At 38.2% G+C, this 288358-nt stretch overlaps 8 protein-coding genes and 1 long non-coding RNA gene across 20 annotated transcripts; 5 read left to right on the top strand and 4 right to left on the bottom strand.

The window, feature by feature from the left end:
• Positions 1 to 32981: 32981 nt before the first annotated feature.
• Positions 32982 to 40754, bottom strand: osr1 (odd-skipped related transcription factor 1). Its single transcript, XM_008400146.3, has 3 exons — positions 40426 to 40754; positions 34293 to 34991; positions 32982 to 33670 (listed from the first exon to the last, which is right to left on the bottom strand). The coding sequence occupies exons 2-3, from the start codon at positions 34961 to 34963 to the stop codon at positions 33538 to 33540; spliced, it is 804 nt and encodes a 267-aa protein (XP_008398368.1). The 5' UTR covers positions 34964 to 34991; positions 40426 to 40754; the 3' UTR covers positions 32982 to 33537.
• An 18474-nt stretch (positions 40755 to 59228) lies between these two features.
• alkbh1 (alkB homolog 1, histone H2A dioxygenase) lies at positions 59229 to 62500 on the bottom strand. The gene is made up of 6 exons (XM_008400148.3): positions 62327 to 62500; positions 62005 to 62113; positions 61712 to 61874; positions 60718 to 60808; positions 60239 to 60432; positions 59229 to 60155 (listed from the first exon to the last, which is right to left on the bottom strand). The coding sequence occupies exons 1-6, from the start codon at positions 62468 to 62470 to the stop codon at positions 59714 to 59716; spliced, it is 1143 nt and encodes a 380-aa protein (XP_008398370.1). The 5' UTR covers positions 62471 to 62500; the 3' UTR covers positions 59229 to 59713.
• Positions 62454 to 64413, top strand: slirp (SRA stem-loop interacting RNA binding protein). The gene is made up of 4 exons (XM_008400147.2): positions 62454 to 62609; positions 63622 to 63680; positions 63830 to 63937; positions 64046 to 64413. The coding sequence occupies exons 1-4, from the start codon at positions 62543 to 62545 to the stop codon at positions 64112 to 64114; spliced, it is 303 nt and encodes a 100-aa protein (XP_008398369.1). The 5' UTR covers positions 62454 to 62542; the 3' UTR covers positions 64115 to 64413.
• A 1260-nt stretch (positions 64414 to 65673) lies between these two features.
• adck1 (aarF domain containing kinase 1) lies at positions 65674 to 106924 on the top strand. 2 transcript variants are annotated; one of them, XM_008400151.2, is made up of 11 exons: positions 65674 to 65791; positions 66772 to 66910; positions 67867 to 67950; positions 84271 to 84474; positions 91863 to 92021; positions 92980 to 93138; positions 94297 to 94413; positions 95445 to 95594; positions 97442 to 97639; positions 104759 to 104952; positions 105389 to 106924. In XM_008400151.2, the coding sequence occupies exons 1-11, from the start codon at positions 65691 to 65693 to the stop codon at positions 105546 to 105548; spliced, it is 1665 nt and encodes a 554-aa protein (XP_008398373.2). In that variant the 5' UTR covers positions 65674 to 65690; the 3' UTR covers positions 105549 to 106924. The 2 variants fall into 2 exon arrangements, with proteins under 2 accessions (XP_008398373.2, XP_008398371.1); XM_008400149.2 differs by lacking the exon at positions 65674 to 65791 and adding an exon at positions 65798 to 66145.
• Positions 106925 to 109567: 2643 nt separating this feature from the next.
• Positions 109568 to 122551, top strand: LOC145549979 (uncharacterized). Its single transcript, XR_014085783.1, has 4 exons — positions 109568 to 110517; positions 111720 to 111802; positions 116088 to 121216; positions 121258 to 122551. It is a non-coding gene; the product is annotated as an uncharacterized LOC145549979 (long non-coding RNA).
• Positions 122552 to 123727: 1176 nt separating this feature from the next.
• On the top strand, positions 123728 to 243690 carry nrxn3a (neurexin 3a). Of its 11 annotated transcripts, none has more exons than XR_532656.3 (25): positions 123729 to 123983; positions 136947 to 138030; positions 147655 to 147675; positions 148723 to 148749; positions 149779 to 149790; positions 180456 to 180757; positions 182287 to 182448; positions 192847 to 193140; positions 193301 to 193448; positions 194367 to 194750; positions 200084 to 200287; positions 201774 to 201800; positions 204409 to 204528; positions 204752 to 204872; positions 206768 to 207028; positions 207203 to 207393; positions 207819 to 207992; positions 210241 to 210360; positions 224960 to 225141; positions 225672 to 225843; positions 226395 to 226484; positions 227608 to 227912; positions 228973 to 229057; positions 236858 to 237386; positions 241037 to 241127. XR_532656.3 is itself a non-coding variant. In XM_017302423.2 (24 exons), the coding sequence occupies exons 2-24, from the start codon at positions 137346 to 137348 to the stop codon at positions 241324 to 241326; spliced, it is 4386 nt and encodes a 1461-aa protein (XP_017157912.1). In that variant the 5' UTR covers positions 123730 to 123983; positions 136947 to 137345; the 3' UTR covers positions 241327 to 241611. The 11 variants fall into 11 exon arrangements, 7 of the variants coding, with proteins under 7 accessions (XP_017157912.1, XP_017157911.1, XP_008398376.1 ...); XR_532655.3 differs by having other exon boundaries at positions 228973 to 229066; XR_014085882.1 differs by lacking the exon at positions 201774 to 201800 and having other exon boundaries at positions 123728 to 123983; positions 228976 to 229057.
• Positions 243691 to 250981: 7291 nt separating this feature from the next.
• Positions 250982 to 259835, bottom strand: dio2 (iodothyronine deiodinase 2). Its single transcript, XM_008400156.3, is given in 3 exon segments — positions 250982 to 255198; positions 259282 to 259802; positions 259805 to 259835. Coding segments are annotated over 3 exon segments (1128 nt in total). The 3' UTR covers positions 250982 to 254622.
• Positions 259836 to 273800: 13965 nt separating this feature from the next.
• lamtor3 (late endosomal/lysosomal adaptor, MAPK and MTOR activator 3) lies at positions 273801 to 276853 on the top strand. Its single transcript, XM_008400157.3, has 7 exons — positions 273801 to 273920; positions 274139 to 274176; positions 275071 to 275105; positions 275184 to 275242; positions 275400 to 275533; positions 276435 to 276498; positions 276571 to 276853. The coding sequence occupies exons 2-7, from the start codon at positions 274168 to 274170 to the stop codon at positions 276642 to 276644; spliced, it is 375 nt and encodes a 124-aa protein (XP_008398379.1). The 5' UTR covers positions 273801 to 273920; positions 274139 to 274167; the 3' UTR covers positions 276645 to 276853.
• A 1425-nt stretch (positions 276854 to 278278) lies between these two features.
• On the bottom strand, positions 278279 to 287404 carry dapp1 (dual adaptor of phosphotyrosine and 3-phosphoinositides). Its single transcript, XM_008400158.3, has 9 exons — positions 287292 to 287404; positions 283557 to 283679; positions 283169 to 283302; positions 282185 to 282315; positions 281450 to 281497; positions 281207 to 281269; positions 280976 to 281061; positions 279429 to 279516; positions 278279 to 278942 (listed from the first exon to the last, which is right to left on the bottom strand). The coding sequence occupies exons 1-9, from the start codon at positions 287348 to 287350 to the stop codon at positions 278919 to 278921; spliced, it is 756 nt and encodes a 251-aa protein (XP_008398380.1). The 5' UTR covers positions 287351 to 287404; the 3' UTR covers positions 278279 to 278918.
• Between the last annotated feature and the right edge of the window lie 954 nt (positions 287405 to 288358).

The following is a 288358-nucleotide window of genomic DNA, read 5'->3' as shown; positions in this document are numbered from 1 at the left end:
GACACCAGCCCTGGAGGATCAGAAAAAGACCCCTGGTTTCTACAGGCAAGCGTTACTATAAGAGCTCTCTCCTTCACTACCTCCAGCTTATTTGGTGAGATGCTGAAACCTTCTTTCAGGTTTTACCCCCTGTCCATCACCTCAGGTAAGGGTTGAAACATAGATCACAGTGTACACCAAAGGTTTACTTTCAATTCTCGGTTTCTCTTTACTGTCAGACTGCTCTCCAATGCACTTTCAAGTATTTTGAGGACAATACAATAAAGAAACATTCCACAACTATAACAAATAACTCTTCAATCTGAGCTTCAACTATCTGGTACCCAGACATAGCCTCTCCTCTAACATTTATTATAAGGACAGCTTGACATAGTCTGTGGCTTGAGACGGCATAGAACATCTTCATGTTTCCTCTAGCACAGTGTTTCTCAACCCTGGTCCTCACCGCCCCCATGCTCTGCATGATGTGCCTCTACTCCAGAACAGCTGATTCAAATGATTGCATGACATCAAGTACTGCAGAAGCCTGTTATTCACCCAGAGATACAATTCAGGTGTGTGGCAGAAGGGAAATAACTAAAACATGCAGGACAGAGGGGCGGTGAGGACCAGGGTTGAGAAACACTGCTCTAGAGGGAACAGTTTCTGACAACATACAGAAACTTTAGCACAAGTTCAGTCATTGAGCTCCTGTCCTGCTTCCAGTCAGCTCCTCCAAACACTTAGATGTTGCATGACTCTAGTTGATTTTAAGCTGAAGGGTAAAAATGTGCAGGATGTTACAGGAGAAAGTCTGTTTTAACAATTCCTACTCTGTCTCTATGGGGTAGCTCGGGAGATGGATTAGAGTCAGCTGAAGAACCACAGACCCACTGAGAGTTTTCTGTGCACGTGTGTGTGTGTGTGTGTGTGTGGCCATCAACAGAAAAGACCTAAGACGAATGCTGAACACTATGATAATGAATGTATGTCAGTGTGTGCATCACTTCACCCTTACTGTCATTAACTTTACAAAAATAAAACCCTGGATGAATGACACGTGGAATATTAAACTATGCTGCTGTGGTTCAACAAGATTTGAAGATATTTGTTCTGCACATCTGTCTTAAGGTCCAACCACAGAGTTTCAGCAAAGCTGTGAGCTGGAGTTTGACTGGACCATTGCAATAATTTGATTCCTTTTTTCTTTTTCCATTCTGTTGCTACATTATTTGGGACCTTGTTGATGACGCAGTTTTGGCGAAACTTCAGCTGTCACACAGAGGGGTTTCTATTTGGTTGGCTCAATGATTGCAAGGTGGAAAGGTCCTATGGATGTAAAACAGTTACAAATCATCACCCATCCACCACCGTGATTGAAAATAAGGATGAGGTGTTTGTGTTGATGCTCTTCGTTCTTGGTTGGACAGCTCTACTTTGCTTTTATGTTTTTAAAGGATGTTGTCTACTTTGCTTTTATGTTTTTAAAGGATGTTGTTTCAGGTCTTGCAAACCTAAGTTGGGCCACACTATTTTTTTAAGGGAGAAGAGTCTTTCTCTTTCCACTCTTACAAACAATCTGCACTTGTTCAGTCATTTTCTATTTATGGGCTTTGACATTAAACATGCAAACCGAGGCCCGTAAAGCCTGACATGCAGCTTTTGGGGTTTGTTTTATGGTTTCTCAGAGCATTCTGGGCTGTCCACTCCTGGGAGGATTGGCATCTGTCTTAAATATTCAAATGCCTTTCTTTCTTGGCATTGTGGAAGCGCATGCCTTCATGTCCCAGAGCAGCAGAGATTTGCAGTTTTGCTTGTCTGATGCCTGAACTGTGTTCATTATGGCTGAAAACTGAAAGGTTGACTGCTTCTTTAATGTTTTGTTTTTTTTTCCACAAAAATGGAATTTTTACAGATGATCAGTGAAAGGAATCTGGAGTAAGCTGTTGCGTAAAGTTGCCTTGTTGTGCTACAGAGAACAGAGTCTGGAAACAAGGTGGTGAAATTTAGACCAACAGCCCCGTTTCACTCATCACCCAGGCAGCAAACACTATAACTGGCAGTCTTCACCACCAAGGAAGTGGTAAGACAGACACTATACAAAGCTCTGAGGTCAGTATAATGAACCAGAAAAGCATTTGACAGTGTAAATCAGGGGTTCTGCTGCTGTTTTTCCAAACAGGTTTCCTGAAAGTAGTGAAAAGTTGCAGGTTTTATACAATTCGACTTTAAAATTGTGCTTTTTCTGCTGGTCTGGAGGTGGAGCTCTATAACTAGCACACATCATAATGACAGTAAAACTGAATCTCACAGACAGACTCCTGTTTGTTTCGTGCTGGGAATGTTTTTTTTTTATTTTTTTTTATTTTTTTTTATTCAACTGTGAATAAATCGTAAATCTTCATCTCTGGGCATCCAAGAAAATTAGCCGCCATCATTATGACACCGGCGATGATATCTGAAGGCAAAACAGTTGGGTGTGTATTTTCGATTGGCTTCTCTGAACAGCACATTCCAATGAAGTGAAACAGCAAAACCACAATACAACTTCTGTTCTCAAGATGAAACAAAGGAGGTTAGTGCTGTCTGTCTGTCAGGGAGGCTGAACCGCTGCAGGCGAATCCTCCTACCGACTGACGCACTGTTATTGTTTATACAAGCATATACAAAATAGCTGCAGATATGAAAGCCAGCATGAGGAGAAGGATGCCAAAATCCACATGACAAGGGCTTATTAATTCCACAGTTAGCAGCGAAACCTGCTGGTTTGCACGTTTAATCAGTGTTTTTTCATGGCTCACAACCTAATGACACAACTGACTCATAAGTGTCTTTTGTACAGTGAGGAGCTCCACTGATGGTAGCTGTGCATCACAGTTAAATGCAACCTTGATATTCCCAGAGGCTGCCCTGAATTCCTAAACAACATATTTCCAAAATGCTCCAACGAATCGAGCCTTTGTAAACATTTACTCTCTTGTCTCATGGTCTGTTTGAGAAGTCAAAAATAGCTCCAATCGTCTGTTCTTCCATCATTTTTTCCATAATCTCACTGGAAAATGACATTTTGTTGCAGAACACATAAAAAGGAAAATACGACACTGCAACGTAAAACAGTTTGAGATGTGCAGCTTTTCCATTGAATGTTCAAAAGGATCATGTGTCAAAGCAAAGTTTTAGTTTCACAAATCTTATCCTAAATGTGATTATAAACAGATTTAAGAAGACGCATAAGTCCGCACAGAATAGATGACCTGTTTGGTGGGAGACCTCGACGTCAAATAAGCTTTTTGGAAATTCACAGTTTACTCTATACAGAATCCAGGAGGAACAATCACTGGGTTTTGAGTATTTATTTAGTAATATTCTGCATTCTGAGCTCCCGAAGTGAAACTGAATAAACATATAACTAAACGATAAAGTGGATCTTACTTGCAGTGACTCACTGTAGCCTAGATAATATTCACTTATCAAAGCCTTCTGCCTATACTTACTTATTCCTGCACCCTTCTCGTCCTGATCAAGAGGATCAGATCGCCAAAGTATCAACCACACATCGGCTCCTGCAGCCAGAACTGAGTCAGTGTGAGAAAATGTTTTGTACTTCCAAACGTCTGGCAGGAAGACAAGCACACATACAGTGAAAGATTTAAGGCCGGAATCGGAGGAGCTGTCTGACCATGCTAAGTCTTAGAATAACAAACATCTGTATGTTTTTTTTCTCAAAGTGGTGCAATGTCAGAAACCTGTTTTTAATCCCGCTTCAAACTCTGAGAGATGTATGCATGACTGAACACATTGACCCCTCCCACCAGGTGCAACATGGAGAACAGGCCACAGACTTCTATATGTGCAGCAGATGCAGAAAACGAATAAAATCAAATTCTCACGGTTTATGTTGTTTGGAATCGTTGTGTTTGTTGATTCCATTTATTTACTTCACATGCCTGGATGCATTATCACACTTGCGATGTGTAGCGTTTGTAATCTGTGTTGTTTTTTTTATTTCTTTTTCAAAGAAGAACACATGAGGTGTGAGTCTCTTTCTTTCCAAAACCCCTTGGAAAATTCAAAGTATTTTTTTGTTCACTCTGGATCAATAGTTCACATGAGTCCTAAAGGTCATTCAGTCATTTCCATTCACCTTTGGTTGAGCATGACACACTGTCAATGAAAGCAAGGATTAGGTCTGAGGATTTTAAGTTAAACATACTGTATTTAAGAGGTGGTAAAATAAAATAAGAGGTAAAATATGCACTTTACGTATTATTTGAATCAGCATCCAGACAGAAAGGCAAAATTTGTTCCCATTTCTTTTAATGGGAACATTTAAAAAATGGGAACAACTCATCACTTTACTAATTAAAACGTCAGAGCATCAGTTGCAGTGAAGAAGCTCCAGGACCAATTACTTTGAGAAAACATTTTTTACTGAATCCTGTTGCAGACACAAACCCCACATTTGTAAAACCTTTCAGGCTTACAAAATCACCAGTTAGCCACTTTTTGACATTTTGTTAAGGCTTGTTGTACATCATGATGAAAGGTAGAGGTCTTTAAAACCAGGTACTAGGCAGATTTGTTACATTTTAGACTAAAGGATGAGTGTCTGCAAAACTGCAGGCTTTTGAAAAAGCTATTCATGACTAAGTTGAATTGCTCATTGACAGGCAGTAATTAAAAAAATGTTGTTAAACAAACTATTATTGAGGTTTTTATTATTTTTATCTGATATCTAATCTAACACGAGGAAGTAGCTGCAAGTTTTTCCTGTCACATTCAAGAGCAATCGCTTCCTTAAATGCCACTGTCACTACGTGTTTTACAGAAACGAAAGCATTTCATCCCAGGTGACTTTTTCCTGCCCGTTTACCGAATTCATCCACATCTGCAGGTTTTGCCTTTAAAAGAAATTCAAAACGATAAGGTAAGATGAGGATTTTGGGACATTACAGTCAGATGTTAGTGCATTTCTATCATTGTGGTAAATATTGATCACCCAGATGGTTCACTCAGAGAAGAACTGCATCTTTCCTCATGCAGCCAGTGTTATCAGGCATGGCAGACAACAGCCAGTAGTTTAGTAACGTATGTTTAGCATATATTTCCACTAAGTCTGTGTTTTATCTCTCACCTATCTAAGCCATAGGGAAGCAGACAGCCAGACAAAAGTCATATTGTGTCCAATTTTGGCAACCTGTTACCCTGACATGTGCCAGAAGACTGAAAGGTGTTTTCCAGCAGCGCGTCTTTGACAAATATGCTTTGTTTGAAAATTGGCAGCTGGAAGTTGCGAAAGATTCTTCCTTACAAAACATTCTTTCTTCTTGTCACCAACACCTGACCTCCAGCTCAAGTCGTTATTAAACTAATAAATCGTTTATGAGATAACATCCATACAGCCAGACCAACAGAAAACCCGCCTATAGGTCACCTCTAACAAACCAACAGTTTGTTAGAACATCAAGTTAAATATATGTTTTTGCCTTATTCTTTATGTGTTTTAGACCGCTTGGGTCATGCACCAACATACGACTGCATGCTGCGGCTTGTTACAAACTGCAGATTCTAACTCAGTCTCCTGATACTGAACAGTCTCCTCTGTTTAATCTCCCTGAAGTCGCAGATACGCCCGTAGTAAGAAGCTGCTGGGGCTACACTTCATCAAAACCTTGGTGTGAAATTTGCAACATGATCATTTTATTCCTCATGAAATTTATAACTGACTAACAAGAAGATAACAGACAAATAAATCAATATGTGTAAGACTATTAACTTAAGATTGTTTTGGCCTTTTATCCCTTGTTTTAAAGATATTAACATATGGGTTAAAGTCCAAAACTATTCATACTTATGGCAGATTTTGTCAAAAAAAAATATTTTTATTCAACCAAGGAGGTTGTCTATACTTAGAACCATGCTTTTCTTTCTCCATATATCAATCAAGCCTCTCTAATGATTAACAATCAACTTTTTGCAGGTTTGTAAAGATATTTTATTGATTTAGTTTTCCCAATAAGCTCCATGTCCTTTAGGTTGGAATGCATCCTTGCTGACACTCTAATGTTTGCATCCTTTCACACACATTCGATCAGATTCAAGTCCCCACTCTGGCTTGAGCTCTCCAGTCAGAAGAAAAAAATTACTAAAATTCACATTACTTTGAATCTAAATCTGCCAGGGGGATGAATAATGTGGATCTTAGCTATATAAACCTCTGTCAGTTACTTTTAAAATATTTCCAAACTAATAATAAATTCCCTCAGAATTAAATATTTTAAATATTTATTCATTTGATAGGGTTCAGTTAAATGTTGTTTATATACTAAATGATTGTCTTTAAACCACCAAGATATTGAAGGCAAGGCAAGTTTATTTGTGTAGTACATATTAGCAATGGGGCAAAATTCAAAATGACAAATACATAAAACAACCACCAAGCAAGAAACATTACATTTATGTGGCAAAATAAGGGAAAGTGATGAACAGTTGGAGTACACACTACGATTATTATGTTATTGTGGTTATTATTAATCAGAGGAAACTCTAAACAAATGAATTTACGCCTTGATTTAAAATAACTCAGTGTTTCAGCATTTTTCTGGAAACTTGTTCCAGAGAAGCTACAAAAAATCACTATGTTTGGTTCTGATTCTGGGATGCAGAGTAGACTAGAACTAAAAGACCTGAGTGGTCTGGAAGGTTGATACAACAACCTAATAAGTTGTTCAGTGACTTATGGAGTAACACAATTATTTTAAAGTATATCCTCGGAGATACAGGGAGCCAGTGTAAAACTGTGGTGATTTGCTTTATTTTCCTAATTTTAGTGATAATGTGAGCAGCAGTGTTCTAGATGAGCTGCAGCTCTCTGAATGATTTTTCATTCAGACATGTGAAGACATGTGAACTCCCAATGGGACTGCCGTTGCAGTCATCAATGGGACTACAGATAAACTCATGGATCTGTTTCTCTAGGTCTTCCGGGGACATTGATCCTTCATTCCCAGAAATGTTCTTCAGGTGATAGAAGGCTGACTTTTTAATTGTCTTTATGTGTCTGTGGAGGTTCAAGTCGGAGTCAATCATTACACCCCAAATTTTGGGACTAATCAGACATTTCTAGAGGTAACAGTTGAAGCTGGGTGCTGACTCTTGATACATTTTTCTCTAGTATAAAAATGATTACGGCAGCTAAACTTGTATACAAAACAAAAAGATGTGACTGAAGCCACATGCTTAGACTGAAGCATGTGGCTTCACTCTAAGCCATATGTTTCAGTCTAAGCATGTGGCTTAGACTGAAGCCACATTAAGTTGCTTTAGACACATGCTTCATGTGTCTAAAGCAACTTAAATAAGAAACTTTATTTTTTTAAAGTTGCTTTAAAAAAATAAAGCAACTTTATTTTTTTTCCATTTTGAAAAAAATAAAGTTGCAATAATTAGAAGCAAATCTGATGCACACATTGGATTTCTATCAACAAATAAAAAAATTTTCAGCTTTTTGTCCTCTTTTAGCATGTCTGATAGTAAGAACAAGTTTTTTTTACTTTTGTCCCAAATGTGAATGAAGGACAGATGAGCATGTTAATGTATTTATTGGGAGAGTGGTTGTCATAATCCTACCCTTTTAGTCTCATTCTGGGAAACAAGTCACAGTTGCCTGTTTCGCTTTAAGTTTTTGACAAGCCAATCTGGCGCAGTACAACTCCAGTTCTTAAAAGTTGCTCCAACTGAGATGTTATGTCTTTATGTTCCCACCATAAATGTATGGCTTCTTATATGGTTGTTGGATATGATTCATTCACTTTTTGACACAGCTTGAATAAAAAGTGTTGAGCTTGATTCTTGAACATCAGCCAATCAGAGCAGAGCCTGAGGTAGTCTGCTCAGACCACACACTCGCAGTTGCTCCATCCGTTTGCTTCTCAGGTGTTTGGGAAGATTTCTCAGGAGCACACCTGCCCTAAACTCCAGATAAGGTTGATAATGACGGTGTGGGAGCAGCCTGCAACATGTAATAGAAAGGAACTTTAGCTGCAGGCAGCTGAGGAAAAATTTGTTATGCATGGGAAGCATTACAAAGATATGTGACGATGAAGACTATTTAATGACTGTCAGTCTCGTTGAAGGATTTTGACCTATGGCCAGCTGTTACTACTGAAGGAAATCCCTGTCGTTAGTTTGCTTCATTAATGAACCTTTTTACATTCAGCCTCTCTCAGCCCAGATCGACAACAAAGCAGAGCTCCAGAAAGCTGCTGGAAAAAAAACAAAAACAAAAACAAACAAACAATCAAACTTCTATTATTGGAGTCTGAGTTTTGTAGTTTAATCCATGGAAGCAAATGAATAAGCTATTCTAGGAGAAGCAGCTAGCATTAAAATCTGAATCTGAAATATAGCAACAATAAATGTGTTTATTTACACTTAACACCATTACTACCATAGTAATCAGTATCACCACGTCTTATTTTGACTCATTACAGGAGCAGAAAGTTTTATTGCCTTTGATAATTTTACTCAGAAATTATCATGTTGTGAATGTTGGAAGGTTGAAAAGGTAGATGGAAAGTCGGATCAGGATTTTGTTCACAGTAGTGATAAAATCCCTCTCCTCTGTTGTGGTGAAGGTGAAGTTCTAGATTTACTGGACTGTATATCTGCACTCCAGCTCTCTGGTCATTAGATGTGTCTCTATAAAGACTTTCTCAGTGTCATGGCGACCGAATAGTAGAACTCCTCCATATTAAACGGTCAGGTGGTCTATCTGATCCCGGCGCCTCTTGAACCTCCTTCCTGTAGGTTTCTGTTTGGTGGAAGGAGAGTTTGGGACCAGATGCTTCGTCCCCTTAAACCTCCAGAACTATGAGTTTGAAATTTTAACTCGGTCCTGCTGTGCTGTCAGGATCTTGGGTTGTTTTGGGTTATTCTTGTTTTGTAGTTTTTGTTTATTTGTTATGTGTTTGCCTTAGTTATTCTTATTTTGATTTGATCAACCTTGTTCTGTTTTACTTTGTTCAGCCTGTTCTTACTTAGATTTTGTTTATTATGTATTTCATGTGTTTAGTTAATCTTGGTTACAATTAGATTTGTTTTCCAAGTTCCCCTGTTTGTTTACTCTTTCTCACCCTCTTGTGCCAGTCTCTCTCTCTCTCTCTCTCTCTCTCTCTCTCTCTTCCTCTCTCTCTCTCTCTCTTTCACTCTCTCTCCCCTCACACCTGCAACCTGTTAGCCAATCAGCCCCAGTCTATTTGTCACAGCATTCACTCACTCTCACAGTGTTTGTCCACTTCTCTTTCACTCATTCCTCGTCGGTTCCTCCCGTTATTCAACAGCTTGTTCCATGTTGCCCAGTGTTTTGTTGGATTTCTTTAACTAAACATTTTTATCACAGTACACTACTGAAATCTACTTCTATTGTGGTCCAGCCTCATTCATGCATCGTCCCTTAATGGGTTTTGGAATTGTTAAACTGTAATTGAGTATCTTCCTTAAATTATTCTTTGGTTTTTACAAGCAATAATTTTTTTATTTTTTTGTTTAGCCAAGCAAGAAACCAGGATCTAATGGTCTTTTGTGGCATTGTGTAATAATATTGATTTATATGGCATTCCCATGAGGCAGCAACATATTTTATTCACTGGAATCTTTGAAGAAATGTCGCAAATGTAGATCAAATGATATATCTGCCTTATCGTAATGTAAATATGGAGAACCAACTGGTCATAAACAAGACAGAATAATGGGTGAAAATAAGCTTATTTTGCAGCGTCTACTAAAATAACATCAAAATGAGCAATGGCAAGTCCAGTTTTTTATTTTTAATTTTTAAAAACAACCTTTCAATGATGTTTTGAAGGAAGTTCTGGTCAGCATCTCATTGCAAGATTACAAAACCGTCTCGGAATTGTTGCAGAAAAACTGAACTTTGACATCAACAAATGCAGGTGGTTTTAGAGGATAAAAACTGCTTCAGTTGGGGGGGGGGGATTGTGGAGGCTTTCAGCAAACTCCTCCAGTATCTCTGCTGCTGAACAGATCTGACCACAAACACTGCTGAGAGGTTTCAGAAACTGAAGGATCAGAGGGGATTAGGAGTGAATATCCTGGAAGATGAATCATCCTCATTCCCGTTTGTAGAGTAAAAACACCTCAAAAGAGCGACGCCTTGACCATCAGCACCCCTTTGAAGGGAGGAGCAGCCTGCTGCTGCTTGCTGGTTATTTATCTGTCACCATCCCACACTCAGAGATCTGTACTGTCAAAAAGAGCTCAGAGCTCACGGAGTCTTCACTGAAGTTATCTATATATCTCACAAGTTTTTGCTGTGTTGGAAATCTCTGAAAACATTGTAAATATTTGCAGTGACAATGTGTTGAGCTCAATGGTGAAAAGTTGAGTAAGCAGCTGAAGGAGTAAATACAGCAAAACATCCTATCGCGTAAAGTGTAGTACTTGGTGCGGCTTTTATTTGAAATATTTTAATGGGGACATTTTAAAAGATCATTGAAGTTCAAAGTTCAGGTTTTTGGAAGAGTGTGCATCTTTATTCTGGCACTCCCTGGTGGCCAAAGGGTCTCCAACCTCAACCTGTGAGGATCTATTCAGCAACTTTTACTTGTGTGTCTGCTTCAGAACATCTGAATAACATGTTCATTACTAGGAGATGTTAGATCCTACGTTAAAAGGAAATTTCCAGGCTAGAATAAAATCCTTTATGGACTTTCAGACCTAAATAAAATACTATCACAAGGCCAGGACAAGAAAAAAATGTAACAATGTTTGTCAAGAAACGAGAAATGATTGTAAAACCGCTGGCTTGTGAGCAGATAATAAACAGCTTCACTCTCCATTTAAAACAGAAGATTCACTCAGGATGTTGGAGTTTGAATTATTTTTAAAAGATTCCCATGGACTAGTCCTACTGTCCAATCTTAGTTGGAGTATATTTGCTTTGTCTCAAATGTCCAAAATGCTTCTGTCAAGGAATGAACACTTGATTAATCCAAACAGGAGGTTGAAACTAAAGCTGACACTTCAGGACACATGTGGTCTGCTTCCAACACAAATGTTGGTCTGATAAACGTTAGACTTATAAAAAAAAAAGAAAAGTTGATAATGGGCTCAACTTAGCATGTAGGGAGCTCAGGAGTCACAGATGAAAGCGCTGCATTTGATTGAAAAATAGGACTATGGACAAAAATCAAATCTAACAGTAAAAATGTTTGCATTAAATTTAATAAATTATGCCTTTTTTGTTAAATTACATAGCTTTTTCATTCAAATTTTAAAATGCTTTATTCTAGAATTAGACTACTCAAATTAAGAACATTGTACTTTGAAAAAGGAGACTTAATACTGAATAATCAGTTGATGTTTTGGGGATTCGTTTTGCTCTCTCTCTCCCAATTTACAAAGCAAATGGAGTTAAGGTACTGCAAACACATCGTCAAGCTGAAAAGGCATGATAAGTTTGCATTCTTTTCATTAGACTGCTTTGTTTTGCAACTACACTTTAGTCAGGAATCTCAATGTAATAGGTTTGCAGACAAACTCGTAAGCTTAAATACGTGAAGTTTTCGTATCCCAAGTGAAAAAACAACCAACTTTTTAAAACTTTTAAGTCGCAGCAGGCGGTACTGATCCTTGAAATGTTGACCTCCTTTCTTCCTGATGTTTACTTATTCACTGCTCTGTCATTGCAGAAAACCATGTTTTCTTGGCTGCAAAATCTGAGGGACAAATACGACTTTGAGAGGGTTTTGGGAATTGGACACGTATCTAAAGTTCCCCCTTGTTTAGGTGCAAATGTTACCCAGTTATTTAGCTAGTCCCAGCCTGAGTGTTTATCTTTTTTTCCTTTTTATTTTCCAGCTACTCGCAGCTTGCTTTTATAAACAGGATTAAGTGGACGACAAACATCAATTCATGTGGTGAAATATCATTATTTCTAGTGCAACATCAAGTAAAATCCTACCTTGTTTATTTACATGCATTTCCAAAAACAAATGTTGGCCTTCTTTACTGCATCAATGATAAAACAGGTGTACAGCAACCATTAAAACTGGCACATAGTTAAAGATCTGTCATTTGATTTTTATGGGAAATTAGATTTGTAGGTAATGGTTTGACATGCTGATTGGAAATGCAATTTCAAGCCTGTAATCGCTTCAAGCTGTCGACTCTTCATAGGTGCCAGCAAGGTTACAGTTGTGTCAAAAGCTTAACCTCTCTAAGCCAACATTTCCACATGATCTGTTACAACATCCCCATGACAATTGTTTTGTCTAGAAGTCCACAGAAAACAGTGGTTTCAGCCGCACACTCTGGAAGGGATAAAGTACATACAAGTACATGAGGGTGGGTTGTTTGGCTAAGGTTTCCCAAGTTGCTTTTGGAAAGAGATCAGACCTTGAAGAGGCCCTTCATCGTCATGCTTCATCCCTGCTGGCCGTGTTATGCTTGGACTTTTAGATAAACTCCTACTCCTGGGTCAGTCCAGCACTAGGTTCAAGGGCTTCTTTCTAACTGCCACATTTACTGAAATAACAGTTTTAATGTTGTATCACGTCATTCGATGACAGCAGTGATGAAGCCTTAAGGTTACGGATCCTCAATAACCGTCATATGCTAATGATTCCTTTGAAGTAGGTCTTGAAAAAAAATCTGCATCTCTTAAGTAAAAATGTTCAAACCAGTCCAAGCAGTTTTCTTATTTAGACCTTAGCTTGATTACATGAGGTCCTGTAAATGAAGTGACAGGTATTGATACGGTTTTGGTACGTTTGTGTGCGTAGTTGCTAACACAAAGCTTGTCTGCAGGAGGAAATATGAAGTGTTTCAAAATCTCCTGGTAGATGGATGAGCCGATTTTGGACTTCATAACCCCTCCCCAGAAAAAAATAAAACAATAAACCAACGGCATCAGATGAACCCTCAAATCATCACTGACTCTGAAGCTTCTCACTGGACCTCAGGCAACTTGGATTTTATATCTGTCCACTTTGTTAGACTCTAGACCTTGACTTCCTAATGGAATACAAAACACACATTGAGCTGCAAAGACGACTGTGGACCACTGAGCAGGAATCCAGTGTCTTTTCCCCTTCGCCCAGGTTAGACACTTCTGATGTTGCCTCCTGTTCGGGAGAGGCTTTCTGCAAGGAATGTGACAGCTATTGGTCATGTCACACTTTTGTCATGTTTATAGATTTTTACAAGTTGTAAAACACGATCATCGATCATCAAAGAAAAGTTTGAAATACATCCCACTATGTGTGAAGAATCTATGTAGATTTCACTCAAACTAGATTTGTGCTCTTCAGCCTCCTTTCATGCTCCATGTTGGAGCTGCTCTCTGTTTACATTAGGACATGAAAAGGACTCCTGTACACAGAACGTCAACGTCATGTCAATGTGAATGAGTTAAATTCAAGTTCGTGGATGTAAATAAGTCTTAGATGTGACTGCATTAACACACCACACAACATAACACCGGTTGATGAAGGTCAACGCTGGATTACAGTTATTTATGCAGGAAAATCTATAAAACTGACAAAAAAAAGTCTTCTCTATGGTCCTCACATCAATGCTGTCCATGATGTCTGATCATATTTACATTCTTTACAGCTGCCAACTATATCTACCTCGGTAAAGATTTTCTTTCTTTCCCAGAAACTGTGTAAAAGCATCCTGACAGCCTCGCTGAGCTCTCTGCATCCAGCTGGGTTTTACAGCATATGATATCAATGATAGGGAGAAGGTGAGAATATCCAAGCAACGGAGGAAGCAGTGCCCTCGCTGTGGTGAGGTTTATTTAGGCTTCTACCAGTGGATATGATGGTATTTCTGCCACTTCTACTTCAGGAAGATTATTAGATGTATTGAAAAATGTAAGAGAAGACGAAAACGATCCTGAGAAAGCAAGTGAATTCCATCTTAACCCTTTGAAAGAACACGACATGAAGGATAATCGACCAGAAGGATTCAAAGCATTCACTCACCTGCTATTTGTCCTAATAACAACCAACAGGTCAGTCCAGTTGAATGAGTCTGTGACACTTGTAATAGGAGAATAAACTGAGGGAGGATAAGTGGGAGCAACATCTGAACAAAACTAAAGGCCAAATGAATCTTTGACTAAAGTAACATTCCTAATTGCAGGAATGGCTCTGAACTAGAATGTAGAATGTTGGTTAAACTCATCTTGCAGATCGTGACAGCTTGTTGTTTTTTGTGGGATTTTATTGTAATTTTGCCCAACAGCAAGAACAAATCTTCCTTTGTTGGGTATTTTTAGTTGAGTAATATGCGTTCCCTGTACAGTCAAGGCTATGATTCAACGCTGAAACAATGAAAGAATTACAACAGTGTTTACCCATCTACCTACTGGCTGTTACATCATCCAAGTCTTTCTTTCTGCAGCTCAACTCTAAGAGGAGGAGCAGGGAGTACTTGAGGGGATGTTGCCCTTTGTGGGGGCTCCCATGGAAACAATTTTGTTAGCCTCTTGTCTTGAGTAACAAATGGTCAGTTACCCTGAAAGACAAAAAAAGACAATCTGTGGAGCAATTCAGAATGTCAAAAAGCAACCAAGCCAGAGGGGAAAAAACAAACAAAAACAAAGCAGTTGGATTGGATAACTTTTGATTTTTTGACCTCAAAGACACAAGTCATTTGGTATAGTGAAAAAGTATTTTCCTCCTTAAGTAATTCTTCTGTTTTTAGATGCAAAATGAAGGTTGGAGCTCAATGATCAATGTCCAGCTTTACTGATTATTCAATGACATTGGACCTTGACTTCAAGCCTTTTTTTTTTTGCATTTGTGAGTTTAACATCCTTATCCATGTTGCCCCTGAGCCAGTCACTGTTTACTGAAAGATGTGCCTCTGTTTTATTGTTTGTTTTTTTTCTTTCCCACTTTGCACCATGCAGAACAGGACTGGCAGCAAGGTTCAACACTTTTCTTCCATCAAGACTCTGAAGACCATTGCTCTTTGTCCACAAGTTTAATAATGTAGAAAGTGTGAAACTAAAATAAAATATAACAAAAATACAATTACAACATCTACTATTGTAATCTTCCATATACACTGTTTTTAGTGTAATAGCAGCCAAAGATAACCAGAGTAAATAAAGTAAGTCTTTTGATCATGGTTTTATTTATTAACAGAACAAGGCTTTTCAAACTAACCCAACCCTATGTGAAAAAAGTAATTGCCCTGCCTATTAAATAATGAATTAACTATAATTAACCACATTTTTTGGTATTCAGAATAACCACACTTTCCTATTAGACTTAAATCGAACCTGTCTGGAAGCATTAAGTAGGCTAAGAGATCTCAAATAAACCAATTATACAAAAATTCAAGAACAGACAAGAAACCAGGTCAAATATCTGGGAAAGGTCACAAGGACATCTTTAAAGCTTTGAGATCTCCCAGACGTCACTGGCATAAGAGAACATCAACAACTCATAATTCCTGATGGCAATGAGTGCTCCATATTATTACAGAGCCCCCTAGGGGACATAAAGGTTCTTTTTCTTTCTTTTGCTTTACCTCAGAGGACTATTGCAATCCTTAGGAATATATATTGTTCTCCCTCACAATAAATTAGTTATATTTTACTAGGAACAAAAAACCTGGGGTGCTGTGGTAGCGCAGGGGTTAAGCACAACCCACATATGGAGACCCTAGTCCCCAATGTGACTGTCGCAGGCTCGATTCCTGGCCTGGCGACCTTTGCTACATGTCTTCTCCCTTCTTTCCTGTCAATTAACTATCTAATAAAAGCCACTAGAGTCAATAAAACCTGGTCTATTTTGTATACAGTCACAATGATAACAAATGTGGGGCTGCATATAAAGTAGAACAGCAAGCGTAGATTTTTATCTGACCTTTTACTCAAACCTGGTAATGACCTGATGGTATGAATTCATTTTACTCTAAAAAAGGTTTGTTTAAAGAGGCAAATGTAGGAAGAAACTCAATGTGAGAAATAAAGGATGTGATAAATCTCAAGAAATAACTGGAAATTATTTGATTTTGTCATTCACCTTGCTATAAATGGATTTTCAGAGACATCAGGGATAGTTTTGGTCCAAACTGATGTCATCTCAAGGATTTCACCAATTTGACCATCATTCCTTCATTTTACTGACATGTTATGATAGCATGACAATGAGACCTACAGCCGCAGGAGAGCGGAATGTGCTTGTGTAGTCCTCAGGAGCCAAATTCTCAACAGTGAGACTTTCAGATGAAAAGAGGAAAATGATCCATCAGACCTCAGTGCACTCTCTAAAGAAGCTATTTGACATGAGCCCCACGGGTCCGAGCGCTGTTGTGTTTGGCTGCAGAGAGCTTGAAGCTGCAGGGCAAGCAGGAGCCACCTGTGGCTGCTGCGCGGGAGCCGCCCGGCCACCCGACGTGGAGGTGGGAGGATGGAGAGCAGGACAGAGGAAAAACTAGTGAGGTGTTCAAGTAAAATTAAATCTAACGCAATACCTGATTAATCAAGAATGACCCCTATTTTTATTTATAAAACAGTTTCAAATGTACATACTTTAATCATTATCATGCAATCTGCTTTGGAGCTTCATAAACCTGTGAAGTTCAGTACAACTTTGAAACTAAATAAATTCAAAGCTTTATTTACAACCAATAAATTTGGTAACCTTTCAATGCATGAATTTATAAATTCCTGTATGTCAGAACATTGGGAATGGAGACACATTGCATGTCAGTAAATAGAATAATTATTTATTACTACTACAACTTAAAAGTATCTTAAAACATAGAGTCAATATATTTTAAGTTTGTTGTGAGAAAGTTCCAGAGGCTTTGCTTTTCTGCGTTCCTCAAGTTCATATTGATGACACATGGATTTGGACATAGAGCTCTACTGGTAAGAACAAATATATTACATTGTACTAATGCTGATTGGACGTTGATGAACTAAATAATTGAAACTATCATACTCATCCAACAAAGTCGAGAGGCAGTCTGCATAAACTAAAGATGTGCGTAATTGTTGAAAACAACATTGATTAATTTCAATCAATGAGGTCAAATCTAATATTTGCCAACAGGGAATGAAAACGTCCAGTCACTTCCCATGAAGACCAGCAAGATGCTATGAAAATAAAATACAAATTACTTGTTGTTAGAGGAATCACAAGTGATCCACCAGGAAGTGCATAAAATGTGGAAAGATTAAAAAAAACACACATTTCAGAATAATGGCTGTGAACTTCAGTTCATGTTGCATCCAGAGGGGATCAAAAAAACATCATTAGAGTGAAGTGAAAAACGCTCTCTTGACACTTAGGCTTCGATGTTATCATTCACCCTGCCCTGATTGGCTGAGATTACCTCAGGTCTTTTTTTATGCTGTGGAAACATTTGCTCTGCACAGGAGAAATAACATATCAGCTTTATACAATGTGGCTCTTCTTCTCTTAACCACATAAATGAAGCTGCGATGGGGAAACACTTCAAGGAGCAGGAGATGACAACAGGGAGAACAAGAAGAGTTTGGTTGTTGGTGGAAGACTTTGAGCAATGCTTTTGAGCCCAGGAGGGAGCACTGTGCTGAGTACCCGGAGCACAGCAGCTAGATTTCCCAAATGTTCATAATTAAACGTTTTCTATTTGAACAGGCAGCAGGGAACTCCTCCGCTTGTGTTTTTGTAGTGGCTATTGTGTTTGTGGAGCCAAATATTGGAAACTTTGATACCGAATCCCCTGATGTATGTTAACTTTGGCAGCCGCCAAAGGATTCTGGGGATGCTTTTCCTGCGCGTTGCAGCACCTCCACTGTCCACCACCCACCATCTCCTCAGGTCGCGGAGTTCTGTTGAGCCACTGCTCGCTGGGCCAACGACGAGGAAGCACAGGGAAGACATTGTGATGCATCTCTGGGTGAAAACTTATCTCAAGAGTCCCAGAAGTTTTCAGAGAAAACACTTCATTGTGGGAGTTTTTTTGCAGGGGCCTATCTTCAGTTGGTGAACTCTGCTTCATCCTGGCTCATACTAGCAGCGCTGCCTCTGTAGCCACAGGGGGGTTCAGCCACCCCCACGCTGTATTCTTCCCCTACAGTGTGCATGGTGCATGCCCCTTTGACCCTGTGGTCTCCCACTCCTACCTGGAGTTCAGTGGATGTTCGGACTTCTGTTAGGAAGATTAGAGCAAGCATTCCGACTGCCCTCAGGGCAGCACAGGACGATCCTCTGCTGGAAGGGAATGTGAGCTGATGGCCGCACAGGAGGAAATACAGAGTCAGCAAACAAACTAACGAACAAATAATCCACACACTATGTTTGGTATTAACTTCTCTATTTCACAAGTGCATTTGGTCAAACTGTGGTATTTTCTGTTGTGTTTTAGGACAGACTTCCACTGCATGCTCAGTTTATATAGGCTCCTTACCTGCAGCAGCAGTTTAATTGCTTGTACTGCAAACATTTAAATATATATTTTCTTTGACTACAGTCTGAGATAGTACCTAATATTTAAATTTTCCTTAAGCTAAACACAGTCCATAGTTTTATAACATGCATGGCTCTCTCACCCACAAATTTGCTCAGATAAATGACACAAAAGTCTCTGCAGGCTGCACTTAGCATGTAAAATATTAATGATAAGAATAGCATACTTTGAAAAAAACGACATCTTGGTCAGAACGGTTGGAACAGAAAGCAATTTCTCACTAAACAGAGTTCGCTAAGTCTGCAAAGGCACATTTGAATGAATCAAAATAGATCCGAATAATGTGTTACAATAGATATGTTTGTTGATAAGACAGAACTTCCTTTTTGCATAAAACCTCACACCTGCTGTCAAGCACTGTGGTGGAAGGTTGATGATTTATTTGCTTCTTTTGCAGCATCAGCAGCATCAGCAGCAGAGTTGACCATAAACTCTTCTAAGAACACTACTTTTCTTGTGTCTAAGTGGAAAAAATATTCCAAACCTTGTTGCAAATGTGCAGCAAAATTGTTGAAAATAAAAATACTCATGTAGTTGCAGTGACCTAGTCAAAGTCTACACACCAACTGGATTAAAATGCAGTGGTGGAACCTTGTCTGTACAGCATATTTCAGGGAGCAGTGTAAAAATACATGCCTGAACATTTTCTTGACCTGAAGTCCCTTTGGAAAGAAGAGAGGGCAAAAAATACTTCACAGTGATGCGAGAGACTAAAAACAGTGAGATAAGAGCTAAAAGTTAATGCTGCTTAAGGTTGTTCTACAAGCCATGTCTGGTGCTTCTTTTTGTTAAGTGGCAAAGTGTCATGTGACTGTTTGTTTCTTTTAATTTCATTTTTTTACCCCTCATTTTGCTAACCGATCAGATTACCTTCTGGTACATTAAACCTCATATAAGACAGAGATTGTAGTTTTGTTTTAGTCACATGACTGCAGCACTGCCTTTTGTCAAACAGTTATGTGATACCGTGCTGTTGCAGCCTTTGTTTTTTCATTTAGCTCATGGACTCATGTATACCCGGATGACTGGTACTGACTTGTGTAAGATTAGCCCAGCACACCACTGAAAGTCAGGCTTTGAGACATGAGTATGTGAGAAGAAATAAAACAGCCTTTACTTGTCTTAGTTTTTTATGTATCTTTTTAGAAAATCTGGCATTATTCAGAGGCGCCTTTGTGTTCCTGTTTTATCTCCTTACTATCTTTGCATATAATTTCACACTTGAATTAGTTTGTGCTGATTTGATTTTGACTCTGCAGCTGCAAACTGCAGAATGAAATGTGGAATTTCTTATATTAAGTAGGACCAATTACAACCAAAATATGAACCATATGCTATCATGTTTGATCTCCCGTATCAAACATGATAAATAAGCATCAAATAGCATTCTGTTTCACTTTAGTAGATTTTATCTTTGCTTCGTTTCAGTTACATGTTCTTTGTCTGAACAACAATTGCGAACAAACTAGTATCAAACTAATAAACATGACTGCCAGAAGTCTCAAAGGGGTTCCACATTGAGAGTCCTGCAGCGCCGTCTGGCAGCTGTCCCACATCAGGATCTGATGTAGGCAGGCACTTCCCCTTCATCTGGGCGGCCTGCCAGTTGGACCGGTGAACTGCTGGACCAGGCAAACGCTTTGATGGGGTAGAGTAAGCCCACGGGGCATTACAAAATACACAAGAATGAAATAATGGGAGTGTCATGCTAACACACTTATTAGAATCAGCTTTCTCATGAGCTAAGTATGGAACTCTCTTCTTCTTGTTATGCTTCAAATTGATGCAGTACATCAAGAACCGGTGAAAAGGATTTAGATTTCTGAATAAACATGGAATATAATACTAATTAAATGTTTTCATTAGTGAGTATCAACCAAAAACCTAAAATCTTTTCTTTTACTTTGTCAAGTAAAAAAAAAAAAAAGCATAGCTGGGATGGATAAACCACACAAACAGGCTTTGACATTGTCGACATGACCACCGCAGGTGTTTCTTTACTCTTGAGCTGAGATTGCTGAAAAAAAGGATTTCAAGATGAAATTTGATTTATAACACAGCAAAATGCTAATTATGCATCTAATAACCAAACCTCTACAAATGTAGAGGAACTGTGCAAGTAGTTTGAACCACACATCAGCATCACTTGTTGATTTAGAAAAGACATCCCAATCATGGCTTCTTGTAGTTCTCCATGCAGTTTTGAGACATAACCCTGCATTTAAGTTAGAGGGCAGTCAATCTGGATAAGGACTGCATAAAACAATAGCCAGAATTTGGTTGGAGCATTTTGGCAGGGTCTCCTGGGGCTTATTAAGGATATGATTTAAGCTGACAGGTCATGGAGGGAACTTTTAGCAAGCACAACACCTTTGTAAAAATGTTCACCTCTAATATGCCTAGTCAAAGTCCAAGGCATGGTGCAAATTTAAATTTATGGGATGGGATTATAATAACCATCCATCCGTCCAACCATCCGTCCTTGGGGTGTCTCAAAACTTGCTGGGTTTTGAGAGGTCCGGTGTCTGCAGCAGTCAGTGAGGTACAGTTCTCAGATTAAGTTTTATTTTATTCTTTTTTTTACTGTTTGATGTTATTTTTGAGAAAGGTGCAATATAAATAAATAAAACCTTTATAAATAAATAAGAATATAAATATTCTTATTTACACCCATCACAGTGCAACACAGAAACACTCAGAACACGCACACGCACACACCCCCGCACGCACGCACGCACGCACGCACACACTCATACTTCAGGCAATCAGTGGATATCCACCCACCTTTGACAGGTGTCTGAATCATAGACAATGTCTCTTTTGGGGAATCTATACTTCAAAGATTCCTTCTGTAAAATTATGAATAATCCAAGGTCAAGGTTTCTTCCTTTGGCTGGAATACAGACACCGGATGCACAGACAGTAGACTTTACTGACTCCTGGGGTTCTGGTAAGAAGCAGTTCTCCTTTTGATAGAAGGGAGGTTGTGGCCCTTTGTCTTCCTGATGTGACCTTCGCAGATGATGAGTGAAATGGAGAGCGACTTTATTTGGTGGCTCGTCTTTATTAACATTGTCACATATTCACACAATGAACCCCTCCTCTTCCTGCTAAGCTGAAAGTGGTTAATGCAATGCATCGTGGGAATATTTGTTCTCATACCAGGCTCCTTGTTTCTTGTAGTTAAGTCCTTCATGGCTAGAGGCCCGATAGCAACTCAGTGTTTGGCACATAGACACGATGAAGATTATTCGCTAAACTTTAAACCTGGGATTACTGTCCAGAAGAAAAGGGGATTTAGAGGACTTTGAACGTGGCATAGTTGTCTCTTGGGTTTAGAGAGAATCATTGAAAAAGAGAAAAAAATAAAGCGATCTGCAGTTTATGAATGATAATAACTTTGTTGTCAGAAGAGAGGACACACACACATATGGAGAGCAATTGCAATGCTAGCACACGTTGTACTTGCACACTAATTGGCGCTTTTAAAACCTTTGTAAGGATCATTTCTCAAGTGAATCAAAACAGATCAGACTACAATCTTTTATTAAAAGAACCAGACATGGCCATCATGCGTCATCTCCACGGAGCTATGTACTGGTTGGTGTGTGTGAAGAATAAACTCTTTAGCGACAAACACCAGTCTTCACCACCGCTCAGTCTCAGCCTCAGTGAGTATACTCACCTCCTCCTGGAAACGCCACTATCTGATTAGCAGCAAGATCTCCTCTTTCATCATCTTGGTCATTTATCTAATCATGAAATGCCACCTTCATTAAACACCTTCCTCTTCTACTCAGTGCTGATCTGGAACTCCCTACAAAACCTGGACGAATATACATGCAGACTTCTCACATCAGTAAATTGTTAAAACCTTTCGACTCTGTCTGCAATTGTTGCCCGTTTGGAGGTATTACAAAAACCCAACATGTCACAAGGATAATAAAGTGGAAGTATATTTTCTGAAAGGCTTTTGCGGTGCATTTGATGATTAAGATATCTCGTCTCACCATGAAATCACACAAGGAGTCTGTTAACGTGACATAAAATGTAGTAACATCTTCTTGTGCCCTCTTTAATAGACTCTTTTAGGGTCTTGCAAAATGGAAAGACGAGGCAGCGGGTTCTAATCCTCTTCTAATAAAAGTTACTCTGAGAGCATGAGGCTTCGCCCTGGACGACACCACATGCTTAAAGTTTGTTTGAGTGGTTCTTCATTTTTGCATGTAGCCGCTATTTGGTTCAAGAATTATGTTATAAATTTTAGTTTATAGAATTAGGATTTAAAAACTGCCTCAGTGTGTCCTTTGTGTGGCTCAACATAAATTACTCAGTTACACTAGAATGGTCAAAAGGAGATTTGTTTGCTGTTTTACAGATTACAGGTAGGGCTACGCTCCTTTGTGGTGATAATTTTCTCCTTGTAGATACTGTTCAAATGAATCATGATCCTGATAAGCTCCGAACCTTAAATTTACTGCAAAGTAACTCACAAAACCTTTGGACAAACCCTCTTATTTCTAAATCATGTGTTTTAAATCAGAATGACTTCTTCTCTCCACCTGCATGTTCTACTCCCAGCTGGGCGCTGCAAACCTTTCCCTGAAGGGAGATCAGAGTCAATCCGTGAAACACTGATCATAATGTTCAGTAGTATAACAGACTGCAGAACGCTCTGTTTTCATGCATGTGTTCCCATAAACACAGTTTGTTGCAAGTACATCTAATACAGAATGTGTAAACATCTACTTAGGCTCCCACTACATAAAAAAAAACAAAACAGAAAATTATTAAATTACTGTTGGAAATTTCCATGTTTGCATTTAGGGTTATGCACTTGAATCCAAGGGTATGATGTTCCTAAAACACATCCATTATGTGCATGTTAATCCGTGTGATTGAGCCCTTGGAGAAAACTTCCAAATGTCCACATGTCATGTTGAAGTGGAAAGCTCCAGTACTGGGAGGAAAACGAATGCCTTCCCAATTCTGATACTTCAAACATAAAGGGCTTAGCCTCACATCTCTCACTGTGTTTAATTTGTCAGGTATGAATCAGTAAATTGAATTTACTCACTTACAGTTGTTTTTCAAAAAGAAAAGAGCACATTGTGTTCTGAAGGCAGAATGTCAGCCTGCTTGTTTGAGCGTTTAGCAAGTCAACACTTAATTCGCTGAGTGTTGCCTTTTTGTACCACTGGCCTTTAAGCGGCTCTTGATTCTCTGTTGAACAAAGAAAGTTTTTCAATTCATGTTTGTTTAGCTCCAAATGGAGAACAAATGGAAACATGAACAGTTGGAGGAAAGTTTTACCACCAGCAGAAAAAATACAGCTGCTGAGGCAACCAGGCAGTGAAAAAACAGTGACTAAACGGCATCAGAGCTATTTCTGTATTTCATGTTGACTGGCATTGACTAATATTACAAAGAAAGAGTGGTTTATGGAAAAAGAGGTACTGCTCACTTGTTTGCATTTGTGTTGGCTGCACAGGATGGACGACTGTATGGCATGTTTTTGAAAACGATCCAACAAGGAAAGTATCCCTAAATAATTTTCCTGTTTTGATTAATTTTACAATGGATGTCGTTGGACTTGGACAAAAACTTTAATTTGTAAAAGAGGACAAAGCATCCACGTCTCTCCACCTCTCCACAGCTGCACCTCATGGTGCCAGACTGACCATCCTCTCTTTCTAACATGGTTGATGGGTTTGCATTGATACAGAATGTCTATGCCTCAAATATTAGTGTCATAAAAGAACCCAGATGACCCTCCAGCCAGACGTTTCCTCAGCTGCCCGTATTGGATCCTGACCTGCCCTGCTCAGTCTGTATAACCCACCGCCATTGATTAATTGAATACCAAGATACTTTAACTTATCCAGCCTAATCAGAGACCTGCCCTGACCAAGAGGTAGTATGCGCCTTGTTTTAACGGGGAACCATTTTCTCAGATTCAGAGGCTCTCATCTCTTCATCTACATTCACCAAGTCTATCTACCAGCTATAGTTACTTCACACCCACATACTGTGACATGAATCACACAATATAAACATTAAAACTCTTCCACTTGGTGTAAAACACGTTTTTTTTATTTAATGAACCAATATGAAACACCCAAAGGGCCCAGGAGAAGCAAGGGTGACAAACTAAAGGATGTCAAACTCCTTCCAATTCTTTCTGTTTTTACTGCACAGCAACAGCTCAAGCACCTAAAACCACCTCTTACCAATCATTTGCTGAGCTAGGAAAAAATATGAATTTAATCAAAAAGTTTAATCAAAAAGTATGTAAGCAAAAATGTAGTTAAAATGCAGGGACCACAATGAAACGCAACAACAAAACTTTAAGAGCGCTTAAAGTTTTGTTGCACTTCTTTAACTTCACATCTAGATAAAATACCAGATGCACTCATTATAACAAGGTTTTTGAATTTCACTCAATTTTCAAAGAGATTGTTCTCATTAATTGATTTCCAATTGTAAGCGTTATTTCAGGTATAAATAAGTTGCCTGTTAACTTGTAGTTCAAGTAGTGGAACACCAGAACTTCTTGTTCAAAAAGAATTTCTCCCGGTTTGAAGGAATTTCACAGTTTTTTGAAGATGCCTCCCTGTTATCTTCAGATATTGAGTTCATAGTGGAAAAATCTGAAGCTTTGGGACCTAAAATCTTCCTTAAAAAAACGTGGCTTTAACTTTGTTTTATGACCCAAATATATACAATATGGTGCGTATGGTGCGGAGAATAATGCATTTAGGATTTTGACAAAACTATTTCATGCAAAGAGTTTGCTTTTGATCTTTATTACTGCCCATTTTATGGAGTGGCCCACTGCAGAAAACAGTAATGTTACCTCTGGGATGCCTAAATGCCTCACTGGTATTTCAGAGGTTAAAAGGTAAATGCAGGCTGTATTTTAATGCAAACACTAATTTCAAACATTCCTTCAAAATGTTCCTCTCTGCATCCCTTTTACAGTATTCCCATGCCCAGCGCCTACATTAAAGATCCATTACCTTTGACTACAGTATTTAACTTAGTTGCTTGACGTTGAAAAATATTTACTCGGTTACATTGAACAGTTTATGCCTGAGTATTTACTAGAGTTTGCAATCAACTCATCTAAGAAATGATTTATAGGTCCTTTTTAAGCTTAAACACCTGAAACTGCAAAGCAGTAGGTTCACAGTTTCAGTTTAGAAATGAATGTCAATAAATAAAATGCAACAATAATGTCCTGCCTGAAAAAAATACAAAAGGTCTACCATGTCTTTTGGTGGCATACACTGCTTGTGGCTATGAGGCATCTGAGTTGGATGGGAGCGTTCTGGGAATGAACCAGTATTCCATATTTTAGTTGGATGAAATGGATTAAAGAGGAAAAGGAGCATCCAGCTTGTTGTCAGCAACAAGTTCCACAGCCAGGATCAGTGATGATGGGTTCCATGAGTGGAAAGCCCATTTCCACTTCTATGATGACAGCATTAATGCAGAACATGTCACGGTCCTAGCTTGCTGTTTTGTTTTGTCATTTCTCTGCAGAGCTGCCGTTTCCTGGAAAGGTTGGGGACGCTCTATTTGCTGGACAACGTCCTTTTTGCCCTGCACTCCGGCATACACATCTACTTATCAGTCTTCCAGGTCAAGCCATCATTCTGCCTTTATTTTTTCCTTAAGGTGTGGAAAATGATCTCCATCCAAGATTAAATGTCTTTCAGGTTCTTTTTAACTCATTTGAAGCAAAACTAGTTTGAATTAGCAAATTGAACTATTGACCATCAGCCCATCAATTAAACCAATGCTCAATGTTCACTTTACAGATATGCTCCTAAACACAACTTTCTAACCCAAATACAGACACTGAACTTCACCTGAATTTGTGTTCTAAACAGTATTTGTCTTATCCTTGTGGTGTTTTGGTTGTTTTGGTTTTTCTCTGTTTGCATTTTTACTTCCTTTAGATGTGATAAGTCACAGTTTTTGTTTGTTCTTTAGCTCAGTCTTTTCTTTTGTTGTTTAGGCGAAATCTATTCTCTTCTTGCATTAAACCATTCTTTGTCCAATTAAATCATGTTTTGCATGTTTGTTTACTCCTCCTTGATCAATTGTGCCATCTCTCTCCCTCAGCCTGCTTATCTGGTCCTATCTTTCACCTGCACCCGGTTACCAATCTGTTCCTTGTCAGTAATCAAGCTTCTTTATTTAAGAACTGCTCTCGCTCACTACTGGAATTGTCTGTTGCTCCCTGTTCCTGACAGAATGTCTTGAGAGTCTTTGTTTAATGGAGAGAGACGGTCCAAATCCTACTGCTGTTTTCCATCTTGGCGCCATGATGTGGAATCTGTTACTTGCTCAACATGGCCAATTTAATCAAATGATTCTCATTCAAGCACACTCATTGCCTGAATGTGTATGCATGTCAGATACTTGTCCCACGGAAGGTTTGGTGTGAATATTTCTTGAATGTCATCATTTATACAGTAGTATGAAATTAAAAATCTCCACAATGTAGGGAAAACTACAAAAGAGCATGAAAATCATCAAACAGAAGGCTGCTGTTTAAGGTCTGAGAGGATTTATAACAAGCTAAATAACACAAAATAATTCCGCTGTAGAATTTACCCAACTTTTTTAGGATTTATTTGAAAATTTGTCCAACTTTAGAGTTGGAAAGAATACAGATCGGAATGTTTGGCACGCTGCTAATCCATATGTCCGTGAAGTGATGAAAATTGAGCATTTGACATCAAGTTGGTATTCCAAAGTATGTCGTGTACAATCTTTGAGATGCGAGCTGACTTCAGCACTTGAGAAAAAAATATAAGTAGATCTTCGCAGATGGTTGAAAGGCTTATTTTTGAAACTGCTGTGTTTACATCTTTTTGTGGATGAATTGTCAAAAGCCAAATATTATCCACTGATCTCAGGATAACAGTTGGCTTTTTAGCTTGTAAAGATCTCAGCAGCCACCGCCTTGCTTTAATGCAACGCAGCTGCAGGTTGTTGTGTCATTACGAGACCCCAGCAGTGGCGAGAGTCACTACGCGCCCTGTGCCATTATCCCTGTATAACTGTGGGTGAGGAGGCCAGTGGCCATGTGGAAATGATTTTCATCAAGACCTGCTTTCACCTTCCTGGTCTGCTCTGATGCTGCTGTAAAACAACTGTAATGGAGATGGGGAGCAGAGAGGGGGGGGGGGCGTCTTTCCTCTTTCCTCCCTCACTGGAGGTAGCCAGGGAGGCCAGTTCAGTTCAGCTCTATATCTGTCAGTTCACGGTGCGTTCATCCTGCCACCCTCCAACTCAACTGCCGGGTGGAAGCCATAAAAGTGTCAGTGAACCAGAGTGACATCTACTGTGTACAGCACCACCTTCAGAGCGCTGCGGAGGCTTCCAGCCCTTCCTAAATCCCCTGGTGAGGACAGTAGCAGTGAATGACATTTCCCCCAAGCCCAGAGGACACAGAGGTAAATTCAAGGCCAGCGGGAAAGCCGTCCCCTCTATTGTCATACAACACAGGCAGTAAATGTAGAACCTGACAGCTTTCAATTATTTTTATGTGTTATGCAAAAAAAAAAAAAAAAATCCAAGCTGTAACAACTGGATGATTTAGTTAGATATATTATGAAATAAGGACCAAATCAAGCCAAAGAGAAACAAACAGTAAAGCCAGAATGTTTTTAGAAACTCCATTTAGTCCTGGCAAATCATTCGTCTGCAGCTATTTGGCATCATCTGTACTTACTGACCTTCACTCGCTATTTTGATTTACTTTGATTCTTCACAACTTGTGCTCCCTGATGCCTTTTATAGACGCACCAGATATATCAGCTCCCAAAGCCTATAACTTTGTTCTGACTTTGGATGTTTAGGTGAGATTTAAAAAAAAAAAGTCTATTTATTGTTTTTTTCAAAACACACTTGCATTTTCATGGTTGTTTTTAAATTCCTTTAGCCACTGAGCATTCTTGAAGATATATGTAACCAAAATCTGCACCATCTGTAGCTAAACAAAATGTGGTCTAAAAGTACAAATTTTATACATTCCTGCAAATCATGTTTTAAATGCAACCATATGGCCAAACGCGACACATAAATCAGGAATTGAAGTAATAAACTGTGTTACAAGCACTTTGTCAAAATTTGGTGAGCTAACCGGCACAGACGGTTCGATGCAGAACAACAGAATAATTCCAGTGATCAGAACTCTTAAAAAGATTAAAAATTAGAATTCATGAAGAAAATGCTCAATATTTTAAAAAGTAGATAATTGATTTGTGTGTCTCATGATATCTAGCAGTTGTCCTGTCAGTGCACCTATGATGGGACATAGATTAAATAATTTCCTTCTTGTACTTCTGTAATACAGCAAATATTTTGAAACTGTCTTCTTACTTACCACTGTTCTCTGCATTTGAACTAAACTTCCTGTCTAAATGCGGTTTCTGTGACTTTCACAACAAAAATAAAATAAACAAAACAATCATGCACAACAGACACCAGGTTCAAATCTTGACCTTCCAATGTGCAGTTTGCCTGTCATTCCTATACATATGTGAATTTTCTCCAACAGTAAGACCACATGTATGAACTCTGGGCTGATTGATTGAAAGGTGTGATCGTTGTTTTCCATGGTTGTCATCCCAATGATGAACTTGTGACCTAAAATGGATCTAACTGGTTTTAAACCTGAATATAGGGGTGTAAGATCAATTGCCACCAAACTGAGAATTTGAAAGAAAATTACAGAAGGGAAAAAAAAAAAAAAACAAACAAGGTGAGATTTGACACAATTAAATATGAACTTATTCTGCAACTGTCCTCCTCCTACTTTTGGACCAACTAAGACTCATGCTAAGCTGAGCTATGTCACCTTTGAAAGTTTCCAAAGCTATATTTAGGCTGCTTCCCTTCACACTGATGAAACTTATGTTTGGGCTCGACAGCGTATTCTGCCATGCTGTTGAAAAGGGCAGTTTGAACTGATTTATGATTTCTAGACACATAAAAGAACAATTTTCCATTGTAACAGGGCTGATGGCTTACATTTAAAGCATTTTAGTACTGCTTTCCAGGGCCTCTTAAATAGGCTGCCCGACTGTGGATAATCACTACATTTACAAAGACAAGACCATCAAAAGGCAACGTGTTTCTCTCAACAATGCTCTTTGTTCCCAGCCGTCTCGGTACTTAAAAGTCTGCAGCTTTGGCAGCAGTAGCGCAAGTGGACAAAGAAGAAGTCCCTCCAGTAGTACCCAAATCAACAACCACCAACAAGTCACGTTCACAACCCTCTGCTGGCTTCAGCTGTCCACTTGTGTTTGTGTCTCCGGCTACTCAGGGACTCGATGACAGACTGATGAGTTCCTGACTACAAGAGAAACGGTGTGTGGGTCGGCCATCCGTTCAGCTCTTCTCCTTCCCCTCAACCAGCAGCTTTCTTCCTGCATGACGCACTAAACACGTTGAGCGCACAAAGACACACATTGCATTCAATTACTAGGAACGCTGAGTGAAACGAGGTCAAAGATGGTAGATGATGTGCAGATCTGGTTGGGTCATCTGTCTGATCACAACTTCCAAGGCTGAGGGATACGGCCTCTCGTTAACCTTTGCCCTTGAGGAGTTAACTTCAAGTTCATCTTGTTCAGGTCGGTCTTTGTTTCCCCAAGTCAAGCTACCAAAAGATCCTTCAAGTTCATTTTCCTGGTGAAAGTTAACAGAGAGATGGCTGAACTTCTGAAAACAGTTCAGTGATGTCTTTTCAGGAAAAAAATAAAAGGCTTGCAATATTTCAAAAAACATTGTTTGAGAATTGGAAACAGGAGAAAGAAGATCTGAAGCTGGACACCAGGAGAGGAAAGGTGTTGCATCCCTCCTCTTTTAATAATAGAAGCAAACGGCTGAACAAAGAAATTCTGGGGTATTCATTTTCTGAGTATGGTGGGACTTCTTGAAGAGGAAGATGTATCACAATAAAGGTCCAAAATGCAGATAAACCAGGCTACGAATGTAAGACTGGTGTGATAATGTACCTGCTGCTACATATTTGAAAATAATTTTACACCTTATGAGTTTCATTTCCATTTGTCATTTGCATGAGACCAAATCAGATTTGAATTAGGACTTTAATCGGTCTATTGAACTGTTTGTTAGTGAATGTCATCCCTAATATTTTTTAAGCTGCTTTTAATTGTTATTGCATTGAAATAAATCATTTGTTGTCATCTTTTACTGGGTTCTTCTGCAAAGGGACAATCATAGTAGTAACATGAAAACTGAGAACTTTTTAGAGCATCACCAGACACATGACAGAATTAGACATATCAGCAGTAGTTCTAGATACTTCCTGTGCTTTCAGTACGTTTTCCAAAACAAAACACAAGATCAAGCACTCTGCCAAAATAAGTCAAATTAAAGAATTATTGTATTTCAAATTTTCCTCTCTTGTCCAAACCCTTTAGAACATACATTGTCTTTTGTGCTTTGTTTTGTTTCTGCAGCATTTATTTGAATACAGGATTGAAATGTTTTGCATATTGTTGCATTGTCATATCATTTACATTTTACAGTCAAACTCGTGTTTCTGGGTAGGGAGTTCTAGGTTAGTGCAGATCCATATTTGGATCTGCACAGGTTTATAGGCTGACTTTTTAGCATGGAAAATGTTTTAAATTCAAAGGAAAGAGCTTCAAATGGTACATTGCATGAGTGGTGTCAATATTTTCTGGATATTTGAACTTGACAGTGTTTCTTTTTGGAGTAACCTGAATTGTGTGCAACTCACTGCTGTAAGTTCAAGTAATTTTCTGTTTATAAAATAACAACTCATATGAATTTATAGACATGAAAGTTAAGTTTTTGCTCCTGGAAGCAGCAACACATTGTGATTATTGGCATTATTGGCTTACTATAAAACAATCCTGTGCTAATATATCAGCTTGGGGTCCCATGCAGGGCTGTGTATGTATAGAAAAAATGGATTGGCACAATCTGGTTGCCTCCTTTTTGCCCAATGGTCAAACTGTTAAGCATATATGTGGAGCATACAAGTTATTTTGCAAATGCAATATTACCATGGAAACATTTTTTTTCAAACACTTTGAGATTATTATATAAACTGTAACCCAACCAATAGTGAGCCTAAGAATGTTATTTATAGTTGTAGAAATGTACCACTTTATATATATATATATATATATCTTTCTCTGTGACTATTGTATTTGCAAATAATGTTAAAATAACATTACAGGTAATGATTCATGAGTTGTTTGTTTTTTTTGTTTTTTTGTCAGATAATGTGCACTTCATAAAACTTCTACTGGTTTGAACTGTTCCCCACTAGAATGTGAAATTTAACAGAATTCACTTTTCATGAAAAGACAAACACAAAGTAGTTTCTGTAGTATTCTGGAAATTCCCCCACCCCACGGTGTCTGTTGCTCTTTGGTAAGGTGGGCATCAGCTCTGTTCTGCTCTTAACACAGGCAGCAAAAATAGTCAGGGAAAATACAGGCTGGAACACCATTGTCCTCCAAAGTGAAAAACGAATAAAATAAAAGGTAAAAAGAGAAAAAAAAAATCTTAGATTGTTTTATTAAACTGCAGGATAAATTTTCTAGAAGTTTTGTCAGCACAAAATTGATTTTATGTGGAAAGATACATGTGATAAACACAATGAAGGAGTCAAAGCTGCAAATGGAGGTGGAGGAGGGATGGGTGAAGAGGTGAGCTACACATAAAAGGGTGACAATCATGTGCTCTAATGGAGTGAATAACATTTTACTGTTTGCAGATTTCATGTTATATTATGAGATCTATTTTGGTGTTGAGTTCAACTGAAGCAGTTTTACAAGGAAGTTTTTTTATTTTAAAATGGGAAATATATGAGAAAGCTTTTTTGTTCTAAGAAAAAATGACAAGGAAGCAGTTGCAAAATCCCTCAATGTATTTCTGAACTACAGCACACAGTAGAACTCCACAGTAGAGTTCTGTGGCTATTTGTGTAAGTATGTTTCAGTAACTATAACTCTATATACATATATAAATATAAACTCTTTTTGGCTTCATTAACATGATGAGAATAAAAAAAAATATAGAATGTGGTGGAAAAATAAAATTGAATTTTGAAAATAAAACTAATTCAGGGCCTTTTTGTGATTTTTACATCTTGGAGAAGCTACATAAATGTTGTTTTGTTGTTATTTTTTTATTATTTTCTTTTACAAACATTATATAAAGCTTGGATTATTTACAAAGTGATTGTGATCAAAAATGGTTATTATACAAGTTATCACTTTTGCGCTTTGTTTTCCGAGGTGGGGTTTCTGAGGCTCTAGAAGAAGCATCTCTCTCCTCTAAAGGAACCTGCTAACATCTGGTTAAAGGTTCAACATGGTCAAATAAAACATGTCATCGTGAGCATTAAAACTGGACTTTTACATGAAGTCATGACTGGCTATGTAAGCTAATTTAAATGATGAACACAGCCAACCTGATACAGTAAAATATTTTATTTAGAAATGATTATTCATTTAAAAAATAAGTTTAGGAAATCCAGTGATATATGTCAATAATTAATAATCAGGTTAAAGTGCAAAAATACAATTTGATATAATGCATCTGTACAAAAATAACATTGGAATGTGATATTTGTGTGTCGCTAACATGGCTTCTAGAAACATATCTTGCATACATGCAGAGTCCATCTTTAGGTTATAAGCTTTGGAAGAAAATATTTGTGCTGAGCAGCCTCAGGAGGTTTCTTTTTTATTTGATTTTATTTTGAGCTCCATTTCACATTCGACACATCCACTGAGTTCGCTGCCAAATCAGGCACTGATAGCCCAACGCACAGTCTTTATTAAGGCTTATTTCTGCATTATTTCTACGGAGAGTCAGCTGCTGGAACATTTCTTCCTTGAGGAATGTTCACACTGAAAGCTGCGCCTCCAATGGCTGAGATGAGAAAAGAAAGAAGATATCTTTGGCGGTTGTCTTTGGTCGTGTTGTTTTTCCAGTGTTCCCGGTCCCTTTCCCTGCTGCTGCAGTGAATCACTTCATCTTGGCTGGCTTCAGTTCCTTGACTTGCATGTGTAATGTTTTGTGGACAGCCAACGTCCTGGACTGACAGAATCCTTTTCCGCACTCTTGACATTTGAAGGGCTTTTCTTTGGAATGGATGTATCTGCAGCGGGAAACAACAAGGCACAGCATTATGCTACAGGAAAGCTTCCAAGCAAAGTCAGGCTTTTTTAAAACATTTCACCATAAAGTCAAGGACATACATTTATGTGATGTAGCATCTACACAAGCAGCAGTTAATTCATGGCAGCTACCACGGGTGACCTACATTCACAGATGCCTTTGTAGATGTGTCATCAAATATTTCTCTTCACGTGGCCAGCAGCCATATTTAGAAAACGTTTAATTCGGATTGAAAAAAACAGACAAAGAAACTGTTAGGATTGCACTTTGAATAGAAATGTCTTTGGTAGAGTTGAGACATGGCTAATTTAGGTTCTTTATGGACGACACTTTGAATGTTTTGTACGTGTAGTTTTCCATGTACAAGTTCAACTTATGCTATAAATCTTCTAATCGTTGCAGGAAGTGTCTTGTTTTTGTCTCTCTGCTGTCAAAAGCGAGGATGATTTAATGGCTTATTTTTAACCCCATACCTGCAAGTCATCACTCTTTCAACAAGAGTGAGAAAAAAAAAATGGATTTGACTGGCTCACATTTTTGTAAAAGCCGCAGTGCCTTTGGAATGAGAACAAGGTGTTACATCGATAAAGGACTTTTCTAACCTGTGGTCCCTGAGGTGGTCCTGTCTTCTGAAAGCCTTGTGGCAGATGTCGCAGGTGTACGGCCTCTCGTCTGTGTGCGTCCTCTCGTGGATCAAGAGGTTGTAGGATTTCGTAAAATGTCGGCCACAAAACTTGCAGACAAATTCCTTCTTGGTCTTAGAGGGCAGTCTGCCTCGGCTGGACTTGCGCTCAGGTGAGGACAGTTTGGTCACATCCAGCAGGCAGCCCAGGCTGGCCGAGGTCTGGTGTTGAGATGATACCTGCGCTGCAGCAGCAGCACCCGTCATGCTCAGGTCCTCCACCTTCAGATGGTCCTCTTGCGTCGCTGCTGCCGCCAGGTTGGCAAAGTCAAAGCGTGGTTTGCTCTTGGAGTTTTGCAGCAATCCTGCTGTGTCCAGCTTTGGCTGCAGGAGGTGAGGGAATATGGGGATGGAGGCCATGGAGGAGAACTGAGGAGGCAGCTTGGAGAATGTGCATCGGGGGAAGGCCAGAGGTTGATAGCCGAGGGTCCACTGGTGAAGATGGATGGCGTGAAGAGCACTGAAGCTGTAGATGCTCTGAAAATGATCGGCTGGCAGCTGGAGACCCGAGGAGGTCTGGATGAGGGAGCAGTTGGCCAGCTGAAGGGACGGGTGAAGAGGGACGGGAGCTGGTAGAGTCTTGCTGCCCATGGCTGCTACTGCAAATCCTGCAGGCAGTCTGATAAACACAGAGAAACAGAATGAAAATAAATAAACACGTAGCTCATTACAACCGAGTCCAAAACAGTAAACCAACAAAACATCATTTTCACTGACAGATCTTTGAAAGTAGATCAGCTATCAGGCCTTGGTCTAGCTGAATCCTTAGACCTGCATGCAGACCTCTGGAGGACCCACTCTGTCTGATAAGCCCACAGACACAATAACTGACACCCCACAGCTGCATTTTATCCTGTGTCCAACATCCATTATTTATGGGAATAAAAATTCTTGGCTTGTAGGAACATAATCAGTAGCAATAAAGTAGTGGTTTTCTGTATGACTTTATCTTTCTGTTACATCTTTACAGAGGAATTTGGACCTGCTCTTCTTTCCAGTGTTGCTTCAGTTAATTAATGTTTGCAGTCATTTCTTTTGGTAGTTTTTAATCACTCAAAGCAGCATTTTATTCAGTTTTTTAGTCAGGACTTTAATTGGGCCGTTGCACTGCCTCAAATTATTTCATTTTTATGAGATTGTTTTGTCTGTTGGGTCCAAGCAGTGGGACACATTATGTCACATTTGACACTAGGATACTTTGGCAGACCATAAACCAGGGAGGTTTATGGTTGTTTAGCATGTATCAAGAAAAAAAGAAAAAAAATGTTCCTCAAACTCTAAAATTTGTGTGAAGATAAACTTTGGTCTTAACAATGAAGAATAATAATAAATGTTTAAACCAAGATTTATCACCTTGACTGTGAATAGGCTTCATTTTTTTAATGGAATATTCTAGACCAACGTCTCTGTGAATGAAAATATAGAACCACTGCCAACGTTTGAGCATACTCCCGAAGCTATGTGTGGGTGTTTCCTGTTCCCAGAAACATGCCCGGGGCTGTTGAGGGCAGAGAGACAGAATGACAGCATTCAGCCACAGAAATACCTGCGAGCTGTTACATCAGGTTTGATAAGCTAGAGTAACAATAGACAATAATGTTGCTTTGTCTGAGGCAGATGATGATGGACGTGAGCCGCCAAGCAGCAGCAGCTTCAGGTTTTTAGGGCACGAGCCACACCTCGGCACAACGTCGCTCACATCAAACCCGCTTACAGATATGCAGCTGCTGTTCTGAGTTTGTGAAAGTGTCCTGACCGAAGGAAGGACAGGTCGACCTTAAGTGAATGAAATTCAAAGAAATATATCTGGATGAACGCATAAAGTTTTCCACGATTTTACAATCTGAATGTTGAGAATCTGTGGTCATACCGTTTTACAGTACAGTTTGAAATGCTAACATCGTTTTGCACGTTCTGCGTTCACAAGTACATGGTTACTATCACTAATGTCTCACACAAAGGTGGTGCTAGTTTTAATGTTTGTGAGAGTTCAAGTTATCCATAAATGTAGAAGAGAAAAGCTATAAGGATGAGACACCTTGTAAAAGAATTTCACTACTTTTATAATTACCAAAAAAAACCTGTATTGCTTGTGTATAAACTATTTGCTTTTATAGTTTTTGTATTTAACCTTTATTTCCTGTTTTATTCAGAGTGAAATTCATGAGGGTCACGATTGAGAAATTATCTCTAATAACAGAGATATAATAAATGTCTGTGAGCATACTTGCTTCATTTCTTGAAAGTTACAAAATCTGTTATTTCTTATTGGCTTCTAGTCTGTCAGCAAAATAAACAAAATGTCTGTAAAATCGTGTTTTTTACATCTTTTCTGAAGTCCTCTTAATGACAGTAAATATCACAAGCGTCTTGCTCTTTGTCATCCTTAGGTAAACTTGGCAGTTGCAGCTCCTATGGAACCACCTACTTCAGCAAACTGTTTTTAAAAATCATATATAGAACATATTTTATTACAAAAGTGAAAACATTTTCTTAAAAAAAGAGTAGTTTTATACTTTTAGGTCCTTTTATTTATTTTCTTCATGTTATTACATCAGTATTTTGGTGACACTTTAATGAAAAGCAACTTTTTTAAAATCTAAAGTATGATTTAACTAATTTAGTACATGGAAAAGCAAGTCAGTAGATCAGTAAGTGAAATGAACAGCTAATAGTTAAAACATACATATCTAAGCTATAGTGTATTTCAGTAAAAAAAATAAATACATCAGCCTATAGCTTAATAAGCAAGCAACTAAAACTTAAAATGGCACAGGAGGTAATTAAGAAATCAGTAAAATACATTAGTCAAAAGTAAATTAAATGAGGAAATAAATAGTAATCAATTAAGTCCCTAATAAATAAATAGGTCAGCTACCCAGTTTTAAATAGGTAGCTAAATAGTGAAATAAATAACAAGTAATGTCATTATATCATTAAGTAAGGTTAGGTAGTTTTATTTATATAGCACAGCAACAGCAACAAGGCAATTCAAAGTGCTTAAATAACTAAACATAAATAAGTCAATAAAAAAGGTAAATAACTTGTTAAATGTGCAATTAGGTAAATAATTAAGAAAATAACAGTGACTTTCACTGTTTTCTGTATTGTTCACGGGGAACAACTGAATGCAGGAAATGTTCATCACATTCACAAAGAAGGAAAGCTATTATTTTGCACCACATTTGTGTTTTTAGGGAACATAAGTTAGATACTTTGTCTAATATGCCTTAGAGAAGAAATTATCACGCTTTCATCAGAATGTTGGATATATATTTATATTGCTACTCAAATAACATTATAAATTCTGATGATCCATAACAGATTAATAAGGGATGAGATTCATATTTCAAAATAAAATGGAAATAAAATGTTTGAAAAAAAAAATTCTAATTAGATATATTTTATGTTAAGCATATTTTCTCCTAATAATGACATATTTTCTTTAACAGTTTCATACAGTTTGTTCCTTTTTTTCTTGCTCCAATTCTACTGATACACAAACTAAAGCTCATTTTACAAAGCAGGTGTCAGATAAAGGAAGACAATCTAATTTCAGTCAATGACTTACTTCTCTTACTCTGTCCTGTGTGGTTTTAAACCCTTAAAGCTGCTGGCCGTGTCAAGCTGACAGAAGAAGTCCTGGTGTTTAAAAAAATATGGTTCCTTCAGTATTTATAGATATAAAAAGCTGGATTTCTAAAAAGTAAAATAAAAAAAATGTATGGGGATTTGTTGAGGCTTTTGTACAGAATATTTGTCAAAACAAAAAGTGCATGAAACAATTAATTCCACCTTATTGGGTTAGAACTATCATGAGATTTATTATTAAAGAAATATATTTTTATATTTGAAATCTGGGGGCATCTAATTTAATTCATTAAAAAAAAAATTGTGTATGTGATTTAAAAAAAAAGTGGAAACAAAAACAATGAGAATCTTCCAGAATTAGTCAGAAGTCGCAGATATTTGAAAGAGCTGAACTGAAGGAGGCCCCTCCTGAAACTGCAGCAAAGGTTGCTAATGAGGAGAAGAGGCGCTCAAACAGCCCCCCCGCCGGCTCCTCCTTTCTGATCACCATGCAGAAGTAATTGACTTTTATGCTGGAGGTCATTAGAGGAGATAAGTTCCCTGCTCCTGTTAACCCTTCTGTGTCTGCAGGGGCCCCCAAGGTGTCGAACGGCCCCCCCTCTGTTCAGTCCGAACTGTGAGATTCAGCGCCTCAGAGGGCTTTACACCTTCACCTCAACACACCAAGAGGAGAAGACACGCAGGACTCCTCCTGCTGATGGATTTGTTTCACTCTGCTGCAATAATTTACATTTTAACACATTTAGGAAAGCAAAAAAGTGGAAACAAAAGAGGTAAAAAAGAAATCATGTACGAGTTTTGCCTGTCTCTTTAAATGTTTAATTAAACCCAAAGGCACATAAATGTACAGCTAAGAATGAGCAGTTTTCTCTAATGTCTCGTTCTCTTTATTCCTTTCAGTTTATGTGGGAATTATAAAATTTTATGTAGAAACATGAAACACTAAACATTTTTAAAGCACCCTGCATGAGGATAACATCCGAAATTAAATGAGGGTTCCACTTCAAGGCCTGTTGGGAGTTTGTTCTCTCAGCTAGATGGAAAAAAAAGTAGACTCGGAGGTGAGCCCAGAAAGTCTGTGAAAGTGTGTTTCTTTTATTTTTATTTTTTCTGCCGTAACTTTGCAGAGGAGCTCTAATGCCTATGAAGCTGCGGCAATGATTTATAAAAGTTGTGGACGTTATATCACAGATGATGAATGGCTGCGTGTTTGGAGAACGCGGCGTCCTCATGCACTCGGTAAGAGCACAATTTCTTTACTGCACTCTGAAGAATAAACACCTGTCAGCAGGAAACTGTAAACCCAGACCTCTCTCATGAACTTTAGATTCAGTGAAATGATAAAACCAGAATTTCTGAAATTCTAGGTTAAGATCTACTTACTGTACTTTGGAAATACAACAACAATAAAAAAAAACTACACAGAAGAGCTTTACTTGGCAAAGATCTGATTTGCTCCAAGTGAAAAAAAGCTGATAAACTTCAAACATAAGTAGAATAGTTGCAAATTTGACAATAAAACCAATGTAAGAGAATAGAAAGGAAGCATATACAGAGTGAATTACTCAGTTTTGAACATTTTAATAGCAAATTTCTGTATATTTTCAGAATTGTCTTATATATTTGTTTGAAGTGGAATTTTGACTTGACTTTTATTACAATGAACTGATCTGGGATGTCGTTACTGAGACTTTAATCTGAACAATTTAACAATGTTACAAAACACCATGCGGTACATTTGTCATTACAAATGCTGAGTTTCATTGTTAAAAAAATGTTTTTAAAAGAAACTTCTAAGGGAGAGCAAACTGAGAGCAGGAAGCGTGACTTCTACCAAAGTAGTGTCTGATTCTGAATGAAGTTAGAAGCTTTTAACTTGAGATAAATCACAGTTTGATCATTGGAGCCGTGAGATTTCTCCCCGCAAAGACTGCCTTAAATGCATCTAAACTTAATTAGATCCCATGTGTGGTTTGGTGGAGCAGTGTGATTAATCTGTTGATGAGGCCGGACGGTGTGAAGGTGTCAGAAGGTATCTACAGAAATGTTTATTCAGAAAAGCAGCATCTTTCTCTTCTTTTTTTTTTTTTTTTTTTGCGTTTGGACCTCATTAAACAAGGATTTCATCAATTCAAAACAGCGCGTTGTATCCAGTTTTTGCAAACATATACGTTAAATCGACAGTTGCTATTAAAATGTGTTGGAAATAAATGACATAGCGAGTGAAATTAACACATTTCATATAAAAATAAAGAATTCAAACGCTTTAAAAATGAAAAAGAAACTATTTTGAGCATCAGTAAAAGCCATGCAGTCACAAGAAGGCGAAACACCTGTTGCGCTTCAAGTCAATAAGGAAATAACTGTTAAAAAAAAATGTTTCTAATAAAACTTGCGACCAAAAACTGTTACTTAACATTATTAAAATTAAAAAAAATATATATATATATATAAAAACTTACCAATGAATTTTGAGTTTTATAGGTTTTCTCCCGCCGGACGCTCAGAACGTGAAAGCCCGCCGCGTAGCAGTCTGAACCGGGACGGAGGCGTTAATGTGTCGGCTGGGGCAGCAGCATGTTCCGGCTGCCTTAAACTGTTCTGCTCTGGTCTGATCTGGGCTCCGATGTTCAGGCACTGTGGTGTTCACGTCTCTGCGCTCTGCCGCACTGTTCTGCGCGCTCTTCTCTTCTCAGCCGCCTCTTTATCTCAGCCCACAGTCCGACACCTCCTGGCACGTCACACAGCCAGCCCATAACCGCAGCACCGCTCTGGAGAGCATGCACAGCTGGACAATGAGAAGATGTGGCCCTGCGTGATGGGGTGGTTCTTTATTCGGCCATCAGGGTGCGCACACGCTTCTGGACTCATCCAAAGTGACATTTACTGGTGGAAACTTGGGGTAACTGATAAATACTTAGTGTCTTAATTTGTTTGTTTTTTTTTTTTTTGTTTTTTTTTTTAAATATGTTTTTATATCTCTGTTTGTCCCACTGCAGCTCACACCACGTGTGTTCATATGCACGTATAATGTTCTGGTCATTTTAATCACTTTTACTTACATCAGCGTAGCGGTCGTCCAGTTCTCCACAAGCAAAAATGTTTGAGAATAACGACCCCTGTAGGCCTGACATGTTACTACAACAGGACTCTGCAGATAAAAAAAATAATAATTTTGATTCTTTCAAAGAAACTTCATTAGGAAGGATGGCCAAATTGATGAATTTGACTCTCTATATTATAATTTAAAGAATCAAACCTTAAGCTAACTTTAGCAAGGCAATATCTTTAACTGCTCATTAGTGCAGCACTCTTGATGTAGTCGGTTCAAAATTTGATCAGTATTTGATCTGAAACACTGAGACACACACTTAATAATAATAGTTGTTACAGTCAATCAACATTCCATCTGCAAACAACAAAGAAATTCAAAACAGAATCAAGTAAAAATAATTCATCACCTTTCAAATGTATTGTAATGAAGCAAGGCTCTCAATCTGAAACAGTTCTGCAGGCTCATCGGAACAAATTAGAATATAACTGAAAATTTGATTTATTTCAATAATTTAAATGAAAAAGGCAAACTGATATAGATGTGCCAGACACAGAGTTATATATTTCAAGTGTCTAATCCAGGGGTGCCAAACTCCAGTCCTCAAGGGCCGCTGTCCTGCAGTTTTTAGATGTGCCACAGTTACAAAACACTGGAATGAAATGGCTTAATTACCTCCTTCTTGTGTAGAAAAGTTCTCTAGCGCCTTGCTAATAACATAATTATTCTATTCAGGTGTGGTGCAGCGGAGGCACATCTAAAAGTTTTACGGCAGTCTGTTCCTTTAAATGTGGATATGTTTAGCCTACAATCAACTTAAAGCAAGAATTCAGTTTTAATATGTGAATATTATAACTTACCTCCATTATTGACTCTGTGTCTCTCAGCTTCCTCTTGACAATACTCAATAGATTCACTGTGGAGTTCCAGTCAGACCAGTTTGCTCCTCAATCAGGCGCAGTGATATCACATTCATTAAAATAGTTATTGGTGTTTTTGGGAGTGTGGGTTAGCCTACACTCCCAATGGAAAATGATAAACATTTCCATACAGTTTGTCAACAGAGGTAACAAACTGTATGTTAACTCCGTAACATACAGTTTACCTCTGTAAACTGTAACATACAGTTTACAAAGGTAATTAAGTGAAGTCTACTTCACTTAATTAAGTACTTCACTTAATTAAGTACTTCACTTAATTAAGTGAAGTAGACGACTTCACTTAATTAATACAATATAGCGCAGTCACACCAGTAGATGGCATAGCTCAAATAATCATCACTTACTATAGAAACTTCCCTCAGTGTCTCAAGGTCACAGTTGTCATATTTCTACCACAGTTTTTCCTTTCACTCAACTTTCTACCAAGAGTATAAATACAGCACTTTTTGAATGCCAAACATCAGCAATGACATTTAGGGACTTATTTTTATTTTTATTGTTTGCAGTGGATGTCGATGGCTGCTGGACAACAGTTAAGACATGACTCTTCCCCATGATTTTGCATACCACAGCGTAATATTTCTGCATAAAATTTAAAACTTAATTTCTGTCTTTCATTAGGTGGGAGCCAAATCAATAAAATTATCAGAAGTTGCCATCTGAAACACATCCTTCTGCGTGCAACAAATCTTTATTGCATTTTTTCTTAGGGAACTGAATTCCAAAAATAAACTATTATTACTACTACTATGACTATCATAAATTGCCATGCAGCTAGACATTTATATGACAGTTTTGGAAACTTATATTGAGCTCAAAATAAACTTCAGATTAAAAATTCAATAAATGAAAGCATCTTCTGATTCATTTTACAGCTTTAAGTAGGTAGTAAGTAGTTTTTAATGTAATTCAAAGTAATTTCTACTAAAAAGACAAAATCCAGGCCAATTTCAGAGGAAAAATCACACTTTTAAAACTTCTGCATTATATAATATTTTGTAATTTTACAATGCATTTGACAGAGAGCTTTTGGGATAATGGCTTTACCCAATGGTAAAATGACTCTCCTGTTTGTTATCCAACTTTGATCCACTTTTTAAGGTTCTGTTTGGAAAACCTCCAGCACAGCGCTGATGTGACGCTAAGAAAAACTCTTTTTCACTCCGATGGTTTCACTTAGTTACGATGTAGAAACCATGTAACCCAGGCAGCAAATTCTTGGAAAGAAACACGAGGCACCTATATATTTTATTTAGAACAGATGAAAGTTCTGAAATGTTTGCACAAAGTGGCGCTGCAACGATGCAGAGAGATAAACTGTTTTAAATGTTGCTGCAAAATGAAACACAAGAACCTTCTTGGAATCTTGGATAAGATGATCAGGTGTATTGGAATGCCCAAGCTGGAAAATAAAGCTTTAAAATATTATGGCAGTCACAATATTGGAACGTTTAACAAAGGCAGGTGAGATAATTGAGTGAAGATCATGCCACCTGGTGGAGGAGTTTTACTACACCAGCTTTAGTCTGCTGTTGACCTGGTTGAACTGAAATGTGATTTTCATTAAGTAAAATTCTGTTTTACCCGTTAAAACTTTTATTGATTCTGTCCAGTCTGCTGCTTTGTGCTACATTATGAAATCAACTCTGAATAAAGTCATCCAGCCTGTCCATATTTACCTCCAAACTCCTTTAATGCATTCACTATTTCTCCCTCGGTTATGTCCCGTCTACACACATTACCGTCTGATAATTGTCCCTCAGCAGACTCATTGGTTTTTAGTTTTCAAAGTGCATAATCTAGTTTCTCTTATCCTCACTTGTCCATGTTACTGAGTCTGTTTAGAGCTGCAGGTTTATATCATACTCATTTCTGTTGAACTTACTTTTTTTCTGAGAGATTTAAAAAAATACAAATAAAAAATTAGTCCAATAAACACAGTGTTCATGACGGCTGAGTGGAAGCATTCTGATGAATCTGAAGCTTCTGATCGTTTCACAACAATGAGATAAAACAGCTGGTGTAACTTCACATTGTTGCTCAACAGTCAGCCTCTTAAGAAGCAGTTGCTCAGTGTTAGATGAAGTTTGTTGCCCATCACCTTTATCCTATCTGAACTCAAACTGAAAGACAGAGTGACAGCTGAACAAACTACCGGAGACGGTCTTCCTCTGATGAGTGCTCTGCTCCTCTCGGTGCCACAGCTTACCTGACTTGCTTCGGTTTTTGTGTTTGAGTCCAGGCCAGTGCACTATGAGAACGTGTAATTTTATGATCACATGAAACCACAGAGGGTGGTTGTTCATAGAAACCAAAACACCGTTGACTCACGCTGCAACTATTTGGGATTGGAGCTGCTTTTGATTTAGACAAAATTAGGCCTGCGTGCAGGTGCTCTTTTGTGCATGCAAGTGTGTGTGTTCAACACGTACTTAAAGACAGCACACTACCGCGGGCTCAGGGTTTATTCCTCTATGATTTCAGCATTCCTTCAGTAACCGCTGCTGCTGGAGAGCAGGTTTTTATTGCTTTAGAACTATTTTACACTGTTCTCAGGATCACAATGTGGAGGTTTAATTTGAAGAGTTCTATATGTGCGCTGGAGCGCTGCAATATAATGTGCAAGTAGCTGCCAAGACCATCATGTGTTTGCTGTGGGTGTTTTTTGATGGGGGGCAGCATTATGAAAGTGATGGCAAGAGGTGAGCTGGCTTACAGCATCCTAAGACACCCGAGAGAAAAGTATGGAAAAGTAAATGGTAAGATAAACAGAACAAAAGCAATTTCAAGTCAAATGTACATTGTTACCTGAAGTTGACCAAAGTGTTGATTTGTGACAGTAAAGGTGGCATCTCGCATTTATAAATGGTGAGAAATTACCTACGCTCTGACAAGGTGTGAGAAACAATCCTCTGAGATTTTGACCTAATTGCTGCAACAACTTTCTTGGCTGGACATCTGTTATGTGAATCTCCCGTTCCACCACATCACAATTATCTATTGGTGACTATGGCAACTGCGACCTTTACGATGTGTGTGGGAAGCCCTCAAAACCACTGGTTCCAATTTTAAGCCCATGCTGAAAAGATTGCACAGTCCAACCAACCAGGCCTCATGCAAACACAGAGTTTGACTCATATGAAGCTCCATCAAGTGTTGGTAATGATGTTTAATGAGCACAGAGTATGTGTCTGATGACCTTCACTCTGTTCTTACTGACTGACCATCCAGCCATTGTCTCTAACCACAACTATGCCATCTGGTGGCAGTTCTAGATGTTACGCAGATCTAGATTCTCAATCATCGTCGATCTGACAATCCTAAATGATTAAGTAGAAATCAATTTAACTGAAGACACCCCAAAGACTTCTTCAGTTCTGAACTTAAAGGTTTTCCAACCACACAGTGTCATCTGATAGCACAATCAGGTAACTATGTCACTTCCAGATTTTAAAAAATGCCGTATTTACCAAACGTGACTTCCTAATTTCAAGCCTTCAAATTGGGCCACTGTCTCTTTAAGAAATGCTTGTTCTTTTTGACACAGTAATCACAACGTCTGTTCCCTTAGCAGCCTTTTTTCCAGTGTAACACTGAGAAGTAGTTTGTATACAAACAAAGCATTACATGTTTTCAAAAAAAGAGTCGTGAAAAACTCAGCTATGAGATTTTCACGGCTGTTGAAAATTCAAATCTATCTCATTCAAAATGCTTTGCAAATAAACATAGAATCAGTTTTTTATTGTCCCCCCCCAACATCGGTAATGTTCATTTCTGATTTGTTGATCAATCCTTTGTGACGTCTCCTTACAAGGAGGTCTTGCACAACTTACTCAGAATGGATTGTGCAAACTTTTGAGGTTCGGTTGCATTAAATTTTATTCTTTGTTTGTTTGAATTGTAAGGTGCTCTTCCTTTTCTTCTTCTTTTGCAACACATAATTTTGCTTTGTTTCTTTCTTCAACATGTCTACATGCTTGTGATTGTACAGTGTAGCATACTTTCTTCATGCGTGTTTCTTCTCTATTTCCAAATCTAAAGCATCCAGGATTTGAACAACCTGTACTAAAACTGATGACATTCCGTCTGTTTCTGGCTGATATGAACAACAGGTTTGAAATGACTCGCATACCAATTTCCATTTGTTTCTATAATTAGTAAAAAGGCAGATTCTGGACCTAATGTTGTTCTTTTCTCTGTTATTCATAAAGAGCTTGACTTTGATAGGTTATGGCTTATGTATTTGAAAACATTAATTTAGCTCAATATTGCAACAATGTGGACCAATAGATCACGTTTTCTGGATGACTGCCACACTGAGTGTGCAGACCAAGCTTAACACAAACTTTAAGAAAAGCACATAAACTTTTGTGCAGAAGCTCCATTAGTTTAATGATCATTTCATTAAATTAATAACACTGCTACACTAAAAGCAACCTACCAGTCAAGTATTAGGTATGTCTGAAAAGTAGACAAAGACTCCAGCACCCGACACCCCCAGAGATATTTTGGCAGCCGAATAACGACTGAAACAATGTAAGCCAGGCGGTTTGAATTTGTTGTATACAGGAAAAATAATAAATGATCAGTGCTGGCTGGTGCAGGGAGTATAAATCAAAAATCCATGAACTACCGTGTCTTGTTACCAAAAGATGAAAGCAAGGATCATGGCGGCCAGAAGCTGCTCTTCCATCTTCAGCTATTGTCCTTGATCTGATGCAGGAAGTTACTGATGCCTTTCTGTGCCAGACATGGATGCTCTGAGGATAATATTCCAAAGAGAAGACTTGGCTTTGATGGAGGATATGTCCTACCTGCGGATCATAGTCATACTTCCAGCACAGTAATGGATTCCACATGGAGAAGCTACTGCCGACTGCAAGAAGCAGCTGTAGATACTTGAATAACACAGTGAACATTTCTTCTCCCTCCTTGCTTCCTTTTAATCACTGCATGAAACAGATTCTCGGAACACTGATGTTCCCTTGGATGCACACAGTAAATCCAAAACATCTCTTTCCCTCAGTGTGTTCAGAAATTCAGATTGAATCATGATGCAGATTGAGAACAATCAGACCGACCTGTAGGAGATGTGGTTCTCATGCCAACAGATCAAACATGGTCCTAAATAGAAGGAATTAGCTCCATTTTGGGGATTAGTCCCAGTTCAAAGGATTGGGTAACTAGGAAATACCTGATTAGACTTTCTCATAAATTATTGTCAGTAGCTTGTAAAGCATTAAATATGAACTTGATGCTTCTCACAATTATGACATTCTAAGCAAAATTACACAGCTATAATATTTCAGTTGACAAAAAGAGTTGTCAACCATTTTATTCAAACTTTTAGAGTAGATTTGCAATATAGTATGATGTGATTTTGACAAAATCTGTGATTTTTGCACCTTTGAAGTATAGAAAATCTCCTGAAAAGAACACGACTGAAACAATGCCTTCTTTCCCAATGGATCAGAAACATTAAACATATTCAAGATTAAATTACAAGCAAAAAACATATTTGCCGTAACCATTCAAGATGACAAAATGCAAACATCAAATTAACTTTGACAGAGTGAAGAAAAACATGTTAGCCCAACCAGGTCCTACCAGAGACGTTTGTTGGCAGTAGCATGGTGGTTGGAGTTCTGCCAACGGGATCTAGGTGAGAACAGTCAAAACAAGCTGCCGTTACCTGAGAAAGAACAAACCTAAGGTGGCAGGGTTGGTCCCATGTTGCTGTTAGTCTAGAATGAATCCTTCAGGACCTAAGGCCCTGCCAGATTTGAAGAAACATGGCTTAAACAATTACTGAATTGAAAGCACTGAGGTAGGCTGGGTTTTGTGTGGCAAAAATATGGTGGATGAGCTTTACCATTTCTGGAGCTAGTTGGAATATCCTGCAGAGGCTTATGATTATGATGGCCCTCATCAAAGTAAGACTAGTTTTTGTGCTATAGTGCCTGTCTAAGCTGGATACAAGAGTTGGGTAGAAGAAATAATGCAATACATGCCCCAATCTTGCTGATGTTGACCAGTGCTTCAGCCTCACAGTGACACTGGTGGATGTTTGGAATTATGCCCATCTTTGCAAGAAGTCATTCAGTTGCTGTTAAAGCCACACCTGCTGCAAAGAAGGCGCTTTCATGTAAAGAAACCAGAATGACAACTCAACATTTCAAAGTCAGAAAACATAGAAAATTACCTTAGGTTGGTCGTTGGGAATAAAGCAAGTCTAATTATCCTCTTACATGATGATATGAAGACTGGGGAGTTAATTAGAGCTGTGCCTGCAAAAATGTGACCTTTCCAACATTTAGGATGTGAAACTTGAGCTCTGGCATGTTTAGGATTGTGAGCGAACCTGTTGATTCAAATCTTCGCGATTAAAAACCATAGGAAGTCATCAAAAGAATAAGACTGAAAAAATAAGAGTCTCTTCAGAAAACATGCTGGTGTTATATTTTGGAATGGGACGAGGAAATTGGGTCATTCATGCTAGGATCAGTGTAGATTCATTGCTCCTGTGTCTGAAAAGTGACCTGTTGAGTTTGGTCAGAGAACCATAAACGTTGACCTCAGATGTCTGCAAGATGTAGGTTCAACAATCAGTGGAGAGATCATGTCTCAAGACTTATCTGGGAGAGCCAGAGAAATTCTAGACGTCTCAGCTCATAATGAATTCCTGTCCTCATAGCGAGTACCAAAAAGTGGCTGAATGAAATTATGAAAAAAAAAACAACTCATGATAAACTGTGTTCATTAGTCAAAACATTTCCCCAGCATTCACAGATGATGTTACTAATAAATATAGCCTTTAATGGACTAATTTTTCATCTCTGGATGGATGAATTATTCAAAAACACTATGATCATCTAAACTACTGACAGATGGCTGCTATGGGTTCAGTCTCCTCTGTGGTTTTATGACCAACCAAAAACATTTGGATAAAAAAAACAACTAGTATTAACAGTTACAGACAATTTCAAGTCATATCCTTTCTGAAAACTGGTGCGTAGGTGAAATTTCCTCTGGGCACATTCGTTTTATACATGGATGCATCGCTGCTCTGGAATGTGTTCAGCCTTAATATGGTCCTCTTGGGCAGCTGTGCAAACCAAGAACGTCTCTGTGCATACTTAAAGTCATCTGTCATTACTTGAGAACCTTTGTGGTATCACAGTGTTTATTTTAGCTGCTGCTTAATGTGCTGGCACTACAAACTCAATGCACTTAACACGTAATAAATACTGCACTTTTGAAATGGTTATCATTTTCATGTTCCTCAAAGGATAGTGCAGTATCCGCAGATAATATACACAGAAGCCTTTTAATATCTACTGCTGATTGAATGTGCAGCGCCGCAGATGCAAACCCTGGAAGAGTTGAACTTGCATTGGGAACAAGTTTGGTTTTGAGAATGCAGACACAGATCTTGGTTTGGGTATGTGAAGAAATGACTATCCTGTAAAATCGACCACAGCGCCCTCATATTCCCCACAAACCGAGTTAGAGGGTACAGCTGTTAGCCTTCTCCAGATGTGCTAAATATATGTATACAGTTCTCTGCAGATGATTTGTTTAGTAAACAGTCAGAAAAAGCACCTAAAAGCTAAAATATAACATCTTGAGAAAATTCTGGAGGACTTATCAAGAGCATTTCTGATGCGATACGGCTGATCGTTTCAAGAAAAAATTTCAAACAGCGTTGAAAATGTTCAGAAGTCCAGGCCTGGTCAGTGTAAAGGTCCCTCCGACAGGCAAGTCAAATATCTGACCTTCATCATTTCTTTTTATTTTTCCATGAAGTGTTTAAATGTTTTACAGACTGTAACGCCTCTCCAAGGCCTAGTTTTGTGAATGTTGTTCTTTTCTTGACATGGGAAAAGAAGCATTACATGATTTGATTTATACTTTCTTCTGTCCTCTGTTAGACTTTGGAGAAAAAAAAGCGTTAAGCTTTGGCTTCTGTTGGAGGGAAAAAAGGGAAATATTGCTCCCTGTCCGGCTCATTTTTACAGGAATGTCTGTCACAGCCTTACTACTGTTCTCTGGACAGATCAGCTCATCCTGGAGTGAGTTTATTCTCCCCTCACCATGTCCAAACTCATGGATCAGATTCAGTTCTCACAGAAAATATAAAATGTGTCCATGTGTTGGAAGATTAACAAATAAAATCAAAGTTGATGTTTGATTATTCCTTCAAATTTCCTTAAGATGGTTTTTCACTAATCAAGTACTCAAAAACAAATAAACCAAATAAATATGCTTAGAGTAGATATGCACTTTAAGTATATTTAGAGTGCAAATCTCTAAATATGCAAGCAAACTTGCATTAGCTTGCTTGCATTAGTCCTATAAGGAGGTTCTGGTGTCATATGCAGCTCAGCTATGTTCCTGATTTTAGGGATTTGCACAGGTACTTGAAATCCTGAAGGGATTTCATGTTTCTGTCTTTACCTGCTGATAGCTGACATATTCTAAGCATGCAAGGATGTTAGTTTCTCTACAGACAGTGGCGGATTCTTATTAACAAGTTCCAGAGTACAGTGGACCCCCAATTTTACATATTAGCGATGGTTCAATGACCACAAGCACCCATGAGTAGTTGAAATCTGCAAATACTTGGAATCCCCTCTAAAAAAAGTGTATAATTCCCTATTTTAATAGTTTAGGCACCAAATACATTTAAGATGACTTAATGCACACAGTGAAAACCATCTTGGTACTGTCACATTTCTCCACTCTTACTTGTACAGCCAATCACCACCAAACAAATTGAATGTTCCTTCTGGATTGGCTGCTATTGCAAGCAACAGCGAACGACAAAGCGCATAGGTATTTCATCTTGCCAAACAGTACTTTCTCTGAGAATAGATTGATTTTCTGTGAATAATTTTGAGTTACATACGGAAAAATCTGTAAATGGGTGAATCCATGAATACAATACTGCAAATAGGTGGTACATTCACAAAAGCATGAGTGGAACAGTACTCACCTGTAGCCCCCCGTAGAATAGCGCAGACACATGTCTCTGTGGTCTTGCAAGCCTGAAATCATTTCCAATGAATGAATGAATGTAGCTTGGTATAATGGTGTGGATGATATGTCATCGTGTTAACCCTTTGCTGCCCAAAGTCCGCTTTAATCCTCGACACTTGAACTTCACCATTATTAGTTTCTATCTTGTGTTGGTGCAGTAATGAAAATTTCCCACTTGTGCATCATGGCCCAGAATCTATGCACTTCCATAAATGTTTATTAGAAACCAGCTTTTCATTAAATTTCTAGGCTTTTTCCTTGGGCTTCCATTCCTCTTTGACTATGTACCACATTAATTAGCAACAGACACAGGTTACCTCCAGCTTTAAGCCCAAAGAGGTAAAACATTAGTTTGTGGCTGCGGGATGTGCACATTGTTCCATAGTTTACTCCCCTTGTTCAGAGTGGGAACAAAGTGGAGAAAATGACGGAGCAAACATGCTCTCAGGGGGCTGAAACCAGATCCTCTTTTACAGCCACTTGCAAAACAACCCCTCTTTATAATGTAATGCAGTGTTGATCTGAGCCCTGCTGAGCCAGCAAGCTGCAGAGGCATTTTTAATTGTTGCAGGTGGCCTGGCTCGGGGAACATAGCTGCGATGCTCAGGGATCTGCAAATAAAACTCCAAAGCGTGCATGTGTGAACGGGTACACAAACAAGTGAGCGGGGTCCAAGACAGCTGTGTCTGGGATCGCTGTGCCAAGGTTCACAGCCTGAGCTAACAGCATGGCCTCCTTCTGCCTCAAGTCACTGATTCTGGATCTGCAGACGGCCGCTGTGGATTCGAGCACCAAACTTTTCCTCTTTTGTATCAAATCAGAATTTGCTGGGAAAAATGCAGTTGTTCTTTAGTTGTTTGATTCTCTTACGTGTCGTTCTTTATAAGTGCTTTTTTTTTTTTTTTGCTTCTGCTAGACCTTAGACATGAAGAACCAAACTGAAAACTATTGCTCTCACAATGATCAAACTTTTTTTTTTGAGTTCATTTTTCTCTTCCCAATGCACATAAGAGATTTATTATTTTATCGTGACAGCATACTGTTTGGAAATCATTTTAAAGAGCTTAACCAAATACATTAGTTCCACTCTGCATGCATCATATTAACACACTGTACTCACATGTGCATAAGAACTCAACATTTCATCACATTCCTCTCAGTGAAAATATTTTTCCAAAGAGACTCAAAACACTTGACAGTCAAAGTCATTCTTCATTTCCGGGATGTGTTCAGTTTTGTTTCTGGGATCCATGAGACGGTCTGCAGGAAAGTATCCAGTTTAGTGTTTGGGTCAGTCATTTAGTAGGAGGATATAAACTTTAATTTGTCTGTGTGACTCAGGCAAATTAGCAGCTGAATCACCTCCTCTTTGTCTTATTCACCCTTCAAATGGGCTGCTGACAGTTGAAAAGAAAACAAATGTCATTAACCTTTGAATTCCTCTGATGTCATCTCAAACGTTAAAAAATAATGACACACAGTTGAGCTACCTGTTGCTGAGGTGAAGACCAAGCTCTGGTTCTGCACAGGCAGTCCATCGTCTATTGCTGTGTGATGAACAGCTTCCTTTTCCTGCCGTTCTGCAGCTGTTGCCGGGCTTGCAGCCCATTGGGGCTGTAAATCAGAGCCTTTGTACTCCAGAACAAGCCTATCAACCACAGGTGTGGGCTCTGCCTGGGGATCCGACAGCTCCGCACTGGAAACTGGAGAGCAGCAGCAGACTTTTGCCAAAAACACTCATAGAGGGGGAGAAGAGTTTCCCGATCAGTGATCTTCAATGTTTGGTGGAGTTTAGGTGATGAAAACTCATTGTCACACTGATTCTGAACAGGTTATGGTCTTTTTTGTGCCTGTACTGAGGTAGAGTGTATTCATTATTAGCCATTTTCACATTTTTCAGTTCTTCACCAAAACAAACAAATTACTTCACAGATCCATTGCCCTTAAAATCTATTACCACATGAACTATTTCACATATAATCCTGGCTCAACCACAGTTCTTTAGTTGTTTTGTTGGGATTTTAAGTGATAGACCAACATAAATTAGTTCACAATTCATAAAAGACAGTAAAGTCATACATTATCCTATCCCCATTTTCATCTTTTCATCAGATTGATCTGACAGTGTCTCCACACATCACGCTAAAGTGTGGGGATGTTGTGTTCAAAATGATACACATTGTGTTTTGAATGAAAACCAAATCCAATTTTCTTCTTATCTGAACACATCAAAGCACCTTTTTCCACATGGACTGTGGCAAAAACACAAACCGAATACTGAAATGTTTTGCCTAAAAATTCCTAAATATATATATATTCTCATTGACCTTACAAACGTGTCTTATGATATTACACATTGCATGTCTTTCAGACATGCAACGATTGACAATGGTGATCAGAGACACTTCCAAGGTTTTTGTTTTTCAATCACTCCTTTGTTTGAGTTTTAGAACATTTTCATGTGGACTGTTTTATCCAAGGATTCATTTGCACATAAATGTTAGAGGATACATGTGCATTACTTTTCCCTTATAGTGCACATCTGCAAAATTGGGCTTATACGCTGATGGTTTCCTCCACCCCTTGACGGAATTCTTAAGGGTTAATCAGATATTTTAGAAACGAAGAAGGATCTTTGACAGTTTCTGCAATTTCTTCCACATGTCTGTGTTCCATTTAATGCAGCCAGTACACAGCCCAGATTATGAACAGCTTGACTTTTTTATCTGCTTCTAGAGCAGCTGTGCCTCCATCCAAACTCTGCGGAGGTGAAACGTCCCTCTGCACGCCGAGAATAACGAGGGTGGGTGTTACCAGAACTGTGTGCAGCCAAGCCCCCTTTTTGGACACCGACGAGGGGGAAAATTCACTGATGAAATGTGGCACAGACCCCGGAATGCAATTTTCAAGCTTCCACATCTGGGAGACTGATGAAACCTGGTTCCTAATTTTACAACCATGATGTCAACAAGCAGACGTGACAACTCTCCATCAGGGCAGGTGGACATTTTTATTTGGGGCTTAGGACTGTCATCTGCTTATCAACATGTTGAGGAAGTGACTGCTGTTACATAATTACTCCGGTATTCAACCTCCTTCAATGAAATTCCGGAACAACTATGAACATCAAAACGACACAACTCAGTTGTGAGTTTTCTAAATGTTTCCTGGAAACAGATGCCTGCAGACGGACCACAGCCTGATCTCTGATGCGGTCAGCGGGTATCCGCAGCATTTTGTGAAGGAGCAACAGACTTTGGGGCATTTCATGGAACCTCCCATCGGAGCAGTGAGGAAGCTGAAATAACTGGATCAAGTATGTTTCCTTAAAAATGTAAAGTTCAAAAGACAATGCAAGAAAGACCGGAAGGCTCAGCAACAGCAGTCTTTGTTGAGACCAGCATCTACAAAATAATTTAGTATATTGTGATTCTTTATGGGCAAATGGGTGGGCAGACAGATGGATGGATGGAGAAAAAATACAGATGTACTATACATTTGATAGCAATTGAATTCTAAAATAATTTCAACAATCTGGGATTTTTTTTGTAAAATTTGCTTTCAATTTATTTTCAAGCAGAATTTACATTACTTTAAATGAGTTGTGATGTTTGGAAACAGGCATGCAGGCCTCATATTCTTGCCTCCCTCCCATCGGAAGTTTGAAGTCAGGTTTGACATTCTCAGGTCAAACCTCAAGAATAATGATTCTACTCTAACTCCATTACAATAAAACACTCAACCATCTATTTCGCACCACTGATCATCTCTCAGAGCATCCTGGGGGATGACTGGGTGGGCATCCTGCTCTCCATGTTCCAGGGGAAGTACACCATTCATTGTGATCTCCCTACTTCAACATCTTTGAAACGCTCAAAATTTCAGGCCTGGAGCTCAGCATCACCTGGCAGGAGGTTGGAGTTACTGAAAAGAAGCTTCCCACTCTGATCCTTACCTACTTACTAGAGCTTACCTTCAGGTGAAAAAGTAAAGGTAGGGGTCACTTTACGCCTAACCAAAACTGAGTGCAATTGGAAAAGACTCAACTCCCATTCAATCCTCAACAGGACAAAGCTGTTGTTGAGTGACTTATTGTGCCTCTAACCAGTGTTACTGTAACAGAGTCTAAAATCTGAATTTCTGACAATGAAGGTGTTCTGTTGGGAATAAAACAATAAAAAGAACAAGCGTATAGATCATTACTCCTCAGAGTGTCATTATGAGCTTCAACAAATTAAAACAAGATGACTAACGGCAACCTATAACAATACAACACAGAGGTAAATGAGTCATAGCTTATACAAACAGACAGGTGTGATGCCATAAAATCCCCCCACTGAGACAAACAGCAGCAGGACCACAAGCCAAGGCCTTCGGTGTATCAAACGATGAGCTCAGACAAAGAAAAGTGTCACATACTGAATCACTTACTGCAAACCTGCAGTTGTAAACATAAACAAAAGGTTTCAGAGGACTATGCACATGTGCCCATCGTTAACTCCCATTAACTCAACAGTCAGCTATCTAAACAACACCAGTGAGCATGATGTCACCAAAAGGGTTGTTTTACAGTCAGAATAAAACACTTGTTCTTTGTCATAATCTATGAAACGCCTTCAGCTTGGCTAAATTAATGACAGCTACAATGAAATGCAAGAACAAACCTGAGTAAAAATGAGCAGATGGCAAATTATAAACTCAAAACCATACCCAATGCATAAACAACTTAAACTGTAAGTGTGTGAGAAAAAAAGGAAAATGGGCTCAACGGGTCTGTAATGACAACATGAAGTATTTTATAGGCTTTAACCGATGAGTGTTTTACTGGAGTGGAGTTAGAGTAGATATGATGCAAATTTTATCATGCTATTAATCATTCATATGAAGAAAATGCCAATGAGTTCTCTATATACACTTACTGTCTTTCAAGACATTTTAAGCCATTATTAAAAGCAATAAAGGAAATCCTAGTGCGGTGCAGACACAGCCCATGCTGTCAAGCACATAGGTCTAGTGATATGGGTTTGCCTTGCAGCTGCAGGACCGAGGCACCTTGCACTAATATTGAGTTGAAAATATCCAAACTGTAAAACCATGTATCTCACAGAAACTTGGCTCAAACTGAATTATCAAAAGAACAACAATCTTAAACATAGCAGCAAATCTACAACAAAATGAAGGTGTTGCAATGGTCCAATCAAAGTCAAGACCTCAGCCAGACTGTTCAATTCACAACCAGACATTTCTCTTTGGGATCAAGTGGTGCTTTGAAACCTGTGGCAAAAAAGTGGCAAACCAGTAAGGTGGTTAGTGCTTAATTATGTAGTATTTTCCCAGTGGATGAAGGTGTGATATCACCTTTTGATTTCCCTCCCATTAGAAACAAATCAATTGGAAACAAACACCATTCTCCACTATTTTCACAAACAAGAGTTATGTTCAGCTTTAAAATTACTCAACCAAGGTTCACCTTTAGCGCTCCATTTGGCTTTCCATTGGAATTAAAGAGACTGGGAAGAACAATTCTACACTTAAATTGTATCCTTATGCAGATGACTCCATGGTTTACTCACTTGGTGTTTTTTCTGATGCAGGTAAATAGAGCTTCAAAATACTTTTTAGCTTTCACAGGGTTAATTGTGCGACTTAAAGATCTGAGTTTATGTTTTCCAGAACCAAATCTTAAATCTCAAATAAAGTAAATGTTTATACTCTTAGGACAAAAAACAAAAAAAAAAACTTGTTGAGTTAGTATCATCCTGCAATCTGATTATCTGATTCGATGATGACATTTCTTTAAAGATGCATATTGAGCATTTAGTAATAAAAAATCAGATATCTAAATTGGGATTTGATTTATTCAAAGAGTTAATGTCTTAAATTATCAGCCAGGAAAAAGTTTGTTTAGGCTACATTTTTGAACGTTCTGACTGTGGTGACATTATTTTGTGCATGCACACTGCTTCTTCTACATTTTACTGTGTACCTTCTTCTCTTTTTTGAGTTCATGTTACAATTGTCATGATTTACAAACGTCAAGTTGACTTTCTGAATTTTTTTTTCTGAACTCCATAGAACTGGGGAGTGTTTGGCAGTCTTCAGGGTTCACTCAATTGCAAATTGCCTATACTCGCACAACGCCTTGTCTAGTCCAGTGTACTCCAAAGTTCCTTACACTACATTCAGTCATTCACCCATTCATACACTGACGGTGATAAGCTATCCTGTAACCACAGCTGCCTTGGGGCAGACTGACACAAACGAGGTTGCAATAAAATCGGTTCCACCACCGATAGAGCCCCTGCAGGCCAGGTGGGTGAAGTGTCTTACCCATGGGTACAATTACTGAAACGGACAGGGCCAGAGTTTGATCTGGTTACAGGACAAACGGGTATCTCTTTAGCCACCGTCGCCAATAAAACCTTTTTTTGTCTCTCTGTGATAGTTCTTTTGAAGACTTTCTGTTCAAAACCAGTGGACAGAAAGAGGGCTTTGGGATTTTATCCTCTGCTCTAACAGCTAGATAGAAGATTCTTCTTGAAGCCTTCAGGTTTTAATAAGAAAACATGATCACAGTAACTGCATGATCACAGCATCCACAGTCATCCCACCACAGACGTGTTTTATGGGATTTATAATGATGTGCATGAATGTTGTTCATTAGTAGGCAGTGGATTTGAAGGTGGAGGAGAAGAATGTCAGATGGAAGTTTAATAATACTGATGGTGGAAACTACATGCTCACAGCTGCAACTTAAAGACACTGATTAACCCTATTTCACCTGCTTTGTTCAAACTAAACACTGCTGGTCCTGTTTTAATGAGTCTGACTCAAGACTAACATACAAACAAGCACAACGGAGCTCAAATCTAAACGTCACCCATAGAGATCTGAGGCTGATCCTTATCAAGAGACAGTCGGTAGTTCTATGCCACCTATTGAATATTTGGTTACAGTTTTCAGATTTACAGCTAAAAGTTCAGTCTTAAGATCTTAAGAGGTGTTTCCAGAAGTGAGTCATCGGAGAACAGGAAATCTATAGTTGTTAACCTTTGATGTGATTATAGCCTGTTCCAAAAGTTTGTGGGCGCACTTGAGACAAATGTTACCAGATTTCACTGATGATGAATAGATACAGCACTGATATTGTCTTAGATGCATGTTTGATTAAAATAAAAATGGGGTCACCAAAAGTCATTGTTAACGATGGTCTTTATCCTTATCTTTGCTGATATGTATAAGAAGCTGAGATTTATATTAATAAAAACAAAGAGCAGAGATTTAAAGGAAGACTTGGAGTTCATGGGAACAGCTGTAGAGAAACTATAAAGAAAGGATAAATTTCCTTACCATGACTTCCTCATGGTACCTTGGTTTGCTTGATAATTCGATTGTATAAATGTTGCATATACAGTGAATAGATGGACCTTTGTTTGTAATTCTAAGGTGCTAATCCTCTCTGATTCACACTTTAGCAGTGCAGGCTTTATTTCAAAGTGGTAGTTTGCAACTAGCACATTCCCCCACTTAAACCTTTGCTGGGGTCTCTCTCTTTGGGGTCTGAACATGTCCTTGCATGCCTGCATGGGTTTTATGTTCGTTTTGCCCGAAATACAACAACAAAAATGTAACCTAAATTGTTGAAGTTTACATAGCACATCTTTGTGTAGGTCCAGGCTGCAAAACAGACATTGACAGTAAAGCCCTTTTCATTACATGAACAGAACAATCTTTGGAAAAAAATATCTTGCACGGGAGCTAAGATTTAAAGGACTGATGCAGATGTTCTGGTATTGATTAAAGAGAAACTTTTGTAAACATTTTTAGTCTTTAGCATGTCAGAAATATTTATATAACCAATATACAGTTATTCAAGAAGGAAAGCTACATGGCAATATCGTCTGAGGATGATTGTCTTAGAGAATGCTTTTTTCTACACATTTTGTTGGTAAAACTGGATGAAACCACATACATTCATTGTTCAGTTGATTCTAATCAAGAAAGAAGTAAATACAGATGAAAAACAAGCACAGTTTAGACATATGGAAGACTTATTTATATAAGCAAGACATTAAATAAGTTCATATTTGGTTTTGCATGGTTTACTGCATATCAAAGCGCTGACACACTACTGGTTTTTTTGTGATTTGCTGCCACCTAGTGGATAATAAGTTACTGCAGTTGCAAAAGGGAAGGGAAGAATTTTAAATCTGAACATACGCCAACGCCGTGCTTTAAAGCATCTCAAAGCTTCTCATTTATTGCAGCACCCACACACACAAATCATAGTCACTCAGTTTTACTACAGTCTACATTAAACATTTGATTACACAAATAAACCTACTGATTTCTCAAAGTTCTTCCTTCAAGACTTCTCTTTCACAAGTTAGCAGTGTAAACTTGTCCACCATGGAGGTGAGCTGAACAGCACCAGAGAAGCGTTTCAGTCATTGATCGATTGATTCTGTAGCAATAAACTTGGCTTTATCGCTACAGATAAAGTTTTAAAGTTCTGTAACTTTAAAATATTTTAAGACAAATTAAAAAAAAAATAAGTATCCCTTTAAGCTGCTTTGTGCAGGATGCAGACAGTTTTCATAGTTTGGGAATTAAATTTCTGAACCCTTTTGAGAACTCCAAAACACCTTTTAATTTTATTGTCTGAAAATGTACATTTCAGAAGTGGTTTCCTTATATATAAAAAGCTCTGTGGGTGTTTCACGTCTCTACTGTCCCCACAGGGTCACTGCATGTCCTCTTCCTTTTCCCACCGTTTTCATCGTCATGACACCCGACCATCCGGCCCTCGTCGCCCGTTTGGAGTGCGGACATTGGCTCCTCTGGGAAGCTCTGTCCAGGTCCCAACACCTGTCTGACAGTCATGTTCACTCTGGAGCTTTGAATGTACCTGGAACACACATCCCAATCCTCCTGAGACACCGGCTCCAGGACGCTGCCCGTCTGCAGGCCCGAGGCACAGCTGAGCTCTTCTAAAAGCGCCGCACGCTGCGGCGGAGCCGGAAGAATCCGCGGGACGGCATGATACAGCAGCCGGCTCGGTCCTGACATCAACATCACGTCTCCGCTGTGCATGAACATAGCAGTGGGGGGGTCTCGTCTGTGGGGGCCGCCCAGCAGGAAGATGGACGACTGTCCGAAACTGCGGGGAACAAAACCACATTACTGAGGACATTCCCACAATCCTGCAGAACCTTTGAAGCAGTTTAGGTTTCTTCCTCTCACCTGAGCGACAGCAAAGGACGAGAGTGATCCAGCTCTGACTCGTCCACATGGATTCCCAGAGAGGAATCTGATCGGTAGTAGTTCAGGATGGCTGCCTCCGAGTTGAATCCCGGGAAGCCACAGGCAGCTGTTATCCGTTCGGAGAGCATGTGCAGATCAGCCGGGAATGGCGTGTAACTTTTGGCAGAGTAAGTCTAGGAACACATAAACAGTGGGAATACGTTAAGCTCCTGGAAATTTAAGGGAATTTTATTTTAATGTATGATTTCTGAGATTTCCTGCCGAATCTTCTGAAGTACCTGGAAGTGGAGGCAATTTGGACAACCTTAAATATGGAAATGCAAATAGATAATATTACACTATTAAAGCTTAAGCAATCAGAAAAAAAAAGTTGATCAAACACTGACAGTATTTTATTTATGTACAATTTTACTGATAAAAATGTGTCTTTGTCATGTGCAGCTAGATTGCAAGCTCACCTTAGTGTCCCAATTGTAATGGTATCCCAGGGTTACCCAGCGCAGCCTCTCTAGTAGAGCTTTTGGTTGTCTCTTTACAGAAGCGGGAGTCCTGTGGAGAGGATTTATATACTCAGGTCAGTGCATGCTGCCTGCTTAGGGATGAGTTACTTTAGAGCAACTTTTTAGAGTGAACTCTAAAAAAATCTGGAAATTACTTTATCAGACTTTCCATCCATCCAAAATGGGATTCTTCAAACATGGGCCTTCTCTTTCACTATAGCACCATCTGCTGGTGGGAAAAATCAATTCAAAAATATTTTACTTATCCCAGTGGGGATAATTGTTGTGACTCATCTAAGTATCTTCAAAGAGTTGTTGAATGATCTTTAGTACTAGTAGGTGTTTCAGCAAATCTAGAGACCTCTGACTGAAAATGATAGACCCATAGCTGTCATACAACAGTAACAGCTCAATTTCCAGGCAGCAGAAGCGATATTTCACTGTAACATGTCCTGAACGACACCATCAGTTGTTGTCAAGCACTGCTAATCCACCTGATTTGCTTTTGCTGCGCCTCTTTAAATCTGTCTGGTCGCATTGTCAGAAAACTGACAGAGACACGTTGGAGTCAGGAATGGGATCCGAGCCCATTCTGATCCCTCTCCTGCTTGGGTCCTGTTCTGCATCCATGAAACCTCCATTTCAACTCCTGTGGGATTTGGAGTCGATGCTCAGGTGTTATCTGAGATTTTGAAACGCTAATCAGCTGCTCCCAGTTGTACAAACAATACCTTGTAACCACAGTTACACATCATCTGTCTGAAAGTAAGGGATGAATGTCCAAACATGCAACATCTCAAGCAAAATCACTTATGAATAAAAGTCTACAAAAAAACACAAATAAAAATCAGAACTAACATAACAAGCTCACACAATCAGCAGCAAAATTCTAGCACCCAATACTTAACAATATTTAGTGAAATAATGACACTACTGTCTGAGCTTTTCCCACCTCAGAGCTTGCACACTCCTGGCCCAGATGTCCTGCGTGTCAGAGGGTGACATGTGCATGTCCAGGTTGCACACGTTCGGTTTCTGAGGGTATGTCTTCAAACATTGCCTAACCCAGAAATACTGGGAGCCCCGCAGGAAAGGATTGGAGATGAAAATAAAGCCTACAACAGACACAGAGGACTATTAAAGTTAGTTGACCTTGTGCATTGGCTTGATGCAGAGCTTCTGGTCCACTGTAAGGCAGGAGTCCAGAAGAAACTCCTCCTTCAGAGCCACAGTGTTTTCATGTACCTGGGTATCCCTGCAGTCCGAAAGCTCTCCAGTCTCTGATGGGCTGCAAACCGACACAAGCAGCCTCTTCATCACTCACAGCAGCTGGATCCAGTTTTACTGGAACAATCTGCCCGTTTTAACACAAACACATCAAGAAATATCAAAATTACTGCCACTGTTCTCTCGGCACTCAATCCTTCGAACTCGATTTTTCTGTTTTAAGGTATTCCAACTTAGCAGCATCACTTTGGAACAGTTTTTTTTTTAACCTGTAATACCATCAGAATTCAGGTTTTGTCAGTGCACGCAAACATATTTGCAGATAGATCCTGCAAGAGACCTTTCCTCCTGATGCTGCTCCGCTGCTGAAGTCCGTCACTTCCCTTAAGTCTGGAGGCGGATCCCTTCTTTTATAAAACTTAAACATTTTCCTGAAAACATCCTCTCCGCTTTCTGCCACCATGGAGGCTGCCATCTTGGCCATGACGTAACTGACGCAGGTTGGATTACGTGCCTGTCTACGTCAGGGGTCATAGTAGCAGGAGAAGGAGACAAGATGGCAGCCTCGGCTAAGAAAGTGCTGGAGGTGTTTGTGACTAAAATCCCCTGGACTGTAGCTGGCAGTGAGTCTTCTTCATGTTCTCAATTTTTTGCCGACTTATAGCATTTTTATGAAAATTGTAAATGAAGAAGAAAAAAAAAAGTCTTTCTGGTTGCTTTTAATTGCCCGTGATGTAACACGTGAGGACAGATCGGCCAACTCAGCCTGTGGTTGACTGGCTTTAATGTGCCGGACTTTGCAATAACATGTTTTTATTTATGTTCCTCTTTAGCTACTATGTTCATACTAGTACTTCAGGCTACTTGTATCAATTTCCACGTCCGAAAACAAATTATACACATATATAAAACAAAGTGAGCACTTGTCAATCTAGAAAGAAAGCCAAGTGCAGAACTTGACATCCAACCCTAACACAGCAGCCAACCAAGAGGAAAAGAGGGAAACGTCAGTCTATCGCTCGAAGATTGATCCTAAAACGAAGATTGACGATTAATCCAATGAGGAGGAGGAAGTCAGGAGAAATGTTGTCTGATTTAAACACGCCAGAGCTCTCCACTCTCTGGTTAAGTCTCACATTTCTACACACCGTTTATCTTTGATTAGCGGTCAAGACATTGTGTCACATCACTCAAACTCTATAACTCGGTCTGACTGCAGGTAGTTTACTCGCAACTCCAGCCCCATGCTTTATAAATAAGAGCTGCCAACTTTAATGGCATTGGCTATATAATAGAAATCCCAATAAGTGGCCCCTCGTCCTTTAAACACATTATCTTTTAACATTTATTTTTCTTTTGTAAAATCACGAGAGGAAACGTCTGTCTTCAAACTGAACACTACGTAATAATTAAAATAATAAAAAAATAATAATAGTTTGAAAAAATTAGTTTAGATTTGACCAGTCCATGAATTTTAAAAACCCATTTAGATTTGGGCTGATTTTAAGATCCTACCCAAGTCAGGCTTGAAAGACTTCAGACAGTATTACTGTTTAAGATGAACTTGAATTCTGGTAAACTTCAGGATATTAAAGGATGAGTCCTGAATTCTCAACCCATTCGTTTATATTTCAGAGGAGATGAAGGAGTATTTTGGACAGTTTGGTGCAGTGAAGAGGTGCACCCTTCCATTTGTAAGTTTTTACTCCTTTGCAGTACAGTTAAAAACAGGATGTTAAACTTTGTGCGTTTTGAGACGACAAAGATAGAAACATTCTGTTTTTTGTAAAAATGAGACCTGTTTTTGTGGTATTATTTGACTGTGATCTTTGTCTTTGATCAGGACAAAGACACCGGCTTCCATAAAGGGTTCTGCTGGGTTTTATTCTCCACAGAGGAGGGACTAAACAACGCGCTGCAGAAGGACCCCCATATTCTGGAAGGAGCAAAGGTAAACTATTAGACAGGATTTACAGCCGATATGAACGGTTTCAGCCTCGGTATGGAAAAGAAAAAGTCCAGCCCACTTTATTTAACCAATGCTATTCTTTGGTTCCAGCTTTTTGTTCAGAGGAACAGACGTCCCTTTGAAGGACAGAAGTTCAACAAAGATGGAGACTTTGTCTGAAGCTTGGTGGTTCTGCTGAGCAGATGAGACCAAAAATGTTGTTTTCTTTATTGGAATGCTTCATTCCTCCTGCTTTACATCTGAATAAACCATTCAGACAGAAGCACGGTCAATGTGTCTGCATGAAATCCAACGACAGGAAAGAGGAAAGATTTCATTATTCAGACTCACTTGAACTGAGCCTAAATGTTACTGTCAGTTTATTCACTAATAAATTCTGTATTTATTGTGAGAAAGATTGCTCTCCATCACATACTGTCAGTTGTTTATAATCAATAAAAATGTTTATTGCTATTTTACTTGGATTTTCTTTCATCGTCGGTGTTTCTCCATGCAGTGGATGCATACTTTTTCCTGGAGCAGAAGAGTTCACATTAAATCTACATTTAATCACGATCATTTGACAAAAAAAAAATATTTTATTCCTTCTGGGGGCGTGAGAGGTGCTGGTGTCAATCTTCAATGGTCAATGAGGTACACTTGGACACTGCAACCCATGTGCATATGTTTTTATCATATATTTTTTATATTTTTTGAAAAATCCAGGGAAAAGAAATTGCTATGCATATGGAAAATTTTATTTCCTTCTAAGTACATGTAAGAAATGTAAATATCATGAAAACTATATAAATTGACCTTAATATTGGGGAAATGTTATTACATCTAAAAAATAAAATAAAAATACTAAACTCGACCTTTATTGCAAAATTCTCAAGTAAGTGAAAATTTGGATGTTGCATTAAGTGAATGCAGCATTAAATTTTTTTAACGTTAAATCACTATATCTCCAACACTTTTCACAAACATTTTAATATTTTAAGTGAATTTTGAACTTAATTTTCATTTCTTTTTTGCATTTGATAATATATTTGTGAGCCCAACAATAAACATCCACGCTGTCAAAATGCCATGTTTTATTTATTTTTTTTAAATTTCAGAGAAATGTGCAAATATTAATATCTGTCCATTAGTTTCAGTTTTAAAGAATTTTTTTTATTTTGAAAGAAAATCAAGCATTTAGTTTTTCTTTTACGATAAATATTTGTTACATTTCTGAACAAAAATGAAAACAAACACCTGTCTAATTTGAATTAAGTAAGCACATGTTTCCTCGCCTATTATTTTAAATTTTTGTGTGGAAGTAATAAATTGCCCTCCTAATCTAAAAAAAAAATATTTGATAAGAACATTTCAAGGAATATTTCTAACACTTATTAACAAAATTGAACATCTTATGTTTTATTTATTATTCGAAATTCTTTTGTATTTCCAAGTAACGCATACATTTTACGTATATGTTGATATTTTTAATATTATCTAAAGCAGTTTTGCTTTATTTTTAATGACACGTTGGATTTCCGAGCTTCATGTGAATCTATCACTGGTGTAGCGAATACGTTTTGTTGACCGAGACGCACATTAATACGTCACTAAGGTCACCAGAAATGTAGTTTAAAACTGCCGTAATCATCGTAAAAGAAAACGTAAAAATCTACTGTACTAACCTAAATACCTTTAGAAAATATTTTTGTAGTTTGAGCATAGTCTTAATGCCTCAGGGTGATATTATGACTTAATGATAAATCTGAATCAATTTCTTACCTTTTTCTTTGAAACTACATTACCCAGAGTTCCTTTTCGTTCGAAAACCCGGCTAAGGGGTCGCAAATCAAACCGGTAAGTGAAGGAGAGCGATGCGCAGGCTGTGGTTGATTTTTTAGCGAAGTTGTTATTCTATCTTCAGATAGCTAAGTGTTTGTGCGTGTCTGTTTGTGTGACAGATTTCTATTTTTGTTAGCTCGCTCCGACCCTCACAGCACTTACCAAACAGTGGTTGCATAACTCAGATGTTCAAGAGGCGTTCAGGTCAACACTGCCAGCGGACTGAAACTTATTTGTGTCATTTAAAATATGGTACTTTCGTGAAGACACAACTTAAAGATGGTGTTTGAGACCCGTTGCTAGACGGCTGTGGAGGAGCTTTTATCAGGAGTGGGATTTTACACCGGAGCCTGTCTCTTCCTTCTTGGGGTGAGTGCGGAAGAGAAGAGTAGGTTTCACTCATGAGTACAACCCGTCATTTATCAATTAAGCTCAGCTGACAGCATGCGTAAAAACAAAAGCCCTTAAAATGAGTAACTCTTTGAATGGAAGGCAGTGAATGTATTAAAACAGTCTGGAATTAGTTCCTTAATAAGGAGGATGTATTCATGATACATTGCATTCGGGAAGCATCTCAGTTTTTTTCCCCATTATTATTATTAATTTTCCAATAGTTTTAGTTCACAAACTTAAACTCACATTTAGATCAACTACACAATACACAGAGGACATATTTTACTTGTTTATATTCATGAAATTATGAAATTAAATGACCAGCAGCTATACCACAAATTTCAGTTACTTATAAAATCCAAGTCTTGCAGAAGTCCGTAAAATATTTGTTTTTAGGAGGGACATTTTCATGTGGCTAGATTTAGCTTCTGGTGTAAGTGCTTTACAATCAGAGTGGTGGTGTTTTCTGAAACTGATGTCTGCCTTTTATTGGTATCTTCAAATTTCATTAATTCTTTCTCCATTATCTTTACAAAAAAGATACAATTTTCTTTTTTTCTTTCTTTAAATGTGAACTAATTGGACCTCTTCTTCTTCTACAGGTCTCCAATGGCGGGCCGGCTCCTAAAAGTCTCATCTCTGGCCACAGTAGTGTTCGCCTCCTCGGGGTTCTACCTCTACAACAGGCAGCTCGACCTCAATGACCTGAGTGTGATCCGCTTCGGACGAGCAGCATCTGCCGTGAGTTCACATCATAAATATTCTCACATTTATGTCTGATTTGAGTTTGATCGCATCTTCTGAGACACGGTGACTGTAGGCAGAAAAGGTTATTGTTCATATGTTTATTTATTTTTTTTGTAGGTTGGATGAGCTCTGTGAACCAGCTTTATGAAACACCAGCCATAACATTGTTTCTTTTTATATATGTAACTATTTAAAACAAACAGAAAAGAGCATAAATCACTTTTTTAAATGTGTGTATCAACATGCTAAAACAAGGAGAAACGTCAAAATAAAAGACCCCATTGGCCTGAAACCAAATTTGAAAAACAAATGTTTTTTTTTGTTGTTTTTTTTGTTTTTTCTTAGTTTTTTATGAATGATTTAGTTGATTACATAGATGCTGAAGCATGGATATCAGGAGGCAGGTTATTCCAGAGTCTAAGGCTTGCCTCTGCAAAAGCCTTATTCCCTCTGGGTTGATTCCTTTGATTGCACTTAGAACATAGAGTTGGATGATTTCAGGCCTTTTCTGGGGTTATAAAGGTCAAGGTGAATGTTTGCACTTTTAGTTGGGACATACTGAGAATAAAAAGCAGTCTTTAAGCTCAGATCTGGACTACAACATGCATTCACAACTCCAACATGTGATATGATTTTTATCAGCAAAATATATAGTGTATGTGATGGTATAAGCCACTTGTGTGTAGATAAGGCATTGCATTATATTGTCTTTAAGATGTTCTCATTGGGACTAAATATTTGTAAAATGATTAAACAGCTCTGATGAGATGTAGCTTTGAGATTGGACTGTTTGTTTGGGACATAAACCTGCTTTTAGCGATGCAAAACTACTTTAACTCAACACAGATATTTTTAAAGTCTTAAACATACCTAATCTAGAAGACCGTCTGGTTTAATGTTGCAAAAAAACTGCATAGAATTAGCTCACCTATTTTTTCCTGTGTTTGCAGACAGCAGTGATCAGCTTCGACTATCTGACAGCGTTCAGACATGTGGAGTACGGCACAGAGGAGTACTGGACTCTCAAGTCCAAGGTAAGAACTAGTTTTTATAGAAATTGATTAGTTTATACAATAAGTGAAATAATCTACTTTGGTGTGGAGTCATTTAGATGGTATCTTTGCCTGCTTATTTTCTGCCATAGCGCTCAAGAAAAAAGGAATAAAAACATGTAGCGCCATCTTCTGGACAAGATTGCCAATCATCCCTGATGGGTGTATTTTTATGATTTTATGCTCTGGACTATGACGTCTGTGATGACTCTTACTGTATCCAAGAAGCTAAAGGCCACAGAGACATTTGGAATGAATGTATTTATGTATTGTGATATTGCAGCATCTACCATTAATAACCCAAATCAATGTTACATCTTTTATAACAATCTAGAGCTGAACTTGCTCCTACGTCAGCGTTTCTCACAAAAAAACAAAAAAAACATTTACTTGTTCATCAGCAGTTTGCATGGTGAGTTTAGCCGTCTCCTGATGAGATGCATCATTCCTGCAAGTGTTTGTCAAAAAGGTCAGCTAGGGTTATTCAGGTGAGCTCTGCAGAAATAACCTGCTCTGCTACTGCTGGTGATGGTGCAGGAACTCTGCAGTGAACCTTGAAGAGCATGGTTCAGCATGGCTGGCCACATGGATGGGACTCAAACACTCAGACAAGTGCTCCTGCCCCTCGGGCTGCGCCGGTCAAGCCCGACTGAACACGCTGATTAGAATTAATGCATGTTGCTGATTTATTCCAGGGAGGAGGCTCAGCTCCTAATTATCCTGAAGTCAAAGAGGTGAGGCTTCAGAGCTGCAGCTCATTCTTAAGTTTTTCTGCTGCTGACTCAAAGGACCACAGGTAGAGATAATAGGTCAATGACTTAATAAAGTCTGCTTCATCCTGTAAAAAAGAAAACACAAGCTTGTCTTATTTTTTGGGGGGGAAAAAAAACCTTTACAAATCAATTATTTCAATCAAATTTTATTTGTATAGCACATTTCAGCGACAAGGCATTTCAAAGTGCTTTACATCATAACAAATACAAAAACACAAAGTCATGCAACATAGAATCAAAACATTACATTAAGTCAAGTGCCATTGTTAAATTCGTAATTGATTACGATTCAAATGCAGCTCTAAACAGGTGGGTTTTTAGTTGAGATTTAAAGGAAGTCAGTGTTTCAGCTGTTTTGCAGTTTTCTGGAAGTTTGTTCCAGATTTGTGGTGCATAGAAGCTGAATGCTGCTTCTCGTCATTTGGTTCTGGTTCTGGGGATGCAGAGCAGACCAGAGCCAGAAGACCTGAGGGGTCTGGAAGTTTGGGGCAACAACAGCAGATCTTTAATGTATTGTGGTGTTAAGCCATTCAATTATTTATAAACTAGCAGTATTTTAAAGTCTATTCTCTGAGCTACAGGGAACCAGTGTAGGGACTTTAAAAATGGTGTTATGTGCTCTATCTTCCTGGTTTTAGTGAGAACGCGAGCAGCAGCATTCTGGATCAGCTGCAGCTGTTTGATTTGTTAGTCAGACCTGTGAAGATGCTGTTGCAGTAATCAATGCGACTAAAGATAAACGCATGGATGAGTTTCTCTAGATCGTGCTGAGACACAAGTCCTCTAATCCTAAAGATGTTCTTCAGGTGATAGAAGACCAACTTTGTGACTGTCTTAATGTGGCTCTGAAGGTTCAGGTCAGTGTCCATCACTACTCCCAGGTTTCGGACCTGATCGCTGGTTTTTAGTTGTAATAACTGAAGCCGTGTATTCATTCTAGTTCGCCCTCATTTAGGTACAAAGATAATAACTTCAGTTTTGTTTCTGTTCAGCTAGAGAAAGTTTTGGCACATCCACACTTGTATCTGTTCTAAGCATCTATTCAGTGAATGGATGGGTTTAGAGTCACCTGGTGACATCGTGATGTAGAGCTGTGTATCATCCGCGTAGTTATGGTAACTGATCTTATTTCCTGTTATAACCTGACCTAGTGGGAGCATATAAATATTGAAAAGAAGGGGTCCTAGGATTGAACCTTGGGGTACCCCACATGTGACCTTTGACCTCTTTGATGAGAAGTTTCCAATTGAAACAAAGAAATCCCTGTTCTATATGTAAGATTCAAACCAGTTGAGCACTGGACCGGAGAGTCCGACCAGATTCTCCAGTCGATACAGTAAAATGTCATGGTCAACAGTGTCGAAAGCTGCACTGAGGTCCAACAGAACCAGCACTGTGGTTCTCCCACAGTCCATATTTATATGGATGTCATTAAACACTTTGACTAGGCCAGTCTCTGCGCTGTGGCGAGACCGGAAATCAGACTGGAAGGAGTCAAAGAGGATGGTTATCGTTAGGAAGTTATTTAATTGTTTAAACAGCTTTTTCAATAACTTTACTGATGAATGGGAGGTCAGAGGTCGGCCTGTAATTCTGCAGTAGTGATTTGTCCAGATTGTTCTTTTTTATCTGTGGTTTGATAACTGCTGTTTTCAAAGCCTGGGGAAAAACACCTGAATAGAGCGATGAGTTTACTATTTGGATCAGATTATTAGCAACAACAGGCAGGACTTTCTTAAAGAAATGTGAGGATAGGACATCCAGACAGCAGGAACTTGAGCTTAATTGACTTATAATTTCTTCTAGGATTTTATAATTAAGTAGTTGAAATTAGGTAATTTTTCCTGCATTTGTTTTGTTTGGACACAGCATTGGTACTGGCTTTAGAGTGAATGTTCAAATTAATCCTCTGTTTTTTTTTAATTTTCTCTGAAAAGAAACTGGAAAACTTGTTGCAGGCTGCATTAGATTGGAATTAAGGTGGTAACGTCATAGGAGGGTTTATGAGCCTGTCACATGTCGTAAACAAAGCTCGAGCTTTGTTAATATTTTTGTTTATGACGTCTGCAAAAAAACTTCCTTTGCATGTTTAGTGTTGAGTGATGGTTACATAGTCTGTCTTTATAGGTATCATAATAAACGTGAAGTTGAGTTTTACGCCATTTTTGTTCGGCCCTCCGGCAGAGTCGTCTTGCAGATCTAAGTGTTTGTGCATTTCTCCACAGTTACACACACTGGACTTTATTTACTTAGAAATGTGATCAAAGTCAACCAAGTAAAAAAAGATCACTAGGCATAAAGTTAGGTCTCCAGTAGGTGCACCGCATCTGAAAGTCTTGTATTTTTGTAAAAAAACAAACAAAAAAACACGACCTGCAGAATCCCTAATCCTTCATGAAATCATCTACTATAATCCAGGCAGTCAATATCAAAAAGCAGGTTAAAACCATGTAAATCCTGCGTGTCAGATGAAGTCATTATGTCAGCACCCACTGACTTCTAAAATTATTTTCCTCTTTCCGACTTGTTTGACTGCATGGTTAATGAGCTGCTGTAAGTGCTCCTCCACTTCTTCCTCGTCATCCTGGCTGCATGTTCATCGCTCAGTGGTGCAGCCAGCTGCTTTCAGCCTCTCCTGAAGAGCTTGATTCAAAAGCCACTTGAGCAGCCAGTCTCAGAGCCTCATCAAAGGCTTCCCTGCGCAACCCGAGGGGCCATTCACAGCCAATTAGAGAGCATCACAGAACAAGCATGCGAACACTCTGAAGTCTGCCAAATGAGAGCTGGAACATGCCTATAGAATCTCATCAGAGTATGCTGACTAAATGACTTAGTCAAATATAGTTTAAAATCATTCCTAACCGTATTAAAACTTCTTCTGAGATGACAAAAGTTGGATTCAAACACCCTTTGGTTAGTTATTGAAAAAAGGTCCTAAAAATTGCGTAAGACAAGCCAAGTTTTATTGCATAGCAAATTTCAAAGTGTTTTACATGATGATAACATACACTGCAGCGACATAAAGAAAAGTTGGACTACGGACTAAAATGTTTCAATTAATATAATAAATGGAACAGTCAAAGGGAGCTGTAAACAAATGGGTTTTTAGTGTTCAGTTAAAAGAACTCGGCGTTACGGCTGTTTTACAGTTACTGAAAGTTTGTTCCAGGTTATTGGAGCATGAAAGCTGAATGCTGCATCTCCATGTTTGGTTCTGATTCTGAGGATGCAGAATAGATTTTGCCCAGAAGACACGAGTTGTCTGGAAGGTTGATTCAACAACAGCAGATTTTAATGTTTTCTGGTGCTAAGCTGTTCAGTGATTTATAAACTAGCTAAAGTATGGCTACTGGGAGCCATTAAGGACTTTAGGACTGGGGTGATGTGCTCTTTCAGTGTACTCAATAGATTTTAAATTGTTAAAAAGTCAGGGGTTTGGAAATGCAATTCCAGAGGGTTAAAGTTATCCTGCTGTGTTCAATCTAAAGCCAATTTGAATAAGTCTTTGGTATCGTTGTCCTGTGAAAAAACCCATTTGTGTTCATATCCTAACTACATAATCTGTCCCTGAATGGATATGGGCCAGAATGTTATATTTGGTTTGAATTTTAGCAATTTTAAGACAAATTTAATTTATAGGGGCTTGATGAATAAGGGACTCGCATAAAAAGTCAACCAGCTTTTTTAGAAACACTAGTGTGAATGTAAAAGAGCGAAAAGACAAAACTGTAAAAGATTTCAAATTGGTAATGTTTTTTTTTCTGATTGTTTTTTTAGCCAGTATTAATAGTCTACTCTAACAACTGAAATAATTTCAATTAGTGCCGCTTCTATTTTTGCAAACTGGATATTTTCTTTTTTGAACTTCTCAATGTGCAAAGAATTTTGGTGGGTAAAAGTGTGTGGGTTTTTTTTTTTTAAATGCCTTCCAAAGTAAAACATCCCAACTGGTCTAGAACAACAAAGGTGAGCTTAATTTTGTTTTCCTGTTTTATTTCTGTTTTATTATGTCTTATGTTGTTGACAGCGGTATCCTAGGATTGCACTCCTTCCTTTATTCCTTTGTGGTCATTCCACCTGCTCTTCAGCTCTTCATGCCAGTGAGTCAAATCAAAGACAAAACAATCAGACAGATTAAAATGCACATCAGAAGCACCATTAATGTCACAGAGTGCTGTGCGATGGAGATAGGTCTTTATCTCTGCACTGATTATGCAACCCTCTCCTGGTCCTCTTTCACTGTTGTCTCTCTCCTACTCTCTCGCTCTCCAGCTGTACAGGCTTCTATTAGCATCTCATTACAAGTCATGCCAACACATGATTGGGAAATTAAATGTAGCTTACTTAATACAAATGAATAATGCATGACTGACGACTGAGGCCTGCGGGCGAGGTTGGGAGGGGTCGTTCGCCTTGAATATAGAGATTTGAAAATACAGTAATTGAACGTCGCCTTGTTTTAAAGATAAAGCTGCTTGTTAGTTCTGTCTACTGTCCATTTTCAACAGAAGCGATCTAATTGCAAATCAAAACCCTGATGTTGCTTCTTTACCGCTGGTCCTATTAGCAGAATGTGTTTTGCTAAAAGCGGGATCTTCATGTGTTTAACCTTCAGCTCATAAAGCTTTTTATTTCCGACCAGCAACAGCCACGCTTGGTAGAGGATGGGTTCACCATAAACACCACAGCAGAGATTACAATTTCTATCATACTGCAGTAGGTGTTTCTGATTCTGTCTAATCTGTCTACTTGGTTTTACTCTCCTAGAAATTATATACTTACTGCGTGTCTGCAGGGCAACCAAACTACATCCCAATCAGACCATTCCTTCTGGATACTTTTCTTTTTCTGGCAAGTGAGTGCATATGAGTCATTAAGCAAAATCTTACTCATTGTTGAATTTGCACATCCAGCAAAGCCACAAGCTTTCCCCTGTAGCACACTAAAAAATGACCAATTTGCCAATTTTTGACTAAAAGGGGGCCTGACTTTCATACTGATCATTTTTCCTTGTTAGTCAGCAGCAGATTATTTCAGATGGTGTAATGTGCCCTCGGTGGTTCCTATTTCATGTTTAACAGGAGGAGCCTCAGATAAATGGTCCTTCTCTACGTTGCAGCTGCTCTGCAACTGCAAAACAGGATCTGATGGCTTCAGCCTAACAATGTCCCACTAGCAATGTCTAAACCTTTATCTGAAGCAAATATGAAAGTATGCTTTTTTGTTAATATATTAATAAGTTTTTGTGACTAGGCTACTTATTTGAGAAATTGTCAGAGATGGTATTTCAATTAGTTGGAAAAACTGAGTGCAGTCTGGTTGGAGCTTCTAAACATCACATTTATGATTGTCTGCTTTATTTCTTTATAAAATCTTTGATTGATTTTAACGGGTAAAATAAAAAACAAAAGCAGCAAAGGTGGGATCGTACACTTCTTATTACATAATCATCACAATTTGACCTTGAAATCTTTTGCACCACACCTTGCAGTCAAGTTTGACTGTACCATACAAATTAATGTTTTTTTCTTTCTTATTGCCCTTTAAATGATTTACTCTTGAAACCTTTAGCTTCTCCATCACATTTAGGGTTTGTATGAATCAGATTGCTGATTCATTTTTCTATAAGATCTAAGTTTACCCAATGTCCTCCAAGTGTTTTACTTTTACTTTGTGATGTCTAAATTTCTTCAGATAACATTGGATGGGAAAATAAATTCTTTAAATTCAATTACTGGCATTGACTAAAAATGTGGATACGATATTTTTTGTTGAAGTTTTTTCCAGGTGAAAGGAATATCCCACTTGCTTAAACTTACATCTGTAATAATAGTGATTCTTGGTCAAAATTTAATTGAAGAATACTGGTACGTCACATGTTGGAGAAAGTATTGTTTTCTTGTTTCCATGATGAACCAGTATGGACTCTAAACGCTGTGATGGCATACAAAGAGAGAGACTTTAGATTAGATTATTGAAACAAACTAAAGGCGTAAGGAGATGAAGATACACTGCAGGTGTTTAAATTCATTTATCTGATGGAGAGAAAAGCAAAGCACGGAGCGAGATGTGATAAACCGGTGATGGTGACGTCTAATGATCTCTTTGCCTCCTCAGCTGCAGGAGGCAGAGTAGCTTCAGGCAAGCAGCCATTTTGAAGGTGGCTTTTCATGGCTGAGATGAAAAGAACAAAAACGCCGATTCACTCGACACATCTGCACAGCATTATGCAGCCTCTGTCTCAGCATCACCCAAAGGTTAAAGATAAAGCGCTGCTTTTTGCCCCCGTTACATTGAATATGTCTGAGGTTTTCACTGTGATATGAAAGAACCACCGAGGGGAAGGAAATCAGAGCCTCGGCTGATGCTGATTAGTGACTTTTCACCAGAGAACAACAAATCACGCTCTGTATCCGCAGCTTTTCTGATACTGAGCTCTACTGTGTTTTTTTTTTTTTTTTTTTTAATATATTTTGCATATGTGATTTACTCTCTTATCCACCAAATACAGACACGATCACAAATTGCTGCAGGGCTCTGCAATCATCCGCACAAGATCATCTAATCAGTGGTCGTTTATATAACCAGTCAGTCCAGATCAGGACTGTTTGTTTGTTTTTTGTTTAACATTATTATATGCAAAATTGCAGTGTGAAAAGACAGAGTTTCAGATTTAAGGTAATGTTTATTTTTTAATGTAAATGCATTTGAATACTGAATGAATGGAAATTAATTGGAAGCACTTGCAGAGAAATCAATAACAATGAAAGAAAGACACAGACTTGGTCCTTGGGAGGTCTTCGAATTGAAATGTTTAAACCTCTGGCCTTTCTCTTTCATGTAGTTTTCGTTTGCTTTAACATGCTGTTCGTTTTCAAGAACTTGTTGTAGTGTTTTTCATTTGTGTGTCAAGTCTGAGCATTGGACACTGTGCCGATAAACATGTTTAACAGATGTTTCAATAGTGAGCGCCTTAACTGTATGTTTTATTTGTTAAAATGTCAATGCTGTAAGTAATTTTGCTTGTTCCTTTAGTTTGTTTTAGGTTATAAGAAAATTTGTCCACACTGTGTTGTGCCCCTATTACAGTCTTTATCCCCAGGAATTGGCCAGTGATGTGAGGAGGGTTCCCGTCTTGTATAGCTTTTGTCTCACCCGTGCTGGGGGGTGAGGTTCTCTCTGTTGGTAAAATGTAAGTCCAACATTGGGATCTCCAAAATATGAGAAGCTTGTGACCTTTTTATCAATCATTCAATCAATCAATCAATCAAATTTTATTTGTATAGCACATTTCAGCAGCAAGGCATTTCAAGGTGCTTTACATTGGAAGACTGGGTGATTCTGATTCTTTACACTGAGACATCGCAACATGTCAGCATGTGACATTGAATAAACAGTATTGGAAAATGAAAAGAAAAAGATAAAAAAAAAGATAAAAACATGTTTTTGTTATGGAATTTAAGCGCCTGTCATCGCCTGTCATCGCCGGACTCCGCCGTCCGTTTAACACGGGTATTATCCAGGCCCCGTCGCCTAACTGGACAAGGTCTCCAACCTTGCAGCACCAGGCTCCGTCCACCTATCACGCACATTTTTGCACTAGGACTTCGTCGTCCTACACGGATTTTTGTGCACTATTTTTACCTGTTAGAGTCTAGAATTTACAGGGTTTTTCTGTTGCTTTTGTTACGGAATTTAAGCGCCTGTCGTTGCCGGACTCTTTTAGTGTGTTATGCTTAAGCATTTTTTAAATGTCAGTGTATGTCAAAATCATCATTATTAATCTCTGTAATTTTAAAACTCAGAAAGCTTTGCAACCTACAATTCATTTTCATTATCAATTGATGGTGTCAAACCTTCAATCTCTTTCATTCAGTGGGACGATTAAAAGTTTTAGAAAACTAGTAAAGTGAAAACGGCTTGTGATTAGATTTGCTCTGGTTTGCTGAATGTGACCCCAATGCCATTTCTGATTGGTTGGTAGGGGAGTCACATATTTTCCATGCACATATTGCCATTTTTATAACACAATTAAGTATTTATCTTTAGTTATTATTAAAATGCTGTGTATATATAAAAAGTAACTTAAAAGAAACTTGATTTCACAACATAACCATCTATAATACCTTGAAATTGGCTGTCTCTTTAAGAAGCTCTTACTCTTTCCGATACACCATGTTCCGATGTCGTCTCAGTGTAAAGAATCAAAATCACCCAGTCTCCCAATGGTCTGGGCCAGAACTGACTGCCTTTCTGCTTTGGAGCGACCTGTAGGCTGATGCAAACAGTTATCGGCAATGAAATATCAACTAAGGTTTGAAACGAGATCAGGAATTGCGTTAGAAATACATGAAAAAAATATGAAATATGAAAATATTTGGACAGAAATAAGGTGTTTTTAAAAAATGTTCTATTGTGAAAGTTCTAATGTTGAAAGTTGACACATCAAGATGTTTTACTTTATTTTTTTTTGTATTATAGCCATCCATATTTGTCAATGTGAATGAATTCTCTTGATGCCCACGACTTGTATATTTTTTTAGTAGCTGAGGTCCCAGTACTCACTAGGAGACACAGGTGGGACATTGGGATGAAGGATAAAAAAAAAAAGTCATGAAAATGTTATTTTTTATTAAATAATGCCAGTTGTAAATTGCTATACTGATGTGGTGCAACTCTTCGTCAGACTGTTTTTTTTTTTTTTTAAGACTTTGCTTTAGAGTTTCGATCATTTAGTTTAAAGAGAGTGACGTAACAGTGCAAATCTCTGGTGGTATTGCACTCAGATGTTTCCACCAGCAGATGTCAGCAGTGACTGCATCAGTCAGGACATCATGACGGGGGAAAAGGGGTGTGCTCAGCCCTGATAAGGGTCCACCACCACTCCTGGAGCTCTCGCTCTAGTGAGGGACAAGCTATGTAAATACGGGGTGGGGCCAGATAACTGCTGACCTTGACGTGCTCATGGCAGCAGCTTATCAGCCAAACAAGTCCGAGGCAGGAAAATCCTTGAGGGATGATTGAGAGGAGGGAACGTTTAACATTTGCTTCCCGACTGCCTGCTGTGGTTACATCATGGCTGACAAGCTGCTCTCCAGCAGTAACAGCGGCGTAAATACTCCATTTCACTGTCGCTGTTTTTTTTTTCGTTTTTCCTTTTTTTTTTTCTTTTTTTTGTTTTGCTGTGTGCCAACCAGAGAAGACGAGTCCCGCGGCATCTGGCAGGGTGCCGCAGAAATCACACCATGTTGTGTTTTTAAAGGAGTGGCCACTGCACTGCAACATGATGTGCAGGATAATTTAATTAGGCAAATTCCCCACTCCCTTAAACCTGAACACACCTCACTGTTCGATTACATATCAAGAAATGTGTTGATGAAGCTGAAATGTTTAAGATCATTAAAAAAATGGTTTGATCAAGTACATTGAGGTGAGAGACATGGTTTGGACATGCTTGTTTCCATGGTGACCTAAAAAGTCACTAAAGTTGGCTTTTCTTTAGAGATGTTGTGTTTACAATTTGTTTCTGTCATTGCTGTTTTTAGGTGAAGCCTAAACCAATTTAATCCTGTTTTTTGTTTCTAAGCAATCGTTTCTTTTTTGTGTTTGCTTCATGAATGTGTTTAAAGCCAGACAGCCACAGCAGTGATGATCCCCGTTTACTGCTGTGAATAAAAATGAGGAGAAACTGAAGGAGGAGTTAAATCTCAGCCTGATGATTGGGGTTTACAGAAAATTGTTTTAAATGGGTAACAAAACAGGCTGCTGGCTGAGTTTTCGGATTTCAAAAGTTACTGGAATTCTTATTTATATGATTTGTATTCAAAATAGCATTTATAAAGGAATTCAGGATGTTGCCTGCAACAAAAAAATATAATTCTTACTCTAACTGTAACAAAAAAGAGGATTCTTACTCTGACCCTCATGATTTAAAGGTTCTGGTCATCACAGTGATTTAACTCAACAGTAAATGATCAATGATCACAGGGGAAGATTGCTTAACCTTAGTTCAGCAGTGTTGTTAGAATGTTGTTGTGATGGAGTAAATTAAGACAACAGCAATTTTCTAATCATAGAACAGCCGATAAGGAAATTATTTGGTTTGTGGAGGCAAATAAATTGAAAACATTTCAGTGCAACTTAGCAAGGGGAAACAAAATAATTGCCTTTGTCTCTTTTATTTGTTTCTGACTTCACAGACATGTATTGTCTATGACAGTTGCAACCTTAACAAACTGTTCTCTGGAGAGATTTGTAGAAGCACACGCAGTTCCTGCTCACAACACATTCAACTAATCATAGCGCTCATTTTACAGACATCAAACACCGCTGGAAACAAAAGGTCACTGGACAGATACATTGCAAACGTCTGATAAAACTCTCATATTATTCTCATAAAATCTTCTATAATAAATCAATTATAGAAGATGTAATTCTGCCCAAGAAAGACTGCAAGGCATATCTCACTAAATAAATTACATCCATGGATATTTGCACCATTTCTGAACACACAAAATTCTGTCCTACATTTAATAAGACAATATTTTCTTTTTCAGGTCAGCTACTAATATGTTTAAACAGTTTAAGTGGCTCTCTAAACTTCTAATAAATCCCTACCATTGTGTTAAATGGAGAGACATATTTTCATGTGTGTTAGATCACACAATCATGGGGAAGACTTCTAACTTGAGAAGACAGCCATCCACACCACTCTCAAGGAGGGTATGCACCAAAATGTAATTGCTGAAGAAGACGGTTCTTCACAGAGTTCCAAGCAAATTAATAGAAAATTGAGTGGAAGGCAGAAGTGCGGTAGGAAAAGGTGCACCAACAACAGGGACAACTACAGCCTTGAAATCCATTCCAGGCCAGACACCGCACACTGACAAAATCTTGACATCTGCTACAAATGTGGCATTCTCCTTATCAACTTCTCCTGCACCAGAGTCGGTGTCAGAGGTGTCTTACCTGTGATGAGGAGAAAAGGAAGTAGGCTGTTGTGCAATGGTCTGGAGCCCTGCTTTCAGATGAAAGCAAATTCTGCACTTCATTTGGAAATCAAGTTTCCAGGCTCTGGAGGACTAGTGGATAGGCATGAAATCTACATTACCTGAAGTTCAGTGTGAGGTTTCCAGTGAGTGATGCTTTGGGGTGCCATGTCAACTGCTGGTGTTGGTCGACTGTGTTTTATGAAGTCCACAGTCAATGCAGCCATCTACTAGAAAATTCTTGAGTAGATGGACTTGAACCTTGGTCACACTGCTAAAGGTGCTGGTTCAATAACCATGGTGTTCATTGTTCTTGATTGTTCAGCAAACTGAACTTGAACCCCATGGAGAATCTATGAGATGAGAGACACCAGACCCAACAAGGCAGATAACCTGAAGCTATCAAAGCAGTTTAGGCTTTCATTGCACCTATATACTGACACAGGTCGATCGCCGTTATGCCATGGTACATTGATGCAGTAATTTATACGAGAGGAGGCCCAACCAAGTATTGAGTGCATAGAAATGTAAACACTTTTCAGAAGCCTGATATTTGTGCTTAAAACATCAATTTTTGTTGGTCTAATGTGATATTTAAATTTTCAAATTTTTGGCTTTCCCTTACCTGTAGCCATAATCATTAAAACTGTAAAAAAAAATACAAGCGTAAAGCCTTTACCTCTGTGTGATGAAGCTCTATCCTTTGAGAGAACTTGATCTTTAACTTGCCAAGAAGGAGACTTTAAACCTTTAAAGCAAAGCTTATTTTTGTACAAAGATATGGACCAAAATCCCTGCTAAGATGTGAGCAAGCCTGGTGAAGTGAAAAAGAAACTGCCTCAGTATTTGGTGGACCTAATAATGAGGGTTGAGAGTATAATTTAGTTCCACCAATTTCAAATATTTCTCGTGGTGAGGAAACATTTGTACTAACCATTAACGGTGGCTTTCTGGAGTGTATTCTGTATTTGTTGGAAGCTTGGTTGGTTTTTACTGATCCGTAGCGTCCACCGCCTCGTGGCAGAGAGTCTTTCTGCCGTTCTTCCAGCACCAGGCACCACCACTCGGGCATGACAATAAAATGCAGAGCATGAAATTAACTGTGCCTGCTGTTGGAAAAATCAGCACCCTCCATCTTTCTGTGCCCTCTCGCTTCTTTGCTTCCCAGACAGTTTCCCCTGGATCCCACATTCTGGCTGTTCTCAGGATATTACAACGAGAAAGCTGCATCATAGCAACACTGCGACGGCTCAAAGACGTAACAAGCGGCTTTAAAATTTTTCTCAATTTGCCATGTTTCTGGTGGGCTTTGTTGGAATAAATGCATTTTTAATATCATCTGGGGCAGCAGAGCATGTGCATTAACCGCAGGAGGACTCTTTGAGAGTTGCTTTGCCTGGATAATACTTGTAGCCAAGGCCTTATTGACCGTACAGGCTTAAATCTCAGCACAAACACTGCACAGCCTCTCCCCTCCCCAGTGACAGGCGGAGAGATGAGCCCCAGTGAACTGAGTAACGAGCTAATCATGAGCATCCCAGTAATAAATAGGTCTTGTTCATAGTCCACTAATCCCAGTCATTTAGTCGTGGTGAGGCTGCAGAAATCAATTACTGCAGCTGGAGCTTGCTCTCTGCTTTCCAGCTGCACACATGTCCACCCCTCTGACTCTTGAGACAAAGAGTTGCATTCTTAACGTGTTTCCATATTTATTTGTTATATAGTAACTTCATGCTGTTGTTTTTTTGCCCCTTACTTCTGATAATATCAGGTACCAATTTTTCTATCTAACCTTTAATATTTAGACTAATTTGAGGTTTATTTTATCGTTAAGATGAGTTTAGATCATCGAACACATCCCTGTAGTGAGGATCTGTTTTGAACTGATTTGCCCAGTGTGTTCCGTCTCTTGACTTTACCCTTCAACACTATCAAAGTGCACAAAACAAGGAGGAGGGAGGGTGCACTCCTAGAAAACAATTTGCCATCTGTGCTTAATGGCAGCTGAAGACCATCCACCGTCAGGCTCCACAGGGAGCTGGCCTCGAGGTCCCCATGTTTGAACAGAAACAGAATAAACAGACAGACAAAAAAAAACAAGATCCAGTCTTCTTTAAACTATCACTTTTTATAAATCTGCAGATGAATCAGGAGAAGAGTTAAAACTATTTTTCCTTGGCAGCTGTAGAGCTAAATCCCCTGGATACCAATTAATCAAGCAGTTGCAGACGTCCTGCTTTAGAGATTTTTTGTTTATTGCTAATAATCAAAATGATGCTTTGATTAAAGTATCTGACGCTGTTAAAGGTACAGTTTTCTTTGTTTTTCATTCTCTCTCTTCCCTCGGCCTCGTATCCATCCCAGCATCAGACTCCTGCAGCTGCTTCTTTCCTTCAAATCACCATCTGAGTGCGGAGAATGAGTGTGGAAACACTGTGAGGCATTCTGCACCAACCCGTGTCTCTCTCAAATTAACCCTTGTGTCTCAATCGCTAATAGTCCGTTTTATTCGATTGCGCATGTGTTGAGGTGGTGGGCGGCGGCGGGTGCCAGCCTATCCCCGAGCAGCGTTCCCCCTCTGGCTTTCAGGGAGCTGCATCGCCATGGTGATGTCATCCTCAAGCCGAGCGCCCGCCTTCATCCAACAAAGCTGACTGATTACTGGAGGAGAGGAGAGAAGAGGAAGAGCAGCGATCAATCTGATGATCGAACCACGAGTCGACGTCACTTTGGGTCTGATCAGCTTCCAGGACGCGTTTCCAGTCACAAGCTTTTAAAGTTCGCCCCTTGAAGGCTGTTGATCAGACTGACACGATGATGACATAATCTTCTGTGAACAAGTAATCATGATAACAAGCTGCAAGGTTCATACAGTTTAATTTAATCTCATCTGAATGCAACATTTTCCAGAGTTGCGTAAAGATTTAACTGAAATCTCTGCTCACAATATGGTTCCAGAGTCGAAAGGCCTTCTGATAGAGGCCCTTATGCAGATTAAAAGGAAGAACAAAGCCTATAGGATTTTTTTCTTTTTTTTAATCTCAAATCCACCAAGTGCACTTTTTACTTTACTTAATATTATAAATATTATTTTTATTTGTTTAGTTGTTTTGCCATTTTTCCTGTTAAAAATATGAAGTATAAATACATGTTTAATTCATTTTTGTTGATGGCAATAGCGGGACAGTTTATTTTTAATCTTCTGAACACTTAAAAAAATCAGTTTATTGTTTTCCCTTGATCAATTTTGCATTTTTTACAGTTTTTGAGACCTGACTCGAAGGACATAACAAAATGGGAGACACATCACATAAGAGTTTATGAAATATTGATTTAACACAAACCTGGAGTAAAATGAAAGTTTCTAACATGGAATGTGAAATCAGTAGTGTATTATTGTAATGGGCAATAATAATAATCTACAAAGCAAAAGCAGGAGCACAGATACAAGTTAGTTAGTGATCAGTAAACAATGGAGGGCCTTACCAGATTGTTGTAATGGAAAGATGATTAAGTGATTAAGCGGGGTTTGAAACGCATTATGTACTTTTCATGAAATGAAGATATACGAGAAAATTTTTCCATCCTTCAGAGTCATTGTAGGAAGTTTTCTGTTCTAATTATCACATTATGTTAGTCGTTCAAGTTTGTTTAGTAACAAAACTAAATCATTTACTGCCAAAGTTTACAATGAGATTTTATTCAGAATATAAAATATAAAACAAATCAAGTATGCAATCTTTTTCAACCATAAATTCAGAATATTTTTTTCTCCTGAAATAAAAATTACTTTCAAAAGATGCACCTCAGATGTATTTGTGGAATCTTTATTTTTCTTTTTTTTTTTTTATGTGGTTTTTTTAACTGGTTGAAGTTTTGAATACCTCATTTGTGTCTTTTTAGAAACATTATTTATTCCAGCCGCTATTTTCGGTATTGAAGGAGTGGTCCATACACCCCAGTGTGAGAAGGTGGCGCTGCTGTAGCAAAATGCATTTCTGAGCGGAAAAGGCTCATCTGGTAATCTCTGGTGACTTGTTTCTGTCATTGCGCTGTCATCATCGGCCAGATGACACTGGTGTCAAACGCTCCTGTGGGAGTCAGCTGTGTGTGCGAGTGTGTGGGGTGGGGGTTACCAGGGTTAAGGGGAGCTAATTTCACGCCTTTTTATTTGCACGGGTCTCCGGAGACAAACTCTCTATAAGCATTATCACTTCCAGCTGGTTCAAATGGGACAGACGAAACGAGACCAGCACACAGTCTCTGTGTTTGTCCCTCTTCTGTCTCAGTGTGATGATGCCTTCCAGCACAAAGCTGGATACATTAAGAAACTATTATCATTTTCCTATTTGTGGAGGAAAATGAAATAGAAAGGTTTTAGACACCATTTTCAACCTGCGTGCTGCAGATTATCAGATTTCATTCGATCTTGATTTGTGAGCCTTTCATAACTGCTTGCTTCTTCTTCAGACCGATTAGAAAATATTATCATGTGTTTTGCACAATAATCAGATTTTATCCTGATACTCCATCTCCTGTAGGTGCATCGACGATCAGCAGAGCGCCTTCGAGACTTGTGTTGCGCCAACCGGGGCACCTTCATCAAAGTAGGCCAACACCTTGGTGCTTTGGACTATCTGCTGCCCGAAGAGTACACCTCCACCCTGAAGGTGCTCCACAGCAGAGCTCCTCAGAGCACCATGGAGGAGATTCAGCAGGTCATCAGAGAAGATCTTGGAAAGGAGGTACATGTGGTTTGACATTGATTGTTCCCACCTCTGCACCACAGTCGGTTCAGTTTGGATGCAGCGCAAAGTCTGGCGTGATGTGAAGTCCTGCAGCCGGTTGAAATACAGACCTTTTGATGAAAGCTATACTAATTAAACAGATTTGAATTCTTAATGATTCAACTCCTATCTGTCACCTAAAGTCTCTGCTCTGTGGGAGACACAACTACTGCAGCATTTGATCAGAGTTGTCAGACATGTTTAACGTTGGCAAAATAATTTGTCACAGTTTTTCAGAGCAAATGCAACATATTTGTTGAACTGTACAGCCATCCCAGTGTTTTTTTTTTGTTTTGTTTTTTTTCAATAGCATTGTATTTGAAAGGTTAGAGAAAGAAAGGTGTTTTCATGAACATTGCATCTATACTAGTGGTGTAAATTGAAGAGGAGAAGACGTTGAACATTTTACGGAAATCTTGGATTTTTATGCGGCGTTCAGGAGCCTGTATGCATTGCTGTATACCAATCCAGTTTGTTATATTATTGTAAAATACGGGAAGTTTCTCATTGTGAAAGCAGCTTGGATTGACAGTTTATTGTAGAAACTACAGGTTCAAGTACAAATAACAGCAGTTGAAGCAAAGTGAGATTTGCCTTAACAAAAGAGTACAAAGAGCACTTTATTCTCTGTAAAAGGAAAGTATGTCTTTGAGCTCCCAATTTTCCCTTAATGCACTTACATCTGCACTTTTTGGCACGTGAGGCTCCTTTGTGACGAGCTCTGATTTGATGTTAAATGTGCACTTGTCTGCACGTGGGCACTTTGTGGATTGTGGGAAAATAGAGGGCAAATAAACCAGAACTGGACCAGGCTGACATTGTGTCCTTGTTTGGTTTTATAAGCTGAAAAAGCTGTTACAGCTGTTGGCACAGAGTGTGATGTTTGCTCTCAAACTGGTTGTTATGACAGCCTTTTAGGGCCTGCAGGAGGCCAGGCAATTATTCTGTTATACTCAGATACACAGGTCCTCTCCTAACACACACTCCCCTCTGCTGTGTGGTAAAGAAGTGGACTTATTGTTCCCATTGTTTAGATGCATTAAATCAGCAGCCTCAGTCAAGTTGCATAAAACCATCAAGTTTGGACTGAAATTTATTCTGTTGCTAAATATATCTAGTAAAATGTATATTTCGCTCAGTTATTTCAATCTTTTCCATTGGATTGGAAGGAATAGGTTCTGCAGGAAAAAGGTCAGAACAACACAGCTCGGCCTGCACATGTTAATCATATCTTCATTCTTTATATTTTTGTTGTTGTTGGATCACTTATGGTATGAACTTTCACACTGCTGGGCGTTTCAGGAGGACAACTATTCAAGTGGGTTTTGGAATAGATGAAGCAAAACACATTTCACTGCTGAAAGTGGCTACTGTTTCCATCGAAGGGTGTTAGAGTAGATTAGAAATGCCCCTTATTGTTCAGAATTCAGAATTACATGAGGGCAAAGTTACAACATAAATACTGTGCAGTAATTAAAAATAGCATTCTTTCATCCAAGCAAAATATGTATTTGAGCATAAAACAACAGAATATTGCAATAAGTGACGATAAAAACTGTGCAACAGCCAAGATGTGCAGATACCAGAAGAAATGTTATATAAAATGAGAATATAACTGCAAAATAACTACAAATACCAGCATGTATGCAAACACTTACTGAGTAAGTTGGAGGCAGTGATGCAGTTACAGACTCTGACAGCTGCTGGGAGGAAGGATCTATGATTTATACCGTTGTGCACCTACAATACAGCAGTCTGTCACTTCAGCTTCACATAGCTGGTTTGAATTTTTACATTGACATATGTAAGAACATATATAGTTATTTTTTTTAGATTACAAAATCATCTGTGTCATTTGGAAAAATATATCCCGAAGAAACTTTTTTTTTCCAGTCTCAAAACAACGTCATGCTTGATTTTTCAGGGCAGTGCAATTTCATAAAACGAATACTTTGAGTGAACAGGATTAAATGTGAAAAATTAAATTTTAAAACATATTTTTGTTAAACTTGATGGCCTGGTTTATACATGTAAGTTTTATATAGTTTCACTTTTATGCGGTTGTTTTCTATGGCGACTGCACTCGCATCCAGTTAATTAAGAAACAGACTATTTGAGGTTTTTATTTTTTTACAGGGTAGGAAGCAGCTCCAACTTGCAGGCTAATTATTAGTACCACTTGATTTTCAAACCGTGTTTACAGCAGTGCACCTGCTGCATCTCCAACATTCAGAGGAACTTTTGTAAAGCCCTTAGGGGGGAGGGGGAGAGCACAAATTATAAGTTTCATCTTATATTTTATATCTGTACAGTTATTCAGAGTCGTCCTCTAATGTACAACCAATACATCATATTTTTCTCAGGCGTTTTACAAAAGGTGCTCATTGGGTTTGATTTCTCCTGCTTTCTGCGTGGGGCGTCATTATCCCTGAAAAGGCAATGATACAACTCTTGTATGTGGAAAGCAGGGGGAATGGTATGAATCAGCCCTCCTCCCTCCTGAAGTGGCTGGGAAAGAAGCGACGCTGATGAGCTGTACCAGGCGGCTCCGGAGCTGAAGCGGCCGCCGCTCCAGCATCATTTCCGTTTCACCGCGCATGCTTCTTTTCTACAACATGGCCTTTTTGTCATGTAGAAGGATCGAGTGGAGCGTAGAGCTGCCGTGCTGTTTCCAGCACCATTTGTGGTGACATATGCATTCCTACTGTGTGCAGATCTGGCTGCAGCGAATCTGCTGAAAAGCCCGCTCTGCACAATATGTCGTTTTACCAAACTGAGGCCAGGACGAATGTCACACTTAGCTGGTACTAAAGGCGTGACTCGGGAGAACATGATGGCAACATGGCTGTTCAGGTTGGGCAGTGTGGGTGTGGGGACATCTGTGGACGTGGCTCTTTCAGGAAGTGGAATGTCGTTCCCAAGCTGATAAAATCCCAAATGAGCCAAAAAATTTAAACAAAAACAAAAAACATGAGGGGGCGGATTATTGTGGAGGCACACTGGTCGTGCTGGAAAACCCTGTTTTGCTATCAGTGTTTATAATTGTTTATGTGGTGTTATTTGAATGAGATCGACAAATCAAAGCATTAAACAAAAAAGCATGATGTATCACAGAGCTGTGTTGTAAAACTCAATGCGTTGAGTTGGTGCCAATTCAGGACAAATGAAATCTAAAAGTATTTCATAGAAAAACAATCCAGTTCACATCTACCACCCAGTAATTCAGATCTATCCAGTTCATTCCAATTCAGCCTAAATGTAAACTCAAATGTAGATTTAGTAACATGCTGCCCAATTCAATTCAGAACGATACAGAGCAGTCTGATTGAACTGATTAATTGCCCATTCTAAGCAAGTTCAAGCAGTTCTCTCTGTTACTTCCCAACAATCCATCTTTGCCACTGTTACCTTGAATAAGCACAGGGTGACAGTGGGGAGAAGAAATCTCACTGAACAAGAACTATGGATTTAGAAAGTAATAAAATCCAGAAAAAAAAAATCAAGATTACAGAACCTGTCATACTTTTTTGGGAATTAAAAAAATGCATATACAGAGTTGATAATAGCAATAATTGTGTTGACTATTTGGCCTAGCTAAATAGAGAATCTGTAGTCCAGGTGCAGATGTAAATAAAAGAGGACGGAGACAAGCTAATTGCAGTGGATAATAGTCCAGGAAAAAGACACAGCTATACACAGAAGCCCTGGGCCAGGTATGTGTGAAAAGGATTACCGAGAATAAAATCAACTTATTACAGCAGTAGATATTAGGGCTGTGTAATATCAATTTTGCGATATTTGCGATATATATATCGATATTTTCTTTCCTAGAAATAAATTGATATTCATCCGCTAGTATCGTAACATCCAACTGTCGCCTTGCTCACTCACTGCTTGCTTCGCCGGGAGAGTCATCAGTCTTAGAGTGATTCCTTCAAATGTTAAGTGTCAAGCTTAAAAAGGTATCAAACTATTCAGAGCAGGGTACTTGGTGCTCTTTATTTACTTTATAAATGCATGTAAGCTACAGTTTGTACTGTTTCAATTAAAAGAAACATGTTTTCTCACCACTACTTTGATTCATTTTGTCCAGCTGTTGACTTTAAGTTTGTGTCCATGTCCAACCAGAGCCAGGTATTGTGTAGTTGGTGCTTTTAATCAGTTTTCAGTTAAATTAATTCAGTCCAACTCTATAACAGTCACAAAATGTCACCAAAATCACTCTGTCCCTCTAAAATCTTTCAGAAAATCGCAAAAGTGTATTGAATTGTATCGTTTGCTGAATATTGCAATATATATCATATTGTGAGCAGAATATTGTGTATCTTATCATATCGTGAGATTATTGTATCACTACAGCGCTAGTAGATATGTCAGTCACTTTGTTCAAGAAAGTGTAACCGGCCACTAAACTTCTATCTGTGATTCTATCCAAGACAGAAGCAAAGCTAATCCCAGAATTGATCTCAGATTATTTTACATGCTTTAGTATGGGCGGATAGAGAGAGAAAATGTTTAGTCTAAACATATTACCAACAGATACTTCTAATTATAGAAAGGTATGGTAATCTCAATGAATCCTTGCAGAGTAAGCACGGAGAGGAGAAATACAGTATTGTTTAAGTAGAAAAGTTCTGCACTAAGCACATACAGCTGATAGATTAAATGATATTTGGACAAAAGTGATCTTTATTAATCGGGACACCAGAAGCTTTTTTTAATGACAAGCACCTGCAATAGACAGCAAAGGGTCCTCTTTTGAAGAGGATTGCCAGGTTTTCTTCCCCCTGTGGGAGCAAGAAGATGGAGGCTGCAGATGGAAGACGCCAACATCGTGATGAGTTCAGTGACTGATGAAATGTGGTGGAAAGTAAAGCATCCAGGCTTCTGACTCCAGGGGGATAAACTCTGGTTCAGTACGGATGGATGTCGATCACTTTGGAAGTGGAAACAATAATAACTATTTGTTGTGATGGGGAAATAAGTGTGGTTAAACATTTTGTAGACATAAAAGGTATTCTGCTATAACTTTTCAAAACAACCTGATTTGTCCCTTTTTTATTGTCCTGTCATGACTTAAACATTTAACATGCTGTCTAATGCCTGAAATAGAGATGTTTTAAAAAAATTTTGAACATTGCATTTTAGAAGCTTTCTTTAATGTTTAATATGAAAAATTTTACATTTATTAGATAATTTGGCTGTGTTTTATATATATATCCAGTGCAGGCCAAGAAAGGGATGTGTGTATATATTTTTTCATATGGCTTTGAGGTTTGCATTAAGACCCCTTGAAAGGGCCGTTAGTTTTCCAACTTCTGCAAAGCAATCTCTTTTTCCTGCTTCTTTCTTTTTCTTCTCTCCGCTCTGTAATGATTTATGTATTTTCAGCCAGCTGGGGCTGTGGCTCACTGCCAGCAGCCAAACTGGCCACCTTTCCTCTGACACAGACACCAATGTGTTTCCATCCAACTGCGGTGCCTCGGGGGCCATTTTATTTGTGCCATAACTCATTTCAGGGAACGTATGTCACTGAGGGTCTGCCCTGTGGGAGCAGGGCCCAATCGCATGCATTACCATGTTTATTAACTCCACAGCCGAATTGAACATGAGCAGTGACCGCATGGCAGAGAGCTCCAAACATTCATATTATTCCCTCCTCTCTTAGGTCACGTTGATCCGAGTTCCTTTTTGGATCTTGTTGGGATTTCTGAGCTCAGGCTGCTGCTTAAATTGATGGGCTCATCTGAGAAATTACACGTGTCCTTAACCCATGAAAGTACTTTTGGCATGTCAGATCCCACTGGATTGTTGTTGTCGTCCTGTGTAGACACTGGTGGGTGCAGACAATTTCATTCCATTTAGCATATTTGCATAATGAATAGCTCAGCTGAGGCCGCACAGCAGCTCATGCTGGATGTATAATTTAATATCTGGTGGCATCTTCTGCAGGGCTCATGTTCTCTCTGCACCTGATGGGCCAACATCATGTTCAAATTAGCCTCTTTTCACGTTGCGCAAACAGCAGGGGAGTGTTTCCACACTTACGGACCGGTTTGAGATGGGGACAATAAAATAGATGGTTGTTCTAAGAATACAACACAGGTTCCTGGAGGAGATGGAGAGGAATGAGACCTGAATGAATAACCTTCTTTGCCGCATGACGGTCCGTTTGATGGCTTCTGGAGTTATAACTATTCCTGGTGTTTAAAAAAAAAAAAAAAGGTACTAATTATTTTCTTTTTTCCTACATACTCAGGTATGAGGGAAATAGTCAGTTATTTTTGTTAACATAGATATCACAATTATGTAAGAAATTGTTTGAGTTTGAGAAAACAATGCATTAGTGATTTGCTTTGACATAACATTTGCTTTGACATGTTCAGCTTTGACTCTTCTTAAAATAACTAACAATGCATTTTATACGTTTTTTTTGTGACTTCACTGATTCTGTCAACGGTTGAAGCTAATGATAGTCCTGCAAGCCAATTCTGAAAAAACAAAAAAACATGAGGATTCACAGTTCCTCCAGTTCAAACCTAGGAGAAGATAATCTGCTTAGAATTTGAAATGTTGTTTCAAAGTTCAAGTGTTTGTCTAAATATGTCTTCAGGATGCATTTCACTCTTAACGTCGTTGTGTATAACAACATTGTCAGTAAGGAGCTGCTGCAGCGCTGAGGGAAAAGTATTTTCTCGAGGCTGTATGTTGCTTTTTTCCTTTGTTAACTGAACAGATTTGTCTCCGTGAAGCAGGGCAGCCTCAGGGCGATTCTTAGATTCCCAAGTACACAATAAGTCGTTTCTAATAACTGAAGGTCCCTCGGGAAGTCTGTTTAACCTTCAAACCCACACACTAATTACTGTGTGTGTTCTGGGAGTCCACGGAGAGCAGTGGCAGCTAATGAGGGACCACCTATGCTCTGAGGACAAACTGGGGGCTGAATGCTGTGATAGAGACGTGCTGGTGGGCTGAGGAGATCAGGCTGCAGGCTTGGATCTGTGTACTCATGGTTCCCTCTCTGGATATTCATATGGTTGATGGTTTTTTTTTATCAAAAGAAGTGTTGCAACATGAAATACACCTGTTTGTAACCATTAACTATATCAGTAGAAAACAAAGGGATGGATGGGGACACATTGTTATCGTGGTATATACAAGACACGTGTAGTTAATCTTGTTTTATGCCCGTCACCCAGTTGTAAATACACCAAGGAGAAAAATCTAAGGTGCATAAATTAGCAATGTAAATTTGATTTTTACCTGCATTTGTAGCTTTTTGCATCTGACATATGACCAGACGATGAGTTGCAATTTTCTCCCTCTCTCTGTCTGTTCTCCCGCAGCTGTCTGAGTTATTTGTTTCATTCGAGAAGAATCCTCAGGGCGCCGCCTCCTTAGCACAGGTCCACAAAGCTGTCCTGCACGATGGGAGGACGGTAGCTGTCAAGGTCCAGCACCCCAAAGTCCAACGACAAAGCTCCAAGGATATAATGGTGATTGAGGTGAGTCTGAGTTGGTGGGGTTTTCTGTTTTGTCACTATTTGAACCGTAGAGCCATACATCCTCTATCTGTATCAGCTCCATCATGTTTGGGTTCATGTTATAAAGGGCTGGAATCGATGGAGGCTCAAGTCCATATCAATGCAGGACCACAAAGGGTGAAATAGTCATCCATCACACGCACACACACACACACACACACACACACACACACACACACACACACACACACAGAGAGAGAAACACACCCATATGCAATTTAGAGTTGCATGCAAGTTTATGGACTGTTGGAAGAAGATGGGGAACCTGGACAAGACCAAACTATGTATTGTGTGAGCACACCAACTTCAGACTGGAGCAAATGTACAGAGCAATACTAGGTGTGTTTCTTCCTGCTGGTTGATTATCCTCAGACTTTTTTTGTGATGTCCCAGTTTGAAATACTTCAGTTTTTACCCTTAAGTTATACAACAAGGGTAATTTTAATTTCGCTTGAAGACACGACATTCTAACCCAGCCACTCGGGAACCATGTCACAGTATTATTCTGAAAAATAATAGTAAAATCAACTAACCTGTGTGAAAATATTTAACTGAAAATGTAATGTTTTCAAAGCTCCTTTTAGGAAAATTAGAATAGTTCAGTGTTTATATTCTAAGATACAAAAAAACACAACTACAACTACCAAAGCTGGTGTTTTGTTAAACAATGCAGCTTGAAAGAAGCAGATATGCTCCCTTTGCTTTGTGTGGTGCTGATGCTTTCCAGGATACAACTAATAAAAACCCAGGGATTATGACAAGCTTCCTCTTAGAATAGATTTGACTTTACTTTCAGAGTGCAATCGAAGATTTGGCTGTATACTAAAGTAAAACTTTGTGTCGTCTACATAGATGGTCAACATTTCTAAAACCAAATTTTTGCTGTAAAAGGTTTCTGTGTCTTTGTTTTACTTTGAAGGTGCTGGTAAAGGCAGTGAACTGGCTCTTTCCAGACTTTACCTTCATGTGGTTGGTGGAGGAAGCCAAGAAGAACATGCCACTGGAGCTGGACTTCCTAAACGAGGGTCACAATGCTGAGAAGGTGGCCAAAATGCTGTCGCACTTCCCTTTTCTCAAGGTACACACATTTTAATATTATTTACCTCCATAGCTTGTTTCACAGTCTGAAATTGAGTAAACCTGGAGCACACTTCTTTTATTCCACTGCTGTCTGTCTCTAATTAAAGTTGCTCCTTTCTGTCGTTAATAGAGGTCAGAGTCTTCCTTTGTGTCAGAGATCTTTCTTTGTGTTGCCCGTCAGCTCCTCTACCTTCAAGCAAAGCTGCATTTGAAGAATCATATTTTCATTACTAGATAGAGTTGGACTTCATGTCATTATCGTTTAATTTCCTGGTGTCCTTTTTCTTTTAATATGTTTGTTTGAGAATTTTTATTAGCTTTCTGAATGTGAATTAAGTTCTTCATGCTCTGCTGGGTTTTTGTGTTTTTATTTTTTGTTGTTATTATTCAAAATATTAAAACGTCTATTTTTGGCCAGTTAGTGATTCTTATTCTGCAGGTTTCAATTGTATGACTTGGCCTTTGATAAAGACATTACCCTTGAAGAATGAAACGTAATTGTGTGCGTCTGTCTATAAATAAGACTGGAATAACTGTTGAAAGGAATCTGTAATTATTGAGCAAGTTTTTTTTCAAGTTGCATCAAATTCCAGAACAGTTTGTTCAGTGAGAGAGGTTTTATACATTGTAATGTTCCCAGACCTTCTGCTCGCACTGAGGGGCTCTGATATGGATCATATTAAGCTATGAAGAGTTTCTTGGAGGATTCCTCCTGCAAACATGTCTTAAGGTTTCTAAAATAACAAGGCTGTCATCATCCCATTTATGATCTAGAAAAGTTTCTACATTTTTCTAAATTGTAGGCAAGTCAATCCTATACTGTCTTCTTAGGATGTATTCACACACATCACTGTTGGTTTGCTTTAAACATACCGGAGTTTGTTTCCTCCTTTGGTCCAGACGTTTTGTGCAGGTGTGAACACACTCGAGCAAACCATGGTGTGAATTCAATATTACAGGACATTCCTGGTGTGATTACACCCATAATCAGTCAAACAATTTCCATTTATGTAGAATATGGTTTTCCACCGTCTGGAAAGTTTTTCATGGACATCGCTGGAAACGATGCATTATTGAAAGCTATGTCTGACTTTTCTGGTGTCAAAGAAGTGTATCATCACATCTCATTTCCCATGTTTTGCTTTTTTTTTTTTAGGTTCCCATGATTTATTGGGATTTGTCCACAAAGAGAATCCTGACAATGGAGTTTTTAGAAGGAGGACAAGTCAACGACAGAGAATACATGAAGAAACATTGCATCAACGTCAATGAGGTCCTGATTCTGTGGATAATGGTTAAAAGTCAGAATTTTGTAACTTTAGACACCATCAAACACGTGCTTGAAGCAAAACCCAGAACTGGTCATTTTTTTCTTTTTCTTTTTTAAAATAAAAAAGCAGCAGCTTTGGGCCAGAAAAACTACGGTTGCAGTCTTACTGACTAATTTGGCTTCATAGGTAATAAAGGGTTTATAGACTTAACCGATTAAAAATTTAACTTGTCAAGTTTACAAGTCTGCTTGATTTTAAAAGTTTTCTCCTAGTTGTGTAACAATGGCACAACTATTTCCTATAAAGTATTTTGAAGGAAACAATGGTGTTTGCTGAAGCAGTTTTCATTTGTTTTATTTTTTTTTTTATTTGGAGAAGACTCGTGACTTTTTCTGTCTTGATCTTATGTGGGTACTTTAGACCCTTATCTGAGGTTCATTTACCCCTGTGCAACTACAGAGAGAACCTGGTTTCTGCAAGTGTACAGAATGTGTACATGGAAAGAAGGATGGGTGGATAAATAAATGAATGGATGGATGATAAATAATTAACACTGGCAGATGCCTCAGTGGAAAAATACCTGATTACTTGGATGCATCCACCAATGCATTGATATGAACTGTTGGACTGATGAATGCATAATGGATGTCTGGATAGATGAATCAATTCCTAGTGGATGGATATTTGATATGATAAATAAATGAATGACTGAATATGCTGTTTGACAACTTGTTGATGAATACCTTAATGGTTGAAGGACAGGAGCATTTTGTGTAGGAAAATCCAAAATCCAAAGAAAACATGTACCATCCATTAAACAGAGGTTATAAAGAACATATACGTAATGGGTAATAAAGAGAATACTTCACTGACGCTTCTTGGATGGATTGCATTATTAGGTCATATGATTTATGAAGAACCAAATGGAATTTCTACTGAAGTTTCCTGTTCGATTTGATCAAATAGAGGCAATCTTTTGTTGTTGTTTTTTTTCTTCTTAATTTTTCACATTCCTCGTTCATGTTTCCATCAGATCTCAGAAAACCTGGGTAAAATGTACAGCGAAATGATCTTCGTCCACGGCTTCGTCCACTGCGATCCCCACCCAGGGAATGTTTTGGTTCGCAAGTGTCCCCGGAGCCAAAAGACGGAGATCGTTCTGCTCGATCACGGCCTGTATCAGGTAGGAAATCTGCAGGCTGCCTGCACACAAACAAAACGCCGTTTGCTGTAATATTGCAACCCATTTTTCATGCTGCCGACCGAGGCTTTGGCTAAATTGGTGGAGCAGCAAACACGCAAACACAGGGATGACGCACACTCTCAGAGACAGACACACTTTTATTAGAGTACAGCAGGATAAAAGCTTTTTGATAAACAACTCATTTGATGTTGTTCTTAGCAGAGTGCCGTGTGCTGGGTTTGAATGCACTGCAGCCTAATCACACAGGGGCGCACGCACGCTCGTGTCGACACACACACACACACACACACACACACCCTCACACACATACACACAGTTGCGCCTACAAACACCCACAGGCTGATGTACAGAGCTCTGACATGACTTTGTTTGCTGCTTGTTGCCATATTCATGGGAGACTTTAATCATACATATGCAACTACATCATCTGGAACAAAATGTGCCACACACACACACTCTTATACAAACCAGACACGCACACACATGAACGCACTTGCTTGCCTTGGACCATAATGGGTCCAATTTATTCCTAATGACTTGTGATTTTAGATGTCATTTTGGAATAGAATATTAATCCAGTGTTCTCACACAAACACACAAGCAAACATGCACGCACGCAGAAGAAAAAAGAAACATGGCATTTTCACTGTCATAATCAGTAGGATAAAGCTTGATGTATGTCTTTTTGCTGGTATAGATTGAGAGACTTGAATTTGTTAAAAATTTAGCCGGATCTTTCTGCATAAACAAACATTATTTATTTTATCATGTTGCATAAATAATCAGAAAATTACAGGAAACAGCCCAGAATTGTACACAGGGCCTGTTTTCTTCAGTTAGGGGTTAGGGTTTTTCTGGTTGGGAATTACTTGGATTTCACCAGACAGATTAAAGATAAGAAAAATCTCACCTGGTTTTCAGTGTGAGACATCAACCTCAAGCTTTTCCCAATCAGCAGACAGTATCAATAATTGTCTATAAGTAAAGATCCCGACAAAATATTTACCTGAATTATGTGACACCTTTACACATCCATTTGTCTGACTGTCCATGTGATTGGTCAGCAATCAATTCCTTTTCAAGAATCGTACTGTCACAGATTCAAAATGAATTGTGGAAATCAATTTCCACAATTCATTTTTAAATGAGGGCCTTACTAGGTCCAGGAAGGAAACCCAGACATCCCTCTTTAGCTCCTTCTGGTGGATCAGTAGACATACACGTGTCATAAAACACATTTTGTCAATAACTCCAAAAAGTCCCACTGTGTTCTCCCATTTTTCTATGATCTCCTTCTGGTGGGATTTCACTCAAAAACATCCAAAGGGAAGTGATGAAGTTTCATGGGTAGCATTAGCCATCTCAGAAACACTCCTAATAAGAAGAAGTCTCCCTGCATTGTTTTCCTAATGGGTGATGGACTTTTACACTTTATACCTAAGGCAGATCCCAACCACCAAACCAAGCTAACTCATTTTAGACACTTGTGTACAGGTGCTATATGTGTAATCCTGATCCATTTTTCATGACCACTGGTTAGGCAGGACTATGGATGTACCAGTAAATCCAGAGTTTGACCTTTCTGATCTGCACCAGGACAGACCAGACCAGACCAACGCTGCAGATGAAGGAATGCTTGTGGCAGAGAGTCAAGAAATGCGACATGACTCCACAGCTTGTTGTGATTTCATATGAGAAGGATAACCTGCCATGTGCTTGCATCTTAAAGACTGAAAGCATCTCTTATTTCAGGTTGACCTTGATTTGTTAAACAGAAATAAATAACAAAAACATTAACACAGCTTTGTACTAACGTCCTGTTTCAGGTTTTGCAGCCAGATTTCAGGATGGACTACTGTCGACTGTGGATGTCTCTCATTAAAGGCGATTTGTCCGGAGTGGAGCGTTACAGCCGCAGACTGGGAGCTGGAGATCTCTACCCCCTCTTTGCTTGTGTGCTTACTGCTCGCTCCTGGAATGCCGTCACTGCTGGAATCAGTTCTGTTCCTGTGACACAAGCAGAGGTATGGCATCCTGCTGTTCACTCATACAGATACATGTAGTGTCAAGTAAAATATTTGCCCCCTTAGTTTTTTATTAATTTCAGGTCACCAAGGAAGTTTAAATATCATACAAATATACCTTGTATGATACAAAAATTGGCATAGCATTTTCAATGATAATGGAGAAAAATCAACCAAACCAATTTTGAGGTTTAGATAGAATATTTATATTTAAATGTTCCTTTTTTCCACCTGCAAAGTTCTTGTTTTTAAACGGTGCAGCTTTGCTTGCATGTGTTTTAATAGTAGTAAAGTGATTATTGTTAATAGGATTATTTTGCTGTTTTTATGGTTGTGCACACACACACACAGAAGCCAACAAAAAAGTAGACAGTACCGAGACAGCACCAATGTGAGTTGAGAAAGCTGGCAGGAATTTCTGTAAAAAGCGAGGCGTGGAAAAGCCGTCTTTGGTTTCTGCATCATTAGGAAGATTGTGGCCAAATCTGGTTGACATAACAAGTAATATATTTCAAATTCATAGGAATAAATGTCATATTAGTTTGGCAGGTTTTGTGATTTGTTTGAACATTGTTTTTCCATGGTGAAAAATGCACAAGCTATACATCTGAAGTGACTTTTTTTTTTATTAGCTTACACTTATTTTAATTGGATTTTATTTATATTTTTCTGACCCACATGGGGCTGAAATTATACTTGGTCTCAAATACATACCCACATTCACCTCAATATTTTTGAAGTGCTTCTGAAGGTCCTATAGTTTTTTTGTTGTTGTTGTTTTTTTTTTTGTTTTTTTTTTTACTAGAAATGGTCACAGTCTATTAACTTCTGGATAATAATGGACTACAGCTGGTGGATTATCTTCTATATATTACAAACAGTGGTTTAAACAGTTGGAGATCCAAATTACATTTGTTCAAAAGACTGAGCAGAAGAAAATCGCCCAGAACAACAGGAATATGCACACTGAGCTAGTTTAACATCAACATGGATGAAGAGAGGAGTGTAAAAATGAATATTTTAGCCCGTAAAGCTCCAGCAGGAAGGTTGGGATACATTTCACTCATTGTTCTGATCCTCCGCTACCTGCAGTTGTACAGTTTGAGCTTCCATAATCACAGCTCCTCCCTGTTGGCAGCTTATTTCCACACACAGTCATTTAGGGGTGGTTTAACCATCTAACAGGGGGATTTGGTGCTGAAAGCTTGTGGATTCAGAGTGATTTAATTGTCACAAAGTTTTTTTTTTTGTTTTTTTTTTCTTACGATGAGTTTCAGACTCCATTCTGGACCAGGTCTCATCAAACCCTCAGGTGTTCTACAACACCATCTGTCCTCAAGAGAGGTTATTTATACCTCTCTTATGCAATGCGTTGAAGCTGGCAGAAGTGCGGCACAACGGTCTGCTACAGTGTGCCACCCCCTCACACATGGTGGGGCCATAACATAAATAACTCTGAGGGGAAAAAGGAAATCTTTGTGCTTATTAACCAGATATGTAGCATGGGTGAGGCATAAAAGCAAAAATAATTATTTAAACTTTTCATAGACTTGTTCATTAGGACAGGAATCACAATTTTGCATGAGCAAACAAGGGATTTTACCTTTTTGAAGTAATGCTCAGTTATTTTTTTGTATACCTGTAAAGTATGTAAACTTCAAGATGGTCACTGGGAGGGGATGGGATTTGAACCTCACACCATCCCACTTTTAGGCATCTGTAACACAAAAGCAAAATCTAAAAAAAGTCATTTTTTTATGTCTTGCTAGTATTTGCCAGATTCTTAGTCTGGACATCATTGTTTAAAATCCTATTTATGCTTCTTTTTACACACCTAAAATACAAATATAATTGTCAAGTGTCGGCCTTCATGCTTTCAATAATAAACGTTCTCGAGGATAAGAAAAAAAAAATCATAAAGTAAATGGAAAGTATGTGTAGAAGAATGATTTCTAATAGTATTTATTTTTACCTTAAATTCTGTTTTTATTTTTCTGAACCATTTTAGTTCTGTAATATCCACATTGTACCAGTTGATTTACTGTTTTTGATGTGCAGGAACTTTTATTTGTTTTTCCACATATTATCTGTTGTGCCTGCATCTCCATCCCTTTTGTCTCTTGCCAGTCTGTAACATGCGGCTCACCTGCTGCTTTTTACTCTGTGGTGTTACTCTGACACCATATTTATTCTAGATTTTAAATGTGAAGTCGTTGCCCTGTTCACATCCACTCACTTGCATTGTCTCGTTTTTGGTTCCCTTCAATTTTTACTGTCCTTTCCTCTTCCATTTATACCGTTTTTTTTGTTTTTTTTTTCTCTCCCAAACCTCTCTTGTTCATGGATCATTTTGACGCTCTGTTCCTAACAGCCGATGATGCATTCCATTAGTGTTAATGCAATCACGTGCACGCAGGGAGTGTTGAGTGCTTTTAGAGCTGTGGCTTTTTGCTGCCTTTTCTTTCACAGGCAGGAATATTTTACCTCCTTAATGAATGTGTCTCTACCAAACGCAGCCAAAACAAAACGGTTGAAACGAGCCAAGCATATTCTGCTGCGTCTTTTATTGTGCTGCTTTTTCTGGGCGTGTGGAGCAGTTCAGTGTCAATACTTTGGTCACATTTTTCTATTTTCCAATTCATGCACTAATTCATGCATATGCTTTTTTAAATTACATTTAAAGCGACATGGCTCTTAATTTAAAGTATTTTTCATCTTGAGAAATGGTGGAGTTTTGTGGCGCAGAGGCTGAACTGTGTGTGAATATTAGTCTGACTGGAGTTTATTGTTATTGTGCTGATAGGATTATGATGTTTGTGACGAGGCTGAGTCACCATAAACCGCTTTGCAATTTGTGACAGAAAAAAAAGGCTTTTTCTCCGAGTTGCAAATTGTTTTTTTATGTAGATTTTTTTTCCCCTCTGAGTTTATCAAAAAATACAAAAATAAAAAATCCTAATACATTTTGCATAAGCAGGTTTACTCCTTCACATAAATAACTGACTTTTGGATTTGTTTTCATTCAAGTTATCAAGACATAGCAAATATCTGCATGACTTCCATATATACATACATTCTGCTCTCTCTGTCTAGTCGCACTCAGTCAAACTTCCAACATTCAAGGTGTCTTCACAAAGCATAGTAAAGTACATATTCATAAGCATTCTTCCAGTCAACAAAACAGGAAGATGGGTTGGACAGGCGCCCTCTGTTTGTGTATTTATTGGAAATGATTTAAGAGATTAGTGATGCATCTTGGATATGATAACAGGCTTTTTTTTTTGGCCTAATCAAGGAAATAAACTAAAGCTTCTATTTAAATTAACCAGTTGTTTGCAGGCGCTGTGAACTTTTTATTTTAGTTGAGGATCTGGTGAGTCTTTATTGTGACCTGAGACGATGAGAAATGGAATCGTTGTGTATTACATCATTCTAGACACCAGAATGTGAATTCATTTGTCTTACAGCACCCCTTTTACTGCATTAGCTGCATTTTACATTCCTAGTTATTAAAAAAAGAACGCTTTAATAAAAGCAAGTAACACAGTCCTGATCATCTATTTCTGCCCGCATGTCTTGAGTATTATATCCTACTGTCTGCCTTCTGACTCTGAATATGCTGTAGAAAAAGAAAAATCACCAGCCTGATCCCCTCCCTTTCCCAAATGAATTTCCTTTGCCTTTTGCACAGCCCATTATTGCGCCACTCGCAATACAATATGTCCTTATTGAAGCATTCAGATGCAAATGAGAGCGCCGTCACCTTCTCTGTGTCCTGCTGGCAGCTGTGAGGCCGGCCTCCCAGCCTCCGATAATTGCTACTAATTGTTATTCCCAAGGCAGGATTTAGCGGAGCACTCCTGAAGACCCTGTTATTTCGGCTGGAGGGGGGGCGAGGCCCCGGTTTGTGTTGAATGTCGATGTCTTCAGCTTGGTAATTCTGGGTTTAGATTGTCATGTAAGTAGAGGAAATGAAGAGGTGACGGTTGAGACAGTAAAGGGGATGGGTCACAGTGCTTCAAGGAAAACGAGTCGGAGAGGGATTCATTGTTAAAACTGAATACTTTAAAGAAACCTGCAACCACAGAGTCCAGATAGTTTGAAAAAGATCAATAGTCACTAGCAAGAGGACTGTGAAGATACGGCATCTGAAATACTGGCATCTCATATAGATGCCAGTTATTTACAATATTTAAGGATTTCTTTTTTTTTGTATGTATGTATATAATGGTCCTTCAGCTCAACGCATGTATTTTGCATATTTTGAGCCAGAATAAAAGGGAGTTTAGATAACCAGACCAAAAGGTTGGAATGATAAACCCACACGAGAACACATTTGTCCATTTGTTTCTACACTATAACAGTGTGAAGTTAATATATAATTCACTTACCATTTCTTTATCTAATCCTGATTATAAATCAAGCTGATCTGAATGCAAGTGTATTTTCTAGAAACAGTTCATCCTTTCTATAGCTATAAAAAATGTTGTGCAGCAAATCCAGCTTAAAATGTGAAAACCATCTCGAAAAGAAACCTAAAACCTTATCGGATTTGCCTCTGATTCTGTACAGAACGGATTATTTTCATTTATGTGTCACAGATATTTGGATCAAGTCGACCGCAGAGCATAAATCACTCATGATGTTGTCTCTAGTTATTGTTACACATCACAGTTTATTTTTTTTCAGTATTTACTCACCTTGTTCTGTTGGGTGGTTTATATTTTTTAAAACCCTGTTTAAACACCCAACCTTCCATCTAAATATGGCCCTGTTCCTGTGAAGCAGAGTGACACTGCCAGGTGCAACGTGTTATGTGGTTTTTACTTTGGTTTGACCGCTTGTGTTGCGTAGAATTTAACTTAAGTCGTTTGGACAAATAAACTGGGCAAGTTTTAGGGGAAATGAGCGAGGCGTTCTGTGTTCACAGAGGCAGTTTCCTTTTTTTTTAACTCTAAAGGTAACGAGTGACATAATTCTGTGAGGAAACATGCTTAATGTCATGATGATAACACATCCTGTTTAACATTACTCTGCCAAGCCGCTCATGCTCTGTTATATGTGTGCAGGATATTATGGAACAACTGTGCATGTTTGCTGCACGGAGGTTGTCACTTCTCAGCACTTCCTGTGGGCATCAGAGACAGACGCAGGGTTTATCCATGTCATATTGTTGACTGGCTGTCCGTCTCCCTCTGTGCGTCTCAAATCTCTCTTTATCTAGTCCGACAGCTCTGACAATCATGATGTTACACTTATGCTTACACAGATCTGGACCCTGAAGTGTATTTGCTGCAAGAAAGGAAAATACAGTGAATAAAAGTAAGCGGAGGTGGCAATTGATCTGACGAAGTTTGTCTCTTTTAAAAGTTTTGGATTAAGAATTCTGTGTGAAACTGTTCTGAAAATAACGCTATTTTTTGTCTGTTTTTCATTTTTAAAAAAGTCCTGGTAATTCCAGTGATTTCATAATGTAGTGCGCACTCAAGAATTATTGTTTGGATTGGTATCGATAGGAGAATTTACTCAACTCCGCTTGTTGTGATTGTTCCGTCGGCGTACATGATGTGAACAATTTCTCATAAGACGAGACAAAATCAAAGATTTTCTAAATGTAGTTGCCTGATTTTGTTTAGTTTAGAAATCTAGAAATATTTAAAATTTATAATCTGTAAATCTTTAAAAAAAATAAATAAAATAAAGAAAACATGGAAGATTCAGTGGAAACAGTTTGTCTTTAGTGTCTGTTGGACTGGCGATCTGCCCGAGGTGTTCCCCGCCTTGCACCCAATGGCTGCTGGAGATGGGAACCATGTCCTCCAACACCATGAAAACGCCATTGGTGGATGTTTCCGCCATTCAAGAAACCGTTGGTGTTTCAGATCACAGCAAACCCAGAGCTTCCCTGCCAATGTTGTTCTGTTCAAATGCTCTTCTTCTGTTCTGCTAACTCATTCATTCATTCATTCATTCATTCATTCATTCATTCATTCATTCAAATGGTTGTTTTTCAGTCTACTTGAAAAACAAATTGAATCATTTAAAAAAAAAAAAAAATTAATTACAGTATTGAAATTTGTAAACTGTAGTGAGAAGATTTGAGAGTTGGTGACTATAATTCACAGACCAACTCCGTCTCTAAAAGACATTATTTATTACCATGTCAGACATTCAGGAAATACTTCACAAAGAGGAAAAAAATAAGTGTTGAAGCACACCTAAAGGTCAGAACTATCAGTTTTTGTTTTGTTTCTTTCAAACACATTGAACACGGCTGAAAAACGTATTTTTGTTTTATGCTTCTTTTATGCCAAGTTACACCTAAATAACAGGATGTTCACACAGAAACTTACTGGTGTAAATGTTTTCTTCATCTTCAGCGATTAGCTGTAGAAAATAACTGAGCTGCGTCTCCTCATTGCAGTTTAAGTGTGTGCAGACACAGGTTAATAAAACACATCAAATAAACTCAGTTCTTTGTGCTTAGAATTAGAATTGTCTGTTCAATCAGCTCCTAATTTCACAGCAGTTGAGCTTCTTGTTGAAACGTCACGTCCTCGTGCAGATTGCTCATGTCCTGGTTTTCCTCTCTGCCTAAAGACTGCTGAGTGTCTAAAGGATTGTAAGCCTGCAGTCCACTCTCCTCCATGACTAATAGTGTAATTTAGGCCGGCTGATGTGCAGCAGGCAGAACCTTTGAAGTGGAGTAGAGGAAGACAGTGGTGCTCAAGCAGCAACATCAAAGAGAACAAATGGTTTCCATAGAGGTAAACGTTGCTTTCTTTCTTCCTGCATCTTTTATACGTCCTCTGCTCTTTTGTTCTTGTTTCCACGCCCTTATCCTCCAGGTTGGATTTTTGTGGAAGTCTGTAGTTGCAGTCGTGTGAAAACCTTGTTTCCTTCATCTCACTGAACACTCAGATGAAGGAGTGTTCAGTCCATTTATTGTCTGTTAATAAATGGACCAACAAATGCTACTTTTAGAACTAAAGTGTGAAAAAAAATAGCCCATATCTCCAGTTTTGGAGATATGGGGTCAGTCCACGTTTCGGTGCACAGCTGTTGGTTTTTACCAATAGGCTCACCTAGAGGTGATCCGTGTTCTTCGTCTTTCTGCAGGACGTAGAAATTCGGACCAACGCCGCTCTCTACCTGCCTCAGATCAGCGACCTGCTGAACCGAGTGCCCCGACAGATGCTGTTACTGCTGAAGACCAACGACCTGCTGAGGGGCATCGAGACCACGTTACAAACAAGAGCCTCGTCGTCCTCCTTCATCAACATGTCCCGCTGTTGCGTACGTGCTGTTGCCAGGTGAGTTCCTTGATTCTGTTGTTTTGAACCAGAAAAAAATTTGATAACTTTGACATACAAAGTTATCAAACAAAGAAGCTTGTGGTAGACCTGTGGTAAATGCATGGTACTTAGTTCTTCTGGTTGCAAACCAAGACCAGATAATCAGACCAGTCAGAGTTGTTTGTGCTACTTCTAAGTGGTAAATATTCATGTAAAGATCGAGAAATGTCCTAGTTGTTTTACACATTGGGAATTTCACTGTAGAAAGACTCATTATGTCCATCCATCCTGGAGTTGTTAATATGAACCTGAGTGTGTAAGTCTGTGCAAGCAGTAAGGATTGCCTTTTTTTTTTTTTTTCCATTCGCTGCTTCCCCATCTGATTCCTTTAGTTAGATGTAAGTAAACCCTGAAATGTGACTCTTCACCTCCTCTTCCTCTGTTGCTCTAACAGGCACAAGAGGAGCAAGACTCAGTCCAGGAGACTGCGTCTGCAGATTACGCTGGCTGAGTCTTTGAGTCTGTGGAAACTCTCAGTGTATGAACTTCTGCTGTGGGTCAAAGGATCTATAATGACCCGCTGGCTCTCTGCTTTGCTGGTGTTTCTGCACTGAGGAAAATCTGAAATGGGGACATCGTTGTCATCTTCGGGTAGAGACACTGAAACATTCTGGCCGATATGTCCGACGAAGCATGTTTGATGCATAACTTTTCGTACTGAAACATAACCGTGCTTTTTACTTTTATCACACCGCAACATTGGAAAAAAAATGTACGATTCTCATGTGATAAGGTGAAAACTAGTTTAATTTTAATTATTTTAAACTATCATATGAGGTATCACATTATCAAAAATAATGTAGTTGTAAGTCGTTGCTCGTCAGGTTACGACTGACCGAATGAAAACAGAAAATTGTCTTAACCTGAATGGCGGACAGGCAGCTGAAACACCATCAAAGTGTTGGAAAAAGAGAGAGTCATCAGTCCCATCTTCAAATTCCACCGAGGTGTGGGACATGAGCCGCTGCTGACTTGATGTTTGGTGTTTTATCTTGAATCTGTGTGGTTCCCTGCTTGCGTGCTCCATTCCTGCTACTCAACAGAATACCTCAAAAAATCCGTCACATCTCAGTTTTCCACCTGACTTCTACAGACCGACAGATTATGTTTACTGCTGTTTTTTGGTCACATCCTATTTGTTCATCCTTGCACCAAGAGTTTACATTTCTCCCCGGACTCGACATCAACGTCACGTCGGATGATTTTCAGTCTGTCAACGTGGGAATGACTGGGACAGCTGTGAACGTCTACAGATTGTTGCCTTTTTATTTCCAGAACGTTTCTTTGACTTTTTGTTGGACCTTGTGAAGGTTACTTTTCACTTCTGGAAAAAAAACAAACAAACAAAAAAAAAAACATTTAAAGCTCCAATTCAATGTTTTTCAAACATATGGAAAACATTAGTATCAAAGTTTGTGTTAATTGTATTAAACTTACTGGAATCACCTCATCACAAAGGCAAAAAGAAGAAACCAAATGTTTTGTGAGGAAGTGCTTATGTGCCATAACTACAACCAAAACATGTGAAAAATGTTCCTTTTTCCATTTGAATTCACTCCGTATTTGCCATCAGAACCATAATACACATCCTTTAATGTTATTTTATGGTGCTTTCAGAAGAAGTAACTAACCTGTTGTTCCACGTCACATTTGAGGGAGAAAACCACTAGTTAATCTCAAAGAGGTAAAATAAAAGTAATCTCTACAGTTGAAGGTCAAGAATTTTGTGGTGTTTCTTAATTTCATTTGCCATATGAACTTTTAAAATGTGATAGTTTATTTCATTTCATTTAGTTGCAACTTTTTTATTCTCTTTTATTTTATCTCTGTCATCTGATGACAGATCTAAGTTCAGTTGTTTGAGCCTTATTGGTTGACCCTGCAACTTTAGGGAGAAGATTAATTAAAATGAAGCATAAATCAACAGTGACCACTTATTTCTGCTTTCTTTCTTCTCGAGGATAAAAACCTGGTTTGGTTCTTTTTCACTCAGTAGTCTTGATGCAGTGCCATCTCAGATCTATTCATCCATCAATTCAGAGTTGGGTCAAGGTGTTCTCAGGCTGGATCGGATATAAAGACAGTTTTGAGTCTGTAACAGTTTCTATGCAGTAGGAGGGGTTTTGGAAACCTGCGAATTGTCCTGATCTGATGAACCACCTCAGCAATGACTCTGTCCCAACCATTCCCCAGGTAGCAGACATCCTGACCTTATATTTAAAGTGGAGTCTGGCCGCCTCGCATAGGAAACTCATTCCATCTCACTGTATGCCAGATCTCGCTTTTCCAGTCATAATCTATACATCATGACTATAGATGAACTATAAAATGTATTCACAAACTAAACACCTTTATTTTTATTTAATGTTAGTCTCTCACTACATGCATTCAGAGCCTCACAAAGAGAAGTACAACTTTAAAGTAACTTTGCTAATCGTCCAAATGGATATTTTACCACAACTCTTGTATTCGGTAGAGCAACTAGAAAACGGCAAACACTGAATCATACTTTGAGATGCAAATGCAGCTTGTACTCGTTTCAAGGTACAGTGGGGGAAAAAAGAGTTTAGTTAAAGTAATAATCCCAGTTATACTTTCAGTTTCAGTTAGTTTGTTTGCTACCACCGTGACTATTTATTATCACAATTTGGTTTTCAAAGTAGCAAAATCATATAATTTCCTACCCCATTCATGGCCATAGGTGAGGTTTGGGAGATAGTATATTGATAGTATCTTTCAGCTCAATTCCTTATTCCCTTTGACACATGAGAGTAATGCCCTCACCCACTGACGCAGATCGTTCCAGTTCAGAATAGTGACTTCAAGTTTCTGACAGAATGCAAAGAGTACACCTTGAATGTCTGATAAAAGATGCAGGAATTTATGGCATTTTTCAAACCATTCCTCATATAATCTTTGAGTATCTGAGACACACAAAAAAATTGTTTTTTTCTTCATATTGCTGACATCAGTCACAGTGGAAAGTTATTGGAAAAGTCACAGCAGCTCCAGAACACCGACTGTACTGTTGTCCTGACGAATATCTAAGGTTGTACATTTATCCACCGCTGGAAAGCCGTAATTACCTCAGAAAATCCAGATTAAGAGTACAACCACGCTGTGAGGAAAATACTTAAGCACAGCAGGGTTTCGAGTTGAAAGCTAATGTCAGCAGGCATGTCACAATACACAGAATGGCTGTAACATTCTTCTGTACAGCAGGTAAGAGGTTTTCTCAAGTGGATGTTATTTTTAAGGCTGAAGTCAAACTGGATTTATTTAATCTAAATGATGATAAAAAGCTTAAAAATGAAAGGAATAAACAGAGTTTATCAGCTCACAGTGAGGGTAGTGTGTCTACAACAAAAGAACCTCGGGGACAACCCAATGCTGCAAACACCAACCGTCTGGACAAAAATGAACAGCTTTCATTTTGTCCCGAGATTCAGCCTGGACTCAGAATATCAACTTCTCATTTCCATTTCCATAATCCCTCCAGGAGCCAATCTTGGAGACACACTCACCAAGTCGGCTGATAATTTGCTTCTCTCTCCAGTTCATCAGCAAAAATGCATAATTGCAAAAAAATTTCCAAAAGGGGAAAATAATTTCTCTGTAGCACTTTGGACATCTAATCCAGTGTAAATGTTGCTATAACAGCATGCTGGATATGCTTATTTTTGAAGTTTCAGGAATTAAAATGAGCTTGGGGACTGTTCTTATGGCCTCCATATCAGAAACAGCTTTTCTGCTGCTATTGAATTCATAAAGGAGGTAATATGCACACAAAAACCACACATTTTCCTCTTCATTAGCTTCCACTGTTTGCTGGAGTGCTATAGCTGCAGTAGATGTATCGCTCTGTGTGTGTGTGTGTGTGTGTGTGTTTGAGAGTTGGATCATCCATCTTTATCATCCAGAGCCACCCAGGCCTGCCACTGTTAATAAGGGCAGTTCTCTCTTTCCTCCCTCTATGGAACAGACCTGGAGTGGTACAGAAGGTCACAAAATGATCAGATACGCATTTAAAATTGTGATGGTGACAAATTCTGTGGATGTTCTTTTTTTTTAAATTTTTTTATTTAACTCAATACCGTATTGTACACGAAAACACTACTGGCATGTAGGGTTGGCTCACTTAATGTGCAAGTTACACAAACATGAGCTTATACCAACAAACATCTTTTGAGACAGTTTTATGAGAATAGGGCTGAATAAAAAGAAGCAAAAAATGCTGGATCCTCACAACAAAAGGTACAAAGAGTTCCAATACCGCCAAAATATTGTTTACTCAAATTCACTATTCACAAAGACTTGTCCAAAGAAGCTACAGTCTTGCCACCTGTCCGACAGCCATTCCCACACTATTTTTTATTATTATTATTCCTGTGGTTTACAGAGTAATCGTACAGAACAGTCAAATACAAAATATACAATTATAACTTCAGATATATCTGAACCATCCAATTTCATAGTGGCTCACTTCTTGCATTCAGAGTAGACAAAGGGCTCAGTCTACATCAATCAGCCACATCTTTTTAGAGGACATCATCTCTGGAATGAAACCCAACCAATATCAAGTGGATGATGATGTCAAATTCATCATCATTTTCAGCATTTTTTTTTTCCATCAGCTTTTTCTGGAAACAAAGATGTCATAAGCTGAAGTCCACTGAGCCAAAGGCTACCGTACAAAACAATGTTTGAGCCCTAATCCTAGACCCCGAGTTAGGTTAGGTGAATCTGGTTTTGTCATTTGAGTTGAAGAAACATGCTGCTGCCCTTCTGTTCAGTGTGGGTGGCAGCAGTGTCATTGCACCTCTGTTCCAGTGTGTTCAGCGTAATAAATGAGGTGTCACTGGGAATTGGCCCACGCTGTTCACAACACAGTGGCCGTTGAGGTAAGTAAACAGTAAGTGTTTCAATTCTCCAATACATCCCTCCTTCTGTCCTGCCTTTTTATTCTCCTGACAGTGAGTTCACTCACTCGGGCCTGCTGTCGTAATGTCTTCTTATTTAGACTGAGGTTGACATTTTCTTCTGATTAAAAATCCAATATGCCTTTTGCTGCTCTCCACCTCCAACGTGATGGATGCGATTCAGTTTGATTTCAGATTTACAGTACAATTAATCATTATGACTATTTCTACCTCTCAGGAAAGCTGTTTGGATTTATTCCAGATAATCATTTCAGCTCATTCCAGCATTGAGAAGTCTAGATGTGCTTTTTGTCCCATTCTCCTCACAAACATGTCTCGTGGAAACCAATAGTATGAGACAATCGTCTACACAAAGATTTGGTCCCTAAGGCAGTATGTTTAGCGCTGCCAAGCATACTGGTATCTCATGCTACCACAAACTTTGGATTTGAAACTCGTTTCTGAGAAGAGGCTATATTATGTGTTTCTTACTTGCTTCATTTCATCTAAAATAGATGCTGTTCTGACCAACCATTTCTACTGTGTGATGATCCGAATAAAATGCCTCCCAGCCCAGAGAACTGGTTAACAACTCCTCATACTGGTAATAAAAGGTTTTATTTTTGCACCATAAAGTTTGAAAAGGCTTTTGAGAATGTAACTTTTGAGACTAACTCTGTATTACAGACCTCAGCAAAGTCTCCCAAGGTAATATGTTGTCCATGAGGTTTATTAAGCTATTCATGAATGTTCTTTATAGTGGTTAAGCTTGCTTACTTTCATGCTCTTCTAAAACAAAGCTAAAGTAGGCAGAGATCAACAGGCAGAGATGCTCATGGTGAAGAGAAAGCTCTTGATTTACCAACTGGTCTATATCCTTACCCTTATCTCTGGTCAAGAGCTTTAAGGAGTCACTGAAATATTAGTAGGAACAAGTGGCCAATATTAGTTTCCTTCACAGGGTGTCTGGGCTCTCCCTTAGATATATGGTGAGATGCTTGGTCATTTAGAAAGGACTCGGAGTAGAGACACTGCTTCTCAACATAATGGATCGATAGATATTCTGCTCTGCAGAGGAACACGCATGCAATTTCTTTCCACTATTTCAGCTTTTTTGTAGTCTGCAGTTTATAGAGTCAGCTCCTCAAAGTCTGAGACAATGGTTGATGGACTGGCCCCTCCCTGCTGGGGTCGAGCTATGCCTAAGGCAAAGGAGTTCAAGTAGCTTGATCTATTGTTTGAGTGATTGTAGGAGGGAGTGCAAGGTGGGTAGGCAGCTTATGGGATCCGATGCATCAGTCTGTGTACATTCTGACCCACTTCTATAGCCATGGGACTTTAAGGAAGATTGAAAGAACAAGATCCCAGACACAAATACCTAAAATTAAAACTCTGCAGAGAATGGTGGATGTCAGCCTTCGAGGGGATTTTCATGTACTGGAAGGGTGATCAGAGTAGAGTTGCTGGTCCTCAGTTGAGGTGGTTTAAAATCTGGGAACCTCCTTTAGGAGGATTGTTGGGTACTTCCTTCTGTGAAGAGACTCCAGGAAAGACCCGGAACCTGCTTGAGATAATATATTTGCATTCTGGCCTAGCAATACATTGGGACCTCCCAGTTTGAGATGAGGAGGGCTGTTTGGTTTCCCTCTTGAACTACTTTAACCTGATCTTGGATAAGCAAATACAATTGCTGGTCAAACTAAAAAAGTGGTTAATAGTTGGGAAAATTTTAGATCTGGAGAAATGAAATAATGGTTATTATCATAATCATTCACTTGATTTATCTGATTCACATCTTCACTGCAGAGAACAGCCTTGGCTGCTATGAGACACAGCTACAAGAATTAGCATTCAAATGGGAGGAGAGGCATCAAACTGCTGCATCTGAGGTAAATGATTAACTTCTTATTTAATTTTTAATTTCCCTAGCCAAAAAATACATTGCAAACATATCTTTGATGTCTTACTCGAAAGCTCAAGAACACAATACTAAATAATGTTCTTTTTTTTATTCTTAAAATTGACTGTGCATTTGATTGTCATGTAAAACCAGTAAGAAAGCCTTCACAGAAAACATGTTCAAGCTTTTAGAAGCACCCAAAGTTTTACTAATTAAACCCTATTTTAAAATAAATCTATATGTATCTACTTTAAATGAATTGCTCTTTTGGTCTCACACTAATTTTGAGTCCAGTAATGACGGATTCACCAGTGGATGCAAACTTTATGCTGAAGGCTTCACCTTTATACTCTTGTCTGAATTTTGAGCTCAAAAAGGAATAATCACGTAAATATGATCTGCAGAGATTTGTCAGCACTGATCAAGGCCTAAAGGCACCAAAAGTTAGAAACGTAAACATTTAAAGTCATCCATCCATCTTGGACTGTCATCTTTGATCCAGTCATAGAGTAAGTAGCTTCAGTAGAGGTCCCCAGCTACCTCCTCCAGCTCATCTTGGCTTTCTAAAGCTAGTGATGAGATAAAATCTCTACAGTAAATGCTGGGTTTGCCCTTTTACCATGTATGAAATCCCTCCCTAAGGAGGGATTCAGACATCCACCTGAACCACCTGAACTTGCTCATTTTAAAGCATAAAATCAGACTACTCTCATCTCATTGCCCCATATCCTGAAGAATGAGTCTTGCCTCCTTGCAGAATCTCATTTCAACTTGTAGTTATGAGTTTATTCTTTCACCAATTACCCAAAACTCTCTCCTTATTTCCATGATGACGTACCAGTACAGCAGTCGCTGAAAGGTTCCCTGAACTCTTGCACTCATTGTTGGTATTATGAACAAAACTTTCTGAAACTCCAGACTCCTGGATGATTTTTTATGCTGAAGTTAAAACATATTTGTTATTGTCTCACAGCGGAGTTTGTAGGGTACACTATTCCCGTTATGCTCTCTTATCACCCTGAATGTGACGACTTTCTTTTCATTTAATAGATTGCCTGTGCTGCTTCTCCTTTGTTTCCATGGTACTCCCCTTGTAAGTTAGAATATGTACCACCCTCCTGATCTGTTTGTTCTTTCTAGGAACAGAGGCTACAATTTTTTTCAGAGCTAAAAAAAATGTCACTTGGTCACCTTTTATTGTCACAAAGACATTCACCACCTGTTAGGTAGTTCTTTGGCTGTACACTCTTCCTTTCGTCTCTTGTCAAGGATTTCTAAACTACGAAAATTTTATGAAAATTGCAGTCCAAAAATCAGTTGGGTAACAAATAGGGATTCCTACACATTTCATCCCAGTGTGACAGAGCTTCTGTCTCAGTGCCTCACTGCATTTCCTGTTAGCCGTCACATCTGTAGAGGGTGGCTGATCTAATTTCACAGCTGACAGTTGGCGAACACACAAGCTCACAAACTGTAGCGACTGAAGTGTGTGTCAGCCTGTTTGTGTGTGGGTAAGCATGTGTTTATTACCATGTGGGCCACTCTCAGATTGCCAGCAGGCTTCGTCTGAAGCAGCCTGCAGGACGCTCCAGCAGATATGAAAACAGTCATCCTCAGGCCAGCAGCTGGCATGGTAACTCTCTGTCATCAGTGTTTGTGTACGAACGGTTAAATTTGGCTGAAGTCCTATGGATAAAAGTTTAATATACTGTTGATTTGACTTTTGCCACTCACAAAGTGTGTTTCTGGATATTAAAAATAGCTGAAAACCATGGTTGGACCTTTGCTAAGCATTGTGTAGCAGACTAAATAAATGAACCAATAGTCAGCATGGGTTTGAAAAATAATAGGCTAAGTCCACCCAGAGCTAAAAGACTGGATATAAATAGATTTTCTTTACCTGTTTATCCACATCCCTATACTAACTAGATTATTTGATTAAAATCCACATTGCATTAAAATATAGTCAGAGTAAGGTAAGGTCATTTTATTTATATAGCACATTTTCAGCAACAAGGCGATTCAAATTTAAGGCAGAAGGCTGGAAACTTGAAAAGCTCATTAGATTTACTTTTCATTTTTTAAATGATAATTAAATCTCTTATAAAGAGAACCTGGAAATTAACCATATTTACATGTTCATTAAAAGGCTATTAATTCTGCAACCTCTGTATAATTGCGACTCTAGGAGGCGCCATTGCTTCTGGACATTTTTTTGAATTTCAACTCTTTTCCTTATAGTTACATTTAGCATAAAATTATATACATAGGTACTGTGGGATCCATCAGCTCCTGGGAGATAAAAATTTTTATATAAATACTCCAATCGGCTGTAACCCATAAGCAAAGCAGGTTAACTGAAGGAATGATGATCTTCCTGCCCAACTAAAGGGCAAGAAAACTCGATACCAAGGAACTTGTGGTGAACAAGCAAAGTGGAAAGAACTGAAAAGTAAAAAAAAAAAAAAACTATCAGGGAAATAAAAATGGAAACAAAGATACAACCTTCAAGAAATAAAGACGACCAACAGCAGAGGAGCTACAATTATCATTAAACACAGAATCATGCCAGACAAAACAGCAAAGAAACAAGAGTAAAGAAGGGACGAAGGACAGCTGGGATCTCAAAGAGTGTGAAAAATACAAAGTAGAAGCAACAACAATCAAACAATAAATCATATCAGACAGCCATTACTTGAGGTGGCAGATGACTTAAATTAAAAGTGAAACCATATCATTAACTAATTAACTCCAAGAAGAACTATAGAGGCAGTGTTTCTGAAGGGGCCACTGCCTTAGCAACTCCATCATGAACACGTATTTGTCACAATGTCAGTATTTATTTAATAAAAACTCAACCAAAATGCACCTCTTTAAAAACCTCGGGTTTGGTCATGAAGGTGTTCATTCCTGTGACCTCTAAGATACATTCTCTATACCTTCCCCGAACAACCGACACATTTTAATCAATACCGTGAGATGCCAGTCTTTGTTACAGAGCCTGATGGAGAGATACAACAAAGAAAAAAAAAACGATCCACCTCTGAATGTGAAACTCTTTGTTCTCTGTTCTTTCCTCCTCCTCTTAAAGTCCATCTCTGCTGACAATGAGACAGTCGATACTAAAATATGTTACATGTATCTGACTGGTTTCAGGTCTATTAGGTTAGCTTGATTTTGACTATTTTCTTTGAGTATCACTTGCCAACTGCTTGTAAGTATATACATCGTCACTCAACAATTTAAAACCATTTTTACCGAAATGTAATAAAGAGTTTCTTTCGGTAAAAGATAAAAGCAGAAAGCCAATGAGATCGTATTGGCCAAAGATTGAATGTTATTTTTAGCCTGAAAATTCCTACAAAGTTAACAATTTTTATTCATATGCCATTTAGTTTACAAGGTCATCACTGGTATCCACTCCTTCATAGATGGATGGTTTTTTTTGTTGTTGTTGTTTTATGTCCTTTTATTTTATACACTGTTTTGATCCAGAATTTTGCTTTTGATTACCCCCAGAATATTGATCCTTGCACCTTTGGTAATACTCAGCAAGACCTCTGAGACTGGTAAGGTTGAGTGTTGACATTTTATAGAAGGAGCTTATTTTACCCTCTTGTTCTCACAACTTATTGATTTAAATTCATACACTCTGAGGCTTTGACTCTCACAGAGAAATAAGACGTAGATCAATGGGTAAATTCAAAGTTTTGCCTTCCGGCTTGGCCTCTCCTTATTCAATTACCGTGGGCACTGAATGGTGCAGGTGCTGTTGCAAAGAAACTCCCACTTGTGGAGCCTCTTCATCTTCCCAACATACCAATGGATTGTCAGTAGCAGAATTAAAGGAAAATCCCTGCAGGGGCTCTGCGTCTGAGGTCATTCTTGTGTCGTTGTCTTATGGTGGACTGTTGGTATTGGAGTGAATTAACACTCCCGTGTAATCACTCTGCATTATGGAGCAGCTCAATAAACTGACACTGCAGGTCATTGGCATGTCAAGCTGCTCCTGTCAATATATGTTCCAGCCACCGCTCACGCAGACAGCAGAGGCTCATCGTAACACACGTACCCACCCTGCAGGAAGACGTGACTTATGCACTCTGAAGCGGAGGAGATAACACAGTGATGTGATCAATAGCTTTTTAGTGGCAACCACTCCCTGTCCTTGTGCCCTCGGGATATATGCTGTTAGAGGGCAGTAAAAGCCCAGAGGACTCACTTTCTCTCTGTTTATTTCACCTTATCTTCATCCCCATCTCTGTCGCTCACAGCTCCATTCCCTGACGTAAAATATATGCCTCTCAGAGGGACGACAAAGACACCATCATCCTCCCAAAGATGGCCTCGGAGCTCCCGCTCCATATCACGGCTCAGTTTGTGGCTGCGGACGCATCACAAGAGCACCGATCGTCCGTATGAAGACATTTCACTGCAATAGATTGAATGAATTTGAAACTTTCACAGAATGGCAGCCTTTAGACTGAGGACTCAATCCCATCAATCACTCCGTGAGTTTTGCTGGTGGCTTATTTTTATTCATGAGTTATGTAAAACACAGCACAGCCTGTCAGGCCTATTACGGGACTCAGACAAAAACATTCTACATTGTGTTGGATGTATACAAACAGCGCTGCCATCATTTTGTCTCTTTTGATTTTTTTTCTTCTCTAATTGAACACATACCCTTAGCCTTCAGGGGTTGTTTCATTCAGAGTTATTGATAAATTTTTCTGCAGAAATTATGCAACATCCAGGTTTCATCGTTTCTCTGAAGATGACAAGAGAAACGGCTTTGAGGGATAACTGACGGTCTGCCTTGGAAGAGGGGATCACTACAGGTTATGATAATGCTTCAGAATAAAAATGATTCCCACATCACGCATATTGTTCCTAGCAGGAGTTATCGGTGCTTGTCCCATCCTTAATGTATCCGCCTCTATCTTGTGATGTTTTAATGTCATGAAACTCAGTGATGTTTACACTCCTGTAGAAGGATTTCTACCCACGATTCATTGCTTCAGGGTCATCGTACATCACGTCAAGAGGCTCTGCGTCACTTTAAGCTCTGAGCTTGGATTAGATTAGGAATTTAGATTGGTTTGGGAAAATACCGTGTTGGAGTTAGAACCCATTTCAATGCTTACTCTCCTGTTTGAATAAACATTTTAAGTCATTATGTCCATATTGACAGTCATGTTAACTGATACTTGAAGTTTTTGTAGAGCTCTGTACCGAACATTCATATGGTTGACTGGGAACAAGGCCGAAACATATAAAGCAAATAATATGCAATAAATCTGCATTATAGAGAGATTTCATTTTTTAAAATTCATTTCTAAAATCAAATTAAATTTGAAAAAAAGCTTTTACAGATATGCAGATATATCCCAACCTGGAAATTTGGAGACGACATTCTTTCACAGCTCTTTGCTTACTTTTTAGCTTTGTGTGGAAGCATTATTTGGTCAAAGGCTTTGTTTTGAAATGCTGACTGAAGGTTCAGAGCTTTGCTGCTGAAGTCATAGAGGAGGAAGAAAGCAAGTCAATTTTTACACACCATAAACCACCTTCGCTTCATCTTCCCTGCTCTATAAAGGACCATAACACAGTGCAGCTAACAGTTAAAGACTATTAGAAAGCATTTCCTTTAAAAACAATGACAATCATTGGGCTCAGGATCAGGGTTTCATCTGTAGCAGTGGGGCTGATGCTCTGCTCTGTCACACTGAAGAAAGAATATAATTGAAACCTGAAGCTATCTCAAACCTCATCTGCAATATGCCTACCATAGTCTAGACGTCAAAATCCTTTACGATTCTGTTAAGTGTGCTGATGGAGCCCCTGGAACCCATTGTCTACATTTTCAATCTGTGTTTTCAATCAACTGTTCAACTTCATCCTCTCTCTGATCTCAGTGATTCCTGCATATGAGTATCACTGCTAAATAATCAAATCATCTACTTTAATGAAGTTGAAAAGTGAACAGGTGTGACAAGTAGCTGAAACAAATGTCTAGGGGAAGTGAGTCTTAAAAGATGTAATATCTAACTTTACACCATTCCATGAAAGTATCTTTGAAACCTAAAGTTAAAGAGGTTTGTAGATCTTTAGAAACTATCTTACTTGATTTGTATTGAAGGGGAAAGTCTGCAGGTAAACATGTTGGGGAGTCACCTTTCATCGGTCAGCTCAGTCCTTTTCTAAAGCACAATGATACTGCAGAGAAAAGTTTTTACTTTGGAGAGAATGGAAAGCCTCGTTAGCCGCTTCGGAGCCGACGGAGCCCCTCGGTGAACACCGACTCAGACGCAGCTAACGCCGCTGCTGCTCTCCAGCCAGGTGAGCATTTTGTAGATAAATCTGTCTGGTTTTTACTACATTTAAGGTTGCATACATACAGTCATGCAAGACATTTAAAACACACAGCCTGCTGTATTTTTATTGCTCAAACACAACATGCGCATTTTCTGAAGACACTCAGTTGCACATTACAGTTATAAATGACTCAATGTTGTACAGCATGTTACCTTCATTTGTTTATCTTTGTGTGAATCTACGTGCTTCGATTGTTTCTCATTTTGCTGTTCCAAAAACTAACTTTTCCACCTCTCTGGATACGATGTTTGGACCTCAGCAGGTCCAAGCTTATTGATGAGGCTTATGACCAGTCAGAGGACTTTAGAAAACATAAAGGTTAACTTATTTAAGACCAAATAAATTCTTTGTTTTTCTATTAAACCTATTCCTTACCCATCAGAATGAGCCAGATGGATTAATGCTTTGCATAACTAAACCAGTGCAAAACTTTCACAAAGGCTGTGCTACATGCCTCCACCTAGCTGGCAGCCAGCAGTTTTCTGAAATGTAAAATAGGCCTAATGTTGCAGAAACAGACACCAGAAAACTGTCAGAACAGCAAAAGATGAAGTTCAAAGGAAGGCATGGTTTAATTTGAAAGTCTTTAGGCGCTGAAATGTAAAAAGAGGTTCAGGGAAGACCCTCAAACTCTACAGACACCCAGTGTTCAATATCACTGTCTTTTGTTAGAAAGTGCAAAGATTTGCAGGATGGAAGCTGTAACAAAAAAAAAGTCCTGAAGTGAAAAACAACATGAAAGAAGAAAGTTTCAAGAAAATGATGAATACGTTTGTGCTTCTAAACTTTTAAAACAATACTACAATCCACATAGAATAACCTGAAACTGCTGGTAAAAGTATGCAGAGTGGTTTCTGTAACCATCCATCTGTCAGTCCTTCCGTCCATTTTCTTACACCCTTATCCCATCGGGGTTGGGAGGGGTGCTGGTGCCTTTCTCCAGCTGTTTGTGTAACCAGTAAAATCTTAATGACACTAACATCACTTATAATTTAGAATGAATGTTGTGGTTTTCCTAAAAGCTGAAATGTTGGACGGTTCAGTGACTGCAGAGGCATAGAGAGAACATCATTCTGCAGTTTTAATAAACATCGTTCATTAACAGGTTTCCATGGCAGCACTGTGGAGTTGAAAGAATTTTTTAATCATGTGTGCACACGATGGGCTGCTCAGAATAATATCTCAGATTTTATCCAACATATTACATTAATATTAATATTTCTGATTCGTTGTGCTCTCTTGTCCTCCCCATTATGCATATTGTAACCTTTTTTTTTTTTTTACGTCATTTAATGTGACTGAGTGATAACTACATTTAATAAAAGTTGAAAAAAGATTGTGAGAAAGATTTCAGCTATGGGTGTTGTCAGAGTTTTCACTTCCTCTTTTTGTTTTTTTTTTAAACAATCATAAATGAATACAAAATGCAATGACCATATTTAAATTAGCCATTAAGCAGTAGTGGACAAATTTCCTGTTCTTTTGTGAATTACAATTGAGGCAAAACTTTAAAAAAAAGAGTAAAAATATATTGTTGATTGATTCACTGCATTTATATTTTCATTCTGTACTGATGCATTAATAGAATCGGCATCACTAAATTTAAAAACACCATCCTGATTCAGTCTGAAGTTCCTGCTGAAGTTTCGTTTAGTTTCTTGGTTTTTCGTCTGTATAGACTTGGAACCAACTCTCGTTCTCACTTCTTTATTTTCTTAGTTTTTTGTAACATGTCCTGTCTGGCAGTGCTGCTCAGAATTGTTGCCTGAGCGTCATTAAGATGCCCAACATCTATTCACCTGGTGAATTTAATGGGTGCATTTGCAGTAGCAAACCAGACGCTGCTATGGTGCAGATGGTGGTTGAAAAAGATGGCGTTAAAGCAATACCTTAAGTAACTGTGCATTGACTGAGATCCCTCTACCCTCTTTATACGGAGCCTGATTTTTGTGATATGTTGCTAGAACTGCAGGATGTCTCGGTGTCCTCTCAGGGTGGGATACACATTGGTTTTGAAGCTGAGCTGCTTGTATTATGCAGGCTTCAAAGTAACTCGATCCCTCCTAATGGCAGGTGCGCATTTGACATGTGTTAAGTGAAAGAGGAGCCGGGTGGAAAGGTTTATGAACATGCATGAGTGAAGGGAAGCTACAAGACATTTCAGTATCATCTGTTGTGTCTGTGGTTTTATTTATATAATATGACTAAGTTCTTCTGGAGAATTGTATAATTAATCAAATATACCTCATAGGAAGGAGGTTTGTTCATAATAGATGGAATTAGATGAATGATGAGGGGTGTTTATAAGAGATTAAAGTATATAAAAAGCTCCAGGTGTGTGTGGGGCATGTTTTCCTCATCGCTGGCTGCAGCTTCGGTTCTCGCCCTGTGGTTGTTTGATTGCTCATTACCTTGTCGTCCCTGTGGGGTCAGGTGAATGTGGCTCCATCTGGGGAAGCAAACTGATGTATTTAGATGATACCATTGGGAATGAATTGAATTACTTTGAGTAGGTTAGTTTCTGTTTTTGGCCACCTGTGTCATCCGGGCAAAGCAGCAAAGCGTAAGCAAACTAAACTCCTCCGAACTACCAGAGGCATCTCATAAATGTTTGAATCCTAACACAGACCATAGAGCAAATGCTTTTGTATTTGTTTACGGGAAACGAGACTGCTACAAAATTGTATTTGATAGTTCCATCATAGATACAGTAAGTAACTTAGATTTGTTTAATATTTGTTGCAAGACTTCAGAGAATTGCAAATTTCCTTTTTAAAATTGCATGGAATAATTTTCCTTTTTCTGATGGTTGTGTTCATGTAGTTACAATCTGTTATAAATATATCCTAGCAAATCATAACCAGTCGATGGCTATGCTCTAAACAAGAAGAGAGACCCCAAATCAAATTCTGGTTTATGTCTTTTAAGGCCTTGGGCCAGTCCTACTTATGGCAGTTTTTTTGGGAGGCTTAAGGGTTGGTCCATTGAATCAGGTGGTGTTCTTGTCATTATTTCCAGTGGCGAGGTTGCATACAGTTTTACGGGGCTTGTGGTGTCTCTAGTGAGGACCATTGTGCAGTGTTGTGGGTAATTTCTGGGGATGATGCTGCTGAAATTTGCCTCTTAGTAGCCTCTGGGGTTTTGCGGGGACAAACCTGATGTGGCTCCTTGACTCTCCTCAAAACTCAGGTGTAGACATTAGGACATGTGGTTTGCTGCATGCCGTAAGGTGCAGTACGGGTTTCTTGCATGGAATGGTGCTGCATGCATGGTGTGTGTGGTGGTAGTGGGAACGAGGTTGGGTGTTACTGCTAGCATTTCAAGTTGGGGCTTTATTAGTGGGGGCAATTTCTTCCTTCTCCTTTTGCGGGATTCCTGTCCTGTGATGGGTGTAAATCATTAGATCATTTTAAGAGGCAGTTCTCTTGTCGCTTTTCAGTCTGAGCCGGTTTCGGTGTTGTTTTAGTGTTTTGGATCTTTAAGTGGTTTGCCTGTCGGTGTTGTTTGTTGATGATGCTGGATTGCTGATTGGGGGACGGTTATGTGATGATGTGCTCATGCCTGGACTGCTCTTTGGCCTCTGCGAGGTACAGTTTATGTGACGGACGGTGATTCATTTGACGTGATGGTATTTCTTTGTCTTCCTTTTTCTCCTTTATTTTTTTCATGGCCTGTCTTTGTTGGCGTGACAAAATGTGGGTTGTTGTTCTGGAAACTGAATTTATGACAATATCCCCTTCTTGTAGAACAATACTCATGTCTGCATAAATTGGCAGGAGAGAATCTATTTCATTTTTTTATTAAATAGAAATTCTCCTGGTCACCTCTATTAGTCATCCTGTTTATATTTTTTGTAGATCTAAGTAAAATTGCTTCTTTGCAAACTTATCTTGTATAATTTGACACAAATCCCATTTATGTTTAGTTGAGCCTCTTTTAAATGTCTTAATATTAGAATTAAAATGAAGGGTAATGAGTTTTGATTTAAAAATGCGTTCACAGAAAGAGACAGAATCAGGACTTAGTTCAGTGCCATGAATCTGTTTGGAATCAAGAAAATTTTAAGAAATATCCAGAAATTGAGTTTTCTTCAGAAGAAAACAAAAAAAAAAGTTTCTTTGGTCAGAAATCTGTTCAGAGATGATAATCTGTCATGCTCTCTCTTGAATCTGGAATCTTTAGGAATATGGAAATCTGTTCAGCGTAAGGAATCTGTCCAGAGTTAGGAATTCAATCTGGACTCTGCTTAATAAAAATAATCTAACTCAAAGAAGAATGGTGTTAAAAAAAAAATCTGAATCAGGAATTTCTGTAGTGTCAGAATTCTGATAACTAATTAGAAACAGTTCTTTTTCCCCATTCTCGCGCATTCGTAACAAGCACCCCCCCCAAATCAATATTTCATAGAACAACATGTTGTTCTATGCAATTACAGCAGCAAAATGTTTGAGGTACACCTCCACCCGGGCTGCACATCTAGAAACCTTTTCTCAACTTTTAAGCAGAATAGCTGTACTTCAGTCATATTGGCTGGAGACCATCTGAACACTTGGATTTTAAAACCTTGCTTCAGATTCTCCATTGCAGTAAGGTTTGAGCTATTCCGACTGAAATAATGGTGGTTGCATCATGGCCCAGGCTTACTTTTTATTAGATGGATCTTCTGTAAATTTCTCAATAACGCTAGTCCAGATTTATCCAGTGTGTTCCTTTGTTTCCATGATGCTGTTTGTTCGCTGTTTTCTAACAAACATCTGAGGCCTTCACAGAACAGCTGGATTTAGACTGAGAATAAATAAAAATTCAAGATTCTAAATACACTGTAAATCTGGGATTTATGCTTGGAAAACAATCTCATAAAAATTATATCCACATAGGTTCCATTACTTTGTGATGGGTTACATAAAGTGAGGTCTGTAGTTGTAAAGTGAAAAATGTGGAAAAGCTCAAGGAATGCAAATTATTTTGAAGGCACTGAGGTTATGTCACATTAAAGAGCCTCTGTGGGTTCTTTAAATATGAACTATAAAAAAAGAATAAATTAAAATAAAATAAAAAAAACATGTCAACTCATGCAGACCATTTTAAAACTCAAAGGTATGTTGACACTTAAATTTATATTTCATGGAACTGGCTTATAACCATAAACTGCAATGCCAACAACTCACAAAATTAGGTTGGAATTTCATTACTTATATTAAATTGAAGTAAATTATAGAAACCAGTTAGGGTAACTAATTGGGGGTATCCCTTTGTATAGCATAGGAATTTTTCCTCCATTGGCTCCATGTTATTACATTAATTTATTCGTCTTACATTATCAATCCTATATTGTTCCACATGTTCCCATTCGAGCATTGTGCACTGCAGGTTTTCTCCAGCAGCATTTTTTCCCCCTAAAAACAAACTGAAACTAAATGAATCCACAGCATCCAGACGCGCCTTCGTGTCTGTGCGCACTCTCCATGTGCCTTTAAAGGGCGCGCGCTGGCGCTGAGTGGAGGGCGGACCCTGTTTGGCGCGCGCGTGCGTGTCAGCGTGAGCGCGCCTCTTGCCCGCAGCCGCCGCGAGTGGCACAGAGCAAACAGCGGCTTTTGTGCGCATGATGCACCGTGTTGGACGCACCTGCGAGGAGCGATAAAGGCAGCCCGGAGACGGCGCTGCTTCTTGCTGGATCCTGGATATTTTTGTAAAAGCAAGCAAAAAAAAAAAAAAAAAGGGGGAAAAAGTGGGTCCGTGTACACTGGCAGCTGGATTTTAGCAGGTGGATACTTTTGGTCTGCTGATCTGAGGTCAGTAACGCCGTCTGTGTAAGTTCAACCTGTTCATGTTAGTGTCCACCTTCAGAATGAGAGTTAGAGGAGCAGGAGCAGGAGGGGAGAGGAGGCAGGGAAGGCTCGAGTTTCAGCTCCTCGTGGACAGGTATCACAGGACTTTTACAAGAGTTTTTTTTTTTCTTTTTTCCCCTTTTTTCCGGTTTTTGCGCACGGACTCGGCGGATGTCTGTGGGTCTCCTTGAAGGAATCGCGACATTTCTGGGGGTTCAAACAGAACATTTCTGCCATGTTGGCCACTAATGTCACTTTGACAGGCAAGAGTAGAATTACAGACCTCTGCGTTGCCCGTGTGGTTACGATATAAAATATACATTTTATTGTTTTCATCATTAACATACCTCAAACACGGCAAGCCTTAAAATGGGCCCTGTGGTTGTAAACATAGGTTTGGAGCCAGACTGGAGTAAAACCTGAAAAGATAAAAGGAGGATTCCCTTCACCCTGTTTTAGGCTGATGAATTATAAATCATATGCGCGCTAAGTGTCCAGTTTCCATGCACGCATCGTTTTCACGCATTGTCCTCGGATGCAGTCGCGTGTTGAAATGTCACGCACGCTCCCCGTGGGCTCTTTAAATATTGATGCACATTTTCTTGTAATTCGAGTAGCTTTTCTTTTTTTTTTGGTGCATGACCTTGCGTTTGCGCGGAGATGGACAGCAGTGACCGTTGCATTCCTCCATCGCCCTCCTGTTGGGGGTGGGGGGGGGTAAAAAAAGAGAGAGAAAAAACACGCAGCTGACGTTTTCTTTCTCACATCCAGCAGATCAAATTAACACAATCACAATTTGAAGATGTAATTTAGACACCTGATGTTTTACGACTAACCTGAATGTAAAAAAACATCCCAAATTTGCTCCTCTCAGATTCAGAATTGTCGAACAAAATTGGAGCAATCCTCTTCGCTACCCGACGCAAAACCAGGGGCATCATTTTAAGGGATATTTTTATTCTGATGAATCCGGATCATTTGGGCTCCCCGGCGGATCAAATGGCATCTGCAGAAGGGGTTCGCTGAAATGCTTTTCCCTGAAACACATTTCATGCTGCACCTTCTTAAGCTGACAGCTTCCCGTTTTACTTCTATTCATCTTGAATGAACGTTTTAGCTCAAGTCCTGCAGCTTTCATCTGTGTCACCTCCACTGCGACGGATTGGGGCGAGATGTCCCATTTGTAGGGAGAGTGTTTGGCGTTTTGGTTATTATTTTTTATTGCAGCTAAATGCGAGGCCCTGCCTTCAATGCGCCCCATGAACGAAACAAGGAATAATAATAATAATAAAAGTAATAATAATAATAAAAAACAGGCTTGAATTTTCTGTCTGCATCCCTAAAATCGTCTCCAGGCCGAACGTTTTCACGTTCAGATTTACCAAAAAAAAAAAAAAAGCGGATTTTCTTTTTCTCTTCATAGCTGCAGAGAGTTAATAGGATTAAAAAACGATTCCTTTGCGTTTATGTATGCATAGATGGATGTTTGCAGAGGGAATTCCTAATCGGGATTTTTTTTTCTTCCCTCTTTCCAAACCGCCTACAGAATGGGCGTGACCCGTGTGCCAGAATCTATTTATTTATTTGTTTATTTTTCTAAAGGCCTGAAGACGTTCCTTCACCTGATGGAGACTGGGACGTTTTTACATACATGAATCAATTTTGAAATGATCGTATTCCTTCCCCCAAAAAAAAATGAAATAAAATAAAACACAAAAATCCGATTTAAAGATATCAGATTTTTATCAAATAAATTAGCAAGAAAAGATTTCTGCTTCTCCCTTTTAACTCTGCTTGTCTTAAAATTAAGGTCAGGTGGAGTAGCAGGATGGGCGTTTTTTTGTGTTGTTTTTTTTTCCCTTTTATTTTTGATAATTTAGGCTTTTCAGATTGTATTTCCCATGCTTGACAGCTGATTAACGGCTCTAACAAATCAGCCGCAAAAAGCCAAGGGCTCTCAAGGTAACACTAATTCCTCTGGGCGGGGACACACTGATACTACGCAGGATTTTTGGAGAATGCTCTTTTCTTTCTTCCCCGTGTCTCAGATTTGAGTGTGGGAAAGTGCGCGGCCCTGCGGTGCATTAAATGTTCCCCACTCTGGATTTATCTTAATAAAATTAAACAGAACCTGTTCTTCTCCATTTACTCCATTTGGTCTGACTGTATGTGCATTTTTTTATTATTGTTATTTTAATTATTTGCAATAATTGAAATTGTGAGAAAGTCCATGTGGTGCTGCATAAACCGCTGCTGTAGCTGCTGTAGCTGGTGGGAGGTTGTTGAGCAGAAACGTGGATTTGTGCGTGGATTTAACTCGTGCGTGTGCAAAATTGTTTTTGCGCGCCTACAGTCGTTCGTAGAAGAGTTCGGTCATTGTTGTGGTGGGGGCAATTATCCATGTAGGCCGTGCACGTGCAGATGTTGTAAACGCATGCTCGTGCGCGTGGGTTCGAGGTGTCTGTGATGATGTAATGCCATGAAGGGTGCTGCAGCCCGGAGAAGGTGTGTCCTGCCTGCCGAGGAGCTGGGGAACAGCACGGTGCCCACGCTGCATCGCAATCATACACACGCGCGCACACTTACACACGTCCACGCACTCCCTCCCCCTCCACATTTGCATGTCTGTAATTAGGACCGTTTTAGTTTTGTTCTTTCTTTAAACGAACAGCTGATTTTTTTTTCACCCACCATTACAGGAAACTACACAAATGACGCATTAAAACGCAAATTATATAATTTGCAATTTTGTAGGATGCATTTAATCAGTATTCGATTTTGCGTCCAGACTGATATTTTATTTTTGGGAGGGAGATTTTTTTTTGGGGGGGCGGGGGGGTTAGTAAAATTTGATTTTTTTAATTCTTATGTAATTATTCTATCAAATTATATCCATCCCAGCATTTTACTGGACTTTTAGCAAATTATATTTTTAGGGGAATGTGACCATTATAATCCTCTAGATATAAACTTTCACCAAAACAGACCCCCAGCCTTGTAAAGCCCCCATTCGACAGATGCTTCTTTAAAAAATAAAAGTGAATGTGATACAATCATTCTGCTAAGCTGAAAACAAAACAAACAAACAAAAGAAAAACAATCAATATTTAATTAGAATAAACCTGTCCAAATATAAAATGATTAAATACAATCATGTCCTGGTTAAAATGAGAGCTGTGAAAAAAAAACAAAAAAACACTAAAACATAACATACACATAAGAATTACACATTATTTAACAAAGAGGCGAATGAAAAACCAACAAAAATAAATAAATAAATGTATGCAATGTCATGTTCTTGGTCCAGTGAGAAGATTAGTTCCTTTAGAACTTTAGATGAGCACAGACATAGTAATACAAAACCAAATAACAAAAAAAAAATGTTTTAAAAATCGGATTTTGGAAGATAAAGATAAAAATGAAAGTGAATCTTATCTATGTTCATTTTGTTTTGAAAATAAGAGCAATAATTTCTCGAGATGCACTGGTCATATCTTGCTGATATCGACTTCTGTTTTAAATCACATCTGCCAATTCCAATTTTGACTGGTTCAGATATTTTTTCTAACACAACAAAAAACACAATTAAAGAGCAAAATCTGCTAGTTTGAAGTCCAAGAGAAAATAAAGTTACACCAATGTTACCCCAAAATATATGAATTGAACCATATGGCCTTTACCTTTATTTGATTTGTATTAAACTTAGAAAGTGGGTTCAACTCTCTGCTTTGAGTTTTGTTTATGCACTGAAATGTTTTACTAATGGAGCAGATATTTTAGCAGATGTCAAACCCAATGAAAATAATATTTGAACAAGCTCTCAAACCATACACAAAATTAATGTCAAATTATATAATATATATATATATATATATATATATATATATATATATATATATATATATATATATATTTCTCTAAACCTATGAGAAAATAATTCAATTAGCAGGCCTTTTAACAGAGTCTGATTTTTTTTCAGGAATGTGGAATTAGTTGTAGAGATTTTTTAGATTTTTTTTTTATTTCTTTAATTTTGAGCATTTTTTGCCCTGGTGGACTATGACACATACCAGATAAAAAAAAATCTACTGCAGGTTCTTTGAAAGCAGTATAGAAATTTTGTGTCCAACAGAAAATGAATTCAATTCAAAATGATCCATGAAAGCATGTGCTCCTAGCCATGATCTAATGTTTACTAAACGCCAATCATCAAAACAAATGTCATTGCCTGATTGGTTGAATGACTGAAAATAGTGGAGTTTTTCATTTATTCGTTGAACAAGAGAAAAGAAAAATCTGATTTGTCATGAACACAAACCAATAACTCCAATCTCTACAACATTTTGTTTAACGTTTTCTTTTGTTGTTTTGTGCCCATTTTTATTTCTAATAAACCACTATAATGCTTGAACATAAAAGTATCGAAATAGAATTAAAACGGTTATCTGACTTTACACAAGTTCAAATTTGTTAAGAAAATTCAGATAAGAGCTCCGATTTAAATCAAATGAAAAAAATCCAAAAATGCAAACGACTGGGTATAAATATAAGCAGATATTAGGTATCATACTCTTGCATTTTGTTGTGTTCTTGTTAGATGTTCTGCTTGGAAAAACGCCTCACTCCTCCTCACTCTGAGAAGATTGTTCCAACCCCCTTGAACCCTATGTTAGTTAGGCACATTAACATTATATTAACTTCTGGTGAGATTGACTTTAATCTTAATTCAGAAACTTTGCTGGCAAGATGCATTAATTTGTGTTTACTCACATCCAACGTTCTTCTTCTAAATAGATTATTGGCTGCAGTTTGAGGCTCAAAACTTGTACATTCAAGTTTGGGAGTGTATGGGGTGAGGTGAGTTGTATGAGTAATGTATGAGAACCTCTAATGTCTAAATATGCACTCTGAAGTGTACAGTCAGACCAAGCCCACTCCCCTCCCCAGCTCCCACCACTTACCCAATGTAAATCCTACAATTTAAAGAGTTTCATACATTCAGGTTTTTTATTTGTGTTATTAGTTTTCATGATTTATTTGGGGATAAACAGTTAGAAATCTCAGACACCAAGAAAAAGCAACATTTTGCAGATTTCATCTTTTACATTTGATGCATGTTTTTTCTACAGAAAAAAATTCAAAGGCTTATTTCAGATTTCGTTCCATCTTCTCACGCAGAGGATCAACATGTAGGTTTTCTACTGGACTAAATGATCCAGTGCATCACTGTGGAGGATGGTAAAAATGCAGGCCACCTCCTCGAGAACAAACAGACAGATGTGAGCCTAAAATGGAGGCTGGATGCTGAAGGTGTGTGTCTGAGGTGTGAGGAAGAGTGGGAGTGGATGAGGTGGAGCATCCCTCCCTTTCTGTTTTGTCTCTCCTCGTCCTCCCCCTCCTCATGCCCTGCCCAGATGATGGTGCAGAAAATCGACTCCACGGCAGTGAGATTTGAGCTCCTCGCGCCTCGTCAGTGTGAGATGACAAACTGCTGCGTGTTCTCTCCAAGATCTTATCACTGTGGAGGACATTTTGTCACCGCTGCAGTGTTTGATCACGGCCGTAAAATACCACCAAGTGGCTCCTATTAAAGCACAAGAGGCCTGCCGGTGCTTTTATTTGCAATTCACACACACACGCACACGCACAAATATGTACACACACACGCACGCACACACACCCGTCAGGCGGTTAATAGGATCCAGAGTGCTGCAGCCTTTTGTCACTGAGTGGATGTGGACTCGTCCCTGCGGGCCTCGTCAAAAGAAGCCTTTCAGAGAGAACAATGATCCATGCCGTTTAGCCTTTTAACCCCTGACGCTCGCCGGACTGCAACAGGACACAATGAGACCATCTGAAAATGATGTCTGCTTTGGTAAACATGAGTTTACACTGCATGTGCATGAGTGCATAGAGTGTGTGTGTGTGTGTGTGTGTGTGTGTGTCTGCGGGGTGATCTGCTGCAACAGACAGTTGGGTCTTGCAAATGTTTGTATTTTGAACTACAAAAGATAATAAGAAAATAATAATTACAATCTCACAATTGCTATGGCTTTATATTAAACAAAGCTGATCTTAATTTTGGAGACAAAACCATAAAAATAGTCACATTTGATTGTCATTTAGGATTAAACAATATTGCATAATACAAAAATAAGTGGGTGACAATCTTTTTTTCAAATCTGACTGAAAATCTTGATAGATATAGTTTAAGAAAGCTTCCCTTTTAAAAGTAAAGCTTGAAAAGTGAAATTATTTCTTTTGGTTTTAAAGATTTGAAATTAAATCCACCATTTATATCAGCCATGTCCCTTTTAATGAACTCCTTTGAGTTTAATAAAATTAGATAATTAACTATCAGGGGCCAAAGAAATGTGAAAATAAATAAATAAATTAATAAATAAATAAACAACTGCATATCTCAAAATGCGAAATGGCAGATCAGAACCCAAAGGAAACCATTCATCCATCCATTTTCTTTACACCCTTGACCCTTAGTGGGGTCGGGAGGGTTGCTGGTGCCCATCTCCAGCTGACGTTCCGGGCGAGAGGCGGGGGTCACCCTGGACAGGTCACCAGTCTGTTGCAGCCCAGAGGAAACCAGAAATCAGTATTGCCCTGGAAAAACTTGATTGCAAATCAAGAAAAAAGTGTTTCTGCGCCATTTTCTCTGGGATTTTATATTTTAATTTTCCCTCCCTGCCCTTTTCAGAAATAATCTGCAACTTCCAAATGTTTTGAGCCTCAGCAATTTTTTTTTGACATCTGAGTTTTTTGATTAAGCTAAAATTTGATTCTGTGTCAAATTAAATTGTTCAAAGGAATTTCTATCGTCAACAGAGTCCACACCTCCAGCAAGCAATCGTTTCTAATAGCCGAGGGTCCAGATCCTCTGCATAAAGGAAATCATAGAACAAAGGGGCTGCATAGATTCAGAACTAATTGGGAGAAGAGAAAATCCCTCTGAGTGTTGGATTAATGTTCCAGTAATAAAAGCACACCTACAAATTTCAGTTTGGTTAAAGTCTAAAAGGAACGTTTAACAAAACGCATTAGGACTTTTTGAAATATAGCGGAAGTTCAGCAAGAGGGCACAGTTTCAGACATAAAAGATAAAAAAAGATCTCTATTCATAATATTTTTGTCAAAATATTAGATAATCCAGAAAAGTATTAAAACAATGGCCAATAAAAGGTAGTTGAAAAAGGCAACTTAAAAAAGTTTTTAGCTGAAAACTGAAAACTATCCCAGAAACGAAACACGTCCCTGTGGTGAACCTGACCCCCATCCTCTGTAGTTAATGAACACAATCTGATGAGACCTAAACGTCCTCAGGTGTTGGATTCACCTTTTGCTCCAACAGGAACAATCCAACACCCAAATATCGTCTGAATGCAGTGGCACTAAAACCTGACGAGGTGAGAGTGTGTCGGACAGGTTTTACCTGTCACAGCTGTCTGGGTTAGTTTTAACTCTCAAAGATGAAACTTTTCACTGTTTTAAAGCTTTACTATAAAGCTTTCTCAGACCAGGGTTTAGTGTTAAATGCACACTAAAATAAAAATAAAAAAAAAGTTCAACAACAGGCAGTTGTTGGTTATGTAAAGACAGTTTTAACAACAATCTTGGACATTTTATTTTTCAGTTGAAAACCAATGAAACATCCATGTATTATTCCTGATTTAAGGTGGCAATATGAGAAGATATTAAATTGTGGTTTGGAGGTTAGAGTTTGAAATCCTGTGGCCCTCAGCTGAGCTTTCTTCTGCCTGAAAGGAATTAACCTGAAGAAGTCATAAATTACTCAACAGATTGATAAATATCTACAGACGCAAGAGTCAGAAATGTTTTTATTTATTTTTTTATTTATTTTTTATTGAATTAAAAGCCACAATCCATGTCTAGGCTGCACCAACAATGTCCTGGGTTTGAATTCTGGGTCTTAATTCTCTGGGTTCCTCCCACAGGCCACAAATATGACTGATCGTTGGGCCTATCAAAACCATCATTAGGTATGAATATGTGTGTGTGCACATTGTTGTTTGCTCTAGTATGTTTCCATAGCAACCTGTCCAGGTTTTACTCAAGCTCTTGCCCAATGACTGCTGGTGATAAGCATTTTTCCCCTGTGAATGCATAGAGACAAAAATGAACGTCTCTGACCGCCTGCTGAGAAGTTTTGGGTTGCTCTGTTCAGCAATGTGCTCTGTGGATAAAACTGAGAAACTCTCAGGGTAATCTGTGTTGGAGTGAAATCCTGTTCACCAACTTGAACCTGTGTAACATGGCCATTACAGCCGTCTGCTGTCTGAGCAGTACAGGTTGTTACAAAGACAAATTAAAAAGAAAGCAGTCTTGCACTGCTGTGCTCAGTGACCAGCAGTAACTGCTCACCTGCACATGGTGTTTCTCAGGTAAATGTCAGTAATGACTCTCTGATCAGCAGAACTGCACGGTGAAAAGATTTTTTTTAAGCATGATTCCTCAGAGCTGGCTGATTTGGAGAATAGACTAATTACTGCAGTTGTTTGAGGCCCTTCTGGTTCTGCTCAGCCTTATGCAGAGCTCCTTAAATATTATAAAAGAGGTCTGCAGATTGGTTTGTTTCTCTTGTGATTTCCTGCATCCAGAACTCAAGAATCCTTGTGCAGTCAGTACTCTCAGTTGTTATCTAATGCTCTGTATTGTTGTTCCCAGCTGCAGCATCCTGGTTTTGTTCCCATGTTGGACTCATTTTATTTCTAGCTTCCCGCTTGTAAAGTTAAACATTTCTATCATATCAGAAAGTCTCTGTGCTGCTTTCAAACCATCAATGTGAGTTAATCAGTCTTATGAAAGTCTAATCGTCTGAGACCATATTCTGGTGGGAACCCGTTCAGGAGGGAAACTAACACATCCTCATTCTCCAGGGCCATCCTGGAGCTGGTTTGGACTTTTCCCCTCCTCCTCTAGCGTCATATTTTAAATGTATTTATGCTCCACCGAGTCTGAATCAGACTATTGAAATAGCTTGTAGTTTCAACTGGTTCTGAACGAGCCTGCTAAATTTCCATCAGATGTGTCGTAGCAGAACAGCAGCTCTCAGGCAGCAGACTTGCTGTGGTTCCTCAGGTTAGAAGTCCATCCAGAGAGTTCTTGGTCTGCCACAAGGTCTCCTCCTGCTGGGATGTGACTGAATAAGCTCCAAAGATAGATTTCATGGAGGAGTCGCTTCAGATGCTTGAACCACAACATTAATTAGTAGCAGCTCCACTCCAAGCTTCTTATCTTATATTTAAGGCAGAGCATGGCCGCCCTAATGAGGAAGCTCTTTTAGTTGCTTGAATCCAGGATCTTCATCTGTCATGATCCATATCTCATGATCACATATGAAGGTCAGATCACAGTTGTTCACATTTAGGCTCATTTGTGTCTTCACCTTGACAGACCAGAGACAGACAGACATTTTATAAAAAAATAACCAAGCAGGATGGAGTTTTATTGATCGTGTCATTTGATGGATCAGAAGCAAAATGTGTCATTTTTCTTTCTCCAATCCTTTTGCTTGAAATATAACCACTAACATTCAAGTTTGAAGAAAGCATACATCTGTAACACTGTGCTCGGATACCAAACGTCATCCTTAGGTTTTGCGACACCCCATTTTCCACTGTGACTCTTTTGTCATGTCTTCAAGTCTCAGCTCTGAAATGCTGAAACAGGAAACCGAGCTGTCTCCTCTGCTGAGCAGGTTTCTGAGACAGAATGTCAGCTGGTTGTCCCTCGTGTGTTTACTTCCCTATAAATAAGATCCTGTGAAGAGTCAGGACTAACCCGGTTAGTGGTTATTATCAGCATCAGCTTAATCTGCAGTTTCTTCTCAGTTTTTAGCGCTTCCGTTTTTTTTCTGGGCCGGCATGGCTTTCCCTGTTCATCTAAAGGACTCCTGAGTGGTTTGACAAAAAAGTAGGTTTCAGCTGCTTTTTTAAATGGTTGAGTCGATTAAAAAGCAAAGTGTTAACCTAGCAGATCAAAACCTAGAGAAAAATAAAGTTTAGATCAGCTTACATATGGACAGCTTTAGACATTGCGAGTGCCTTTTTTTATTAACTCATTATGAGAATATGTTGTCGTCTTGCAATAATTAGATAAAGCTGAATGGAAAACAAAATGCATATTTAAAATATTAGCCATCTGTTGAGCTCAAAATAAAGCATTTTTCCCTAGACAACATTATCCCTTTCTAGCAAAATCTTGACTTTATCTTTTGGGATAAAAAGGGTAACTTTGATGTCACCCTGAGACAACCAAATAAAAATATTGTCTGACAAAAAGCCTGGCTATATGAAAATATTACCAACTGGCTGTACAGAGAGGACACATCAATTGAATTTTAGAAATCCTACATACGCTGTGCACATAGGTTATAAAACATAACATCTTAGATGCAGAAGATGCTTGTATCACATATGCCAACATTTCCCAAACATAAATCTTTGTTCTTTGTCTCATTGCAATATTTTTAAGAGAAAAAAAAAAAAGACAAAACAAAAATGTAATCTTAATAATTCAAAGATTTTGGTCTGAAATGTCAAACAGCCAAGATGGGTTCTACTTCATCGGTATCTTTAGGCCAATATAAAAAATGTAAAACATTAGCTTATAATGAGATGTGCAGGAAAATTAAAATACCAATCATAATCGGCCGATTTCCGTGAAAAAGCGAAATCGGTGGTCGCCGATCACTCTCTCTTGTTGTCGATCACCAAAATCGATCACATTTAACTCACTTCGCAACGTGCGTGTGCAGCTCATCTCCTCTTTCCTTCACACTGTGCAAGCGCGCTGCAACAAATACTGTCGTTTGGAACTATATCGCTCTGAGCGTGAATGGGTTACGTTTGCGTTTTGCCGCGGAAAATTACCTCGGGGGAGAAGCACTACAAAATGCATCAACATATCAAGTCAAGCACTTGACGAAGTTTGGTTAAATCGAGGCTCAATGCAGGAACAAAAGGACACCTGGAGCGGCCAGATAGGTAAAGCAGCGCTCAACTAGCAATACTCACCCGGATTAGCATCCCGGTCAGAAAACTAAACAAATAACCCGAAAAAGAATTCAAGTATTTCGAGCTGACGGTGTAATGCGCTGGTTCTGCTCTCGCTCTTGGACCGCCGCTACGCTCTCACACCGAACGGCTGCTTAAAGCTGCAGCATGTAGCTAAAAAAATAAAATAAAATATGTATATTGTGTCTAAATTATGTGGATTTATTGCCAGATATTTTTTTCATTTTGCCATATAACATAGTATCATTTATACCAAAGCGAAAAATTAACAGGCGTTCCAGGCGACGGGAGTAATCGGTGATCGGGAGAGATCGGCCTCATGGATCATCGGTATTATCGGCAGCAAAAAAAAAAAAAAAAAAAACTGATTGGAGCATCTCTACTTATATTATGATTTGCATGAGTCAGGTTTTACAAAAATAAAAATACATAGTAACATTTCAGAAAATTTTAAAGAAATTTATCTGAAAATTGTTTTACCTTAATCATCTCTAGCACTTATACTGAAACATGTAAAGCAGCATTTATACCGTTCGGCTTCAGAATGCAGTTGTGTTTTTCCTGCAAATCCTATTATTCAGCTGGATTCAGCAGAAAGCTTTCTCTGCAGTCTGGTCATCAGATAAAGGCAGTCTGCCTGGCTGAGTCATAATCATTCTGTGCCATGAGAATAATGAGACTAATTTACCCAGCAGATGACCGATAACTCCAAACAACCTCTGGAGGAGGAAGAATGCGGCTCTTTCACAGGCACGAGTGATGACATCAAATCAACATTTTTCACTAGATGAGTAAAGCATCAAACTCCCTTTTTATGTTTGTTGCAGCAGGTTTAAAAGCTTTTCCCCTGCTCCTCTGCTCTACTTCTTTATGCAAAATGAGGTTGTTGGTTTTGAAATGAGTGCTGGCTTCAACTTGACATGGAAACAGAGGTTTAACAGTAGTAATCTGTTTGGTCATGAAATAAATGCCTGGTAGATTAATGTAATTTGTTGAGGAGTGAGAAAATTTGGAGCTCCATAGCTTCATAGCAAGACTTTACAGTAGGCGCACCATTCAGTTGAAAGAAGTCATAAAATATTGGGGATTACCTGAGTAAGCTGGTATTTTGATGGACTCTTGTTTTTTACATAGTTGCATTTTCAATTTTGTTCATACTGTATTCAACTGTGTGTATTTCAACAATTCTTGCAAAGCTGGAACTGAAGAGGTCTCTTTAGTTTGAGTTTCTTATAATGACTGCATATAGGTATTTTCAGAGAAATGCAAGTGTAACTATTTTTGTGTGATTTTTATGGTTTTTCTCAATGAGAAATGCAGAATTGCACCTTTTGTGTCACTGTCACGATCAGTTGGAGGAGTTGAGTTATTGTAGGATGGTGTTACGAGATGGGACTGGACACTGTCGTAGTGAAGAAAGAGCTGAACCAGATCTTTCTTTCACTAACCTAGAAACTGGTGTAGTGACTATTTATGCATATCCCTTCTGGCCTGGGAACAACTCTGGATTTCCCAACTGAAGCTGAAGAGTGTCACTATCTGTGCTATGCAATATCTGGATTTCCCTCCTCGACCTGCTGCCTCCTGCAATCTTTGATATTGGACGATGGATTTAAATCTTGCTTTTAGAGATTCTGAAAGGCTTTCCAAGATTGGGAAGATTGTGGGAAGAAATTGCTCGTGTGTTAAATGAAAAAAGCTGAAATAAGACTTTCAACTTTTTGAGTTGTCTGACCTGTTTCAGGAAGAGGCCATGCAGAAATCTTTATAAATAGAAGCCTTAGGGAGATTTCTTCAGGATAAATGTTGAATATATTAATGACATGAAATGTTGATGATGCTTTGCTGATCTTCCACTGTTCTTTTTTTCTCCTAACAGTGATGAAACCGTGGATCCACTCATACCTCCACTTCACATCTAAAAACATGGAGGAAATTCCACTTTTCCTGAGAACCAGAGAAGAATATTGGATCGGACCTTACACCAGAAATAATGCTCTGAAGATTAAAAAAGCATAAAAATCAGAAAAGGATTCCTCTGCATGATCACTGCCTTGCAGCGTCTGGACAATTTCTTACTCTTAAGACTGTTAACGCCAACGACTGTTATCCTTCTATCCCCTTGTTCCCTTTAAAAGCATATTTTTTATAAGAAATATCTATATGAATATATCTCAACACATATTGTGGATAAACGTGGATTCCAGAAATTCAGCTAGAAGATTTCCATCCCTTTGACTCTCTGTTGGACATTTTCTTGGATTAACTCTTTGCAGCTATGGATCTTGTAGGCTTTTCTATCAGACTGCAGTTATTCCTCAGCTCCTGTTTGGGATTGGAATTTTTAGGTACTCCAGGCCAGTGGGCACGCTACCTCCGCTGGGACGCCAGCACCCGCGGTGACCTCAGCTTTCAGTTCAAGACAGAGGCCTCAGAGTCACTGCTGCTGTACTTCGATGATGGGGGATACTGTGACTTTCTGCAGCTGGGGGTGGTGGAGGGTCGACTGCAGCTGCGCTTCAGCATTGACTGCGCTGAGACCACGGTTGTTTCCGACAGGCGGGTGGACGACGGCAGCTGGCACGCCGCCACGCTGAGCAGGTATAACCTGCGCACGGTACTGGTGCTGGACGGCCAGGCCAAAGCCGACGAGGTGAAACCTCAGCGTCAGTTCATGAAAATAGTCAGCGACTTGTTCCTGGGTGGAGTACCTCAGGATATCCGCAACGGTGCACTTACACTGCCTACGGTGCGAACCATGCAACCCTTCAGGGGAACAATTACAGACCTCAAGTTTGGCAGCTCACAGCCTCTGTTCCTGGGAAGCCTTAAGGTGCCCCTGGAGTCAGAAGGTTGGTGCACTGTCAACCCGTGTGAGAACGGTGGAACGTGCATGGTGATAGACGGAGAACCGGTCTGCGACTGCTCCCAGACGAAATACAAGGGCCGCTTCTGCAATGAAGGTAAGAAAAGACTCCAGTTTTTTCTCTTTTTTTTGCTGTATCATCTCAAAGCTCCAGTGGTGAAACACGCTCCCCTTCGATTCATTTTTGCCAAATAATTAATCAGACCTTACAACTGCTTTTAGTAAACATAATAAGCTATAAATAATTAGAAAACCTTTGTGTGTGTGTGTTTTTTTTAATAAAACATCTTAACTTTTATTGTAAGTTATTGATTTTACCCTCAGGTTTGTCAATGTTTCTTGGAATGCTATAACAGAGGCCTTTTTTCTCAAAACCTTTGCAACAGAACTCAGTGGATTTAAATGGTGTTGTAAGAATAAACTGGTAAAACAGTAAAATTATGAAAGTGGCATTGAGTCTGCAGTTCTCATAAATAATGAATTTGCACTGTTCTGGTGGGGACAACCCAAGGTGAAAAAAGTAAGGTAAATAATGATAATATGTTGCTTCCTGTTCTGAAGAACCAATGAGACCTATTTTAATTATAGCTTTATATAAAAGTTCCTTGTATCAGTTCAAGTGATTAGGCTTGTTGGCACACAAGTCTTTAAAGTTAACATTTTTTTCAATCACTAGGTTTTTTTTTTCTCTCTGTGTAGCCTGTTTCTGCTCTTCCACCCAGTATCATTGTATCAGCTGTGCTGTAAAATCAGAAAGCTAATCAAAGCACAGTTAGCCAGGGAGGCCCAGGTTAATGGCATCGGTCCTGCAGGCAGTGATAAGGGCGCCTCTGGAGAGAATGAAACCTCCTGAGCCGTTTTTCTTCACCCAATCACGAGATGGCAGGTGTTTTTATATCACATCCCTTTGTGCAGAGATTTCTGCGTGTTTCACTTGCTCTGCACTGCAGCTGGCAAGCTAAAATTGATTTCTATTAAAAGCAAAGCCTTTTACTCATTTCCCCTCCCCGCTGGCCAAATACCAGAGACTTTCATCTGCCTTACTTTGAAACTTCCTGTCGCTGGATGAGTCGGGTGCTGAGAATATTCAGTAAAATTGCAATCAGGCACCACATTAAACAGATTCAGGCACCTTTTCTTAATCCGCTGTAAAAATAAAACTCTATCCATGGACTTAATTATTCACAATCAATACACATTCTTCAAGTTTCCAAATCAGTGGCTTCCAGCTGTTGAGGAGACGCAATAATCTAAAGCCTTATAAGATAATCAATAGTACTTAGATGGGAAAGTTTTTCCATAATTAGTTCAGATCAGATGTGATTTGTTTGAATACATTTGTTCTACTGTTTTTTTCCTTCCTTGTTTCTCATTGAGAAGTCTTTCTCTTAATGTAAATAAGACATTTAAACTCATTTGGGTGGTTTCCAAATCCTCAGATTCTAGACATATTACTAGCAAATCTGGAATTCAAAAATTAATATATTTTTTGAATCCGTCTTATTGGGGTTTTTCCTGTTACATTTGTCAGCTGATTACATGTATAGCAATTTATTGGCCCTGTGAGGAAAAGTGTTTGTCAAATATTCTTAATTTGATGTATTTTAATGTGTGTAACATAAAGAGAGGCATATTTTTTTACATTGATCAACACTAAGTTGACAGAAGCCTCAAGCAAAAGAAATCACACCCATTTTTTGATATTAGTGTATCAAAATCTCAGAAAAATATATCTTGCCTTCCTAGCTTTAAAATTGATTTGAACGGAACCACATACCCACAAAAACACACATACTCACATGTGTGAGGCAAAAATGTAAATATTAGTGAGAAATTAAAATACACCCTTTGCTCCATCCGATGGCTTTGTGAAGGTCTCATCACAACATTTCCGTCATGTTTAGGTCTGTACTTTGCCAAGGCCATGGCAACATTGGGATATCTATTCCAGCCGATCCATTTTGGATGATTGTTTGATGACTTAATTTGAGCCAAGCTTTGCTGGCTGGACAGATCTCACCTGATTTGACTTTGGAATACTTTGGTCTATAGAGGAGTTTGTGCTTTGCTCTTTGACTTCCTGGCTCCTGTGGTTGCAAACACGCCCAAGTCATGAGGCATTTGTGCTGTTTGGTTTTCTCCATATATGTTGCTGTGCTTTAAGGCCAGACGTCTCTAATTTGGTATCTGTTCAAAGGGCATTATTCCAGAAGCCATGTGCTTCATTTAGATGCAATGTTGTAAGCTGTGCTGCCACATGCTTTTTAGAGATTATAGGCTTTCTCTTATAAACTGTCAAAAAAAGCCATACCCATTCATTCCTTAATTGTTCTGTAATAAACTCTAACATTTAGCGTGGCAACAGGGCCTATGGAGTCTGAGTTCGAGTTCATGGAGTTTATCTGTGCATAGACACTGGGGTGTCGTTACTGTAAGGTCAAATTTGTTACTGGATGCTGTTGGGTTGTTTTGCATTTATAGGAATCTTTAAATTATAGAATTATGAAATTAAACCATCATTAAGGATGGCTGAATTAACTTTATGCTCCAGAACAGCAAGCTGCCACAATTGATGGTTTTACTGTATATATTACTATTGAAAATACAGCATTTTGATTGTCTTGTTTTTCTCAAATATCCCGAAAGATGTGCTATTTTTTTAATACAATGTACATCTTCTTATATTTTCTTATTTTACTTTTAAGAATATACCTTAATAATTGTTTGATAATGTACATTTTTTTCTGACTCAATGACTGGAAATCTCAGAACTTCAGAAAACAACAAAAGAACAAGAACACGACAAAATAGCCTGTTTATTATATGAATCTGAACATTTAAATGCATAACCTTCATAGCCTCGTGTGGAACAGCATCTGGTTTCACCTGACATTTGATAAGCGTAGTATGACGGCTCATTATGGCAGAGTAAAAGGGCTCCTTGACTCTGAAATGCAGTGGGAGGGCAGTGCATGCAAATGCAAGAAGTGTGATTCAAATCTTCAGGTGCTTCTGGAAAACATGAATATTCAGCTGTTGGTTTCCAGAGCTGACCAAATGTTGTTAATGAAAATTTAACTGAATAAAAAAATAAGTTTTTGTTTTTGTTATTTCCCTTTAGCTACATGGCACTTCCATTTTCACCTAGGATTGTCTTTTATTTTCTTTTTCCCTACAGAATACAATACTCCGCACATCTTTGACTGTAGGATCTTCCCTCCTACGTCTATTGCTCCACATCTTTTCTCTCAGTACTTTGTCCCTCTAAACAACTACCTTCTTTCCACTGCCTTGGAACATGATGCATGACTCAGCACCGCTTCAGAGTGGCTGCACCATTGACCCTCGTACAATAATGGCCTGCTTTTCCCTACCTTGATTTACAGTCTCCATGTTGGAACCTGTTCCTGCTCCAGATTTATGTCTGGCTCTCCCTCGTTCCGTCGTCTGACTGCCTGGCTGCCTCCTGTGAGGTGGTGATAGGTGACAGGAAGCAGGGAACCTAAGCAGCCCTGAGAGAATTTAGATTAGTTATTGTTAAGGGATAAATAACAGCTTAAATGAGGCTGACTGAGTTAGATTGGTGGGGTGCCTGTTGTTGGGGTAATGTGGGATAACTGATTGTCAGCAAAACACAGTTTTACAAATGTTAAAAATACATGTTCCTACCTGAGACATGATAAATGCCCAGAGACTGAAGATTATGTGGAATGAGGGATTTTTTTCAGGTAGTTTCCAGTAAAAGTTTGTTATAGCATGTGGCAAAGCAGCAAATCAGTCTCTGAAATGTCGAAGATATCAATCCTGCTATACCATTTCAGAGAGCTGGCTGAATGTTCAGGCCTCAGTTCAAATTTTTTGGAAAGAAGTAACAAATCTGGGAATGGTGTCTACCACCATTTCTCTATTTGGATACCTCAGGATGTTTGGAGGTACCCCAGATAACAATTTTGATTGTGACATCCAAATTGATACTTTTAAAGCAGGGGAAATGGTCACAGCCCTGTGTTGGCGACAACCTGTGATATAGTAGGCAGTGTGAAAGTGGTCTTTTATAACTAGTCGTTATAAAATCGGTCCTGAAGTAAGTACTGACTTACTTCAGGACCTAGGTAAATGAACTTACTTCAGGAAGGGTTCATTTACCTAGGCATTTCACAGAGCATTAGTCAAGAGATTTAAAGATTCTAGCAACTTAAATGAAAAACTTCTATTTTGTTACTGCCTTTCCTTTTTGACTGCATTCCAGCTTGTAGTTGGTGATGGTTTTACTCATTTCCATGGCCAAGCAAGTACAAAGCAGCTGAGAACACCACAAAAGTGTGATGACCTTGCAGCTGGCATCCATTCATAACACAAATTCCACTCGGGGCAACTATAGAAATGGCAAAGACTGCCGCTCGAATTAGTCTACAGTGGAGATTTATAGTGGGTGTTTAATTTTCTGAAAAAGGAGGAAGTGAGTGGAGTAGTTTGGAGATGTAACAAACTGATACATTATGCAAAATGCTAACATTCTGGCAGCTTTCATTTCGACGAAATGTAGACATAATGTTTTACCCTTTTCTGGCCAGCATTGTTAATCTGATGCCCACAATCATCAACCCTCCTATTGCCCATCACATCTTTCACCAGAATATGTTACAGAAAGATGCTTTCATTGTGCAGGTCTCACTTTTCTCCACATAATCAATCTCTGCTCACAACTTTTTTAGACCAAAATAGTCATTGCAGTTTATTACTACTCATAAAGCAGATGGAAGACGAGACAAAATACCCTCGAGATAATCCCTCCTTGGTTTTGCACAGTGGTTCTACGTCTGATTTTCAGTATAACGGATGCAAGCAAGAGAAGTCTATTCACACTTTTAAGATTTTACTTTTACAAAATTGTATATGCCCTTCATAGAGTATTTGTCTTTTTTATGCCTGTGTTTGTACACACATACAGCAAGTAGTCTGAAGGTCTTATGAAAAAACTAAGAATTTAAAGAATGGACTCTTTGAGTAAACTGTCATTGTTTAATGTCTCCATATAAACTTGCAGCAGTTTCAATAATGAAGATATGCAGAGATGTTTCCCATTCATCTTTGTAGCTGTTGAAAAGTATATAAATCCAAATTTTTCTGTTAAGAATTTGCGTTACGGGTGTTAGATTATTCTGCCATTTTCTATACTGGTCCTGGAATGAGTGATTGTTTAAAATCAAAATAGGTCTGACATAGATACAAGGACAACCTCAAGTTATTGAGTCTGATCTATCTGAAAATAGCAAGAAAGCTTTGCTGAACTAAAAGAAATTCAGTAAACGTTTTACAAACTTAAGTTAACATATTAAGACAAGTTAATAGTTTTCTGTCAAAATAAACAAGACAGAGGCTAAATATAGTATGTATTTGAACAAAACTGTAATAAAAAAAATATTAGTTAATAATAAAAGTTCATTATTTTCACTTTTGTGCAATACCAGAACCTGCATCAATATGCCCACACCGTATGACAATACTTTTAAGATCAACTCTGATGATTGGGGTTGATTTGAGTAGAAGACTACCTCTTTTAGTTCAGATACTTTTACCTTGCTAATGGACGGTTTTACATTAAAAATATAAATTTCTCGTGTGCTATAAGGCGTAGGTAGTAAAATGTTGAGTTCAGGGAAATCAAAGTCATAGAAAAAGAATACTGTACACAGGCCAGAGTTGGCAGGGTTAGCAGAAAGCACTGCAGGATGATGAGAAGCAGTAGACCACAACAAATGAAGCCCTGTTGTCACACCAGACCGATCATGGATGACCTGGGCAGATTTAGAAGACTGGAGGTCTGTCTGATGTGATGATGGGGGTACTGACTCATTTTTATACAACAGATGATATAAGTCAGCACAAACATGGTGGGCAGTGTAAGTCATGTCACTTCAAAAGACCTCTGCATCTAGGTGGCGCATGAGTATTTATAAGAATATTACTGTTTGAAATAACTACATGAAGTTTAGGTAAGAAATATTTAACTAGTGTGATGGTAACAAGGAAATGGCCCATCAGATTAATCTGCTTTAAAGGTCTAATTTTTAGGAGAATTTTGTCACTACTAAATTGCTACTTTAGATTGTTGGTTGAAAGATTGAGACCAAAATATAAAGTTGAAAGATATTTAGTTTCTATAACTGCCTTTGGTCTTAATTGCAAGTTTACCTTAGTAATTCCTCTCTGTGTTTCACATGTGTGTTTCCAGGCATGAGCTGCTGCTCACATTTAAATTTAGACAAATTTTCCTCAATAACATTTTTAAAATGGTAAATGGCCTGTAGTCGTATAGCGCTTCCTCATATTCAGAGGGCCCCCAAGCTCTTCTCACTATATTCAGTCATTCACCCATTTGTGAACACATTCACATGCTAATGGTGACAAGCTACTGGACAGTTGACGTAGCTGCCCAGTTACAGTCTGACCGAGGTGAGGCTGCTATGGACCGGGACCACGGGGCCCTCTGACCACCACCAGCAGGCAAAGAGCATGAAGTGTCTTGCGGGCAGAAATGGATGGAGTGGGGATTGAAACAGAAACCCACTGACTGCCATTGACAGCTCAGACTGACACGTCCCATGTGTGCTAGTCTGGCACATTAGCTAAAGCAGGGGTAGTTAATGTGCGGCTCTAAATTTGCATGCGACTTCTCTGTTTCTCATGTGTGGCTCATGGTGACTTGACTGGTCTGTTAAGGTTCTCATTTTTAACAGTAGTTTGTGGAGAATTTTATTTTGAAAAATAATCAACTTCTCTCCAGCAACGACGCTTTACACACGTCTGCAGTTCAATTATATATTTTGCAGTTACTCTAATTGAGCGACTAGCGTAGCTAAACAGAATATTCTGTCGCCTCATGACACAAGCCAGACAATATGAGATATCAATACGACTGCCATTATCTTTTCCTGTTTTTAGCAGCTGTTAGCGATTACCTTTGTAGTTTATGCTTGGAGTAGCTATTTCTTTTGGAGTGTTGTTGTTGGTGACCAGGAAAACCTGGAGAGTTTGCGGTATGTTGAATTAATTGTTTTGCAAAACAACAAGAACTGCACTAGGTGAAGTAATGTAAGTGTGGGCGGTCCAAACAAATATCTTCCAAATTTGATAGGGAGATGCTCCCTTCATATTTAATTATTACACAAGCCACACATGGTTTGCAGCTGTGCCATACTCTTTTCAAGTGATGGATTGAACAGAGTTCTCTGATACAGTCAAAACTTGCATTGCTGTTTCATCATACAAAGCTGCTTCAAACTTACTTCTCCAGAACTTTCTCCATGAACCGTCTGCTCTCTTCCTTGGTCTTCACAATGCTGTTAGGGCACTGATTGTCTTTAACAAACCCCCTGATAAAGAGTGGTGTTCACAGTATGTCTTCTTTAAATCGGCGTTAATCGACCGTACACCACTCTGATCAGCAAAATGTTTCTGTGGCCAGTTAAACACAATAACGGGTATCAGATTGCTGACTGTTTAAGCTGAAGGTGAAACACTTACAGTGTTCACCGTCTCAACTGTCCTCTGAAACTGTCCAGTTTCACACCCATTGACACCAGATGGCTTCAGCAGGCCTTCCTTGCTGTTCCTCCAGCTGTCCATATGTTCATATCAACATGAAACATGGCTGCTGGTGAAATCAGAGATCCTGAAGCCTCGGGACGGTGATGAGCATTCACAGTAATTGGTATATTTATCTGCAGATGTCATTGTTAATAATCCGGCAGTGGTGAAATACCTCTTGAATAATTATGCTTCCCCAGTTTCTGAATTCCATCATGAATCATCCTTTAGGTAATCCACTCTGAGCTCTAATCCCCACATATCCTCACCTCACCTTTTGGGTGTAGAGGTAAAAGAGAATCAAGCACATTCACTTGGATTATATGTCCATTGATGAATAAATAAGTTTGTCTAAGACGCGGCGAGATGATCTGCGTGAAATTAATCAGGAGGCATTTCTCAGTGTGCAGCTGGAGGCACGAGTTAGAAATACCTGCGACTATTTGACTGCTCTCCGGGCTCTTACCTTCATTAAATATTTATGGCGTCACTATCTTTATCTCACTTGCTGTCTCACCAAAATCTGATGCTACAAAGCGGCACAATGCAGGGGGAGGAAATTGTCGGAGGAAGTAGGTCAAGATGGAGAAGAAAATGACAGGGCAGCAAAGAGAGGGGACTGAATCCAGCTGTTCATCACAGAGACACAATCCGCCCGAGTGCTGGGTCGTAGCGAAAGACCCTGCTATAGAGAAAATGACAAGATTTGCATTACATAAATTTAAATCTCGGATTGCCAGAAAAATCATGAGATAAGAAGAGCAAGTGTTAAAAAGCTTAAATTTTATTTTACATGTACCATTTTCCAAACTTTTAATCTCTTGTGGTGTAATCTGTGCATCCTCTCTAACACACACTCGTGATTTGTGACTGTTCAGTTGACTGTCATTCTGTTGTCTCTCCTTCATTTGGCAGCGTAGAGTAACAGCATGGAGTTTTTTCATCAATCTCAGCAAGGACCTCAAGCCAGAATGAAGTTTTATGCAATTTTCTCAGATTGTCTTCTGAAAATTTGGGTAGTGTCCACAGTTGGTCCATAATTTTAATGCTGATTTTAAAGATAAGCATCACTCAGTAAAGCTTGATAGTGTGGTCAGTAAATGTTGTCTTGGTGTAAATCAGGACCTTTTGTTTTTACCTGAAACTCAAAGCATTGCATGCCTGGGGTTCATTCAGTACAAAGACGTAAAATGTGAGATGAGCTGAAATGTTTTCAGGTTTTTCACTTGAGCAAAGAGAAAATGTCCAAAAAGCAATCCCAATATTATTCTGTTTATTATCTTGGCTATTTCTGAAACATTTGTGTGTGGTGTTCAATAAATGTAAATCTCAAACAGAGATATGTTTATAAAATAAAAATAACAAAAATAGTAGGTTTTCCATCACAAATGTCTTTTCCCCAAAGTGACTGGACCTCGTCCATGTTGGAGCTGCTCAGTTGAAACTGAATTAATATCTAATGCATACCAAATCAACCACCATCTGCTTGTGTTCACATATTAACACCATAACATGCCCAATTAGCTCATGCTCTGAACATTTAATGCATCTCAAGTCGATTACTGTTCATTTTATTCTGCAGCTACGTTGCTTCTCAGGAGCTCAATAAAATAGAAACTCTTCTGTAGCCAAAGCAAAACTCAATTTTGTGATCAAAATTGTCCACACAGTGTGATTTAAAGCTATCTTTGGGCTTAAATAACAATTAATCATGCACCCAAAGTTCAATGTTTGATATAAAACATTTAATGTTGATATCTTCTTGGGTTCAAAAACAGAAAATTCAAAAACAGAAAATTCAACAGCATCTGAACTGTGCATGGCTTTTTATCAAACCTTTTGCTGGGAACATTTCCTTTATAATGAATGCATAATTTCTTTAGTTGAGTAATCTGGCAGCAGTGGGTCATTTTCTTTTTCTTCTATCCAAATGTCATAAATCAAATGTTGCTTCTTTCTCTCCGGTTGAGAAGCTGGACTGTGTAGCAGATGCAAATGATTGTGCAAACTGCCATCCATTTGCATTGACTGTAAAGTGTTTTAAAAGTTGCATGACATTCATCATGCAAGTGCAAAGTGTGTTTCTAATGCTGGTTTCTTTGCTTCTTCTCTCTGTCTCCTTTCATTGCAGGGGTCAGGAAGACCATACCAGGTGAGTTGAAATGGGACCTGAAACGAACAATCAGAAAGAATATTTAAACACAGATATTTGGCTTAAGGGTTCATAGCTACATCACAGTCTTAAAAGGGGAAATGTGACTGCAGAGATATTTAGTTTTCATGAGAAGTCAGTTCATTCCTTTGGAATTTAAAAAAAAATCTAGTTTTTAAATGTTTTTGTCATTAAAAGATACATCATCAAACAGCAACTTCTGGCCCAAAATAGACATCATTTTCTTTTAAATCCCTTACGTTTTAAAGCTTTTTGTAAAATTATTTTCTAAAAATGTTCCAAAGCCTTTCCTGGAAAATAAAAATAAATAAATTGAAGACCAGTCCCAGTTCTGTTGTTCAGTGCTACCACGTTATTACTGTGGAAAAATGCTGCTTCTTTATTCTGTAGTTTTTAAACCCAAAATTATGTTTGTGTGCAGTTGCAATCAAAGTTTTCCATCCATCCATGATCTTGAATGCCATGGTAATCTGTGGCTTTTTATGATTTGAGACATTATTTTCCAGGGTTTAAAACAATGTAAAGCCGCAACAAATCTGAAGAACCAAGAACAAAAGCAGAATGGTACTAATGACTCTAGAAGGCTTTGCCATTGTCACTGTAGTTTCAAACTAAGAAACATACCTTTCACCCTGAAGACAAACAAGTACAGGTCTAGATAATAATCTTCATCTATATTTTAGAAACAGCTGTAGCTGTATGATGATATATTAGTTATTTTCTATCTCAAAGACAATAACAATGTTCAAAACTTGTTTTTGCTCCCAAAACTAAAACCCTACAGATATATGAGGTACCAGTTGGTTTACCAGGTCAGTTCTGGTTCTGATTTCCCAGTTGAAGTATTCTTTAAAAGTGTGAATTTTTCCCAGGAAGCCTCCTGCTCAGACACAGGAAGCTTTGGAAAGTGATTGTGTTCGGACGTCATGCTTTCCCTTCTGAAAGCATGTTTCGTCCCAATACCGCAGAGTATTGAATCAGAGTGTTCTCTGTCTCTCTTTCATTTCCTTTTCTCTTCCTCTGAAGGCCTCGCACACATGATGGCAGAACAAGGTACGCCTTCTTTACTTCTTCTCCATAAAATATTCTTTGTGTTTAATTCTGGTGTGGAACTGCATGTTTTGGTGAGGTGAGTGCTGTCTATGAAAGTGCATCCTTCTGTACGAAGAGACAATAAGTGCAGAAGGTGAGTCACAAATCTGAGATCCTTCAGGCAGAACATGACTTTATTCGTAAATCGTAGGCATCTGACGACAAGTGGGGAAAATTCTCCCTGCAGCAAGATCCATTTGAAAAATCTGTAAAAATGCTCACAAATAGTGAGCATTTTTACAGTTAAGTTATTTCTAATATGATATGAAAATATCATATTAGAAATGATATGAAAATATTATATTAGAAATAACTTATAGGTTCCAGACTAGCTAACCTTTAATCTAGCTCAGTGCTCCTCATGGTAAACCAATAGACCCGTTTGCTCTACAGCTGTGAATGCTTTGTTGGGCCCCTGGTCTCTTACGGCTTGACCAAGCCAAACGGAGAGGTTGAGGTCTGCCTACAGGGTATATGTCAAGTTCAAAAGTAGCAAAGAAAGCCTTGGGTTGCTGACTAAAAGGAAGATCCCAAAAAGTGTTAGTTTCATTATATCACTGAGGGACATTTAGAAACTCCCACTGAAGTGTCATTTTAATTCCAGCTTGTAATAAAACAAAATATTAGAACATTTTTTATTGTTTTTTTGTCTTTTATTTATTATTATTATTATTATTTTTTAAAGTTGACAAAAGATGGACGGTAAATGTCATTTAAACGTAATTGCAGAACAGAGTGCCTGCATGTGTTGATTCTGTGCTGTCCAAGTTGTACAGAACTATATTTTTCAAATGCTTTCATTCAAGCTGTAATAGCTTGTTCCAGGATTCCTTATTGCCTGCTGTGTTTGCATGTTTTAAATGTTTGAGAGATGCTCTGCTCACTGATTAACCCTCATGAACTTACACTCCGTCCTCTTCTTCCTCCCTGCCTTGCCCGTCTCGGCTGTGGACTCTGTTCCTCCTCCTGCTGCTGCTGCTGCTCTTCTAGCTAAAAGCAAAGGTACAGCCTTTTCAAAATCTTTCCTTTTCCACCAGTATGAAAAGCGGCGATTGCTCTGTGAGTGTTTGAGTGGAACGTGTTAGATGTTTTAATGTGTTTACTTGTCTGTGTTCTGTAATGCTTTCTCACTGAGGGTGCTTGTATTAAGTGAGTAATTAAGCCAGCAGCAAATGAAAGGGGGAGAAAAGAGACTTGCTTTGTGTGTTCTGTGTGTGTTTGAGTGTGTTTCATGATTTGTTAAAAGGCTTTAAGTGTGTGCAGGAAGGCCGCACAGCAGATCGGTTTTCAGAAAAACCCTCTCCAGCTTTGCTTTCTGCAAACCAAAGTGTCCACTCAGCAGCTGTGTCCTGCAGGATGTGTGAGATGCTCATGGTTTGTTTCTATCAGAAACTTGTCTGACAGAATATCTTGCTTACTTGAGGCATTTCTATGACTGGATATGCATTTCTATGTTTTTATGACATCATGTAAACAGGAGCGATAAAAACTACAAAAGAGAAGTTAGTAGTTAATTAGTAATTTTCCAGGAAATATTTGGAGGTTTTAGACTTTTATTCCCATTATAGTGTGCATTTAAGGCTTGGAGCCTTAGAAATGGAATTGCCCCCCGTCTCAATCTGCAGATAAACCTGCTTTTATTCACATTTCACTTCAGTAAATACATAGTGGTCTGCAGTGATGCTTTTGTGTGATTACATGCATTCAGGAAATGTCACTAAAAACATTGGAATTGTTAAAATACATGCAAACTATTATGTTCTAAAGGAGGTTAGATAAAATATTTTATAATGCACAGGAGAGTGAGTAGGAAAAAGCTGGCAGCAGTGCTTCACGGTAAAGATTAGTTGGTTTTAACTTTAGAGTTAAACCCTTTGAACCAAGGACATTAAAGACTTCCATAAGAGGAAATCTTTGTTTGGGTTAATTAGGTAAAAACTGAAGCTAGCTCTGTAGAAATGGCAAGCTATCCAAGTCTACAACTTTTTTTTTTTTTGAAAATCTTAATTGATGTCCAGACATTCTTTGAAAATTTATAGAAAATAAAAAAAATGCTCAATTTGTCAAAAAATCTGAATGTCTGAAGATGAAAAATGGAATTTTAAGATATAACTGAATCCAAATTGGATAATGGCTTGAAGAATTGTTAGATGATTGGCTTGTCATTATGTTTCCATGCCTTATCTGGTGATATTAAAGATGCAATCCTTTGTCTTTTTTGCATGAAAATCATTGTATTGGATAATGTGGAAAATGCAGACTTTGTTTTAGAAAGGACAAAGGCTGGTGACTTGTGTTTGTAACGCATTTAGACCTCTTTCCTGTCGGCGCGTGATTAGTTGTGCACCCAAAATGGCTTCCCCCGTACATAAGCCCGGTGCTCGCTTCTGAAGATTTCTGCTCCCAGAGATTTCCACTCCCCTCCCTCACCTCCGCTCTTATATGTCCTTGTTGCTGTCTAATCCCTCAGCGAGATGGTTGCCATTATTAGGTATTGCACACACGCAGGATCCCTGTTGTCGCCTGTTCGGCACACGGGAGGCTCCATTCTAGCTCTGTTTGCATGGCATCGTACTAGTGGCAGAGGAAAAATGAGATAAGAAACAGCCTCTGCTTCAGAAGGGTCATAATTTACTGTTATGAGCTCAAACTAAGTTCTCTATATTAACTTTTAGATTTCTCTTTGATTCTTTTTTTGTTTTTTGAAATGTTCATTTCCCCTTATCTGGCAGTGTCTCTCATCCCCTGCTGCGTCTTCTCTATTTTCCCTCCTCATTCCCGCCTTAACTAGCTCATCCTTTCTTTGCCTCTCTTTCACCTGCAGCAGTTTCTTTAATCAGTTACAGTTTTGTCTCTTCTCAGTTTGATTAGCTCCGTTCTCAGTTGAGTCTCGCCGTCTTATCGCCTCCCTCTGGTTTAAGCACACCATCTGCATGAGTGTTCATGGGAATCTAACAGAAACACAGTGATGTGAAGATGATTTAGTAGCTAGATCTTTGCAATTTTTCTTGAAATGTGTACAGCATGTTTATCATCAAACTAGGGACAGCTTGAAAAAGCATCATAACCATATTAAAATTGTGAATTCAGTGCCTTACCTCACCTCTAAAATAAAATAGATTTATCTTCCAACTAGAAGAGTCCAAGGTGATTTGCTTTTGTTGCAGTTAGTGGTGATCTGCAGATTAATAATGCATTTCTGTCATTTAATGGCTGAGAATACCCAAATACTAACAGACAAACTTAATAGGTTTTCAGAAATTGATCCAGGAAGGGCACTGTGACACTCACCGTGAAAATGCTTGAATAAGGATTGACTAAATCTGGTCCTTTGCCTGAAAAAGGATCTGAGAAATATGGAAGGATGACAAACTATTAAAGTAAAAAGGATCATGTGTTTAAAACAGCAATTAAGACAGTTATCTCCCAGTAGCAGAATTCAGTGAACCCGTTTATTAAAGAGATCATGACTGGGTGGCTTACTGGGGTCCAAGAATACTTGGACAGTTGGGATCTATGCGCTTGACTGAGTGCTGATAAATGAGCCAGACTGGGGTCACCCAGCACCGATGTTGAAGAGGGGGAAGGTGGACAGGTTTACTGGGCAGAACCGAAGCGACATACTAAAATCTGCAACTGGACAGTGGTTTAAGATCCGACCTCTGAATGGTTGGAATAATTTCCAAACATAAAGTTAATTTTTCTATAAATTCTAACTTCTTTATTGTGTCACCAAGTATTCTGCTGTTGGTGCCAAATAACAATGGATGTCTGTATGGAAGAAGCCATATTTATGGAAATGTTTGAATTAAATATGGAAGACCTCTAGAAACTGAAAGACAGTCACACATGGTCATGTGACTTTGACCCGTCTTGGCGAGCTGCTCCGTGACACCACACTGCGCAGAGTGTTTGCTGGCACAGCCGGTTTGCCAAGAAACAGCAGTGAGAACAAGAACAACAGACTCAGACAAAATGGAGAACACTACGCTATGACACCAGAATAGAAAAAAAAACAAAAAACACTCAATAGTACTACAACCACTACTACCTTGAAAACCGACATATTGAGTCTTGAAGCCACTCAATTTCCCGTGACACAAAAATTTAATAAATTATGGCAAAATTGTGTTTTGATCTGATCAGCAATAAGTAGAAATTTTAAATACCATTGATCATTGGGGAAACATTAAGATCCTAGGTTGGTTAGATTTTTATACATTATATGGAACATATTTTTAGGAAGAACATGGGAATGTATGTCTTGCAATGCATACATCATTGTTTTAGTTACTTAGAGAGTGTTCGCTCACACAATTTTATAAAAAAAACTCTGTTGATGGTTTTATAGGGTCTTTGTTGATGTTTTTATTATATCAGTGGCTGTTTGCGGTGGCAGTGAATAGTCATAGTGGGGCTGTAAGCACCGAAGGTTAAATGACATGTAGAAGAATCCAGCTGCGGTTCTCAGGCTCCACCACTCCCAATTCTTTCTTTGGCTCATTCTCTTATATTCTAACCCTAAACCTGCTAACCTCAACACCTACCCACTGAAACGTCTTAAAAATTAGGCTGATCTTTCAATGAAATAAAATCTGCTCAATTCTGTGTAATAAAAGCCTTCTAATTAATGTATCAACATTTGCCCTCATATTTGTAGCATGTGTGGGTGTTGTGTCTACATGTGTGCAAAGTGAGCAGGTAGGAGTGTGCAGCAAAAGATCATCAAGTAGTATGCTAATCAGCTAATCAGGCTTGATTGCACCATAGAGGGGTGTGTTCGTGGTAACCTTGAGGAGGCTGACAATCGGGAGATGATGAGTGCTGGGAATTGTCTCAAACACACTCAGATGTCAACATGGCAGGACTGACAACTCACTAGTATTAGTGCATAAAGTCAAATTATGCTTTTAGACTTCACCTCGGGCAGATTCCACTCTGAATGATTGAACATAGACCAAACTTGGATACAGGTGGAGTGCTTTTGATTAATCTGGCAACTGTGGCTCAGTGGTTGCCTTGCAATTGGAAGGTGGATTCTTTAAAGTCCGTTTGTGATCACATGGAACCTCTTTTTGTTTTTTGTGCAACACTAATTCAGTCTAAACTAACCACTAACGTCACAATATTTAACTGAAAGTTACTTCAACTGCATTATAAATGATTAAACTGCAGTCGTGCGTAAGCATCTGTGCTGGAAAGAAGTCAAACGGATGTGGAATTTGCTAATTCTCAAAATAGATGATTTTGAGAAACAGAGATAGTCTTGTGAGAAGCGCGTTAGCCGCTCCTGCCCTAACCAATGTGTCTCCCCATGTTACAAATGCTCCTGACTCCCCCTGAGATTAACAACAGCATAAGCACATTCTGTTGTAAAGCGTTGAAATGCCAGCGGACGGACTTGATGCAGCAGCCGATCGATGCAGCAATCCTCCAGCCGTTTGGAAGTCACAACCTGCTACACTCTGAACGTTTTTATTTGAGTTCTGTTTTGGTATGTGGTGATTACACCCAGTTTGAGCTGCATATGATTGCAGAGTTGCCCAGGTGGACTTGGGTGAGTGACGGAGCAAAATGTGAGCTCTCCACAGGCCCATTTTTATTCACAATGAATCAGTTCAAGACTGATTCATTGCTGTTTTTGTGGATAGACAAGAAATGGATTTGTGTATTCTGAAATATTTCAATTTGTCTAAATTTCAAGTGTATATGGCCTGTTGTACTCCTTTGCTTGAAACAAAGCCACCACGGTCCCAGACTTGGAAAAACACATTGTGCTCACTATTTCTGTCCACACAAATAGTTTCTTCCACTGAAATAAAAACACAGATCCAGTCTGGCGAGGGCGTGTTCTGTTTCTGCACGTCTATTTTTGTAAAGTTGTTGTGTATACCCTTTGTGGTACATCCCAAATAAGAGCAGCAGTACGGTGGCGTCTGGAGGCATATTTGTTATTCACAAATAATCCTCATTCAATATCAGAGTGTTTATGGTAAAATGTTACAGAAACAACAAGATTTAAAATCTTGGTTTAGTGGAACTCATTTCTGGCCATAGCACTACAGTGGAGCACTAAGTCCTTGACTCTTGCTTTTCTCTTCTTTGTGCCTTAGCCTTTTCCAGTTGCTGGTTATTACAAACACTCCAGTGCTCTGCAGCGTTGCTCTGCTGGCCCACAAGGTTGTGATTGTAACCTATTTGGTCAAAGATGTCAACCCCAATAGTCAAATTGCCCTGGAGCAAACATATTTCAGCAGCAGAGCGCTCCCTAGACAACGTTTCAGGCGGGGGGTGGGGCGTTGGTAGCAATCTTAAGGGAAAAAAAAACATGGCGGTGATCTGAAAAACGATTAAATCCAGATTCCGAGCGACAACATAGCTCACCCCCCTGAGGGGATTGACACGGGCAGCAGCCTAGGAGGGAGAGAAAGATGGAGGAGGAGGAAGAGGAGGAGAGATTATGAGGGAGTGTGCTGGTTATCTTAATTAAATGGAAGTGCATTTCATCCTCCTCCTATTGATTTGTGCCAGGGGCTGTGTGTACATTGTGCATGTTTCAAAGGCTCCGTCTGATCCGTGGTGCTGAATTTACTGATGTGACGACTGAAGACGACAAACTGCTCCCAGTTTTGTTGTACTAAATAATAAAGCTGAGATCTCACAAACTGCTTATGGCTGCTATATAATTTAATGAAGTCACAAATGCGAAACAAAAGAAAAATACGCTCGAGTGTTTGGAAAGGTGTCTGCTTTCCTGATTGCATGAATGCATCTATTTTACTGTGCCGATCCCAGCCGGGCTGCACACAAACCCAAAGCATTATTCTTTTTCTCCCTTTCCGCCCCTTCTGCCCTGCTTCCATTTATTTTGATTCCTGAAAGTTAATGCTAACAGTTCTGTCAAGCGACTGTGCTTCAGGCAACACTGCTTAAATACATCTTTTGCTATTTTAGTGACCTGCTTTCTGGCATGGGTTCTTTTTTCCCCATTACTGGGAATGACATTTCATTTAGACCACATCATTCATCTTTTCCAAGTCAACATTCTGCTTCTCATTTTTATTTTCATGTTTGATATATCTCTTGTATTCACTTGACTTGTTTTACTGTTTTCTTTTGGCCATGTTTCATTCCTGCTTTTTACTCTGGTTTACCTTCTTTGGTCCACTTTGAGAAAAAAAAATAAAGCGTCCTTCATTTTTTGTAATATATTTTAGGTAATATACAACTTTATTTAGTATTTTGCATCATGACAATAAAGAGTTTTGCAGGAGCATTGTTCAAAACATCACTGTACACCAACAATTTTTGTGTGAGTGGGATACTTTAACCAAAGAATCCCTGGAACCTGAGCAAGTGAGAAAGTTGATTAACTTCTCCCACTATTTTAAGAGTGGTGGTGGAAAATTATTTATTTTTTATTTTTTGTCATATTTTTTCATGGTTTGTGTTAGTTAATCTCCCCTAACTCACTTTGCCCCCTCGTTTAATAACTGAATTAGGCATCCATGTTCAGTGGTATGGTGCTGATCTGTTTGGGTTTCAAGATAATTACCATTTGAACAATGTTTCTTCTGATTTCCTTTTTCTCACTTTACAAATCGCCTTGTAAATCTTCACCACAGGAACACATTTTTGAGCAAGAGACTCAAGAGGAGCCCATGTTTTATGTTTGTTATATAACCTTGGTCTGCATTCTTGACCTGTATTCGCACTTGAAAGATGGTTATGTTTTGATATTTTGATTTTGACTTTGGAAATGGAAATTCATTTTGCAGCTCATGACCTCATGACCTCATGACCTTGAAACCTGTAACTGTGAAATGTATGACATGATGTTTGAACTTTAAAGTCATGGTGAATTGCCGGTATGGTTGATGAAACATGCCAAGACATGTTTTTATCTGTATATCTGTGTAAAGACAAATACTGGAATGTGGTTTTAATTTTAGAGAACATAAGGAATGAAGCACAATGAATCCTGATTCAACCGGTCAATGATGGACCAGCAGATGAAGCTTCTATCTTTTGCTTTACATTGATGCAACTTTGCAATCCTAGATTGTGCTTTTCATATAGAAGAGGCTTTGTCCTTCAGCCATTCCAAGCCAGACATGTATTTAGTGTTGCCATGGAGATGAACATTTAACATGCAGGCTGAGACCAGTTTATTCTGATGAGTTTTAGGTAGTTTGATATTTCTCTGAACAGATACTTTGTGATTTTTCTTTACAACATTTGCAGCAAACATGTTTTCCACTTGAGAATTATGTCTTTATATATTAAACGTCATGAAATATAGATTTATATCCTAACATTTGCCAGATTGAGATTTGGCAACTGTTCCTTCTCAAAGATGTTTGCAGGTGTATTTCCTTATTGGCATTATATTAACACACACCTGCTTGCTCCAGAGCACTCCTGCTTTGACAGAGATACAAATCCTGATTATTCCCCAGATATCATCACTGTTAATGATGCCAACCTGAATTAGACCTCTGAATGAGGCCTAAATAAATAGACGGGATGTTAGACGAGCTTCACAGGAGACAGCTTTACCGGTCTCAAACTTTTTTCTTTAAACCAAACTCACTCAAATCACCTTTTAGCAATGTATGCTAACAACCTGCAGCATCTGTCACAGCTGCACTTTTATATCGCTGTAAAGCGTGCTGCCTTTGTCCTTTGATTGCTTATTTTATTTATATATTCATGTTTTTCTAATGGATTGAGTCTTTCAGATTGTCAAAAGACTTTTGGATTATGCCAAATGGTTCTTACACTTTTATGTAGTTACATAAAAGACCTGTAATGAATGTGAAGCTGAAGTGAATTTGAACAGATCTTTTTGAGGATTTTAAGGTTGCTTTTTTAATCTTTTTTGGGTGGCTTGATGAAAAAGCGGTGAAGAATGATGTAACAGTCATTTGTAGAACGCTAATTTGAACTTTCTGTGATTATCGCTGCTACTACATTTTCTTGAATAGAAATCACTAAATGAGCCTGGTGTGAAAAGGGAACATTTTTTTCCCCGCTTGCTCTGTGGCTCCTGTTCAGTGCAATGTGAGTCGATGGCATGGCACCAAAAGTTAGCTTTGCATACATTTTCTTCTTTGCTCTGTGTTTGACAGTCAGAATGGGCCTGCCTTATCTTCTTCAGCTTTTGCTTTGTTCCACATGGCTGAGCTCCCAATGAGCTGTGGTGATCGTTCGATTGCCTTTAGCCGACCATAACTGCCGCAGTCCTAAAGTTGTGACAGAGAAATGGTGGACATTTTGAGGAGAGAAATGATCTATTGTTGCCATGTAACTCTGACTGGCTGCTATCAGAAGCATTCGACCCCAGAGAGGAATTATCTCAGATGAAGAAAAAACTCCAGTGTTTCAGCGCTGAAGGTGACCTGAACGTTCCGGCTCGGCAAATTAAAGCGTCGGTGCTATCAGATGCTGAGGAAAGCTAAGCGGATATAAACACCACATCCACGCAGAAGAGGTAAATGCCTATCACTGATTGATCTCCCTCTCAGATCCATTTTATGTAATTCCCGTCAGCATAATTCAGTCTACTAAACATTCCCCTCAGCCTTTAAAATTAATGCAAAGTCCCACAGAGAGAGTCGACTGCAAAACATTTGTGCTGTTATGAGGAAATAAGATATACCTGAGGGCTGTGTGCTGGGCCCACTAAGCTTTTAACATTTATATCCCGATAAGAGAAGTCCATTATGTTTCATGCTGAATGCTCATCAGCTGGCTTTGATGCCACAAAAGCTGTGAAGGCTTATTTTTCCAGAGGCTAACACAAAGTCGCTTCAGATCACAGTTTGTTGCAAAGTTATGCAAATTCCCCTCTAAAATAGACAGCATTTTCTGTGATTTATTCAAACCGTTCAATGGTAAATTCACAAGATGGCTGTCAAAAGTCCAAATATAATAAAAATAATGAAAAAAAGTCTTTTGTCACAGAATATTTTTACCGTACACTTTACCTTTCACAATTTCTGGTAAACCCTCCTTGAATAGTTAAAATCTGTGAGTACTTGAGACTTCTTATGACCCCTCACTGGCTATTTTTATACTTCAGCCATCAAATGTAGTGTAATTTTTATCCCCAGTGAAAATCATCTTGGCTCTACTGCAGAAGCTAACATTGACAGTCTTTTTTTTATTTCTGCTCTGGTGAGTACAGACAATCAGCATCACGGAAAATAAATGCAACTCATGAGTTGGTTGCTTTGCGAATGCCAGCCAATAGCCTGCCAAGTAGCATAGCGGCTATTTATTTCCGCTTCCAAAGTTATATACAAATAACTTCAGCTACGTGACAGAAAAATGTGCAAATACGTGAATTATTATTATTATAATTATACTGAGCCACAAAAAGGCAGGGATCCATTGCATTCTAATAAAATGAACAAGCTACTCACCTTGTTTCCAAGGTATAGCTCAGTTATCCAACAGAGGAAGCTAATTTCAATCACGTGTATTTGGAATCTTATTCTTTCAGGCTTGATCATACTTGTTAGAGTGCTTCTTTTTTTTATTGCAACAGTGTAGACAGATCTCTAATTCATCTACCCTTCTCTTGCTCCAATCTCTCAGTAACAACACAATGTTCTTGAACTCATTCCTTGAAACTCTTCACACAGTTTCTGCTATATAGTGTTTACCTCAGGAACCTGTGCTGTCCATTACTCCAGTTCTGCATTGAGAAATCTGCTTCTCGTGTTTTTTTTCACACTGATACACACATGGGCGCCCTCTGCCCTCCTTGTGTGCCGTCTCCTTGCTCTTTGCTGTGTGTGGATGGTGGAAATCTGTGTCATTTTGGCCTCGGCTCTACCGTGGGAGTAGGTCACGCTTGGTGAGGTAATACAGCGTGAACATGAGAACTGGAACCAGCCAAGCCTGGGACATTTTCCAAAGCTTCACACATGCATCTCCCTGCTGGCACCACATCAAGCTGAAGGCGTCCTTTTACTGACTCATATCTGCAGGTTTTACTGTGCAAAAAACAAACTAAACCTCCACTGGTGGTTCTCTGCAGGTTGTGGGAAAAGGCATCAGTGTCTGTGATGCAAACTCTACAGATTTACATTCACCGATGCTCCCAGAAAATACATTTTTGCAGTACATATCAGAAATATTATTTTGTCTGTAGTCTAAGGAATAACATATCGTGAGTAGCACATCAAATCTGAATAAATCAGAATCTCAAAATTAGAACATTCAGTTACATGCACATCAATTCTTTATCCATAGTGGCTAATCTGTACGCAGCGACTGTGGGAGATAGGCACCTGTCCTGGGGGCCACGCATAATTAAGTGGGTCTAGACAATAGTGGTTTATTTGAACTGATCAGCAATTAGATAAATTTTAATGAGCAAACCAGTTCAAGTCAAATGAAAATTTAAAGGTATACAGAAAATATAATCTGAATTTTAGATCTGTATGTCATAAATTAAAAAAAAAAGTCAGAATGCAGACAGAGAAAGAAAATGCCAGTAAAACCGAGGGCAGGAAAAACGATCTGATGGATACGTGCAAATGTAAAGCTCAGATTTTGTGTCCTCACATTTGACATTATTACAGGTGTAACAGTAATCATAGCTTACAATAAAACTAAAAATATATATATTTTTTTACAAATAGCGTAAAGTTTTAACAATTTACTTTTATTTTTAAAACATCTGCTTTCTGAAGAGTTAAACGTCCTTTCCTAGAGATGTGAATCATATCTTCAACTTTGTGTCTATCTCCACAATTGAAATTAAGATTAAAGATAAATAAGGTAATAATAATAATAATAATAATAATAATAATAATAATAATAATAATAATCATAATAATAATAATAATAAATAATTAAAGATTAAAACATCGTCATTATGTAATGCCCATCTTAATTCCCAAAAAGACATCAGAAACGCTTTTTGATGTTTTTCTCATAATGGATAAATCTCAAATTATGCTTTAAAGAATCTCTAGAGTATAATTTTTTAGTCTATCTTTTGCTAATTTGAGTCATTTACAATGTGTGATTAGTGATCAAGTGTCTCCTAGACCTATTGAAGACAATGCAATGTCCCATTTAATTTAGCACTCATAGGAAGTTCAGAAGCAAATCTCAGCTTAAGTGTTTTAGCCACTGGTGGTATGTTACCAATCATTCCTACCTTATTTGTTAGTTTCTTCTGTTAGTTTTTTTTCTTTCTTCTTTTTCACAAAGTAAAAAAAGAAGCACAAAGTACCAAAAAAAAGCTGCTTCATGAAATAATTTAAAGTGTATCAGATATATACAAGCTTTTAGAGGGTTGCATATGTGTTCAATTACATATTATGTCAGCAGAATAAAACACATAGTTTATCTATATTTCAGCATGGAGCTCTACATGGTTTGGCAACAAATGGCCTCCTAGATGTCATGAGAGAGGAAGCTGTTACTTGTATATTTTCCTTGTAAATTGGCAATATATCAGTATAGTATATCAGTGAGTTATTTATAGAACTACTACACACTTATACTCTGGCAGTTATGCACATAATGCTCATAACGTAGATGATACTGCACACATGTGATCTCTCCTGAATGCCATATGATATAATAAAAATCATATTTTCAAAAAACTGGTTAAGAGTTTGTACCTATTTGTACCAGAATTAATAAGCTTAATCCCCAGCTCTTCTACTGTTTATAATATTACTAGTACTCTTCTTCCAAGGCTGTTTATCTGAAATTGGAACAATTCAGACAAACTCCTCTACCTCGTTTTTTCTTTTCAAGAGTGACCATTTTCTGGTCATATCAGTGTAAACTGTCATCACAGCATAGCCCCACTTTATCGTCCCCTCATTATTCTGTCCCCACTGAGACATCTGTGCCATGCATCAGAGGCGTCGTCTGTAGCTGGCGGTCAGAGAGCGATGACAGGCGTCGACACTCCAGACATTATCTGCATGTCATCGTCCTGCAGCCCCGTCTTCACTTTCAATGAACTTGTGGTTCAGGCAAGCGCGTTTAAATGCACAAACGGTGACATGATGCAGGCTAGCTTGGGATGCAAAGGTTGAGTGACGCATGCAGAAAAATGTGGTAAATTAGTTCAATTGTGGTGGGAGGTTGATAATTACTGCCTCAGCGCTCACCTCGTCATCCTTCACCAACTTCCACAGCCCCTCCTATTCATGCATTTTCCTGTTTGCGGTGGAGTGAATTTTAAAGAATTCAATTGATCCGAGTCAGATTTAATTACCTCTCTTTTTCCCTTTTGGGAACCAAATGAAACTCTATTTAGATGTTATCTTTCCTTGTGGTGTAATTGGTAAATGCAACAATGGGAAAATAAATCTTAGCATTGCCTTTACTCAGATGTGGTAAAGAATGATTCCCATATTTAAATCATAGCTGGTTTTTTTTTACAGATTGGGATGTGATACAGAGAAATGTCAAGCATCCATTTCATGATCCAGCTCCAGGTGGACCCACCTTTACCAGCGATCACTCTGATTAGTCTCAGTTCTCTCTATCAGGACTTTGGTTCACTCTCTTTCCACCCTTCCCCAACACTACTTCAGCTCATTGATGTAATGGAGACATTTCTTTCTGTTCAGCTGTCTTGAGGTCCCAATCTATTAGGTTGAGGTTTGCACTATGACTGGGTCCCTATTTTCTTCTTCTTCTTTTTTTTAAGCATATCTGTTGTGGATTTGCTGGTGTTTATGAGATCATTTTGTTTTCACCCCAGTCTGGACAAAGCTTCAGATGTCTGACAAATTGTTTCACATTTGACTTTAAAATACTTTGCAGTCACTGAGTCAAAGTATTGCATACAAAGTGTCCTGTTGCTGTGGCTGCAAAGCAAGCCATAAGTCTTCCACCATCATGCCTGGTAATTGGCAAGACGTGTTTGTGCTGATATGCTGTGAGCTTAGCATTATATCTATGCGGTTTTAATCTGATCTTATCAGTCATTATTGTTCAAGAAGTCTTCTGGTTCACGAGATGCAAATCATTCTCATTTAACCCTTCTGAAAATTCATTTTCAGATTGTCCTAACACAAAGCTTAGGATTCAATGGAGCTAAATGAGGTCCTTTTTTCTCATTTATGGGCTTTGAGGTGGACCTGTTAGGACCTCAGCTTCAGAAAGATTGGCGGCTTGTTTGAAACGTCTTTCACCTTTCCCTCAAAAGAATGATAAACCTCAGATAAGTAGGGGATGCTCATACATCCTCCTTTGAAACAATAGTTTCATTCTAGTCAAAATAAGGTCTTTGATTAATTCAGACATGTCTTGTTAACATAAGTGGGCATCAGTTTCCCTGTAAAGACCAAAGGTTTGCTTTATGTCTCTGTACACAGAGCTGGACAGCTTATTTTCTTTAATACCATCTGGTTGTTGGTTTACTGAGTTTATATGTTCAGATGACCACCTCACCTGAATAAATCTGTAAATCGATAAAGTGTGTCTTTCACAGATTTCTGTGTGTGTGTGTGTGTGTGTGTGTGTGTGTGTGTGTGTGTGTGTGTGTGTGTGTGTGTGTGTGTTTGCGTTTGCTGTGTGCCGAGCAGATTACTGCAGTGGTCCCTGCTATCTTTATCAGCCAGATGCTCGCTGCGACACGACGCTCACATGACGACTCAGAGAGAGGGGGAGCTGTTATCTCTCTGCCTCCAGATCCTGCAGCGTCTCCTCACCTCCCCCCAGCTCTTCCCCCCCACCTCCCTTCTCCCCAGGCCCCCCTCGCATCGCATTCTTTTATCCCCTCGTTCTCATTTTAGCACAATTGTTCATTATTGGTCTGTTGTTTTTTTATTATTATCTGTGACTTAAGGAGCTAAAACTGGAGTAACACTGAACAGACACATGCGCTGTTGTGGCAGGTGTTTAAAACAAAGGTGGAGATGAGCCAAGTGCAAACCAGACAGACCATATAGGTGGTCAAAATGAAGCCAGTGGGTGGCAGTGTGGATCTCACTGGGAACTTGATGGTGAAAGAAAAAAAATAGCTAAGATGAATTGTTGTTTTGGCTTACGGGAGGTTTTCTGAATATTGTCTAACTTTAAAACTCTATGTGAACTACGTCCTCACTGAGCATTAGAGGAAAAGAGTGCGTGATTGTTCCAAGAGGAAAATAAGGGATAGGAAGGAAAAATGACACTGTTGGGTGAAAATGAGCCAATCAAGACGGAGCATGTGGTCTGTTCCACACCAGTAACTCCCACTTTAATACCGTCCCAACCCCCGGCTGTTCAGCCCCAGTCCAAACACACACACACACACACGCACACACACGCACACACACACACACACACAGAGTAAAGGACAATGCACACAATGAGTTTCATCCATCATCTATTGTTTTTTACACGCTCCACCACATGTGTAGTATGAGTTTCACCCACACAGTCTCATCTCACACACACATGTGCACAATAAATGTGATAACCGCCCTATAATGTGCAGATCTATGGCTGATTTTATTGACTGCGCTATATTTCTGAGTGTTTTGTTGTTTAAAATAAGAGCTGCTCTACATATTTGGGAGTGTATGCTGTTGCTGCTGAAACAGTATGGTCTGACTGGTCCTTTATAGAAAATCTGTCAGAAAATCACCACCGTTTTTTGTGGTTTTTGTTTTTTAATGATGAAGTGGATCACTGAGATTAGCTTCAAAATCCCAGATTTAACACATGATTATACCATTTCCACACAACTGTTCATTAATTTAAAATCCAATATGATACCTTAAAATACATTTTAAGAATGAAATAATGTATAAACCTAGCTCAGAAAGACTAGCTTTAATTGGCACAATCGAGTTTAATCACTGCAAAAACCAGAGGGAGATATCGGTGCCTTTTTTAGTCGCACTACGAGTCATTATGGTGAAGGCAGTCAGAAAAATAAACCAGTGAAAAGACAGAATAAAAGAGGTCTACCCTTTTATTCCTTCTTGTTTAGTGTGACTCCCAAAGATTATGCTAAAATTTGAAATTGGTCCACCAGCATAGGCACTTGGATGGTAAACATTTTACTTTTTATGTTTGGTTGACCAGTTCAATGACGAGTGACCATTTTTCATGTGGCTGAGAAAGATAAAAAAAAATAAAATAAAAATAAATAAATAATTATAATCTATGCCTTTCTAAAGTATCCTGTGCATGGGATCTACAAGCCAAATAGAAGAAGAGTAATGATTTTTTTAGTAATTTTTTTTTTTCCCAAATTAGTGCAAAACTTTGGACACCATTAACTTGAGACTTATATGTGAATGTAGAAACCAGTAGAAGAACAAGTAACCCATGAAATTAAGGAGCAAAATCAAGACAGACTTAGAAAAAAAAAAAAAAAAACTCAAAAATTAATTTAAACCCTGAGGAAAATTAGCAAGAGTCAAATGCTAAATACTTTTAATCACTTTTTGGATCCTAAACACTTATCAATATTAGCCATTTTTGTGTTTTTATTTTCCACACCTTTCTGGCAAACCCTATCAAGTTAAGTTAAATTGTATTTTATGCTTTTCTTTCTGAAAAAGTAACTTCTGAATTAAAATTATACAGTTATACAGTTATATTATAAGCAGACTGCAGAGAATTCAAGTAAACCCTTACACTTCACACTCCTTCAGTATGAAGAGTGTTGGATGGTATTCAGTAGATGTGAGCTGGTAAGTCTGATGAAAGCTGACAGAGTAATTCCAGAAATGGTTCGGTGTGAAGGACAGTGCGAATGGTATCGTGATAAGAGATAAATATTTTTGCTCAAGTCTATAGGTCAGTGTGCAGACTTATGAATTTTGAGCATAGTTTAACTTGAGGATTTGAAAAATTCTGTTTGTGTTGTGACTGTAAGCGCGATGTGGTTGTTGGCTCTAGTGGAATAATTACCCTTCACATCAGGTTGTTTAAACATGATTGTAAGCTAAGACAATCAAATAAAATGTAAAAAAAAAAAAAAAAAAATGATGTCAAATCAAATCTAAGATTGAGTGGATAGAATGGAAATGGTAAGGGATGCTTTTTTTTTTTAGAGTTTCTATGAGTGTGTGCCATTGACAGACGGACTGAATCTGGAGCCTCACTAGGGAGAGGAGGGGTCGATCATTGTGTGATTATTAGCCCTCCTTGGGGGCTTTTGTCTGGGCCCCATGAGAGAAAGGAGGTTAAAGCTACTTAGCCTGGGGAAGGCCTCTCAAAGCTGTCTGTGTGTGTCGAGGAACATTATCGCTCTCCTGCTGACCAAAATCACTTAATGTTTTTGTCAAATCTTCAGTCTCTTGTCAGCTGAACACTGACACAAGGCCTGGTAAAGTGGACCAATTTAAAAGAAAATATGTTATGTAAAGTAGAAATTTAGCTTGTGCTTATGATTTTTAAAGTGAATTCCCATCAAGTTTATGAGAGCCAAATCTTACAGTTGAAACTGCAAGTCTCTACTTAATATAACTTGCCTTTTTTTCCTTCAGGTTGAAGTTAAGCAGACTTTAGTTCATAATTACAGATGTCTTGTAGCTCAGTTTAAACTGCAATTTGCAACTCTTTACGTCTCTGCATGTCACCTGGTTCAGGAAGTGAATGTTCCCACCCTCCAATGCCTTTCTATTTTAAAGTCAGCATTTTCTCCCTCTGTAATCCTAAGGACAAATTTGTCATCATTTAAAAAAAAAAAAAAACCCCAAAAAAACATACTTAAGTCTTGGTTGTTGGTACTCAGTCCAGCTTCTGTTAAAGAGCACTGACTTCTCATACACAGTGTACTTCTAAACTGAGTCCAAGATGACAACAGACTTCCATTCCTCCAAAAAACTTGATATTCATAAGAGTTTTCCTTTATTCAATTCAAACCTTGCAGGTTTGCAAAATTTGAAAAGTTGACATTAAGTGCAGTAATGATAAAATGGGAGTAAAGGTATATTGGAAAAAGCTGAAGATACAAGAATGACTGACCAATTACTAAGTAATTTACTGTTTTAAAGTAAATTCAAGTATTTGATTTAGACCGATTTCCCATTCTGAATAACAGTTAGCCAGCCTTTTAGTGTGAATGTCTGATTGGTTTATTTAAAAAATGTTCTTTATTATACTTCCTTAATATAAACCCAAAGTCTGTTTATATTAAGGAAACACACTTTGATGAAGGCCACAAATTGAAATGACTTGGTCTGCTAATTAAACTGTTTCCTAGTATTTCAAATGTTGATTCAGTCTTCACCTCACCAGGCTTTTTGGATTTTGCCAGAAAGCTGTTTTCATGGTCTGTCTCATGTTTATTAATATTGAAAACTCCAACTTTCAGTTGCTCAAGATCAAATATTAGTCCTTTCCAGCTGGTGCCCTATGATGTTGAAATGCTCCTCGAAAATGTCTGCAAAGTAAGTAGACAGTTATTTTAGCCAGGTACGTTGGCTAGGAATGCATCAAAACGTTATGGGACATCGTCACTCAAGAACTGGAGTTTCAGACTCCTGCTCAATTCATTGCTTGTGCAGCAAATGCATCCTTCTATTTAAGGGGTACATAAACCTTATTATCATCTGGACAACACAGGAAAGCATTCTCAAAGAATGGAAAGAAAACAAAACCAGAAGCCCAGGTAACAAGTCCTGTGGTACTTGCATAGAGTGAGCACCTTTCCAAGGACTGTGATGCAGAGTGGTACAATCTGACCTACAATCACTCGGGTGTCATATTCTGAGATGATTATGAATAAAATTCCCCACAAAAAGACAGAACTTTACTACTTAATAAAATCAGGGCGGCATGAAAAACAAAAAGCAGAATACAAGTTTTATAGAAAACCAACACGTGTCCAGTTGAAACAAAAGCAAAGAGCCAGTTAAAGTGAGACAATCGACCGCAGAGTAGATGTGGGCGTGATGTAATGATATTTGAGAAACTTTCAACATGTTTGATTCGCTGTGTCATTTTCTCATTTGTAATGACTTACCTGCAGTAATTCAGTTAAATTTCAATAATCCTAATTATAACATATTGCTTTGTTAAAAAGTCGTATTCATCCATCACGAGCTTTACCTCGACAGACTCTGACAGGCGTCTCATCTTCTCCTCTGCAGCGCCTCCTCATTAGGCCGCGACGTGCACACAGCATTAGGCCTGCCACATCTCATCGCAGCAGACGTCCACTCTGGTCTGGACACACTGTGTGGAAGCACCACCCTACAGCTGTCCTTCAGAAATCACTTTAGTGCTGTGATTAATGCGTCCCCCGTGTCATCTGTCCCCCCTCAAAATGCAATTATGTTTTTGAGTTAAAGGACAAACTGTCCATCAGAGGAGCATGATTACAAATCAGAGAGAAATGGTGACTGGCAGAGGAGCTTGAAGAGGAGTTCTGGTTTAAATGGCTTCAGTGTGGAGGAGAGCAGGAAAGAAAAGGGAAACATCACAGCAAAAAGGGCAAAGAGTTGAGTTACAAATTCATAACTGAAATATAAAAAATGGGGGAAAGATAAAGACTTTGAAAACAAAACAATCATGGGATAATTGATCTCTGTTTTATGTTCTTTCAATTCAACAGGTATTTGCAATGCCTATAAAAAGCATTCAACCTCTTTGAATGTTTCCCTTTATTAAATCATTGTTACTTTAGCTTGGCATTTTTTTTTGTTACAACACGTTTAATCAAAGTAAAAGCAAAGCAAGTAGTAAAATAAGCATAAATAATCTCTCCTTAATTTACCAACTTTATTCAACAAAGAGCTAACTGCAGGCTAAAGCCAAAAGTGTCAGATTCTCGGTGCAGGTGACGTGTGTAAATGACTAGTAGGTAAGACATCTTTTCCTTTGAGGTCCAATCTCTGGAGCTCAGAAAGGGGAAACACCTATGGATTGGTAGACTGGGATGGATGGTAACCTTAATATTTAAGAAATGGGCACAGAGTGTGCTCCATCTATAAAAGGATAACATTCAAGCATCCCTTTGGAATTCTACACAAGGGTTTATAGTGGACCAAATCGTTGCCCTTGCAGAGGGGGCAGGCGTTTAATGGCTCTTGAGGAGGCCTAGGTTTGTGTTCTACATAGGTTAGATTTTTATAATTCTGACTTGGCAACTGAGACATTTGCCATGATGCCATGAGCCATGATGTCAAAGGGTCAGGTGTTTAAGTGAGATGGTTTTATACCCAAATGCAGGGCTGTGTGATGTAGACGTCATCCAAGCTGTACTGGTGTAACGAAAATGACAATTTGACTGCTGTAGCCACAATTCAACCCAAGCATGCCAGCACTGAGACTGTATAATCCACTGTATAATCTATTGTAGAATTTAACAAATCTACACAAAAGTGTCAAAATTGGTAAAGAAAAACAAAAAAACAACAACAAAAAACATAGGCATAACATCCTCAAGAACAAGTTTAGAAAGTTTATTTGCAAAAAGTAATTGATTTGGGTCTTGGTTGCTCTTTAAATCATAATTCCTCCAAGACAGAAATGATGATTCCTTCCTAATATTGCAAAGTATTTTAGAAACAGAACATTTGCAATATGGAGCAAATGTTTTAGTTAACTGACATACTATTGACAATGCTATGCCATTAATCGTTATATAGTCGCATCGTTTGCTTCTGTGGTTATCTGAATGTTTGCTACTTGCCTAATGATTCCCATATTTACTATGTTGGCTCCCGGGATAAATATCAAATGCCTGTAAAGAAAAACACCATCAAACACCAGCTTAGCTTTTCACACAGGTTATAAACAGCCTCTGTTTAACGATTTCAAAAGAATGTTTTTATGATCAAAGGACAACACAAATAATTTTTCATTCCGCAACGTTCCCTCCTCATTTATTCAACTTCACATTCTCTTTTTGTAAGACTTCCATGGCCCTTCAGCCCCCACCAATTCCTTGTAACCATGGAGACCGCCAACTGAGAAATGGCAACGGTGGCCCTTCATTAGCTTTCAACACAAGCTCTGACAGCCTAAATAATAGCCAATGAGTGCGTGTGTGTGTGTGTGTTTAGGGATGTGGCATTATGTCGGGCAGTAAATGAAAAGCCTTCAGGGATGAAGCCAACCTCTCTGTCATGGTTCAGAGAATTGCATGCGTGTGTGTGCGTGCCTTTCGTACTTTGTGTATATGTGGGAAGACGAGCATGTGTGAAGGCCTGCAGATATACATAAGGATATCTGCAAGCCCACGGCAGACAACCCATGGCTGTCTGCCGTGGGTTGTAACGGCAGACAGCCGTTACAACCCACTTCACATTTGTAACCTTTTCTGATCCAAATTTATTATTTTTCCACATTTGATCTAATGTACACTACGTCATTTACCACATATGCTCTTTACATGTGCTTAAAAACAACCGCATAATTTATTGTTAAAAATTGACAGAACTTCCATAAAGGTTAAAATTTTAAGGAACAGTCTTTCTATCCAACATACAAAGGACTTTGTATTTACATTTCAGATTTAATTTGCTGCCCCATCATCCAAAGGATACGTTCTTCCAACCACCTATCCGTTTCTGTCTGTTGTTGCTTCCTTGCTTACTTCATTGTGTTGATTCTCCTACATGGTCTTTCTTCTTTCCTGGTGACTTTTCTACTTACCTTTCTTTACTTTTTTTTTTATTGTGTTCTTCCTTGTTTCATTTCTCATTGGCTTCCTTCCACCTTTCCTTCCGTGTGAGCTGTCCTCTGCTTTCATTCCTTGTGGGATTCCTGCTAGAGTGACCTTCCCACAGGTTTCACACTGGTAAAATATCTGAAATTGTTGTTCATCGATGGCTGCAAAACCAAAATTGTGTTGGCTGTGTTTTGCATAGTCCCTTGTCATAACATCAGACTTTAATTGCCTTCATGTACTCATGGTTTTGTTTGCAGAGCCGATTGTCCGAATGCAGTCAAAATGGCAGCATCTCATCATTTTCCCACTGTGGGCTGTTGCCTGAATGCTTCCATTCCCCCGCCTTCTGCCGCTCCTATGTGTTTTAGCATCACACAGCAAACATCCCAACGCACCATTGGTCAAGCCATGGAACAAATGGAAATCCACCAGCATGCTGAAATTACTGATGGTTATCTCCACCCTTTCACCATCTTCCCTCCCCTTCGGAGTTGCTCTTCCCTCAGCCATCCGATCAGTCTTTGCACTGTTCAGGGAGGAGGATTACTCTTGTTACAGCTGCTTTCATCTCTTTTACTCTCCACATCCTGCTTAGTATTTATGTCTTCCACATGTTGCGACCGTTTAGGTTGATTACAGCAGTTAATAATAAAGACAGCTGGGTTTTTTTTTACTTCACACAAAGTGCATCTAAATTAGGTACAGTATGGCTCAACGTTTACTCAAGAGTATAATTATGATGGTCGAGATTTGTGTTATTAGAAGCATTTTTTTTTCTGACTGAGACTTATTTTTTTCTAAAATTATATCACCAGCTGCTTTGAAATTTAATCATAATTTGCTTAATTGACAAAAAGACATGAAAAAAGAAGGAAATAGTAAAACAAGGGCAAACGGTGGGCCTCGAAAACTGTCTATTTCCACATTTCTTAGAGTTTTCTGAAGTACCACATGATGGGCACAGCAACCGTTAGCTTAGATGCAGTGGGTGTTCTTATAAACCCACTACTCAGATCTATAGATGGTGAGTGTAGATGTGACAGTATCGTCAATGTATGAGACAAGACAATTCACCATGCTGGGTTGCCAAGAACATAACAAGATATTAGATATTAGTCAGACATTACCACCTTTCTTTCTATTACTTAAATGTTTTTTTTTCTTACTTTTAAATGTCTTCATAGTCTAAAATCTCCATGTTTATTGGATCTTCTGCATATATTCACTCTCCCATGTTCTGTACCTCACTGTACCATGTGCCTATCTGAATGCCATCAAGTGGCCCCTCTCCTATGAAACTTTCTCTTGCATCACATTAGAAATGGAGTCTCTCCGAATTTTCAAAACCATTCTTAAAACGCATCTTTTAAAGATGGTATTTCATGTGTATCATCAACTTTTTGAGTTTTAAATCTTTCATTTTGATAATCATTCTTTGGCTCCTGTGACTTGCAATTATGTTTATTGCAGAGTCTCTGACACAATACATCTAAGACTGTTTTATTTAAATAAAGTGTGTTATAGTTTAATTCTAAAGTGGGATTATTGAGAAGAATACATACAATGTTGCACAGAATATTCTGGTATGGTATCAAAGTACTTTGGATTGAGAAGCACAGATTATTAAAACTGTTCAGTAGACCTTTAGGGTAGCTAAGATACAAATTTATGAAGCTCCAAATCAGATCTCTCCTTAAGCATTGTTAGCAGCCAGCACTACAATACTTTCCAGTTGCCCGATGAATAGTGTTTACAAATGATCTGTATCCACTCGTCACTCTGCCACCATTTTATTTTTATGACAAGCTGCCAAATTCAACCGCACATGATTTAACCGTGACTAAGGCTTCTTCAATGTGCTTAGAACCAAATGTTGTTACCATTTCATCCTGGACTCTTTGTCAGCCATCCATCTCATTCAACTGGGGAACTAAAGAACTACTTCCTGTGTAATCTCAAATTAAGAGCCTCAAACATGTTTATAACAGAGGATCAAATCTGAAGTCTTTGCAATCTTATTTGGGGATTATTATTGTAGCTTTCAACGTAAGTCACCAGAGAAAATCACATGTTGTCATCACATCCTAAGTGGTAAGTTTGTTTAGGTTGAAGCCAAGACCTTTTAAGCAGTGAGATTATTTTCTCCTCAGGACATTTGACCTGCCTGTAGCTGAATTAGAATAAGTCATACAACATTTCTGTGGTTGACTTTGCACTGGATGACCAAACATGGATAGTTAGGCCTTGGTGAGATATTTAAAGCGAGTCTTTGAGGTTTTTGAGTATACATAATATCTATTCAGTGGGGACTTGTTCACACCAGCGGTCATTGAAAATTTATAGGAGGACTGGTCATGCTGGTCTCATGCTTACGCTATAAGCCAGTCATGGTGCAGCACATTAATATAGTGTGATCTAATGCAGAGTTGAACAATCCCAGTTTTTCAGGACTAGAGGTGCATATTCTAAATTACTCTGTGCTCCAACTCACCTGAACCAAAGAGCTGAATCTTTAATTTTTTTTGCAGGACTCTAAGAAAAGCTCTGGTAACTGCCTGATGGACAACATCTTCCTAATTTTGAAACCACTGCTTCTGCTAAAACCTTCTGGGTGTTGAACTGATTTTGTCAGTGAGAGGAGTTGGCTTACTGCCAGATAAAATTAGTGTAGCCTTTGGTATTTTTGCTAAAATGTAGGTGTTTTACAGTCACATAAATCTTGCAGCACTACTACAACCTTCAGAACAAGCATTTTATTTAAAGTAGCTCTATTATGCATTGCATTTTTAAATGATTACCCTATTTTTGCCATTCTATTATTTTATAGATAGTGTAACATAGAACAAATATTCGCTTTACATTTTGTTGCTAAATGCAATTTTAAAAACAGGACTAGAGAACTCCAGTAGCTCAGCTCATTCTGTTGGAGACTTTAGACTATTCATCATGTAAACACAAACAGATTTGGCTTCAGGTACTTAAAATTTTCGTTTTGACTATTAATGCAAACATCATGGTTTACATACATCTCTATTCACGGTCAGCAGGGATTGGGGAAGAGAAGTAATCCTTGCTCTGTTATTAAGAAGAACTTTACAGCGCTTTAAATTTCAATGTGTTTACACTCAGATTTTGATTAGTGTAAACGAATAGGACTCACAAACACCTAAAGCTTCTCATGGACATGAATTGTCAATTCCAGAATGGATTTTAAGTGTCGGGAGAAGGAATGAAAACTCTGTAAGGTAGGAAAGATGTATGAAATTCATTCATTTAATACACTTTAACAAAGTAAATGGTGATGAGATTAAACATTACAGATGGTTATTAAAACGAGGAAGTTTCCCCTACAACTCAGATTTTGCTGAAATCAGGCGTTTCCTTCACAGATGAACATCTAGGTATAACACAATGCACTCGGCCTGCTGTTTTTTACATATTTCACAAAGCTCCATGTTTATCTGGTTGAACCATTCTCACAAGTGGAAACAGTATCTCCAGAGCTGCTGGAACAAGTCAGCCATTTTATGCCTTTCAACTCATGTCCACTTATTATGTTGAGGCCTTGCATGAATCCTCTTCTTTGAAGTTTTAGTGTCACAGCTCCGTTTGGTATGCAGTTGCTGTACGGAGTCTCCCTCAACTCTAATTTACAGTTTCTGCCCCGAGAGGAAGGAAGAGCCCAGCAATCACATTCGTATTCAGTGCAAACCGAGATAATGCTTCTCTCAATCTGCTGCTCCTTCTATGCTCCACTCGTCACGTGTGTTTTCATCACTGCCTGTCTGTTTTTTTTTTATTTTTTATGAACAGTACTTCTCCTCTGCAGGTTAATGTGTCCTCACAGCAGCAATGTCAGCTGCTTCTTCAGATGATCACTGGGCTGAAACAGCTTTCTACTTTCTAACATTAGAGTTGATACTGCAATTTAAAAAGCCCAATTCTTTATTCATGTCTGGAAAATGTTCCACAAAACAAAAAAATATATTTTTCATGGCTCTTAAATCAATATGCACCTTTAATTTCTGTTCATCTGTAGACATAGATGAAAGCGGGTGTCATGCTTAAGGCTGCAAGAGTGTGTGCAGCATTCTATTTTCGTTAAAAAAGCATGTTTACCAGCTATGATGTATGAGACAAAAAGTTTGTAAAACTGCCATTAATGACAAGGACTAAAAGGGTTTGAGGTTCCAAAAATACATTATTAACGATTAACTCGTTACTATAATATTTTTTTATTGTTGAAGACACGTTCTTAATTTTGTTATTAAGAACGTGATGAGATGGATATAATTTAATTATTTTTTTACGTTGTGTTTAATTATCCCTCTGTTGTAATTTGCACGTATAAAAGAAACTCTGCTGAGAAAAGCCCCAATGACGTTCATAACGGAATGGGCTCACATCCTCCTAAATGACTCATAGACAACAAAAATAAATCACTTTGATTTTTCCTGGTCTGCAAACAGCTGGTCACTCTATTTTTCAAGTATTTGAGTTGTTATAGAATTTTTTTTTTCTCACTAAAATGAATAAAAAATTTGGAAAATTGAGGAAATTATAAAAATAACCTGTAGTTTCTGAAATTTATAAAACATCTAATTTTTAAATGTAACCCTTACTTCACTATAAATATATTTGAAGGCCTGATTAAGATGACCATATGTCTTAAGCATTCAAGCAGAGGCTAGGAACTTTATCCTGTGAAGTATAGAAAGCTGAGCCAGTAGATTAAGAGAGATGCAAGGACCATAGAAAAAGATCATTAGCTAAGTAAAAGACTGATGGGGCTGCATTCCAGGAGAAAATAGTCTCCAAAGTGGGGCAGGAACAACACCTAATGAACAGAAATGGAGACAGATGAGTGTCAGTAAATGGAGTTTTCTTGATTCAAACAATGTGATTTGGAGTTTAAGGGATGCGATGTGGCCTAGAGTTGTGTTTATCACGTCAGATGTTTGTCATTTCTTATTCTGATTTGAACCATTAGATCATGACATGTTCCTTATGCTTACTTGTGACCAATTTAAAGATTCTACTTACACTGGTCCAGGTACAGAATTGATGTTGTGACAACCAGGTATTACTTAAATTATTTTATTTCATTGTTCAATTTTGTTCAATTGCAACATGACTGGCAAAGCTGAAGCAAAATGTGACAATGTCTTCAGAGCTCCAAATCTATTCTTTTTTGAATGTTTCTATGTGATTTGGTTCTTGCTTATTTACCAAGCGTAAAACTAGTATAACTGGGATTATACTTGTATCACTTTATATATAAATATCCATGCTTTTAAGAACCAGCCATTGTTCTACTCTTTACTTTGTACAGAGGGTCTGGACCCTTGGCGTTTGAGAAACATTTGCTTGCTGGAGGTATGGTCTCTTTTGAAGTTTTAAGCTTTACTCGTTACCATTTGGCTGTAACACATACAATGTATGAGCAAGTGAATGAGTTTGACGCTTTGAAGTTTACCGGAAATTGCATGTGCTGTAAACAAGAAGAAAGAGAGAAGTGCCAAGTTGAACAAGAAGGCTGTAAATGTCAAGTCAATAATCGAAAACAAGGCCAACATGGACAGAGTTGGCCGTGCTCAGTCCGCGTATAATCTATTATATGAGATTACAGTCTTGCATAAAGATTTCGTTCACTCCTCCACTGTCCTCGCTAAACCTACTGGCAGTTATTTATAAAGCAGTGCAGAATATGTTCATAACCTCGCCTTCTGTTCTCTGATTGGTCTGGTTGAAATTCAACGGAGGAATCAACGTTAATGGGAGAAAGCCCAGATGGCACAGTAAAGAGAGATTAGAATCTTTCTTCTCAAGTATTATTATCAGATAGAGGCCTGATCCATGTAAGTGTTCACTTTGGGAGAAATGTTGAAACTAGTGTAAAATGTTTCACAAATTCTTTATTCTTTCTGATCATCGTTGAACCTGGTGACACCAATATCCCAGACAGTTCATGATTTATCGTGGTGGGCCATGCAGAAATCAGTAAAAGGTCCACACTTCATAAATCAAAATGTCAATGTATTATTTAAAAGCCAATGACTTATTTATTGCTGGTTTATGTTCATACTAAACCTATTACCCTGGTGCCACTGAGACCTGTCAAAACATAAAAAATGTATGCAAAACAATCCATATTATTCATTAATAAATGCTTTCAGGTCATTCATCATCATCCACTCAACAGTAGGTTAAAGTTACTAGAGCAAGATTTCTCTCTGTAGTAATTCGTTAAACAATAAAATGCTAAAAATCTGGCAAAAAAAATTTACTTCTTTACCACCAGGAGTGGCTATCACTCTTTGGATATTAGGAATATTTACTGTGTCTATAGCTTTTTTTCTTCTGCCATCTCTCCTTCTGACATTTTTATGGATGACCCCTCACAGGACTCATTCCAGCTCATCCATCAAATGAAGGCTCCAAATAGAACAGCTTACGGATGCCATTAAAACTATTATGGGGTGATAACAATCTCCTCACCTCATCCTCATTTCAGCCGTAAAGACCTCAGATTCATTCTCACTTCATTAATATACCATCTTTCAAGCACTATGGCTTCCTCTCTGGACAAGTTTAATCTCGTATATATATTTTTTCTTTCACTGGATCACCACAGCCATAAAAGAGGGAATATACAGTATGAATGCATAGTAACTTTATGGCTCATTTTTCTATATATAATGTTTTTCTTCTTTTTTTCTTTTTTCTTTTTTTAGAAAGAAGGGCCATAGTCTTATCATGTCCCTGCGGGAAAACTTGCTTATGGATGCACTGGCGTAGTTCCTCTTGCACACAGTCTGAGCTGCATTTTTCTTCACAGTGGGCTATAGATGGAGACAGAAACAGGGATGCTTTCTCACCTTGGGGGAGCTATGTTGGAGACCAGATGCAATTTGACTTTGCCTGCTTAAAAAACAGCAGATAAAAAGAAGACAACTCATACTTTAAGAAAAAAAGCACTGTATTTATCGTTTTTTTCCTATTTTCTTTGCATTACTTTAGTTTCATGTTGATGTTCTGTGTTACTCATATGACTTTATGAGGATTTTGTGAAGACGAGCAGTTTTGAGTTGTTTAATCCCAGTCTGTGATTTTTCTTACAGTCTGGTCTTGTTTTAAAACAGAGGTATCTTAAATACAGTGATCGTAGTTTCGGTGAATACCACAGAAATGTGACAAACTTCACTCATTCTTACCAATGGGCATCCATGCCCAGATAATATCACCACTGTGTTAAGCATTTAGCGCCAGAGGAAGTTTAACATTCTTTTTTTTTCCTTTCTTCCTTACAGCGATCATTGAAAATCTCAGATTTTTTTCTGCCGTGATTCTTTGCATAAAAATTACAGTCTGTTCAATAACGCTAAAATGTGTGGTGGTAATAGTACTGTTGCCTCACAGCAGTGAGTATGTGGTCTTGTGGTTTTCTTGTGTGGACTTTGCATTCTATACAAGTACAGCTATAAAAAATAGAATATTATCTTATGCAGGCCAAGGAGAAGGAGAACTGGACATTTGCTCAGTGGCCAAAAATCTTTCAGATTGTTTTGCATTTCATTTGAATTTACATAACATTTCTCTGGTGATATTAATCAACAACCGAACCTTGAGAGCTGTAACAAATGAAAAAAACTCAGGTATTATTAAGGAAGGACCATGGTTGCTAAGAGAAAAGTACCACTTTTAACATTTCAGTCCCCTGCTGACCCGGTCTTTGAACCAGTCTAGTTGGATGAAAGCTGTTGAGCACTCAGGGAGGAATGAAGTGGTTGAACCCAATTTACATATGTCTCGAATGCTTTTAAATGTTTGTTTAATTCAGGATTTAATTATTTTGCAGAATGTAGCTAAAGATTCAGCGCTAAATTAAAAGTCAGTGAACAAAGAAACCTTGCTTGGAGCTTGAATGATGAAACAGGAGAAAAGTTTTCAATGTGTTTTTGAGAAGAGTGGATTCTGTGCCCATCCGTAAGGACATATGGGGTTCAAGTTCTTGTTATTTATGTTAAATGAAAGTAAATGCAAACAGTCATATGTGGACTCATTTGGATTCCTTTGATTTTTTTTTTTTGTCTGAAGGGAAGCAATGCTGACCAGTAGGATGTATTTTGGAATTGTATAATCCATCTATTCATCCACAACACGGTCTCCTGCCAGTGAGCTACGTTTTTGGCTGTAAAATTAGTGTATTTTGCAAAACTGCAATGGAAACACATTTCTTCTTGCATCACATCAGTCATGTTCTCAAAAACTGGATGTTACTACTGGCGGAAAAGATGAAAAACGTGACGGGAGGTGGTAGGAGGGTGAGGTTTTAAATGACTTGTCTGTGTTATTCACAAGTGATTTTAATTGCATATCTTATTTAGTGGAAACTTTGCAATTGCAGAATTTTTTATTTATTTTTTACATTGTAATGGAAACACAGCTACTGGCGAGCTGCGCTCACGTCCCTCTCCTTGGGTCAGGAGGGTGGCCTCGTGGTTTAGTCTGGGCAGTTAGTTTGGTTTTGTCATCTGATATTCTTCAAGGTCAGTGAACCACTCCCACTGACCCCTACTTTGAGGCCATTGGTTGGCCAGGAGACATTGGCAGGATGCGAACAGTCCTCTACTACTTCATCCAGTGAAGGTGGGGATTATTTGGAGGAGATTAGTTTTTTTATTAATTATAAATGATTAAAGTCCCTAAGGAAGTTGCATAGTGACTGCAGTTTTCATTGGCAACAAATGGTTGGATAGGTTTATTTAATATTGCTTTATAGAGATATAGATTTATTTATTTTCATGTTTCAGACACTTTTGAGAAAACTTGCTGTTCATTAAACCGGAACCATTGAACATTGAACAGTGTTATTCTAGTGATGCCATTGGGCCTTTGAATAACATCTGAATGATGGCATCCAGATGTTGGTTTGTGTAACTTGGTTGGAGGTAGTCAACCTCGTCTTAGATTGTCCACAGAATAACATAAAAAAAATGTTATTCCAATGATTTGGGTATGGTCAGTGTGTGAAAGTAAAACTGGACATGAAACAAAAGGGGAGTAGCTTCATTTCTAAAGTTGCACAGCAGAAACAGTATCTTTGTATTGGATTTTGTCTGGACACAAAGTCCAGTATTTTTGCAGAAGAGACAGCAAGTTAATTGCAGATGATGTTCCAGATAACAACTCCTGAGTGGACCATTTTTCTGTGTTAGACCTCAGCTCTCTGTTGAGCTCTCCTCTTTTCCCTACTCCTTTCTTCTTGTGTGTGTTCCCTTACCCTTCGATCAAGGTCATAAATACATCCAGAGTCTCCGGCTTCCCTCTGTGTGATCACAAACATGACCACTGCGTCACAGTGTCTCTCTGACAGGCAATTTCACTGGAAAGATTATTCTTTGATGTTGGTACGTGATAGCTCTCAGCGTTCTTTTCTGTCACGTGCTGAGGATTTTTGAAGGTGTCTTATCGTGATACTTATTTTAGAACAAATTTACAAAGATTAGCACAGGATTATTGCATCTTCTCCCTGATCTATATCTACAGCACTGTCAGTTTCAAAACAAAACAGCTTTTAGATTCAGATAAAGCACACAGTTCCTTGCAAGCTTAGCCTAACACCAACAAATACACCCTTCTTGGAAGAAAGCTATGAGAACCACCATTTCCAGTTTACCATAAGCGTAGTAATGGACATGGCAAATATATCGAAGAGGGTGATCTGGCCAGCATTGAGCTTTTATGTATACACAGTGTTGTACAGAGCTACTATCCCATATATGAAGGCTATTTGTTTTTGACAGGGTTTGATTCCTGACCTCTGCAGCAGTATGGCTTCTGTGGTTTTCTTTCTAATTATTTTAAAAAAGCAACAAGAACTTAATAAAGAAGAGTGTGTGTGGAGTAATGTGAAACACAGATATGTCACACACAAAAAAAACAACTAATGAGTAATTACTGCTAAATATTTTTACAAGCTGTCGAATCCTTATGATCCCACAGCTTAATGTTGTCTTTCTCATCTTTCTAATCCTGATTCATTTTCTTCCCACCACAGCAAGGGAAGAAAACGTTGCCACCTTCCGTGGCTCGGAGTACTTCTGTTATGACCTCTCCCAGAACCCGATCCAGAGCAGCAGCGACGAGATCACGCTGTCCTTCAAGACGTGGCAGCGTAACGGCCTCATCCTGCACACGGGGAAGTCAGCCGACTACGTCAACCTGGCTCTAAAGGACGGTGCGGTCTCCCTAGTCATCAACTTGGGCTCCGGAGCGTTTGAAGCCATCGTTGAACCGGTCAACGGGAAATTCAATGACAACTCATGGCATGATGTGAAAGTGACCCGCAACCTGCGACAGGTAAGGCCCAGTGTTGGGAAAGATTACTCCACCTGCAGTTAGATTAGAAACCTGTTTGTTCTGGTTGCATCCATCCTGACAGTTCTTTTCATTCCATGCCTCTCCCCGTAACCTGCCTTGTGTTTGTGTGCACAGATGTTCAGATTAATTTAATTTGTTTTATTTGTAATCTTTCTTTTTAATTCACATCTTACCCAATCCACCTTTTTGCCAAGCCTACAGGTACTGGACCCGACTTGGTAAACAAACTCCACTGTATGGTAGATATCATTTAACTCATTGGCATCCCTTAGTTTGCAATCTCTCTTTTCTTCCCCCTGTGTGATTTATGGCAAGGTTTGCTGAGAATTAAATGACTAGCTGCTGGGTTCTGAAGTTTTTCCTCACTCTCTTGAGGCTTCTTTTCCGATTGTTTTACTTCAATATCAAACTCTACGTATGTAGAAATCAGGCCGACTCATGCATCGTTATACTGATTAGCACAAGGCAAAACACACTGCAGGAGGCAACTGAATCTAACCAAACTAAAACATTTTACCTGTAATAAATTCTCAGTAACGGTAGTTAATTTGGGAGTACTTTGGACCCATGAGGAGCTCACCCATTAGGTGCTCCAGTAACTGCCTGATAGCCCAATTGCCCAATTACAATGGACCCCTTTCTATTCGCAGTTCAGAATTTGCAGATTTTTCTGTGGATCTGACTCCGCTACTTTACTTCTGTGGATTAACCAGTTTAAAAGTTATTGGCAACATGAGGATGGATTTTAGTTATGAATTTACTGGCAAGGCAGTGATATAAACATTATTTAACAAAGTAGGTCTGAATTTTCAACTTACCAACAGTGATTTAGTATTGAATCAGTAAACAAAATGAATAGAGATCAGAAATGTTTAAAAAATAAAGTTAGACTACATGGACAAATTTAAGTCCAGTAATATTAAAAATAAGTTTAGAAACTTCATAGAAGTTTAAAACAATCAAATACATGTACATTTTAAAGGATGGTGATTTGTATTGAAAGCTATAGCAAAAATGTGAGAGATCTACACAGATTAGAGCCCACAAGTGAAACTCTGACTAGTTAGAAAAGCTATTAAAAAAAATTAACTGCTGTGTATTTTATTGATTATTATGTCACAGTTTCAAACTCATAAACCTTTATTTTATTACAATGTAACTAAATGCATCCTAGTTAGTTATATTAGATTTTTATCTTCCTACAAAAAAAAGTTGTTTAAATGTTAAATTAGGTATCATGATACCACTTTTTATAATTGTTTGGTCACACTTGTTTATAAAGTGGTCATTTTTCTTGGTGCACTTCTTCTTTGTCCTGCATGTTTGCTTTTGACTTGTGTGCAGTGCAAACCATTTAAGTTGGCTTTTCTTCTTAATGTACAGCAGTTGAAATTAATCCAATGAATTCAGCCAGTTGTTCATTTTAATTATTTTCTTCAACAAGCTGCATCTACAATCTGAAAGAAAAAATATTAAATTGCTCTTTTTTGTGCCCACGCGGTCGTCAGGTGACGATATCTGTGGATGGGATTTTGACCACCACGGGTTATACCCAGGAGGACTACACCATGCTGGGCTCAGATGACTTCTTCTATGTGGGAGGGAGCCCCAGCACAGCCGACCTGCCGGGATCTCCAGTTAGCAACAACTTCATGGGTTGTCTCAAGGAGGTAATGTAGCATTCTTGCAGAGATAAAATGTGTTGCTGCTGAATTTCAAACAGGCCACAAGAAGTCTGTAAGCTTTCATTACAAATCCTGTCTGCACAGACGTGGAAATGCATTTTATTAGATCCATATAGACACGGTTCTATCCACGACTTTGAGTTTTTCGTTTTTTCTTTTTTTTTATGCTAATTTGGAATAGGTGAAAATGCAGATGGATAGAAATTGTGCAAATCAAAACTGAAGAGTTGTTAAATTTCAAAGAGGTGAAAGTTGATTAGAAAATAGACATGGATAAATAACATACATAGTGTACCACTCCCACTCTTCCCACATCCTTCATTTAGTGACTCGTAAGCAGTTCTGTGGCCTCTAGGGAAAAATTATATGTCATTCAACAGCAGCAATTTATAAGGAATAAAGGTACACAAGTTTGAATTTATTGGTTTCAAATTTTGTCTTCTGAAGAAATATCTTCAGACAATCCAAGTAGCAGGTGCTGATATTGCTAAACTGGCCTCACTGGGAGACAATGTGTGGCTTCCGGGGAAATTTCTTGAAGTTTCTGAGCAAAATCTTTTCATCGCAAGGTGAAGTCTTTCAGGCCTCAGCAAATCTGTTTAAAACATCTGCAAAAAAGCAACTTCTGTTCAGATTTTCGAACTGATGATCTTGGAATCTGCAGATGTTCAGAATTGTACAACTTATTTAAATCTATATTTTTTTATATCAAAGCTTCACAGGGTTCCTTGGATTCCACTGTTCTGAGTTTTTTGTCAATCCAGTGAGTCGCAGTGTTGCTTACTGAAAGATAAGAAGTTGGCCTTGTCAATTTGAAAAGACATTCTACAACTTTTCATTAAGATTTAACTGAATGTTATGTTTTAGCTTTTATTTATAAATGTGGCCCTTTGGTTTAAAATTTTACCCAGAGTTCCTGAAGCCACTATAAAGTATGCGATGCACAAAGTGAGTCAGGATTCACAGGCTGTGCTTTAAACCCACTGCTATTGTGTTTCTGATATTTGGTTTTGTTGGTGAAAATTTTGTTCAGGGACAATAACTGAACCTTCAAGTTAAGGGACAGGTTCCCCTTATATATGATATACTTGAGATTAAATTGATTATATGCATGCAAGCATTGAAATAACAACTGATTTTTTTTCAGTTACTTTTTGTTTCATACTACTAAATCCAAGTGGTACCCCAGCTGAGCAGCAGACTGTAAAAGCGGCTTTTAAAGGTTATTGCATCCTGATACCAATACCCAAGACGTGAAACTTGGCTCAGAGAGTCAACACACACAAACACACACCCACGTGTGGACAAATATATTTCTCCCTGAAGCTTATGATGTCATATCTTTGCACTTAAGTAGAGCCAGTGGAGTGCACTGTGACTGCAGGGGCTTGGCTTTCTCCATCTCACACACACACACACACACACGCACGCACACACACCCGCACACACACACACACACACGCACACACACGCACACACTGAGTGTATAGCATCATATGGCTGCAGGGCGATGGAGGAAGTGGCGCAGCAGCCATTTAATCCCCCTCTGGCCTACTTCCTGCTCTGTGGCACGCTGGGCCTTTTTTCAGTTCTCTGCACCACCCACTCCCACTCCTGTCATGCATGTGCATGGACACACACACACACTCACACACGCACACATGCGTAATTAGAGATGTGCACAGCCATGCATTCACTGATTCATGAACCACAGAGTGAAATATGAAAGGTGGTGTCACAGTATGAAAAAGAGGCAAGTACGTTTTTTTGTTGTTGTTGTTTTTCCTTTGATGTGCACACAAGCAAAATTCATTAACATACAATGAAGCAGAGTAAACGGATGCACAATGTCGTAGCGTAATCTTCTGGAAAATGAGCTGCTATTTTAAGGTTTCTTATTTACATTTTTCAGACTTTTAAGATGCATACAGTTCATCTTTTTACCCAAGTTCAACTAATTTCTATCCCTCTGGCACACACTCACTGCATTTAATGAGTCCGGCCACAAACTTTTTAAAAACCTCTCTGTACTTTATTCCTTTATGTGCATTGGATAAGACATAAGTTCTGAACAGTTTTTGTTAGATACAGAGCTCAAGTCTGGAAAAGTAGAGGAGTCATATTGTTGCTCCAGTCATCCTGTGTAATCCATTCCACATTTTTCTTCCTGAACAGGAAGTTACCTGAGGTGCTATCACAACCACTCAATGTTGCATCAGATTTAGGGATTATATTGTGGCTTTCCTTAGCTTTAAGTTGCATTTCAGTCAATTCTAAGGCATTTTACTTTGAGATATGTGGTGATCACAAACTTTTCCCGTTGAGTCAGTCTGGTTGATGCCAACCATCAAACCATCTGGAGGCATCTAGAGTTTTGGGAAACTGTTTGAGTTATTAAAACATTATCAGTTAGTCAGAGCATATTTGCACATTCACGCCTAGTTTTCCGGTTTTACTCCAACTGAAAACAAAATTTTGGATAAAAATTAAAAAAAAATTTTTTTCACTTTAAAAACTTTAAAATGTTTAGCAAATAAATCTTGCTTAAATTATTATATATTCATACATACTGGTTTGGTCAGTTTTTTGCTCACCCCCAAAAATCCACACGGGTTATTCTGAGCACCCACCTCCCAGTCAGGACCCCCAACCAGCCACCTACACATCTGCAGCATCCACCAGTTCCTCCCAGTCTGCAGTCCGGTACCTCCTCGTTCTCCTCTCTCCACCATTAGGGCTAATTTCCTTGCTGCCAGTGCTCTTGTCCTCGCCATCCGCTGTGCAGCATTACGGATAAATGTTTTGTTACCATGGCACCAGGTGCTGGTTGCCCTTGGTAGCTCCTTCGGCTGGCCGGCCCGTGATTATTATGCCTTTCATAACCAGCAATTACAAAAAAAGCCTACATCTCCGAGCCTACAAAATACATAATGGCCTACAATAACACATAATTGCTGTAATTGTGGTTGTCATTACACCTCCATCAGCCACTCGTATGGAGGCCTCTGGCTGTGGAGTGCATACTGTCGCCAACAAAGAAACACAAAGGAGGAGTTCACGGACCGGATAGCGAGTACAAGCAGAAAAGAGACAAATGATGGCTGTTGTCTGATGACTCTTCCTCCTTCACATTGATTTATTATTATTTCACCGTCATTTATTCATCGTTTCTATGCTGAATGTTGTTTATTTTTTTACTCCACTAAATTACACATGGGGAAACTACAGTTAATGATCCTATCCCTTGCTGATTAAAAAAATCACAAAATGAACATTTTAGCTGCAGTTGAAGTGTCACAAACTCAGCTTAGTTGTAATCCATGGGCGACTTTGTGGTCTACAGGTAAAAATGTATTGTTTTTCAAAAAAAAAATCTGCTAATCTCCAAGTCTAAGTCTCCAAGATTTTTTTTTGTGGAATATATTAGCATTACAGTCATGGTAAGAGCTGGTGTTGTGAAAAATATCTCCAATGTCTTTTTTTTAACTTAACAAATAATGATCATATTATTCCTAGTGTGTTGGAAGAAGTTGCCCCATGAAGGATGTTTTTATCCCGGTATATATTTTCAGCATTCTTTGGCAGAATTGGGATAAAACTTAGTCCTTGGCAAAGATGCACACATGATGACTTCACTCATTCCTCCACATTTAACTCACCTTTTCTTCTCTGGATGTCGTCAACAATTATGAGTTAAAAAAAACAACTTTTTGCCAATTTCCTGCTGTCCAATCCTGCACTTGCTCCATAGTTTCAGTATGTCCTTGACGTTTTTCCTGGACAGAAGAGATTTCTTTGCTGCATTCACACCTACCTGCTGCCAGTGCTTCACAAGCTTTGCGTTGGCAGCAACGACTTCCCCCAGAGGAAATGATCCTGGAGCTGTCTGGAGGCTTTCCATTTTCACTTCAACTGAACTCTTTGGTTTAACGTTCTTTATGATCTAGAACAAAAACTTTGATTTGCAACATTATTGCAGTGGTTCCGTGCATGCATGAGGCTACTTTAATGCAAACCCAAGATGATTGCATGCTTGTAAGCAACCATTGCCAATCAGTTGATTTAAATAATTATTTCGGGTGGAGTCCTTCACAGCTTCATCTGTGCTCATGACGTGACTAATCTACACTGAAAATTACAAACTACAGTGAAAGCTGAGTTTGCAAATTTGCATTGAATTAATTTTTTCGCAAAGCACAAAAACCTGAAGCTGTATAGGTTGCAAATGCATTTTCTACCAATTCATTAACGCTTGACCTATAATATGTTATGACCTTTTACTCAGAGGAAGTGTGAACATTATATAAAGATGGTAAAACTGCATCAGAACCTGTCTGTGCAGACTCAGGCAGGCACTCAGAGAAACACAAAGGAAGAGCAACTCTGCAGAACCATAGTTAGATGAAAATTTTAGCAGTTAAATTAGGCCCACAGCTTAATCACTGGTCAGGTTTTCTTATTTATTTTTTTAACAGATTCAGCCTGAATTGCCCATACTCATCCATGTACTCAGAGCTTGTCTCTATAAAATTAAACAAGTCAGTTTCCAAAGGTGCCATCATTTTACTGAACTGACTGAGAGGGCTTTTGGCTCAGTTTGTGATCCTCTGCAAGGCAAACCCTGCCCCCCTGTGGACAAGAGCACGCACTGTCGGGGATTTGATGTTGCAAAACACTCCTCAGAGAGTCTCGTGTCAGAACCATGTGATCACTGATACTACAAGACCAACACCAGCAGCAAGGTGTTGGTTGTAGGTGTGTCTATTTGAGGATTTACAAGGATATGCAGATATTTCTGCCGGAGCAGAGATTTATGCGCTAAACGCACATTAAGCAAGAAAAATCTTACATCTACTTCACAAAGAGAGTAAGACTAAGAGCATTTCTTTTCTTAGAATAAAATGGTTTTTTTTTTCTTTCATATTTCTTACGTTTCTGAGGAAAAGCTTAGTCTGTTTTGTGGGACCACAGGTTGTGTGACTTTTGTAGGATTTCTCAGGTGGAGATAACACCTGAGTCTGCGCTGGTCGGCAATCCAGAGAGGTAATTTCAAGCCTCAGTCATATTGTGTAACAGTGCTCGTTCTCACACACTGATAAGGGACTGTGTGTGTGTAATGATGTGTGTCCTAGACGCCTGGTCAGAGAGATAATGCAGTGATGGATTTCTTTCATCTGACCATTGTCGAACATTTTCCTTCACCTCTGCTGCTCACACACACACGCGCGTCTTCAAATTTCCATGCATGTTTGTGTGCACATGCATGCTTTCTTCGCTCAGGGCGGGTATTCCTCGAGCTTCATTCTCATGTTAACCTGCCGCCGGTTCTGCAAAGTGCTGATAAAGCTCCCTCTGCATGTTGAAAGGCTCTTTCTGTACATATTGTTCGGAGGTGGCAGAAAGCTGAAAGTGACTTGTCAAATTGTCAGCTATACCCTTCGTTTGTCCCTCCTCCTTCCCATATGGAGGAAAAAAATGTTAATGATTTATGACATGTTCTATTTGTGAGTGTACAGTTGTGTGCTGCATCTGCTGGTGTGCTGCATCCACACCAGCAGAATGTGCATGTTGGAGTCTCTCATGATGTTTTCAGTTGTATAGTAACTGCGTATTTCTCACCACAGAGTATACTCACTGTCAATATTTCTGCTTCTTTTAGGGTTTTTTTGACATACTTGTAACATTAAAATGTCAACATGACTGAATAACAAAAACCAATTTTAAATGATAATTTAAATTATTAAGGGAAAAAGCTATCCAAACCACCTTGACCCTGTGTAAAAATATAACACCCCATTCGTCAATAATGACTTAACTGATGAACCACAATCTGGCCTGATTACCTCCTAGATTAATTGAATCAATAAATCACGTTTCTGGAACTCTTTCTTGACAATGTGACGCAAATAAAACTGTCTTAAAGTGATCTAAAGAAATTCAACAAAATTAAAGAAATCAATCTGCAAAGGGATACAAAGTAATTTCTAAGGTTTCAGGATTGGATTTGTCTTATAATAAGAAAGCACTGAATATTTGCGAACCTTCTTAGGAGTCACTCGCCTGCCAAAAATACCCATAAACTCTTTCAGTCTCTAATAAAAACCATAAAACCATGCACACATTTCCCTCCCAAATATTTTGGTTATCATTCCGACTTGAAAGAAAATATTGAGACTGAGGAAATAAAAGTGGATTTTTTTTGGGGGGGTGGAAGTTGTAAATATGTTTTATAAGTATAACTAAATCTGTGGAAACAATAGCACAGCAGATAAACAGCCAAACGTAGTGCTGATCTGGGGCAGGTTTGCTTCATTTTTTACATTTTTGTTTTATTTTTTATGATTAATCCAGCAGTCTACGGTAAATAAAATCTAACCGAATATAAAAAGTTATTTTCCTGAAGTCACAAAAATCTTTTCGGTTCTTTAATCTTAAAACAATGTTATTTTTCTTCCCAGACCATTATAAGATTCTCATTGTATGTGCAATTTAGTGAAAATAGCAAGGTTTCACAACATTGTCACAAAACAGTAAAGTAAAATAAATGTAAAACATGCAAAGACAAAAGCAACGCTCATTATGTACACGATAAGTTAAGCTGCTGCCAGCTGATTGTCATTGCCAGAAAAAATATTTTAAAAACATGAAAAAGGCTGAAAAGATTCCTCTTTTTTCTGAGTGTATTTAGGATAGCATTTGTGTGTAAATTATTATTTGGTTAAATGGAGCCAATATGTACTTCAGAAACATGTTTCCCCATGTTCTTCTATAAATTCTGGTTTGTTTCTCATATTGCTCTTTCTCTTCTAGGAAGACTTTTGTTTTTTGCGCCTCAGCTTCCACAGTCTGAGTGCAGGTGTCGCTTATCGGCGTCCTCCAACACTTCCCAAAGACTACACACTGATACTTTATTTTATTCCATTTTGGAGAGAAGAGACTGAAGCTGTTCACTCGGAGAAAAAGAGGTGGTTCTTTATGAAATGTTGGAAAATCCAATATATCGACTGGAGCAGCGAGAGGAGGAAAAAAAAAAAAACTAAACAAAGGGGAAGGAAAGAACACAAAGAAAGAGAGGGAGAAAAGGAGAGGACTATTTTCTGTGCGGTCCCTCGGCTCCCTTAGGGATGATCTGATTTACTGTCAAATGTGCAGCTGGATTATCAATATTCTGAGCCAAGACCCTCAATCTATCCTCACATCCAGCAGAGCTGTGGTATCTGAGATGTTCAAATAAAACAGGAAAAGCAAACAGAGCAGAGGCTGTTTGTCTTGTTCATGTCTGTGAACCCACCAAAGACAGACTCCGAGTGTTTCTCTGTCCCGAGAATTAGAGGAGAGAAAAAAAAAAGAGGCCTTCAATTTTCCACTCGAGCAGATTTCAATTTCCACACTCATCCCCCTCCGTGACTCCAGCCTCCCTTTGTTCACGACAACATTTAGGCTGCTGGGATGAAAGAGACTGTTTCTCAATCATTTTTTTTTTTCCCCCCATCACTCGATCGAATGGAGACACCGCATGTGTTTGGAAGCAGCTTCGGGATACAGATGAATTAGGAATAACTGGAAGTCTGCACCATCATCTGTGTTTTCCTTTTTGCCAAATGCTTTACTAGACAAAGGAGCAGAAACACCATGGATGAGAAGACAAAAATTAGCTCCAGTTTTATTGATGCCTTTCAGCATTTGAGATCTGCTATGTTTCTTCATTTTATCATGCGAGGTTAAAAACGAACAAAACTTGACTGACAGAGCAGTTTTTGGGTTAAAATCCAAACTCATAATTAGCTTCTGCTAAGGAAAAAAAAATGCTTCTGCTTGACGATCTGTTTTCACCATGGTTATGAGAACTAAACCTGCCATTATGTTGACAGAAATTATTTATTTTAAAGGAAAACAAAGCTAAACTATATACATGTTAAAGAGGTAATCAATTCTCCTGACACCAGTTAACTTAGAATGCACTGCAGAGAAAGGACAATGGATGATGTGATATCAATAGGAAAACAATTTCTGTTTCAGATAAACATTAAGGATGACTCTGTGCATCCCTACATGGATATGCAGCACACAGACCTTAAAGCCTTGAGCAAAACACATTATTCAGAGGTGAATGAGCCATGATTAGACTATCTACAAAAAAAAAAATGAAAGGAAATGTAAACATCATGAATTTTCCAAAAGGATTTGAATAAATTATAATAAATTCCAGATTTTCTTTCAGCCTGTCTCAGGACAGAAGTAGCATAGCATCGTGGAGTATTCTTGTTTATCCACTCCCTTCTTAACAATGACCAACAACTTTGACGCATTTCAGTCCCGTTTCTGTGCTCACCGTTTCTGTGTCAAAAAGTTAAACGATATCCACATAAATATGGACTGTGGACCATTCCAAGCATGTTTTACAAAGTTTTGGTTACAAACCAAAACTGCAAAATTTCCATAATCTTTTGCTATCGAAATATCTTGACAAGTCATTTGTTGCAGAAACCCATGAGAAACTGATCAAAAAATGGTGCATGTTTCCTTAATAGGGGTTAGTTTATCTTTAAGTTGCTTATTAGAATTGTGTCATTAAATTTACAAAAATTTTGAGGAGGAAATTGCTTGAAGAACAATAAAGGCACATAACATTGAACACTCAATGTTCTCAAAGAACACTGAAGAACGGATCCCAATCTGTGTAACGTGGTGCTTTTTGTCTCCAGTAGGAGCAAATATCTGTGTGTTTCAATAATACAGTTAAATTACGTCTTTTACCGACAAATAAGTATTCAACTGAATGCATCATAATGTAATCTCATCCAGGTGATGCATCATCATAATAAAACTGTCAGAGACAAAGCAGGAAAAAAATGAGGGAGCAAAAACACGGGTGCATGATCTCTCTGTCCTTCATAATGGATCAATAACAAGACTCTCTGTGCATAGTGGATAAACTTCTCTTGTCTCTTGTTTAGTATTGCAGGTGCAAAAAAAAGCTTTTGTGAAAAATTGTAACTACAGCATTAAATGAATGTAAGTAGGTCCTGACTACGGTTTTCTGAGGTAATTCCTTGTCGATCAGTGATTGATCCAGTGCTGGTTTTAGACGCAGAGCCATCTAAGGGATCGGAGATCATGGCTGTCCACTTTTGTCTCGCTTTGTGAAATTCCTTCAGATCCTTTCATGATGTTCTACTGTATGGAGGGAGAAGTAAATAAAATCTTTTTTTTTTTTTTGTGAGAAACATTTTATAGATCAATGTTCATTTACTCTTACAATCAAGTGCAAACTGGATCCTGTGTATGATATTTTCTATAACGTTATAAACATTAGCATATTGACATATCAAAGCCAACATTGACAGTCATTCCAAAACCCACAAACACTTTCACAACCTCAGATACATGATCCAAATGCTCATCATGAGTATAAAAAAGAACACTATGCAAATCATAGTCACTAGTGGGTTAAGCTTAACATATTTTAAATTATGCCTCATTCATTTTATTGGGGAGTGGAACAGGGATATAACCCACGGGATTTTTCTGAATAACTTTGCCATGTAATGCTATTTGCTTCTTCAAGTTGTGAGAGTTTCCACAAGAATTTAGTTTTTCTCTGTTGGTCCTAAAAAAAATTCTGTAATCTTTGATCCCTCAGCAGGCGCAGTTGTTCGTTGTGAGATCCCCAGTCAGTCTCTTTTATGGATTTAACTCTCATATCCAACACCAACAGATTTAGGCATTAATATTTATGCTGATAGAAAGACCTAAGAGATTTTGCTCTGATAATTTTCGTTGAAGTCTTTTGTCGTTTGTCATAAACCTGTTTTAGTTGCAGATCTTCATCCAAAAGCTGTAGCTTCACACTGTGAGGAGGGCTGAGAAGAGCTTTACCTCATCAAATATTTTGCTTTATCACAGGGCTTGCTTGTTTTGGGGAAATAAACTAGCAAAAATAGCCAAAATTGTTCCTACATTACCTGACTTTTGAATTGGTCTTAGTTGTGTAATTTTCATCTTTGGTTATTTTTATTTAAACTGTTTAATATTGTGACGATGTATGAGCACTGACATAAAATACATCTGTCATCATTATTTAGAATCCTTAATAATAGGTTAAGCCATGTATTTTTTCAAATGGAGAATGTGTCTGTCATTATATAGTCTGAATAGGCATGCTGTTAATTAACAGGAGCTTGAATAGAAATTCATTTTCACAGATGACGACTGTATTCATCTGGAAAACCCAGATAATTATTATTATTTTTTTAATTCTTTGTCTAATTGCAAAAACATAAATTGAAGTGACGTTGTTTTAATGTCATGCTTTTGAGCTGGTGGTGACTTCATTGCTGCATTTAGAGAAGAATACCCAAATCCATAATTTACTCATCACAGGTGGTGTACAAGAACAATGACATCCGTTTGGAGTTGTCCAGGATGGCTCGGATTCTGGATCCAAAGATGAAAATCCAAGGTGAGGTGTCCTACAAATGTGAGAACGTGGCCACGTTGGATCCAATCTCCTTTGAGACTCCAGAGGCGTACATCAGCCTCCCCAAGTGGAATACCAAGAGGATGGGATCGATCTCTTTCGACTTCCGCACGACTGAGCCCAATGGACTCATCCTCTTCACTCACGGAAAGCGCCAGGAGCGCAAAGATACTGCTCGTAGCCAGAAAAACACCAAGGTTAGTTTGTGACCCCTGAAATATATTTTATTTACATTGTTACTCCCATTTCTATAATGTTTCTCTCACCATGTCTGCAAATGCAGGATTTTGCTAGACCAAAAAAAAAAAAAAAACATGCTGCTTTTCCTTATTGGTGTGTTCTGGTTTTCCTGCACAGGTGGATTTCTTTGCTGTGGAGCTCCTAGATGGGAGCCTGTACCTGCTATTGGATATGGGCTCAGGGACAATAAAGGTGAAAGCCACCCAGACAAAGGTGAACGATGGGGCATGGTACCATGTGGACATTCAGAGAGATGGACGCTCTGGTAAGCAAAGTAGCTGTTTGTAGAAACGGGAATTGCTGTCGATGATTAATTGCTGTCGCCTTTATAATTAAGCACTCAAAGGGAATGGTCAGGTTTTGACGTAGTATATGCTTGCCAGCTTTATCCAAGCCCACTATGTGACCCCTATCAAACTTTCTTAGTACTGATAATGTGTTTCCCAGAAATCACCTGTCTGCAGATCTTCATGTTGTTCTGAATGTCAGATAATTGAGGAAGTGCCTGTAAGTCTTACGCCAACTTGTGCTGGTTGTAGTCAGCCTGGCTCCTTCACATCAAATCATTCACATCTGCATGTTCAAACTTAAAACATCTTAGATTAAAATGGTCAGACTTTAACCACTATTTAAAGAAAATATTAGTAAAAGTGAAAAGTGATGTGTACTTGAGTCAGTGACTTAGACTCCAATTACACACTGAAAGCTTTTTCAGGAAAGCCATATCCAGTAAAGTTTCAAATCAGGCATCATTTTTTCCTACTTTGCTCGGTGTACCTCTACAGTTCTTCATATTCTTTACAGATTCTAAATATCCTCATAAGATGAGGGCCTCACTAATATTAACTAATTGTTGAGGTTATCAGACAAAAAATATGGACTTTTTCTAGCAGCAAAAACTTCCAAACGCCTAAAATTGAGTTTTTAACTCTATTAGGTCCAAGACTTGATGCCTTGGCTTTTAGCCCCAAAGAAGCACTGCACACCCCCATTGAAGCGCCAGAACTAACATTTGAAATTCAATGGTTCATGTATCAAATGAACTAATATTTGGAACACTCAAAGTATTTTCTGCCCACAATGTCAAACCAGTGGTTGTGTGGAGAGCATAGCACTACATTTTTCTGACGTGTTGCTCCAGCTGTTGTTTTTCGTTAACCTGTCATATCCCTGACTGCCTCAGGCACCATCTCTGTAAACAGCAGACGGACGCCATTTACAGCCAGTGGTGAGAGTGAAATTCTGGACCTGGAGGGAGACATGTATCTGGGAGGCCTTCCAGTTGACCGCTCCAACCTCATTCTGCCCACCGAGCTCTGGACGGCAATGCTCAACTACGGCTACGTCGGGTGCATCCGTGACCTTTTCATCGACGGTCGCAGCAAGGACATCCGTCAGATCGCAGAGGCACAAAATGGTGCCGGTATCAAACCCTCATGCAACAAGCAGCAAGGAAAGCAGTGCGAGAGCTATCCATGCAAAAACCGGGGAGTCTGCAAAGAGGGTTGGAACCGATTCATCTGTGACTGCACTGGCACCGGGTACTGGTCACGTACCTGTGAGAGAGGTAAACTGGGGTTTGGATTTGCATTTTGTGTGCCTTGATGTGAATACGAGAGCAAATTATAGCTTAAATCAGAGGGAATGTGGTGACACAGCAAAGAAATGTGGCCAAAAAAGCAGAAGGCGTTAAACCGCAGTAACGGTCTGAGATTCAAATTTACACGTGACATTAAAATTACGTGCACCGAGTTCAAAAATACCCTCACCTGATTACAGCAACTCGTCATATGATTGAATATAAAACATGACTTGAAATGAGGAGGAGCTGAGGAACAAATCCTGACAGGTTTTCCTAAAATAGGATATCCAAATACACATAAAGATTACTGCAATCCAGCATTAAAATCAAATTAGATGAAAAGCTTAGCTGATACCGGTAATCCAGGTTTTGTTTTTTGGAGTTTTTTTTTTTTTTTTATGCTGCAACTCAAGTCAACCTAGAAACAACGTTATTAGCTCCAATCAGAAAATGAAACCTCTCTGGCTACAAAGTATCTATCAATGTGCCTCATCATAGGCAGATTGTTAAAATGCCTTGATTTTTAAATATTTTTTTTATTTTTACCTTTTACTTTTTCCATTTCAAACCAAATGATGGAAGAATATGTTTACATCTACCTCGAGTCAACTAAAAGCTTAAGGCAAACAAGTCACCACCAAAATAGACATGTTTTGCTCTCAATGTTTGGAGGCTGTGTGCATCCTGCTGCTGTGCTCTGTATAAAGCCTTCTTATTGATGTCTTAAACAAGCGAATCGTAGATTACAACACACTCTCACCTGAGTAAAAATGTTCTGCTCTCCTTCATCCTTCTGCCTCTTCATAATCTCACCACCGTCCGGCTTTACTGCTGAGCTGACTGCAGACGTTGTCTTCAGAGAGATGTAAATTAATTCCTAATCCGTTTACAGCTGACACACAATTTTTTTTCTGTTCAGCGTTGAGTCTCTCCTGAATTCACCACACAGCTGTAAAGAAGGTCTTCCCAAGGCCAGGAACCTACTAGGAGAAAAACTTTCACAGTTAATGAACTCCTGTGAACAAATCATTTGGCGCACAACAGCCACAGTTGTGGATCTGGAATGCTTCTCTTTTCTTATGTTGCTTATTCAATTAATCTCTTTCCTCAAACTTTTACTCACAAATGCCCCATTATGACAAAGTGGAAAAAAGTTTTGAGTGTTTTGCAAATTTATAAAAATAGAAAATCCAAATATTTTATTTATTTCTGATGACCAGAGTTTCCGCTTGTATCAAAAGGGTTTTTTCCATCACATGAGGGGTGAAATTTATCATAGTATCATTATAGTTTAACAACTTATTGTTTTAGTTGTATTGAATAATGACTGAATAAACAGAAAATTGTGGTTTTCTTACATTATTAAACTGAGACATATTCAGAAATATAAAACAATAACCAATTAGGTTGCTGAATTAAAAAAAAATGACAAAGAGAACAAAATATCTGAACCAATTAATCCCTCATGAACCGAGTTGTGTTTAGACAGGAACACGGTCTATGAGGACGACCACAGACTTTACTTGCCACTCCATGTCCAAGAAGTGGACACTAGCTGTGATATAGCTGTCTGCTGTCAGCTCAGTCTACAGTTAGAAGTGAGAGCGACACTTTATGTCATTAGTCGTGTTTTCAGTTCAGCTTCCTTCTTGTAGCATTCCTCTAAACGAGAGGTTATGGTTGTTCTTAGCATATAACTTTGCTTCGGCATCGTGTCTTTTTCCATCATATTGCTATTTTTTTTTTTTTTGCCCTCCACTTTTCTGTCATTACATATTTGCCTTCATAGCACATCAATAATTGTTGTTGAGACTGCTCCGCCATGCAGCACGGCTGAATGAGTACTACTAAGGTGATAACTTAAGGAGCTTGTCAAGCGATTTTATATTTCTAAACAGAAACTGTATAAAGTGCATGCTGCATCCTATGTTTGAACAGTTTCATTTTTTATGTTTTCTGATGCCTCCACCATAATTAATTATCTTACAGCTGATTCCACTTAAGGTAGGTAGGGAGTGGTAGAGAGGCAAAAAGGCACATAACCTTGAGAAACAAAATACTCTGGTCTGATGAGACAAAGATTGAAACTCTTTCGTGTGAATGCCAGGCGTCTTGTTTGAAGGAAACCAGGCACGACTAGTCACTTATCACCATTCTGACAGTGAAGCATAGTGGAGGCACTGTCATGCCATGGGGATGTTGTGTACAAGCACCATTTGTCCATTTTCATGCTGCACTTCAGACTGTCAATCAGAGAAAACTGTCCTGTACGCCTGATTAATTTCCTTCTTGTGCTGAGACAGTTTATTAAAGATTGATCAGAGATGGAAACCAATACATCCCTAACCTTTCAAATTGTTCACATTTCTTTAGCATACCAAGTAGCCACTTTCTGATCATATCTACTAATTAAGTTTTTTTCCCCCCTGATTTTCCCCATCCAGTAGCCTACTGAATAATACTAATACCTCTGACTACCATGATTGCTTTGGAGGGGAGAAGACGCAGGTCATCGTGGGTCAATCTGATTAGAAACATTTTCTAAAAGATTTTAAAAATTCATTTCACTCTCAGGAGATATTATTTGCCTTCCATAATTTGATGAGTGAAACCAGCCCCTGTGTGTTTTTCATCATTATTACATCATTATAATCTTAAATAAACTTTGGCCCTCGTATTTTTTTCTCTTAAAGGAAATTAGTTGCACTTTTCTACTGTCATTATTAATAATTTATAAAACTCCAGGTTTATCTAAAGGGAGCATATTATCATTATTTAGTTTTTGCTGGTATTGCATGTTACCGGGTACCCTGATGTCATTTTCTGCTGCATCAGAAAGGATCGGATATTTTCCTGCTTCTTCAGAATCGGATCCGTCATGTCGAGCTGATTTTGTCCTCTGGTAATAAAGTGTTAAAGTAGAGCTGAGGATGAGCAGCAGCAGCCAGGCGAACTGTGAAGATGGACGAAACCATTTGCATTTGTATAGAACTGTGCATTTAAAGTGAGCCGAAAGGTGTAGGGTCACTTTTCAGCCACTGTGGCCATGAGGTGATGCTTGTTTTTGCAAAAAGAAAACTTCAGTCATGATAAACTGTTGGTTTCATTTCTGCACGTCAATAGAAATGAAACCATTGTGGCCAAGAGTCATTATTATCTAAATCCATTTCAGAAAGAGCAATATATAAGAGTCATTCTTTAAAATACATTAGTTTTGACAACCATTATTTATTTCTGATTAAAACCCACACCTCAGTTCATTAGAAAACTTTAGTAACATTACTACATATGATCAATAAAAATAAAGATTTTACATGAGATATTTTAGCCTGCTGAAACATATGTCAAGCTATACTGTACAGCATATGTATTTAATACTTGATAGGCGACCTCTTTACAAGAATTACTACTTGTAGTGTGTCATGGAGGCAAGCAGCTTATGGGACTGTTGAGCTGTTAAGGAAGCCCAGCAGCCTTTGGTTCATCTGTTGGGTCTGGTGTCTCTCATCTTCTTCTTGATAATACTTAACCCTAACATTTTTCTACCAGACTCTTTCTTTCCATTTAACTTTCCATTGGTAGATTTGGATGTAGTAATTTGGGAGCTTCCTTAGTGGTAACATGTTGTTTCTTATCCTGCCTCTAGAGTGTAAAGTTCAAGTCAGCAGTCTTCCCATGATTTGGGTCAAGCCATATTTCTATACCTGAAAGTACTTTTTTTTTTTACTGATCTTATTTAATATTTTTTAAATTGTGAGAAATTGAATTCTGAGCTTTTATTACTTGACAACCATCAAAATTGACAGAGTTCAATTTATTCTGTGTTAAATCTGTATAATATGCAAGCGTTTTCAAATCGAATTAATGAAAAAAATAAATAAATAAATAAAAAAATAAAAAATAATAATAATAATAATAATAAAGAATTATTGTTTGATACACCTGTACTAAGACACAGTGCATGGAGGTCTTAGTCAGTGCATTTTAAGTATATTAATTGTGCGGACACCCTCTTTTCTCCATACTAGTACTGTTCTAGTATGGATGCAGCTGCTTGTCTCCCAAGCAGTTGCATCCAAGTAAACATGAAGTGTCGGACTTAATCTGACAGGCCACATCGCAGCTGGAACGAGGGCTTAAATAGTAATGCGACACCTTCTCAGTCTCAGCTGCCTTCCTCTACCCTATCTGCAGAAAAACATGTTGACAAAGAACATGTCGAGTCTTTAATTCAAACCTGATAGGAGCCTAATTTTTGTGCAAAACACTTAATAAACCTTAAATGATTATTTCAAGCCTGATTTTTTAACGTTTAAATTTGCGATTTGTTTTGGCAATATATTATGGCAAGCCGGGAGATGGACTTTGTCTCCCCCAAGTGGCCTTTTGACACCCCTACACCCAACTGATCATGCAGTAAAAGGGAACAAAAGGACATTTAGAGGACACCTAATGCTTCAGCACAATGTTAGATCATTTATCATATTAAATTCTTGTGACAAGAACAATAATCACGTCTGATTCATTTCAGCAGAAGGCCCCAAAAGGAAACCAGCCATGCTGTCCAGCTGGGGACAAACAGCACCTGGAATAAACTAGAGCTTTCAAGGCACATTTGTTAAATCCAGGAAACAATAAATAAAATGTTAATAAAATGTTAATTTAAATAAATGTACTGTATATAAGCCTATCTTTTGTGTAGATACTACATATCGGAAAACACTAAAGAGGATTATAAACGTTTTTTTTTTCTTCTTTATGTTAGAAGGTTTCAAACTCTGCTAAAAAATTCAAGATTTGAAAATGGTACAATTTTTTAACCTTTTCTCATGTTTGTGGGCATTTTATTTGGATTTTATGTGACAAGTGTTTTAGAGTTAAAAATATGCTGGAACTCTTGTTTATAGTGATCTGTGGACAGTGTCAAAGGTTTTCGAACCCTTTGATCAACAGACATTCTGAAAAAAATCTAAACATGATAAATCTCAGGATTCTACGTTATAAAACATAAGATTCTTTTGACTAGACCCATGGTCCTGACAAACATTTCAAAGGCACTGGAAGAAAAGCTGTTCTCCCAGGTCAGAGGTCACTAACTCCAATTCTTGAATGCCAGCGGCCTGTAAGACTGAACTACCTCCTTGGGATGTCAGCTAGTTTTTCAAATGCTTGATAATTAACCATTTATTTGAGTCAAGTGCGTTAAAGCGGGAATGCATTGAAAAGTTGCAGAGCAGTAATCCTCCAGAACTGGATATGCTGATCCCTGTTGCAAGGGAAAGGTCAAGTTCATCATCCGTCTGGTCTCTCTCCCACAGAGGCCTCCATTCTCTCCTATGATGGAAGCATGTACATGAAGGTGGTGATGCCAACTGTCATGCACACCGAGGCCGAAGATGTCTCCCTGCGGTTCCGTTCACAGCGGGCCTACGGCCTCCTCATGGCCACCACCTCCCAGGACTCGGCCGACACACTGCGGCTCGAGTTGGATGGGAGCCGCGTCAAACTCACAGTCAACCTAGGTATCGTATAACCAAAACACCTGCAGCACCAGCAGCTCTTTCTTCATTCATTTGCCCCCACATCTCCATCTTCGCCATGAGACGCTTCACCTTCCAGGGGTAACGTCTCCGATTCACTGCTTTTCCTCTCTTCTATCATCCCTTTAATTCTTCCAGTGACCTTAAATTTTGAAATAGACTTATAGTTTACATTTTCTCTCTTGTTTGCATGAGTATTAAAAACAGTTTCTGCACACAGGTGTTATTCTATGGCTAAAACAATTTAGATAATCTCTGACACAAGAAATAGAATTTCTTCACAGAACCATTGAGACAGTTGCAGCACAAACACTCAGAATATCCTAGCTTCTGAGTCTATCAGTGAGAACAATTGAATAAACTCTTTCTGCATTTCTCACTAACTCCAGATCATGTCTTTTGTTTGCTAACAACAGTATCTTTAATGAACTGTGTGCTTTGTCAGTGTCTTGTTCTTTCCATTCTCCTGTCAGCTTCATTCTTCCATCATGCTGTGTCAAAAGATGGTATTCACCCCTTCAAAGGCCTTAAGCCTGCGGCCCGTCAGGCGAACAGCCCGAGAACAGAGCCCAGCAAAACCTGCAGCTGGCTGCGACCCCATGAACCTCCAAACACTGAGGTTCTTATTTTAATTTGTACAGTAAATGCTACATACATATATCTGTCTTATAGAACATTTAGGATTGATAGTGTTAACAGGTGTTAGATGATCTATAAATCCCATTTAGATTGTTTTCTCACTGATTACATTTATACCCATCAGTTATTAAGCCCCTTATATTTCCTTCTCTGCTCATAATAGCCTGTAATTTCTTCCTAAAAGTGTAGATCTTCCCAGTTTGAGCTCCTGGTGCAGCTTAGGACCAAACATAGTAGCCGAGCAGCGCTCCATACTTCACAACTGGGGATCCTGTGCCTCTGTATGGTGCTGGTGCTGATTGGATCGAGGCTGTTTGCTCCCACTTTTCTGTTGCGGTTGACGACACATGACCCACCAGCCACGTGGTGACCAACCCACGATGTCCTCACAGCTGCTGGCAGCAGCTGGACAGGCTTTGCGTTGCATCGTTAAACTCTATTCTCTCCGTGAAAAGCTAATCAACCTGCTTTTCTCCTGCTTTACAAAAATCTGTGACTTGGAAACAAAAGAATGCAGCAAACATTTAATCTTTGCCATTGGGTTGGAAAAGCCTCGTAGCTGGTACCATAAGTGGCCATTTTAAAGTAAAGAAAAAAACGAAAATGTTAAGCCTAAACTTTATGAAAAAAACTAACTCTTTACCTTCCTCTGTCTATGCTTTTTTTCTGATCAATTGGTATGAAATTAAAGATAAGAATCCAAGGAAATAAAATGGCTACCCTCCTGCATGTGTGCGTCCCCGGAAGGGTGGACTTCTTGTTTTTGGATGTCTGCAGCTATAACCTTGAAGGATGCAATTTCATCTGTCATTTATTCTTCCCCATCTAGACTGTATCAGGATAAACTGTAACTCCAGTAAGTTAACACTCAAGTTTCATTTTGTTGTACTTGTTGTCTTTTCTTCTTGTATCTGCTCTGCACTGCCTTCCACTTTACTTCAACCTTTACTATGTGGATGTTGAGTTTGTGTCGGTTTTGAGTAAAAAAAAAAAAAAAAAATTGAGATTAGAAAATGTTCCTTTCGGTTGACATCTGAAGGGGTTTTAGTCTTAATTCTGATATTATTTATTTCAATAATTACAAACAAATAACCAAACAAAACCAACCTTTATGACAGAAGAGTTGCAGGACACTGCCCATTTGAGGACCAAAGGTTGGGATTGCTACTTATGCCTTACAGGCTCAGTAATGGTGGCATAGTGAATGAAAACCTTATTAATGCAAAGGCTCAAACTAAAGGCATGTTAATTAAATCCCCATGATTATAAAAGAAGGAATTTTATCATCTTAATGTCATCCAACTTACTGCATATATCTGTGGAAGTTTAAAATTCTTTCTAATCTTAACACATAAATATTCAAGGTGATCAGTGGTGATCCTGAAACTAAATTTATTGGAAAAGCAGTGCAAAAAAAAAAAAAAATCTGACTATGTCATGAGGATTCCTGATCCATCTATCAGCTGTTGATGTGTGTTGGTTCTTGATGCTGTGCCTTCTGAGGGATAGGAGGTCAAGGACTTCCAGCCTTCGCTTGCTCCATGAAATTCACTCAAATTCCTGGAGTGGTTTAATGATGCATTATAGAAGCAGAAATATGGAAACCCCTTCCAGTCTTTCCATGCTGGAGATCTTATGATACAAAGTTGCTTTTTTAGGTATTGCTGTATTAAAACGACACATGGATGTGCATTACCAAGATAGTTAAACTGAAACAAAGCATACAATACTTTTAATTTAAATATCGATCATCGTTACTATACAAACTGTACCAACCTTTCCTAATTCCGATTGCATGTTGAATATGACATGTCTTTTAAAAGTAAATAAATTGTCAACTCTTACCAATGCAAAAGAACCGTTTATTCTATGCAAATGTAATACCAGAGGGATAATATTTCACATTGTAATCTTTGGTGTCAACCCGTTGGACCCTTCGACCTGATTGTGTATGCATGTCACGCACAAGAAGGAGGAATTTCTGTTAGCAAAACATGGTATGGGTTTGGTTAGCATAGCCCTTTTGGGGTCATTTCTGCGATTTCCCGCTTTAGCTTTTTTGACTAACTGCAGGGACATCAAAGATTCCCAAAGCAACGTCCCTTTCACCACTTCCTCTATGACTGACATTGCTTTCCAAAGCCAGCCATGGAGCTATTGACCATGACTTCAATCTTGAGGGTGTTTACAGTCATTCAGGCCAATAACATCACAGATGTTTCTGCTCTGTGACTCAAATCAACTTCTGATCACTGCTATTATCAGAGGTAATAGCATCCAAAGACTCTTCACAAGCTGCACACCTTCTGCCCCCTGGCTACATCAGAAAAAAATCTGTCCATTAAAGTAATGAGCAAATTTGGTAACAAAGGGCTAATCTTGAGTTGTACAGGGATTCAAAGACCCCCTCAGGAAAGACAAAGAGCAGCAATTGTTGATAGAGGGTAACACCAGCAGAGTCTAACACGTGATGACGAGTCAGGGATATTACCAGCAAAGAAAAACCATCTCTTCCATTGATCGTACAGAGACTGAATGGACCCTGGAAAATGATATGAAATGTTATACTTCCAAAGTTCTCTCCACGAAACTCCAAACAACACCTGACTACTTGGTCTGAGTTCAAAGTTCGACCGTCAGTCGAACTCTCCTGTAGTGTGTACAGGTGTAGGCTGAAATATGGGATCTTATATCTAAAGTACCCCCTTTTGTCCCCTTTAAAAAGAGACCAATACCCCAGTCTACCAATCTTAACGCCACTAATCCTGAAATATAGAAGTTATGTCGGCTTTTTAAAAGAGTCAACCCAGCAGCATTAAGAGCCTTAAGAAGCTTTACGGGAGCTCTAGAGTTAAACTGAGGTTAAACTGAGCTGTGTTTCCAATTTTGATCATACCAGTATGATTTTCACTTTGATTTGTAATGTGAGTTAGAGCTAAGCTTAAAGAATCGGTGGTAAAAGATTACGTTGAACCTGCCAAGACATATGCAGCACAATAATTTAGTTAAAATAACTGCTTCTTCATCTGATCTTTAATACAATTGAAGGTTTGATAATAGTGTGGATATTCTTTAAGCATTTTTTATCATATATCATATCAAATTCTTTAAGCATTTATCCAAAAGTTATATTTTCTAAGCAGTGTTTCAGTTAGTTTCAAAATGCAGTTGGAAGAAGACTTCTGTGGGCCTGTAATGAGTAGAAGCATTTTTCCCTCTCTGCTGCATAAATCTAATATATAATATGAACGCATTGTCAACTATTTTGTCTTTTTTTTTTTCATTGTGTAATTCACTGATTGAACCAAACCTTTGTTTCCCAAATGAATTAGATCCATTCTTGGATACATTTCCAAGTCTCTTCATAGCGTGACAAGTTTGTGCCCAGACTGACTGGTGGGAAGACAAAGGTTTGGTTTGAGGCTCACTTTGTCCTTAACTTTGTGACTGACCATTGTTCTCAGGCAAGGGACCGGAGACCCTGTATGCCGGGCAAAAGCTCAATGATAATGAATGGCATACAGTGCGCGTGGTGCGTCGGGGCAAAACCTACAAGCTAACGGTTGACGATGATGTAGCAGAAGGTACTTAATCCTGCTTCAACTGGAAATGTTCTCAGTGTTGCTTTTTTCAGTGTATTATCACCATGCTGGGGTGTGTTAGCTATGAAGAATTCCTCTAATACTGTTAATGTAATTTTTTTCCTTAAATCAGCCCTTTTGTGTTAGTGTCAGACAGAGTTCTCTTTTCTTTTCGTTTTGTTTGTCTTTCTTTTCAACCCATCCCCTGCACCCTCCCCGTCTGCAGGACAAATGGTGGGCGATCACACTCGGCTGGAGTTCCACAACATCGAAACGGGAATCATGACAGAACGCCGGTTCGTTTCCACCATCCCATCCAGCTTCATCGGTCACCTCCAGAGCCTGAGGTACATTTTGCCGTCATTTCTACTTTAAATGGGGAGAGGAAGGCAATATAAAAATACATTTCAGACTAAATCCTGTATTCTATCTACTTCAGAAGTCAATACATGGACATGGACCTTGTAATGACGTCTCACTTAGGATAGGTGCCAGCCAAGGTTTAAATTGGGCTGGGGCTCTCTAGAGATGGGCCCCGGAATAAAAGGGTGACATATTTGAAGAAACGTGTCCTCTAAAAAGTTAAAACAATACCTAATAGCAATTCATTTTTTTTATAATTTAGAGACTTAAAGGCAGTGAATTAGCTCTTCACTAAAGCTACAAATAGGATGCCAACTTCCAAATCCTGTCAGCGCAGAGACAGGGAGACAAAGACTTGTAGCCAATCATACAAGTGGTGGTGGAAAGAGCTACTTCCTCAGCTGACTAAATCTAAAAACATTTTGAATCCAATAATGTTAATCTGATGTTAACCAAGCCACTGACACTGCCTGACCAGAGTAAGTAGGTTATTCATGCTTTCTGAACAGTATATGTACTCATGACAAAAATAATGAAAGAGTTAGCAAATAAACCATCACATTTAAGATTGGAATATTCCATAAGAACAATAAAAAATATTTGGTAACACTTTATTTGAAGGGGTGTGCATAAGACTGACTTGACACTGTCATAAACACAACATAACACCTGTCATGAACATAAAGAAGTCTTTATGAATGTTTATGACAGTTGTCATGAAGCGTCATTCGGTAAAAAATGACACGTTTCATGCAAAGTTGCTCTAAAAGTTGCATTAAAAGTCCATTAAAAGTGCCAACTTTGCATGATTTTGTAAATTATGATAATTTAATGCAAAGTTGGAATTTTTAATGGACTTTTAATTCAACTTTTAGAGCAACTTTGCATGAAAAGTGTCATTATTTACCAAATTACATTTCATGACAACTGCCATAAACATTCATAAAGACTTCTTTATGTTCATGACAGATGTGTCATATTTATGACAGTGTCAAGTCAGTTTTATGCATACCCCTTCAATAAAGTGTTACCAAATATTTTAATACACAAATGTGAGCCTAATGAAATACTTGCTTAGTTTTTTTTTCTTTCTTTCTTTTTAGAGTGGCATTCAAAAGTCTCATCTTTAAAAAACAGAAAACCAAAATCCAGGGAAGACCTGGCATGGGAGCTGAGAGATTCAGCACTTTTCATTTAACCATCTCCTGTATGCTTTTTCCAGCTCATCTCTCTTTGGAGCTAATAGCAATAGAGAAAATCTTAATAAAGAAGAACAGATATTTCTGAAGTCAATACATGGACATGGACCTTGTAATGACGTCTCACTTAGGATAGGTGCCAGCCAAGGTTTAAATTGGGCTGGGGCTCCGGTTTCCTCCCACAGTCCAAAAACATGACTGTTAGGTTAATTGGTCTCTCCAAATTGTCCCTAGGTGTGAGTGTGAGTGTGTGTGTGTGCATGGTTGTTTGTCCTGTGTGTCTCTGTGTTGCCCTGCGACAGACTGGCGATCTGTCCGGAGTGACCCTGCCTCTTGCCCGGAACGTTAGCTGGAGATGGGCACCAGCACCTCTCCCAACCCCACTAAGGGAGAAGGGTGTCAAGAAAATGGATGGATGGATGGAGATATTTCTGAAAAAAATTTCAAGTAATAGACTGAAGAGTAGTAAATAACAAGAAACCTTCAGGAACCTAGGGAACTCTTGATCAAGAAATGTTTAGATCTACTCCTTAGGAGATGTTTACCACCTTTTCAAAGTGCTGTTGTCTGACAGTGTGGTTCTTTGGGGGAAAATGATCCTCTTTTCATATTCTGAAGGACATTTTAACCAGTATACTTAATGTAGAAATATTAGCTGCATGTTCTCTTCCTTTCCACAGGTTTAACGGCATGCTGTACATTGACTTGTGCAAGAACGGCGACATTGATTACTGTGAGCTCAATGCTCGCTTCGGGGTTCGCTCTATTATTGCTGACCCGGTTACCTTCAAGACAAAAAGCAGCTACCTGAGTCTGGCTACTCTGCAGGCCTACACATCCATGCACCTCTTCTTCCAGTTCAAGACCACTTCCCCTGATGGCTTCATCCTCTTCAACTCTGGGGATGGAAATGACTTTATTGCTGTAGAATTGGTCAAAGGGTAGGTTTTACATCAACAGGATAGTCTATTCATTTGTTTTTGTGGCAAAGATTTTCTGCAGGAGCTTTAAAACAAATGTGTATGTCTTGTTTCAACCAAAAAATATAACTTTAAGAGCAAAGTTACAAGCATTTGACCAGATCTCTTTGAAACTAAAGGCATTTCTCATTGCAGATACATCCACTATGTTTTTGATCTTGGAAATGGGCCCAACCTCATCAAAGGCAAAAGTGAAAGGTCGCTAAATGACAATCAGTGGCACAATGTGGCCATCACCCGAGACAATAGCAATACCCACACACTGAAAGTAGATGCTACAGCCACAAGTCAGACTATCAATGGAGCAAAGAACCTTGACCTGAAAGGTAAGCTGAGAATGTGACTAATTGTGGGTCTATTGTTCGTTTAAATTAATAGTATTTTACCTTTTAAGAAAACCGTATTACATTTTCCTATCAGCAATATGAACAACTTGCTCAAAAAGATTAACAGGATGTAGAGGCATGAAGCTAACCCCCCCTTTTTTTATTTTGTTAAAATTGTAACGTTTTTTGACAATGTTCAGATACTTTTTTATTTCATCTAAATTAATTAATTGGATGTTGACAACAGTTTTGGTTCATTCATGCATTCTTTGCCTTATTTGTAATAGCATCTTTGCATTGAATTGAAATTGTGATGCAAACTGTTGCAGTGCAGTATTTTGGGCATTGAAAGTTTTTTTTCTGCAATCTGAGCCTGTTGGTATATACCACATAAACATATTTCCTCTCCACGGTTTCTTCTTCAGGTGATCTGTTCATCGCAGGCCTGGGTCCAGGCATGTATGGAAACCTCCCCAAACTGGTGGCTTCCAGAGAAGGCTTCCAGGGTTGCTTGGCTTCCATGGACCTCAACGGTCGCCTGCCAGACCTCCTGAACGATGCCTTGTTCCGCAGCGGCCAGATCGAGCGCGGATGTGAAGGTACACCGTCGCTAAGGTCTCTGCCTGATTTAGACTCCTACAACACAAAGTCCAACTCCAACTTCAGCTCCAGCAGCCCTTTCTTCCTACTCAATGCAAACAGTAGCTCCTCAACGCTGCATCCATACGGGAGCAACTCCATCCTACTAACTGTGTTTGTTGCCTCATTTACCCATTGCTAGCTTCATACCAGACATCCAGTGCTTCCTCATGTGCACCACCACATTATCGGCCACATTGGCTGTTTATCTACTGTACCGTCAGCCACCATCAGAGCAGTTTTGCCAGTTCAGAAACGTAAACTACTTACTGGTGCTGTTTTTTTTTGTTTGTTTGTTTTTTTATCCAACATTCTTTTGTAAGATTTGTTTTCTCTACATTGATGTAAATGTTAAATCGTAATATATGAAACAAACACGTAGATTTATATCCTGCACAGTCAATTAGATTCATGGCTATGTTAAATGATTATCAACCCACAGTTCAAATTTTAATCCCAGTTTTAGAACACGGCTCTTTTTTTTTCTATTATAAACCAGGTTAATTGTTTTCATTTGATGAAAAAGTGAATTTGACTGTAATATGCTGCCTATTATAGAATATCTTTTCAATGTGCAGATGAAATCAGATATGTCTGACCTCTTGGTCTCTAAATACCACCTCAACGTTGTTGTTGTTTTTTTTTTTTTGGACAAATTCTACCGTGAATTAAGTCAAGAGACAGCTGTAGAGGCTTAATATGAAATACTTCAATCCTGAATTTCTGAATTCAGCTGTGCAGGTTTAGGTTGGGCCATGAACCATGTGTCAGGAGTCTAGTGTATGCCTGTTGTTTTAAAAGCAGGACTTGCCAAAGGTTTGAATGTTTTGTGCTGCTTCCTGCCTTATCCATGCCTTCAGTGTAATACAGCGCCACATGGAAACATTTTGCACTAGCTGACAAACGTCACTGTGGATGAAAATGTTTCCATTCTTCGGTGCTTTTCTTTTTTGCTTCGTTGTTTTTGTCATCCTCTGAGGGTCCTGGGCCATCCTCCACAATCTCTTCTTGTTTGCATGGAAGTCTGTGTTTTTTTCTTACACCTGCCATCAGTTGGACATAATGTACTCTGAAGGTACATTTTTTTAACACAAAGTCAGAGCTCAACAAATGTGTTTGTTGCTGTAAAAGATCAATCTGTGTGATGTTATGCACTGTATTGTATTAAATGTGGGAAGTGATTGTTGATTGGTTTATTTTTCCAAATAAAATCTCATCGATCACAGCTGGGTGTCCATCTCATTTTAATAAATCATTTTATTTGTGCTTTGGTTTTCTTTATGTCGGCACTGTCATTCTAACTGTTTAACTTTGTTTTCTTTATTTATTTTTATTTTTTCAAGCTTCCATCACATGAAGCTCATTTGATGTTCTTTGGCGTCTCTCAAAGCCCCAATTGAAAGTTATAGTTGGAGGCCACGGCACTACTCTACTACCGTCACTAGATGGTGCTGCTGCGCCTCTGGTAACCATTGAACATCTTACATGAATCCCTGATTCACATCAGCCACCAAAAATAAAGGGAATGTAAACAACAAATTCCCTTTATTTTAGATATCATTCTTTCTTTCAGTCTTAGATTTAAAAGTCTGGTCAGAAATCCTTCTTTAACAGACAGAAATCAAGCCTTCACACATTTTCTCAGACTGGCTGATCCTTCTGGAAATAATTTTGGACAAACATCTAGAAAGGTTTTTGGACATTTTCTGAAAACCAAACGTCTTGAAACTTGGGGGGGAAAAAATAAAATGTATTCTTAAGTTATTAAACAGACAACATAGACGCATTTTTCCTTTTTTAGTCAGTTTAATCTCAAAGGAGTGTCGCCTACAGAGCAATTATGTTGTGACCAGGAAGAAGTGGAGAAGATTTTGATTGATCTTGATCTTGAAGGTCTTCTTTTTTTTCATTCATCATAGGTTAATATAAAAGTGAATAATGAATTTAACCTTTTGAATATGCACATTACACAGCAGTACCAACATGTGATGAACTATGAAAGCAGTTTTGTTTGCAAGAGACCAGATAGTCATATAAAAGAAAATGATTCCTTTGGCTTCATTGCTTGGCCCATTTATGTTTCACAGAAACAATATAACCTTTTCCAAAGGAGAATATCTCAGTATGTGCTATTTCTAGTCATTTACTGGTTCTTGTTAAATGCAGGGCCTGTCTGTGTGTTTGGTGGGTATTGTTGGACTCCCACAGGTCCAAGCACAACTTGTCAGGAGGACTCCTGTGCCAACATGGGGATCTGCATCCAGCAGTGGGAGAACTACACCTGCGACTGCTCCATGACCTCCTACACTGGGACGCAGTGCAGTGACCGTGAGTTCATTTGTCGTGCTTTCATGTCTAGCATTGCACCACACGACTCTCTGTATTAACACATTGGTGATGCATTAAGTATTTTACTGGAGAACATATAAAGTATTGCTTGTTGCGCAACCTATTAATTTTGTATTATCCTATTGAGCTTCTTCTCAAAGACACCGTTTAGCAAATCGACAGACAACAGCTCCAGCTCTAAAGGTTGCCCTCACCAGATAACTTTCAAACACCTCAAATGGGTTTCAGTATATCAGTGGATATACAGTATTTAAAGAAGCTTATTCGCCTGCCTTCAAGCTTGCAATGCATGCTGGTTGTTCATGTCTGAAATTGAAAGATATGTAAAAAAGCTCAAAAGCAAAATGGAAAACAAAGTGCAGCCCAGAATTAAGCTGGAATGTCCTGAAGATTTGTTTGGAATGCCAAAGATGGAATAAAGAAAGTTTTGGTCGTAAATATGCAATAAGTGCAGTAGTACAGAACTTAGTTTTACATGTTTGGCTTTCTACTTTAAAACACCAATTTAAATAAATCGTTTACAGTAATCTGCATAATCGTAAACTTCTTGCAACAGCAAAACATGTCTAAAGAGGACCATGCAAGGCGTGGGCTTTTGCACATGCCTCAATGAGAGTTTCGTCAGAGGTTGTAATCTTAAGAGCAGTGTTCAGAGTCCTGGTGAACATCAGGCTGAGAGACTGTGACACCACTCAACATCTGTTCAAAGAAGGAAAAGCTGCATGTGCTATTTTTATTGTGATAACAAGAATCCAACTTGTTTGAATATTATGTAGTATACATTTAATCCTTGGCTTCCATTTGCTTCCAGATGACGCTGTCTCGGTTAAGCTGTCTTCAGTCTTAGCTCTTTTGTGTCTTGCTGTTTGTTGAGTATTTTGTTTTGCTGGCTGAATTGGTCTGTGTTTCAACACAGCATTTATATTTGCTTTTGTAGATGTTTTCACTGCATATTTTTCTTTCCTCTCCTTGGTCTTGTTATGCCACCGTAATACCCACAATTTTCCAAATAATTTTTGAAGCAGAAAGTTTTGCTGATGTTTTTTGCTCACCGTTCCACAGAACTGTTTCTGCTTTTCTTGTTGTGAGTAATGGGACTGGTTTGGACAGAACATTTAATTTAGTTATCTCACCTGCTAAAGAACTTACACCCTCTTTAACTCTGATAAAAGTTCTCTTTCTGTGTGGTAAAAACTTTGAATGTCTTTACATCAGGTCTTCAAGGTAATCTTCTCCTTCTAAAGATAATGTAAGACAATTGCTAGAAACCTTCATATTTAAAAAAAATGGTTGAGTTAATGGGTGCTTTATCAAACTACATAGCTAACTAAATATCCATATAATGACAATGTTATCATTTGGAAGGCTAACCAATGTTCTGATTTTACCGTTTCTTTTTTAGAATTTACACAAATACCTTTTTTTTTTCTCGCAGTTTTCAATGTTCTGCTTAAATTATTTTTAAACGTGACTTGCAATTTTGTTTTATGCAAAATCAGGCTTATTTTTAAACAAAAATCACTAAAAATAAAAAATAAAAAGTCAGGGTTGTTTTTCATCCATGATTTGTCTTTGAAGTGATGTAGAGAATAAACCCAGAATGAACATGAACGTATGCTACACCTGGACTCCTCTAATCAAAATAGTACAAAACACTTTTTGAAGCTCTTTTTTTCATCAATTTCCACTTGAACCTGAGTTTCAGCTCTTGGATGTTCACACAACTTATGTTATTTAGATTGAGTCTCGCTGCTCTTTTATCCGTCCTTTGGTGATTTTTGAAATGCGTTTTCTGTCAGAGGAACTATGAGGAGAGGCTGACTCAGAGACCCGACAATCGTGTTTCCTATCAGAACTTATTCTGTCAAAGATTGACATGCCAAAAAAAGAGAAATATAGAGGAAGCCCTTTTTTACTTTAAAGTTTATTCCACAAATGACTTTGCCCTTATTTTTTTGTTTTGTTTTGTTTGTTTTGTTATGGATGATGCTTATGTCTGCTATTGAGATTACAAGCCGTAAGATAGTGAGGTGTTCAAAAAAAGGTGGACATCTCACTTCCTGGACCATTTTCTGATGTGTACTGATGAGTTATTTTGAGTTATAGATCAAAATGATTAAATTCTGGGTGTAAACAGTTGAAAAGAGTTTACACCCAGAAGGGATAGCAGGAGGGAGGACCAACAATATAAATCAAAACTGTTTTTTTTTTTGGTTCTTGCTCGTCATTTTGTTCAAAGTTCCTGTGGTTTCTCTTATTTCCCTTTTGTTCTTTTGCATGTGTTTCAGAGAGAAATGTGGATCCACTGTCATGCATTTGGATACCTCTCATGGTTTTGGGAATTCTTATGAGTTTAAAATATAGAAAAATGCAAGAACTTTGCGTGTCTGGGAAAATATTTGCTTAATGAGTTTATAAGAGATGTCTCTGACACAGCATTTAAGTGTTCAGAGACAATTTATGGGACCTGTTTTTCTTCACAGGCTCAAACATGAATACACTTAGGCCCTCTACAATATTCCTTGGAAACAGGCAGCTGACTCTACATTGACATGGGGTTGCATCATTGCCTGTCAACGTCTTAGCCTCAGTATTGGAAATTGACTTTACCGTTTCATGTGTTTCCAATTTCCTTGTTTGCCTTCCTTTCGTTTCAGTGAACGGTCACAGTCACTGTTGATGTTGCATCCCCTGACAGTATGTGCACCTAAGCAACAGAATGGAATTAAATATTTGCAGTATAAAAAAACCTGTTTTTTTAGTTCAATAGAACAACAGCCCCTCCTTGTTTCGTCAAGGTGGTTCTGGTGTGAGAAGCTGATGGAACCAAAGACTGTTTGTTCTTTTAATTCCTGTCCTTATTTGTATTCTTTTCAATTTTTCTTACTGCAAAATTACCATCAGATATTACAATTCCCAATTAGACTGTGACACCCTTTCTTTAAAATATAGAGAGAGACCAAGTAAGAAGAAAGCTTTTGGTAAAAGCATTTACGTTAAAAGTTTAAGTTAGGTAACTTTTTCTTATCTACCTGTAAAAGTGGTGTTTTAGTTTCCTATTTGTTTTTATGTCTTTTACTTAAACTTGTGTATATAGATTTAATTATTGAACATATTATTTGATTATGAACTATTGTGTTTTGCTTATTTAGGCTGTGATGGAATCATTTCCCAGGATAGGCAAAGGATTCATCTTTCAAACTAATCTTTCATACACCGTATTTTCCCAGAGACATTAAAATACACTGAAAATTAATAAGCTAATTACCACTTTCCAGTTTGATAGTTTGATGGTTTTGCAGTACTGTAAATGTAACAGTTCACAGAACTCTGCTTTATTTCTTTTACTATAACACCCACTTGAAATAGGTGACCAGCAGTGGGATAATGGAAAAAGGCAGAACAACACAAATATGACTTCCTTAGTTAATAGTAAAGCTTTGGTATCCACTGCAATGATTCTGAGCTCTGACGGCAGAATTGTACACCCTCCATCGTAAGGACCTGAAGGTGTCGATAACTGTTGGAGCTGGAGTGCATATCCATCACAAAGCCTTCACATAACTGTGAGGAGACCGATAGAAGATGAACTTGTGAAGTGAGGCAATAAACTTAAAAAATGGGGATGAATAGAATGCTGGAAAAATAAAGGGACTGTGGAATTGGACTGAGATAATTTATGTCTTTGTGTGGGTCTTTTGAAATAAGAGGAAAGTGAACAGAGGCTGTGTGTGTTAGCAGAGTCGAAGGGCTGGAGGGATGGAGCATTTTTATGAATATGAATTGAACCCGTTTGTCTTGTACAGTTCCTTGAGACGGCATTTGTTGTGGCTTGGTTAAACTGAATTGAAGTGGCTCACTTACCAAAAAAAAAACAAGCTTTCCTTTCCAATGCATTACTGCTCAGTGTTTCTAAAGTTTATCAGGAACTTTCCATGTACATTCGTTGTCAAATTTACAACATTCAATTCTTAATGGATGCTGAATATTATGATGGTATAGCAGCCAATGTTCAAGTTGCCCTAAAGTTATTGGCTTTAAGTCAACAGGAGTGAACATCCCAGATATTTACCTCGAGGGCAGACCACCTATGCTAACAGGAATTGCAAAAAAAAAAATCCTAAAGCACAATCTCAGACCAGAGATGGATAGTGCGGTGAGCCTTATCTGCCATAATGTAAACACTGATCTAGTTGGTTGTGGTAAAGAAAAAAGTTTAGCTCAACAAGAAACGCACTCAGTTTACCATTCAGTGTTATCTGTGTTTCCACGCAGAGGCAAAAGTGATCCAGGATAAAGTGGCTGAGTTGCCTTCAGCCACTTTATTCTACAGGTTTTTCTATATTCTTTTACCTCACCTCATCTCCATGTCCAGAGATTAAGCAAGGAGCTAATCGTTAAGACAATAATCAGAAACATGGCAGGAAGTCTATACAACAGAATGTGTGAAAAAAGACAAATGAAGTTTCTGCCAAGTCCAGAGCACAGTCATATAAAAACTGTGCAATGGGACCTGAAGTGAACTGTGCAAAAACAACTGTCTGAACACCTCAATGAACCAAAGCAATGTTGGAAAGAAGAGTGGATCAAAATGATTCCAAAGATGAGAGACTGATACATTCATACAGAAAATACCTAAAGACAGTAATTGCTACTAAAAGTGATTTTTTTGTTTCCACTTAGAGAAACAGACCTTTCTCAGTGCCTTGATGCATAAACCTTCTCAATCAAAAATGGGTGTTACTTTATTTATTTTTTTATTCTTATGACCCTAAGCAGTAAAATGCTAATTTCTTACGGGCTGTGAAGAAATTTTCAACTGCAGCAGGAAATCATTAGAATGGGATGAGGTGGGGTAACTGGTCACAAGCGAGCAGACTGGCAGGCAATCAGAGCGATTGGCAGGGTGACAGAGAGTCTATTTTCCTCTTCACTGACCTTTATATGTGTTCTGCTGGGTGCTGGATCCTTCATTGATCTACCAACCTCAAGACTAATCATCAGCACCAAGTGCATCCATGAAGCTGCAGAGCTGCTCCTCCTCCCCTGGTTGTCGGACTGATACGGCCTAATGTCATTAACTTGTTTTTACAGATATGTGAGGTTGATGAAGGAGAAGTTGATTCGTCCTGGTTTATCTCTGGGTGAAGCTGGAGCTGAATGAGCTGTGTTAATGTGCTGCTGATAAGCGAAGGATAATGTGTATGTTGTCCTTCACCTTGGTGGTCTTTCTCAGCCGTTGTTTGTTTAATCTTTGCCCTTTTGCTGTTCCAACCCACATAAATCTGGAGCAGGAGGTAAAATAAGAAGCAGGAGAGCAGGAAATAAAGAATGTGTGGTTGTGTGAGGAGGTGGAGTTGGTGTTCTTCAGCTGGTGGGGGTGGGGGGGAACGGCCATGCATCACAGCGGACAGGTCATTTGAACAGTGCAATGCTGCGTCTAAGGGTTTAGGAGATTAGAGAGGCTAATAATTTCTGAGGGCCATGCTTTATGTTAATGTGACAGGCCTTGCTGTATATTTCTGCTGAGGCGTCGTCTTTGTTGCTCTTAATTTTCCTTTAATGGAACTTTTGTGTTTGTTTCAACACCCTGCTCACAGATTTTACCGGCTTTGGAATTACCTTGCTTTCTGGAACAGAGGTCGTCCTCTAATTATTTCCCCCAGATAAAAGGAAGGACGCCGCTGGCACACAAAGTTTAGCAGAAACTGTGGACAGGATTAGCAGATGTGGACCCAGTGTCACAGTTTCAGTTTTACAATCCATTTTTTGCATTTCTCAACAGCAAAAGACATGAGCCTAGGTTATCCTAACGGCAATTTCCAAAAAAAAAAAACTATTGGACACGGTTGTGATTAGTTTGAAACATTATGATTAATGAGTAGGAAACTTCCGCACTGATAAGGCTCGCATGACTGATGATTTCCTCTGAAACGCAGATAAAACACTTTTAATAAAACAAGTTTTATTTAATTAAAGAGCTTTTGTTTGCTGGTTTAACTGAAACATTTCCTCAGAAAAGATAAGTACAGCTGTGATAAAAATCCTATATTTTTAGAATGTATCTTTCAATTAAAAAAACTTAAACACACTAGTTGGTGAAAGGTGAATTATTTGAACAAATATTATGTTCATAACCCTTTTACGCTGTTGCTCATCTACCTTGTGTTTCAGTGGTGTAGGAAAGATGGGCTGCCTGGCAAAAAACCATCCAGTTGTTCTACGCTTTGCTTTGCACACAGGGTCTGGACCCTTGGTTTTTGGGAAACAATTGCCTGCTGGAGGTCTGGACTCCTTTGAAGTGCTAACAATTGGATCTGACTTTACCCAATTGCTAACGTTTGCTTGTGATCTGTGTAATGTGCCAGTTTGACGCTAAGAAGCTTGCGAGAAATTGTGTGCGCTGTAAACAACCACCTCCAGCTGCAAAGACAGATGTGTCGAGCCAATCGAAATGGGTGTTACAGCCATGTGTCAGTCATTTGTCATGATCAGCTGATAGTTTTCTCTGGTATCAAGAAGGTCGACCCTCTTTCCATAACATGAAGTATAACATTTTTCATGTGCTGAATTTCAAAAAGGAAAATATTGTTAACATATTGTAAAAATTTTTTGTCAAATACAACAAAATATGGACTGAATAGATATACAATTATAATGTGTATACATTGTTAAACTTAGACATGTAAGCATTCCCATTCCTAAAGAAGTAGAAGCTACATGATTGATCAGGGTTTCCTCCAACACTTCAAAACTTAATGGGCATCACGTCGCTTACATTAATCTGATGACTGAGTAACCTAAATAAAATATTAAAAACATTAAATATATTTATTGTTTAACCCGTCTATTTATTTAAATAAATATTTTTTTCAACTGAAAATTAAAATGTGATTAATTAACAAACCTTACGATTAACTAGATTAATAATTTTAATCGATAGACTGACAAACTCTAAAGAAAACAACCTTTTTTACTTGCGTCTTGCAGCCACATTTTATCATGTTGACTCTGAAATAGGCACATAAACCCAGAGGGTCGACGCACAAAGACAGGCTCACAAAGTGAAAACAGCTCCAACCTATCTGTCTCCGCAGGTCATAAAATGTTTAAGATAAAGCCTAATGCATATAACTTTAGAAATGTGGAAGTGATGCCTTTGCACAGCTGAGGACACACTGAGAGCTAAAGCCAGACATTAAGTGAGTAAATGTTCAAACATGTCTTATTTAACAACAAAATAGTTTCCAGGCTTCACACACGTGTTTTTTTTTTTTTTTTCAGACAGTCTTACTACATCCATATGCACAAAACTGTGCAACTAAACCAAGATTAAAGTTGCTTCAGTTAAAATGGCACCAACGACTCTGACTTTGGCAAAATGGAGTGATGCAATATCCTGCAATGGCATTGAACCAGTTTTTTTATTATTATTATTATTATTTTCTTACATTTCCAATTTCCAACAGCAGGCTATAACAAACATTCTTGATTGCTGCAGCAGATGCAGAAATACAAACAAGCTTTAAAGTGAGTTTGTTATCAAATGCAGGTATGTGGTCTGTAATGTTATGCAGAGGGGAGAGCAGGTTGATGGGTCCTTTCATGTTCCCAAAATGATATTCAGCTTCCCCACTTTATCCCCTCAGGCAGAAAAGCAGTGAAAGGCCTTTCCTGGCTGCAGCCATCAAAGTTGACTTTCGAAATTCGAATTTGAGGTGTGTCACAAGGATGAAGACATCATACAAACATACCTCTAGATGAAGGTCATTTCAGAAGTCCACAAATTAAATAATTCATGACGGCGAGTTAGAACAGCACCTGCATGATCTTACTGTATCTGTATCTCATTGCTTTCCTATTATTGCGAGCTGGAAAAACACGTTAGAGTTGGAAATATTTCTTTATTTAAAAAAAAAATAAAAAAAATGCACTCATGAAGAAGTTCGTTGTTTCTGTCTTTAAGGCTGAAACAGAAGTTCTAATCAAGGTATATCTTAATTACAGCAGTAAACAACTAGACTACACAGGTTAATTTATACTATGTGCATTCATTTATTTTTTCTACAGGGAATAAAAATGTCTATGACAGCTTCATTTTCACTGAGTGGTCTGTTCTTCCAAATAACTACTTGTTATGTGTTTTGTATACAGTACAGTATTAAAAACAATAAATACATTTATTGTTGAGCACATGTCTATTTATTTAATAATTTTGCAGCAAAAAGGGTTTTTCAATTAAAAATGTTATTTTGTCGATATATTCTTAGTTTGTATTGAGCAGTGTGTCAAAGCAAAATTTTACAAATAACTACTTTTTATGTTTTGTGTACTTAATGTTAATTCCTAGGAGTTTTGCTGTAGGCTTCATTGTGTGTAAAACATCTGGTAAGATAGCATCATTATGTGAAGAAATGTTAAAATGCTTTACAGCAGCAGTAAAGCAGTTTGTCTTGGTATCTAATTGATTAAAGTGGGCTCTATTTCTGAAGTTACTGGTATGGAGTTTGGGTGGCACATTGGCACAGTTGTTAGCACTGTTGATTTATAACACAATGGTAACTCATTCAGATCCTGGTGCAAGGTCTTTCTGCATGGAGTTTCCATGTTCTTCTTGTGAATGTGTCCTTCCACAGTCCAAAATAATGACTTTTAGGTCAATTGGTCACTCAAAACCTGCCCCACTAAGTAATGGGTGTGTGTACGGACGTGGTTGTTTGTCCTTTGTGTCTCTTCATGTAATGCTGCCCCAGGCTTTCAAAAGTCCAACTGCAGGTGGGCAATTTTGGGTAATAACAAATCAGGATTTTATTTTATTCTCATTCTGACAAATTGCTATAAATGTTGCAAAAGAAGCATGAAACTCTTTTAACCATTCAGCTAAAAAAAGGTGATTTTATTCCTTAGAGTCCATTATTTGAAATGCATCCGTAAGAGACAAAAAATAATTTTCTTTTCACCCCCTAGTTTGCTCTTTGAGGATAATCATATCCGTTCTTTTTTCAAATTCTGCCTCAGAGTAAACAAACTATGCCTTTGTTGTTTTGTCCCGAGTTCTCATCCTTGCATCCTGGATTTGTCTCCACATTCCTTCATCCTTGAAGTCACTCTTTTACCTTTCTCTTACCTCTGTTATTTCTCTCAGCACCTCCTCAGTAGTCGTCCAACCCCTCCTCCTCTTCTCTCCTCTGCACTCCACACTCCCTCTCTTTCATCCCGTGGCAGCTATGGGATCCAGTTCATTGCTGTTCCCTTCGTTTAACAGCCAGAGTGTCCAGACTGAGCGCATACATCAAATGAAGGCTCTACATGGATTTGGACGACAAACAGAACAGGAGTTTTACTGTCACTGAGATAAGGTGCTTTAGGAGATATTTGAACCCTTTTGGAATTAAAAAGAGGAAGAAACGAGAGGAATATGATAAAGTAAAAAGTCCAGTGGATTTACAGAACTCAGGTTTACGAATGGGTTGCCCGTTTTGTGATCTACTTTCTAAGGATTCCTCAATGTGTTTTTCTAGGAGTGAATGGAGAGATGATGTGGGAATAGTGAAGGACATTTGGAGCATCCAGTCAGGAGCACCAGCGAAACCACAGCTTTCAAACAGAGGAGGATGCATGAAGTGTTGATCCATCTTGACTTTTTATGGGCCATTCATTTTGCGTTTCTGAGCTGCATATACTCTTCTCAGGTGGATGCTTCTGTTCTTTTAGTTGACCAAGTTTAATGAACTCTGACATGAAAAGTCAGGACTGTTGGAATTACTGGTAGCTCATCGACTCCTAATCAGCTTTATTTGCTTCAACATGAGATTATTTCAGTGCAGTATTCTGGCATTCAGTGTGACTTTTTAAATATTCATCATGTGTCCCATTGGTGCTCTACCACCACAGGGTCCTAAGAAAAGGAGTTCATGTCAATTTCCTGGACTGACTGTCCTCTACCACAGTGCTTGGATTTGGTGGCTCATTTTGGGATGTAGTGCTGCATCTGCAAAGCAGAGCTCATCCCATAACCACAGACCTCGAGTGGCAGCAGACCCATTCGATCAACAACTGTATGTGGGGAGGCATCGCTCCCCTCAGGCTGTATCCATTTACGGCTTTCCAGCAAATCTGAAGGGTGCTCATGGTAAGTGGTAAAACTTCAAGATCTGTAAAGCTTGCAAGATGCTACTCTTGCAACTTCTCATCCATCGGTCCAATAATGTAGAAAAATGGTAGGTCTGTTTGGGGTTTAATGCTTGGTTTTGAAAAAGAAAGATGCTCTATAGCTGCATTGTTTAACTTGTTCCTTGCAAGCTGGTGGGATGCTGCGAGGCAGACTTTTGTCAGTGTTGGTTTTGCTAAATTAAGAAGTGTTGTTAAAGGATGTTTTAGGTTATAACTCCAAGACTTGTATTCTGCACTCCTCTAATCAGTACAATGTTTTATAGACTTACAGTAGGGGGAGCTGACGAGCTTTCAGTCTTATCCTTTTTCAATTGTTTTATGTAATTAATGTAGATCTTGATTAATTATAATATTTTTCTTTGCGGAACATCCTTACAGCAGTGTGCATCAGGCAACACGTGAAACTAGCCTGTCTTAAGCTTTGTAAAGCTTGTAGTTTGTTTTGCTAAAAAGCCAAACCCATCTATAATAAATCTATTTATGAAGTTCTCCAATATTTTGACTTTGAAATAGTTAAAGCTTACAGACACAGGTTCTATTGACTGCTTTAGAAAGTGTTTTGTAGACCTATCTTTCACACAACCACATTAACAACACTGATACATGTAGCGCTATAGTTGTATTATGGTGCAAGCAAACATTATGGTGCAAGCAAATATTTTGTTTTATTTCTCTTTTGAAAACACCAGAATTTTAAGACAAACAGTAACTGTGACTACTTCCTCTGATGTCCATTAGCACGGATAGACTGACAGGAAGGCTAACAACTAGCATAACTATGATGGTTATTTGCTTTATTGGACATGTACTGGGTTTCGAATATTCAGTGGTTAGTGTTGGATAATCTAGTCCAGGTTTGAAGAGTCTACATAAATGAAGTTTGTGAACTAGGACAGATTAAAGTTGCTCAAGGATAGTGAAAAACTAGGTGGAATCAGCTTTAGCCTTTTCCCGAAGCCATCTTCAGCTCTGTAAAATATAGTACTGTGTACAAATGTTAATGCTTGATCTGACGTTGCTAATGATAGTCTATACAGGCTAATGGACAGCAGAGGACATAGGCAATCCAGTGGGTGACAAGCCTTCGAATGCTAGTCACTAACTCGTTCAGTGCTAATACAAGTGAGTAGTCTCTTTCTCATTTTTCTGCACTCACTTACTTGTTACACAATTACATAAAGGCCCTGAATGCAGTGCCATACTTTTATACAATCATTACTGCATATCCTCTTCCAAGAAGGGCCCAGCCAAAGCAGAAGACATTTAGCCCTTGATATTTATCCCAAGCATATTAGAGTTTCACTTATGAGGCAGCCATTTTTGTTTAGGTCGGACTAAGAGGTAGGAGGCCAATAGGGTATAGAAGATTCAAGGATTAAATAGATTGTGTAAGAGAATAGTATATTTAACTTCTGGTCTCGTTATAGTCTCTTGTGCTCCCGGATTCAATGATTGCGTGCGTGGAAACAAGAGCCACACAGAGTTAACAATCAGAGCTCCACGTCATGCATTTTCAGAGTTTATTCCAACATTTAAAAGTATAAAATCACATCAACACAAACACTTCATACACATGAAGACAGACCTTAATTTACCTGAAACAAATAGGATAAGGAAAAAATGCCAAGGCAGGAAAACAGGCAAAGAAGCGTCTTTGGAGAGTGCTCATGCATTTTTGCAAAAACAATCTGATTCATTCCTCTTGGGCCCATACTTTTATTCAAAAGGGTGTTTTCTTTGTTTTAATTTATGCAATTATGCGATTAAGGCATGTTGTTTTTCTTGTATGGATAGACCCAGTTTCAAATTACTCAGTTTGGGCAATTTTATTACTTTCTGAGACCTGTTAAATTTCAGGGCTTCTGTGCTTCTCTATCAAGACAAGGGAGACCAAAGGTCATTTAAAGCCAGCTCTTCTCATGCCAGTTTGAAATGTGATGTTACTCCTAATTCCTGGTTGGAACAAAGCCTCTAGTCTTTTACCAGGGTTCAACCAAAAGCTAACCTGTCTTAAACCCATTTTACTCCCTGCTGGGCAAATTCCTATAAATACAGATCAGTGCAGTAATTTTAAATTGACATAAAGCCTGGTACGCAAAGTGATTCAGAACTTCTGCATCCTCTTGGACTCCATGTAGTCGTTACTATAAAACTACAAATTAGACTACTTCAAGTCATGTTAATTTTAACTAAATGGTATTCTACTGATTAAATTGCAATTATTGTTAGTATTATGTGTTGTTAGTGTGTTTGTCCTCAAGTTTTAGTGTTTCTCTGTGGGAGATGACTTGAGATGTCTCCTCGCTGCCTGCTCATTTGAGACACGGCCTTTGTGCTAGAGTTCATTTATGATGTGGTTCCATCCTGATAACACACATTCTTTTCTGCGGCTCCTCTAAGATGTTATCCAAAGGAATCTTGCTTAATCCACTATTTGTGCATGTCGTAAGATTTAACTGTATTAAACACTAAGAATATTTATTTTCCTCAACAATTGGCAAATTGGTTAGTGTAAACGAAAGATTTTAGCATGTAGAGATGGGTCAAGGACACTGGTCAAGGTCAATTGCTACAATGTATAATGGGTAAGTGTAATGGATGACAGGGTCTCACAATATTCATTGTGTGCATCTTTTAAGATCAATAATTGGTTTACTAAAATACAGTCACACTAAATAGCTACAACTATTAACATATGAAAGCTAAAGAGCATTTCACCGGACACGTGACAGAATCAAATGTTCTGTTTCAATTAAAATGATTGGACTTATAAACCATTATTACAAGAAAATGTGTCTTTCATTTTTGTTTTTTAAGGAAACTTTATTTTGGTTTACCTTGCTGTAATGGCACTAGATAATAATTTGTAACAATGACACACTGATGAAGGATGGTTTTCATTTAAGGTATACCTTGGTTTAAATACAATTTATAAATGACAACTATTATGACAGAGGAGCCTTTGTGTCTTTCTATTTAAAATGAGCTAAAATGCTATAACCAGCAATTTTTAGTTAACAAACTTTATTATTTTGTGATAAAAAGATAAATAACATGAATATTGTCCATATTTCCTCTGTTTATTACTGTATAGCACAAAGCCATTGGGCAAACAATAGCATCCATAACACAGTTGAGCTCATAAAAAATTATACTTTGACTATTTGCTGCCATCATGTGAAAGTAGCATGATATATAAATATGTATTTTTCAGAAAACAACAGCACTCCTTCCCATCCCAGCTGCCCTCCTCCCGAATTCTCATAAAATAATCTGGAACCTTCTCCCCATGATTTAGGTATTGAGTTTGAAAACTGCAGTCTTACGCGAGTCCCTTAAATAGTTTATAAAAAACTTCCTCACAATCTTATCATTACTTTATAGTGTTCTTTGATGTGCAAACACATGCATTAGTTCTTGCAGGAAACTGCATCCACTTTCATTACTTTTGCTCAGCTTGGTATCTGATCTGTATTTGAAATATGAACTCTGTCCATGACTCTAAAACAACCGACTCCCAGTAAATATTTCATTGTTCAGTGACTCCCCACGGATAAAGATAAACAGATCTCTACATCTCCCTTTTAGGTTAGAAGCGGAATAAACAAGCCAGGGATTATTTGGAAACACACTTGAAGTGTCCTCCCCTATTCTGTATTAGCATATTCTTTTAGGGGGTGAATAAAAGTTTTTCTCATTCTGCAGCGTTATTATCAGGTGGCTAATTTGCACAGACTAAAAGCAGCTTGTGGAGAGAAGGGGTGGGGGGATTCTGGCTCAGGCAACAAAGTGCTTTTGTGACAAGCATTATCAGCCAGAGCCAAGAATCGCCTCCTCTGCCTGAGCCTGCTCATTAGCATTAGCTAGCCTCTGTGTTTGTTCACACATGTGTCAGATTGTGTAGTTTTTGTTTGCTCAGTAGGTGCAGAAAATTAGTGTTCTCACAGACAACCGCAGTGCAATTGTCTGAATACAGATGCACTCGTTCTCCAACCCTAACTGGTCCAAATAGTTTATCGAAACTTCCACGAACATTCACATTCAATTAGGTTTCTCCAGTGGGGCACTCTTTAATAATTTAATCGAAATAGGAGTGGACAAAACACATTTGGGGTATTTTGTTAGGATAAGAAAAGATAAGGATCTATCTAAAATGTGCTCATTTTCTGTTTAGTGTCCGCACATTTGATACAACAGCATCTTGGTGCCTGTTGCCATAAACTCCTGCAAGACCTACTGAATCTGACATATTTGATTCCAGTTGATTCAAGTTTTTGGCTAAATAAGTGGTGTATTTAAAATGAATATTCAGTTATGTGATATGGTTTTAGTTATACTGGCAAGTTTGCTACTTGTTATTGCTGATGGTTTTTAAATTCTAATTTGTTTTCTGTTCACCTATAAGCTGGAACCATGTACATCTTTGGCAAAGGGGGAGGCCTCATTACATTCAACTGGCCAGCCAACGAGAGACCGAGCACCAGAACCGACAGGCTGACCGTTGGCTTCAGTACATCCCTGAAAGATGGCATATTGGTCAGAATTGATAGCGCGCCTGGTCTGGGGGACTATCTTATGCTGCATATAGTGAGTAATCATAAACATCCATCCATTCTTTCTTTCTGTTTTCTCATCTGGCATATTACTTCAGCCCATTACTAAAACTGTCCATTGAAAGATGGCATTTTATCTACGTTTTCATGCAAATTACAACAAAGGTCATATGTTTATGTATTTTCTTAATTTTGACAAGAATACTTTCGGTGTGTTTCTTGTTGTTGACACCATGTTTCCAAATATAGATAATGAATTTGAGCTTTCTAGAGGGTTCTGATAAGAAAACAATGATTCGTCAAGTTAAAAATATGTTTCAGAAACATTTTACTTCATGAAGTATTTAAACAAGTTTTTTTTTTTAATCAATAAATGTTTACTCTATCATCACCTTCAATTCAAGCCCAAATCATGATTCATCCACTCCCTTAAATTCTATGCAAATCATCCATGCAGAAGTAATGACCCTTCAAATTTCAGTAATAATTCCCAATCCAACAGAGCATCAATAAAGGGAACTCCCAACATCTCAGTACCTTAACAATTGTATTTGCTTTCTTCAGGAACAAGGGAAGATTGGAGTCACCTTCAACATTGGGACTGAGGACATCACTGTTCAAGAAAGCAGCACCCCAGTGAATGATTTGAAGTATCATGTGGTTCGTTTTACCAGAAATGGTGGGAATGCTACGCTGCAGGTGGATAACTGGTCAATCAATGAACACTTCCCTACAGGTACAGCAATAACAGTTAATTCTCACCTGCGTAACAGACTGCATAAAGAGCTCTAATGAGGCAGTGGAGTCACATTGTTGTGCCACACCTTGAAGAGGTCACTGACCAGCATCTGCCTCAAAAATTAATGCAATTAAAGTTGTGGCTCAATGTATGCTCTTTTTCAAAAAAGAAACAGAATTTTAGTAATGACATCCAGGGTCTTCGTTGATTTTTATATCTTCTTTCCCTTTCCGTCAACCTGGTTCATAATTCCTTTTGGTCAAATATATTCCATTTCTTCATATGTGATCATCTCTCAGGAGCATTAGTTTTGCTCTAGCTAGTGGACACACGGATGTCTCAGACTGCATGGTTATTGAAGAACTTACTAGCATAGTCTCAAGCTAACATATAAGAACTTTTTCACTGTTTTTTTTATGCAAAAAAGGTCAGATCTAAAACAAATCTTCCAGCTAAAATTATTTTAATCTGATGTAAAGTGTACAAGAGTTTTTCCACAATGCTGATATCAATAAATGTTTTTATAAATGTCTTCTTAAACTTTAAAGGGAACAGCGACATTGAGCGCTATCAAACGGCCAATAAGAAAATTCCTTTCAAATATGTCAGACCGGTAGAAGAATGGCTACAAGAGAAAGGTAATTTAAAATGAACACTTTCTGTGTCTCCACTGTCCTGATGTTTAGTTTCATAAGATAGTGGCATTAAAAGCATGTCTTTGTTTCACTTTATACATAGTGTGTTTAGAATGTTTTAAAGCTATTCTGTCGCAGATTTTGAAGTAGTCCTAACTGGACTACCAAAATTTATTTATGTACCAAAATAAATGTTGCTATTTATTTTTAATATAAATTTGTATTTGTATAGTAAAGCATATCATAGGCTGAAAATGAGAATTTAACAAGTATAAAATAGCCAAATAAATATTAACAAATGAAAGAATAAATGTGAAATAAAGCATCAAAAGCCTTAAGTAAAAGACAGCAAGACATACATATGTGTTTATTCTTCATAAGTCAATGCATGGTGATATGCTAGTAGAAATGAAACTTGACTTTAGCTGGTCTGTTTGTAGCTGTATTAGTTACACAAACATGTTCATTTAAGTTATAATCTGAATGATATAACCTTGAAATAAGTTATAATTAATAAAAGAATGTAAGTAAGTGATATATTGAAGTATATTACTTCAAAATATGTTGAGGTAATATATTTTTATGCATAAAAAAGTTATTTTTTTGAGAAAAGGTAATTCAAGAAAGCTTTAAACTAACATGCAAATGTACATTTAGAGCCAATACAACATGTATTGCTAACAATTGTACACCAGCCTTCAACTACTTCTGCTTTACTTCTGCCCAGGTCCCTCTTGAAAATGAGATCTGGATCTCAATGGGGTTTACCTGGTTAAATAAAGGGAAAAAAATAAATAAATAAAAAAACTAGGCTATCACACACCTACCTGAAAGAAATATAATTAACTTGATTTTATAGCTTGATTTCCAGATACAGAAAATGAGATAATTAACGACCTTTAGATCCTGGCCTGCTGAGTTGCTCATCATAAAGTCTTTTTTTCCTGCCTTTCTTTTCTACAGAAGTTTAAAAACATTTTGTTTCAAATCTGTGCATAAAATCAAACTGGTTGAACTGCAGTTGAGAATTTTTTATCCTATAAACTATAAATTTGAGCTACTACTGTATGATTATCGAAAAGTTCTTGCTGATGATTGTTTCTTACTGTGGATGTCATTTTTTTAGGACGACAGCTTACAATTTTCAACACTCAAGCAACAATCACAGTTGGAGGTAGCGACAGAGGCCGACCTTTTCAGGGTCAGCTGGCGGGCCTGTATTACAACGGCCTGAAAGTATTGAAAATGGCAGCTGAAGCCAATGTCAACATCAAGATTAATGGCAGCGTGAGGCTGGTGGGTAATGGATCCAGTGTGGCAGGTTCAGCCAGGACCACAACCATGACTCCAGAGTTATCCAGCAACGTTTTAGAGTCGACCACCACGACCACGACAACAACCACACGGAAACACAGATCCTCCACGGTACAGGTGGGACGGTCATCAAAACTTTGTCAATGTCTTTTTTTTTTTTACTTTCTTTCAAAGTGGTCTCTTAGTTCTCAAGGCTTGAATACAGTATCATTGAATCCATTTTCACTTATTTTTAGTCCAGTTAAGTAAGTAATAGTTTTCAGAGGAACTTTCTATTTTCATATGCCATCTAACTCTGACCTGTAAATTATTGATGCAAATACATCTATTTTACAAAGCAATTTTAACTCTAATAAGGTTATTATTACTAAAGAGCCAGGAAATGGAGGCTGTTGTACTACTCACATTTTACTGATTTATTTAAAATGGGGAAAAAAAATAAGTAAGTAAATAAATAAACAGCATCAGTTTTAAACACACACTTAATAAAGAATCTGAAGAACAACCAAATGTTGATTAAAAACACATGGTATTAATTTAGCTTTGACATAGCTTAGCTTACCTTTTGCAAGCTTATTTTATTTCTGTTAGTGTGCTGTGTAGCTTAGCTTTAATCCGGCCATTCACTGTGAACTGGTGAGTGTATCTACGTAAACATTTAAAGCTTTTCAAAGTTGTAAAAAGACATAATTCATTATTTTATATTCCATTGCATTAGTGCTTTTGAGACCAATTAGTCGTACATCATGTGTATCACTTTATTTATGTTGAACATATCTCAGGATCTATACGCATTTTTATTTTTTTTTATCCAAAACATTTTCACATTATAGTTTCTATTTTTCCATGAGTTATGTGGAGTGAATGTACTTTGTATGACCTGGAGACAATGTCAAAATGACATTAAAGCTGCCAACTCGTATTTGTTTTGCCAATAAAAAACAAACATTTCAGATACCAGATAAGGACTGCAAGCCAAAATGATTTCTGCTACATAGGTTTATCTCCATGTTAAGCAATGCTTATTAAATATTTGATGGTTATTTATTAATGACTAAGATCTGATATTGACAACGGAGGTCATCAGTAAACCTCCAAACTTCTCTGTTCACCCTGTTTGTTGTGTTCTGTGCTTTCTCCTCACTCTGGATGCGCTTTGTGGTATGGTCTGATGAAGAAGCACGGGGCAGAGGAAATCGTGTCCTCTGCAGAGTGTTCAAGCGATGACGAAGACTTGGAGGAGTGTGAAACAATCCATCCAGGTGGGCTAGGTTAGTTTGCATTTGCTTGCTTTCTTTGTGCACACTCATCTGCAGCAGAGGATCATATGATCCTCAAAGCATCACCCCCCCATGGATTATACAAAGTGTAACTTAAGCGCTTACCAGCTTTAGTTGCAAAACATCCAGTGTAGTAACAGGAATATGTTCCAGGTGAAACTGGAAAATTCAAAAAAAGAAAAAAAAGATCTGAAAAGAAAATTAGTGTGATGCTAGCTGACATTAGATCTAATATAACGAGCTACACTTGAACATGGGGTCTTTTAAAGTGGTAAACATGGTTTCCAGAATACATACAAATGTTGACAGCTGAGAGGAACAATAGGAGTTGAAACATTTGTGGAATCTACATCATAAATCTGTCAAATTTGTATGGAGGTGAACCATGTTGTCTGCACTGATGCTGCTAAATGTGTTTCATCATGTTTTAGATCATCGCTCCTGCAGTTCACTGCTCTTCTGGTTTTCATTTAAAAAACTGTATTTTAAAATATGTCCATTGATAAATTGAGAAATGTCTCCAGATTTAATTTCAGTCTTTTCGTTCTCATTTGTGTTTGTTTTTATTTTTTTGTTGTTTATTTTTCCACATTTAGAAGCTTGCACTGGTAAATGTGATAGAGAACAGATATCATTGAATTTCTGTGTACAGGTTTTTCTTTCTTTGGGTCATACTTTTGCTCTAAGGTGTACTCATTATTCTGTCTTTTTGTATCCAAATAGATTCAAAAATTTTGATAACTTAAGTTAATCAATCAATTTGAAAAAAATTGGGAATCTCCCTGATATTAAAAAGTATAGCTTTGACCTATTTCAGTGATGATGCCAAATGATAAAAATAACATTTTTCTATGACAAAATAAAATAAATAAAGTATTTGCAATGAAACAGTTAAAGGTGTGGACATGTACACTTCTTGTAGAAAGCGTACAACTTGTTTCCAGTACTTTGCGTCCGTAGTACATGGTACAACTAATATTTTTACATTTTTCTGTTTGATAACTTACTTTCCCATAGTTATCCTGCAACTAATGGCCTATTTTCATGGAATTTAAAAGATACATTCCTTGAATTTTGCAGGTTATTTTCTTAGAACTTGCAATTCACTTTCCTGAAATTTTGAATTCCCTATCCAAGTAATGCTCATATTTTTTTCAGAAACTTTGTGGAATTTATATTTTTTATAGAACTTGCCAATGGTTGTTTGCTGCACATCTTACAGGTGTGTTTCTAAACACCTTACAAATTCCCTTCCTCAAACTTTCCTTGAACTTACAGGTTTCTTTCTCAGAATATACCAGTTTCCTGTCAATGAATCACAGGTGACTTTCCCATAGGTTTCCTAGAATCGTATGATTATATTCCTGAAATTTGTGTTTTAGGATAAGAGTTACCTATATTGGAACAAATATGGCCTGTGAGCTCTGGGTAGAGACATGTAAATTCTAAAAAAGATTCTAAAAAATAAAAAGAAAAAAGTTACATTTCAAAAAGTTGTTAGGCCAGTTCAGGCTGAGTCAAGTTTGAAAAGCATAACTGAGTGATCATACTTGCACTATTGTTCTGCATTTAAGATAAAATTTCATTTTGCAATTTTTGAAACTTCTACTTAATTTGTGAAAAAATACAAGTGCTCTTTCTGACTTTGGTTTCTATTGACCTGTTTGAAAATCAGAAAAAAAAAGTAAGATCATGTCTCTTGCATCATGTACCATGAACTGAATGCATCAATGTGCCCCAAATCTCTGGTAAATTAATATAAAATTACTATGTAACCTGCATGGTTTATAGAGTCCTCAGGTGTGACAAATAGCCACATTATTCAAGATAAAAAAAAGAACAAAATTTAAAGAATAGCACTAATTTTGTAACTGTATTTACACATGCACGTTTTCATGCTTTCTGCAATAAGTGAACAATTCTTGAGAAAAATCTGTATATGTTCCACTGTTTCATACTTTTATGTTTAGTTCTAAATTTAAAACTTTACCAAACATTTAAAGTTGGCATAAGATGGATCTTCTAGATTTATAAGGCTAAGTAAATATTTGTCAAATCCCAAAAAAAATGTTTGGTTAAATAGATTGCCAGGTAGACTGCCAAAATGTATTTAAGTCAAGTGATATGTCAGTTAACTTCACCAAAGGTCAAAGGGTCATTCCCAAAAGTTTTCAAACAGACTGTGATCTTGTGGTGTAAAAGGGGATTCAAACGGTGCTGTGAAGCCTGAGATCCATGGGGATTTGTGAAGAAAGACAAAGACAGGGCCCCAGTCATCCAGTCATGTGTTTACACAGAAATTCACACCATTCTAACCCTAACATCATGTTAGCGTGATTGAAAGCTGCATGCTTTAGTTTTTTTTTTTTTTTTCTTACTTTGTTTTTCCTTCAGTTGGGAAGTCAATGCTATTTCCTGGTGTTTTGTTGCCAATATTTCACTCCCGTCTTTCCGCGAACTGTGCCAAAATGCATTCTTTTGGCCTCATCATCTGTGGCATGATGTTTTGGTTGGTTATAACCGTTTCCTCACATCTCTTGGTGTGTCGTGTGGCTTTGTGTCTTGCCGTTCAGCTTCCAAAGATAAAATTACATTTTCATTTTCACCCACTATTTATCTGTCCACCCTGAACAGCGAGACATCGGCTCCTTCTTTCACGTCTCTGATTATGTTGTCTCCCAGTTTCTAGTTTTTTAAAAAACATGAAAAAAAAAGACCATATTGAAATACTTTTTGGTAAGAAGTCCTTAGATAACCAAATCAGTCTGTTCAGGGTGAATCTATTATTTCACTGCATGTTTTTTGAGTGACCCACAACATCAGGCACCTCATCCATTTATCTCAGCTGTTTTATCTGCATTTGTGTTGAAGTTGTGAGCCATTTTTGCAGTCGCAGCGTCATCAAATCGCCTGTTTTATCCCACGCTTTTTATTTGTGAGTAGGACTGCCAGTTTTTGTTTAGAGAATTCATCAAGTGATTCTGTTCTCTGTTGTAAACCTTTCTGTCCTTTTTTCTGATTAATTTTATAAGATGGCAAAGAAAATGGGTCATTCAGTTATTTATGAACACGTTTAATAAATTGAGACCTATGATGCATTTTTATCGAACATTATTAGTGATAAAAATACACCTCGCAAACTGTTACTAGGTAATAAAAATCAGTCATGTTTCCCACAATTTGGCAACATGTTTGGGTCACAACAGTTCATTTAAAAGAAAGGAAAATATTTATCAATATCATGTGGTATGAAAATCAACACACTGTTTTAACTCCCGTTTATTTAGCATCAATATTTTACAAGAAAAATTATGTTTTTACAGAAATTAGTTCCCACATTGTTTCGATTGCTCTTCACTTGAATAGTTTCCAGTGGGATATCAACCTTCTCCATGATTTATTCAGCAAATAATTACTTAAACTTTCATCCCATTCATTCAATCATTAAATGTGGCAGCTTGGACTGTCGTACAAAGTCCAGCATGTCAGGTTAAATCTGGTGATGGCACATACACATTTAAAAAATAGCAGAAGAAAACAGTAGAACAAATAACTATCTCTGTCCCTTGCTCATGAATACATAATGGTCAGATGTGCCATCTTATGAAATTAAAATCAGTTTCTTAAAACATCCCTTAACGAGCATAGTGACATGTTGAAAGAGAAAGCAGATTTAAAGCTGGTCTCCTTGACATTTTCTTTCAGTAGCTATTTCTATCTATTCCGACATCAGAACAACATCATGTAAAACACTCCAAAAAGAATGGTTGCTATTGGGTCAGAGTCTATTAGTTCACCGCTCCAAACCATGGACCAGATGAAACTTGAATTGTATTAAATATTCCACCTCTACTCTACTGGTTCTGCTTTTTTTATCTGTCTTCTCCAGAATGTCTAATATTTGACTATCTATATATATATATATATATATATATATATATATATATATATATATATATATATATATATATATATATATATATATATATAGCGTCAATTTCTAGTAGATTTCCAAGCCCTAACATACGGAAGAGGATTAGGACCACTGGAAAAGAAAAAATAAAACAGTTCTGAGAAAAAAAGAAAAAAGTAAGAATTCTGAGATTAAAGTCAGAATTGTGAGTAAATAGTCCGAATTCTGACTTTAATCTCAGAATTCTGATTTTTTTCTCAGAATTCTGACTTTTTAAATTTTTTTTCCAGTAACCCTAATCCTCTTCCATACTAACAGTCTAGTAAGACAAATTAAAATATATCCATTAACATTAACCCTAATTAATAGAACAATGTGTAAGACATCTTAATAGATACAAGCACCGAAAAGTAACATATTTAATTGAGATAAAGATGAATCTCCAGTGTAGCCCTCTCCCTAATCTACAAAGCGATGGCTCACTCCACCACCTTACAAAAATATTACTAAAAAATGTGTCTTGTTATATTTTGTGCACCCAAATCATGTATCCTGTACCACAAGATAAAATCAAAAAGTTAGCGGAAAAACACCTACAAGAAAACACATTCTAAATAGCTTAGATGTTTCCTACACCACTGTTTCCCCTTTCCTCCTCTCTGAATAATTAGTTGTTGTTTTTTTATTTGGTGTAAATTTTATCCAAGTGAGGGAATCTGTGTTCAACTTAAGTACATTTTTAATCTTCATTTAAGTTGTAGAAACATTTCAAGGATGATCAGTGGAAATGGTTCAACTGGTCATCCTTGATCCACTGTTCCACTGAGAGCTGCATGACATAGGCTGTGAATACTTAGTCAGCATGATTTATTGATTTTCAAACTTTAATGAATATTATGAAAACAATCTCTAATGCTTTTTTCCACATTGCCGTAATGGGGTATTTGTGTGCATAATTTTGAGGAAAGAGATGAACTTATTACACTTTTAACTAAGGCTGTAACACAGGAAAATGTGGAAAAAGTGAAGCATTGCGAATACTTTCCAGATGCACTGTAAGTAAAGGCAAAGAGTCCTTACAAACTGGGATGTGCAATTGCTGTCTCACCAGTGTGAGCAAACGTTTTCTGTACTCTTCATATTTCAGATTAGTTTACTCAGATTTGCTTCAGTAAGCTGGAGTCCATTAAAATCCTGAGTTACATAGAAAATGTTTTGGAAATCAGCTTTACCTCTGACTTAAAAACAAAAAAAAATAGAGTATTTCCTGTTTTATTTTAATATTTAGTGTATTGAAAACATATGTTTTGTGTGTTTTGTTCAACTTCTCTTATTACATGTGAACATGTGTCCCAATTGCATACTGCTGTCTGCACAGAAAATAATAAACTTTAACAAACTATTTCCCAGCAAATCGGTTTGCATAATGAGAACATTTTCACTGTTTCACAGCTCATTGAAAAACAAGAATAGAAACCTCATTAAGTTGCATCAGGATATTGTTTTGTGCCAGTACACAGTGTTACTTTAACTGCATGTTTGTTTTATGGGATTGGGACACAGTGTCCGTCTCCTGTTCTTACATCGGTCAGTCCTGCCAGTTTGCTGTGTTGTTTCTTTTATTTTACTTTCCCTAAATGCAACTTACTTTAAGCATGCATCAACATCCTGCAGTTCGACTAAAACAAACCCAAATGACAGTAGTGGTAACCCATTCTCAGCCAGTACCGTCTCCCTCTGATGTACACCCAGACTGCACGGCCGGCTCATGTTTAAGGACTAACATTACAGGGAGCACATGAGAGAGGAGCCCGTCCTCCAGTCGAGTGCCTCTCCCATCCGTGTCTGTTTTTTATTGTGTGCATCTGGTTGTAGTGTGTGCAAAATTTTAAATGGCTTTGTTCCTTCATCTTAACATTTTTCTTCATTTAATATTTGAAACTGGTCATATTTTTTACCCAGTTTGATATGCTGGCATTTTGGTTCTGATTATGTTTTTTGGCATATATGTTTTCTTTTTTTTTTTTTTTTTTCTCAGAGAATACCTAAATCGAAGTGTGAAATATTTTTTTCCTACATTTTGACTTTTTTGGATTTGGAACTCCTTCAGTAACTAGCTTGTGTGATTAATTTCCAGATAAACACAGATGCAGTAGTGTAAATTTAATAAAAATGTATCCCCACTTCAGGATGAGATTTGAGATCATGTAAAAAAAAAACTCACACAGACTAGGATCTGAAGCAGTTCCTGATCTACTTCTCACATAACAATTTTAGACTTTTTACAACCTACTTTGACAAAACAAAACCTTTTGATACACACTCTGACCAAAGCAGTCAAGCACCTATGTACTAACCCTGAAGGAATGGTTCAATTTAGGCATAATTTGTTCCACATGTATTCCATGATAGGGATGGAAATAAATCGATTTACATGGAGCCGTCATGTTGACCATGACCATCAAAGGGCATCAGTGGTGGGACCAATAATTTCAAATAATATCCAGCAGCTCATGAAAACACTAAATGAAGATCAGCAGATGCAGAAGATGCCTTCTAGATGCTTTTCAGCAACATTACTAGCACTTGATGGCATTTGATAATTGTCACAGTGAGGGTTTGTAAGAGACTGGAGGATTGAATCTCACAACTATCCATTATGCTACAGCGTTGGTTGTTAAATGCACATACCATCTGTGCAATTGTCTTTTGTGAGTGACTGCATCATGCCACTGCTTCAGAGGACACCAAGACTTATCCCATCATTGTCCTCCAAATTACTAATATGGATGACTTGAACTTTGTGACCCCCAACATGATTTCTAGTGTCTCTCTTGACAGAATTGGCAGGATTGGTTATTGTTTCTTTATATCTGGGCACATGCGTAAAATAATTGCAGTCCATCACTAAATATGAAAGTCCTTCATTTTTTTTTCTGGTTACTGATCTCTGCTTTGTCAGACTACAGATGCGAGGGTAAACCTGTAATCTACCTCTAAGGCTTTTAAAAGTCCAATAGGTCTACCCAGCGTTCAGCCGGGTCACCCTCATTAAGGACTATTTGTAGGCTGAGCTTTCAAAGTTAAAATGAAATAAATTTAGTTTCATAGTTCATCACCTAAACAAACTAAACTTAGTTCATACTCCTAGTCTTATTATGACATCAGTAATTTTAAAGTCATTGTATCATGAGTCATCTAGTTTATACATTCACTACTATGAATGTGTAGGCTAGATGAGGAGGTACCAAAGTCTTTATTTGAACACATGAATGCAAAATACTGCCAGTGCTTGTGTCCGAATGGCAGATGCAAATGCCATGGAGTTTGGTTTTGTCTGCAGTGCAGCACAATGATTTTCTCCTGTCTTGGGTGACCAGAACCTTGATGACGCTTTTGGTTTTAGCATCTAGATAAATGTGTTGTGTTTGATCCTGATGTAACTCGCATTGTTACCCCATAAAATCTCATCAAGTGCTAGTAATGCTGTCGTTTCTGTGTGGTGAACTTAACTCACTTTTCTAACTAACTGTTGAATGAATCACTCCACTCCTGATCTCATCCCTCCAGCTCTCTAGTGCTTTATTTTTTAGAAGTTATAGCTCCTTGCAAAAAGAGTAATTTGCATTCTTATCACTGGTCCACATGTGAATCAAAGTAGATCCAAATCAGGCCATTCCTCAGGGTGGGTCACTGTTTTTGTCAGGGAGTGTATCTTTACTGTAAGAACAATACAAATTGAATTGCATGGCTAAGAAGTTGCAGTTTAGGGTTTGTAAGACATGTCAGTGTTAGAGTTCTTCTGTTCTTTTCTGTAGATGGGCATGTATATTGCTCATTGTTTGTATATCCCCATCCCTTCCTTACAGCCAAAACCTCTAATGCCGCCCGACCGCTTCGTACTGCCTTTACATGGACATGGCAACTGACTTACACTGTCACCCTCATCATCCTCATCTCCTCTGTAGTATGTTCATAGGTCCAACCCCTTCTTCACCTCCTCCCTTGTCTTTAGAAATATTGAAATATAAAGTCATCCATCCATTCTACACTAAAGAGCAAATTAAGCAAAAATTGTAACATGGATAGATTTTAGGCTCTCTGAAGTCTCTTGCTATGAAAAAAAAAATGCAGATTTTTTTTGTAAAAAAAAAATATTTACAAGGAAAGAGAAACAAAGGATAAAAAGCAGAAATATGGTGTTTATTTTTCTGTTATGTGGTGTGGATGTATGTGCTGTTGCCTCCCTGTACCGTCATTGTTTTAAGATAGGACCCATTCTAGAGTGGATAAAAATTATCTCTAACGGTACCAAGTGGCTATTCTACATTTTTACACATTTTTTCCTTTGTAAATTCTTTTCCTCTTGCCTAAAAATCATGCGGGCAAATTGTTGATGTAAGTTAATGACACACAATGTGCATGCTCTGATTCTCTTTCGTGATGGTTGTTTAAGATGCAGTTTGTAAACTGACGCATTTCAAAAGCTTTCCGTTATCATTAACTAAAGTCAGATGATGACGCCGGTTGGATAAATCTGTTCTTGCAGACTGCATCTTTGTTGGATATGTGGTCATGTTACAGCTGATAAATCTTCAGTCAAGTTCGAAATGCTACAGAAGGCCTTTGTTTAGGCACGTGTTGTATGTCTGTAATTGGATGTGTTTGCAGTTGAAGTGCGTGAAGCAATGTTTTGTGTGAAGTGTTAACTTGCATGAATGACTCCAAAAGACATACCAAGTCACAGTGGGTACTTTCATGTTAATGAGTTGGTGCTTTGAATGTTCACTCCAGTGATAACAGCACATGGCCCAAATTTTGTTTTGTGCTATGAAACACTCAGCATTTATATAAAATCTGAAAAATATTGTAAATTGCCCAGAATATACCAAAAAATTTTGGATTTTCTTTAGGGGAAATAAAAAGAAAGTAGCCTGTCTATCCATTTCTTTCTTATCAAAAGCTGGACCGTAGCTGTACCAGGTCGAAAGGAAAAACCCCAACGATCCCTTTCCCAAGGTCTAACAAGGCCATCATTTGGCCACTTCATTAGATACAGCTGTTTGATTTTTTTACTAATACAAAGAGTGCTAATTACATGGCAGATACTCAGTGCAGAGGACCTACAGTATGTAAACCTGGAAAGGACAACTTACTGAAACATCCTTCAGCCATCAGGATGTTGTTGTTGGTGTAAGACGGTTTGGTCCGGGTTTTTCAGAATCTGCTGACATGCTCGGATTTTCGCCCATAAACACACCTGGAATTAAAATTTTCTGAAAATGAGAAAATATCCACAATAAGAAGCAAAAGCCCTGTTCATGTCAGAAGAGAATGAATGAGCAGACTGTTTCAAGATGACACAAAGGCAGCTGTAGCTCAAATAACCACTGCTTAAATGACACCGTCGACCTTAGAACCGATCATTCCAAAAGGCAAAAGGTTTTTATTAAATTGTCTATTGGATGCACTGCTCCTCTGGTGAGTTCAGGGCCTGGCCAGGAGATTCCTTCCACTGGGATAAGCCCACTGCTTCCACTGGTACGTGTCCAGACAGTATCCTGATCAGATGAAGGACCTCAGCTGACTCTTTAGGATTTGGATAAGTATCCAGAGCTCAAACTGGATGAGGAACCTCTTTGCCTAACTGGTCTGGCTACCCTACAAAGAATGCAAATTTTAGAAATGTATATTCTGGAGCTTATTCTTTAAAGTATTATCTATCTCTCTTGACAATAGGTAAGGGTTTTGAACATTAATTGAGCAGTACCAATTTGTTTCCTGCTTCCTCCTTCCATTACTCAATAAAAATAATCAAAATTACTTGAAGCCAAACTCCAAAGTTTACATGGTACATTAATATTTATACGGTAAAATAAACTATCTGGTGTTTGACCAGTAATTTGTAAATTAAAGGAATGGTTATGATTCCACCCTTTCCCATCCTGTTTGTCTCTAAAACAAACAAACAAAAAAAGGAGACCATACATAATTCTAAAGAATGCCTTTCATTTGGAGTGCTGTTTCGTAAGGGGCGAACATTTAAAAGCTTTGCTTTTAAATGCAAACTAAACAAATGTTGTCTGGTGACAGAGCTGCTTCTGGTAACAGAGTTATTCTACAACAAAATACACTCAAGACAACATGATGCAATTGTGGGTCATGTGAAAAACCCTCTTTTACTATCTACTCTTTTACCCTGTAGGATGCTTTTGTTGTTACAACAGGGCCCACCTACAGAGCTTGCTAATGATGCTAGCCAGGTTGTTATGCAAAATGGGCAAATAACTCACTAACAACATCAGTTTACTGGAATTTGATAATAGAATTGCAGAGCAAATGTACAAACAAGGAATGCTGACCTTTTTTCTTGCTACTTTTAAAATAGAAATCTAAATTAGACTCACTCTACAACACTAATGAAGGATTCAGCTCTGCATCTGAGAACTATTTATGAAGGTGTTGCTACATTTATGTGTGTTACTCTCAGTAAACAAGGGGCTTAAGATGAACTGGGAGCCACTGAGTAGCAATATTACAATTGGTTTCACAATAATTGAAATCAGTTCTTTGGATCTCTTCCTGGCCCTGCAGTGTTGGATGGAGGTACATGTTAGAAGACCCCCAGCAGCTGGATATCAAGATTTGCTGAAGGCTACTAATTTAACCCGTCAATTTAAACCATGTGTCCTAAAACAGAGGAAAAGCTGAAACATGCAAGGCAGTATGTTTCAAGGACCAGTACTAGGGAATGAGCTGGCTGAGCATTCACTTAGTAAATGTGAACAACGCATATACATTTAATACCTGAAATGTACAGTTATTGTGTAAAATGATGTTTAGCTTTTTGCCTTTTGACAGAATTTAAAAAAGAAAGTAGCAACAAGTTCTGTAACAACCAAAGCAACACATAACATTAAATTATTATCAGAGGATTTGCATGAAATCAGGAATCTGTATACTTTGCCAGAGGAAAGACATCAGCACTGTCTTTAGAGAAATGATTTTCTTTTTCTTTTGCAAATTTGCAGTGCTGTCTGGTTGAGCTACAATATTTTTTTAATGTCCTTCAGAGAGATGGGAAGCAAGTCTAGATCAGGGGTCCTGAAGTCCAGTCCTCGAGAGCTACCGTCCTGCAACTATTAGATGCATCCTCACTCCTACAGATCTGGATCAAATGGCAGAATTCCCTCACAAGCAGTCATTCAACTCTGAGTGGGTCTGGCAATGTGCCATTCATTTGATTCAGGTGTGTTGGAGGAAGGATGCATCTGAAAGTTGCAGGATGGAAGCTCTTGAGGACTGGACTTGAGCAGCAAATGCAAATTCAGGGTTGGAGAAAATTAAACATAGCAGGTTGACACAAAGAACTCAGAGCAAAAGCCAAGGATGCATGTGGAGCCCTAATGGCATGGGTTTGTTCTGAAGTCAAACAATCTGGGCAAATTTGTACAATTCAGCTGACCTCAAACTACTCTACTACCTAAAAGTCAAATGTGTGGCCATGTGACCTAAAGTGTTTCGTACCAGCAATGAGGCAACATTGATAATCAGTGGATTAAACTCTCTCCTCAACATTGTGAGAGAGGTGGTTCTACAAACTAGAGGATAATTTGGTGGACAAGGATTTTCCAATAAAGTGGAAGAAAGAATGAAGAAAACAGTCTTTAAAAAAACCTTTTATATTTTAATTTTTATTGTGAATTTTTGTGAGAAAAAACACGGCAACACAGCAGCCATTCTGGTCCTGTGGAACAATGCTACTGAAGCTTTGTCATGTATTTAAAATAGGTGATGAAGGCGGTATCTTAACTTTACCAAAAAAAAAAAAAAATTGCTTTAGATTAATTTTATTATGAAAAGCTAAATTAAAGCCAGGGTTTAGTGGCTGAAATAAACTGAAATATAATCAAAGTTTAAAATTTCCTTCTGGCTCCCATTTTAGCTCTTAAGCCTTTTAAGATGTTTTCATATATGGCTTTTGCTGGCTATGTTTGGCTCGTAAATCACAGGGTATGGTTCTAAAACAAATCTTTTTCCACTTCCAGGAGATGAATTAGTCATTGAGGATCCATTAGAGCACCCCTTTGTAGCTCCCCGTGCACCCTTCATTCCCACTCCCTCAACCCACCACCCACTCCTCACCATTATTGAGACCACCAAAGAGTCCTTGTCCAAGGCCACTGAGGCGGGGGTACCTTGCTTGTCGGACCGAGGCAGCGATGATTGTGATGATGATGGCTTGGTGATATCGGGGTATGGCTCTGGGAAAGCGTTGAAGTCTTACCTGCCCCCACTGATGATGATGAAGATTTTCACTCGAACTCCTCCTTGTTAAGACCTACATCACACTTTCAAGGTGACTACAAAGCACAGGCGCCCAGGACTTTTATACCAAACAAACCTTCCATCTTCAGATGCAGTAGGACAACCACCATACCAGTAACCGCCAACCAGAGCCGCACCACTAGCACCTCTGCCTCCACCACATCCCTCCACAATTCTCCGGCAAAACAAAAAACCGCGAGCTAAAAACCCCAGCCCCAACCTAGTGTTGCTTCTATTGCCACATCCTGTGAGGTAGACAGCAGCAAGCTGAGGGGCCCATTAATAATTTCCGTCATGTTCCATAATATACCCACAGCACTCCCCACAGAGCCAGGCGTCAGGCGAGTCCCGGGGCCCTCGGAGGTGGTCCGTGAATCTAGCAGCACCACCGGGATGGTCATCGGAATAGTGGCGGCCGCAGCGCTGTGTATCCTTATCCTCCTGTACGCCATGTATAAGTACAGGAACAGGGATGAAGGCTCCTACCAGGTGGACGAGAGCCGGCACTACATAACCAACTCGGCTGTGCAGAGCAATGGCGCTGTCATGAAGGACAAACAGCAGAGCCTGAAAGGCAGCAACAAGAGACAGAAAAACAAGGATAAGGAATATTATGTGTGACTGAGACTTTGGTCAACCCGACAGAACAAAGAGAGAAGGCACTGAGAGAACTTTTATTACCAGTTTCCTTGTGAGGAGCTTTGACAAATGATGGTATAACATGGGACTTGAATAATTCTATACTGTGCTGAATAGTTGAACTGATATGTACTGTAACATAAAGCACACTTACTATTAAGCAAAAGGCTTAATGGCAAGGTTAAATAGCAACTTTAGAAACCTTACACTTCTATCTGGTCAGAGACATTGTCGGTATACAAATATTTCACAGCATCATTCTCCTAAGTGACTTTTAGAGCTACGTGATCCTTGGCATTAAACAATTTTTGTGAAATTGTTAATTACAAAAGGCTCATTATCTTAAACGTTTCCAGCATGTAAGCAACAAGTAGTGCTTAACGAGAGGGGGTCAGGCACACAAAGGACACTTGTACTCAAAATATTACAGATTTTTATGGTTTATACATAATATAAGTGTGGTGTCTTACTTATTTTTGCTTAAAGCAAAAGAAAAAAAAAGATTCAAAGAGAACAGTAAGAAAAGAAAACTATTTTATGTGTATAATATGAATCCAAGTGAGCCAATTGCCAAGGGCAGACCTCATACCATCTGTTTGCTCTGGCATCTAATTCACCACAATTATTCTCATTGTCTGACAGACACAGTGACTCTCTTTGTGGGAAGAATTTGTCGGTTCTCTTGGTAAGAAGCGCCTGATTGTAAAATGCATGCCATCCTGATTCCACAGTAAGGTGCAGTACAGTAAAAGTCCAGTAAAGAGTGTTCAGCTTGGAAAACACAAAGGCAGTTCTCCATCTAAGATCAGGACTCCCCCCTCCCCCCTCTTCTCGAAACCCCTCAAACAGATCTCTTCTTGCTGCACAGTCTGTGGTGGTTTTATCTATCTGCACAAGTGTGTGTTGGTTCATTGCCTATCATTCTCTTTTTCTATGGAGGTGTCAGGATGAACACAGATGCAGTACTACTACACTGTTAACCAATGTGTATACAGAAATAAACCAGATGTTGAAAGTGTGAATTCTATCTGCTGTCACAGTCAACTGTGTCAAAAAAAAAGAGAAATTTGTTTACATATTTTATTACATGCTATCTGTTGTACTTTGTAGGTAGTAAATTGTACATATACCATGACAGTTGTAATTTTTAGTACCTCTATTGTACAGACTGAAGATATGATTTATCAACAGATTTCATTACAAAAATCTATCTGTTAATTTACATGGAGAAAGACTTTAACCAGACTGTGGAGAATCATATTGATATTCATGAAGAATAAAAAACTGTATTGTTAGCCTAGAAATCTACACAGAGATGTTTCTAAAGTTGCATGAATATTTAACTACTTGCAGTTGTCCAACAAATACAAGGTGCCCTTTCTTCTCAACCATGGCGTTCTTGTCCTGGGGTACATTGATTTCTGTTTTGCTTTGTTTGTACTTTTTTATAGAGAGAAAGAAAGAGCATACGCTCCGATTCGTGGTGAAGACAGTACAGCTCAAATTAAAGCTATAAAGGGGGGGTTCACTGTTGAAAAGGACATCATTTCTTCTTCGTCATTAGTTGACATCTTGCTTTGGAAAAACGTTACCACTCATTTATGTTTGCATTTTCTGACATTGCTATTAAAGAAGTGGATACTTTTTTCTTAGAAATCATATTTTGGGTTACAATTGTTATTTATTTATTTTCTTTTTCCATCCATTTGATAACAAATAAACATTTTTTTCTGAAGTTATTCTCTTATTAATGGGTAAATACAGTTGAGCAATTAGTGTAATAATGCTTTTCCCAATTGTAACATCATTTCAACATTTCCCCCCTCATCTGTGGTCTCACCCCTACGTTTCTGAAGCCAAATGAGGGCAAAGACAAAACACAAAGCCTTTTGAGATTTCAGGCTAATCTGCTCTTACATATACACTGAAGTGTTCTCTCTGATAGAAATCATGATGTGACCACCACACTTGAAGCATAAACAATGGAAAAATGGCATTGTATTTGTAATACTAGAACTATTTTAACAACACAAATCAGTTATTCTGCCCCAGCAAGATGTTTGTGGGATAAATCAAATGATCCCCATCTTTGTCTTCTTATTGCAGGTTAATATTCCAGTTGGAATTTATGTCTTCATCGACATAACATCTGTGTTTCTATCTTGTGTTTTTGAGAAGGCCATAGACCAGGGATCTTCAAATTCAGGCCTTGAGGGCCGGTGTCTTGCAGATTTTAGATGCGACTATGAGTGCTTCTCCAGAGTGCTGCTCACTAGCAGCACTCTGGAGAACTTGACTGCACTGAGGAGGTGACTGAAGCATGTCGAACCAAGCACACATCTAAAAGTTGCAGGACATTGGCCCTCTAGGCCTGGATTTGAGGACCCCTGGCTGCCATCCTTTGGTGGGTTCCTCAAGAGCCAGTATCTTGCAAGTTTTAGACGTTTCTGCTCCAACTCCCCGAATTAAAAGAAAAACAATTTCCTCAGTTGGTCACCAAGATCTACAAGAGGACCAGAACCTCCAACCACTGACAGAATTTGCTGTTAATACCAAATCCCTGAAATCTTTTTGACACTGGTAAAGTTGTGGAATAAATTAAATAAACTCCATGAAAGTCTCTTTTTCACAGATTTGCCATTCAAGTTGGATTTCAGTTTACGGTTTTCACATTCCTTTATTTGTGTCCTATGTTTTCTTAGGAAGTCCAAAGACCTGTCCAGTCCTTGGCAATACTCTTGATCTTGAGGACTGGAACCACTCACACATAAAATGTTGGCTAGCTAAAAAGGCAGCAGACTGCTCAAGAAATCCTTACAACAACTTTGGAGGGGAAAAATAATAAACTTTTTTTTTACAGCTGTCCTTTATCAGATTCAGGATTCCACATGAATTCGGTTTATACAAGTATTAGGTGTCCATAGCTTCATGCCTGCTTCAAATGATTAAATCATTCCTTCAAAGTGTCTGCATTGTGAATTACACATTCATTTAAATCAGGTGTTTACAAGCAGGCAAACATTACCAGCACTGGTAATGTTGGTCATTACCAGTGTAATGACCAACATTACCAACATCTGTTGCAACATCAACAGATGTTGCAAGGTATTGACTTTTCGAAAGATTATCCTCTTTAGCACTAGAATCTTTTTAACACTATTTGTGAAAGTAACATTAGGATCAACAGCTTAAAAGTCTGTGGCCAAAAGGGCCTCATATGTTTTAAATGTTGGCCTTTACCACTGACCATTTATGAAGTCCAGGATTTTGTATGCTTTTGTTGCTGTTTGTTGTGTCTCTTTAAATCATTCCTACAAGTCAAGCGTGTCATTGTTGTACATCATCATTTTAGTGGGTATTAGCCATACAATTTAACATTGTTATGCATGTGCTAAGTATTGAGACTTGAGGAAGAACTGGTCAAACTCATCATCAGACTCCTACACAGGGATCCTACAGGTAAAGTATTAATATCCTTTGAACTTTGTCCCATTTTGTAAGTCTTCATTTGGAATCTTATGTAACAGACCAACACAAAGTAGAGCATAGCTGTTCATGAAAGTAAACAGACTCAGTTTTCAACATTCTTGGCAGAGAAAGCTCTAAAACGTCAATACTTTTGAAATACCATCTTTTGCTAAACTAACAGCCTTGTGTCTTTTGGATATGTCTCAACTGGTTTTGCACATTATTGAGAACAAAATAGCTGGAGCTCAGTCGAAGTGGATGGACACCATTTGTGCAGAGTAGATTTGCTGTTCCCTCTCCCTGCTGGAAAGAAAAGCGCCTGCGCTGGGTGATGCTGCCATCATCGTGTACACTTGTGAGGATGGCTTGTTCCGGGTGTTACTTTTCTACAGAAGATGCATGTTCCACTTTTGATTTGCACCGTGTGTAATTTGTGGCTTAAATGGGACTTCTGATTGCTTTTTTTTTAAACAATGGCTTTCTTCTTGCAAATCTCCCATAAGATATGAGATTTGTGGTGCCCACAACTAATAGTTCTCCAATTGACAGATTCTCTCATCTGACCTGTGAATTGCTGCAAAATGTTGCCATGAGCCACTTGTCTGCTTTTCTGATTAATGGTTTTCCTTTTTGGTTTGTTAGTTTAGGTGGAGTGTCGTGTTTTGGCATGTTTGCAGTTTTTAATTTCAGATGATGAATTGAATAGTGTTCCATGACACGTTAACATCTTGGTGTATTGATTTGTAATCATACCTGCTTAATACTGCTTCATATTTAATCAATGCAGTAGATAAGGCCTCCACAGAACACATATATGCATACTGAGATTAAATTACACAGGTGAAAAAATACATAATGCACACACACCACACGTTTTAAAAGAGATTGTTGGAAACCAGCTATAATTTTGGTTTCACTTTACAATTATTTGCTGTTATGTGGTGATTTATCACTTAAATAGATCTAATAGATTTGGGCTTGTAATATGACAAAACGTTTAAGATCTATAAGTCCTTCTGTAGGTAGATTAACATCCTAATAAAAATGTTTGAGTAGGTAAGTTTAGGCCATCTGACTGTATGCTCTGCTCAGGTCTGGAGGTGAAAGCTGTGGATATGCCCACCACCATTTTTCTCAAGGTAATCACACAAACATCTTTTTGCAGAGATAATGACACAAATCCAGAAATGGATAAACTAAAGGGAATATTAAATATATACTGGAACAAGCAATTTTAATCAATGGATGAGATGCTGAGGAACTTCTCCTGACTTGCTGTTCGAAACAGTAACAGTCCCTATAGAAACTACTCTAATCCTGCTCACTGAGTTTGATTGGTGAAGTTGACACTTTAAATCAATTCTTGATAAGCTTCAGCGCAGGAATATGAAACAGTCAATTAAACCATTACATAATTATATCGAGTTCTTCAAATGAAATCAAGACATTCCTGGCATTTATGATTAAATGAACATTTAGTAAATTATGTATGTATTTATTCCCAGTTTTTAAAAAAATGAATAATGCATTTAAATAAGTATTTCATAAGCTATATATTTATTGCAATATAGCATTATTCACTTTCCACAGTCCCAGATAAATCAAAACGTCTGGAAGGCATTATATTTGAATAGTTATACTTTCCTCAGTAAACAAAATGGTATAATTTTCTGTTGTGTTTTTTGTCTATTTATCTTTCCAGAGCAAATAAAACCTATTTAAATTTATTCTGCTTCTCCTAACAGAGCTTAAAAGTAATATTTTCTGAAATTCTTCTTTGTTTAATCAAGTACTGGTAATTTCTAAGTAGTTCAGTAGTTCATTTCTACAGCCACACATGTCTGAAGAGAAAAGTAAAACACAGGCTTTGTCATTGGCATAAACTAACTCCCAATGATTACAATGTTAAAACTCAGACAGCGGATTGTTCTCAGAAAGGCTCCTTAAAGGCTGTTAAGTTCCAGGGCTACAAATTTAAGAGGTCACAAGACAGGTTTAAGAGGTCTAAACTCGTATTGAGTTTAGACCTCATAAACATAATAATAAAGATAACAGGATGTTACTAGACAAAGCCATGCTAAGAGCTTCAGCTGAGAACAGTAAGCAGAAATCATGTTAATGTTCTGCATATTTGCGTGTGGAGACTTTGATTGTTTGCATCTGTGTCCTACTTTTTGGAAACTGTTGGGTCCATTGTTTTTGCAGTGGGGAGATGAATGTCTTGTAATCAGCTTTTTTTATTGTTATTATATCCAGACATGTTTTTGTAGAAGATTTGCTGTTTTCATTGTTGTGGCTGTTTCTTGTTAACACGAAAGGCAGACAGTTGTTCTGTATCCCATTTCGGATCAGTTTCCAGCGACTGACCCACTGATTTCCAAATAGTGATTTATGATTCAGGCAAAAAAGATTAGCTTCTTCATCAAAAATGTGAGCTTTTACAAGTGCTTCTTCAGTTATCAGCTTTCCTCCCACTGTTTATGGCAAAACAGAGTAAAATATTTTGACATCCTTTGTAGAAAAAACATCTGAAGTTCACATGTGATCAAATGTAGATATGTTTATAGGTACAAAATGAAAGCAGTAAGATGTTAATAGAACAATGTAGTCGCTTTCTAAACCTCCCTAAAACTCCAACGTGAAGGGATGAGACGAAATACTCATTGTCAACTAGTTCATTAAAAAACCTGCACACTACTTTTACAAATGACACGTTTTCGATAAATTGTCTTTTTAATAGCTTCAAAAAGAACACTGAGTGAAACTGATTAATTAGAATGTGTGCAAGTTAGAAAAGTAATATTAATAGCCAATAATAAAAAATTAATTAGGAAGCTAAACAAAATGTAGAAAATGAAGCATATTAGCAGGGCCCCAAAGTACACGTTTATGCTATATTATTGGATTTATAGCAAGAGTAACAAGAGTAACAAAAAATTTTATTTTCTGTTTTTTTCAAACTGGGTGCATGTTTCTTTGACGAACCTCTTGTAGAAAGTACTTTTTTTCAGGTTACAGGAAATAAAATGTAATAAAAAAAATAGGTTCTTTGCAAACAATTATATTTTTGCTCTGTAGACAACTGATTAAAATGGTAGATGATACTTTCGACATACAGGATTATTTCATGAGGGAGAGTTTTTAAAGTTTATTTTCATTGTTATTAATTAGAATAACAATGAAAATAAAAGGCATAATTAAGTGTAAGACAGGAGATACATAGTGAAAAGAACGTCTGTGTATTTGATCAACGTAACACCCATCAGTCTCATAATGTAACATTGTGGATATTTAGATATTGATATAAAGTATGTTTTGTCAAAGGCATCAAATAGAGATATAAAATGTTATCTTATTGTTACCAGTCGTTAATCCTTTAGTGATTGGCTTGATGGTTGTTCAGGAGGCTCCACTTCTTCTACTTCTGGGTCAAGGATGTTTGGTTGTGCCACTGTGCATCTGTTGGTAGCCATTTTCATGTGTGTGAGGTGCGAGTGTAAACACTGAGTTAGGAGGTGTCCCCAGCAGCAGCTCATTTACATAATGATGACATGGCCACAAAACGCCACATCCCTTAATGAGCTCAAAACAGACATAACTGATCTGGTGAAATCTCATCTCAATATCTGAGAATAATTTTGCGTATTAAATGTAGTGAACATGTTTTATAGCCCACAACTCGAATCTACCCAAACATTAGTGTAAATATTTAAATTATTTAGTACAAATGCGCAGATATTTATATAAAACCATAATGGATGAAATCTGTTTTGCATGTTTTTCTCCCTCCGCTGACATTGTGTTGCTAATTTGTGTCCTTTCTTGCAATGCTTCTTTTTGTTGTCACTCTTCCAACATTACTTGGAGTCTGGCTGGACTCTGTGTGCTTCTCAAGGGTAAGGAGACAGCCGGTTTCCTTTTAAACTCTGGGTGTGATTGCCCAGAATCTGCAACAAAAGCTTCTTTTTCAAACACTGTCCAGGGAAGGCTGTAGTGACCTGGATTCGTTGTCACAAATATCGGATGACAGCTTTGGGGAGCAGAAGGGCGAGATAATGGAAAATTAGAAGCTTGGAGTAATATGGGAGAACAATAGTGGTGAGTGGAGCAGGAAGGGTGGCTTTCCAAATGTATACCCATCCACATTTTATTGTCCTTCATCTATTTTGCTTGTCTTAGACTAACTGGTTAATAAATCAGAACAAAAGTTCGGCTGAACAAGAAACCGGGATCCACCGGAAAATAATTTTTGAAGCCAGCCCCTAACCCTCTTAGGAAGTTAAATACTTTATGAAAAGTCATGTTGCTATCATTTGCAAAGAAGAAGAAATTGCAAAACAGAAAAAACAAATCAGTGAGTGATTTTTAAACTTACTTAAATATTTATTGGCTCTAGATTGTCATGTTGTGTCTTGCTAAATTCATTTACACATATCCATCCATTCTTGCATCACATGTTTCAAGACATTCTAAATAACACACTGACAGGATTTGCATAAACTGTGAATTAATATCTGACTAATATGTAATAGATTTTTTTTGCAAAACACAGTTGCAACCTCTGACTCCTTTGATGGCACCGACTTTTGTCAACGGCTCTTAGAACTAGAATGGACAAGAGAATTATTTCAGAATACTTTGTTAATCTATTCAATTGACCCTTTGCACATGATGTCGCTCTCTTCAGAAAGTGGTCCACTGATCAATCTGTCCAGTCTTATAAAGCTTGTCAACAAACAGACAGCTGGTAGCTGAAAGTCAGTTTCATTTAGACAATTTCATTGTAAAACAGTCCTAGGCTGCTGCACAGTTGACTGCACAAACAAATAATAATGCAAACCAAACTTGTCATTTCATCGTAAAACTTTTTATGAGGAAATAGAAGCAAGGTCCACTTCTCTGGGCATCGACGGCATCTGGATTGGATCATCACACAGTGTAGTCAAACAGAGGAGTATTCTACGTCTTTGCTGGAAGAAATGAAGCAACGAGGAACGATGGCATCCAGGCCAGCCTGTTTTCAACCAGTCACAAAGTTCAGGCTCAGCAACCGCTTGGGGTTACATCAGTGTCCTTGGCTAAGCTCATTTCCATTTCTTTAAAGGCAGCATTAATGCAGAAATGTAACACATGCTGCTGTCTGAAAGACCAGACCTCTTCCAGGATCTTGGATGCATTGGAAAACCATTTTCTGCTCCCATTCTAAAAGGCATGCTTGAGAAAGAAGAGGAAATGCCTGCCGTACTGACCTTTCCCTAGCAGAGAACGTTGGAGAATTTAGAAACCCCAAATGGCATGATGAAACTAAAACATGTCTAAAGGATAAATGGGAGAAAGTAACATTTGAAACTCCTCAAAAGTTCTAACTTTATGGTTTGGGAAGATTGCAAAGTGGAAAAAGCTGTATTGAAAACAGCTATTTAGATGACATAACTGAAAACAAAGTTCCAAACATCAGTTTCTTAATGGTGTTGGGAGGACAACATGTTTATTGTTGCATGTCTTAGTAATGGTTTGAGATTAACCAACAGAATAGCTCAAAGATGACACATCAAACATTTTCAAATCAAACATTAAACTTTATTTTTCACCACTGGTCTTTCCCCCCATTTTACATATAAAAATAAGTGTTACACTTAAACCGAGATGGAAACCAGAGCTGTCTGCATGAGACCGTAACACGAGACAGAACTTGAAAATGAAAACAGATGCAATGAACCTGCGCCATGATGACAAAGTGTTGTCTGTTATCCAACCAGAGACTGAGCCACTGACTCTTTCGTCAAAGGTTTTCATTTGCACACCTTTATCACTGTGGGCAGGACAAATCATCTGTCCGGAGAAAAAAATTCTGCCTGGCTATGTTTCATATTCCTTCATTTATTTTCTGCCATCTATCTGTCCATCCTAACATGTAGAGAATACATAAAAAAATGTCTGTATGTACAGGTATGAATTCTGCATTAGAAGCTGAATAAAGGGAATTCTGAACCTGGAAGCTTGCTGGCTTTTATTGCATCCTAGATTAAACTTGTTCAACCTAACTCAGGAAGCAAGTTTCTGTCGCTGGAATACAAATCACCCTCGCCTGACTAAAACATCTGCAGCAATCCAGTCATCTTTAAGATATCCTGCAAAACATTAAAATGTTCTATGAAGGTAGCATGAGTTGCGTCAATATATATCTCTACCTGTAATCTTGCAGGCCAATTCACAAAGGTTTGCACCAGTTAATGAGTCAATTTTCTTGTAGTGGTAGTCACGTTAGTGCAAAAACATTTTCTTGTTATAGTTATTTGGCAGCATGTCTGACCCTGAAGCAAAATGTAACATATATATGCATATATATATATTGCTTAAAGTGAGCTGTTAACACAGGAGTTTAGTAGAGTTTGATGTACTTTTTAAACTTGAACTGATTGTCACATCTCATACACCTGAACAAGTGTAATTTACAAAAGTAAAAACAGATAGTTCTGATAAACTGTGGTTTATCTACAACAAACAGGGAACAATTTGCATGCCTTGGTAAATCTTTCTCTGAAACAAAATAGATTTAATGTGGTTTTCAAACTAATCAAGTGACCCCCTTAGTGCAAAAGTGCTGAAACAAAAGGCATCTGGGCATCTTTTCTCTTTTTTTCCCCTTCAAAATATGTTTTTCCTTATTTCCTCAAGAATTCCAGGTGCTTTTCTGTTCCAGAATACAGAACAGATATTTGATCTAAGTTCTGTCTACTGCAGCGCTGTTTACTCTGTAGCATCACAGCAACCATGCCCAGTCATGCCAAGGATTTGCGCAGTAAATCATGCCTCTAGTTCTATCAATACTGAACCAATCCAGAAGTTATTTATTTGCATGTTGTGAATGTTTGGAGATCTTGAGATCAGAATAAAAGCTGGACAGATCAGATTTTTCTGACTGATACTGATTTCCAGTTTTCTTTACTTGCTAATTCTGAGAACTGTAACACAAAAACAGCACTTTTTGATAGTGATTGTAGCATTGAAACCAGTACAGAATAGCATATGTCATAAACTTTTATCAGATAAATAGTAAATTCAGAAAAGAGTGGATCAAATTACCTGCGTTTTTTAGACTAAAGAGTTGTTAGCTATGTTGCCTGTAAAGAAATACATTAAAAATTCTGACTTCTTTTTAGCTAATCTGTGTGTTGAACATGTATAATCTTTGGATCAAATTTAATGGTGTATCTTTAAAAATAACATAACTGTAATTATAAATATGTAAACTTTTTAGTTTAATCTTTCCAGGCTAACGTGGTTTTTTCTAAAGCTGTGTCTGACATCCAGTACAAAGCCATTTCATTCAATCAATGATGGGGATTTAGGTGGTAGAGCAAAACAATATATATTGTCCCTATCATCACTAGCAAATCGATATGTGCCATACAGCAACTGCAAAAAGACTGCTCAAAAAAACACCCCAGCATCTTAAGTCCCAGTGTATTCCCTCATGAAACTTAAAAGATTCTTGGAGACAATTGTTGGCTGAAAACAGGAGTAGGGGGAAGGAAGTAGATCTGGGACAACTCAATTTATCATCATAAATGTTCAGCACTGAAATAACATATATATATATATATATATATATATATATATATATATATATATATATATATATAATCTTTTGAAGTTATTCTAAAGAACTTATGTTAAACTTTATATTTGATGTCCATCATCTAAATACCAATGGCATTTTTTTTGGGTTTTACTTGGCAGAAAATACAAGCAGCAAATTTCCCACCATGTTAATAAACTGAAAAACCTGCTTCTGTTCACTTTTTGAGTAAATCTTTATATCTGTTGCTGCTGTTTTCTTCCTAATTTCCCCTTTACTGGACAATAAAAGCTGTTTTTATTCTATTCTGACTTTCATGCATGCTCAAAACCCTCCATGACTTACTGTGATCCATTCTTCTCTAACGGGGAGCACACTGACTTCTTCATGCTTGCCTGACTTCACCAATACCCTGTAAAGATCACCTACTTTTAGACAGATTTGTGTGTCGCAGCAGTGTCTTCATCCACTGTTGAAATGTTACAAAGCGGTAAGTCAGATCTACCTTAATGTAATGCTGTTATTCCAAAATTCAACCAAATCTCTTTCCAAACCCCCAGCAATAATTCAAAAGACAAATAATTTAAAAAGAGTCCCTTTTATCAAATAAAAATGTGGGACAACCTATAACTGATGAGTAAACGTACCAAAAGCTTTTGTCATGCCTAAATAATGCCAATTACAAGCAGCTTTTTTTAAGGTGATCCTCATAATCTATTCTAGTCCAAATGTAATGATCAGCATTGAGGTATTTCAAAAGCCTGAACTTTCTGCATAATTCAACCTGTGGAAACAGGAAGTTTAAAAATCACAAAATCTCTCTCCAAAACAGCGAGGCAGATAGAAGTTTTTCTAAATGTTAGTGAACACGGCAAAGCTTCATGTCAGCTGGAGGAAAGTTTTAATTGCCAGATAAGATTAAAGCTGGGCTTTATGTTTTAGTTCAGCAAGCATAGACTGAAACCAGAAAGCACATAATTGCTACCCTGAATCCCTGAGTTGGTATTAAAGTAGTGGAACTGGGAAATAAGATACAGACAAACCATGAAGACCTGTGGCCCTAAAATAGATTATTTTTTAACCAATGGAATAATGTCCTCTGCATGCAGTTACTGTAAGAAGAAACTCCATTTAAAATAACAATGGAATGAAAAGTAAAAGCCACACTGAGTCAAATTTCTACCACATTAAATCTATTTTGGTTTCATATCAAAACATGAATGAGAACAATGCTGTAGCATGTGCTGCATGGAAAACCAAGAAGGTAAAGGTGCAGATAAAAGTTAACTTGTTGGAATAGTGCAAAAAACATCTAATAAAGATGTAAAAAATATACAATCCTTCTAAAAATAATCACAAAATCTTTTTTTAAATATTTTCAAATTCGGAAATTTGTGTTTTTCTTCTTCAGAACATGTTTTTCAGCAGCAAATCGGTACAAACGCGGACAAAACACACTTGGTGTGTATGAAAACAAAAAAGTGCTCTGCAGTTCCAGAAAATAGTTGTTTAGAGCCCAATGGCTGACATCTTTATAACAAACCTTTTTCAGTTTTACCTTATACAAAGCCATGAGGCTCTGTGTTCATGTGTCCTCTGTCATGTCATTCATAACTCCTACCGTCTGCCGTAACTCTGTTCCAGCCACTGCCTCACATCCTTCAGGTTGTAGAAAAATGGTCCCTTTCCTCCCAGGTAGGCGATCTTCCTTTGGTGCACTATGCAGACCCGTTCATTTGCCACCCCGTAAGCTACGTTGGCATTGTTATCCATGCAGTCGGCCACTAGCTGGCACTGTGGCGGTAGGGAAAAGTGATCGATGAGTTGGCGTGCAGCTCCCATTCTCTCCTCAAGGTTCTGGTGTTTCCGGAAACTGAAAGAACATTGCCCCATGGGAGGGGCCACCCAGCCATCGGAAGGATGGGCCTCATCAATATAGACCAACAGGAAATCAGCCACGTCGCTGAAGTCCTCCACGAGCTGCCGGAAGGCAGGCAAGTGGCTGATGAATGGGGGTCAGGTGGCCGAGCCAAAGTTCACCACCAGAGGGCGATCTGTTGACTCAAAATCCAGAAGGCGACATTCACCTCCAGTCTGGATCCTTGACCCACATGGGACAACAGTGCTGCTCCACCGAGGTCCATCGGGAACCTTCACCACCTTGGAGTTTGGTGCCTCACAGCCAAGTTTCACCTGAGGAGGTACAAATGCTAACATTTATTTCTTATAGACAACAATCTCTGATTCACTCATATTCTGTGTGATCATAGGTCTGTATTACACTTACACAATTTCACTGCAGTGCTTTGAACACTGTTTAGGTCTTACCTGTGTCGCGGGTTGGAGTTTCTTTCTCTCAACAATTAATAGAGCTCCACGATGTTCTGTGATTGGGTGGTTAACTTTCTATATATTAACCGTTTATTTGTCGACACAGTATGTATTTTCACGCCAATACGTTGACACACATGACATCTGTAAAGCCTGAGCATTTTAAGTCAGAATCATAGACAAACACATGGAAAATGGAAAAAGGAACTGCCTGCAGGTCAGAGTTGTTCTCTGCATCAAGTGAATTTCAGTGTCTTGTTCCTAAATGATGCCAGGAAGAAGCCAGCCATGGATTAAGGGATCAAGGGCTAATCTACCTTAATGGGTTAATTGGCTTGGTCTTTAGTTGAGAAGAAGCTGAACTAAAATATGAATCAGTGGAATTAATAGTGCAATTAGCTATTGTTATGAGATGTGGATCATGACAATAGGAACAAGATCCCGGATACAGGAAGATAAAATGATGTTCCTCTGAAGGGTGACTGGGCTTTGCCTTACAACAACAATGTCTTGTTTCAGGCCACCATTGCCAGTGTTGGTTATGTTTTAGACATTTAGTTCATCACATCTAAAATGGTTCAATAACAGGCCTCTGCAGAACTTGATGAAATGCTGAAGAAATAATTTGGCCATTCCCAACACCTGTGTTGGTACAGGCAATGATCTAAAGCATGTTGGACAAGGAGCTTTGACGACTCAAGTTGAACATTCCTGCTTTAGAGCTGAAATTAGAAGCTCCTCCAAAGGTGTTAGCAGAGGTGGTGCAAGTATGTCCCACTGGGTGGGTCGAGCCAGCACTTATTTGAGGAACTATAACTCTTTGTGACATCAGGATTCATTGGGATCCACCCCAATGAGCTGGGTTTACCTGCTGGGCCTATTACGGCTATGATCTGATCTTTATTTAGAGGAAGAGAATGAGTGGTTGGATGGACAGACGGACTGTACTCCTGTAGGTTTTATGAAGGTATTTAACATTCAATAAAAAAGTCAGTCAATTCCGGAAAGGAATTTATTTGAGAATGGCTTAAACAGACCTTCGTGGGAAAATCTGTACAAAGAAACCACAATGTATGGAAGCTGAGATGAGAAAAAACTGCTGCAATCAGAAGGGATGGAAATTAGACCAGTGGAAACTATGACGTTGATTTGATGTATCCAGATGTGAGATCCTCCACTGAGGCAGAAAAAGCACATGGACTGTGTTTGTATAGCGGTTTCCACTGCCAAAAAGGTGCCGGGCTTCATTGTGCCATGGCTAGATGTTCATAGAAAAAATAATAATTATCTGCTAAGTACTAGTTCCACTGTCAGATTATTTTTCCCATAAGTAAAATACCCTGCCAGCGGAAGTAGTACTTTTATCAGTATTAACCAATTATTGTCCAGTTATTGTCTAAAGCAGGCTTATATCTTACTGAAAATGTATTTGTAATTTAGACTTATTTCAATGTGCTATGATATTTGCACTGGAGACTAGACCAAAAATACTTGGTAAGATTTTGTGTTTTTGCAGAGAGCTCAGATTAAACTAAAATTCTTTAAGGAATGTTTTTCGTGACTGTTTTGGTCCACAGAGAAGGATGTGTTAAAGTTGGCTGCTTTAAATAAATAAAAAAAAAGGTTCAGCACTTGTGTTTACAATATAATTCCAGATGTGGCATTCCATGATCTGGAAGTGCTAAAAGGTTAAATGGGCTTTATGGTGTTAGTGGATTAACTGGAAAGGGCTTCATACAAATAAAAAACCTAACACCTTTAAAATATGCTAAGGGTAAGTTTTAAGATGTATCCTGCTTGAGAATATTTGGATTCATGGCAATGATTAAGAGTTCAAACTTAATCTGTCATTATGACAAACAATACTGATGCTTACAGAGTAGTGACATGTTGTTTGGTCTGTTAATCACACAACATGTGATTAACAGACCTTGTTGTGAGTGTTTCAAAGTTGAGAAACTGATTGAAATACCCATATTACAGTTCCTTGCAAAAAGTGTTTATTAACATCCAAGCCAGGTTGCTCCTAACATTACAGGCTCAAAAGATTCTCAATGTTCTCATTCCATAGAACACCATGTTCAGGCTAAAGTTCAGTTCAAACAGAGTGGAATGAACTGGACTGGACACAGAAATGGATCGTCGTTTATATGTGATAAATGCTTTCTTTTTGTATTATGGGTATGAATCTGTTCTTGGTTAAGAAAAAATGTTGCATATACAGTCCGTTTTCAATACTTTGTCATGCCACAATCACAAATTTTAGTGGATTTTCATAGAAATGCATGTGCTAGATCAGCACAAAGGTAGCACATAATTGGATTCATAACTTTTAATTCAACATCTTAAAAGTTTGACATGGACTTGTATACGGTGCCCCAACATAAAATCCACCGCAAATAATTCCCTAGTCTAATTAGAAAATAGAGTCCACCTGTATGTAATTTCATCTCAGTTAAAATCCAGCTGTTTTGTGAAGTTTGCCAGAGAACAATGCCATAAAAATAAAGGAACACGTCAGATATGTCAAAATAAAGACGTGAAGAAGATTAAAGGAGGTTTAGGTAATAAAATACATCAAGCTTTGAGCATCTGTCATAGCTTTGAGTCATGCCAAGCCATTCCTTCAAGAGTGGTATAAGATGGCTTGTTTGCAGTTCGCCACATGCCATGTGGAACGCCACAAATATGTGCAAGAACGTGGTCTGGTCAGCGGAGATGAAAACTGAACTACCTGGCCAACATGCAAAATGCTGTCTGGCAGAAATCTCCAGGATGAAACATGGTGGTGGCAGCATCATGCTGTTTGGATGCTGAGGACAGGCATTGGCAGGAACATGGATGAAGTTAGAGACTGCAAAATTGGATGTAGGAGTGAAATTTTATCGTTGCGCAGAACAAAGACCCAAAACACTCATTGAGCTACAGGGAGATAATTAGGATGAGAGCTGCACAGTATCACAGTCATCAGTGTGTGTAATCGCCCAGCTGCAAAGGACCGCTAGGACCCAAAATTTAGGAAGATACTATACTTAAAGCACCAGACATTCATGTCCAGCATATTACTATTATATCTGAGCAGTTGAGTGAACTTTAACTGTGCCTGATACCCATATCTGATGCAGTCATATTTAATAAATTTGAATATTTAAAAGTTCATTTACTAGTACCTCAATTCACTAAGTGAAACACTTACTGGCTAACATACGTTAGTCAGTATGTTGTTAATCTATAATCACTAGATTAACAACATACTGACTAATGTTTTCAAGCCATGTTTATCCATGATAATTATGACTTCTGATAAAACAAATGGTAACATTAAGATTAGAATATTGCGTCAGCCCAATAAAAACATAACTAGTAGAGAAATGTGGGCTTCATTTCACTTTTAATCTTACAAACGAGCCTCATTGCAATGCATTTTTTAGATAATAAAATAATAAAACTAATGCTGAATTGTTTGTCTTTAGTTTCTTTAGAATGCAGAGTACAAAAAGCAGGAAGCAATAATTACACAGACATATCACAAATAATTAGGTTAATTAGCAGAAGGTCTACAACATGAGGAAGAGATTAAGATGAACTTTTTACCACATAAAATTCAAATTTGTAGATTTTATCAGAATACAAAACTACTAAGGCTCTTGGTGAGGAAACGATGTTCCATGTGACTGCACTGGAAAACGCAGATTAAAATCAGCATAGTGAAACAAAATCTTTAACCGTTCAATAAAAAAAATATCGGATCATCTTATCAGGATGACTCATAATATTAATTCTAAAAAAAAACAAAAAACTTTACACTTTGTGCAATAACTGAAATTTACGCGGCGCTGTGTCGCTACCCCAAACCTGAAGGCTGAAACAACGAGCGGAGTGCAGCACCACAGAGAGCGGTCCGGTCCGGTCCGGTCCGGTCCGGACTCGGGTCAGGAGTCTTACCTGTTTGTAGGCGTCCAGCAGGAAGCCGTTCCAGATGGAGCGCAGCCCCTCGGATGTCAGCATGCGGCGCCACTCTCCGCAGCCGGCGGAGCGCGACCGGCTCAGTAGCGCCACGACGCGCTTCACCAGCACCACGGAGTCGTACAGAGCCAGAAAGAGACAGTTGGAGAAGAAGCCGGGCAAGATCTGGAGTGTGACGAGCAGGTCTTCACTCGCACTTCCCATTTTCTCTTTTTGACGGTTCAGTGGAGAGGCTGAAGACCGCGGCTCTGATCTGCTGCCCTCATAGTGTCGGATCTGCGCCAGACTTTGCGCCAGAACCCCTCTGATATCCAGCACCTCCCTGGAAAGGATGGACTCTGTAGTTAATGTTGAGCCCCACGGCTTATCTTTGCTGAATGATCCTGACGTCAGATTCGGCGCAGACCTCCAGTCTCCTCCTTTCTCTCCTCCCTCAGAGGCGTCCAGACTTACTGGATCAAACCACAGATTTCCTTCCTTTGTCCACTTTGTCCAAACACCGAAGAAAAGATCTCATAAAAGAGGGTCTCCATGTTCCTAATCTAATTTTGTGGGCACCCCCCTAACAGGGTCGCAGTGGAGAAATGTGACGGCCTTTTGTTAATTAAAGTTTTTGATCTGCAGCCATCTGCAGTTTGGACAGTTTGGTCCCAGCTTTTCCCGTCTACAAGGTGTCCTTTGGGGACAAAACATTCATTGTCACGGATGCTTGCAAGTCTGAGGATTGTATAACCTGTATGACCCTGTAGCAGAGACCACCTAGTGATTGGCAACCAACAAGCAGTCGAATGGGGGCACCTGATAAAGGCTGGAGAATGTTCACGTCTTGGTTTGTTTTCAGACCTTTTAACCTTTAATCAAAGGATTGTTTTGTTGTGATTGAAGCTTTTCAACATCATATCAAGGAATATTAGGTTATTATATTTGACATATTTCAGGCTATTAGTGTCATTGGAAAAGATAATAAAATGCCACAGATGGCAGTACAGTATATGACAGTACAAGTGAAGCCAACAAAGGATCATTTTCAGCTCTTGGCTGTCGCAATTACTAAGGAACGATTTCCCGATTGGTCATTTTTGCTGTTAATTGAGGTAGATTAGTTCAGATGAAGTAGAATAAGCTGTGATCATTTGTACATTTCTACTAGAAACACGATAAACTCCTAGCAATGCAACAACGTGTCCAGCACCTGACTGTGCAATATCACTGTTGTGATAAAAAGAATGAGCAAATTTCAGTCTCAAGATGAGCAAAGCGTTTTTACGATATACCACAAAAACGTATAATGAAAGCGTTTTTCATTATATTTACAAAGTGTGTGCGTATCCATTTCAAAGAATTTGTTTTGGTTTGCAAGTGACATGCGTCAGATAGTTTAATTTGCTACTCCCAGGTTGAGTTATTTTTATTTTGCTTTTCATTTACATGAAATCTATTATGAAACTTCAACAAAGCAAAGAGGCTCACAAGTGCTTTGCAAAAGTATTCAAACGCTTTGAACTCTTCATCCTTTTGTTTTTGTTTGGTTTTAACAGAATCTTTTTATTCCACGGTCGGTCCAACATAAACTACTCTATAATTGCAACATGGAATGAAAATGAAACATGGTTTGTAAAAGATTTTCCGAAAAGCTACACACTTGTTGGGTTTCCATTTTATCCACAGATTGATTGAATCACGTTCCTCGGCATTCATAGCATCGGAGACGTCACAGATAAGAACTCAGCCCTGCAATAATACCCGGAGCTGAACAGATAAGAGTTGTCTTTTGAGGCCCAGCCTCTCACAGAGACACACGGGTGAAATCGAACACAGTAGTTTGGTGGAGCTGAGCGGGGCAGGCGAGGGAGAGGGGTGCTCTGTGAGGCAAAGGCTTGGCTTGGAGACTGCAGCTTCGAGCGTTCAGGGAATGGTTGCTATGGCGATTTCTCAAACATGCATGAAAGAATCAAAGCAACACTTCAGTTATTTGATAAGGGAATATTACATTACAACATGACGTAAAGCTCAAAAAAGTTGATTTTACAGATCACCTCCAACCCCCTTTTAACTTTATTAAAAATTTCATTGATAATACACTATTAATCAAAATTATTAATAATTACATAGGCTAAACATTGATTTTGATTACTAACTCACTGGAGGACTCTATTAGGGGAAGTCTGAAGGAAGATGTTTTCTCTAGATTTTCTTAAAAGGGGTAAAGGATTCAGAGTAAGATATAGACACTTCACCCACCTTGCATGCTGGTGGTCAGAGAACCATGACAGCCTTGCCTCTGTCAGACTGCCCTATAGGGCAGGTGTGGCTACAATCCAGTAGCTTGCCACCATCAGCATGCAAATATGTGTGTGAATGGGTGAATGAGAATGCAATGTGAACAACCTTGGGGTCCCGTGGACTCAATAAGGCACCAGCTATTTAACATTTTACCATCATGTTATAATGTCATTCCCTCATCAATAAAATACCTGCGGTGTTGCTTTGGTTCTTTAATACATGTTTAAGAAATCCATGAATCTCTGGTGGTACTTCCTCTAACAAAGTGCTGCCTGTTTCCACAAAGTTCCTCCGTTGAGCTGCAGTCTCCAGCCAAGCTTTCGCCCCAGAGAGAGAAAGCTTGTGAGAGCTCCAGCAGACTAGTGGCAGCAGCAATTAGCAAGCACCTTGTAGAAACTGTGTGTTTTCTGAGTGCATCGCATAAACTACATCTCAGCCCAACGCTCCTTAAAATGGTTGCAAACTGGATAATGGAAAGGGGTCGTTGTGATGACGTGTTGAACAGACAGTGTTAGACTGGGCAGGAGGTTCTTAAAGAGACAAAGGTCAATTTTAAGCCATCAAAGTCAAATTATGTGTGTTATGTGAAGGTAAGACAGTTACTTGTTTGTGCTATTAAATTGCACTCTGTGCCTGGAGAATACATTATACTGCCCCTTTAAATGGCACCATAGAAAAGAAGGCTGAATGCAGGCCATATTTTTATTCTACTCATAAAAATACTGAATGCCGTGGATCTTTGTCCTTTCACTTCCCAGCTATGTAGTGCTTTGTTTTGGTTTGTGACACTGAAAACAAAATGAATACTCTGAACTTGATGGTTGCAATGTGACAAATGTGGGAAAACTAAAGATTTATGATCCGTTTCCAATTGAATTTATGTAACTTAAAAAAATAATCCTGAAAGGGCAGCTATGGCGATGGATATAAATCCTGCTCTGAATCAGTCTCACGCCTCTTCAGGGTGTGTAGTTCCAGGCTTAAGGTGTTCCCAGTCAGATCTAGTTCTAGCTTGCATTGTGAGGTTTGTCATGTCAGGTCTTGTTTTCATTGTCAGCTGTGGTCAGAGTGTTCCTGCAAACATCCGGCTCCGCAGAGAGCGGCTTTTGTTTTGCTTTATTAAAATAAATCTTTTTCTTTTCTGTGTACATCCTGCTTTAATTCGGGTCTGTTTTGTCTGAGCAGCATATCATGTACAGTGAGAAAAGCACGTAAATATGTCCAATGTGTCAAATGGCATTAAACTCCTACCACATATTGGCACCAACCCAAATAATTCGCACACAGTGAAATAAAATCAGATTAGTCCACAAATGAGTAAAAAAATGCATGGTACAAGTAAAAAAAAATGTTGATTACAATTACTAGAATTTAGTTAATAATATGTGGAAATATTCTTGGTAATAATAAATTCTAGTCACATCATTTCTCTGGTGTAATTTTTTCACACTCTGTTACAAAGAATTTCTGCATCTTGTTCTGAAAAGTCTTCATGTGCCGCTTAGTTCCATGTTTTTAACTTTTTAAAAGTTGATACTAGTCAGATCATTCTGTACACATAATGTGCAATGACACACTCTGCGTGCAGTGTGTCATTCCAGTATGTGCAATGACACACAGTGTGTCATTCCTCATTGTGTGTGTGCAATGACACATGCAGAGTTCAGGTTTGCTCTGTCCCGACCAGATGTTATTCTTCCTTTATTTCACTGGTTTCTCCAAATCTTTCAAGCTTTAAATAAGTTTCAACATGCTTTTTCTTCAGCAGTGGAGCCTTCCAGAGTGAGCATGCATAGAGGCTGACTACAATTTCTTGTTATTAAAAAAACACTACTTTATGACGATCTCTGCTTGTGCTTTTTCACTCTCTGAGCTGCCGAAGTCTCAATAACTTAGAAGTAGTTTTGTAAGACTTTCCAGACAGCTACATGTCAGCGACTTTTTTCTCTTATCCTTTTCTGTATTTCTTTAGATCAGGCTGTGATGTGCTCATTTTAGACATTTTTCAGCCTGTTCACAGGTTATATTTGTGATTTATTGACTGTACATGCCAGGTGGTAATGAGTTCTGGGTGTGCCTGCTGAAACTAAATATGTGGTTAATCCCACCAAATTTATGATATAATAAACGGGATTATATTTTCACACAGGGCCTGGGTGGGTGATTTTTTTTTCTCTTGATAAATAAAATCCTCATTTGTAAACTGCTATTTGTATTTGTTGTATTTATTTTTGACTGATGTTAATCTTTGTTTGATCACAATCATTTAGGTGTGTCAAAAAAACTGAAGAAATCTGCTGTCTGTCAGAGCACAAGTTTCCATGCAATATGATTTACAACTTGACAAACAGATTCTCTTGGAAATCCACTTTAATTATAGCATCTCACACTTTTGAAATGAACTTGTGCTGATGAGGTCTATCCTCATAGTCTTTCCTTTGTTTGGACTTCCCAGAAACTTCCTCTTCAGGCAACAAATGCATACGAAGCCAATAGAAGACAAAGACAGGAAGAATTAGGACAGAGATGACGTTTACTTGTTTTGTTATCCTACCAGGACGGTTTGCTTTGACATGGATGTTTTGTAGTTCATTAAATTCCAAATCTAACTTATTATATGGTTGAGTGGATTTTCAGCTTTGGACAATGATTTCTGTAGGTCTGTGCCCACCGTTAGACAGCGAGGAGCCAGCAGTAAGACAAAAGTACAGTTGTAATATTTACGCAAAATATTTTCTCATGTTCTACTTTCTCCACACGCCCCTTTACCAGTTGCTAATTGGTTGCTCTGAAGGTCGTTTGTTCTGTCCTGGTCTAGCTCTAAACGGGTAGACATTCTTTAAATTATGTTAAGTAATGCTCCACCCCTGCCCAAGCTTGGCTCTATGTGGTTGTCTGCTGTCAACACTTTTGGTATCCTCCATGAGGAGCGGAGGAAAAAAAAAAAGTTTCCATTCTGGACCTCCATAGCCCAATCTTGGAAAAAGGGAAAAACATGTTCATTTGGAAAAATGGATGAGAGGACGGATGGAACGCAATTGGGTTACCTCCCTTGTTTCTTGGAAACATTTCATCTTTCATTCTTCAGTTTTCATCATGTGATAAGCGTTCCAGACTTATAAATTGCTGAAAGGACAATCATACTAAATAAGACTGTTAAGATCACATAACTCACCTCTTCGTGTCATTTTGTACCTTGTATTTCATCTCATAAGAATATCTGCTTATGTAATGAAGCTGCGATGACATAACACAAACCCTCTTCACATCTCTGCCCTGTGAGACTTTTTAAAGGTGTTCATGTCTTACACCCAATGCATATGCTGAAAGATGACCTCTTGAGATGCATTGAGTGAACGCGTGAACGCACTCCTGGTCACAATGTTGCAAAGATTCAAGCAAAATTCTGCAACTTTAAAATAACTTCAGTCTTCAAAACATACCTAGTGATTCTTTGTAATGTTATTTTGCAAGATGCCTTTAAGTTTGAGTTAAATTATTACATACCCTGGATTATAAAATGATGAAATTAGCAATGTAAAAAAGAAACTGTATGAAAAAACATATTTTTTTGTCATTTTTCACACCACATTAGAGACATCAGACAGTAACTCCGTCTGGTCATGCTTACGATTTTCTGTTTGCAGTAAATGTTTCACATGGAAATAGATGGTGACAGATTATACAACGCTGCCTTTGGTACAAACCACCACAAAGTTCTATGTAAATGAACCGACCAATTCAAAAAGAAACACAGTTTGATTGTCAATCCATATTTTGGGGCAATTCTGGAAGGCAAACATGGCACAGCATTAAAAAAACAAACTCCAATGTTTGCATGTAAAATTACAACAAAACCAACTTCAAACAATCCAAACTATTCCTTTAACCATCACTTAAAAAACTTCTCCCTCATGAATCAACATGCTTCATTGTGTTTATATTCTCAGTAGACTAAGCATCAGTTCTTCTATTCTATCCATATTGGCTTCAAGTTTAGTGAAAAGGTAAGGGAACTAACATTCTTACTAATAAAATGTGTTCTTGCTAAACAGAGAAATACCAATTTGCAGTTGTTAGGGAAAATAAGGAAAATGGCGACCATGACTCGCCATGGTCTTTCTTTGACGTCTGTTGTTAAAATGTTAAAATCTGTCATGAAGATGAGCTAAATGTTAAATATGTTTTCAGTTAGAAACAATGTTAACATATTGTTCATTCAAATCTGAAAGTAAGATGCCTCTGATTTATCTGATCTCTGCAGATAAAGACTTCCCTTTCCAGTATTTTTGTAGCTCTAACTTAAAAGTAGACCATTGAATGAAAAGTATTACAGGTATCGCTGGTGAAAGTATTATTCCTCAAACCTAGAGGTCTCCAAAAGAGGGCTGAAAGTCTGAGATTTAGGCAAATGGAGCTGTTTTTTCTGGTCAACGCTCCTGGGTCTTTCGTCTGGTGTTTGGATATTCATGATTACTGTTGGAGTGGTAATAAAAACCGATATTCCCCTGTTCATCTGAGAAAAGGCCTTGGACAGTTAAAAGATAATCAAATCACTAAACAAAGTCTGCTGGTTGTTCCCCATTTGTTTATTAGGTACAAGCAGATTTGCCAAAGCAAATATGATCAGCAGACCTTAAATTCCTTGGAAATGGGGAAATGTACCTTATGACCCCGACAAGGAGATAAATCTTCCATTTATTATATTCTAACAAGAGGCTATTGATAAAACAACCAGCAATGCACCACTGGCTTAAAAAAAAAAGGAGGGCTGACATGAAAGTTGAAGAAAGTTTTATTTCTTCTCTTGGTCTCTCAAACCTTTTTTTTCTTCTTCTTTTTAAAAGTAAGCAAATTACTACAATTAAAAAATAAAAAGTTAACTCATTTTCCAGATCCTGAATAAACACGTTTCTTTTTTTGTTGGTTTTTTTGGTGGTCCAATCAGCTCATTGTCTCTTTTCTTTGATTTGTATTATGAATTGATCATTTCACTGTTAAACTCTCTAGATTTCTTTAGTTTCTATGTTATGTCCACCAAGACCAAATTCCAAATGCAAGTGTGCCATTTCCATTGTTTTGACTCTGTGGACCTCTTGTAGCCAAACAATGTCGCACAACTTTTCTAATCTTGATAGAAAATGAATTCCTAAAACATGTTCTAGAAGGAAAGACACCCTTCAGGGGACAGGTCAGGACTGCAGGTCCTGACTTGGAATGGACAGGCCAACCAGCAGCAGCACCCTCTTTCTGCTCTGTCATCCAATTGAAATGTTATTCGTTGTCTCAGTGGACAGGTTGTGGTCTTTAAAACAGCATATGTTTCCCGAGTGGCCTTTTGATTCATCCCTTCCCCAACAGACCTGAATTCCCTCATCAGCATATCATGCCTGTTAATCTCCTATTCATTGGCTTTGGATGCATCTAAAAAGTGCATGATAGCTCTTCAGGAAAGGACTCTAAAATGTCTAGAAAAATGTTGTGCATACTTCCATCACAGATGTGGAGATGAGCATTGATACAACCTCATATTATTAGCCCCCAATACTCAGGCGGCTTTAACATTGAAATAGTTCTTTTTTTTTTTTTTTTCCATCCATCCCATATTTCTCCAAGCCAGAAATGTGGATTCTGCATTTGGACAAGGCTTGTAGAGCTTGACAAAGATTTCCCAAAGCATTTGCTTGTTTGTGTGTTTCTTTCAGACATTGGCGAGTGTTGGTTCTTGATGCAGTGCCATGTTTTGAATTGGGAATCACAGCTGTCCGGGTTACATCTTAATATTTTTTTTCAGATTTATTTTTCCAGATGAGTTCTGTCCTACAGAAGAAGAAATCTGCAGACTTTTTAAATTGTTTCTCTGAGGAAAAATGCTTTCATAAAATTTTCTGGAATTGTGGGCCAACCCAATTAACCTCATGAGTTAGGGGGTTGACTGAAAAAGTAATTGATGTTTTGCACTTCAACAATGAAACGGGCTGGAGGACCAACACTGATCTTGTCCAAGATGGAACTGAATCAACTTTGTTTTCCTGTTTCTGTTTCCACTCCACCGTCCTGTGCCATCTGATAAACTTTGCTTCAATAAACGCATTCATTAAGTTGGAACCAGAACATGGAATGGGGACTGAGTAAGAGTAGGTCACTGATCAAACGACTCCATCATAAACAAACCGTACATGACTTGGGGCATGTCTACTCCAACACATTATTTTTTTCCAAAATTTTCTTGTGATTGTAGCATTTATTGTTCATTTCTCATGACTGAACTCACACATTTGTGACTTTGTCACACTTTTATTTGCGGTGTTGTCTGCACATATAAGAGCAGAATTACCTTAAAACAATACGCTTTTTGTAAGATTTTATTTGTGTTTATGCTGCAATTTTTATATTTTTTATATTTTTCTAAAATCACTTATCGTGAAGAAAATATTGCCGCTTACTGATTTTGTTCGTAGAACTGAAGTCAAGGAACTTTTTGGTATTGTAGTAGATTTTTATTTCCAAGCATACCTCAAATTCTGAGTATGGCATTAATTCAGAGAATCGATTAACAGCAGGCTCTAAACCGAAGTCGGATGTGTACCCAGCAAACAGATCATTGGCCAGTACTACTCTAAAAGCAGTACTAGGTTTAAGGTAGCCATTATCAGACTTTATCTAACCAAAGATCAGTTAATATGTTAATCATTTATTTCTGCACAACATGTTGGTGATTCGTGTTTCCTATCAGTTACCAGTGCTGTCACAGTGGAAGTTTCCAATGAAAAATCTATTTGATAATTTGCCGGAGAAGCTTTGGTTTGTTACAAGGACCAGGTCTTTATTGGTTTCTTTCACCTGTGGGCTCATACAAATGGTAAATGAACTTTATTTACCATTTTTGTGCTTTTCTAGCCATACAACCACGCAAAGAAGTTACATTGGAGTCACATTCAGAAATGCACATTCGGTGACATACAGATTAAAAGTAACGCTATGCCCAATTGGCCTTAGACAAGTGGTGGAGCACCAAGCTGGAACTGAACACACAACCATCTAGTTGGAAAACCTTTCTTCCCTCTGAGCCACAGCCATTCAAAATTATATGTAACAACACCTAAATCAATCCTTTATTTCTCTGGAAAATGTTCTTTATCCCAGAAAAAGTTGAATCTAATATGGGGAAATATTGTATTTTCCTGGTACAGTATGCAAATAGGGTGATAATAATAATATTATTTCATTTTCTTTGAGGGTTTTCAACTTGCTTAAAAAGTGCAATCAGGTGATTGTTCCAGCTAAATTTTCCTCTGCTCAGATAAGAGAACTTCAATCATGGTTTATATGTTTATGGGAAGAAGAAAAAAATCATCTTAGGCATGACGCAAATAAAATTAAAATATATACATTTTGCTTTATTGTTTGTTATGAAATCTAGGAATTACTTATAAATTGATTTATTTAATTTAAATTCAAAAATACATTAGTAATACCAAAGGGAAACTAAATGCTGGTTTAACTCATATTTAAGAATTTTCTCCAAAGAGTTGTTATAGACGCTGACGAAGGATAGCAGTGTGAATTACAGCGACTCTGAAAAAGCCTCCGACTGAAGATACTGTTTGTAAAGCACTCTCATGGGAATGTTCAGAGTTGTCTGTAATTTCCTTCATTTTGTAAAGAATCCTTCTTTGCACAATAATTTCCCGTTTTTTCTAGAGTAGTCACCAGAATTATATATTTTTTTTGTTTGTTTTGAAAATGTTTCTTTGTAAATTATTTGCTCATGAATAAAATGCTTTTGTGATAAAAAAAAAAAAAAAAAAAGATTTGGGGTTAATAGTTGGCATAACCAAACAATTAACATAACAGCTATGCCACTTATAATACCCATGTGTTTTAGTGCATGCTCTTTATTTAGGCATTTTGTCTCCTTTGGGGATATGCACTGAATAAAGAGACAGTTCTTTAAAGAGAAGAAATCAATAACTGTGACACTGTGCTTTGAACTCCATTACAGAACCGGCTGGCAAATATGTAACAACGAGTAAGTCAGTGTCGGTGGTATAACCTTATATAATGTTACAAAAGAGTGGGGCCAGACTGGAAGAGTTCATTCACACAACACCGGCTCTGTGTTTGTCAGCATTTTGACCTCAGTCGCTGGCAGAGATTTCACAGCACGCATTTTATGACTGGGTGAAAAAGTGCTGCTTTCGCTGTATAGTAAATCTGCCTTCATAATTGGTCAGAACTGTGAGCGTCGGAGAAGATTGCAGCATTTCTTTTTTTAATTCGAAGTTCTATCAATCAACCACATTCACACCTAATGCAGCCTAAAGAAGCAGTAAATGTACTTTTTTTAACTTCAAGCTATTTTAAAAGTAGAAAAAATAGAAAATGTAAGAATCTGAACAAGTGAATAAAAGCAAGACAAGTAGGACGAATATCCACACACGCATGCATACACATTTATATCTCTTGCCCTCCGAATCCCCCTGGTCACATCTCAATTCAGCGTCCCACAGATGCTAAATTGTCATAGACGTTTTCAATCCATGGAAGCCCCACCCTGCAACTCATAGGACTTAAAAGATCTGCACTAACGTCTTGCTGTCTGAAACCACACCACACCATGGCTTTAGAGGAGTCCGTGCCTCAACAGGTCAGGATGTTGTGGCAACAAGCATGGCATCAAGGAACTGCTTGGCAGGGGTTGATATGAATGATAGGTGTATGAGAGTGAGAGTCAAATCCTAGTAATTTTTGAGTAGATCAGAAGGTGCTATCATGGATTTGAAGATGTCTGGTGTAGGAACCTCAGGTCTCATCTTGGTCTTTTTCATATGACTTGGTGCCAAACCATGACCTTCACCTGAACTGGAGCAGCTGGAAGTAGTGTTAGTTACTCTAAGTCAGAGACATGGAGGAATAGAATCAATTGCAAGATCTTAGTGTCTTGTAATTGAGTGATGGGACTTAGATAGATGAATCAGGAGTCCATATGCTGTAACAAAGACTGTTCATGCAACAAGTCTGGATGTAGGAAAAACATAAATGTTCCACTAAACAACAACTAGGAATTTTTAGAGTACCTGCAGCTTCTTGTTTTCACATTATGTATAATTATATATTTATTATAATATAATTTAAATATACTACCTTCTGCTTTCTCCTTTCATCATCTGCTTAAAGCAAAGAACAGTCACCCTCCTCTCCAAGACTGCAAATTGAGATCCTGGCCAAAAATACACAAACAGGATCAAAGACAATAATCAGTCATGAAGAGTTTGCCAGTTTTGAAGAGGGCGGACTCTTCAAAACTGAAGAGTCCTTCAGTTTTGACCAAGGTCTTATATACCTTCTTAGGCCAATTCAGTCATTCGTTCATGGTTTTATTATTTCTGAAGCTTTGCAAAATCAAATACCATTGCGTCAACTTTGGAATTGGAACTTGTTAAGTGTATTTTTAACTCTTATAATTCATCATTCACCTAACTAAACAATCCTGCTCTGGTGCATCTGCAGTTGGTTCAAAGCACAGCTTTTAGATTATTGACAATGCGAATTACGTTCTCAATATTCCACTTTTTTTGTTTTTTTTGTCTTGACTTGCAGGTCTATCTGTTACTGAGATCAGGGCCTGCTGGATGAAGCATGTACAAGGCTTAAAACCAAGTTGATAAGGCATTTTAAATTCTATTCCCAGGCCTGTGGAAGTTATTTCCTCCAAGTTTGAGATGTTAGTGCAGAATAAACAAGCTTGACTTCATGCACGAAATGCAAACACAACACTTGACTTGTTGTACTTGAAACCTGAAACTTGTAATTGTGAACGTAGCTGCCTGTGTTTCTGCACCAACACCTTATGCTCCTTTCATACCTTTTTATGCAAACTTTGAAACAATTCTAAGACTTTTCAAATGTTTGACTGGATATTACTGTCATTTGCAGCATCCTAATCACACATAATGCTAAAAAAAATAGAAAACTTTAGTCCAGTCAGACAATTCACATGACAATGTTTGTTTATTTATCTTTACTTGGAGCTTGGATCTCATTCTTCCTTGAGTATGTTAGGATGAGCTTCTCTTGAATCTTGCAGCTTCCTAAACCACTCAATAGGAAATATGTCTCCCATATGTTTGTTATTCTTAGATGGACTTAGGCCCAAGACTATTCATTACTTTATAGACAAATACGATTTTATAATCCATTCGTTTCAAACAGGAAGTCAGTGCAGTGATTTAAGTGCTGCTGGAATATTCTATACTTTTTTGGTGTTGATCCAAACTCTGACTCAGGGTTTTGAGTGAACTGTGATTTCCTGATTACATTTTATTTCATTGTTGTATGTTGTTAGCCTAGAAACTTCCATTTCTGTTGGGCTATCATACGATAAGCAGAGTGGAGATACAACCAAACACAGTTGGACTTTAGAGTGTGGGCATATGCCTTTTTATAGACTTTAAACAGTAGTGTAAACTTTGCAGCCTTTCCACCGTCAGATAGTGTGGGAGTTGCTCGCTTATTTTACACATTGAGATGGAATAGAAATAACTGTTAAAATGGTCAGACTACAGAGTTAGAACGGGAGGAAAATACTAGACTTTTCACTGACTGTGACACGGTAATCACAATGTAAAAAAAAAATCGCCTCAAAGCAGAAAAACTCTGTCATACTTTCTGCACTTTGGCAGAGATTATGACAAGCATATCGACCAGTCTGGGAGTACAGACAGACAGCAAACACCCAAATAAACAGAGATATCGTTGAGGCACAGAGCGAGCAGGAAATCAACCGGAGATATCTGATTATTTGTTTGATGAGAATCGAATGTATTTGATTTAATGTCTGGTCGAGGTGTCCTTCACATGGTATTGTCTACAATTACCTGGTTCAACTGGTACCTGAACTGTACCAAAAAAAAGAAAAGAAAAAGATAAATAGTTATTTCAGCTAATGGTCTCAGAGAAAAAAAATGTTTTACATAAAAGTGTTGTGGTCTCCAGAATGGGAATCCAAAAAGCCTTAGCTCTTACAACTTTGTTGCTATCTAGAAAAAATAGTACTTAATAATCATGTATTTACCCTTTATATGGAAACTCCAGCATTGCAACATTTAGTAAAACCATGTGCAAATAAAAGTTCACTGACATAAAATGTCAGGTATATTATCACTTTTTTCTCTCCTTACACTGGATAAGAACCCTTGTAGAACAGAAAGCATACGTAAGAACCTGGGTAGTCTTTGCATGGTTCTTTACCATATAGATCCTGTTTGGGATGTACTGAGAATAGCCTGAGTGTTTTTAGATCTAGCTAAATGTGTTTCCCTTCTATTTTAGCAAGGCTAAATTGGCTAATGTAAGTAAAAATGGTGTTCAAGTGGTTGTAAGGTGCCCATACTGTAAGAAAATAATCTCCCACACCATTATACTACCACCACTAGCTTGTTATGCCCCTACCATGTTATGGGCAATACCACCAACAGGGTGTTATTGCCAAGGTATCAGCTGGTGTACTCAACCCCCCTATGCAACTTTAGGCAGTAGAAAAGAGAGGAACACAAGAGATAATAGTAGTTTTAGCTTTTTTTAACGAGATGTTTTTTTTTCTTTTTTTTTTTTTGCTTGTTTGCTTTTGTTTCCTTTTGCCTGTTTCTGAAAACAAACAACCAACAAAAAAATCTGTATTCATAAAATTATTTAGTAGGTAATTCTAATGCAGTAAAGAAAAAAATATACATGCATTTTTATATTAAACCAGGATATTTGTGTAAGTCTTTTCAGCCTCCGCGGTGCGCATATGAGAGCAGAGAAATGCTTCCCTCTAGTGGCTAAAACGTGATTGCCAACTTTTTGTGCAATCAACCACACACTTTAACCAAAGGCGTGTTATAATCTGATTTATTCAATTAAGTTCATTGTCCCCGAAGACCACTTTGCTGCCTAGTCAACATTGACACACATGAAGAAATTAAGAAAAATAAACTATAACAATCTCAAAGACAACGATTTTTCAGGGGGTCAGTAGAGTCATCACAGGCTGAAATGTATGAGTCTAACAGCGGCCTATAGGTTTTACGCAGTCATTCTGTATCTCTATCCTGATGGCAGAAGTTGAAATGCAGCCCAAAGTGAATGCCTGAGATTAGACACTGTACTTGTAATGATGTTACTTTGAAAATGCCACTCACAATATGGTGGGAGTTTGACGTAAGATTCAGCGCTTATGCGGAAAAGGGTCTTTAAATGCTCCACCCTCTAATACCGGAAACAAACCCAGGGTGTCATGTGATGTTAGCTTCTGGTTTAGCATGTAGAAATCGGAGATAAAATCATTAAAGGTAGGGAAAATCTTTTAAATCGTTGTTTTGGTTTTTGTTGTAAAAACCTACAGGCTGGTTATCAAGCAACTGTTGGTGGCTGAACTTGATAAACGAACGAAGTTAAACTTAGCTGCCTTGTTAGCTTGTATATTTAACATAAACGCTGCACCAGAAGAAACGTACAGCTTCTCCTCGTTTATTATAATATCTTGTTGAAACATTTTCTTTCTCCACAGAGTCGTAGAGAGGGAGATAAAAACACATCATGGCAGATGTGAGTATGGTTTATTTACTTCTAATAGCAGCTTCAATAGATATTTTTACGCAATAATAATATGTTAACTCTATAAATTATCGTCAATATCCTTTAGTCTGATGTAATTAAGCTTGAAGACCTGGTGCGTTTGGGTGAAGATGGAAAACTAAATGCTGGGGCACGAAAGAAATGACTTTATTCCGCTGTTTGCTTCTGATTACGTGAATCATTCGGTCAGTCAGGAGTCTCATGATGGACAGCAGACCAGATACATCCAACTGTTTTTAACAGTCATTCTAGCAAAATCAGCTTTAGAGTTTTCTATCGAAGTGGGTGGCTAAAACATTCACATTCTTCACCAACTCTGCTGCTGGGAATCAAGCAAGTATTTTTTCAGAAATGTGGTTATGTAAAAAAAAATCAATAAAAATAATTTTGAATTACAATTTATGATGTCAATTACTGCATTGTAGGACACAGCTGCCATGTGGCCCCATCAAACTGGGACAACGTCTCTGAACATCTGGTGTCTAGACTATTTAATCAGAATTTCAAACCAGATGCACAGTAATTGGACCAAAGGATCTAATATAGTATTATCAGTGATTCAGAATGGGGCCATAAAAAGTCTGTGTTTTTTATTTACTGTAAAATGGTTACAGAGTAGGTTGGTAGCTAACTTGAAAGTAAAATGTAAAGGACTAGTTTAGATCATGAGTTTTGAACTGAACCATATTTAAGAAAACAAAATTGATATAGCTCTTGCATTTATTATGTGGTCACTGACAGAATATGCTGTCTGCCCCTTGACATTCAGCACTTCTGCTGGTTTACTTGCTTTGATTAGATCCCACCAAAGACCTGTGAACCATGTTGTATAATCCAGTTTCCAACATGTTTTGTCTTCTACAGGATTTAAAGAGATACCTGTACAAACAGCTGCAAAGGTTGGTGGTGTTGAAGAATCACAGTTATCAGGTAGGGCTTTCTTCAAAGTTGCTAAATCAGCTGTTTGTTCTCCACAGTGTTGAAGGCCTTCACGCTGTTGTTGTCACAGACAGAGATGGCGTTCCAGTTATCAAAGGTCAGACCAGGACTCCTGTGACAGTCGTTGTAACGGAAATGTTTTGATAACCTTTAAATGCATTCTGAGTTGCATATATTTTCTCACATATAATCCAAAATGAATGATGGAGATGGTTTATATTTCTCTTATGTGGATGAATGCTGTATCCCTGCAGTTGCCAATGACAACGCCCCAGTCCATGCCCTGAGACCTGGATTCTTATCCACCTTTGCTCTTGCTACGGATCAGGGCAGCAAGCTCGGCCTCTCTAAAAACAAGAGCATCATCTGCTATTACAACTCCTACCAGGTTAGAAGATGCATATTATTCTGGTGTTAGACTTAACCTCCTCGAACACATTTCATTTCTTTTTTTGTTCTTAATATCTTGTCTACGCAATGTCAAAAAGAACGACAGAAGACTCAGGCTCGTTTAGCAGCCACTGGGTCATCTACAAACACTTGTGTGTGTGTGTGAGAGAGTGTGTGTGTGTGAGGCCATCTGTCCGACAATTGAGTAATGTGGGTTACCCACATTATGATTATTTTTGAATGAAGCATCAACAGAGTGGCTGCAAAAAGAATAGCATGAATGAGTTATGATCACTCCACCAGACCTCTTTCTGCAGGAAATGTAGTGGGAGCACAACAACAGAGATGTGTACATATGTGGGTCTCCAAGGCTCAATGAGGTCAGGCGGCAATACTGGGAAAAAGGGTGGGCCAAAATTCTATCATAGTGATGTGAAACTGATAAAGTCAGAGAGAAATGTTCTGCTGAAAGTGCTTTAGACGAGGTGGTACCGGTAGCTGTAAGGGGGACGGTTTCCCATAACTGTACATTAAATCATAGTGTAGAGCTAATACTAGAAACAGTGATTTTTTTTTTTCACAAATATTATTATAAAAATATCTAGCGTTTTCCATCAGGATAAAAATTTTGACTTCTTGGAAATACTCAAATACGTAAATCTGCATGTGGTTATTTTGTTTTCTTAAAACCTTCTGAAAAAGCACATTTAGATGTCGTGCAATCTCCATTTAAAGTTCCTAATTGACAAAAACATTTAGTGTCACATCAGCACCCAAGGCTTCAGTTTCCATTAACATCTTACCCTTTAGTTAATAATATTGATTACTTGATTTTGGTCCATGTTGATAGGATTTGATATTCTGCCTCCATGATGCCGTGTTATGTTTGTGCTGAACAGATCGTGCAGTTTAATCGGCTCCCTCTGGTCATCAGCTTCATTGCCAGCAGCAACGCCAACACAGGTGAAATGCTTTGTTTCAGCCATTTTGAAAGGTGGATAACAGCTGAGCTAAGACGTGTTTCTGTGTCCTCAGGTCTCATCATGAGTCTGGAGAAGGAGTTGGCTCCACTAATAGAGAATCTGAGGCAGGTGGTCGAGGTGACATGAGTTCAGATCGGCAGCAGGTTCCACCAAATTACTCCCAACTCATCATATTCCTGTCGGTTTGCTGAGATGTTCATGCCATGTTGGGGAGATTTCTGTAGTTTCTCATTGTTTGTGGATCAGTTTAAATCAACTTTGTGCTCTGTTTGCCAAGGTTTCATTCTTCTGTTGAGTTAAAGTCTGAATAAATGTTCACATTTTGACAACTAAAATGGTGCCGCCTCTTTTTCTCTTACCTTAGACCTGTCGCGATAAACGATAAATCAATTAATCACACGTTAAATTAAACCTATCGACCTCATTTTAATTATCGGCCTTATCGTCTCTTCCTGCCTTTTTTTCTTTCTATTGATGACACTGAATGAAAAAAGGCTCAGCTCCGGTGCTCTCCACTGACCCTCCCTTCCTCATTTCCTTAGTGTAATGTCCAGCGCACACTACACGAGTTGTCGACCGACTGTCGGCCCATTTTCAAAACCTGAGCGACACATTAGCCGACAGAAATCCTATAGGTATAACGGTTCAATCCGGTTTGTCGTGCCGTATGGTGTCCTGCCACCTGAGCCAAAATGATGGCTACACGTCCAGTTAACTAATTTTAAAATCAGGCATTAATCAATGCTTTACTAGAATCTACCTATGATGCATGTGGCTAGAGTCAGAGTAAAGTCCTGACTGAATGAAAATCATTATAACCTATTTAACCTATTTATGTCACGTTAACGAAGAACAGCTGAAAACTTACCGGGTTTATCAACTGCAGTAGCAATTTGGCTCCAATTCCTCCCCTTGTCATTTCTATATTCTTTGCACGAAATGTTGAATAAACATTAATGTGGTTTCCACAAATCATCTCCGATGTTCGCTGGACTTCGGGTTGCGTGGTGTCAGTTGTTTGGGATTCCCCTCGTCATTTCCCCTCAGAAAGCGCGGAGGAGAATCTGCGCTTTCTGATTGGCTTCCCAGTCGGGGAAAACCCCTGATTTAGATCAGAGCGGCCATGACGATCTAAATCACACTACAGGATGACCGGTTACGAAATCACCAGCGACAATCTTAGAACGGCCAATGATCTAAGATTTTGGTAAAGGGAAAATAGGGGCAAAAAATCGTGTAGTATGAACTACTGCATCAGGTAGTCGGATGTGCCCGTCTTCTCTTTTTAAATCTAGTAATTACTGAAGGGCAATATAGTATGCAGACTTCATAATCTGCACTCTTTTGGTTGAATTCAATATGTATTTCCACTTTGGCTTCATGTTTATTTTTTATTCAAGTACACATTTTGTTAATGGAGACTGAGAATCTATTTTATTTTTGTTTTTGGTTGGTTTGTTTATTTAGTTTATCAGTTCCAGTGTAATGTGTTCTTTTGAAAATAAAGTGCATCTATCTATGGCAGTAAATCGCATGCATTATTAGTCATTTCCATTAAATCAGTGTCAGAAGGTCTTGAAACAATATTATCATTTATCCCAATAATTTTTCAGACAATCGTCCAGAAAAATTTATCGTGACAGGCCTACTCCTATATGTCACTAAAATTGTCCACTGTACTATATTTCACATTTAATATATGTTGGACTTTGAATTAAAAGAGAGCACATATTAACTGAGTCAGGAATTTAAACCTTCAATGGAGGTTTGTTGAAAAAAAGAAAGTGAACATTTTATTAAACAAGATTAAAGATGGATACACTACAGTTTGATTATGAGTATTTAATCTATCAGAGACATTTCAGTTAGCTTTACTCCCACTTGAGGTGAATTAAAAAAATAATAATGTACACAAACATGTAATATAAAGCATTCTGGCTCAGTGATCGGAACTGGTTCTGCTTCAAGCGCTTGTTATTCTGCTTCTGCCCTCATTTATGTTGAGTCTATAAAGCTACAAGTCAGTCATAACTCAAATATAACCAAAACCATTCTGTACTGCAGTGTGTCCATCAAAACTACACTGACATGTCTCAGTTCACAGCTAACATTGTTTTGAAAGTGCACATTGTACCAAAAGAATTTATTTTTATATTTACATAAAACATTTGCGTGAGTTTTGAAATGTTTTTTTCTTCAGTGAATGCACTGCTGTTCACCATACTTTTTTCTTTTTAAATCCAGGAACTCTACAGAATTCTCAAAATCCTTCAATAGGTTGTTCAAAGACCTCTTGTAAAATGTGCTGTGCAACATATTCCAGATCTGCCTCATTCCTTCAGGTATCCTGGCATCTTCTGTGAGAATGGAGCTATTGTCCTGTTTCTTCATGGATGATCATCATCGCCCTTTTCTTATCTGAGACTGAAAGCAAAAGCAAAGATTAAAAAAGCTGATTTGAGAACACTGGTTTCAGAAATGGTGAAAACTAAAAAAAAAATTAAAGCCACACGTTGGTTTTGTTTTTTTCTTTTTCCAGCAATGGTTGCAAATTTCTTCTTGTTGTGAAACAGAAGAGATGAGGAGCAGCAAGAAAGGAAATCATATTACAGTAATAAGGAAGTAGATTTATGGTTCGTAAGCTTAAATGTTTCAGACACTGTTGTAATAATGGATTTTCCCTCAGCTGCTCAATCCATGCAATTCCCCCTGTTTGACAAAACTCTGGTAAACATTGAATCATTTCTGGTGTCATGCAAAGGATTGCATTTCTAATTGTCTTCTTTTTCTCAGAAATTGGAAGTTTTGGCAGTAAAAGCAGATGAATGATGCCCATATTCTTATATTTCTTTTCCTGCTGGCTGTATCACAGATTAAATAATCCGTGTGAATCAGTCTGATGGAACTCACCAGCTTCCAATGGAGTATCTTAATCCATTCGTCTGCCTCAACTCCTGTCTTTGCGCAGAAGTAAAATGTTCGATCGGGAAATACGAGACTGTGGACACACAGAAAGACATGCAAAGTTACTTCAAGCAAACATAGCAGTTTTAAATCAAGTAGAATATGTCTGTTGAAAACTAAAAAACAATGATAAATAAAAAATGGATAAAATCAGTCATCTGCAGTTTATTTCCAGTTTATTTCTGAAATGTTCATCTGGTAAAAGTTTCTGCTCAGTTTTCCTTGATCTCTCATTTTGCTCATTTTGGACTTTATTTGTTATCTTGTCTTCCTCTTTCAATTGTCAGTTTTTGTATGTTTTATCAGCTTCCTCTTTAAGTTTCAGCTTTGCTTTATGCCACTTTTTTTTACTCAACACATTTCTCAATTTTGTTAACTCTTACGTTTTTCATTTTCTCTTGGTCTTATGTTTTAATTTACAGAATAAAACCAAACAAACTATTTTTGCGGGGTTAGACAAAAAAAACAACAAATCCGTTCTTTCCTGTTTAGACAGATGGGTTGAATGTGAAATTATTTAAATGACTGTGCCGACAGCTGGAACTCAGGTCAGTTTCCTCCACTGTCGCCTTAGACTTCCCTTTATTCGCACAAAAAATACCAATGTTTGAAAAAAAAGTCAATATGGGGAAGTTCAACTCAGAAGAGGGTTTTGTTTATATGTGCAGGTGTTTAGGAGGGTTTCAAACTGCTGTAAAATAATAAGTAGGTTGTGGGGACAGCAATCACATGATGGAGCACAGAGCAAAAAAAAAAAAGTATTTTTTGCCATGAGAAACTGAAGCAATGTGGCTACATTTTTTTTTTTTTGTTGCTCAACATGAGTTGAGCAATAGAAAACGTAGCACAGCTAAGGAGGCAGAAGTGGTAACAGTAACACAAAGTGAAGCCTGTCTACTGACAGCACAAACCTTTTCTGTATATTTCTACATTTTGCAGTTTATGAACAAAACCATGTTGGTAAATTACCTGCTTTAGTCAGGATTTTCTTTTGCTAGGAATGAGATGAATATTTGTGCACCAGAACATGTTCATCTCACCTATCCCATGGTGACTGTATTTGTACATTAACATGGCACCTTCAGTCATCTGGAAATTGTGTCCAAGGATGAACTATACTTATCAAAGCTAGCAGTTCTCTTCCTGATATCGTGTTTGATTTCTTTAGATATTTTCCATGATATCACACAAAGAAGCATTGTGTTTGAGACTGTTGTATTAACATAGAGTACACCAAATGCGTGTCTTTATTTAAGTCATATGTGGTTGGATCATTAAAAGTATTGACATAATGAGGGCTTTTCCAAAAACCCAAAAGGTTGTGACATTGTGGAAAACACCAGAGTACTTCTCTGTAAAACTTGTTTGACTTCCAGCTGATTATCGTTTTTGTTTAAATCTTGTGTTTGACCTTATTATGCTATTTCTTTACATTCATTAATGACAAATGCTCCTCAAGTAAAAGATTCATACCAACACAGTAAGTTACGTACCAGAAACAGTTGACTTTGTCCTGAGAATAGTCAAACTGGACAGCAGAGCAAGATGTTAAATCCAGCGTCCGAATGGGCTCCTCACACTGCAACAAGGAACAATGTAGCTGATTAGATGCTAGTATTAACTTGATCAATAGATAACACATACTAACATTTACCATTTATCAAATAATTAACCTGTCAAATAGCTATGTCAAAGTTATAACCTGGAATGTGAAATAACCTTACCGTTTTGTCTTTAAAGTACTTCAGTTCATTTCTATGGAGTGTAAACCACCTTTGTTTCCAATTCTGCCAAAAAAAAAAAAAAAACAAGTTTCAAATGTATCTGTAAATTAAAGATGATGTTAGATTTTAAGCATGAGCAGCCAAGTCAGCAAAACTGAAATTTGAGTTTGGATTCTTAATGTATCCGAGTATCTGATGATTGTTTTCTAATGTGTACAGATGGCCTGATTTCAATGTTCTCACCTTCACAATTGCTCCTTGTTTCACCAGGTAGCCTTCCTTGGTGCCCAGCTGTAATGACATGCTGTGTGTCAGTAGAAAGGCAGGAGTAATAGTTTAAGATAAAAAAAAAAACTTTTTAAATTAAATGAAATTGAAGCAATATTTGGAGACAATTTCATTCACCAACCAAGACCCACAAATGATAGAATGAAAATACATTTCAAGCCGTTATTTTTTGTGGTATTTATTATTATGGTTTACAAATTTTAAACTTTAAATTAAATAAATAAAAAAATCTATTTTAAACAAAATGGCCGAACTCAGAAAGGCATTTTAATCTCTCTGCACTCACTATTTGATTGAACCTCCATGTGGGGGCTCTGCTTGGTCATTAGAGACAAGCACAGAATGTAGTAAACATGACTGAAACCCACTTCTACATCTATTCACACCGACTACATGAGGAACATGCAAATGTAGAACTTCCTCTGGACATACATAATTTCCTTAAAAACGCCTGACTGACCTACACTGCACATTTTGGCTGTGAAATTTAGCTTGAAATACACAAAAAGTTGGGTAAACGTAGGAACGAAAGGTTTATTACAAGTTGGGACTGGGTGAAAAAGTACATTTCTATGTTATCATTAAATCATAAGGTTTCACACCTAAATCATACACAACCATTCCAATGAACTTTACTAGTCTATAAACCTAAACAACGCAAGCAAATGAAAACAAAGCTTCTCCTCATACCGATGGTGCTTTGGGGACCAGATCATCTTTTGTCCGACCCGTCTGTATGGCGGTGTGAACTCGCACCGACTCATAGATGGATGGCTCTTCCACACGCCACGGATACGGACTCTTAAGCACGATGAGGGTCCCTGGTTCAAAGACAAGAGGCAAGTTAATTTTTTTTACATAATTTCCCCCTCAGACAGTTGATTCTATAAAATAAGAAGATGTCAGTTAAATTACTGTTTTCTTTGCTAAACTTTCCAAATACGCTACCTCATCTATCAATCCATACATCCATCCATGATGGATGAGTGATCATGAGTTATACAAGACTTGATTTAGGAATGAAATTGAGGAAACAAGCGACTAAAAGGAGGTTGCGATTTTCCGAGGCACATACCAATGGGAAGAGGAGTACTCGGACTGTTCTTTCTAACACCTAATCCTTATCACCCAGTGTCGGGTAAATAAAGCACATGGGACGGATGGTTGTTCGGATTACTGATCGATATATACACCAACTACAGTTAGAAAGTGGAAAATTCGACCAGCATTCCCATGCAAGAATGCAACTAAACCAGAAGTAAACATGTTTTAGAGCCAATTACTGTTTAGAGTGGAGCTGATCTGGACACCACTAACTCTAACTGACTATGCAAGTCAGTAAGGTTGGAAAAACTCAACATGGAAACATTATGTCTAAATACAAACAGTTTAAACTTTACCGCAGCAGATACTTCAAGGTGAACCAATAAACAGAACCATGAAAGTAAGTTTGTATAGACAGTTTTTGTCGTGTTGGTTTCGCTTTATCCTATTTTGTTTTTCCTTGATAAGTTCTGGGGGAAAAAAAACCCAAAAACACTTAATACTCAGCATCACTTCCTATAAAACTCCTGTTGGTATAAAAAAATGGGGTTCAGACTGACTGAAATCAGGTATGGAATAGAACGTGTCTTATTGGTGAGTCCGGTGAATCACAAATCTAGATCTTCATACCTGCATCGCTTCCCAGGAGAGGTTGGTTGGCAAAGTGGCTGACAAAGTCCTGAAGGCTTGGGAACTCGTTAAACCCAAAGATGTAGACATTGTCTCTGCGTGTCACATGAAAATGCTTCACTGAATCCTTTGCTCTATGTGTTTCAAAGAATGAAAAAAAAACATTTCAGAATTTAGGATTTTTTTTTTTGTTTTGCATCTGCCAAACATGCAGATTCAACACATATAGTATATACTGCCTGAATGTCTACAGCCCTTAGGCTCTGACTTATTTCGTTCCAGTTTAACAAAGAAACATGAAATACATTCTAGTGGTAATCTAGTAATCTCCTGACCTATAGGAGAAACAATCTCCTTTAGTGTTTTTTAGTTCTGACATGTGACTGACCTGACAGAGAGGGCAAAGCAGCCAGGAGCGCCATTACTGTTCCTCAGGAGATAACTCCCATCTCCTCCATTGGACAGGAGGAGAGCCTCTGCAGCATGCCGGGACAGGTCATAGTGGTACCACCTGCAATGAAAATCATGAAATAGAATAAACACTTTGATTTGAACAGCCTGATTCTCCAGCACCACGTTTTGAGCAATAAGACACAGTGAAACCTGATAGAGTTTAATCCCAAATATTCAAAAGTGGAATTGTGGAGATTTAAGATGTTTTTTATTCCAGGACAGCGAGGGACATTCAATATTGTTTGATTTGTAATTGTTTGTCCACATCAACCCATAAAGATTTTTAGCAAGTCCTAAATATGTTGAACAGATAATGTTAAAATTTGTTTAGTAGCTGAATGGAAGGAGGCGTTAAGGACAGGCAAAGGAGTGAGGTTAGGTTTTGCTTTTTGTTTTTTTATGCTTAAATTCTTTCAGGCTTTATTTAGACTTAGTTTAGCTATTTACTTTTTTTAAATTCACACATAGCTAATACTAGCAGGGCTGCCGTTTTCTCACTGATCTGTAAAAAATCTTCCCTGCCAATTCAAACTTTGGCATATATCAGTTTTTTGTTGTTTATAAATGAAGCTGTAAGGTGTTATAAAGTCACAATACACCGTCAGTGTTCCAATATTATTCATTGAAAAACATTGAACAATACATGTGAAATAACACAAAATTGTTTTCTGCACAAGTGTTCCTATATATGAATTATAACATTAGAGAATTGTTGTCCAAAATACTAAATTAACTAAACTAAGCTAAAACAAAAAATCTGTTCTTGAGATTAAATTATTCCTCACACTATGTTACCTGTGTTTTGTAACTAGAACTTTTTTCACCTTTTTGCTTTTAGACTATATCATTATACAGGTCCTTCTCAAAAAATTTACATATTGTGATAAAGTTCATTATTTTCCATAATGTAATGAAAAAAAGTAAACTAATATATTTTAGATTCATTGCACACCAACTGAAATATTTCAGGTCTTTTACCGTTTTAATACTGATGATTTTGGGATTTTGGGTTTTCATGAGCTGTATGCCAAAATCATCAGTATTAAAACAATAAAAGACCTGATATATTTCAGTTGGTGTGCAATAAATCTAAAATATGTGACAGTTAAATTTTTATCATTACATTATGGAATATACTGAACTTTATCACAATGTGCTAATTTTTTGATAAGGACCTGTATAGGTTCTGCATAGTTGATCGCATTTTTCTATCTTCCCTTTTCCCACTTGCTTCTTCTAGCTGCAGAAAGGAAGTCGGGCGTAATGAGAATGTTCTTTACATCCGTGGTTTTGTTGAAAGGTCACTCAGGTTTAAACTGAAATTTGAACAAAGTGAAAGGACAACGGGCACAGCAGAGATTTCTGTACAAGAAATTTTAGAGATTTCATAAGTGTGAATGTGCCAGAGATGTAAATGAAACCGGTAAAAAGGGATGTGAAAGTTTTTCATTTGCATCAAAGGTTGGGAGGAGTTCTGTAAAGACAAACTGTCATTTCTAGCTTGAGAAAAGGACGATAAAAAAACCACACTGATCTGATTTGGGTCAGTCGTACACGGATTCATAAGCTCGTAATATTGTCTGTAAACTTGAAAGACAAGTTTTAGTTTACTACCTGTGATTTGCTACAATGTGCTGGGTTTTATGGACAACACATGTTGCGAAGGGTAAAACTTTACAACTCTGTTTTCTTCTGTTAGATTCCACTTGAAGGAGCAGCTGAGACTTATTTTCAGTGTCCAGTTTCTAATGTCTCCGGCTGTTAACGCTGACTGCGTTTATTAGGGAACTAATCTGACACATGTTCTGCTTCCAACAACTTCCAACAGTTACAAGTTATGGCATGGTGAAATAAAACACAGCATCACCAAAATTTATTTAGTGACACCATCACTAAAATATACATAGCAGAATATGTTTATGAAACTACACAAAATTCATCATCTGTCCAAAATGGTTCCTCTGCCAGGATCTGGAGCTATATGGATCTTGATTTAGGGATGATATTCTGGAGAGAAGCAGCAGTAATGTGGTTGTGGTTTTCCGAGGAGCCTTAATGCGAAGAGGAGCACTGGGACTGTTCAATTTTGAACCCACAATCTCTAGGATTATAGGCATGGCATTACATTCTTGTTATATTACTGAATAACAAGAATGTATTTAATTTTAATATAAACTACAAATAAAAAGTGGCAAATAGGTGGAGCAGCATTCCAGAGGAGGAACGCCACTAATCCAGAGGTAAAACCTGTTTTAGAGCTGATTCATATTTGTAGCTGAGCTACTTAGGGTACCAACATCTCACAGTCAGAATCACTTTCTGCTCTGACGTAACAAAACAAGAGAAAAAAGTTATTATACAAGCCATTACAGATCAAATGGAAAAATTCATAGCAGTATTATGTCCAACAACCAGTAGTATATATTTCAGCAAAGATGAATCAGTAACAACCTGGACAATTTTTAAAGCAAGGCAGTCATGAGGCATCTATGACGCCTGAAAAACCTCAGACTTTTTTGATTTTGGCACCTGTGCGAACTCATTGTTGTTCTTGAATCTGAGGTTTGAGAACAGGTCAGAGCCTCCTTTCTAACTTCCAAGAGTAAACATTTCCGTGCAGACTGAGTAGTGTGTAAATCTGATGGTTACAAAACACTTTCTGAGGTTGAGGACAAACCAGAGTGCACAACTCCTCAGAGGACAGTCTAGCTCTCCCTGCCACACTGAAGATACCAGATTCCCACGTCATAGGAGTTAAATATTTACTTTCGGTGCAAAGTTTAAACGACCTGATGGTAATTACGTTCTCCTTCATTCAGGAAAAAACAAGGTAACACTTTATTTGAAGGGGGCTGAATAAGACTGAAATGACACTTTCATAAACATGACATAACACATGTCATGAACATGAATAAGCCTTCATGAATATTTATGGCTGTTATCATAAAGTGTCATTCGGTAAATTGTGACACTTTTAATACAAAGTTGACATTATTCAAAATGTCTTTGTTATGACAACTTGACATTAATCAATAAATCATTACTGTTTAAACTTTACCTTTAATAACATAAAGTTACCTAATTTTTAAAGTGTAATCAGTAATAATATTATAACAAATTTATACCAGTAATGATTTATTGGTTAATGTCACGTTATCATAACAAAGACATTTTGAATAATGTCAACTTTGTATTAAAAGTGTTGTAATTTACCGAATGACACTTTATGACAACAGTCATAAATATTCATGAAGGCTTATTCATGTTCATGACATGTGTTATGTCATGTTTATGACAGTGTCATGTCAGTCTTATTCACCCCCCTTCAAATAAAGTGTCACCAAAACAACTATTGAACACTGCTCTTTGGTTGGTTAGCTGAATTTGGTTTATTTCTTCAAAATCCATAGAATATTATGATCACGAAAAACACTGTTTCATGGTCCTATGCTATCCTCATATTAAAACCATTCTTGAAAGAAAACAACACATCATCTACAAATGCAAACAAATTATTGTATTCAAAACAAGTCTACTCGCAGTATAATCCACATTCAGTGGCTGAAACAAAGGGTAAAATCATCCGTTTGTGAGAAGGCAGGGCAGTTTTGAGCGGCTTGCTGTGTTGAACATGAAGTAAAAGGAAAAGTCAGGAGATTATTAAGCTCACCCCAAGGTCTCCAACTCGTCACACAGGTCCTCGTTGGAAGCATCGCTGTAGACACTCATCTCTGGGTCTGCCGTCACGTCGGGCTTCTGAGAACCTCTGGAAGGTCTGCAGCTGCACAGGGAAGTGAAAGCAGTCAGTCTAAGTCAGACACGCCCAGGAGGGAAATGAGCTCACAGAAACTGCAGAGCCCTCTTCTTAAACATTGTAATATTTACACAGCTCTTCTTGGTGAAGCGTGGCTGAGAGATAAATAACTAACTCTGCAAACACTGAGGCACCTTGCATAAGTTGTGACCATGAAACACCTCTGAATTCTCGCAGACCTTAGATGCGTTTTCTTGTACAAAATAAATTGCCTGTGAGTTAAATCAGGTCCGTTTCTCCGCCCACCTAAAACCACTCAGACAGGAACAGCTGAGAATGAACACAATCAACGATACCAACCCACAGAGAAATAAAAATAAAGAAGAAAAACCTCAGGTTTATGTTTGGCGTGAACTCCAAACCAGCATCAGGGAAATTTCCAAGAATATTTCTAAAATATTCTTAAAGTGAAACTTTAACAAGGAATGTTTCAGATTGTAGGCTTTGTTTGTAATAATTTGTCAAGAACATTTGAGGCACACTTCACATAAAGCCCATAGATGTTAGAAATGTTAACACAAATATCAAAGTATTCTATGCAAAGCCCAGGAGTGCAGTTCCAGGTCTAAGAGATAAACCCAGGAATTCCTCCATCTAGTCACATTCTCAAAATCTATCTTGAATATCACAAAAAATTGTCCATTTCCTTTACACAGTCATCCCCAATCCCTCCAGTAATTTCTCTTAAAATTCTCTTCTCTTTTATTACATTACCGTGAAGTAAGCTCAGCAGAAACTTACAGCTGCCCACATACAGAATCCAAATCTTTCTGTAGATACGCTCTGTGTTTAGATGACAGATACAGAGTTCTTCTGGCACAACAGCAAGATCTGTTTGGAGCAGTTAAGGGTTCACATTTCACCAACTATCAAGCATGATGGTAGTATCGTCATGCTGACAGAGTGTTTTGCTGCTAGTTGCT

The sequence above is a fragment of the Poecilia reticulata genome, chromosome 22 (assembly GCF_904066995.2).
Source record: "Poecilia reticulata chromosome 22, P_reticulata-male-v2, whole genome shotgun sequence".
Classification (NCBI taxonomy): Eukaryota; Metazoa; Chordata; class Actinopteri; order Cyprinodontiformes; family Poeciliidae; genus Poecilia; species Poecilia reticulata.
Note: the sequence above shows the minus strand (reverse complement) of the source record. Positions and strands in the feature narration are given on the sequence as shown.

What these genes read in the sequence shown, in the direction of transcription:
- nrxn3a (XM_008400153.3), top strand. Translation starts at nt 137,346, where the DNA reads ATGGATCTTGTAGGCTTTTCTATCAGACTGCAGTTATTCCTCAGCTCC. An exon ending in GTAGCCAGAAAAACACCAAG is followed by an intron (nt 193,141 to 193,300) that starts GTTAGTTTGTGA and finishes TTTCCTGCACAG; the next exon opens with GTGGATTTCTTTGCTGTGGA. An exon ending in TCAGAGAGATGGACGCTCTG is followed by an intron (nt 193,449 to 194,366) that starts GTAAGCAAAGTA and finishes TGACTGCCTCAG; the next exon opens with GCACCATCTCTGTAAACAGC.
- slirp (XM_008400147.2), top strand. Translation starts at nt 62,543, where the DNA reads ATGGCAGCCTCGGCTAAGAAAGTGCTGGAGGTGTTTGTGACTAAAATC. An exon ending in AGAGGTGCACCCTTCCATTT is followed by an intron (nt 63,681 to 63,829) that starts GTAAGTTTTTAC and finishes GTCTTTGATCAG; the next exon opens with GACAAAGACACCGGCTTCCA. An exon ending in ATATTCTGGAAGGAGCAAAG is followed by an intron (nt 63,938 to 64,045) that starts GTAAACTATTAG and finishes CTTTGGTTCCAG; the next exon opens with CTTTTTGTTCAGAGGAACAG.
- adck1 (XM_008400151.2), top strand. Translation starts at nt 65,691, where the DNA reads ATGATAAATCTGAATCAATTTCTTACCTTTTTCTTTGAAACTACATTA. An exon ending in GAGAAGATCTTGGAAAGGAG is followed by an intron (nt 84,475 to 91,862) that starts GTACATGTGGTT and finishes GTTCTCCCGCAG; the next exon opens with CTGTCTGAGTTATTTGTTTC. An exon ending in TTCCTGTGACACAAGCAGAG is followed by an intron (nt 97,640 to 104,758) that starts GTATGGCATCCT and finishes GTCTTTCTGCAG; the next exon opens with GACGTAGAAATTCGGACCAA.
- lamtor3 (XM_008400157.3), top strand. An exon ending in GCTATTACAACTCCTACCAG is followed by an intron (nt 275,534 to 276,434) that starts GTTAGAAGATGC and finishes TGTGCTGAACAG; the next exon opens with ATCGTGCAGTTTAATCGGCT. An exon ending in CAGCAGCAACGCCAACACAG is followed by an intron (nt 276,499 to 276,570) that starts GTGAAATGCTTT and finishes CTGTGTCCTCAG; the next exon opens with GTCTCATCATGAGTCTGGAG.
- osr1 (XM_008400146.3), bottom strand. Translation starts at nt 34,963, where the DNA reads ATGGGCAGCAAGACTCTACCAGCTCCCGTCCCTCTTCACCCGTCCCTT. An exon ending in GACCACCTCAGGGACCACAG is followed by an intron (nt 33,671 to 34,292) that starts GTTAGAAAAGTC and finishes TTCCCGCTGCAG; the next exon opens with ATACATCCATTCCAAAGAAA.
- dapp1 (XM_008400158.3), bottom strand. Translation starts at nt 287,350, where the DNA reads ATGAGTGTCTACAGCGATGCTTCCAACGAGGACCTGTGTGACGAGTTG. An exon ending in AACAAGGAGCAATTGTGAAG is followed by an intron (nt 281,270 to 281,449) that starts GTGAGAACATTG and finishes TTTTTTTGGCAG; the next exon opens with AATTGGAAACAAAGGTGGTT. An exon ending in AGTACTTTAAAGACAAAACG is followed by an intron (nt 281,062 to 281,206) that starts GTAAGGTTATTT and finishes TCCTTGTTGCAG; the next exon opens with TGTGAGGAGCCCATTCGGAC.
- alkbh1 (XM_008400148.3), bottom strand. Translation starts at nt 62,470, where the DNA reads ATGGCCAAGATGGCAGCCTCCATGGTGGCAGAAAGCGGAGAGGATGTT. An exon ending in CGGACTGCAGGGATACCCAG is followed by an intron (nt 61,875 to 62,004) that starts GTACATGAAAAC and finishes TGTCTGTTGTAG; the next exon opens with GCTTTATTTTCATCTCCAAT. An exon ending in CGTCCTTTGCTGTCGCTCAG is followed by an intron (nt 60,156 to 60,238) that starts GTGAGAGGAAGA and finishes TGTTCCCCGCAG; the next exon opens with TTTCGGACAGTCGTCCATCT.